The following is a 231,294-nucleotide window of genomic DNA, read 5'->3' on the forward strand; positions in this document are numbered from 1 at the left end:
CAGGTAAAGACAGTTGAGGTTTGAGCCCTTCTTGCATTGCAGCTTCATCTCCTGAATCTCATGCAGGAGAGAGCTCAGCCATCACAAGAATACTTGTTTATATTGCTTTGCAGCATTTCAGTATAGTTTTTAAATATGCCAATAATATGTGAAAAATGTATTTAATTTGTAAAGAAAACTGTCAACTACTGGGGAAGTCAGGCTCATGGAGACTTAGTTGCCCATTGTAGTTTGGTCACATCAAGGCATCCTAACATCTTATAAAGAAGATGTGGTACATATATACAATGGAACATTAGCCACAAAAAAAGAATGACATAATGCCATTTGCAGCAACATGGATGGACCTAGAAATTATCATACTAGGTGAAGTAAGTCAGACAAAGACAAATATATGATATCACTTATATGTGGAATCTAAAATATGACACAAATGAACTTATCTATAAAACAAAACAAAAGAAAAAACAAAAAAACAAAACAGACTCATAGACATAGAGAACAGACTTGTGGTTGCCAAGTGGGGGTGGGGAGGGATGGAGTGGGAGTGTGGGATAAGCAGATGCAAACTATTATATATAGAATGGATAAACAACAAGGTCCTACCGTATAGCACAGGGAACTGTATTCAATATCTTGTATAAATCATAATGGAAAAGAATATGAAAAAGAACATATACATGTATAACTGAGTCACTTGCTGTACAGCAGACATTAACACAACATTGTAAATCAACTGTATTTCAATAAAATTTTTAAAAAAGGTATCCTAACATCTCAGCATTAAAAGCCTGGATGTTTTGGTTAAGATTCAGGCCGCCCCAAATATTGATTACTGAGATATACCGTGTCAGCGAGTCACCTGAGATCATAGAAATGGTCTTAATCGGCATCATCAGTGTCTTGAAGAAATAGTTTTCTGTGATTCCTCATTTTAAGTACCCGTGTGAGTGCCTGTCCGGTGTGAAAAGCAAACCCTGGTGTCGCATTCCGTACTGCACACTGAAGAGAGAGATCGTCCATGACCGTAGTTTGAGTCCGAGTGTTTATCCCTTTCTCAGCCCTGAGTGAAGATCAGATGGTTTATTCAGATCATCTGCTCTTGTCCGAGAAAAACAGCAGTGGTGTGGATGGGCCTTGAGTGCCATGTCTTTGAGTCTACTTTGCGGCTTCTTTTCTCCCTGGCTGCACCAGTGACAGGCCCTCCACCTGTCTAGCTCCCTGAGGTTTCAGTCAACGGTGGGTTGAAGTTATCTGCGATTCCTCTTCCACGTGGCGTGCCATAGGAATTCCTTGACATTCAGAGCATTATTTGATAGAGGAATTTTGCTAACATCTTGTTCTGTTTTCTCTCTGACCAAAACATGTATCATTAACTTTGGGGCAGTTCTAAAAAACGTTCCGTTAGTGTGTGTTCTGTACCAGTTTTATCTCTGAGGGGTACAACATTAAATGAGGCCTCTCTAGTTTTCCTTTGAAATGCATCGGTTTTGCCCTGAGAAACATTATTCTGCCCTTGAGGAAGAGCTTGGTTGGTTTACCAAAGAGGCCACGGTGCTTTGTTTGGAAGTCATGTGGAGGGCATGCGTGGTTTTCTGCCACTATTTCAGAAGCTTCATAAAAGCAGTAAAGTGCTCTAGCCCTTAGGAACAAATGCATCAATGGGCCAATAAATTCCAATTCTTCAGTGTTCGCTGCTGTGCTTTCTGCCTGAACATCCCTATTTTAACTGGCTGGGTGGCACGTCACAACGTATGGGACATGCATCTCTCCAGCTTACATTTTAGTCCTGTTCAATAGTGACCCTTCCAAACAACTGTACTTCAATTAAAAAAACGTTGATTCAAAATAGAAAAAAAACAGTGACCCTTCTGATTGCTGAGTCATATTTATACTCTCAACCTGACCTTTATGTTTCCTTGAACCTCTCTGCTATATCAATTTTTCTGAACTGATATAATGCTACAAAATATAAAAAGATAAAAACTGAGTTTTAACAAATACGAACACCAGTGCACCAATATTTTGGAAATATACAGTGAAAATAGAGTAACAGACCAACCAAGATGAACCACATCCTTTTAACTAAAGGTTAGATGCAGAAAAATGACGAGTGCAAGTATAAATTTCAAACTTAACGGTTATATGAAGAGTGCAACAGGATTTCAGTGAAAAGAACAATCTTAACATTTCAAGTTTGTAAAATACATGTGAGCAAAATTGTTGCATTTGTTTCTTTTGAAGTTGAAATTCCCAGAGTACCTTTTGATGTGTTCCTCCAGTTTTTCTTTCAGTATTCAGCAAACATTTACTAGGTGCCCTGTGTTCCGCACTCGGCAGGGGGCAGGGAGAATAAGACAGAGCTTCTGCCCTCACGGAGCTAATGGCTTTTGCGTGTGCGGTTTCCTTCTGTATCATATCCAGTCTGTACTTTGCGGCTTATTTTTCTATTTCCCCTTTTTCTTACCTATTATGTTTCAGATCCATAAACTATTTTAAGTCTGTGTCCTCATTTCAGGTTACTTTTTTCTCCAATCTAAACATACGATAACAATTGTGGCATTAATCCTTGTGTATACAAGCTCAGAAATTCCATTTTTAAAATTCCAGGTGTAATACATAAAACACATTCTTGTAAAAATTCAAATATAGCAGTACAGAGAGTAAAATATGAGAAGTCCCCTTTTACAATCTCCAGTCCAGCTGCTTCCCAGGAGCCATACATACAAGTGTGTGAAATTGCCTGTTTCCTACATTCTTGCTCACATTGTTATCCCTTTTAAGAAATAGTAGTCCATATGATGGGTTTAAAAGTATCTCATTGTTGGGGCTTCCCTGGTGGCGCAGTGGTTGAGAGTCCGCCTGCCGATGCAGGGGACGTGGGTTCGTGCCCCGGTCCGGGAGGATCCCACATGTCACGGAGTGGCTGGGCCCGTGAGCCATGGCCGCTGAGCCTGCGCATCCGAAGCCTGTGCTCTGCAACGGGAGAGGCCACAACAGTGAGAGGCCCACGTACCGAAAAAAAAAAAAAAAAGTATCTCATTGCTTTAGTTTATGTCTGCTGGATACTGGGTAGATTAAGCATCTTTTCATATGTTTATTAGTCTTTAGTATTTTTGTGAATTACCTTTTCCTACCTTTCCCTTCTTTTCCCTCTGGGACTGTTGGTTCCTCCTTGACTTAACTTTGGTAATCTGTGTTTTCCCACAAAATTATCCATTTTGCCTAGTTTACAAATCCGTATATATAATTATGTCCTCTTTCTTGTTTCTAATTTGGATGCCTTTTCTTCTTTCTTGATTAAATTTGCCAGCGGTTTTTTTCTCTTGTTAGTCCTTTTAAAACACCAGCTTTTAATTTGATTAATCTTCTGGACCATTAAAAAATGTTTTCTGTTCCGTTAATTGCTGCTTTTTCTTTATTCATTGCTTCCTTCTACCTCCGGTGGATGTACTACTTTCATTTCTTCCTTCTGCTTTCTGTGCGCACATAGGAAGGTGGGAGCAAAGGCTCAATGGTTGTTGGGGGTTGGGAGAGTAACTTGGCGTCATCCCCGCCCCGCGTGCCCCCCTCCCCCCCATCACCAATACAGACGGTTCAGAATCAGGAAGAAACAAGTCAGGCATCAGGTGGAGATCGTGTCAGCTTTGTTAATAATAAGGCTGGCTTGAAGAATAATGCCTGACCTGCGATTAGTCAGGCTAACGACCCTTTCCCTCTGGGTTAACTTAACCAAGACATTCTTAGAGCAAATGCTTTTTGGAAGGTTCGACATGAAGCCAGTTAGAGCTGAACAAATAAACTGCTCAGGGGCTATGAGAGCTACGTGCCCGCAGGGGAGTTCAGTCTCCAGAGTTCCATCCGGAGACGCAGATTGGAAACAAAGAAAAATGGGTGATTTGGTGGGTCCGCAGTTGGTGGCTGACTGAGCAGGGCCAGAGTAAGGGCATCCAGGGAGCTGGTGGGGAGCCTGGCAGAAGCAGGTGGTCTTGGGGTTCAGACTGGGCCGGGAGGCCTGTGGGACCCGCAGGGGAGGGAAGGAACACGAGTCTGGGAAGGGTGCAGGGGCAAACCAGGCTGGGAGGGAGGAGGTGGTGGGACAGCTGGAAGAGGGGCCGCTGGATGTCAGAGACGGGTCTTTCAGGTTCGGAATGCTGATGGCAGGAGAGTCAGGTAGACGGGCACATCTCCAGGAATGATGGGACTTGTGGGGGACCAAGGCTGAGTCATTCTTCAGACGCTCTGGGGCTCTTGTTCTTTCCCAAATTTAGCTTAACATCTGCTTTGAAGCCAAAAGAGTCACTGCTTTCCTATTCCTGGCTAATTAAACAAATTCAAACATACGCGTTGCCTCACTCAGCACCCTCACGCGGCTAGGAGGGGAGCGCAGTGTGGGTGGCAGGTGCGTGGCACCAGCAGCCGAGGGTGGTCTGGGCTGCGGTGGGAAGTCAGCGGAGCGGGTCCAGCCCTGGAGCCACATATGCCTCATGGCGACGTGACCTGTCCAGACTCCTTTGGGCACATGAATTCATCTGGCCCTCCAGGAGTGCTTTTTATGACACTATATCAACGCATTGTAACTCATAGGCTGACAGAACTCTTGTTCCTAGCGGTGCATTTACAGAAAGAGCCTGGCCTTTGTGTTTTCTTAGGGAGGGTGCGGTGACCTCTGCCCAGAGCTCTTATGAAGGCCAACTTCACTAACCACCCCTTTCCTGGTGCAGTGTGTCTCCCTCTGTAATTACTCCTCTCTATGTAATTTCCTACAGTGAAATTTTATGCTTTAGAACTAAATTAAAAAGTCGTCTAAAGAGACGGTTGGGTTAACATAAAAGTCAAGTTGCTCTTAGGAGGAATGAGTGTTTACAGTCAGGCCTTGTAGATATTTACGAGGAAGAGCAATGTATATCCTACACGCTGACGTCAGGTTGCAGAGTTTCTGTAGTAGATCAGCATATTCATTATGACCTGCTAACCCATCAGGTAAACAATTATTCTTTCTTTCTTTCTTTTTTTGTTTTTAATTTTTGGCTGCATTGGGTCTTCGTTGCTGCGCGTGGGCTTTCTCTAGTTGCGGCGTGTGGGGGCTACTCTTCATTGCGGTGTGCGGGCCTCTCATTGCGGTGGCTTCTCTTGTTGTGGAGCACGGGCTCTAGGCATGTGGTCTTCAGCAGTTGCAGCAGTCGGGCTCAGTAGTTGTGGCACACAGGCCCCAGAGCATGCGGGCTTCCGTAGTTGTGGCGCCTGGGCTCCGTAGCTGTGGCTTGCGGGCTCTAGAGCACAGGCTCAGTGGTTGTGGTGCATGGGCTTAGTTGCTCTGCGGCATGTGGGATCTTCCCGGACCAGGGCTTGAACCTGTGTCCCCTGCATTGGCAGGCGGATTCTCAACCACTGCGCCACCAGGGAAGTGCCAGCAATTTCTATTTATACTCATTTTCCAGTAAGAAACGCTGGCTCTGTTGCTGGCAGGTGACATGTAGAAACCCGTGAAGATTTTCCAGCTGTTTTTGCCCCTGGGAGGGCGCCCTTTCAAGGTGCATCATCACAGATCCTCGTGGGCACCTCTCTGCTAGAATGCAGAGGGGTCCTGGGGACTCTCACAGTCTTTGCAAAAATTCATCAAACATCTGTTTGAAGCCCATTCAGAGCCACTTTCATCTCTTGGCTTTGTCCTAGTTATTTTTAGGGTTGATACATTTATTTTTCCAAGAGCAAAACAGAACATTTTAAGGCTTTGATATTTGGCTAAGGTTTAGTAAATTCTGTTCCATGGAGAGCTGGCAGGTTTCCCATTGAGGCGCTTATGAACTTGGCTGGCACAGAGGTTTCCTTTAGCGCTGGTCTGGAGTCATGGACCCAGCCCAGGAGCTGGTCCACCCTTGTACTGTGCAGCCTCCGTGCCAGTGGACACCTGGACATGCCATTGTGGTCTGTCACCTCCCTCTGTTCTGAGATTCTCAGTCCCTGCAGAGGGAGTCTTGTCCAGGGTTTACTTACTTCTACAATTAAGAAAGCCTTCCTTGGGTCACATTGAACTTACTCTCTGCAGTATAAGCTATCAAGTCACAAATAGAGTCTGATGCTCTCAGATGCATAATTGTTGTTATGCTTAAATACTATTATTAAAATTGTACAGCGTTACACGTTCATTGTAATGAGTGTAGAACAATCTTAAAAACGTAAAGAAAATTAGAACCTCCCATCGTCCCAGCACCCAGAGATAACATCCTCTTTTTTGTAATTTATTTTTGAAATTTTTGTTTTAACGTGGTAAGAACACTTGACGTGAGATCTACTCTCTTGAATGTTTACACGTACAATACCTGATGGGTGATTGTAGGTACAACGTTATACAGCAGGTCTCTGGAGCTTTTGCTCATCTTGCTTGACTGAGACTTTATGCCCGTCAATTAAATAATTAAACTTTATGACCCATTCCCCTCCCCCGGCCCCTGGCAGCCACCATTCTCCTCTGTGATTCTGTGAATTTGACTCTTTTAGATTTCCTCACGTTAAGTGGAATCATGCGGTATTTGTTCTTTTGTGACTGGTTTGTTTCACTTAGCATAATGTCCTCAGGTTCATCCATGTTGTCACATGTTGCAGAATTTCCTTCTTTTTTGAGGCCGAATCATATTCCATTGTATGTGTACACCACATCTTCTTTATCCCTTCATCTGTCAATGGACACTTAGGTTGATTCCACGTCTTGGATATTGTGAATAACGCTGCCATGAACACAGGAGTGTTAATATCTCTTAGAGATCCTGATTTCAGTTCTTTTAGGTGAATGCCCAGAAGTGTGATGACCTGATCATATGATAGTTCCACAGTTGACCCTTGAACAACATGGGTTTGAACTGCATGAGTCCACTTACACACAGATTTGTAAAAATAAATATATGGTTGGCCCTCTGTAGCCACAGGTTCTGCATCTTCAATTCAGTGCTGATGCAAACTTAATACATGAGCCATGGGTGGTTGACTCTTTGGATGTGGTACCCATGGATACGGAGGGTGGACTGCAGGACTTGAGCATCTGTTGATTTCGGTGTCCGTGGTGGGTCCTGGAACCAACCCCTGAAAACGCAGAGGGACAACTGTGTTTTTAATTTTTTGAGGAACCTCCATACTGTTTTCCATAGTGGCTGCACTGTTTTGCGTGCTCACCAGCAATGCACAGGGTTCCAGCATCTCCACATCCTCACCAACACTTGTCTTCTTTTTTTTTTTTATAATAACCATCCTGACTGGTGTGAGATGATATCTCATTGTGGTTTTTATTTGCATTTCCCTGATGATTACTGATGTTAACCATTTTTCATATACCTGTAGGCCATTTGTATGTCTTCTTTGGAGAAACATCTACTTAAGTCATTGGCCTATCTTTTAATTGGATATTAGTTTTATACTATTGAGTTGTAGGAGTTCCTTATATATTTTGGAGATTAACCCCTTATCAGATATATAGTTTGCAAATATTTACTCCCATTCTGTATGTTGCCTTTCCACTTCGTTGGTTGTTTCCTTTGCTGTGCAGAAGCTTTTGGGGTTTGATGTAGTCCTGATGGTTTATTTTTGTTTTTGCTGCTTGTGCTTTTGGTGTCATATCCATGATATCATTACCAAGACCAATGTCATGAAGTTTTTCACCTTTTTTTTTTTCTAAGAGTCTTATGGTTTCAGATCTTATGTTTAAGTCTTTAATCAATTTTGAGTTGGTTTTGTGTATGGTATAAGGGTACAGTTTCATTCTTTTGCATGTGGATATCTAATTTACCCTGCACCGTTTGTTGAAGAAACTGTCTTTTCCCCATTAGAGATTCAGTGCAGTCCCTGTCAAAAGCCCAATGGCGGGTTTCCCTGGTGGCGCAGTGGTTGAGAGTCCGCCTGCCGATGCAGGGGACACGGGTTCGTGCCCTGGTTGGGGAAGATCCCACATGCCGCAGAGCGGTAGGCCCGTGAGCCATGGCCGCTGAGCCTGTGCATCCGGAGCCTGTGCTCCGTGGTGGGAGAGGCCACAACAGTGAGAGGCCCGCGTACCGCAAAAAAACAAACAAACAAACAAAAAAAACACAGCCCAATGGCATTTTTTAACAGAAATACTGAAAACAATTCTAAAATTCATATGGAACTGCAAAAAAAAACACAAATCATTTTGAGAAAGAGGAACAAAGCTGGAGGCACCACACGTTCTAATTAAAAAATACACTACAAAGCTATAGTAATCAAAACAGTATGGCATAAAAAACACACATATAGACCAATGGAACAGAATAAAGATTCTAGAAATAAATCTACACCTATATGGTCAACTCATCCTTCAACAAGGGAGTCAATAATAACATTTTTTTTTTTTTTTTTTTTTTTTGCGGTACGCGGGCCTCTCACTGTTGTGGCCTCTCCCGTTGTGGAGCACAGGCTCCGGACGCGCAGGCTCAGCGGCCATGGCTCACGGGCCCAGCCACTCCGCGGCATGTGGGATCTTCCCGGACCGGTGCAAGAACCTGTGTCCCCTGCATCGGCAGGCGGACTCTCAACCACTGTGCCACCAGGGAAGCCCAATAATAACATTTTTAATATCTAGACTTTTCTCTAAGTCTTTTTTCTATGCCTATTGTAAATGTGGTTTCCTACCGTATACACCTTTTACAATCATATTTTCCACTAATTTATTGTCACCATTGTTCTACATGATCAAATATGTTACAGTATCCTTTGTGAAGTTGCTATAAATCACATACCATAAATTCACAATTTTAAAGTATACAATACAGTAGTTTTTCTTGTGTATTGACAAAGTTGTGCAACACTCACCTCTGTCAAATTCCAGAATATTTACATCACCCCAAAAGGGAATCCTGGAGCCATTAGCAGTCACTCCCCATTCTAACCTATCCCTTCATCCCTGGGCAACCACTAACCTACTTTCTGTATTTAGGGATTTGCCTATTCTGGAAATTGCATATGAATGTAATCATACAATATGTGGCCTTTTTGACATGGCTTCTTTCACTCAGCATAATGTTTTCAAGGTTCATCTGTGTTGTAGCATGTGCCACTACTTCACTCTTTTTTTTTTTTTATTTTTTTTTTACTTCTTTCCTTTTTACTGATGAATACTATTCCATCATATGGACCTACACATTATCTGTATCCATTCATCCCTTAATGAACATTTTTTTTCTACTTTTTGGCTATTGTGAATAGTGTGGTTGTGAACATTTGTGTACAAATTTTTGTTTAAACTCCTGTTTTTGGTTCTTTGGGGTATATACCAAGGAGTGGAATTACTGGGTCACACAATGTATGAAGGTTCAATTTCTTCATATCCTTGTCAACACTTATTACTGTCTGTCTTTTTGCCTATAGTCATCCTAGTAGATGTGAGGTGGTATCCAATTGTAGCTTTGATTTGCATACCACTAATGCCTAATGATGGTGAATATCCTTTCATGTGCTTTTTGGCCATTTGTATATTTTATATTCTCCTTGGAGAAATGTGTGTTTGGCTCCTTTGCCCATTTTTTGGTTGGGTTACTTGTCCTTCATACTCTGGATAATAGACCCTTATCAGATATATGATTTGCAAATATTTTCTCCCATTATGTGGGCTATCTTTTTACTTTCTTGATAGTGTCCTTTGAAGCACAAAAGTTTTTAATTTTTATGAAGTCTAGCTTATCTAGTGTTTCTTTGGTTGCTTGTGTCTTGGGTGTAATATCTAAGAAAACATTGCCTAATCCAAGGTTTTATACTTATATTTTATACTTATATTTTATACTTATATTTTCTTCTAAGAGTTTTCTGTTTTTAGCTCTTACATTCTGAGGTAATTCTTGCATGTGGTATGTGGTAGGAGTCTAACTTCATTCTTTTGCATGTGGATGTCCAGTTGTCCCAACACCACTTGTTGAAAAGACTGTTCTTTCCCCATTGAATCGTTTTGGCACCCTTGTCCAAAATCAACTGCCTATAAATGTATGGGTTCGTTTTTGGACTCTGAGTTCTTTTCTATTTATCTACATATGTCTATCCTTATGCCAGTACCACATGGTCTAGGCTGCTGTAGCTTTGTAGTAAGTTTTGAAATTGGGAAGTGTGAGTCCTGCTTTGTTCCTCTTTTTCAAAATTGTTTTGACTATTCTGGGTCCCTTGCATTTCCATATGAGTTGTAGAATTAACTTGTCAACTTCTGTGAAAAGAGCAGCTAGAATTTTGATATGGGTTGTGTTGATTCTGTAGATCAATTTGAGGAGCATTGCCGTCTCAAGTTTTTCAGTACTTGAACCTGGGATGTCTGTCCATTTACTTAAGACTTCTTCAACTTTTTAAATGTTTTATAGTTTTTAGTGTACTGCAAGTCTTGCATGTATTTTGTTAAATATATTTCTAAATATTTTTGAGGCTATTGTAAATGGAATTTAAAAAAATATATTTGGATTGTTTATTACAAGTGTATAAAAATAAAATTGATTTTTGTATATTGATCTTGTAGCCTACAACCTTGCTGAACAAGTTTATTAGCTCTGTTTTGTTGTTGTAGATTCCTTAGGATTTTCTACACATGAGATCATGTCATCTGCTAATAAACATAGCTTTACTTTCTTACCTGTCTGGATACCTTGTCTTTCTTCCTCCTTCTCTCCCTCCCGCCCTTCCTTCCTTCCTTCCTCCTAATTTCCCTGGCTAAAGACTCCATTATATTGTTGACTAGAAGCGGTGAGAGCAGACATCCTTACCTTGTTACTGCTCTTACAGGAAAAGTTTCAGAGTTTCACCATTAAGTACGATGTTAGTTGTTGGGTGTTTTGTAGTTGCTCTTTATCAGGCCGAGGAGTTTCTCTTTTATTCCTAGCCTGTTGAGTGTTTTTTTTTTTTTTAATCGTGAACGTGCATTGGATTTTGTCAAATGCTTTTCTGCATCTATTGAGATGATTATGTGGTCGTGCCCTTTATTCTATTAATATGGTGTATTACTTTGATTGTCATATGTTGGAAAACCTTGAATTCCTGGGTAAATCCCACTTGGTCATGGTATATAATCCTTTATATATGTTGTTAAATTTGGTTTGCTAGTATTTTGTTGAGGATTTTTGCGTTAGTATCATAGGGAATATTGGTTGATATATGTCACTTTTAACAGCTGCATAATGTTTAATCGTGAATATACCATCATCTAACCAATTCGATTTTAGTTATTTCCTTTGTTGTCATCGTTGTTATAATCAAGGATAAGCTTATAACTCTTGTACACACAGCTGTAAATTCCTTCATAATTATTTTCATAGGATTCATTTCTACAAATGGAATAACTGAACCAAAGGTTATGCATAGATGCTCAGCTCATCTTGTCATTGGCATTTACATTTTGTTTATAGTTTTTGTTTTGCAGAGTTTTTTTTTTTTAAAGTAGTCAAATCTGTCTTTCTCTATGTATTCTGCTTTTGCAGGTGGGCTCCGAGGGGCCTTTTTCATCTTGTTTAGATATAGAATCTCCTCTATTTTCTTCTAGTTCTTGTAATGCTTCATTTTTTTTTTATTTATTTTTTTGCGGTACGCGAGCCTCTCACTGTTGTGGCCTCTCCCCTTGCGGAGCACAGGCTCCGGACGCGCAGGCTCAGCGGCCATGGCTCACGGGCCCAGCCACTCCGAGGCATGTGGGATCCTCCCGGACCGGGGCACGAACCCGCGTCCCCTGCATCGGCAGGCGGACTCTCAACCACTGCGCCACCAGGGAAGCCCTAATGCTTCTTTTTCTACCCACTTAAATCTTTATTCCTTCAAAATTCATTTGGTGTGAGGTAGGAATCTCTTTCCTTCTTTCCCTGTCACTCTCTTTTTCTGCCTATGACCAGCCAGTTTTCCCAATGCCATTTTAAAAAACAATCCATTCCTTGTCCTCAGATTAGTGACGCCATCTTTATTGTAATCCAAATTCTCATGCCTGCGCTTTGTTATGGTTCACTGATGATCCTTCTATTCCTGAGCCGTACTATTATAATTATTTTACTTTTCTGGTCTGCTTTAATATCTGGGAGTACAAATACACTTTCTTTTTTTTTTGGAATTTTCTTTTATAGAGAAGGATGAATTATTTTACCAGATGAATTTTAGGATAACTTTATAAAGAATTTTCTTCACACTTCTAATCCTATTAGAATTTTTATTGGAATTACAATACATTTATAAAATTATTTTGTGAATGATGAATACCTAATTGGAAAATCATGGTATATTTTTCCATCCAGCCCTCTTTTTGTCATTCTGTAAAATATTGTAGATTTTGGGGGGCAACAGCAATTTTCTTACCAGGTTTATTCATAGATATTTTATATATATATTTTTTACTTTGTAAGTAGGATTTGTTTAGCATGCAGTAACGTATTTAATTAATTATTTTATTACACAATTTAATACCTACTTGTTTTAGAAAATTTAGAAGATACAAGGTGAATTAAAAAAAATAAATGACCTGCAATTCCAGAGATAACCACTGTTAACATTTTGTGTATATCTTCCTATTAATAGATTTACAGTCCGATTGGGGAAGTAAGACATGATCACATGAAAGGCTTAACTCCAAGGCGCTAGTGGGTGACTAGCTTGTACTTTTTTGTCTGTCCAGCTTTTTTTTTTTTTTTTTTTGCTTTTGGGAACTGCTCTTACAACTAGTGGGGTCACCAATCACCCAGGTCCCTCTCCCCTCCACTGGGTTGGACAGTGTATCACTCTGGGGTTCTTTTCTGAGGTCTCTTCTCCTGAGATCTTGAATGCTTAAAGCCCCCTAGTCCTGGAATGCTGCTGGGAAAGGCTTTCCCATCCCAAGAGCTCCTGTGTTGGAGTGACGCGAACTCAGGGAAGCAGAGCTGAGAGGTGATGAGAAGCAGCTTCCCAGTGGCGTTTGAACCTCCAGGTATAACTGGCTTAAAGCCAGCTTGAAGTCATCCCCAGACTAGCCAGTTAGCCAGTAAGTTTGCTATTTTGCTTAAACGGAGTTCTGTCACTTGCAGAGTCCGGACCATGGCCACCTCCTGTGACTGTGCCACGGGGCCATGCGCTGGAGGAACCCCGGGGTGAGTTAGGTCCCCGTGCGTCCCCGGCACCCCGGAGGATGGACCTTCCTCCGCGAGGGCGTGTCCCGTGCATTGTGCCTCTCGCTTTCTTTAAGGGAAAGAAGGGGGCCCCCCGAGGCAGCAGCGTTTGCCAGGGGGGCATGGGGCCACAGTTATAGCAACACCCCTGGCGGTGGAGGTAGTGGGGAGCGGTTCTAAGCTGCGTGAGCAGAGCACCTTTCTGTGGTCTGGGATGGGGATGGAACCGCGGTGAACACAGGGGACTCAGCATCACCGAGGCTGTGCCGACCCACGCCGCCATGTAAGGGCTACTCGGCTGCTTTTCACACCTATTTTTCAGTAAAATAGCAATTAAAATCCAGTTTATGGCCGTGACTAAGCTCTGCCTGGCCCTGATCCCTTCGGTTCTTGGTGAGTGTGGATACAGCACAGTAGCTTGTTTACCTTCACAAAATTTCTTCCATGTGTATTTTCCATGCAGCGTGTTCGCCCCCTGTGACAGGAGATCTTACCGTCATGGGGCTTGTAGGCCACCTGTCGTGAGGGTGCTCTTATGATCTTGGAGCTCTCTGAATTCAAAATTAAGTATGAAAGTATTTATCTTGAGTGAAAAGTGAAATCTCAACCGATCACGGAGCCTTGGAGATCCAGACGCCTTACCTCCGAGGTCCCTAGAGTCTGCTGATCAGAACCCCCTGCTTTGAAATGTTCCTGGCTGTAATCTGAATTTCCCATCCTACCTAGAACATTCTACGAGTCACAGGCTCGAAAGGAAGGGACCCTGAGGCTTCAGGGCAGACTCACCTCTGAAGAGCAGACTGACTTTTTTTTTTTTTCTGTTTGATATCTCAGGGAGCAATCAGCGAGAAACTAGTCAGCCTACATCTTTAAATCCTTATGTTTCAGAGAGGTTCAAAGGAAGTATTCAGGAACCAGTAGGATAGAAGTGATTTTGCAGGTTTTTGGGGGGAGTGGGTGGGGGGTGGAGGGGAGGGAGAGGCAGAGGGAGAGGCCGTCGGAAGCCCTGGAGAGCAGAGCCCGCCTGTTTCCTGAGCGAAGCGTCGTTCCAGTGCTCAGTGCCTGGCCCCTCGAGTGTGGTTTTCCTCCCGGCCGGCACCAAACCCCAAAATAGTGCGGCTGGCTTGCTGATTGAGGCCAGCCGCTCTGAGAAGCAGGAGAAGCCAAAGGTTTTGCAGTAAGTACCCAGTTGGTTATTCTTTAAGATGGAGGTGGAAACTCTTAGAACAGCTGTATCTGTGGGAAGAGGTTCTTCTTTTGTGGCTGTAACGTCTCAAGTCCCGGTGACTCCTGCTGTGACTACAGCGTTATTAATATATCGTCCTGTGGTTTGTGGACTGGGCAAGTTCATGCTACGTGCATGTTTGGGGGCCTAAAAATGGATTTCAGACATTTTCTGACGGCTTGAAAACACTGTCTTTTCTCACTGCCTGTCACTTTTCTCGTCTTGCCAAGTAAGGATAATTAATGCTAACTTTAGGTTAAACGTCTAAAGGTCTTTGGAAGAGAAATCCTCCCGGTGGGTACTAATTCCTAGCAGCGTGGAGATCTGTGTTTCACAACCGCGGTGAAGAGGGCTGCTTCTGTGCGTTCTTCTCGCCAAGGGTGGAAGTCTGAACTCCCACGGGGGGAGCCGCCCACTTGCCTGGTTCTTCACCCCCAGGAGGTTCTAGGGCCTTCTCCCCTGGAAGACCAGCTCTGGGGAGCACGCCCACCCCTCCTTGCAGAGGGCCCGATAACGTGCCCGTGCTCAGTATCTGGGCCAAACATTGTGCTTGCAAGGCCTAGATGGCAGAGTTTCAAAGATATGACAAAGATAGAGGCTTTTCTAGGAAGTTACTCGTTATATGGTTTCTGTTTAGACGGTCTTTTGCCCCACCCGCCCTGGCAAAGGGCTCCAGCTACTTTGAAAGGTCTCCACCACGCTGCTGGAAATTAAGTTTGGGTTTTATTTTCCCCTTTTTTTTCCATTGGGTCTAATCTCTTGGTAGAATCAAACCTTTAGCTCAGTTATGTAGAAAGTCCATTTTTTAAGTTGACTTGAGAAATGTGCTTTGCCCCCTCCCATTAGGATGCAAAGGTGGAGACACACATGTGCTCCTTGGACCTTGGGTCCGTTCTCTGCAGCTGCGCCCCACAGACTATACATTTTTACGTGGCTCTGGCTAGAGTGGCCGTTTCACTTCCCTTCATCTCTCCTTTGCCAAGTGAGTTTACGTGGAAGTTGCAGTGTCGTCTCAGCAGAAGACACCCGCGAAAGTCGAGGGAGTGCAAAACAGACAAGACCACACCTTCATTTGGGAAAAGCCACTGCATGGGAAGCATCTTTTTCCCGCGCTTCCATTTTATTTTTCAAGCATGTTAATATTTTTAAAAACGATAAACATACCACTTTTGTCTGCTTACTGCGTGGCAGACACAGCAGTTGAGCTCTCCCCGAGGATCATCTTCTCTGAGTCTCACTGTCGTCCCCTGAGGCGCCCACATGTGCGGTCTTCACTTTCGAGGTGGGGAAACTGAGGCACAGAAAGGTCTTGTAACTTGGCCAAGGGCAGACTGACTGGTGGGTGGGGGTGGTCTGGGATTGGAACGTAGGTCTTTCGAAACCCGGAGTAAGTTTAGAAATCAGAGGAAAAGAGTGACTCAATCCCATGCACTAAAACGACTTCAAATTTCTATATTTCTCTGGACCTGTACAATTAAATATTATAGCATACTTCTTTATATTATTAGTTCACAATTATTTTTAATGGCGTATAATGTTCTAGTAAGGGTTTGTTCTATAAATTAATTTACTATTCCCTGTTCTTGAAAAGGGGATTGATTTTTGTTTGTTTGTTCGCTGTGATAAAGGGCACTTCAGTGACTGTCTTGTCCGTATAATCTTCCCCAAGTTTTTGGATTATCTGTAAAATGGATTCTCAGAGGTGGGATTACTGGGTCAAAAGCGCGTGAATTTTTAAAAATTAATTAATTAACTTTTGGCTGCGTTGGGTCTTCGTTGCTGCGTGTGGGCTTTCTCTAGTTGCGGCGATTGGGGGCTAGTCTTCGTTGTGGTGCGCGGTCTTCTCACGCGGTGGCTTCTCTGGTTGTGGAGCACGGGCTCTAGGCGCCTGGGCTTCAGTAGTTGTAGCGTGCGGGCTCAGTAGTTGTGTCTCGTGGACTCTAGAGCACAGGCTCAGTAGTTGTGGCCCACAGGCTTAGTTGCTCTGCGGCATGTGGGATCTTCCCAGACCAGGGCTTGAACCCATGTCCCCTGCATTGGCAGGCGGATTCTTAACCACTGCGCCACCAGGGAAGCCCAAAGCGCATGAATTTTTAACAGTGCTTTGTATATGTTGCTAGATTGCTTTTCTACCAACACTGTGTGTGAGATGTCAGTTTAATTTTATCCATTCCAGTGACAGCACCATGAAAGAAAAAAAAAAGAACAGGTAAAAAGGAAGCACTTGTTGGTAATTTTGCATCTTTTTAAATATACTTACGATGAACTTTTTTTTCACGTTTGTTTACAAATTGTACCTTCTCTTTGCTCACTCATCTATTAGGATCTTAATGCGTTTTTCGTGGGGGTGGCTAATTCATAAAGTTTTTTTTTTTAAGATTTATTTATTATTTAGTTTTGGCTGCGTTGGGTCTTAGTTGCAGCACGTGGGCTCTTCGTCGCGGTGCACGGGCTTCTCTCTAGTTGCGGTGTGCGGTTTTTCTCTTCTCCAGTTGAGGCGCGTGAGCTCAGTAGTTGTGTCACATGGGATTAGTTGCCCCGCGGCATGTGGGATCTCAGTTCCCTGACCGGGGATCAAACCCGCGTCCCCTGCATTGTAAGGCGGATTCTTTACCACTGGACCACCAGGGAAGTCCCCATAAAGGTTTTTAAAAGATTTACTCACAAAGTTTCATCAGTTATTTTCCCCAGACTATGTTTTACCTTTTTACAATGAATTTTTTAAAACCATACAGCCATTTAACATTTTTGCATAGTCACATCTGTCCATTTTTAACTATTCTTACTTTAGAAATCTGTCTTTTTTTAAGGGATTTATTTCCTTCTAGTTTCTACTTTGGTGCATGATGTGAAAAGTGGACTTTGACTTAAACAAAATAATGCTAGGCAGTTTTCCCATTGTCATTTATGAGTGATCTTTATGTTCGCTAATATTTTATAATTTTGTCAGTTTATATCCTCAGCTGTTCTATGATATGTGCTTTTTCTGGATTGTCTGTTTTATTTATAGGAGCTGACCGTGTCTGAGCTGTTATCACTCTGTGTTGATTTTGGTGTTTTAAGATGTGTGGAGAGAATGGGTTGTGTGGAGGGACGCTGAGTCAAAGGAAGAGTTGTTGGCAGCGAGGGCTCCGTCTCAGCCTCCCTGGCCTTAGTCTTCTCATCTGTAAAATGGGGATGGTTATAGTGTCCACGCCATGGGTTGTTGGGGTGGGGAAATAAAGTTAAACAAGGAAATACTGAAAAAGTATTTGGGGTACACAGATATGCATAGAGACATATATATGTATACATCTATTTTATATACATAAATATGCATTCTTTGTGTTTCTTTTTAATGTAATTTTAATTGGAGTATAGTTGATTTATGACAATGTTGTGTTTCAGGTGTGCAGCAAAGTGAATCAGATATATATATAGATATAGATAAATCTATATAGATACATCTATATCTATCTGTATGTATAGATATATATATCTCCACTCGTTTTTAGATTCTTTTCCCATATAGCTCATTACAGAGTATTGAGTAGAGTTCTCTGTGCTCTACAGTAGGTCCTTATTAGTTATCTGTTTTATATATAGTAGCGTGTATATGTCAATCCCAATCTCCCAATTTATCCCTCATCCCCCCTTCCCCCCCCCGTAACCATATGTTTATTTTCTATGTCTGTGACTCCTTTTCTGTTTTGTAAATAAGTTCATTTGTACCATTTTTTGTTTTTGTAGATTCCACATATAAGCGATATCATATGATATTTGTCTTTCTCTGTCTGACTTACTTCACTCAGTATGACAATATCTAGGTCCATCCATGTTGCTTCAAATGACATTATTTCGTTCTTTGTTATGGCTAAGTAATATTCCATTGTATATATATGCACCACATCTTCTTTATCCATTCCTCTGTTGGTGGAAATTTAGGTTGCTTCCGTGTCTTGGCTATTGTAAACAGTGCTGCAATGAACACTGGGGTGCATGTATCTTTTTGAATTATGGTTTTCTCTGGATATATGCCCAGGAGTGGGATTGCTGGATCATCTGGTAGTTCTATATTTAGTTTTTTTTAAGGAACCTCCATAATGTTTTCCATAATGGTTGTACCAGTTTTCATTCCCACCAAGTGTAGGAGGGTTCCCTTGTATTTCTTATATAGAGTCAAATGTGTCATTCTTTCCCTTTATGACTTAAGACAACCCTTCATATAATCTTGGGAGACAGAAAAAGATGACACACTTGACTCTATACACATTTAAAAACTTGGTACGTTGAAAGACAGGCATGTGGCAGAGAGAACTATGTGTAGTGCCCATACCACAGAGAGCTGCTAACCATTATAAGAGAGGAGTTTCCACACGTCCATTAGAAAAAGGCAGACACACAGGAAAAGTGGGCAAAGGCAACTTATAAATGGAAATGTATATTTATTTCCATAAATATATGAAGAAATATTGACAGCCAATAAAGATACCTCGGTAAGAATCAGGGAAATGCAAATTCAAATACTAATGAAATGTCACTTTCCCTGTAGCAGATAGGCAGCATCAAAGAGAACATATGGAGATGGGCACTGGCAATCACAACTAATAGGAACAAGAATCAGCAAAGCTTTTTTTGTACGGCAATTTTACAAAACCTACCAAAACGTGTAACAGCCTTTAATGTCTTAGAAAATACTGTACATGTTTTCAAGTACGCACATCCAACATAATCATATTTACATTAAAAATGTCGTTATGTTAAGAAACCTGAGCTCTAGATTTTTATTTGTATGAATATAAAAGTTCATTTTTAAAAAGTTCTGGATATAAAATATCAGGCTGTTCACGGTGTTACTTCTGGAGAGGTAGGGAGAATTAGGGCAAGGTCTCTTTTACCTTTTTCTAGATGTACGTCCATGTTTGAGTTTTTCGTGAGTCTGTATTTGTGTAAGATAAATACATAAATAGACACTTTTCCGGGCCCACGGGCCAGAAAATTTTAGGGAGCAGGATCCCAGCTGTAGAGGCTCAGGATTGGGAAAGTTCACAGTTTTAGGAATTTTAGAGGCAACATTTGAGGCAGTGTTGAGAGGCAACATTTTATTCTTCCTTAACGTTTTTCTTTTTTTAAAAAAATTATTTATTTATTTATTTATGGCTGTGTTGGGTCTTCGTTTCTGTGTGAGGGCTTTCTCCAGTTGTGGCAAGCGGGAGCCACTCTCATCATGATGCGCGGGCCTCTCGCTATCGCGGCCTCTCGTTGCGGAGCACAGACTCCAGACCCGCAGGCTCAGTAGTTGTGGCTCACGGGCCTAGTTGCTCCATGGCATGTGGGATCTTCCCAGACCAGGGCTGCATTGGCAGGCAGATTCTCAACCACTACACCACCAGGGAAGCCCTTTAACGGTTTTTTTTTTTTTTTTTTTTGCTGTACGCGGGCCTCTCACTGTTGTGGCCTCTCCCGTTGCGGAGCACGGGCTCCGGATGCGCAGGCCCAGCGGCCATGGCTCACAGGCCCAGCCGCTCTGCGGCATGTGGGATCTTCCCGGACCGGGGCACGAACCCGTGTCCCCTGCGTCGGCAGGCGGACCCTCAACCACTGCGCCACCAGGGAAGCCCTAATTTCCAGCCTTTTGTGAGTGTGGGGAGGTGGCAGTCAGATGAGGTTACAGGGAAGAAGTCACATCTGATCTGGGGCTTGAAGGATGGGTGAGATTTGAGTAAAGGGCAGTGAGGGTGAGAAAGGCAGCTCAGGCCGGGGAACAAGAAAAAAAGCAAAGATGTGGGCATCCCAGGCTGCTGGGGGCTAGGGAAGCCCAGGCTGGGGGGAGCAGAAGCGAGTTTGGGAAGGTGGGCTTGGGCCAAGGAGAGATGGCATTCATTCAGCCCACATGAGCTTGACCGATGCCTGCAGAGCGTGACCTCCGCCACTCGCCCCCAGGTCTCCTGGCTCTTCTTTACAGTCAGCCCCTCTGAGGTGTTTTCCAGCCACCAAGCAGTTAACTCAGTTCTGGTGCTGTCCACCTGGACAGGGTGTAAAGGCTTAGTCCCACAAGACTGTTCCCGCTTCACACGCTGATTGCAGGTCCGGGCTGACCCCTGTGCTTTGGACCCACCGGCTATAGATCAGGGGTTGCCAGGACCCCCTCCTCGGATTTGACTAATTTGCTACTCAGAGAAACATTTCCTTACGTTTGCCAGTTCATTATCAAGGGTATTATAAAGGCTACAGATGAACAGCTGGATGAAGGGGTATAGAGGGGGCGGTCCAGAAGGGTCCCGAGCACTTCCTTAGGAGCTCCTGTCCCTGTGGACCTGGTGTGTGTCACCCTCCTGGATGTGTACGTGTCCACCAAGAGATTATGGAGCTTAATCTGCAAGCCCCTCTCCCTTCCCAGAGGCTGGGGGAAGGGGCTGAGATCCCAGCCCTCTAATCACTTGGTCTTCCTGGTGACCAGCCCCATTACCAGGAACCACAGGCAAAGGCCAGATATATTTCATATACTTATATTTCATATACATATATTTCATATACATATATTTCATATACTCCTTCTTCTACTCCCAGGCCCTGGTAACTGCTGGTCTGTGCTCTGTCCCCAGGGTGTTGCCTTTTCCATCGCGTCATGTGAATAGAGTCCCGTAGCAGGAAGCCTTTTGAGGCTGACCTCTTCCCCTAAGCATAATTCATCCACTTTCTTGCACGTACCCCTAGCTCCTTCTTTTTCACTGATGAGGAGTGTTTCACTGCGTGGACACTCCAGTCTGTCTATCCACCCACCACGGAGACAGGTTGTTTCCAGTTTTTGCCGTTATGAACTGTCGATGCAAAAATTAATTGATCGTCAATCTAAGAAAGAAATGGACATTTTATACGAGCCAACCCAGGGATTATAACCCGGGAGACGGCCTGTCAGGTAACTCTGAGAACTGTTCCCAAGAGGTAAGGCGGGGAGGCTGTGATTTTGGCAAAGGGGGTACATACAGTGAAGCACTCATCTCAGTAGAAGGTTGCTGCTGGTCACCAGGAACAGACACCTTAATTAATGCTTTTTTTTTTTTTTAAGTGCTTTTCTAAGTATGGGAAGATGTAAGAATCCAGGTTCATAAAAAATTTCTCCTGGAAATGTCTACCTGTCTGAGGGTTGGTTCTGCCAGGTTTCCCGGAACACAAAGTGCCTCATCTTGGTCTTTGCTCAGAATTCCTTTCAAGGTGTCCTGTGGGTCACTGACTGCACTGCAGTGGCTGATGACTTGGTTCTTGTGGAACTGGATGGTGGGCTACATTCTTTATGTTACAGGCCCCTCCCTTTTGGTCTTAATTTTGACAAAGGTTTGGGAGGCATTTAGTGACCAATTTGTCCCATGGTCCTAGGAATGCTCATTCCCAGGTCGGGTGAGGATTTTGTTGATGTGCCCCTTGATGTGCTGATACTGGACTAGGCCCTGTTAATAGTTGCCCAAAACCTCTGGACCTCCTGTCCTACAGTCTGTTATGGTCCAGGAAACGGTTCCCTCTGTGACTTCCTCCCAATTCTAGAGTTATACTGTTACAATCACTGATCTTATAGAACTATGTATTTGGTCAGTCGTTTCAAGTCACCTAATCATCATTAATTTTATCTGAGGCTCAGTCACACGTTTGGTGACGTAAGAAACAATCCTTTTGTAAAATAGGCAGGATACAGGTAACATAGCTAGTAATGCTCATGTAAGGTCATAAGTATTTAAGCTAAGAACTTCCTTTAGGTATGGCCCAGTATCTCTCTAGGTCTTCTGACCAGTCTCTTCTGCACCAATCACTGTCTTTAAGGGAAATGATATATTGGCTTCATATATAAAGTCCACCAAAGATGTCTGCATGCACCAGGCCAGTGGTGGTCCTCGTGACCCCTTACGGGATTGAGAAAGGAATATTGTCTTCTCATGAGTTACATGGCTGGTACCAGAGGGAGAACATTTTTGTTTTTTGTTTTTTAATTTTATTTTTTTACTGAGGTGTAGTTGATTTACAGTGTTGTGTTAGTTTTAAGTGTATAGCAAAGTGATTCAGTTATATATATATATACATGTATATATATTCTTTTTCAGATTCTTTTCCCTTACAGGTTGTTACAGAATATTGAGTATACTTCCCTGTGCTATCCAGTAGGTCCTTGTTGCAGAAGGAGAAAAACTGATCTTTATGGTTGAGCAGTTCTCTCTGCCATGCGGGAAGTCTGGTTGATGAAGATGCACAGTGTACCCTGGAGGCGGGGGAGGAGACCAAAAGCAGAGAAAAAAGTTTCTGTTTAAATTTTTCTTGTCTTGCCTTAAAATAGGCATTTTATTTCATCAGAACCCAAGCCTGTGAATCAGGCTTCCCACTCAGACACAGTTTTCATTTCTCTTGGATAAATACTGAGGAGTGGGATTACTAGATTGTATGACAAGCGCATGTTTAATTTTGTAACGTTAAAAACAAGAGGCCCCAAATGGAGTCGCTGATGCTGAGCCCCACGCCACCAAATTTCACTTAATTACAGTTTCAGCCTCTCCCAGAAACAGGATCTTTAACCAGGGAATCGGGAATCCCCTGATCAGCACCAGTGAGGTCACCTGCCGGATGGACCCCTGCATCCCTTAAAGGGAAGTGACCTTGCAGTAACCAGCCTGCTTTTCGCCGAGTATAACTTCCTGTTCCCGCTCCTTCTGCCTGTAAAAGTCTTTCACTTTGTACAGTTCCTCGGAGCTCCTCTCTCTGTGCTAGATGGGATGCTGCTCTCTTTGTGAATCATTGAGTAAAGCCAATAAGATCTTTAAAATTTACTCAGTTAAATTTTGGGGTTTTTTTTAACAATAAGAAATGGCTACACTGATTTGCAAAGCAGCCGCACCAGTTTGCATTTCCATCAACAATGAATGGGAGTTCCAGTTGCTCCATATCCTTGCCTGCACTTGTTTTTATTTTTTTAAGCTTCAAGCCATTCTAATTAAGCACGTAGTAATATCTCCCTGTGGTTTCAATTTGCATTTACTTAATGACTCATGCCCCTGAGCATCTTCTCATGTGTTTATCTGCCGTCCAGTTATCTTCTTTGGTGAAGTGTTTAAATCTTTGACCATTTTTTATTGAGTTGTGTGTTTTTCAGTTTTGTGTTTTGCGGATGCTTCCCTTCCAGCTGGCTTTTCATTTTCTTGACAATGTCTTCTGAAGAGCAGAAGTTTTCAATTTTGATGAAGTCCAATTTATCAGTTTTTTAAAAAATTTTATTTATGGATCATGCTTTTGGTGTTGATTCTAAGAAATCGTTGCCTGACTGAAGGTCACAAAGATTTTCTCCTGTCTTCTTCTAGCAGCTTTCTAATTTTATTGAGGTTTTCAGCCTGTCTTTACACAACGTTGATTATGGCCCAGACAGTGGGCGGAGAGCTGTGAAACCACAGAGGAATGAGATGGTCCTTTGCTCCAGGATCCTCTGGACCGAGGAGCCGGGGTGGGAGATGAGTCAGCAGGGTGTCAGTCTGGTTGGGGTGCTGTGGACACTCCTTGTGGTGGGGGAGCAGGACAGGACGGTAGGGGGTAGGTTGAAAGTAGGAGTGGGGGTGGGGAGCCATTGTCCTGGGTGTGGAGTGGCAGTGGGGAGGCCTGGAGGCTGGTGGCAGGATAGCTGCCCATCCTTTGTGGCTCTGGGATCTGAGTGCAGGGCGCCTGGCAGGCGTGGGCAGAGCGCACGGTGGGCCTCATCCCAGAACAAAGAGAAGGTGGGGGCAGCCTGGTGACGTGGCTCATGCCGGGTCCCCTGAGGGACAGGGGACTATCTTTCTTCCGTATCACAAAGGGCCCATCCTTAGGGGACGGCCACAGTGCTGTGGCGTCATTGTCTCAGGCTCCTACCCTGGGGGTGGACCAGAGAGCCGCTGCTGTCCTGCTGTTCCTTGTAGATTCGCTCCCAAGACCCCTGCGAGGCACCCCTGATGACAAGGTCGTCCCAGGAGCAGCCTGTACATGATCCCTCAGATTTGAGGCTATTGTATATATTTAAAACACAATCCTCAAAGTGTGGTGTGCTGGGGAAAGGTAGGGCGTGCTCCAGGTGCTGAATACGTTAACCCTGCAAAGGACAGCAGTTGCTTTCATGAGCCAGCTGGCACTACAGGAAAATAGCTGAAGCCTGTGGCTTAGAAAAGAATATTTCAGGAATGTGAAAACAAAAAAGAAATCAGCACGTCCAGTGATTTAACTTAAGCCGGTAACAATAAGGAAATCCAGAGCAATGGCAGAGTCCTACAGCCCTGCTGGAGGGACGGACTCTGCCCCTTACCCAGAGGGGGTGTCTGTCACGCCTGGGGTGGCCAGTGCCACCGTGCGGGCCTGAGTCAGGCCCCTGCACGCTCTGTGCCTGTAGAAGGTCCAGGAAAGTTCTGTTTCCCCCTCGTTTCCTCCCGTGGTCCAGGAGCCGACACAGACCGCTAACAGGGTCAGCGGCTGTGCGGTCCCTCCCTTTGTCCCTCCCCTGCCCCGCTGTCCTGTCCCTGCCCTCGAGGTGCTGCAGACCCAGCTCCTGGGGCCACAGCTGGGAGCCTGGCCCGCCCGCTGCCGCTCCTCCGCCACCGCCAAGAGCCAGGGCTTCCATACGCCCCCAAAGACACGATGAAAGGGCCCTTCATCTTCCCGGCCGAGTCCCTGCCTCCCTCCCTGGGCCCCCAGGATGAGAGTTCTCCCGGGAGGTTCTTCAGTGCCTTGGACAGACAGACAGGCAGACAGATGGTGGATGGGCTGCCAGGGGCCACCCTGGCCGGCCTCCCGACACTCCTGGGCCACAGCACGCAGCGTGGCTGATCTCCAGCTGAGACCCTGCCACTCTGAACCCTTCAAGCTCCCATGACTCGGGGCTGCCTTTTCAGAATAATGTCATCGTTATAGAAAACCCACAGCCGCCAACGGGGTCCTTTGTGAGTCTGTCAGGGACCACAGGCCTCTGAAGGTACCGATCAGAGGAGAAGTCCGCCCTTTCTGAGTAAGAAGCAAGAAGGCAACCAGAGTCCGTCTTGGTTTCTTCCCTATACAAGTTCTTCATTTTGTCGAGCTCAAGATTTACTTTGCTTATTCAGTTGCTTGTTCCCAAACTCCTAAATTAGGAGCTTGGGATTAACATATACACTCTATATAAAATAGATAACCAAAAAGGTCCTACTGTATAGAACAGGGAACTATATTCAATATCTTGTAATAACCTATAAGGGAAAAGAATCTGAAAAAGAATATATATATGTATATATAACTGAATCACTTTGCTGTACACCTGAAACTAACACAACACTGTAACTCAGCTATACCCCAATAGAAAAAAAATCCTAAAACAAATGGGTTGTTCCCACTGCCACACCCACACACAGACAGACACACACAGATGCACACACACACACACAGACACACAGAGGCACAGACACAGACAGTGCACACACAGGTATACATACATACAGACAGACACACACAAGGTCAGAAACATGGCCAGAGGCCCATGTGGCTAACGTATAGTGAGCCCAGGGGGGCGGTGGATGTGGGGTGGGGCCCCATCTCTCCGCCCGTGGACGGAGGGCCCCTGTTTGCATCTGTGCCCTGTAGCGCTGGGGGAGGGGACTTGCGTGCCCCCCATCTCTGTAGGGCAAGTGCATTGAAGTGAGTGGTGGAGGGCATAGGGTTTTGCTGGGGGTACTGGGGTTGGGGGCGGCATGCCCTGCAGTGTTTGCATTGTTTTCTAGAGGAAATAGAACAGAATGACTCAGAAGTGGCCGCCTGTTTCCTTGGAAGCTGTGCCACTGACATCATAGGGCCTTGCCCCTTGTCCCACCTGACTGAGGGGCCCCCGGTAGGAACAAAGAAACAGAAAAGGCTGCATAAAAGGTACTTAGACTTGACACTTTAACTTATTGGGTCCCTAAACCTGTGGTTGCCATTGGCTACCACTTAACAGAGCATCGAACATAAATGCATGTATTGTGATGTTTTGGTTAAGGTGTCTGAAATCTTAGAGCATAAAATTGTAAACTATTGGGCTTCCCTGGTGGCGCAGTGGTTGAGAGTCCGCCTGCCGATGCAGGGGACACGGGTTCGTGCCCCGGTCTGGGAAGATCCCACATGCCGCGCAGCGGCTGGGCCCGTGAGCCATGGCCGCTGAGCCTGCGTGTCCAGAGCCTGTGCTCCGCAATGGGGGAGGCCACAGCAGTGAGAGGCCTGCATACCGCAAAAAAAAAAAAAAAATTTGTAAACTATTATTGACTGTTACGGTGAAACTGGGATGTCTAGCACAAATTGAAAAAGCTGTCCTTCGGGAATAAACTCACGAATGGAGATGAATCAGTAGATGATTTCTGAGGTTTGGTGTTGAATAACTTTGGGAACTATTTCTCCAGCATGTTATAAGTTAATGAGATGAATTTCATAAGGCTAATGCGTATACAGCAACATGAACCCTGTTTTCAAGGTAATAATGCTGGAAGGCTCTGTATCAATATCCATGGGGTTTTCATCCTGAAAGCAATCTGGGGACTGCTTATTTGGTAATTGTTTAGAGGCATTTATAAGTCTTACAGGAGAAGAACTGTCATTGCTTTACGGCTCCGTTTTGTGTTCTCTGATTAATTCAGCAAATACTTTGTGAATCTGGGTGCCTGGCTAGAGAGGGAAGGGCAGGGAGACACTTGCACACAGTTCTTCAATGACAGGCAGGATCCAAACCTTCATTAGCTGATGTTGGTTAAGCACCTGCTCGGTGCATCCGGGAACACTGTGACGAACCGGAAGGTAAAGTGCCCTGGGAGCTGCAGGGGGTGGGCGGAGGCTGAGGACCCACGATGGATGGTCAGTACAGCCAGAGCCTGGTTGGGGTGATAGAAGCTCTGAAGGAATGACTGGGGGGCTGTGCGGTGAGCTCCTCCGGAGACTGGAAGGGAAAGGCCTTTTGGAGGAAGGACCGCCACCCCCACCCCCACCCCCCGGGCCGTGTGAAGAGCTGGAGGGGGGCCTTCCAGTTCAACGGCCCTCCTTGGGAACCAGCTGGGCAGGTCCGAGGGGCTGGAGTAGCTCCCACAGCACACAGGGGAGGGTCTCAAGATGCAGACGGGCAGCCCCACGATGGCCTAGGACTTTGGGGTTGTGACAGAGATCTTGGATTTGCACTCTAAATATAGTGAGAAGCCACAGCAAGTTTCTCCGTGGGGAGGGACATGATCTGACTTGTGTTTTTTTTTTTTTTTATAATTTTTAAAATTTAAATCGTGGTTAAAAACACACACATACCATAAAATGTACCATGTTACCCGTTTTTATGATTTTTGTTTTTGCGGTACGCGGGCCTCTCACTGCTGTGGCCTCTCCCGTTGTGGAGCACAGGCTCCGGACGCGCAGGCTCAGCGGCCATGGCTCACGAGCCCAGCCGCACGAACCCGCGTCCCCCGCATCGGCAGGCGGACTCCCAACCACTGCGCCATCAGGGAAGCCCCATGATTTGTGTTTTTAAAGAGCCCTCCAGCTGTTGAGTGGCATTAATTGTTGTGGGCAAGATGGGCAAGAGCAGAGCTGGGGACCCGGGGATGCTGCGGCTTCAGGAGGGGGGCGGGACGGGGAGGGGGCAGGGAAATGCGGGGGGAGTCTAGGGCGGGTGAGTATCAGAAAGTCTTGTTGGCAGAGCCTCGCAGGAGGGACTGGAACATTCCTGGGGGAGGTCTCTGAGGAGGGTCCCGGGGCCGTGGGTGCCCCCAGACGAGAACGGTGGGGAGGTCTGGGTCTGGCTGCACCGCAGGGCAGAGCTCAGCTGGGCAGTCCCTTGATCTGGAGCAAGGTTGAGCACAGGCCCCGGCTTGGGAAGCGAGCAAATTCCTGGGGCCTCACTGGGCGCTGACTGTGAAGCATGGTGACATCTCTGCCTCTGGCCCCGAGCCTGGCCCGGAGACGCTGTGAGAAGCGTCAGCCTGAAGATGAGCACCGACCGAGGGTCTGAGCGGGAGCGGCGGCCCCAGCTGAGCGCTGGAGCCGGGCAGGAGGACTGCGGGGAAGGGGTGGCTCCGGGACGGAGGAGCCGGAGCTGTGCTCAGTCCATCCGGAGAAGAAGGAGGGCTTGTGGGCTTGGTGCCGGAGCCTGAGCTCCCCCCGGCAGCTGTGGCTGTGAGAAGCGGCCGCGGGCCGCGGGGAGGCCACGATGCTCTGAGGTTTTGAGTCTGGGAGGCCGGGAGGGAGCCCTCAAGGGTAACAGAAACGGGAAGTCGGGAGAAGCTGCCGAGTCAGGACTGTCTCCGCGCTGTGCTCGGGCAGGCGGCCCCCCAGGAAGGCGACAGGCCAGCAGCGTGGCGGGTCGGTGGACAGACGAGGGTAGGAGCCGCGAGGAGGCCCTCCTGGGCTGGGGGAGGCTTCCGGAGGGAGACCCCTGAGCTCACTTTGGAAGGCGGGTGGGAGATGGCCAGGCCTTCGTTTGTCCCTCCACGTTGCCACCACCTTGTGGATGCCGCATCAGTGGTGGCCGTTCCACCCTTGCAACCCCGCCTTCTCCGTGAGCCCGTGGGTAGCCCTGGAGGGTCGGGGAGGGGAGAACACCCTTGAGGTCTTTCTCTCCCCAGCTGCTCCCGCCGCCCCCCCCGCCCCCAGTGCTACTGAGCTGTTTGGGTTAGCTGCATTTCTCTATCGAGGCCTCAGCTTCTGCTCTTGGTCTAGCCCTCTCCGGGTCCCAGCGGCTTCCTCCCCGACCCCGTGGGCCGGCGGTGATAACGTCCTAGCCCAGCCCCTTGTAAACGGGTCCTGTTGGAGCTCTCCCCAGTTTCCCAGCTGATGTCCCAGACAGTGGCAGGGGCATCATGTGACTGAGCAAACATTCTGACCCAAGATGCTTTTGCCGAAATGGAGATGAAAGTCTGCGGTTCTCTCCTACACTATAGCTTTTGTTTTGTTTTGTCTTTCTTATCACATTTTAAAAAATTGTGGTCAAATACACATAATATAAAATTTACTGTCTTAACCATTTTTAAGTGTTTAGTTCCGTGGCATTAAGTACATTCACACTGTTGTGCGACCATCACCACCATCCGTCCCCAGAACTGTGTTTATCTTACAAAACTGAAACTCTGTCCCCATTAAACACTAACTCCTGTTCCTCACTCCCCCAGCCCCTGGCCCCCACCATTTTACTTTCTGTTCCTGTGAATTTGACTCCTGTAAGTACTTCATATAAGTGTAATCATACAAGTGTGTTTGTCTTTTTCTGCCTGGCTTATTTCACTTAGCATGAGGTGTTCAAGATTCATCCATGCTGTAGAATGTATCCGAATTTCCTTCCTTTTTAAGACAGTAATATTCCACTGGATGTATAGACCACATTTTGTGTATCCGCTCATCCATCAGTGGACACTTGGGTTGCTTCCACCTTTTTTGGCTGTTGTGAATAATGCTGCTGTGAACATGGGTGTGCAAATACCTCGTTGAGACCCTGCTTTCAGTTCTTTTGGGAATGTGCCCAGAAGTGGAATCACTGGATCATACGGTAAAATCTATTTTTTTTTTTAATTTTAATTTTAATTTTTTTTTCCGGTACGTGGGCCTCTCACTGCTGTGGCCTCTCCCGTTGCAGAGCACAGTCTCCAGATGCGCAGGCTCAGCGGCCATGGCTCACGGGCCCAGCTGCTCCGCGGCATGTGGGATCTTCCCAGACCGGGGCACGAACCCACGTCCCCTGCATCAGCAGGCAGACTGTCAACCACTGCGCCACCAGGGAAGCCCTATTTTTTATTTTTTGAGGAACTGCCATACTGTTCTCCATAGCAGCTGCACCATGTTACATTCCCAGCAACAGTTCACAAGAGTTCCAAATTTCTCCACATCCTTGCCAACATTTGTTTCTTTCTGGTTTGGTTTGGTTTGGTAGTACCCATCCTAATGGGTATGAAGTGGTATCTCATTGTGATTTTGACTTGCATTTCCCTAATGATTAGTGATGTTGAGCATCTTTTTGTGTACTTATTGGCCATGCATATATCTTCTTTGGAGAAATGTCTATTCTAGCCCTTTGTCCATCTTTAAATCAGGTTTGTTTTTGTTGTTGAGTTGCAGGAGTTCTTTATATATTCTGGATATTAGCCCTGTCTCAGTCTGCCTGGGCTGTCATAACAAAATACCATAGACGGAGTGATTTAAACAACAGAAATTGATTTCTTACCATAATGGAGGCTGGGAAGTCCAAGAGCAAGGTATGTATGGCTGATTTGGTGCTTGGTGAGGGCTCTTTTTCTGGCTTGCAGACGGCCGCCTTCTCACTGTGTCCTCCCATGGCTTCTCATCAGTGTGTGTGCACAGGAGAAAGATCTCTCTCTCCCCCTCTTCTAATAAAGCCACCAATCCTATTGGATTAGGACCTGCCCTTTTCACTTCATTTAACCTTACTTTACCTCCTAAAAGCCCTAGCTCCAAATGCAATCACACTGAGAATTAGGGCTTCAACATGTAAATGTGGTGGGACAGGGGACACAATTCAGTCCACAGCAAACCCATTTGCCAATATTTTCTTCCATTCTGTGAGTTGCCATTTTACGCTGTTGATTGTGTTCTTTGATGCACAGAAGTGTTTAATTTTGACATATCCCAATCTGTCTAGTTTTTCTTGTTGCCTGTGCTTTTGGTGTCATATTTAAGAATTCATTGCCAAATCCAATGTCATAAAGCTTTTCCCCTGTGTTTTCCTCTAAGAGTTTGACAGTTTGGGCTCTTATATTTAGGTCTTTCATCCATTTTGAGTTCATTTTTGTATATGGTGTAAGGTAAGGGTTCAACTTCATTCTTTTGGTGTGGATATCCAGTTTTCTCAGCACCATTTCCTGAAAAGACTGTCCTTCCCTATTGAATGGTCTTGGCACTAGACTATAGTTTGTATTCTTAGTTACTCTTTCAACAGACCTTTTCAAACTATTCCTATAGAAAGAGCTCTTGGAAGTATTTTATTTCCGTCTCCTTTCTACTGCCTTGGCTCATTCTTTTAATTCTTTGATGTGAAGCCATGTTATAAGTAAGGAAATAACTACTGATCAGGGGCCACCAGCTCTGTGGGATGCTGGCTTCTTGGTTCAGCTTTGGAGACAGAAGGATGTCCTGGGGCAGCGATTCTCAGGGTTTGGTCTCAATATAGCTCCCAGATTACAGCCTCTCTTTGGGGTCTGCATTTCATATTTAGAGACCAGCTCCTCCTGTTTCTTATTCCAGATTAAGCTCTATTTGTTACGGTCTCCACCTCGTGGCAGCGTGTCATAGTTTCTGCAAGTCCCTATTCCATTTCCAGAGTTTGTTTTTGGCTTGAGATGGTATGGCTAGTGCTGTGCAGATGTTCTCTTCTGTTTAGTTTTTGTCTTATCCCTTCTTGGTTCTCGTTTTCTTTCAATAACTTCTCCTGATAGGATCAGTGAATTTTTGTTTGCCATTTTCCTTCTGATGCTGTGTGGAAACCTGTTCTTTTCTATTTATTTACCAGGAGGGAATCTAAGGCTAACGGGATGATTTTTCATGTCGAGACTAACAGGAAATAATAAGCTTTGAAGAGTTTCCTGTGGCCTCCAGCCGAAGTCCGGGATTCCCTCAGCTGCTCCCAAACTAGATTTTCAGCGTAAACATTCCAATGTTAGCATAAACGAACCAGGTGCCTAAGAATCAGCGCCGGAGGAGCCTCCCTCTTCCTCTGGAACTGAGTTTCTCGACCTCGACTCTTGACCTTTTAGCCTGGATCCTTCTTTGCTGTGGGGCTGCCCTTTGGGTACTGGGATGTCCAGAAGCATCCCTGGCTCTACCCTAGCACCTCCCCCCGCCCCACGTTGTGACAACCCAAAGCAGCTGCGCACATTGCCAAATGTTCCCCCCGGGGGCAGAATCAGCCACCCACCCTGCTGAAGAGGTCAAGAGCAGACTGGGCATGTGTTCTAGAAAGCTCTAGCTAGATATTTTCGGCCTGCTGTTCACTTGCCTTCTATTTCCTGCCGAGTCCCCTGGTAGTTGAGCTATGCGAACATTCTTAGTGTGTTCGTTCTCAGACTTGAATGCCTCAGTTCTCGGCTTCCTGGGGCTTATTGTACTTGGAGTGCAAACCTCAATGCCCTCTCCCACTCCCGGACACTCCTTATTTTTTTCAAAATTTATTTTTGGCCAAGCCGCACGGCACGCAGGGTCTTAGTTCCCCGACCAGAGATCGAACCCTCGCCCCCTGCAGTGGAAGCGCAGAGTCTTAACCACTGGACTGCCAGGGAAGTCCCTGGACGCTCCCTGTTATTTGTGAGGGTCCAGAATGGTTTCCCAGTCGCCTTTCCGTTTTCTTGCCTTAAAAGCGTAACCAATCTGAGGGCCGAGACAACCCCTCCAGCCCAGGTTCTGAAGGCGGTGATGAAGCAGCCCAGCAGCATGTTGGAGGGGCTCTGACCCTCCCCAGTGCCCGGACACTCACCGTATTCCTAACTGTGTTCCCTCTTCCCTCTCTCTCTTCTATCTTTTCTACTTAACTCCATACAATTAATGAGTTCTGGTTTAAAGAGAAGTCTTGCACGATTCTGGCAAGGAAAGGAGCTTGATAATTAAATAAAATGAGCAATTTAAGGAAAACACCCCTGGGAAGGCCCTCTCCCCACCCCGGTGGGAGTGAATTCCTAAATTTAACTGTGCTGTGGACCCTCGAATAACACGGGTTTGAACTGCGTGGAGCTACTTACGAGTGGGTGTTTTGCAACAGTGGATGCAACCGTCTTTGAGATGTTTAGGAGGATGTTAAGAAATCAGGGAATCAGTAATAGAAACTTCTTTTCCCATGATCTTGTCCTTGGCCAGAACCCGTCTATTTCTTTTCCGTTACTTGTTCACATCCCTAAGAAAAGTATCGTTCACCCAGCATTCACGCCCGTGTTTCTCTTTCAGCAGCGGGGGCCAGTTCTAGTGACTGTAAGGTGTCTGCTCTCGGTGTTCATCTTCCTCCGTACTTTCCCTCTTTGCCGTTTCCAAATGAAAACAGGCCGCTCTGTGTATAAAGAGAGCTCTTTCCTTAGGTGGCCCCGGCCAGTGCACATTGATCCCATCCATCCACCGCTGGGTGTTGCTGAGTTCTTAAAGCAGAGCGGCCCCAGCTGAACACGGCGAACAGTTGTGGGGGGGCATCTGGTGTTTGCTGAGTGTCTTCCGGGTGCCGTGTCCTCCTTCATCTTCAGCTTTGCGGTGCAGGCACCAGTAACTCCATTTATCAGGTGACGATGTTGAGAATCACAGTGTTCGGCAAGCATGTCCCAGCTCACGCAGTGAACGGTGGAGCTGGATTTTGACCAGGAACACTGGATCCAAAAGCCCGTGTGCTTTCCCATGGGAGAAAGATTATCCAGGGAGGCCGTACCCAACCCTGGTGTGTAAGAGCCCATTAAAACTGGGTTTGAATCCTGGCTGTATCATAAACTCTGTGGTCTGGGCACGTTGCTTAACCTCCCTGAACGGAGGTGACCCTTACCTCGTAGGATTACAGGGAGGGTTTGACACCAGGCCCGGGGTGAGGGGCGAGAGGAGGGTCGGAGAGGAGACGGCGGGAAGCAGATTGGGTGAAAGGCTGCAGAAACTAGGAGTGGGCCTGAGGGCACCTGCCCCCTGCCAGCAGGAGGCCTTCTTGGGAGTGGACAGAGGGCAGGGCCAGAGCAGGCCGATTTGGAGATTTGGAGAACACTAGGAAGACACCAGTCCTGCTGGATGGGGGTTGGGCGATGCTTAACAAGGTCCTGGACGTGGAGCGTGGGGAGAAGGGTGCAAAGCTGGCCTTCAGCCTGGCTGGAGCGGTGTCCCCACCCTCTGCTCTCATCCTTTCGTCGTCCGTCCCTGCAGAGCTGCTTTGATCTAGCAGAGCCCACTACCCCCCCGGCATCCCACCCCCTGGCACGCTCCCTACCATTAGGGCTCTCTTCCTGGTTCAAGAGGGGACATTACTTATTTCATTGCTCTGTATTTTGGTTTCTGGAAGAAGATGGAATTTGAAGAGCCTGGCTGGTGCGCGAATACAAAATAGAAGCCTCCGTCTGGGGAGATAACGGGAAAGACGCATGAAGGGAGACAAGGAAGAAGAGCCTGGCAGTGAGGAGGGCCCGCGGCAGGAAGGCCCTCTGTGTACACTTGTCTGGGAGTAATTTGATGGGTTCAAGGTTCTAGGAGAATAAAGAAAGGTGTGATGATGCAAATGAAGTAAACCTGAGGATTCTGCCTCAGAGCAAGTAACCAGGCAGCCTTTGAAAAGTGGCTGCATGAAAAAAAAAGAAAAAAAAAGTGGCTGCTTGTTTTTCAGGCGATTGTCTAGAAGGTTGTCAGAGATTAAGAGTTTAGATCTGGAGTTTTCACTAGGATGCCTTTCTCCTCCTCCCCTCTCCCCTCCCCTCTCCTCTCCCCTCCCCTCCCCCCCCTTTCCTTTTCCTTCTCTCCTTCCTTTCTTCTTTCCTTCCTTTGTTTATTTCTGTTATTGTTATTACTTTTTTTTTTTTTTTTGCCAAGGACTTAGGGCAACATTGGGGATATTTTCTATCATCTTTCTTCTGCTTTTCCTCTTCACATTCTTTCTTCCTTCTGGGGAATAAACAAGAGGCATTTCATTTCAGGGGTGACCTGGGCAGATTTTGGAAAGCATAGATGCATTGCAGAATCACCTATGTTTTCATCAAGTAAGCCCTGCAATAATCATCTGTAAGTAGTTGCAATCATCACGTAAAAGGGCGTCTTCATGAAACGTATTTTATTTCTCGTCTCCATGAGTCACACTGACATGTTACTGGTTGTTCCTGCAGTCCTGGATAAAATTCATCAGTAATTCTCTCCAAGAATCACTCAGGCTATGTTCGTTCATTTTACGTTTATATTCATTTAATAAAATTAGTTGCTCTATAGGTCTTAACCTAGGAATTCTTCCATTGTTGCTGTGGAAACCATAATTAAAAATTGTGGGCCAAGAAAGAAAAATAGCTGGCGCTGAACATCGTAAAATACACGAGAAGTGGTTTTTTAAATATAGAATTTTAAAAAATCATGATACCTGGAACCAAGCTGAGACTATTGAACTAATCATATAACTGAAATCGTGAATAATTTTTCTCAAAAACACTTTAGAAAACAAATCGCTGTCTTAAAAATATTATTTTCACAGGACTTCCCTGGTGGTCCAGTGGTAAAGAATCTGCCTTGCAATGCAGGGGATGGGGGTTCGATCCCTGGTCAGGGAACTAAGATCCCCCAGGCTGCGGGGCAGCTAAGCCCGCACACCGCAACTACTGAGCTCGCGTGCCGCAAACTACAGAGCCCGCGTGCCACAACTAGAGAGAGAAAACCCCTGCACCCCAACCAGAGAGAAGCCCGTGCGCTGCAACGAAAGATCCCGCATGCTCCAATTAAGGCCCGACACAGCCAAAAATAAATAATAGATAAATCTTTTAAAAAATATTATTTTCACCTGTAGCCACATTGGCACAGCTGCCAGGATAGCAGTGCTGCAGAATGAGCCCCAGGTCTTGGACCCCTGCCCCCAGCTAATCCCTTTAAGTAGGAGCAGGAACTGGATGGCCCTGGCTGGGACGCTGTGGGTTGAAATGGTGTCCCTGGGAAAGGAGATAAGAATGGGAGGAGGACCCCACTGCGCCAGGCTGGGGGCAATGGGCAGCCTTTTCTTTTTCTCAGCGGGACGGACAGGGTGTCCTGGGATGTGGTGATGGGAGAGGAGGCCCAGGGCCGCTGAGCACCAGCTGTGATCCTGGGGAGCAGTTATTTAGCCCCGGGTCCTGTGAGTGCGGCCACTGGCATTAGCTGTCACCTAGTGGTGTGTTTTTTGTTTGTTTGTTTTTTAAAATTTTTATTGGAGTATAGTTGCTTGACAGTGTTGTGTTAGTTTCTGCTGTACAGCAAAGTGAATCAGCTATACATATACATATAGCCCCTCTTTTTTGGATTTCCTTCCTAGTGGTGTTTTTTTTGTTTGCTTTTGTTTTTGTTTTGCGGTATGCGGGCCTCTCACTGTTGTGGCCTCTCCCGTTGCGGAGCACAGGCTCCGGACGCGCAGGCCCAGCGGCCACAGCCCATGGGCCCAGCCGCCCCGCGGCACGCGGGATCCTCCCGGACCGGGGCACGAATCCGCGTCCCCCGCATCGGCAGGCGGACTCCCAACCACTGCGCCAGCAGGGAAGCCCCCTAGTGGTGTTTTTTAAAGTGCTTTTTTTCAGTTTGTTTCTTGTCTGTGGTTTTGGTCTTCTGTCTCACATCCCTGGTCATGAGAGTCCACGGGGACAGCAGAGTCAGGGTCCCATTGTGCTACTGAGAACAAAACGGGCTCAGAGAGGTTAAGAGACGGCCGGCCCACCTCCTCAGCATTGATCGAAGGACTCAGGCTGTCTTGCTTGCCTTGGGACGTGGATTCACACTCCCCCACCCCCCAGGTCTTTAACCGCATCCTGCTCCTTTGCATAAATTGTCTTTCATAGAATGTTTTAGTTAGGGTGGGTAACTCTGTCCTATGATGTCAGGTCTGCCCAATTAAAAGCTGCCCTATTAATTTTTAAAAATTTATTTCACAGATTTATTGAGGGCTCCCTATTAATTTTTGATACCATTTTTGTCCAAAAGAAGAAAAAACCTGTGCTTCTGTTAAATCTGTTTTTCAAGTAATTCATTTATGTCTACTTGGAAGTTACGTTAAGTTGCTCAATTATCAACCCTAAAACGGCAAGGCTTATGGACATAACATGTCTTGACTCAAGCTGACCTGTTTTATGTGGGGATATATATATATATATACATATGCAGTAAGACTGTGCTAGGTGCCCCTGACCAAGGAGAAGCCATCATTTTGCCAAAGAGTAATGTCAGAGCATCAGTAATATTGCACTTAAAAAAATTTTCATTTAGTTTTGGCTGCGTTGGGTCTTCGTTGCTGCGCGCGGGCTTTCTCTAGTTGCGGCGAGCAGGGGCTACTCTTCATCGCGGTGCGCGGGCTTCTCACTGCAGTGGCTTCTCTTGTTGCAGAGCATGGGCTCTAGGCGCGCGGGCTTCAGTAGTTGTGACTCGAGGGCTGTAGAGCGCAGCCTCAGTAGCTGTGGTGCACAGGCTTAGTTGCTCCATGGCATGTGGGATCTTCCCGGACCGGGGCTCGAACCCACGTACCCTGCATTGTCAGGCGGATTCTTAACCACCGTGTCACCAGGGAAGCCCGCACATGTGTTATTAATAGTTTCATGAAAGCTGCAGTGAAGCCAGAGAAAGAAACCTGCTGCAAAGGTACCTTCTCAGCAGTAAGATGCTCTATGTGCAGCCCCATCCCGAAGGCTCGTTCTCCATGACCACGGTGGTGCCCGTGGTGCGTGGGGATGGATCTCTGTGATATGTTTCAGCAGGTGGTTCAAGTGTGGACACACGCTTTTTCTTTTCTGCTCTTGTATAGAAGGACCCACTGGGACAGACATGAGGAGTGCAGCCAAGCCCTGGAGTCCAGTCACCAGAGTGGGAGGCCGTGGGGTGGACCGCGTGCGACCCCTCCCCGCCCCCCCTCCCGGCATGAAGAGCTCCAAGTCGTCCACCTCGCTGGCATTTGAGTCCCGACTCAGCAAGGTATGGATAGGACACACAGGGCAGGGCTGCTGGGCGCCCCGTGACAGTGAGCAAGGCCCCAGGAGCCCCGGCATTGCTTGACCTAAAGGCGCAGAGCAAAGGGGATGCAGTCGGAGTGCCCTGGGGTGGAGAGGGGAAACGTGCAGCTTAACAGGGCGACTGGGATCCCCTGCCCTGGACCATGTGGACTCTCCAGCCAGAGTTTACCCCCAGCGCCCGCTAGACGGGCTCGGCGTCACCAGGATGCTGACAGTCCAGGTGTCAGCTCCCCACCTGCCTGCCGCTGGGCTCCCTCCTCTCCGTGTTCCTTTCCCCTGACCCGGGCAGCCCCTGGGGGCTCCACTGCTGGCTCCTTCTCACCCCCCAGGGGTTCCTAATATCAGGTGGGCTGGGGCGCCTCCTTCCTCACCCTGAGATGAAACTCAGAGACCGTGTCACCTACCTACGCACACACTTTGGAGAAGTCAGTGTAGTATCCTAACTATAAAAGCCAAACAAAGGGAACATCGCTTACAGGTAAGTAAACCGCATTTCTACCCACGTCTGCCTGCGTGTGACTCCGCTGAAGGACCCCCATGCTCCTTGGAGCCCTGTGGGCATGGCAGCTCTGGGCAGACGGATGCAGGGTTGTCGTGCTGACGTCTCAGGTACCAGGAAGGCTGGGGGGGAGACGCGTGACGTGTTGGTTTGAATGCTGACCGCTCTTCGCAAAGTTCTGAACCCAAGTGCAGCCTCCCCTCGTTACTCTTAGAAAGTTGAGTGTATCTTAAAGTTGTGCAAGAAATACACTGTTTTTACATGTAAAACAAAGGGATGCTGTTGGCTCGGATAACAATAAGAAGATGCTCCACCGCTGAGTGTCTGTGGAATCCGTGAGACGTGTGGGATGCAGGGCAATTCTTTGTGCAAGATTGTCACGTTCACGATCTCCATCCTCCTGTCCCTTAGGTGTCAGTAGCACCGCCAATTGCAGTGGCAAGTAAAGATGCCCCCACAGATTTCCAACACACTCCATGAGGGACGGCACCGTCCCTGGTGAGGACACTTGTTCTAGATGACAGCTTCTGCTCTCATGAATTTTAACACCATGTGTGGATGACCCACAGATTTGCATCTCCAACCAGCACTCCTCCAACTGCCTTTGTGACACCACCTCTTGGATGTCTACAAGGCACCTTGAAGGTGACCTATTCAAAACTGAATCTGTTCTTCCTCCTCTCCATCTCTCCTGCCCCCCAAACCTGCCGCCCCTGCCCCTGCTGACTCTTCCCATTTGAGTAAACAGCAACTCCATCTTTTTTTAAAAAATTTATTTATATTTTTGGCTGCGTTGGGTCTTTGTTGCTGCATGCAGGCTTTCTCCAGCTGCGGCGAGCGGGGGCCACCCCTCGCCGCGGTGCGCAGGCCTCCCACTGCGGTGGCTCCTCCTGTTGCGGAGCACAGGCTCTCGGCACGTGGGCTTCAGTATTTGTGGCACGCGGGCTCAGTAGTTGTGGCTCACAGGCTCCAGAGTGCAGGCTCAGTAGTTGTGGCGCACGGGCCCAGCTGCTCCGCGGCATGTGGGATCCTCCTGGACCAGGGCTCGAACTCCTGTCTCCTGCGTTGGCAGGCGGACTCCCAACCACTTTGCCACCAGGGAAGTCCCCAGCAACTCCATCTTTTAGTCACTCAGGCCAGAGCCCATGGCATCATCCTTGGACCCTCCTTTTCTCACATCCCGTGGTCCATCGGCAAAATGCTGTCTACCTTAAAAATAGATGTCAACTCCCACCAGCTCCCAGCGCCTCCTGGGGACCACCGGGGACATGCCACCACCTTCCTGCTTTTCACTTGAGGCCTATGCTCCGTTCTCAGCAGAAACTGAGTGGTCCTTTCAACACAAGTCATGTCACTTCTCTGCTTAATATGCTCCAGGCTCTCCCCACCGACTCAGAGGGGAGCAAAGTCCAACCCCTACCGCCCCCCAGGCTGCCCGGGCTCCGGACACACAGCCTCCAGGTGCCCTGGCGCTGTCCCTCGTGCGAGCCAGGTGTGGTAGCTGCCCCTCAACCTGGGGCATCCCTCCCTCCACCCCCTGCACTCTGCCACTTCTCCTCCCCTAAGTCTGTGCTCAAGGTCACCTTGTCAGGCACGCCCCTGACCAGTCTGTGTAAAGTGTGGCCTTGGCCCGTCCTCCCCGCCCTGCCTCATTTTCCTTCTCAGCTCTTAGAACCCTCACACCCACCTGCGTGGTTACTGTCGTCTCCCCATGGCTAGATTGGAAGTCCCACGAGGGCCGGGACCATCTGCTCTTTTGTTTGTCACAAGCTGTGTCCTTCACGCTTAGGAGAGCACCTGCTACCTGGCAGCGCTCGGCGTGGATTGAATGCCCGAGCACACCTGTTCTCCCGGGGGTGATGGATGTGGGAACAGGAGGAGAGGGGGTCGGGACCCCTGGCCGCATTGGGACCCCCAGCTCTGCCCCTTTCTAGCTGTGAAACGTCAGGCAAGCCAGGTAGCTGCCCTGAGCTCCGAGATGGGACGAGCACCGTACTTGCCACAAGGAGTAAATGTGGATAAAGTGTCCTACTTATAATTTGGATTATTATTCTAATATCCCAGACTTGACTGTTATTTCCATGATTTTAATTTTTATTATCTTTGACCTATAGCACATTGGGAGACATCTCTAATATGGATTTTTTTTTTTTTTTTTTTTTTTTTTGCGTTACGTGGGCCTCTCACTGCTGTGGCCTTTCCCATTGCGGAGCACAGGCTCCGGACGCGCAGACTCAGCGGCCATGGCTCACGGGCCCAGCCACTCCGTGGCATGTGGGATCTTCCCAGACCGGGGCACGAACCCGTGTCCTCTGCATCGGCAGGCGGACTCTCAACCACTGTGCCACCAGGGAAGCCCTAATATGGATTTTAAATGAATACATACATTTCCCCCAGAACAGACCCTTAGAGCTTCTGGAATACATTAAAATATTTTAAAAGCAGTGTTTCAAAAAAGGTCTGAAGCTCGTGTGTTTCCTAAAGACAATGAAACGGTGGCCGCTCCGCCTTTGATCGGTGTGTGTTTTGGAAACTTGTTCCACGGGGAAAATGTCAGGGGCAAAGCAGATACTCCTGAGGAGACTCTCAGCTCTCGTCCTGGTCCTTGGGATTCCCAGGCCCGACCCTGTAAAAGAGGATGATGGGGCTTGGGGGACGGAGTAGCAGAGAGCCATGCCCCCCTGTACCTGTCTGGCTCTGACCGTCTCTGCTGTCCGCCTCAGTGGACAGAGGAAGAACACAAAAAACCCGGAGAACAGAAGAGAAAGAGGCAACAGCGATGGACAGAAGAGCAAGCAGATTTCCCCCTGAGTATTTACTACGGAAATCTGTCAGCGTTCAGAGAAGCTGAATTACACAGTGAACACAGCGTCCCACCACCTGGATGCCACAGTTAACGTCTTACTACGACTGCTTTGTAGGAGATGGACACATATGGGATGGACAGATGTGTTTTCACTAGCCCCAAATAGGAAAACTAAAACAAATGCACCAAAAGTAGGATGAAATACCCTACTGCAGATGCTGGCCTGAGCTGAAGGGGCCCTGGGGGAGCCGGTGGGGGAACAGGAGCCTGGATGGGACGGGGTGATGTGAGGGGCTGCCGTGAGTCTTCCTTGTGTCTCTGAGCACAGCACAGGGAGGCAGGTACCCGGACTGCTTTGATGCGGACAGGCTGCGTCACACGGGCCACTTACACGGCCCAAGTCTATTAGTCAGGACTCTCCTGGTCGCAAATGACAAAACATTGGCTTGAGCAGAAAAGAAGTATATGGAACAGATCTGAGGTTCCCGGGTCACTGTGTGCAGGCCAAAGGTGCAAGACCGGAGCACAGATAGGTCAGGACCATAGACTGGGGTGTCCCAGGACTTCGTGTCACCTGTCTCTGCTTCTCTGTCGCCTGCACGTGGTATGAAGCATGGCTGCCTGCTGGCCCAAGCCTCCCTCATCCCTTGGAAGGCCCAGCTGCTTCTTTGCTTCTGGCTGGTTAAAAACAAAAGCAAGAAAAGAATTGGCTAGGCGCGAGTCATGTATTGATCCTGCCCAGTCTCCTGTAGCCAGGGTTCAGCGTGCCCGGAAAGCAGAGTCTTAAGGTTTATGTCCTCTACGAATCTCGGGGACCCGGTCAGCCCTGTCATTATCCTTCAGGAGTGAATGCTCTACACCTGCGCCACCTGATAGAGGAGCCACCAGCCCCGTGTGGTGATGAGCCCTTGACATGTGCTGTGAGTGCAAAATACACACCAGAGCGGTCGCCTCGCCATCTTCATGTCTCCTTGACGTCCTCAGAGATGCTGGCTTCCCCACCTCCCGCCTCTGCTAAGCCCTGCCTCAGATACACCATCCTGGGAAGGGAATAAAGGATCCACCCTGAGAGGGCGGGACCAACTGCAGCTTCCTGTGGCCACAAGAAGGCGTAGCTAAGACATTCTCTAGGAATCTTCTCTACTCTCCCTTCTAACTTGCTGCACCAAATCTGTCAGGCCCTAAAGAGAAACAAGCAAGATAGAAAAGAGTCAGAAGAACCTATACTTCTTCCTCCATGAAGCAAATTATCCTTAAAGAAAAACAAAACTGTGTGGCTGACAGGGTCTTGGTGCTCTGGCCGGGTGTCAGGCACGTGCCTCTGAGGTGGGAGAGCCGAGTTCAGGTCATTGGTCCACCAGACACCTCCCGGCCCCACGTAATATCAAAGGGCAAAAACTCTCCCAGAGATCTCCATCTCAATGCTAATTCCCAGCTCCACTCAACGACCAGCAAGCTACAGTGCTGGACACCCTATGTCAAACAACTAGCAAGACAGGAACACAACACCACCCATCAGCAGAGAGGCTGCTGAAAATCATACTAAGTTCACAGACACCCCAAAACACACCACTGGACTCGGTCCTGCCCACCAGAAAGACAAGATCCAGCCTCGTGTAACAGAACACAGGCACCAGTCCCCTCCACCAGGAAGCCTACACAACCCACTGAACCAACCTTACCCACTGGGAGCAGACACCAAAAACAACTAGAACTACATACCTGCAGCCTGCGAAAAGGAGACCCCAGACACAGTAAGTTAAGCAAAAGGAGAAGACAGAGAAATACACAGCAGATGAAGGAGCAAGATAAAAACCCACCAGACCAAACAAAGAGGAAATAGGCAGCCTACCTGAAAAAGACTTCAGAGTAATGATAGTAAAGATGATCCAAAATCTTGGAAATAGAATGGAGAAAATACAAGAAATGTTTAACAAGGACCTAGAAGAACTAAAGAGCAAGCAATGATGAACAACACAATAAGTGGAATTAAAAATTCTCTAGAAGGAATCAATAGCAGAATAACTGAGGGAGAAGAACAGATAAGTGACCTGGAAGATAAAATAGTGGAAATAACTACTGCAGAGCAGAATAAAGAAAAAAGAATGAAAAGAATTGAGGACAGAGCTTCCCTGGTGGCGCAGTGGCTGGGAGTCTGCCTGCCGATGCAGGGGACACGGGTTCGTGCCCTGGTCCGGGAAGATCCCACATGCCGCAGAGTGGCTGGGCCCGTGAGCCATGGCCGCTGAGCCTGCGCGTCCGGAGCCTGTGCTCCGCAACGGGAGAGGCCACAACAGTGAGAGGCCCGCGTACCACACACACACACACAAAAAAGAATTGAGGACAGTCTCAGAGACCTCTGGGACAACATTAAACGCACCAACATTTGAATTATAGGGGTCCCAGAAGAAGAAGAGAAAAAGAAAGGGACTGAGAAAATATTTGAAGAGATTATAGTTGAAAACTTCTCTAATATGGGAAAGGAAGTAGTCAATCAAGTCCAGGAAGCACAGAGTCCCATACAGGATAAATCCAAGGAGAAACATGGCAAGACACATACTAATCAAACTATCAAAAATTAAATACAAAGAAAAAATATTAAAAGCAGCAAGGGAAAAGCAACCAGTAACATACAAGGGAATCTCCATAAGGTTAACAGTCGATCTTTCAGCAGAAACTCTGCAAGCCAGACGGAGTGGCAGGACATATTTAAAGTGATGAAAGGGAAAAACCTACAACCAAGATTACTCTACCCAGCAAGGATCTCATTCAGATTCAGTGAAGAAATTAAAACCTTTATAGACAAGCAAAAGCGAAGAGAATTCAGCACCACCAAACCAGCTTTACAACAAATGCTAAAGGAACTTCTCTAGGCAGGAAACACAAGAGAAGGAAAAGACCTAGAATAACAAACCCAAAACAATTAAGAAAATGGTAATAGGAACATACATATCGATAACTACCTTAAATGTAAATGGATTAAATGCTCCAACCAAAAGACATAGACTGGCTAAATGGATACAAAAATAAGACCCATGGGGGCTTCCCTGGTGGCGCAGTGGTTGAGAGTCCGCCTGCTGATGCAGGGGACACGGGTTTGTGCCCCGGTCCAGGAAGATCCCACATGTCGTGGAGCGGCTGGGCCCGTGAGCCATGGCCGCTGAGCCTGCGCGTCTGGAACCTGCACGCCTGGAGCCTGTGCTCCGCAACGAGAGAGGCCATAACAGTGAGAGGCCCGCATACCGCAAAAAAAAAAAAAAAAAAAAAAAAAAAAACCAAGACCCATAAATATGTTGTCTACAAGAGACCCACTTCCGACCTAGGGACACATACAGACTAAAAATGAGGGGATGGGAAAAGATACTCCATGCAAATGGAAATCAAAAGAAAGCTGTAGTAGCAATCCTCATATCAGACAAAATAGATTTTAAAATAAAGATTATGACAAGAGACAAAGCAAGACATTACATAATGATCAAGGAATCAATCCAAGAAGAAGATATAACAATTGTAAATATTTATGCACCCAACGTAGGAGCACCTCAATACATAAGGCAACTGCTAACAGCCATAAAACGGAAGATTGACAGTAACACAAAAATAGTAGGGGACTTTAATACTCCACTTTCACCAATGGACAGATCATCCGAAATGAAAATAAATAAGGAAACACAAGCTTTAAATGGTACATTAAACAAGATGGACTTAATTGATATTTATAGGACATTCCATCCAAAAACAACAGGATACACTTTCTTCTCAAGTGCTTATGGAACATTCTCCAGGATAGATCATATCTTGGGTCACAAATCAAGCCTTAGTAAATTTAAGAAAATTGAAATCGTTTCAAGTATCTTATCTGACCACAACGCTATGAGACTAGATACCAATTACAGGAAAAAATCAGTAAAAAATACAAACACATGGAGGCTAAACTACTAAATAACCCAGAGATTACTGAAGAAATCAAAGAGGAAATCAAAAAATACCTAGAAACAAATGACAATGAAAACACGATGACCCAAAACCTATGGGATGAACAAAAGTCAGTTCTAAGAGCGAAGTTTATAGCAATACAATCCTACCTCAGGAAACAAGAAACATCTCAAATAAACAATCTAACGTTACACCTAAAGGAATTAGAGAGAGGAGAACAAAAGAAACCCCAAAGTTAGCAGGAGGAAAGAAATCATAAAGATCAGATCAGAAATAAATGAAAAAGAAATGAAGGAAACGATAGCAAGGATCAATAAAACTAAAAGCTGGTTCTTTGAGAAGATAAACAAAATTGATAAACCATTAGCCAGACTCATCAAGAAAAAAACGGAGAAGACTCAAATCAACAGAATTAGAAATGAAAAAGGAGAAGTAACAACTGACACTGCAGAAATACAAAGGATCATGAGAGATTGCTACAAGCAACTATATGCCCATAAAATGGACAACCTGGAAGAAATGGACAAATTCTTAGAAAAGCACAACCTTTGGAGACTGAACCAGGAAGACATAGAAAATATAAACAGACCAATCACAAGCACTGAAATTGAAACTGTGATTAAAAATCTTCCAACAAACAAAAACCCAGGACCAGGTGTCTTCACAGGTTAATTCTATCAAACATTTAGAGAAGAGCTAACACCTATCCTTCTCAAACTCTTCGAAAATATAGCAGACAGAGGAACACTCCCAAACTCATTCTACAAGGCCACCATCACCCTGATACCCAAACCAGACAGTCACAAAAAAAACTACAGGCCAGTATGACTGATTAACATAGATGCAAAAATCCTCAACAAAATACTAGCAAACAGAATCCAACAGCACATTAAAAGGATCATATACCACGATCAAGTGGGATTTATCCCAGGAATGCAAGGATTCTTCAGTATACACAAATCAATCAGTGTGATACACTGCATTACAGATTGAAGGATAAAAACCATATGATCATCTCAATAGATGCAGAAAAAGCTTTCGACAAAATTTAACACAAATTTATGATAAAAACCCTCCACAAAGTAGGCAGAGGGAACCTACCTCAACATAATAAATGCCACATGTGACCAACCCACAGCCGACATCATTCTCAATGGTGAAAGACTGAAACCATTTCCACTAAGATCAGGAACAAGACAAGGTTGCCCACTCTCACCATTCTTATTCAACATAGTTTTGGAAGTTTTAGCCACAGCAATCAGAGAAGAAAAAGAAATAAAAGGAACCCAAATCGGAAAAGAAGAAGTAAAACTGTCACTGTTTGCAGATACATTGAGAATCCTAAAGATGCCACCAGAAAACTACTAGAGCTAATCAATGAATTTGGTAAAGTAGCAGAATACAAAAAAATTAATGCACAGAAATCTCTTGCATTCCTATACACTAATGATGAAAAATCTGAAAGAGAAATTAAGGAAACACTCGCATTTACCATTGCAACAAAAAGAATAAAATAGGAATAAACCTACCCAAGGAGACAGAAGACCTGTATGCAGAAAACTGTAGGGCACCGATGAAAGAAATTAAAGATGATAAAACAGATGGAGAGATATAGATATACCATGTTCTTGGATTGGAAGAATCAACATTGTGAAAATGACTATACTACCCAAAGCAATCTACAGATTCAATGAAATCCCTATCAAACCACCAGTGGCATTTTTCACAGAACTAGAACAGAAAATTTCACAATTTGTATGGAAACACAAAAGACCCCAAATAACCAAAGCAATCTTGAGAAAGAAAAACGGAACTGGAGGAATCAGGCTCCTGGACTTCAGACTATACTACAAAGCTACAGTAATCCAGACAGTATGGTACTGGCACAAAAACAGAAATATAGATCAATGGAACAGGATAGAAAGCCCAGAGGTAAACCCACACACATATGGTCACCTTATCTTTGACAAAGGAGGCAAGAATACACAGTGGAGAAAAGACAGCCTCTTCAATAAGTGGTGCTGAGAAACTGTACAGCTTCATGTAAGAGAGTGAAATTAGAACACTCCCTAACACCATACACAAAAATAAACTCAAAATGGGTTAAAGACCTAAATGTAAGGCCAGACACTATCAAACTCTTAGAGGAAACATAGGCAGAACAATCTATGACCTAAATCACAGCAAGGTCCTTTTTGACCCACTTCCTAGAGAAATGGAAATAAAACCAAAAATAAACAAGTGGGACCTAATGAAACTTAAAAGCTTTTGCACAGCAAAGGAAACCATAAACAAGATGAAAAGACAACCCTCAGAATGGGAGAAAATATTTGCAAATGAATCAATGGGCAAAGGATTAATCCCCCAAATATACAAGCAGCTCATGCAACTCAATATAAAAAAAACAAACAACCCAGTCCAAAAATGGGCAGAAGACCTAAATAGACATTTCTACAAAGAAGATATACAGATTGCCAACAAACACATGAAAGGATGCTCAACATCACTAATCATTAGAGAAATGCAAATCAAAACTACAATGAGGTATAACCTCACACCGGTTAGAATGGCCATCATCAAAAAGTCTACAAACAATAAATGCTGGAGAGGGTGTGGAGAAAAGGGAACCCTCTTGCACGGTTAGTGAGAATGTAAATTGATACAGCCACTATGCAGAACAGTATGGAGGTTCCTTAAAACACTAAAAATAGAACTACCATACGACCCAGGAATCCCACTACTGGGCATATACCCTGAGAAAACCATAATTCAAAAAGAGTCATGTACCACAATGTTCATTGCAGCTCTATTTACAATAGCCAGGACATGGAAGCAACCTAAGTGTCCATCGACAGATGAATGGATAAAGAAGATGTGGCACATATATACAATGGAATATTACTCAGCCATGAAAAGAAATGAAATTGAGTTATTTGTAGTGAGGTGGATGGACCTAGAGACTGTCATACAGAGTGAAGTAAGTCAGAAAGAGAAAAACAAATACTGTACGCTAACACATATATATGGAATCTAAAAAAAAAGGTTCTGAAGAACCTAGGGGCAGGACAGGAATAAAGACACAGACGTAGAGAATGAACTTGAGGACACGGGGATGGGGAAGGGTAAGCTGGGACGAAGTGAGAGAGTGGCATGGACATATACACACTACCAGATATAAAATAGATAGCTAGTGGGAAGCAGCCACATAGCACAGGGAGATGAGCTTGGTGCTTTGTGACCACCTAGAGGGGTGGGATAGGGAGGGTGGGAGGGAGACGCAAGAGGGTGGGGATATGGGGATATATGTATACGTAGAGTTGATTCACTTTGTTATACAGCAGAAGCTAACGCAACATTGTAAAGCAATTATACCCCAATAAAGATGTTAAAAGAAAAAATAAATGAGTCACAGGGGTGAAAAAAAAATACAAACCAGATTTTGAAGAGTGACCACAAAAGAAGTAAAAGACCTTATTAATGTGTTTTACATAGACTGATACTATTTTGAATGTATTGGGTTCAGAAAATATATCGTTAAAATTAATTTTACCTGTTTCATTTTACGTTTTTTCATGTTCCTATTCGACCATGTAAACTTAGGTCTGTGGCTCTTATAATATTTCCATCGACAGTGCTGCTGTAAACCATTTGGTCCTCAAAGTGTGGTCCCCACACCAGCAGTATCGGCATCACCTGGGAGCTTGCCAGAAATGCAAATCCTCAGGCCCTGCCCCAGACCTAGGGATTCGGAAGCTTGGTGGTGATGCTAGGGTTGCGGGCTGTGGTGCAGGCAGCCGTCTGCATTTTAACAGAACCTCCAAGGATTCTGATGGACTCTCAAGTTTGAGAACCACTGCTCCAACCAGAACATGTTATCTCCCTTTAAAGACCGGGTTGTGTTCTGTGTGATGATTTGAAAGCTTTGCATCTCCACCCCCCACCCCATCTTTGTGGAACTGAAGGAATTTCTTAGTTACATTCACCTGTGAGCTGTTCAAAGGGTTTCCTTCTGTCAGCTTTCAGGTACAGGTGCTCAGCGGCTTGAATATCAATGGAAGCGATAGTGAAAATACTTACCAAGCACATCAAAGCAACACCAACCCTTTCGTAGGGATCTTCTGTAACAAACCAGAAATCTCAAGCGGTGCTGAGGCTGCACTTGATGACTAGGAAACAGAGCCAAGAATGCAGCCACAAACAGAGAAGGAAAAAGACTTAGAAACGGAGACTCATAGCTTCCTGTGTCTGATGTTGCCTTCAAAAAATAGTGACGGTGTAAGAGAGGCTTCGGCAGTTGGCCTCCGAGGACTGGTAGGATCGCTTTGGGGTCTGTAGGCCCTGCCCCCGGGAGACCTTCTAAGCCGTGACTCCTTCTCTGATGGAATTCCCTGTGGAAGGTGCAGGAGAAATGAAGTGCTCCCCGTAAAAGCTTTGCTGCCACCCAAACGCGCCGTGTGCGTGGTAGGGAGAGACGGCATGCCCCTGGCCTGGAACGTGTCTGACTTATCCTTTCACCTGGAAAGGATGGGCTCAGATCTTTTTATAATACAGAGTGGGACCCCAAAGTCCACGAAGAGGCAGAGTAAGGTGGGTACGGCTGGGAAAATGGAGCTCAGAAGCGGGCTTCAGGGCTAGCATGGTGTGTAGAAGCAACAGAACTTTCAGGAACAGCTGTCATGTGTGGAGCAGGTGTCCTGTGCCAAGGTGTTTTGTATATTTCATTTCCACTTGTCACAATAGCCATGTGAAGAGTCTGCTATCCCTGGCTGTGCCTGGTACCTCATAAGCACGCACACCATGAATGTTTCCTGGACGTTGTTATGAAAAGACGGAGAGTCTGAGGTCCAGGGAGGTTAGTGACTTGCTTTAAAAAGTTCTACTAAAAAAAAAAAAAAAAAAAAAAAAAAGTTCTACTGTGGGCTTCCCTGGTGGCGCAGTGGTTGAGAGTCCACCTGCCGATGCAGGGGACACGGGGGAAGATCCCACATGCCACGGAGCGGCTGGGCCCGTGGGCCATGGCCGCTGAGAAAAAAAAAAAAAGTTCCACTGTGCCCTCTGGAATCCCTGCTGCATTGCCTTAATCTTTTCCTAAAACAGTCCCTTCCCATTCTTGCTTTCTTTTAATAACAAAAATAATAACGATGAGTTGTGTTGGTTACGATTATAGCCGGCATCTGTTAAAAGCACGCTATGTGTCAGACACTGTTATTCTAAGCACGTCCTATGGCTAACTCATTTAAGCCTAAAAGCTACACTCTGAGGTAGGTACCATTGCTAGATCTGATTTTTAGGTGAAGAAACCAAAGCACAGAGAGGTAAAGTGATTTGCCCTAGGTCACACAGCTAGTAAGAGGCAGAGCCAAGATTCCAACCCAGAATTCTAGGTTTGGACTTAGAGCCTATGCCCTTAGTCACCAACCTGGGCTGCCCACGTGATGTGGCTTTCCTGCAGCCCCATTTATTCGCCCTCACCCCATGAGGTATGGCCAGAGCCTCTGACTCCTGTTGGTCTCCGGCCCAGCAGGAATGTTAAAGCCCTTAGAAACACAGTGCCGGGCCTAAATCCCACTCTGCCTTACCCATACAGCCTTGAGTGAGTTAGTTAATCTCATGTTAGTTTTCTCATGTCCAAGATGGCAGAGTTGTGGTTTGAATGAGAAGAAACCTGTGGGTAAAGGACCTAGAAGGACCCATGCCGCCCCGTGTCATCAGCTCCCGTCCGTTTCCTGAATTCTGCCCCGGGCCCTCCAAACAGCCCCGTCCTCCGTGTCTTCAAAGCAAGAACTCGACTTTGCCCTCCTTCCACCTCCCCTAGGTGCCTCCTCTGGTCCTGCTGACAGAGGGCTCTCCCCAGCGCAGCCCCAGCCGGAGGGTTCACCTGGCTGCAGACACATGGGTGTCCCCGTTGTCAGCTCACCAAGTCTGAATCCTTATCACCGCTGCAGACCTGGGGAATCTGGAGGGTCCTGCCCTGGTCCACACGCTGCCCCCCCTCTCCCCGGCTGCCTGTCCCCACCCTCTAGCACATACCTGCGGCCTCCGGGATGCTTTGCTGCCTCATCTGCCGATAAAAGCCTGGTGGTCTTCCAGGCCTGCTCCAGGGCACCTGCTCCGGGAGGCCACCCGCCTCTCCCGTCTTGGTTTTCTGAGTCACTGCACAGGAACCAGGCCCTTTGCTGGACGTTAACTCAGAGCACAGGCCTGCCTGCTCCGCTCTGACACGCGTGCAGCCTGGCCCCGTGGACTAAGTACACTGTGTGTATTGAGGATGGGCGCCCGGCTTGCAGTAGGCCTTCCGGGTCACAGTGTCCAGGACGGTGGGAGCAGCCCCAGGGGTCGTGGTGAGAGGGGAGGAGTCCCAGGGTCTCTGCTTCGGCCTCGCTCCCCGTTTCTCTCTCTCTCTTCCCCAGGGTATGTGCATAGGGCTGCTCTGGGCTCCCTGGGATGATGGTACCCAGAGGGATGCCCTCCGTTCTTTCCCCGGGACCCGACTCTCCCGGACCACTTCTTCCTGGCTCTCACATCTGGATGGAAGGCAGTCGGATGAAATCAGATATGAAAGGCTGTTCAATGGCCGAAACGCCCTTGAACCTTTAAACTATTAGCAGCAGCTCATATTTCAGATGGTCCCCATATCCCACAGGACACCTTAGGGATGGGGGAAAAGGGGCAAAAGAGCAAAGGGTGGGGGAACAGGGCATTTTCTCAGGACCTCCCTGAATCACATTCTTTTGGTGTGAAATGTTGTTTCATCCAGACCCAAGGTGATTAATCACAGAGTTTCCATATTGTCTGTGGAATGAATGTAAAGTCTGCCTTAGGATTAATAGTCAAAATTCACTGTGTTTGAAATGGAGGTTAGATCAAGCCAGTCACTACAACGCTTGGCTTTTACCGCGGTGCCTTGGCAGTGCCGGTGTTTCTGATGTAAGGAAGGGTCAGAGGCAGCCACTGCTGGTGTTAAGCGGAAGGGGAGCGAGTGCAGCCTTAGTCTAGGATCATGATGGGGCTGGCACGCCCTCCTATTTATCAGCCCAGAGCCTGGGGTATTGTTTGTTGTCACATCGTTATAGTACTTGTGCTATAGTACTATAGTACTTGTGCTATAGTACTTGAGCAAAAGCTTTACATTGATACAATATGCAATAAGCCTGATCAACAAATTCTTTAAGCCTAAATAAGTAAATAACATCTAATATAACAGCTAGGATTTAGGAGGTGAGAAGGATCTTAGATGATTTAATCAAGTTCTTCTGTTTTTTAGGTGAGGAAACTGAGTCCCTATATAATAACTTGCCCAGGGCCCCGCAGCCAATCAGTCACCTATTTCTAATACATAACAATACCCCATGCTCTGGTTTCAGACTTTTGTTTGTAAGTATGAAGGTGCTGCCGTGGCTACCAGCCCAGAGAACCATCATGGAAGGAGCACCAGGAAAGCTTTCAGACGGCAAAGAGGGAAGTTTCTGGCTGAGTTCCCACAGTTGTAACGGGGATTATGGTGATGCTGGTGATGATGCTGCTGCTGCTGCTGGTGGTGGTGGTGATGGTGACGGTGATGTTGGTGGTGGTGATGGTGATGGTGGTGATGGTGATGGTGATGGTGGTGATGGTGATGGTGGTGGTGATGGTGATGATGTGATGGTGATGATGGTGATGGTGCTGATGGTGATGGTGGTGGTGATGGTGATGCTGGTGGTGATGGTGCTGGTGGTGATGGTGGTGATGGTGATGATGGTGATGGTGGTGATGGTGGTGATGGTGATGATGATGGTGATGATGGTGATGATGGTGGTGATGATGGTGGTGATGGTGGTGGTGATGGTAGTGTTGCTAATGATCATGGTGGTGGTGATGGTGATGATGGTGGTGATGGTGGTGGTGATGGTGATGATGGTGATGATGATGGTGGTGATGGTGATGATGATGGTGGTGATGGTGGTGGTGATGATGGTGATGGTGGTGGTGATGGTGGTGGTGATGGTAGTGTTGCTAATGATCATGATGGTGGTGGTGATGGTGGTGGTGATGGTGATGATGGTGATGATGATGATGGTGGTGATGGTGGTGATGGTGGTGGTGATGGTGGTGGTGATGGTGGTGGTGATGGTGGTGTTGCTAATGATCATGATGGTGGTGGTGGTGATGATGGCTGCTCTTTATTGTGTTCTTAATTAGGGTCAGAAACCTGGAGATGTGTGTGTTATTTTCTCCCTTTTAGAATCGAGGAGCCCTCAGCACCTTCCCCTATCACCCAGGTAGGGAGGGGCGGAGGCAGGGTCCGTCACCAGCAGCCTCTCTTGGAGCCACAGGCACACACCTTAACCACTATGTGGGCTGCTTCCCATGGGATTGCTGGGCACCTCATATGTTGAATTCCCACATCCCAAGTCCTCTTTTGCATTGCCGCCCTTGTGAACAAAAGCAGACCCTCAGCTACAGCATCTGCGCACTGCTAAATCCCCACTGGAGACCCTCCAGCCCTGAGCCTGGGGTGGTGACCTCCCACCTGCCACCCCTGCCTTATGTTGCCTCGCCCGCCATCTCACCAAGAACCAAGCTGTATGGGAAGGGGCCGGGGGCAAGCTATACCCCTGAGCCCATGCCCCGGGGCGGGCGGGGATGGGGGCCAGGGTGGGATGGCTGGAGGCTGGTGGGGACCTCTCATTCGGTGGGTGCCCTGTCCTGGTTTGCAGACCCAGCCTTGGCTCTCTGGGCCTTTGCTGCAGAGTTTGATAATTCCGCGCTTCTTTGCGTCAGACTTACTGATTTTAGGAATGTCGGAGAACCAGACAGAGGAAGGCAGAACCAAGAGCGTATCATTTGCAAAATTACATTAAGAATTCCCTTCCGTGTTTCCTTTGAGGTGTTTTCAAAGTCTAAGATCAGAATTGATTTCCCTGTGGGGACCCAGGAAGCCCCTGGCACGCTTCTAGGCCGAGTGAACAATAATTCTTTTCTGTTGAGGAAATGGTGCTGACATCCTGAGCTATTGTCGTTCAGTACTAAATTCATGTTACACTGATGACCTGGCGGATAATTTGAGAGGCTGGAGAGCTTGGGTGCAGGGACCCTTATTACTCTGAAATGGGAGGTAGGAAAGCGATCATGGGGTCCGTGTAAGAAGGCAGTTGAGGTATTTCTGCGTCAACCCTTGTCGTATTTCATCCCTTTTGTTAAGCTGTGGTGGCCTGTGCTGTTGGCTGGGCTGTGTGGTTACATTTACATCCAGTAAACTGCAAGCGTGCACACGCAGATTATCCTGTCAATATTAACTGGCTGTTCTAAACATTAATCATTTGTTAAAGATCTCGACTAGGATTGCTTGGCTAATATTTAGACTTTTACCACCTTTTTTAAAATGTAGGCTGTGGGGCGTTAGTGTTTAAGGAGTAGAGTTTCAGTTTGGGAAGACGGAAAAGTTCTAGATGGTGGTGATGGTTGTACAACCACGTCATGTACTTAAGGCCACTGAACTGTACACTTGAAATGGTTAAAATGATACATTTTATGTTATGTATATTTTACCACGATCAAAAATAACAATGAGGGAAAACCCTACACGAGCAGTTGGCAGGGTGGCACCAGGGCTTTGCCCCTGGTTTAACCCATCCTCCAGTTTTCTTTCTTTTTTTAGTGAGGCACAACATACTTACAAATCGGCATATAAAGTGCATTAATCTCAGTCTTAGCTGTGCGGCCCATTGAATTTTTACGTGTGCTTAGATCTGTGTCACCGTCAGCACCCAGGCAAGATGTAGAACATGCCAGCGCCCAAGAAGTTTCCTTCCCAGCCCTTAACTCCCCCGGAGGGAACCACTGTTTTGACTTCTGTCACCATCATTTGCTTTTGTCCATTCTTTTTTTTTTTTATGGTACGCGGGCCTCTCACTGCTGTGGCCTCTCCCGTTGCGGAGCACAGGCTCTGGATGCGCAGGCTCAGCGGCCATGGCTCACGGACCCAGCCGCTCCGCGGCATGTGGGATCTTCCCGGACCGGGGCACGAACCCGTGTCCCCTGCATCGGCAGGCGGACTCCCAACCACTGCGCCACCAGGGAAGCCCGGTTTTGTCCATTCTTGAACTTCACTTGCATGGAACCAGGCATAATATACTCTTTTGTGTCTGGTTTCTTTCACTTAGCATAATGAAAGTGAGACCCACCCATTCATTACTGTATCGGTAACTATTTAAATTGCTGCGTGGTTTCCATTGTATACTGTACCACTATTTAATTTACCCCTTCTGTTGAGGAACATCCGGGTTGTTCTAGGTTTGGCTGTAATAAATAAAGCTGCTATGAACATTCTTTTGAGGAGCCTGTGTAGAGCTTGAGGGTGTTTGCTGAATCACAGGGTGCAAATATTTAGCTTTAGTGAATCCTCCCTGTTTTCCAAAGCGGCGACCAGTTTACACTCCCACCAGCAGACGGGGAGTGTTCCGGTTGCTCCCCAACCTCACCAGCACTTGGTATTTCTCTTCTCTTTCAAGCCATTCTGAGGGATATGTCGCAACACCCTGAAATCTAAATGCTGCAAAGGTGGACATGCTTTTTTTTTTTTTTTTTTTTTTTTAAAGAAGATGTTGTGGGTAGGAGTTTATTAATGAATTAATTTATTTTTGCTGTGTTGCGTCTTCATTTCTGTGCGAGGGTTTTCTCTAGTTGTGGCAAGCGGGGGCCACTCTTCATCGCGGTGTGCGGGCCTCTCACTATCGCGGCCTCTCTCGTTGTGGAGCACAGGCTCCAGACGTGCAGGCTCAGTAGTTGTGGTTCACGGGCCTAGTTGCTCCGCGGCATGTGGGATCTTCCCGGACCAGGGCTCGAACCCGTGTCCCCTGCATTAGCAGGCGGATTCTCAACCACTGCGCCACCAGGGAAGCCCTGGACATGCTTTTTTTGCATTGTGCAAATATCTAGACTCCTAACCTTCAGTATGTGACCCCAGAGCCAGCAAAGCAGGCTGGAGCAGGGCCCTTGGCCGGTGTGGTGGGCCAGGCTGCTGCTTCCACGTCCCGGTTGATTTGAGGGCGTTTTCACGCTGGTTCCCAGGATGTCAGGTGCATTTGTGGTGGCATCTGCCTGCCTCCATCTTCTGGAACGATTAGTGTTCTTTAGCAGAGACTCACACTGGTTGAGAGAACTTATTTGTGGGTTTTCTCTTTCACCTTGAGCGTAATTTACCTGGGCCAGAGTGTGAGCTCATTTCGGGACGGGGTCCCCCCCTTACACTTCAATACCTTTCAACAAATATTTGTTCTGCACCTCCCATGCCAGGGAAGAAAGCAGAAAACGAGCCGAGGGTCCCTAACAGCCTTCTTCTGGCCTCCAAAAAAGTCCCTCTGCTCCCTTCGGAGGCGGCGTGTGTTTGGGGCCATGGGAGTGCTTGGGGTGAGCACGCGTAGATGTTCAGATCTTTGTATCTCTTCCCCCTGCTTCCTCCAGACGTATGTTTTTGTGCTACATTTTATTGTCTTTGAATTTCTTGTGTGTTGCCCTATCCTGACTTCTGTGTACCATACAGTTCTTTCTTCATCAGTTCCCAGCCTTTTAACTGTTTTTAAAAAACCTCATTATTTGACGTGTGAATGATGGGTAGTAAGCACCCGCAACCTTATACCGATCTCTGAAACAGTGATGGAGGATCACACTGTGACCTGTGAGGGCATCGCGGGTTTGTCTGCGCTTTTCCCCCCGCGCCTTCCTGCTACTCGAGGTGCCCTCGCTGCCCCTCAGCTGCCAGGCAGGTGGGCCTGCTCGGTGCTTTCCTGGTTTATAGCGCTCCAGCCCGAAAATGCGTCTCTTCACCTTGTCTCTCTCCGTCCACCTCTCTCTCAGCTCAAGCGGGCCAGCAGTGAGGACACGCTCAACAAGCCAGGCGGTGCCGCCGCTTCTGGGGCAGCTCGACTGAAAAAGACGTCCACGTCCGGGGCCGTCTCCGAACTCGCGGAGAGCCGCCTGAGGGGCCCCCCAGGTAGGAGGGCCCGAGGGGGGGGCAGGTGGGAGGGACTCAGGGTGGAAGGACTCAGGCAGGTTGGGGGGGGGACAGGTGGGAGGGACCCAGGTGGGGGGCGCAGGTGAGAGGGACCCAGGTTGAAGGGACCCAGGCAGGAAGGGAGCCAGGACAGAGGGACCCAGGCGGGCCTTTTCTTGTCCATTTGAAAGCACCTCGGGCATTCACGCCTCCTTCCCCATCAGATACGTACGGAGCACTTAACTCTGAGTGAGGAACTGGTTCAGGCGACAGCATCCCACAACAGGAGATGGGATGATCCACAAAAGGAAGCAAAGAGGCAGTGGGGAGCCCTGTGCTTCCCCCGGTCCCTCTGGTTGCCCATCATCTAGCACGTGTTGCGTCCCTGGAGATCCGGGCAGGGTGGTGCAGGCTCTGGGGCCGTCTTGGTGTCTTCGTGGTGCTCCACGTGTCAGATAAGCGAGTCAGTGCGTAAGTCCCTGGCAGAGGCAGGGGCACAGCATCCGTCCTGGGCCCTACGGAAGCCGGGAAGGTCCTCTCGGAAGGCTGTTCAGACTCGTTTAGATGCCAGTGGCCTCAGGAACCCCTGGGCTTTCTCAGTGTTACTAACTGTTTTTGAGAAACCAAAAAGGTTTTTTTTTTTTCCCCCTAAGTTTTAAAAATATTGATTTATTAATTCATTTAAAAATAACAGAAATTGGACTTCCCTGGTGGCGCAGCAGTTGAGAGTCCGCCTGCCGATGCAGGGGACGCGGGTTCGTGCCCCGGTCCGGGAAGATCCCACATGCCGCGGAGCGGCTGTGCCCGTGAGCCATGGCCACTGAGCCTGTGCATCCGGAGCCTGTGCTCCACAAAGGGAGAGGCCACAACAGTGAGAGGCCCGCGCACCGCAAAAAAAAAAATAAATAAATAAAATAAAAAAATAACAGAAATAAAATTAAACCCATTACATGTTAACATAATTACCATATCTTTATGAAAAATTTTCAAAAACAAAAAATAATATTGAGAAAAATGGCATTTTATATCTTTGCATATCTTTATTTTTTAGAATTTTATTATTTTATACAGCAGGTTCTTATTAGTTATCTATTTTATACATATTAGTGTATATATGTCAATCCCAATCTCCCAATTCATCCCACCACCACCACCCCCCCTCCACTTTCCCCCCTTGCTGTCCATACATTTGTTCTCTACATCTGTGTCTCTATTTCTGCTTTGCAAACCGGTTCATCTGTACCATTTTTCTAGGTACCACATATGTGTGTTAATATACGATATTTGTTTTTCTCTTTCTGACTTACTTCACTCTGTATGACAGTCTCTAGATCCATCCACGTCTCAACAAATGAACCAATTTCGTTCCTTTTTATGGCTGAGTAATATTCCATTGTATATATGTACCACATCTTCTTTATCCATTCATCTGTCGATGAATGACCTGGCTATCGTAAATAGTGCTGCAATGAACATTGGGGTGCACGTGTCTTTTTGAATTATGGTTTTCTCTGGGTATATGCCCAGTAGTGGGATTGCTGGGTCATATGGTAATTCTATTTTTAGTTTTTTAAGGAACCTCCATACTCTTCTCCATAGTGGCTGTATCAATTTACATTCCCACCAACAGTGCAAGAGGGTTCCCTTTTCTCCACACCCTCTCCAGCATTTGTTGTTTGTAGATTTTCCGATGATGCCCATTCTGACCGGTGTGAGGTGATACCTCGTTGTAGTTTTGATTTGCATTTCTCTAATAATTAGCGGTGTTGAGCTGCTTTTCATGTGCCTCTTGGCCATCTGTATGTCTTCTTTGAAGAAATGTCTATTTAGATCTTCTGCCCATTTTTGGATAATATTGAGCTGCATGAGCTGTTTATATATTTTGGAGATTAATCCTTTGTCCGTTGATTCGTTTGCAAATATTTTCTCCCATTCTGAGGGTTGTCTTTTTGTCTTGTTTGTAGTTTCCTTTGCTTTGCAAAAGCTTTTAAGTGTCGTTACGTCCCATTTGTTTATTTTTGTTTTTATTTCCATTACTCTAGGAGGTGAATCAAAAAAGATCTTGCTGTGATTTATGTCAAAGAGTGCTCTTCTTATGTTTTCCTCTAAGAGTTGTATAGTGTCTGGTCTTACATTTAAGTCTCTAATCCATTTTGAGTTTATTTTTGTGTATGGTGTGAGGGAGTGTTCTAATTTCATTCTTTCGAAAAGGTTTTTTTTAAACCATTATATTTGAGTCCAGAGTATAGGAAACTTAAAACGTCAGAGAATGTATTTCATTTTCTTTTGCAGCACATAGATAAGAAAGCTAAGCTTTCCGTGGTCTAACTCACAATGCAGCTCCATTAATAATAGTAATGTACTGCTCAATTGTCTAAGGTGGGAACACAGCTGAAATATGACATTACTCATTTATAATAGGAGGTGAATGGTAGACTACTTGTGATTTTTGCACTGTTACATAAAATATCACAATCCAGATTAGCTTTCCAAAGGTGTATTTTAATTTATTTAGTTTTCAAAAAGTTGAATCTGTGAAGAATATATGTGGCTTTTTTTCCTAGGATGCAGGGGAATGGCCTTGTGTTTCTACATAATGGTTTTACTTTTTTTTTTAACTTGACACTTCATTATTTTTTTAAATTTTTATTTATTTTCTTTTATTATTTTTTTGGCTGCATTGGGTCTCAATTGCGGCACGTGGGATCTTCCCTGAGGCATGCGGGATCTTTCGTTGCAGTGTGCGGGCTCTTTATTGTGGCGAGTGAGCTTCTCTCTAGTTGTGGTGGGCAGGTTTTTCTCTCTCTGGTTGTGGTGCATGGGCTCTGCAATTTGCGGCACTTGGGCTCTCTAGCTGTGGCGCGTGAGCTCTGTAGTTTGCGACACTTGGGCTCTCTAGTTGTGGCGCATGGGCTTAGTTGCCCCGCAGCATGTGGGTGTTAGTTCCACTACCAGGGATTGAACCTGTGTCCCCTGCATTGGAAGGAGGATTCTTAACCACTGGACCACCAGGGAAGTCCCCACATTTGGTTTGTAAAGTACAACATATGAAAGTACAACTTATTTTTATCAAGGCAGCCTAAGACTGATTCTAAAAGTTAACAAAGGGACTTCCCTGGTGGCACAGTGGTTAAGAATCCACCTGCCAATGCAGGGCATGTTGGAGCCATCACTCATAAATGTAGAGTCTAAAGAAAAGTGTTAAAACAGCATATATAATGGGCTTCCCTGGTGGCACAGTGGTTAAGAATCCACCTGTCAATGCAGGGGACATGGGTTCTAGCCCTGGTCCGGGAAGATCCCACATGCCGTGGAGCAACCAAGCCTGTGCGCTACAACTACCGAGCCTGCACTCTAGAGCCTACAAGCCGCAACTACTGAAGCCCACGTGCGTATAGCCCGTGCTCCACAACAAGAGAAGCCCCAGCTCGCTGCAACTAGAGAAAGCCCGCAGGCAGCAACAAAGACCCAACACAGCCCAAAAAAAAAAAAAAAAAGATTAAATTTAGTCAGTATACAACAAAAATATCTAAATTATTCTGTGAATTCGTTTTCATCACAATTAAAATATCAGTGGGAATTTGAGAGTAGGAACACTGATAAAATGATACTGGGTTTATCTAAAACAGGGGTTCTCAACTGCGGGCGATTTTGCCCTGCACCCCAACCCACGGAACAAGCAGCAAAGTCTGCAGACATTTTTTGGTTGTCATCACTAGGGGGGTGATACTGACATCTAGTGGGCAGAGGTCAGAGATGCCGCTAAATATCCTACAAAGCACAGGACTTCCTGCCCAAAACGTCAATAGTGCCGCTGTTGATAAACCCTGATCTAGGAGAATCAATACTCTAGAATAACCAGGAAATTTCTGAAAAATTAGTGATCGAGGGACTAACCTCTTCAGTGGAACAGTGGAGACAGTCCAGAATACACTGGAGGATTTCATGTAGGATAAAGGCGGCATTTTATATCAAGACGGATAATTCACTCAAAAATAATAACTGATTGGATTTTTAGGAAAAAGTAAACCTGGATCCCTATCTCACTCCTCTCATCAAAATAAATTACAAGTGAATTAGAGATTAAATTTTAAAAAGTGAAACCATGCAAGTACAAAGAGAAAACATGAGAGAATCAACTTGTAGTCTCGGCCCTGGAAGGGCCTTTCTAAGTAGGAACAAACACAGAAGCCATAGAGGAAATGGTGAAAAATCACATAAGTATTAAACACTCCTTCGTAAAAAGAGGAAATTATTTGCAAAACATGTAACAAAGGGGGCTTATTTACAAAGAGTTTGTATAAATCAATAAGAAAAAGAAAAATAGTAAAAAAGAAAAGAGTAGTTCACATAAAATGGAAATACAGATAGCCACTAGAAAGATGCCAAGTCTTACTTAGAGGTAAAGGAATGTAAATCAGAGCAATAATTATTACATACAATTTCCCCTAACAGATTAGTAAAAATTAAAATGATTGAGGGAATTCCCTGGTGGTCCAGTGGTTAGGACTCCACGCTTCCACTGCAGGGGGCACGGGTTTGATCCCTGGTCGGGGAACTAAGATCCCACATGCTGTGCGCCACGGCCAAAATAAGTTAAAAAAAAAAACCAAAACATTAAAACGATTGATAATTTCTGATGTTATTAAGTGTGAAAGGAACCACACCACATATAGCTGATGACAAGGACAATCTGGTAAAATCTATCTACATTTGAAATACATATAATCTTTCACCAAGAATTTCTACCGCTTAGCATTTAGCGTTACTGATATACTTGAAAAAGGATGCCTATATATATGGACAAGATATTCGGTTGTGGCATTATTGTAACAGTAAAATACTGGAAATACCTAAGTGTGTATCAGCCCAGCGCTGATTGCAGAATGAGATTTTGGTACAGCAGAACAGTATGCAGCCATGGAAACTGACACAGATTCGTCTGTACGGACGGGGAAAGATCATTACTAAGTGGGGAAAATAACATGGTGCATCTAGTCAGACCTCATTTGTTTTGATTTTTAAATAGATGTTAATATAATTTTTGAAATCATAACTTTTTTTCTGGGAGGATGTAGGGACGTTATCTTTGAGGAGAGTTACCAGAATTGAAAGTGGTGGGGGAGGGACTTCCCTGGTGGCGCAGTGGTTAAGAATCCGCCTGCCAGTGCAGGGGACACAGGTTTGAGCCCTGGTCCGGGAGGACCCCACATGCCGTGGAGCAGCTAAGCCCACACGCCACAACTACTGAGCCTGCGCTCTAGAGCCTGCGAGCCACAACTACTGAAGCCCGCGCTCCTAGAGCCTGTGCTCCGCAACAAGAGAAGTCACCGCAATGAGAATCCCGCGCACCGCGTCGAAGAGTAGTCCCCGCATGCCACAACCAGAGAAAGCCCGCGCGCAGCAACGAAGACCCAACGCAGCCAAAAATAAATTAAAGAAAAAAAAAGACACACACAAAAAAGAAGTGGTGGAGGAAGGAGACTTTTCATGTTAGATCTTTCTGTTTAAAAACACATGCAGACATTGCTTTAAAAAAATAAAAACAGAGTAAATACAAATCATAACCTAATTTTTTTTTTTTTGCCTTAGCCAAATCCTTCCTCTTCCACTTGCTTTTTAGTGTGTCTTAACTACTCATTGGTAAATTATTTAACTGCTTGATCCCAGCACGTACTCCCTTTGTTCAGGATTCTAGAGAAAGACCTTGGTTTTACTGGTTCCCACACCCCATGGGCTTTAGTTTCCTTACTTGTTCCCTTGAGGAAATACCTACAGATCTACGGCACAATGATGTCACAGCAAAGGTCTGTGAATGCTTTGTAAACTGTAACGGGCTATTGAAATGTAAGATGCACTTCTATTCCTGTAGTTATCATTCAAATCCAGTTTGCCATCTACTTGATTGTAATGAAATTATATCCTTTGACCTCATCGAGTTGAATTAGAAAATTGCATTTGTCTCTGGACCTTGTGTTTTGAAGTGCAGGTTGTCCATAACATTTTCATATCAGCTTTTGGACAGCTGACACTTTTGTACATTGTCATGTATCCCCAAACTGCCTCGTTCCTGGTGAATTTGGACCCGTGCATCAGCTGATGAGCCCACTGTTAGAAGCAGTGGCCGGCATGGCCATGCTGCCCGTCAGCCGGTGTGTCTCTGTTGCAGGTGCCAGCACCCCTGCAATTATGCAGTCGTGTTAGTTGGTCGTGTGAATATCGGATCACACTTTGTCTTTATTTTATGAGCACGAAAACCAGGGGAACGAGAGTGTTGGCACTAGTAGTAAGTGTGGGTTTTTAAATCTCAGTCCTGTTGAGTCAAAGAGGGAGGTGATTTAGTGTGTTAGAAACGGCACCTCACTGGACTCACAACCATTCTCTATAGATTCAGCTGTGAAGAATAATATAAAACTAAAGAAAATAAGGAAAATGCTAGCAGTATGTAGTTGATTTCCTCTTAAAGGAAAGATGTAATTATAAATTATTTATAGAACTTAGGGGACAGAAATCTTTTTATGGCCCTCAAGTCTTACTTAGTTTTTGAACTTTTGGCTTTAGGACACTTTTTTTGGTAATGCATGGTATGGTATAATCTGTGTTTTCTTTCAAATATATTAAATTTGGAAGGGATCTCATTGTGAAATTATGATACAGTGTTGTGGTTTGAAACTCACAGTGGTTAAACCTGTGATCAGCCTGTATTGCACCCTTTCCTGGGAATTGATCTATCCTCAAGGAGGAGCCCTCAAACGTAGAACAGGAGAAAATGCTCACTCCTTAGGTAATAATGATTGTATGATTGCTCACGCTTGCATCTGTTGCTAACGCACAGTCTAACCCAGGTGCTGGGGGAACTGCGTGAAGGAGCTGGACTGTCTCCGGGTTCTGGTGTCCAGGCCCCAGCATCCCCGGGGCCCTGCCGCCGTCTGCAGTAACTGCAGCAGCCGCAGGGGTGTGGACGGGCGCTCGGGGTCCAGCCCCAGCTGGTGCCCCCGAGGTGCTGGCCTCATTCGTCCTCCCAGCAGCCTCCAGGAGAAGGCGGTGTTTCATCCAGATCAGGGGGCTTCAGAGAGGTCAAACGAGCGTGGCTTTGTCTCGCCCACGCCCGCCCTATTTCCACACTGAACACGGGCTCCTCCTAACTGATTCTGAATCAGTATTATAACATCTCTGCGGTACAGCCGGACACACCTGCTTCTTCCTTTTCTCCCTCCGGTGCCCGTGGTGCAGACCTAGTTTTACCCGATGAGCGTGGAGCTTAGAGAATGGGGTGGCCCCTCGTGGTAGGCAGCTGTCCTCCCTGGTACCCCATAACCGCGCATCTCAGCCCCCACGAGATGCTGAGCGCCCCCCCAAAGCTGCAAGGCGGTCCTGCCACTAGATGGCAGTCTCGTCCAAACACTGACCCCTGCGCTGGGAGTCCCCGCTCTGAACAGCAGTCCTCCTGGCATTCATTAGGTCAACAAATATTTTCGAGCGCCTACTGTGTGCTCGGCGCTGTCCTAGGCAACAGAGAGACATCGAGGAGCAGGACATGGAGCTCCGTGAACAGATGTGGTTGCGGCCGTGTGGGGGAGGAGGACAGAAGGCGGGGGGGGGGGGCCGGGGACTGAGAGAAAGAGGGGTGAATGACCCGACCTCATTTTGGAAGGAGCACTTTGGCTGCCTGTGCAGACTGGACGAATGGACAGGGGAGACCAGATGAGAGGCTATGGCCAGACCCTAGGAGAGAGACTTTTCAAGGCTGAATAATAGTCCATCATATGTAAATACTACATTTTCTATATCCCTCCGCCATCGGACAGACCAGAAAGACCAGGAACGAGCTTTAACTTCAGGCGGTGTCTGGGGTGACCCCGGTATGAGGAGGTTTCGAACTTGGTGCTGGTATTATCAAGTCCTGGGTTCTTAGGTGGTACCTGGTGGTTTCATGGCCCTGTATTTCCCAGGGGTCATCAGGGCTTGGCGGCTTTCCGGGGTCCTCCCCAGGAACCCATGGTTCAGAGGGGGGCGCTCTCCCTGCTCCTGCCCCCAGGAACACTGACGTTTCTGCCAAGTCTTTCCGTCCAGAAATGTGCTGCCTCTCCAGTTCTCTGAGTTTTCATTTTCGCTTTTCCCTGATGTCTGCTTATTGCCCCCGTCCTCCCCCCTCCCCCTCCCCCTCCCCCTCCCCCTTCTCCTGCCGGCGGCTCTTCCTCCAGCTCCTTCTGTTTGTTGAGTTTATGCCTAGGTTTATACTTATCCTGCTTTGGTGGATGGGATTCCTTAGTCATTGTATATTCTTTCTTTTTCTTCTTTTTTAACATGGAAAACTTCATGAACTTGCATGTCATCCTCCACGCTAATCTTCTCTGTATCCTTCCAAGTTTAGAATGTGCTGCTGAAGTGAGCATTTGTATTTTTTAATTAGATATTTTTAAACTATTTAATTCATAACTGACTCCTTCCCTTACTGGTACTGATGGTTTTCAGTTGATTCTTATGTGTTTTCCAAGTGGAGGATTCTGTCAGCTGCGATAACAATGCCTTTTGTCTCCTCCATCCCGTAGCTGTGTCTTTTCTCTCTGATTCCTGCTGTATCGTGAGACCCGAGTTGTGTTCAATGCTAGTGATGTCCTTGTTCTCATTTGACTGTGATTGCTTTTTTAAAAATTTTATAAATTTATTTATTTTGTTTTTGGCTGTGTTGGGTCTTTGTTGCTGCGCGTGGGCTTTCTGTAGTTGCAGTGAGCGGGGGCTGCTCTCCATTGCGGTGCATGGGCTTCTCATTGCGGTGGCTTCTCTTGCTGTGGAACACGGGCTCTAGGCACGCGGGCTTCAGTAGTTGTGGCTCGCAGGCTCTAGAGCGCAGGCTCGGTAGTTGCGGCGCACGGGCTTAGCTGCTCTGCGGCATCTTCCCGGACTACGGCTCGAACCCGTGTCCCCTGCATTGGCAGGAGGATTCTTAACTACTGCACCACCAGGGAAGCCCACTGTGATTGCTTTTGATGTTTCCCCATTAAATCAGATACAGAAAGTTGGCTTGAGATATTGTTTTGCAGGTTCAGTTCTTCCTTTCCTCTTTTGCTCAGAGTTACTAGGATTGGGTGGTAGATTTATTAAATGCCCTCAAGGCATTCTGTTATTACTTTAATTACTGATTTTCTTTTTTACCCTGGAGTCTCCTTCAGGAAATCCAAATATGTGTATACTTGGTCTCCTGGGTATGTCTTCCACATCACGGATTTCCTTAATCCTTTTGATTGCTTTCATGCATCCTCTGATTTTTAAAAGCTTATCATCTAATATGCTTTGCTTTGTTTCTTTCCTTGAATTCAACTATTGTGTCTTTAATCTTTAGTATAATTTCTCTGATTGCAAACTGCTTCTTCTTTATGACTTCTTGCTCTATCTTCATAGCTATAAAAGCTCCTTGAATTTCAATGAGGAGGCAGATTAGAGATTTTTAAAAACATTTCCTGTTTCTTCCAATAACTTTGTTTCATAGGTACATATTTATCTGGATTCCTCAGATGATTCCCCTTTTATGAACTGCTGAGACTTTCCATATAGATCTAGTGATTTTCTAGAATCATCCATCTTCACAGAGGGAAATCTGTTGTGTCACGTCCCAGGGGTGGTGTCCATGCGGTGACTTTCTCTCACGCTGAGACTCAGGGTAAACTTTGAATAATGCAAAGTGCTGGTTTCCCTTGATTTACATGTTAGCTGCATTTCTAGAAAATTCAGTGTCTAATAAAGTGTAAAAACTCTCCTTGTGGACTTCCCTGGTGGCACAGTGGCTGAGAGTCCGCCTGCCGATGCAGGGGACACGGGTTCGTGCCCCGGTCCAGGAAGATCCCACATGCCGCGGAGCGGCTGGGCCCGGGAGCCATGGCCGCTGAGCCTGCGCATCCGGAGCCTGTGCTCCACAACGGGAGAGGCCACAACAGTGAGAGGCCCGCGTACCGCAAAAAACCCCAAAAAACAAACAAAAAAACCTCTCCTTGTGTTTCTATGTAAAATAGTGTTAGATTCTGGACTCAGATCATTATAAACACTTCTTTTTTTCACTTCCCGAATGCTGGGTATCCTAAGAAAGGGGAGAGGGCTGCAAGAAGCAGGCACACCCCTGACATTTGTAGGGCCTGGGGCAAGGGGGCAAATAAGGGCCCACTGTTGATTGGCAAGGTTCTGATCAGTGTGATTAAGTAGGCTATGAAGGATCAGGGATTTGGGGTGATCTGTTAGGTTGTGGTCCAGGTTGTTGTATATATCAAAAGTTTATTCCTTTTTAATTTTTTCATAGTATTTCTTGGTGTGGATGTGCCACAGTTTATTTACCCACAAGTCTGGGTTGTGTCTAGTGTTTTGCTCTCATGAATAAAGCTGTCACAAACATTGTCATGAATAATGCGATACAGGTTTTTACGTGGACGTTTTGTGGAAGCATTTCTCTGGGACAAATGCCCAGGAGTGCAATTGTTGGATTGTGTGGTAGTTGCATGTTTAGTTTTTTAAGAAATTGCCACAATGTGTTTCCAGAGTGGCTGCGCCATTTTATAGTCACGCCAGCAATGTGTGAGTGATCCAGTTTCTCCACAGCCATGCTAATAGGTGTGTGGTGATATTTCACTCTAGTTTTAATTTGCATTTCCCTGATGGCTAATGATGTTGAAGCACATCTTATTTTTCTTTTGCAACTTAAAAAAAAATTTTATTTATTTAATTTATTATTTATATTTGGCTGCGTTGGGTCTTCGTTGCTGTGCGTGGGCTTTCTCTAGTTGTGGCAAACGGGGCTACTCTTCGTTGCAGTGTGCGGGCTTCTCATTACGGTGGTTTCTCTTGTTGCGGAGCACGGGCTCTAGGCCCGCGGGCTTCAGTAGCTGTAGCACACGGGCTCAGTAGTTATGGCTCGTGGGCTCTAGAGTGCAGGCTCAGTAGTTGTGGCGCACGGGCTTAGTTGCTCCGCAGCATGTGGGATCTTCCCGGACCAGGGCTCGAACCCGTGTCCCGTGCATTGGCAGGTGGATTCTTAACCACTGCACCACCAGGGAAAACCCAACCTTATTCTTCTTTTCCAAAGTTGTTTTATCTAGTCTCATTCCTTTGACTTTCTATATAAATTTAGAATTATCTCATCTGTGTACACACAGAAAGTCTTCTGGGAATAGACATCTTTACTGTGTTGAGTCTTCCAATACACAAACATTTATTTAGATCTCCTCTGATTTCCTTCATCAGCATTTTATAGCTTTTAGCGTACAAATCCTGTACCTATTTTGCTAGATTTATACCTATTGCTTTTTTTTAGCAATTGTAAGTATTATGTTACTGTATTTCTAATTTTGGTGTTCATTGCTAGAATATTGAAATACAGTTTATTTTTTATGTTTATCTTGTATCTTGTGAACTTGCTGAACTCACTAGTTGTCGGAGATTTTTTTTCCTTTAGATTCCTTGGGATTTTCTATGTAGACAATCATGTCATCTACAAGTAGGAGCAGTTTTAATTCTTCATTTCTGACCTGTATACCGTTTATTTCCCTTTCTTGCCTTGTTACACTGTCTAGAAATTCCAACACTGTGTTGAATAAAAGTGCTGAGAGTGGACATACTTGCCTTGTTCATAACCCTAGGGGGAAGGCATTCAATCTTCTACCATTAAGTATAATGTTAGCTTTTGGTTTTTTGTACATGCTTTTTATCAAGCTGAGGAATTTCCCTTCTATCCTAATTTTTGTAAGATTTTTTTTTTTCTGAGGAATTCCCCTCTATTCCAACATTTATCATGAACGGAAGGTGGAAAGTGGACCAGCTGACCGTCAATGTATTCACCAGCTAGATTTACTTTTTTTTAAAATTATTATTATTTTTTTAGTTTTTTTTTTATTTTTAGATTTACTTTTTAAAAATGTGGATGGTTGGGAGAGCGTTTTGTGAACCACTCGTTAAGAAAAGGGAGAGTGGAATTTTTAATGTTTTGATTTATACCCTTTGTTGTATGCAAGAATTTAAGAAGTCTTATAGAGATAAATGCAAGAAAATAAAAAGATAAATATGTGGGGGGGCGGAAATAGAAAAAGCAAAAGCTAGAAGGAAAGTGCATGATTGCTAGTTTGGTGAGGAGTTTCTGGAAGCCAGAGGGGAGAGGGAAACCTGATTCATGATAAGATGAGAAGAAGCCAGCTACTGATGAAACACACAACTGTCCTGGGACTGAAATGTACAAAAATCAAGTCTCCTTTAGGTATCTGAAGGGAACAAGGGATCGATTTTCTAAAGTCGGCAAAGGCATCTTATAAAGCAAAACTTATATGTCTGAACACCTCACTAGCACCCCTAGGTAACAGTTCTCTCCTTTATTATTCTTTTAAACAATTCATACATTGACTCTCTCTGCAGTATTTAGTCAGAAACACAACATTACTGTTAGATTTCGGTGAATTTAAACCAGGTGAGAATATTGGGTTACGTGCCAGAGTGACATTACAGCAGTAAACTTCAGGGATGGAGATGTGATACTACTGATGATACGTGTTTGTGTTGACAGCTGGGGTCTGCTAGCTGAAATGTCGAAGATGCCTGTGAGTAAGCTTGGCAGGGGCAGTATGACTGCAGTACAGTGGGTGGAGGTCGAGGACGTCTCCCACTGCAACTGCCCTTCCCGGGAGAGCATGGTGACTAATGGCCTTTAATAGGGTCAGCTTCTGGACGGAGGGATGGAATGATTCGTTCTTCTAGGAGGACGATCGTGGGTGTTGCTCCTTGAGTGAGCGTGAGCTGGTTCCTGGTCAGAACCACGTGGCCTGGCGCCCGTGCCCCAGGCTTCTTTATGGAAGTGGAGAAAAGGGAAGGAAACGGTGAGTCCCACTGTGGAATGAGTTTTATGTTCCAGAAGAAAGTTCTGCTTTTCTGGTTCTGGGTAACCGTCACGTTGGATGGAAGGTAAGCCGGAGGTCTTTCCACTGAATTCATGGAACATTCAAGTTCCAGGCCCTGAACTTGGCCATGACCTTCTGAAACGTTCACATCGCCCTCTGGAAAACATGACCAGACCTGCTCCCTCGTGCTGCCTTTCCTGGCTGCCGACGCACAGTAGATTCTCAGTGCTCTGTTCTCTCTTCCTGAAAGTTTGTCTGGATGATTAAGCTTGCCGTCAAATTTTATTTCTTCGCATATTGATTTCCGCATCAAAAATTAGGTGAATACTGAGGAAAGCGTTTTTCCTAAGCAAATTACAGTACAGATAGAGTAGAAGTGTGTCCTGCGGATACGTGCCGTCCCCCTCCCTCAACTGAACCTTGCTCGGGTTTTCTTAAATGCTCTTGGAGGGGATATTTATCCTCATTTGATCAATTCCAAAAGACAGCCCAGACGAGGTGGCTTTATGCTGCGGGAATTCGTTTCGGAACCCGAACGCAAGAGATTGATAATAAATGAAATCAACATATATTTGATAATCCAAGTGCAGAGGATTAAAGTCAGGAACTGTGTGTGGGGTTGATGGCGGAGGGTCCGAAAGGAAGGCTTGCAGACAGCAGTGGAGCAGCAGGGAGGCTGGAAGAAAAGTGGCAGAGGCGGGCACAGATGCGGCTTTGTTCTTCCCTTCCCGCCATGCCCCAGCTGTGTGGCCTGAAGCAAAAGGATCCCCCAGAAACGCTGCCAGTCCCACTCTTGGCGTAGCCGCGCCTGTGGGCTTTCAAATGAAAGCAGGTAGGAAGGGTCCTTCTGCCGTTTGCCTCGTTCTCAGTGCATTTTCCGAGTTAACCCATCCTGGCTCCCGGCCACCCCTGGGGCTCCTTTTGGGCCCTTGCAAACCATTCCTTTAAAAATCTGTTCTATCAAACTCTAGTCTTTGGTCAGGTAAAATTTTTAAATCATATTCATTTTTTGAATCGGTCATAGAATCATATGGCTCACAATGTAAAGGGTACAGTGAGAAGCTTTGCTGTCACCTCCCTGTCTGCCTCGTTCAGCACTGGCCCTCCGCTATCCTTCTAGAGATTCCCAGTGTGTGCAGAAGCAGGTGTGCGTCCTCTTCCCTCTCTGTGCACGGACGGTGGCGGGAACGGTCACACATTCCGCGCGGTGAGCCCCGGAACCCAGTCTGCACCCTCCCACGTGTGCGGTGTGCTTCACTCCTCTCCAGCCTGCCCCTCATCTCTCTGTGCTTATGAGAGCCGTTCATGACCTTGTTCAAAGTTATCTCCGCTTCTGGGGTCGTCATTTCCCTGGGCCAGGAAATTTATGCTCCTTAGGTGGTTTTCTTGGGCTTGAGTTTCCTTCCAAACTAAGGTTTGGTCTGCCCTCCGCAGGGCAAAACCATTTTGGGGGGCACGTGTGTGCGGGAAGACAGGAGGAGGGGCAGAGCTTTTGCCCTTAATTGTTTTCAGCAAACCTCAGCTCCTTTCCAGGATTAGCTTTCCAGACCATTTTCTTACAGATTTCTGCCAACTTCATAGTCAGGCAAGGCTCTGCGTCCTGTCCTTCAGTTTTACGCAAGTCCTCGACTTTGCCCGGGTCACCGTCACCCTGATTGCTTAGGGATCACCCCTTTCTCCCATCGTTACTCACTGTGGGATGAGACTCTCCCGTTTGGAGAAGCATCACATGTTTCGTTACCTGTAAGACGAAGTTAACTCCACCCATCTCAGCAAGTGGGGACCACAAAAGGCAATGGCCTTTGTCAGGAACCAAGAACAGAGCCTAAAATGTAGATATCTCTATAAAACCTGCTTTTCCTCTCAAAACATCCTCCATAACAGGATCTCCGAGTTAGGAATGGTGACAATTAAGTAAAATCCACCTGCTTTGGACTCTGGGGCGTCCTGACCAGGCTCTTCCAGCTCTGCTTTCCTAAGATGATGTGCTTTTTTCTTCCTTGCAGTTTGTCAACAATTACTTTTTCAGTCAAAGTTAGAGTTCTCCTTTTTGGTTCCAAGCAGTAAAATTAGGGCCAGGTTTTGACTGAACATGTGGAAGAATGTTCTAGCAGCCACAGAAGTTCAGGGAAGCGTGCTGCCCCAGGAAACCAAGAGCTCCCGGTTATCGGTGGGGAGGTTTCATTCTGCGCTGAACTCCTTGCTGGAGATGTTGGAGGGCGATGGGAGCAGATCCTCACTAACGTCCTTCCCAGCCCTCGAGGGGTTGCTGTGAAGCGCAGAGACCTCCTCCTCTTGTCTCCTTCCATGTGGGAGACACTGCTCCAGCCCCTCGGACCACCAGGTACCTGATGACTCCAAACCTGCATCTCTGCCCCAACTTGCACCTGCCTTCCGGAAACACGCCTCCAGCTGCCCACGGCGTCTCGTGGATGTTCTGCACGTGTTGTGTCCGTCCCTTCGTTCCTTCAACAAATGTGTCCGCTGAGTTCCAGGCATCTTCCCAGGTGCCGGGGACGCAGCCATGAGCGAGACAAGGGAAGCCCCGGCTCTCCTGGGTCTTACACTGTGTTCGTGTGGATCTGTCGGAGTGATGCCCACCCCTCTTACTGCACTTGTTTCCCTGCTTCCTCTAGCATCTGACTCCTGCCGACTGCAGCGCTCTCCCGACACCCAAATCAACTCTCCTGTTATCCATCAGCCTCCTTTCCTTCAGCGTGTGATTTTCTTTGTCACCACGTCTACCCACTTCTTTTCATTTCCTTTGGGTTCCCCTGACCCCACCTGGCACAGCGTCTCTCATCTAAGACACAGAGGCTTCCTGGTTGAAGTTGGGCTGCTGGTAATGTTTGCCCCACCCTCTTGTCCTGAGAGACTGGGACCAGTTTGGGTCAGTTCATTGACAAAGTTGGTTAAATTGGGGAATCCTAAAAAATGAAAGATATACTTTAAACATTTTATTTTCACCTAAAATGTTCAAGTGCTTTCATTCACTGATGTCCAGCTACAGAGCCAAAGTATTTTCTTGGAGCGCACATGTCAGTGGGAACCCGTTGGCATCTTCCCACACCTGTGACACACCTTGCATGATTTCCAGCTTTAAACAGGAGCGAGAACTTAGGTGCTTCCGAAGAAGACTGCCTGCAGACTCCTTTCACGTGTTTGCTACTGGTCCCCTCATCATTTAGAGCTACTTTGGGCATTTTTTAAATTGACGTATAGTTGATTTACAATGTTGTGTTAGTTTCAGGTGTACAGCAAAATGATTCAGTTTTATATATATATATATATATATTTATATGTAATATGTGTTTTCAGATTCTTTTCCATTATGGTTTACTATAAGGTGTTGGATATAGTTCCCTGTGCTATACAGTAGGACCTTATTTACCTCTTTTATATATAGTAGTTTGTATCTGCTAATCCTCAGCTCCTAATTTATCCCTCCCCCATCCCTTATTTTAACAGCTCACTTTCATCCAGTCTTTTCAAACCATTCAGAGGGGCTTTTTTTCTTTTTTTTTCTTTTGCGGTACGTGGGCCTCTCACTGTTGTGGCCTCTCCCATTGCGGAGCACAGGCTCCGGACACGCAGGCTCAGCGGCCATGGCTCACAGGCCCAGCCGCTCCGCGGCATGTGGGATCTTCCCGGACCCAGGCATGAACCCGTGTCCCCTGCATCGGCAGGCGGAATCTCAACCACTGCGCCACCAGGGAAGCCCCAGAGTGGCTTTTGAGGAAACAATCTCTCTCTCTCTCTGCGCTATTTCATTGGTTTACATAATAATTAAGTTACGTAAATAAAATCACTGGTACAACTAGCATAAATAGGGTTGGAACAAATAGACCTACTCTCAGTATGCAGACAACCCATGTGGAGGGGGCTGAAGTGCACGACTGTTCCAGGTGGGGCCTGCCAGCCAACTGTGCTCGTCCTGCCCAGGACATTGGTCAATGTGTCCTGTTCAAATGGGCCCCTTGGTTATCTTGGTGAGCTGGTTATGTGTAAAATGCTAGGAAGAGGGTGGATGAACACAGGCTTTGCATCAGCAGGGCCCTCATCCTGAACCACAGTGTTGGATGGCTCAGCCTTCTACTCAGACACCTGCGGCTCTCCCACGGGAGACCAGGGGCAAAGCTCCTGCCTGGATCCAGCGCGATCCCACAGCAGCCTCGGCCCAACCCTGTTTGTGCCTTGAGCTCCAGTCCTGGGCCACAAGGGGGCTGGTTCTCCAAATCCACTCAAGACTTTCCAACAATCAAGCCTTTGTTCACCCTGGTGAGCACAGACCCGGCAATGCTCCTCCAGGACACACGTCCAGGCCCGGCACCTCTCCTGCTGGCCCCTCCTGCCACTCTGGACCTTGACAGCAGTGCTGTTCACCACAGGAGGGAGGACCAACTGGTAAGCATCACCTCCTCCGTGAAGACTTTCTCGATCCCACAACAGGATGAGCTTTTCCCCTTTTAAAGATACACTGCGTTTGGGCTTCCCTGGTGGCGCAGTGGTTGAGAGTCCGCCTGCCGATGCAGGGGACACGGGTTCGTGTCCCGGTCCGGGAAGATCCCACATGCCATGGAGCGGCTGGGCCCGTGAGCCATGACCGCTGAGCCTGCGCGTCCGGAGCCTGTGCTCTGCAATGGGAGAGGTCAAAACAGCGAGGGGCCCGTGTACCGTGTAAAAAAAAAAAAAAAAAAGAAATGAGCTGGAGAACCTTAAATGCAGATTCCAGAGTGAAAGAAGCAAGTCCGCAAAGGCTGCATCCTGTACGATTCCAACCATACGACACTCTGGAGAAGGCAAAACCACAGAGACAGTAAAACAATCAGTGGTTGCCGAGGTTTGGAGGAAGAAAGGTGGGGGGAAGACTAGGTGGATCACAGGGTACTTTTAAGGCAGTGAATCTATTCTGTGTGACTCTCCAGTGATGGATACATGTCATTATACATTTGTCCAAACCCACAGAATGTATAACCAACCCAAAGAGTGAACTCCAATATAAACTGTGGAGTCTCGTTAACAATAACGGATCTACAACACTGTAAATCAGCTATACGTCAATAAAAAAAATGAAAAAAAACACGGATCTATATTGGCTTATCGATTGTAACAAATGTACCCCACAGTGCAGGCTGTTAATAAAGGGGGAAACAGAGGGGGGTGCGGAGGGGGTATATGGGAACTTTCTATACTTGCCACTCATTTTATTTTATAAACCTGAAACCTCTTTAAAAAACAAAGGCTATTCCTTTAACAAAAATCGTGATCCAAATAACTGCCTCGGGCTTAAAGTAACACCACAAAACAGGAATAACAGTCACCGGGTATCACCTGTCCATCAGCCATTTCCTTCTTCTTTGCTAATGAACTCCACGGAACACGATGCTGATAGAAGGTCACACTGTTCTTAGCTCCGGAATGAATCTTAATTACACGGTCGAAGCCAATCGTGGTGATTCCATTTTCCTTGCTAGTGACTGAGGGAGGTCTGGTGGGAAAGTCTGGGAACGCTTTCTTGCCCTTAAGGGGACACACTGGAAGAATGCTCTCTTCTTCCATGGGGCTTTGTCCTCCCTGCTTGCAGTCACCAGCACTACAGCGGCCATCCCCACCAAGACGGCGAAGGGAGGTGGCCAGGAGGGCAGATGAGAAAGACAGAGAGAACTGGTTCTCCCACGACATCACTGTGTCCCCAAGGTAAACCTCCTCTGAGTCACCTACCTTCTGTTCTGTTAATACAACATGGCACGCTTCCTCAGTGTTGAAGTCCAGCTGAGTCAGATATGATCTGACCTGGTAGCTCTCCTTTTTCTCCATAAGGGACTCAGGTTCAGAGAGATTCGCTATCTTGCCCAATGACATAGAGATAAAAAGGAAGGAGCCAGAGTTCAATTCAGGCCTGTTGCCTGCGAAGCACTTGTTCTTTCTTTCTCTACCTCTCTGACTTCAGGAGAAGCTGGCCCCGGAATCTTCAAAGAGAGGCGACTCTTTCGGGATTCAGAAAAGCAAATAGTTTCTTGTAATAAGTAACTGTAAACTATGGGAGAAAATCTTGAAAAACCCTTCCTGAATTAGAGAAAAGACATTTTTAAAATCTCCAACAGGGCTTAACTTAAATATAAATAACATCGCTAGAGGGTAAAGGAAGACAGATTGAGATAATGGTCATTACCACTATAGACCCCGGTACAATAAAAATGCCCATTGTCTGTCCTTGTCTCAGCCACTGACTCATTAGGTGACCTCGCCCAGACCACCCCCTGAGCCTACAAGAGCCTTATTATCTACCCATCACCTTCCCTTGGAGCTTCGTATGAATAATAAAAACTCATCACTGGCCTTCAGATTCTGAAGTTCACATTATATGCGAAAGACAAGCCTAGGGGCGTAACGTGAGTTTTCCCCTAAGCTTCCAAGTCTAGGAGCACAAAGGCGGTCGTGTTCCCCTCAATGATTTCTGGAAGTCCCAGGAGCATGGGGCTTAGGCTGCTTTATTCAATCAATAATATTCAGCACCTGTGTTGTACATGACACTCTCCAAGTTTTCCATCTTCTAAAGGAGGGGGGAAACCTCAACTTTCCTAATAAGTCAAAGGCCAACGAGGTTCACACAAAGAAAACCGAGAGAAACTTAAACGCTGGGAGAAAGAGTCAAAGAGAGGGTAACAGAAGAAGTCTAGTAACTGAATCAGAAGAAAAGTTCCTCAGGCAAACAGCACATATATTGGTCTGAAAAACACTCCAAGGACAAAAAGGTGGCAGGAAACGTCGAGGGCGAGGGCGCGTCTGTAGGGACAGAAAGCAGATTTGTGGTTGCCTGGAGCTGGCGTGAAACAGGAATTGACTGGAATCAACAGAAGGCATCTTTTCGGTGTGACAAATGTTTTAAAGCTCCGTCGTGGTGGATGGTTGTAACTTGGTAAACTGACTAAAACTCTTTGGCTTGCACACCTTAAATGGGTGAATTTAGTGATATGTAAATTACACTTCGATAAAGCTGGGTTTTAAAAAAATTTTTTAATTTTTTAAAATTTTTTAAAAGTTTTTTTTTTTTTTTTGCGGTAGGCGGGCCTCTCACTGTTGTGGCCTCTCCCGTTGCAGAGCACAGGCTCCGGACGCGCAGGCTCAGCGGCCATGGCTCACGGGCCCAGCCGCTCCGCGGCATGTGGGATCTTCCCGAACCGGGGCACGAACCCGTGTCCCCTGCATCGGCAGGCGGACTCTCAACCACTGCGCCACCAGGGAAGCCCTGGGGATAAGTAAAAGGAGATAAACGGATGAGCCTTCAAGACTCAATGAATTATTTCTGAACTAAAAAGAGCCCCGTCATTACTCCAAATCAATTAGCAAGACTGAAGCCTGGGGGTGCCTCAATGCCAGGAATAAAGGCTAGAAAGATACTGGCTTTGAAGAAGATGAGATAAAGGGGAGAGAGAGGCCTCAGCCACGTTTGGGACTGGCTTGCTTCCTGAGGGTGCTGCCAGCAGGTCCAGCGCACAGTTCACTGGAAGCAGCAGAGAAGGAAGAGGCAGGAAAGAGCAGTACAGGGCAGGGCGCGGGGAGGTCTGAGCAGAAAGACAAACGCAGCGTATCTTTTTTTTTTTTTTTCTGCGGTACGCGGGCCCCTCACTGTTGTGGACTCTCCCGCCGCAGAGCACAGGCTCCGGACGCGCAGGCTCAGCGGCCATGGCTCACGGGCCCAGCCGCTCCGCGGCATGTGGGATCTTCCAGGACCAGGGCACGAACCCGTGTCCCCTGCATCGGCACGCGGACTCTCACCCACTGCGCCACCAGGGAAGCCCTGTTGCTCTTTTAAAACAAGCATCATAGGTGCCTTTGACGTCCCTAGAGCCATTTTTGAGGTTATTTAGCACCGGTTCTGGTTCTGGAGCATGTCAGCTGTACCTCCACCTGTGGCTCCGGACAAACTGATTCCACTGGAAATTTTATCCTATTCCAACACTGGACGGTCAGCGTTTGTTTGCCCAGTTCATATTATCGCCACAACTTGACTTCTCGCTGTCCTGCTTTCAAAGTTCTCTTTAAAAGATTTGTTTTCAGTGATGGCTGATACTTAAAATTGTGAGGTCATGCCCTCAGGAATAATTACTAGGAGTGTGTTAAATTTCTCTATCTCCTTTTCAAATGGTTTTATCAGGTTACCGCCATCAGCATCTAAAACTGTCACTGATGGATTATCACTGTCACTGGTGGTCCAGTGGTTAGGACTCGCTGCTCTCACTGCAGAGGGCCTGGGTTCGATCCCTGGTAGGGGAAATAAGATCCCACAAGCTGCGTGGCCAAATAAATAAATAAATAAATAAAACTATCATTGATGAAGGTTATTTCAGGATGTGTCTTCCTTAAACAGTATTTAACATTGATTGGCTCATGATGTTTTTGGAAAAAAAATTTTTTGGAGGCAATTGGGGAAATTTTAATATGAACTGTGTACCGTGTAATATTTTGAGAATATTATTTTTCGTAGGTGTGATCATGGTGGTTGTAGGAGAGTTTAGGAGATCCTGCTGGAAGTATTTGGGGGTGAAGTGTTGTGATGTCATGTGGTTGGCAACATACTTTCAAATGAGTCAATGAGAAGGAAAATGGAGAGGGGTCGAGATAAAGGCCAAATGTGGTAGAATGTTTATGCGGTAAAATGTTTACAATTGGTAAATGTAGGTGATGGATATAGAAGCGGTTCATTGTGGTGTTCTGGGCACACTTTTCTGTGAATCTGAAAATGTTCACAGTGAAAAGTCGGACAATAACAAAAGACGTTTTCCCCTTCAATATTATAAAACATTCACCCGTGTTTACTTCAAGACTTTTATATGTTCATAGTTTACACTTAAATTTATACTGAATTGAACTTATTGTTGGCATAAAGAGGGATATATGGCTGTCACTTAATTTGAAGTGCTACTTTATGTTCAATTCTTTCATTTTTTTATAAATTTATTTATATATTTATTTTATTTATTTGGCTGCGTTTTGTCTTTGTTGCTGCGCACTGGCTTTCTGTAGTTGCGGCGAGCGGGGGCTACTCTTCGTTGCGGTGCGCAGGCTTCTCATTGCGGTGCCTTCTCTTGTTGTGGAGCACGGGCTGTAGGCGCGAGGGCTTCAGTAGTTGTGGCACGCAGGCTCAGTAGTTGTGGCTCGCAGGCTCTAGAAGAGTGCAGGCTCAGTAGTTGTGGTGCACGGGCTTAGTTGCTCCGCGGCATGTGGGATCCTCCCCGACCAGGGCTCGAACCCGTGCCCCCTGTGTTGCCAGGCAGATTCTTAACCACTGAGCCACCAGGGAAGTCCTGTTCAATTCTTTTAAATCTGTTTTTTGGGGAATTTCCATTCTGTTGTAACCACACTGGTTTTCTGATGTAATTTTATGGCATGTGTTCATCTCTAATAAGGCAAATCTCTTCTCTTTTTCTTCCTCTTCCAGAGTTTCTTAGACTTTCTGATGCCTTTATTCCTCCAGGTGAATCTTGGAGTAAATACATCAAGTTCATGATTAATTTGAATTTTGTTAAAATTATAGATTAATTATTTGGGCAGACTTGATGTCTTTATAATATTTAGTCTTTTCATTTCAATAACATAGGATGTCTCCGGAGAGCAAAGAATCCTTCAGAAGTTCAAGTGACCATCCCAGAACTATTTTGTTTGTTTAAGTTAGCATTGTGTTATAGAGTAGGTAAATATATTATTTACTTCAGTTTTATGAGCTATGGATGCAAACATGACTAAGACAGCATCACTGCTGCTCAGAGAGTTCACAGTCTTACAAAGAAGCATAGTTTAAATAATGTGATTCTGTGGGAAAATACAAGCATTTACAAGGGACAGAAATACCATAAGGGAGTGAGTATGTATTTGATTCTGGCTGGGATGGGCAGGCTCCCAGGGGGAGTGATGCTTGCCCAGGAATTTAGAGGAAAGCGTAGGCATTTGCCAGGTAGCCAGGCTACAGTGGGGTATCAAGTCAGAGGGCATATAGCAGATATGAAAGCGTAGGGACCTGAGACAGTAGGGCATGTTTCAGGGCACCACAACTGGCTTCATGTCACTGGGAGATAAAGGGAGGGTGTATTTTTGAAAGATGAGGGTAGAGTAAGGGGTAAGGGGGTGCAAGATGATACACCAAGAACTGGGGACTTTATGCTAAAGGTAGAAGGGAGCGGCAGGGAGCTTTTAAGCAGAGGTGTGATAAGGTCGCATTTGCCTCCTTGATGGGTGGAATGGCGGAGGGGTTTGGGCAGCCGCATCAAAGCATCGAGTGAGTTGGAAGCTAGTGCTAGTTTCTCCTGGTGCGAATTAACAGCCTGAGTTAAGCAAGTGCCAGCAAAGATGAGAGAGAGGCAAGATTAGGACAATGTTAAGAAGGTGAAATACACACAGGACTCAACTTAAATATTTTCGACTGTGAAAGAGAGTCATAGTTGTACAGGATGTATCTCGGGTTGGTATCTTGTCAAGTTTTCGTGACGAGATACATGTTAATTGCATAACAGTTTATGGGATTAAGAAGATGACTCATCAGTTGCAAAATGCTCCAGATAAGTATGTAACTGTTCTGTAAGTGGAAGTGGTGTCACTGTGGCAGTGTTCACAAACTCAGCCTTTGTCAGTTGATCCATACATATTTTGGGAAGTCAGACATCTTTTCTGGGCTTATTCTTCACCATTTATTTTTTAATTTATTTATGTTTGGGTGCGTTGGGTCTTCATTGCTGTGAGCAGGCTTTCTCTAGTTGCGGCAAGTGGGGGCTGCTCTTCGTTGCGGTGCGCGGGCTTCTCATTGCAGTGGTTTCTCTTGTTGTGGAGCATGGCCTCTAGGCACGTGGCTTCAGTAGTTGTGGCTCGCGGGCTCTAGAGCACAGGCTCAGTAGTTGTGGTGCACGGGCTTAGTTGTTCTGCAGCATGTGGGATCTTCCCAGAGCAGGGCTCGAACTCGTGTCCCCTGCACCGGCAGGTGGATTCTTAACCCCTGTGCCACCAGGGAAGTCCATTCTTCACCTTTTAAAAAGGGGGGTTGAGCTTGATCTCATATGCATTTCTGCTCTGAAGTCATCCTATGCAATTTATTTTCCTTCATACATCCGCTTCTATGTGCTCTGGGTTGTGCCAGGTTTTGTAGTTTATAGAAGTAGAACTATGGCTCTTGTCTTTGACAAACTAGTTTTGATGGAGAATAACTCACAGCACTCCTACTGAAAGGCAGTAACGTGTAAGAGCTGATGTGTTTACAGTACAGCTTATAAACTCACTCATGCATTCATTCCCTGCTCTCATGATGGTTGCACTCTACTGGAGAGACAGTAAACCAGTTAACAAGTAAACATACAGTCGACTAAACGGTGGAAAGTGTCACAGAGGTCCACAAACCAGGGAAGTGTATGTGTGGAGGGTCTGATTGACTATTTCACATGATGTGACAAGAGAAGCCCCTCTTAATCGAATGAATGAGAAGTGAGAGCCTCTCGGAAGTGAGAGTGAGTGAACCATATGGTCTGTGTAATGTAGGAATGTGGGGAAAAGCGTCCCGGGCAGAGGGAACAGCAAGTGCAAAGTCCCTTGGGTGGGAGCAACGTGGCTTACCTGGGAAGAGTGAGGAGGCTACTGTAGCAAGACAGGTGTGTGTGTGTGGGGGGGGGGCGAGTCCACTGGTAGAGGGAGGGGAAGGGAATTCAGGGCCTTGAAGGCCATTGTTAGGGCTTGGCTTTTCTGCCGAGTGAGACAGAAAGCCGTCAGAGCGTGTCAGTGGGGGTGTGATATGATCTGACCTGGGTTTTAGAAGCATCACTCTGTTACGTGAAGGTCAGGAGCAGAAGAAGGGAGAAGAAGGTTAGGAGGCGGCTGCAGTGATCCTGGTGGGAGGTGATTGTGGGCTGCACCAGGTGTGGTAGCAGTGGAAGCGGTGAGAAGTGCTGAGGAGGTGGCATTTACCATATTGATCCTGATATCTTCCGTTTATGGAGATGGAGGAGACTACGTGAGACATCGATGGAAGAAAATCTAGAATTTGGTTTTGTTCCCATTAAACTGAAGATGCCTATTAGGACATCAAAGTGGAGGCGTCAAGAAGGTAGTTGGATAGATGAGTCTGGAGTTCAGAGGGCAGGATCAGGCTGAAGATATACAGGCGGGATCTAAAAGCCACAGCTTGGCTGTGATGGCCAAGTTAAAGGCAAAGAGTAAGTTGGATGGAGGTGACTGGGCATTAGGGCGCTGGGGGTCTAGAGGAGATGAGGAGAAACCAATGAAGGGGACAGAGAGGAGGACCGGGGAAGTGGCAGAAAACTAGGAGAGTGTGGTGTCCCTGAAACCAAGGGAATAAACTGTTGTTGAGAGTGACCAGCGGTGACCTAAGATGTTGAATGAGAGCTGAGAATTGGCCAGTGTTGAAGTGATGCAGCACGTGGAACCCGCTGTCCTCATAATTTTTTTCCCCCATTACATACTTTTCACTGCAAGAGTTAGTGAGTTCTAAGCATTTTCACATAAGGCAGTCATTTCTTTTATTTATTTATTTATTTTTGGCTGCGTTGGGTCTTCGTTGCTGCACTCAGGCTTTCTCTAGTTGCGGCCAGCGGGGGCTACTCTTCGTTGCGGTGCGCCGGCTTCTCATTGCAATGGCTTCTCTTGTTGCGGAGCACAGGCTCTAGGTGCATAGGCTTCAGTAGTTGTGGATCGCTGGTTCTAGAGCACAGCCTCAGTAGTTGTGGCGCACAGGGTTAGTCGCTCCGCGGCATGTGGGATCTTCCCGGTCCAGGGCTCGAACCCGTGTCCCCTGCACTGGCAGGCAGCTTCTTGACCACTGCGCCACGAGGGAAGTCCCCGATAAGGCAGTCATTTCTGAGGGCAGTCTGTCCTTGTGACTGGCATGCATATGTATTATTAGTGGCGGTATTCATCGTGGAGAATGTTGTTAAAGCGTCTGCACTGCCTCCGCCGCAAAACTTGCTAATTCGTCTACTCATTCATCCAAGAACTAAGTCCCAAAAAATACTTACGAAGCGCCTGTCTTATGGCAACCCAGATTTCCCGAAGGTCTGATTTCTCACGCGCGGGACTGTGCCTTCCTTCCTCGTGACACCTGGCCTCAGCGTCCCCGCAGTGGGGTTTTTCCAGCCTGCAGGGTCCAGCCGCAGTTCTCAGCGTCCGCCCCTAGAGGCCGGAAGTCGGGCAGCGGGCGCGTCCCTCCCCCGCCTGGGAGGGAAGCTTTGGAAGATCCAGAGAGATATGCAGATGAGGTGGGCGGGCGGTATGTAGATGAGGTGGGCGGGCCGCGTGGGGTGGGCAGCCCGAGTCGAGGTGGACGGCCTGCGTGGGGGGCGGTATGTAGATAAGGTGGGCGGGCGGTATGCAGATGAGCGGGCGCAGAGCGGCCGGCGGTCGCGGGGACTCGAGGCGCCGGCCCTTTCTTTGACTGGAGCGGACCCGCCGGACGTAGCCGCCTCGCCAGCCGGAGCCGGCGCGAGCTGCCGCGCGGTGGACACGCCGTCCGAGGCGGCCGGTCGGCCGCTGCCCGAGGCCGCAGAGCATGGGCAACCACTCGGGGCGACCCGAGGATCCCGAAGCAGGTCGGTGCGGCGGGCGGGGGGTCGCCGCACCCCCTCCCGGCCGGGCGCCCTTCCCCCACCGCCCTGGGCCGGAGCCGCGCTGCCCGCGGGCGCCGAGGGGCGCGGACGGCGAAGTTCTCGGGCGTGAGTCCCGCCTCTGGAATGCGCGCCGGGGGTGGTGAACTCACCTGTGCCCGCGCCGCGACGGGGAAACGCCGCCGGCTCACCTGGCGCCCGGGCCCGCGGGCGGGGGCGGGGCGGGGGCGGCCGAGGGGCCGGGGTCGCCCCCGTGGCCGCGTGGGCTGTTCGTGCGGACTTTGTGGGCACTGTCCGTGTGCGTGTCACACACTTTCCAGAGTCCTGTGGAAGGTGGCGGCCCATCAGCAGGTCTGTTAACTCATCCTCAGACCCGGGGCTGGATTGTGACTGTTTCTTACTCAAAATAGCCAGTGCTTATTCTGGGATTCCGGCGCTTCTCCGGCTTATCAAATTTTTATTTGCTCAGAGATTGGGCGAGCTGGGTGGAAGGCAACTGGACTCTGGTTTATCATCTCCTGTTGGTCATTCTGACCTCCTAAGCAGAGTTAGATGCTGCTGACCGCGGGGTCGCGTTTACAAACAAAACAACATTTCTGTACTGTCACATAAGCAAACGGGGTTTCCTTTAGCCCCCAAAAGTGCATCTTGGCCGGTTGGGGAGAGATGGTCCACCAGGGACTGGAGTCCTGGGCTGGCAGGTGACGGGTCTGTGTTTGTGGGACAGTCAGAACTCGGAATACTTTTTCCAGCGGGTGATTTTTAAATTTGAATTTGAATGAGGAAATGGAAGCTCTGAGAGGTGCAGCGAATGGTCCAGGTGACTTATCCGTCGAATTGGAGGCAGGGCCGTTAATTAAGACCTGGATCTCAGCCTCGGGTCACTGCTCTTCACTCACCTTGGCAGGGAGGCCAAGCAGGGCCAGGCCACATCCTTGAGGCTGGGCGGAGGCGCGTGCCTCCCTGGCAGCTGTGGGACATTGGACTGGTATGACAACCGGGATGGAAAACTTTGCCACACAGGGAGACAGACCGCGAAGAAAAACTCTAGAGATGGGGTTACTGCATTGATTACGTAGGGGTGACTTTCTAAACTACACATCACTTATCCAAACTTCTTTGGGCAAAAAATAGCCAACATTTGCAAATTAGTGCAAATTTGCCTGTGTCATAAACAGCCCTGTGGTAAGCTATTAGGTGAAGGATATGTAACATTTTTTTTTTTTTTTGGCCGTATGCGGGCCTCTCACTGTTGTGGCCTCTCCCGTTGCGGAGCACAGGCTCCGGACGCGCAGGCTCATCGGCCATGGCTCAAGGGCCCAGCCGCTCCGCGGCATGTGGGATCTTCCCGGACCGGGGCACGAACCCATGTCCCCTGCATCGGCAGGCGGACTCTCAACCACTGCGCCACCAGGGAAGCCCCGGATACGTAACATTTTAAAAACACCGCTCAGTAGTACACACTTGCTCTGTGTATTATTTCTTTAGTGTCAAAACTGTGAAGAGACTGTGCCCTTTGTTAGAGTTTTTAAGAGTTATTCGGGTGCTTGTGTTCCGATTTCTAAGTGACCTTTTTATTTTTTTAATAAATGTATTTATTTATTTACTTTATTTTTGGCTGCGTTGGGTCTCCGTTGCTGCACGCTGGCTTTCTCTAGTTGCGGCGAGCGGGGGCTACTCTTCGTTGCGGTGCGCGGACTTCTCATTGCGGTTGCTTCTCGTTGCGGAGCACGGGCTCTAGGCTCTTGGACTTCAGTAGTTGCAGCACACAGGCTCAGTAGTTGTGGCTTGTGGGCTCTAGAGCGCAGGCTCAGTAGTGGTGGTGCACGGGCTTAGTTGCTCTGCAGCATGTGGGATCTTCCCGGACCAGGGCTCGGATCCATGTCCCCTGCACTGGCAGGTGGACTCTTAACCACTGCGCCACCAGGGAACTCTGATGGATAGGAGATGAAAAGGACACTTTATGCCAGTGAGTTATTTTATTGCAGTTTTCAGAGTGCAAATAATTTCAGAATGGGAACTCAGGCTGATTTGCTGCGAGTAAAGATACCCAATTAGAAAGTCTTAGGAAAGATTGTAATGCTAGAATATTGTTGGCTGAAAGTGTGTGTATAACTTTAGGTGATCTCCGTGCTGTGATGAAATGCTATAGAATGCGCCAATGAGATCCCGGAAATGAGAGTTTAGTTAAAGATTAACGAATCCTCAATCCCTTTTGCCACCTCGCCCACACGGGAAGTGGCGGTGCCTCCCACTGGCAGGTGCGGTGCATTGGACTAGCATCAGAGCAAGTGCTGTGGTGGGTCATCAGAGCAGGGCCCAAGGGCGGGCAGTAGAAACAGGCAGACGAGGCAGAGCGACAAACGCCCAAGTATGATTTTCACACCCATCTTCTGTCGTGTCAGTTTTGTCCTCTGAGGCGCAGACCCTTAAACAGAATCAGGAATGAAGGAGGGTTTTCAGAGGGGAGACGGAAGGGGTGGGAAGCAGGACCGGGCCTGGAAAGCCTGTGGACCATGATGCAGACGCACCACCTAGGAATGGAAAAGGAGGGAGCAGCAGGTGTGGGCAGAGAACCGCGCAGGTCCGACCAAGTCCTGGCCAGCTGCCCGGAGCCCCCAGCAGACTGCCCAGCAGAGGAGCCCCCGCTCGGGCAGTGATGGCCAGTCCTTGGTCCTCTTGCTGGAGGCTGCCTGGGAGGAATGTGCCTTAGGCCCAGAAGCCAGGCTGAGTCCCAGCGGCGCTGACAGCTGGAGTGTCAGCTAACCCAAGCCCTTGCAGCTGAACGCTGAGGTCTTTGTGGAATGGAGATCCAAGTGGCGCACCTCCTGGCTGACTCCCTCGGATCCCTGACCTCGGTTACTCGCACAGGGAGGGGCTATGAGAGGGTAAATGAGGTAAAAGCCCCATCTCCAACCCCTACCCCACCCCAGCCCCCTCTGCGGGCAGGCCTGAGGCAGAAGGCGGTTCTCAGCTGCTGCTGCTTTTCTAGCCTTGGAATTGGCTGCTGTGACAGCAAGAGTCTCTTTTGTGGGGTCTGCGATCCTCTGAGATGAGTCACTTTTACTGTGGTGTTACAGGATGGACAGGAGAAATGAATCAAGCAGAAGGCATGAAAGTTTGCACGGATGAGGGCAGCTGGAATCAGAACGTGTTGATGACCACACCTCTTAACTTCCTAAAAGATCTCAGTTAACAGTCTTTCAGTTTCCAACCAGGTTGTTGGTGCCTGCAAGTCAGAGAGGGCTGCTGGGTGTAGTCGCGCAGGTTGCACACTGTTCAAAGGCAGCTGGGAATAAAGAAGCGAGTGGGCCCAGGTGGGGTTGTATCACTCCAGAGGAAGGGGTACCATTTTGGCATTTTATGTTCACACAAAGGTACCCAGTATGCTGAAGGAGGTGTTAGTTTCTACTTAGGGTTAGAAGCTTAGAAGGCTTTTCCCAGTCTCACAACTAGCTGATATCTGCTTAGTCTTTGCTTTAAATTTGCATGTATGTGTTTAAACAGTGGCTACCAGTGATAGGAAACAAAAGTAAAAGCTTCTACCCACACTCTCTCAGGTTCCACTCGGTACTGGTTATAGTTAATGCTAACTGTGGTTAAAGACGAATCCCAAAATAGCCCCTTAAGACAGTAAAAGATGATTTCTCGCTCACCCCCCAGTCTAGGGGGAGGTGGGGGCCGTCCAGGGAGTTGTAGGGTTCTTAGAGGCTCAGGCTGGGGAACATCGTCTTCAGGGTCTGGCTCCCTGGTTGTGCTGGCTCTGGTGGCGGTCAGGAGAGGGGAGAGGGCATGAGGTTCCTGCGGGGGCTGGTGGGGCCAGGCCTGGATGGGGTGCCCCTCATCCCTACCCGCATTCCACCGGCCAGGCTCGGGGCTGGAAGGCAGCTCACTCTCAACCACATCTGTGTCAATATTTTCTTACGAAATTTTAGTCAGAAAAATGGAAAGATATATATAGTTAACAGCCATAGACCCACCACGTAGAGTCTACAATTAACATTTTGTTACATTTGCTTTATCCTTCTATTCATCCTGCTATCCATCCGTCAGTCCCTCTTATTTTTTTGATGCATTTCAAAGAAATGGTGGTTATCTCTGTAATTCTACATAATATGCTATACCTATGCTATTTCTTGACCTATTAGCTTTGAAGGCTGTCTACGAGCGGTCACTGTGCAAGGTGAGGAATTCAGCACAGTTTTACTGCTGTCTTCCTGTCCTCCCCCAGTCCTGCAAGTCATACTGAAATTTTCTAAATCTATTGTTAGTAAAGTGGTAACGGTGGAATACAGTTGTTGGTGTTTGGTTGTTCGCTGTAAAATTCTTTTAACTTTGCTCTATGAAATTTTCATTCAAAAAACAAAAATACTAAGGAGATCTTTTATTATTTACCACTGGTATTTCTTGACGGTAACCAACTTTAAACAGTGTCCTTGGCTGGGTAAAGGAGGATATGCTGTCTCTAAGGTTCTTCTGCCTTTCCCCTACATCCTCCTTACCCTATCCTGGCCTACTCTCAACCTTTATTTTTACCTGGCTAGAACATTCTGTTTCCTAATCAGTATCATTAAATCTTCTGTGCATGTTTGTAGGTTGATTCTAAAAATTGAAAACCAATCAACATTTAAAATATTAGGATCCCATGTATATTATGTGCTGGAAAATCAGGTAGTGCATTTAGATGTAGAAGAGAAGGACATGCAATCTTAGGTCATTTAACTTAAAATCTGTGACAGACAATATTACTTTAAAAGAAAAATAGAACGAGTAAGGAGATTGGAAAGTAGTATAGTTATTTATTGATACTTTGAAAATTACCTTAACATGGTTTTACCCTCTTATCCACCTTCTCGATTTTATGGATTGTCGTGGAGAATTCGTTTTCTTCTTAGAGACACAAGGCATGGTGGTTGAGAGGTTGGGCTCTGGAGCCAGACTCCATGTTCAAATTTTGTCACTTAGTAGCTCTGAGACTTTGGGCAAGTGAGTTAAGCTCTAGAAAAGGGGATAGTTGAACAACCTACCTTATAGGGTTGTTGTGGTCATGAATAGGTTGAAACACATGATGGGTTAGAATAGGCTCACACGTCACAGAAAGTGCTTGGTAAGGTTTAGTTGTTACTATTCTAGGCCTTCTGACTTAATGTTTCCGTTTGGACTTGGTTGCCTTTTGGTCCTGACTCACTCTCAGGACAGACTGCTTCTTGAATCCTTTTTCTCCTTTCCTGCGTTCCCTTTGCTTTGGCTGGAATATTTCCTGTGATTCTCTCTGTTGCTGAACTTTTATATATTGTATCATCTCTACATTCACATTTTTCTTCCAGGTTTCCTATTGACTTCTAAAATTTCATCAACTCTGTTTTCTATTTCCAGTGTATTTTTTTGTGCTCTGTTTTATCTTATTCATAGCAGTTTAGGGTTTTGAGTTAAGGGAGGAGGGGAGTGGAGTTGGTAGGAGGGCTTGAGTAAATGAGTTAGTGGCTTCTCTTGTCCTTAGTTTTAGATTTCAAGGATTCATCAGAGTTTTTACAGTAGTCACAAAGAAGAGAATATAGCATGCATTTTTCTCAGATGTATTTTGTTCCATAGAAGAATTTCAGAGTGGAACTAGTGTCCTGAGAGACATACTTGGGAAAATGCAGCCTTTTAGGATTAAAAAGATGTGTATATCAAAGATCAATGATAACACATAATTAAAAAAAAAAGATGAGAATATCAGATGTATTTGTTACTATAATAAATGTGAATGGGTTAAACTCACTTAAAAAAAGAGCCTCCTCCTCTAGATTAAAACAAAAAACAAAATATATATGCTGCAGAAAATCATATTCAGATGTTAGTTTGATTCTTAAAATTAAGTCAGTTAAAGTTGTGAATAATAAGAAACGAATTCTAAAGAAAGCTTTCAATTCAGCATCTTGTTATTCTATTTATAACTCAAGTAAAATTTAATAATCATTATTTAAGGGTGACTTATTAATCACTATTTGATTAGTATTTATTAACCAAGTGTTCAAACTTGGTTAATAAATTTTAAATATTTTAAATTGTGTTTCTTTAATATATTTAGGTACCTGTTAAAGTCTGACTGACAAGTCCAGATTTTAGAAGTCTTATACATTTAATAATTATTCTTAAAAATATAGTGTTTCTTAAGTCCTCTTATACATCCCCAAACACTCACACATTCTCTCTTTATATGTGCGTGTATATAGATGCACACTTTCAGTTACACATTTTAAATTAGAATCTTGAGGCTGATCGGTAACTCTTGGTAGGTCCAGTTCTCTTAAACATTAAAACACGTAATTCCAAAATGCAGGTATTTCTTAATACATAATACTATTACTACTTGTTAAATTATTCTGAATATTTTTCTCCTTGATTCTAACCTCTCAAATTAAAATATGTTTACTTAAGTGTTTTATTCCAAATAATAAATGGTATTGGGATTTCATCCCATATAATTTTGGGGTTGCCTTCTCAGTTTGCTGAGGTTTTTTAACCAACAGAGATTTCTGGCAGGAACAGGGACGGGATTCTTAACCCATAGCAGCCAGAGCACCTTTTGCTGTGGTTGGGGCACATTCTTGAGCAGTTGGGTTTGCGCCCATGCAAAGATAATCCAGGAGTGATGCACTGACTCAGCCTTTATCTGAGGATATCTCTCTTATGCCTTCAACCTTACTGATAGGGTAGAGAATTCTAGGTTCAAAATCCTTGTAATCTCTCTGTGACACTAACTTCAAAACTTGAAGAAGGAAGTGGTCATAATGCCCATGTACCTTAGATTCAAATTACATTTTACGTAATTCCTGTAGCTCCCGACAGCAGTCTGAGACCTCCATTCAAACGGCCGGCCAGCCGTATCACTTGATTAGGGTTTGCACGTCTTTGGGACTTAAAATATGTAGACGTTTTCCCATCTGACTCAGAAGACCTTTGACTTGATACAACTCTGCCTGCTTTTCTTAACACTTGGTCTCTTAAGGCGGTGTCTTTCTTGATAGTAAAGCAAAATGTGATTTAATTGTGGCTATCGCTCATGCCTCTGCCTGGCTTACAGCTGACTGTAGTATCATTTAAAGACACACACCACAGAGTACCTTAAATCAGACAGGACCTTCTTTATTGATAAAAGTACAATTCCAGAAGAAAAAGTAGCAGTTACAAAATGCAGTATACTAACTAGCAAAACCATGGAAGTGATTAAAGCAAAAGCTATTAGAAATGCCTGGAAAAACTCACATGTGAAATGAGAGACTTCAACCTGTGTCTTACAGTTTTTCTAGATTGTTCGTGGAATGGTTAAAACATTGATCTGTTCTAGACCAGAAAGAAAACCTTATTACCATATCTTAAGGGAAATTTTACTGGTCACTGTGTGATTGTAAGGCAATAAAACTGTAGGAATAAGAATTGAAAATTTAGGGCTTCCCTGGTGGCGCAGTGGTTGAGAGTCCGCCTGCCGATGCAGGGGACACGGGTTCGTGCCCCAGTCCGGGAAGATCCCACATGCCACGGAGCGGCTGGGCCCGTGAGCCATGGCCGCTGAGCCTGCGCGTCAGGAGCCCGTGCTCCACATCGGGAGAGGCCACAGCAGTGAGAGGCCTGTGTACTGCAAAAAAAAAAAAAAAAAAAAAAAATTGGAAATTTAAAAACTTAATCCATCTGGGTACAGCATGGTGTGACTATAGTTCATTATAATGTATTGCACATTTGAAAGTTGCTGGGAGGGTAAATCGTTTTGTTGGTGACCAATGGTAACCAGACTTACTGGGGTGGTCATTTCACAGTGTGTACAAATATCCAGTTATTATGTTGTATACCTGAAACTAATATAATGTTGTTTGTCAATTATACCTAAAAAAAAAAAAAAACTATTTGGAAATTGACGCAAATAGGAACTGGAAACTATAATTCACATCATTTAGAAAAGTAGTTATGAAATACTTCATAAAGTTACAAATAGCAAGCAAATTCATTTCTCTGAAAGCTTTTGTTATCATAAATGAAGTGCAGAAAATTAGAAAATAAACAACAAAAGATATCTGGGAAAACAGGAGGGAGTTTTTTTAAAGGGGCAGAAATTAAAGAAGTAAATTATGACAGCGTCTGTTCCCCCTTCTCCTACCCTCAGCACCTGGCAGGTGGCCTGGCACATGGTTGGCACTTAGTAAATATTTGTTAAATGAATCTATGAATTAACAAAAAAGAAAAAAAAACGCTAGAATTGAAAAATCTAAGAGTAGGTCCTTTGTTAAAACAATGAAGTAGATAAAGCTGTAGTTAAACTTAGAAAAAAAACCCCACAAATACCCCAAATTAGTAATGTAAGAATGTATGTAATCAGAGATGTGGAGATTTTAAAAAAGAGAAAAAAATAGAAATTTTTGATGAAATTGAAATTTTCTAGGGAAATGAAATTACCAAAATCAATTCATGAAGTAATGAGATACTTGGGCAGAAAAATAATCATGGAAGACATCACAAAGTGACTTAAGAAAAAAAGCTCCAAAAAGAATCCTGAACCCAGATGGTGTTATAGGCAGAGTTTTTCAAAGATCAGAAAAGTAGAATTTCTGTGCTATTTAAAGACGTCTAATGCATCGTTTCCCAAAGATTATTATATTACAGAAGGTGCAGATAATGGTTTAAGGTATATACTGATGACTAGTTCTTATTTTAATAATTAAATTAAAATGTGTTAGAAAAATTGTAACTAGTTCGTTGAATCTGTGTTGCTTAGGACAAGGTTAGATTTTTTAAAAAGTGAGTCGATACTAAGTTTATGCAGAAAAATATTAAATATGTAATAGGACAGGTAAATGCAAATACAGCCAAAAATGTAAAGGTGATACTCAAATAATAGAAGCTTGAAAAATACTCCAAAGTACATAAAAGATGGAGAGCATTTCAATTTATTTTGACAGAAGCAGTGCTAATACTATCAGTGCTCATCCTGATACCAGAGCCTTTCAGAGAGAGAGGAAAAAAAGAAACCCAGAGGACAGTATGGAGTGCACATCCCAGCTGAAATATAAGCCAAATTTACTACAGCGATGCCTTTTTAAAATATTATACCCACTGGTTAAAAAAAAAAAGGTTAATTCCAAGAATGCAATAATAGTATTATATAAATAGAATTTACAACATCAGTAAATTTAAAGAGGAAAAAAATTCATCTTACTGTATGTCAGTAATGCATTTAATAACACTTAACATCTACCTCATAAACATTTAATAGGAATGAATGGATTCTTTCTTAAGATAATAAATAAAATGGTCTGAAAGCCACACACACACCATGCTTAACAGGAAACTAAAAACATTCCTTCAAAGGTCAGGAAAAAAACAGTGGTGCCCATAGAGGACGTTGTTTTCAGATAGACTAGCCAAGGCAGTAAGATTTTTTTTTTTAAGGTTTATTAAAAATGAGACAAAATTAGCATTATTTATAGAGACTGTAATTCTTCTGTTATAATAGCCAAGAAGATCAACTGAAAAACTATTAGAACTAGTGAGAATACGGTAAGGTAACCAGCTTGGAAATGCACGTATAGTCCTATATGTGCGAACATGCGTATACGTGCGTCCATGTGTGTATGTAGATGTGTGTAGGACCGTAGCTTTCTTTAAGTTAATGATAACCAGAAACAAGGGTTTATTAAAAGGTCACATGCATGGCGTGAGCCTGGGGAGAAATGGGTGTGTGAGGCCCTCTGTGATGAGCTGTGAGCTCTCCACTCTGAGCTGCATGCTCGCGATCACAGGATGGATGTCCCCTGTTACACGGAGGAATTATCCTTCACATATTACAGGTTCTAAGGTCAGAAACAGTTGCTGAGTTTTGTAAAATGCCTCTTGGGCATCGCTCTTGAGATTATGATTTTTCTTTTTAGGCAGAATAATGTGATGGATTTGAAATTTTTCACCTTATAATGAAATTTTCAATCAGGTTTTTCTTAAATCCTCCTCTTGGAAAAAAAACCTTTTTAACAGGAAAGGTGAATTATCAGTTAAAGCTTTTCTTGGTCCCTTGTTGCCTTGTATGTAAAACAGGGTGTGTGTGCAGGGTTTTCTGCTGCCTTTAACATTCTGTGACTTTGGGGATGGGGGAGACTGGGATTTCACCTGGGGAGTGTGTTGCCCGAATGTGCTTTAGGTATGAGATTTCTAGTCTGTTGAATCCTGTTTTACTTTCTTTAAGTGTTGTTATGGCTCCAATCAGCTGAGACCAGACTGTGTAGTAGTATCATAGAAGCAGCATTAAAACATGGAGAATTTCGAAGGTTTCCGTGTATCCTTATGAAGACCTTAATGGCAGCTGGCCCTTGTATTGCCAGGGAATTTTTGAATTCTCAGGAGAAAGTAGGTTTGATATTTCAAAATTAATGCGGTTGGCCAAATATTTAAAATTGAGGTTAAAAAAATCATTTAATGTTATGAAATTCAGAAAAGCTTCTTTCACAGAAAGAGTTTTTCTGCATTCCAGACCACTACAGAGATAAGCCAGATATCCTGGGCTGAGGACTCCCTGGGGGGCTGGCCAGGACATTGCCCCCATCGTCTCCTTCCCTGCCTGTCACAGAGGCTGTCCCCCTGTCATAACTCAGATCTATTCGTAAATATTCTCTCACCAGTGTCCTTCTGCCTCTGCTCATTTTGTAAAACCCGTGCTCTGTTTCTCTAGTCTTTTCTCCTTTACCCCTTATCCTCCCTCATTTCCAGCTGCTTGTTCCAAATTAAACCTAATTACGATGAGTGTTAAGATTAGGGGTTATGATCAACTTGGAAAGTAAAGTCATAAGTTTTGACCTGAAACTATATCCAGGAAAGAAGCAGTGCCAACCACCTTCAGAGCCCTTGAAAATCGCCTTTGTTTTATCTGCCAAAGAATTCATCTCCTTCCTCTAAATGGTCCTGCTTTTCTCTCTGGCACCAGTAGCCACATTAAAAAACAAAACAAAACAAAACAACTTGGAAGGTTAAGTTATCAGGAGTCTAACCTTCTCTTCTGATTTACAAACAGATGAACAAAGAGCCTATTCAGAGGCTCACATGGGCATAGAACTATCATGAAAATTATCTGTTTGTAGTTTTATTTTGGTCTCTTCTGCTCTCTCTTCAGTCTGAGTGTGTTACAGTGTGCCAGAGTTACGTGGAATTACATGCTTGCAAGCTGGACCAAAGATGTGGCAGAAGAGTGTCTTTTTGCAGGTTCACAATGTTGGGGAGGGGTGTGCCTTTGTGTGTGTTGTGTTTGTGTGTGTCCCTCACAACTTTGCTGGCATCCTAATCTTTTGTGGCTTTCTGCTTTTGTGCTTTCTGCCTATGTAGGGATTTTCAATCAGTAATTCTAGGCGATTAAGAAAAAATGAAAATGAAGAGATAACAGTGATTCCATTTTAATGTAATCTGTGCATTAAAACAACCTCTTCTCTGTAATAAATTCTGGTATCCAGAGTCTTATGCTAACCACTTCGGATACAAAATCATCCCCCAAAGTGTTACCAACGTCCTCCTTTTGTTTACCCAGGTCGCCACTGTCCATGTCAATTCTGTCCCCAGAATGGGGTGCCCTGGGGCTCCTTGATGGCTGTGGTCAGTCCACACGGGGTCATGTGCTGGTCACATTCTGGACTCCCCCCGTCACTTACCTCTTGCCGCAAGTGTGTTCCCACGCACCTGGAAACCAGTCACCAAAGCTGCCAGATGTGTCTAAAGCAGAGGTGCTTCTCCTGTTGATGAAAGGGTGTGAAGTTTAGGGCACAGACATGTTTACCATCTCTGGAGATCTCTTCTTGTTCCCGGTTAATGACAACCCCGCAGGAGGCTGAAGGGCCGTCCAGGTGAGCCTTAGCCGGGGCCTCAGTGCACACCTGTGTGGTCACGTGCCGTTCCTGCCTAAGGCGTGTCCTCTGCAGGTCCCGTGACCCACCTGCCTCTGTCCTTGCCCCTCTCCTGGGTTGCTCCTGTCACAGGACTCACAGCCCGCCGCCGCGGGTTACCCTGCCTGCCACCGTCCCAGCTAACGCCCGCCGCCCGCCCATCGGTTTACTCTTATCTGCACCGTCAAAAGTGCCGCCATTGAGAAGATAAACGATACCTTTAACCTACTCCTCATGCTCCCAGGCCTCAGCTCAGATGTGGCCTCCCCAGGTGGACCTTTCCCCACCAGCCTGGGCAGGCTCCCTTCCCCCCCCGCCCCGGGGTGGGGGGGGGTGGGGAGGGGGGAAGATTCTTTGTGTGGCCGCTGAACGGCCCCCGGGGCGGGGCGGGGCGGGGCTGGGCTGAGCCGGGGTTTGTGCGAAGTAGAGAAATTTAGGCTTCTTTGCAGGAGAGACAGGACGGAGCAGGGCCAGGCCGGGAGGAGTGAGACAGGGGATGCTTAGGTGGGGTGGGGGGGCAGGGAGGGAGGTGAGATGGAAGAGGAGAAAGAGAGGAAGAAACAAGGGGACATGGTCTGTGTGGGAGGGGGGAGTCACTGCTGTGATCCTGGGCAACCTCCCTCAAGGAATTCTAATCCCCTCTTCCCTCAAGGCTGTAGCATCAGATTTTTTTTTTTTTTTTTGCTGTACGCGGGCCTCTCACCGTTGTGGTCTCTCCCGCTGCGGAGCACAGGCTCCGGACGCGCAGGCTCAGCGGCCATGGCTCACGGGCCCAGCCGCTCCGCGGCATGTGGGATCTTCCCGGACCAGGACACGAACCCGTGTCCCCTGCATTGGCAGGCGGACTCTCAACTACTGCGCCACCAGGGAAGCCCTGTAGCATCAGATTTAAGTGCTTCAGAAATGAGACAGTCACTGTGCACGATGCAGGGAGGGGGTTGATTATACACGGATTGCGTGAAATAAACTGCATCTTCTCTTGGTGATAGGTCGTATATTAGACAGAGCCCTGGATTCGTATATTAGACAGATTCAGACTCTGGATTCAGAGACAGACGCTGGAGGTTCATTTCTCCATTTTGACCCGGTGGGTTTTCACGTTTGGTCAGATGAGGGCCTGAGCTGTATTCGTGATGCCCTTTCCACCTTTTAGAAGAAGTGCATGATTCCACGGGATGCTTTGGAGATGCCAGACTAGAAGGCATTTTGAGTTTCTAGAGTACTGTTTTTTTCCCCCAATTGCAGGCCAGAAAGGAAAACTTCCAAATAAGGGTGCATGAGCTACTCTGGGAAACAAAGGGAAATCATACTAAAATACAAGTCTAGCCTTTGCCTTGGCATGAAAAGAATGCAGACTGCTGACTGACCTAAAGGTTTCTGTTTTATTTCACATTTAGGTGAAATGGGCAGCTTTGACCATTATTCCCAAAGAAGTTGCAATTTAGACTTTAAAGATGTTTGCGTAATACCGAGTGGATTATATTATCCTTGAGAGCCTGATGCTCACTTTTATCCGTGAAACTGCCATGCTTCATTGTCTGTGTATCAGGAGCAGGGCCTGAAAGCCAATTTAGAAAAACTTAATGTAAGCCCACAGATGTGGACAGTAGACGTTCAGTCAGCGCCCCATCTGATAACCATCCCAAGTGTTGCTGGGTCACCTCCCCACAGTGTAGCCGTCTAAACAGAAGGAATGGTCCAGTGATTGTGGTGATTTGACTCACTGGGTAGCAGCAGACGGAACCGTCAGGGTTACACCCAAGGATGAGAAGCGTGTGATGTCGAGGGGGATGAACAAAGCCGAGTGCAGAGTTGTGTGTGTACCGATGATGTCTTTGTGGAGGTACGGTCCAGAGGATGTGGACGGGCAAACCTCCTCTACTTCCGGAGCGTCTGGAAGTTCTCAGATGGGGCCTGAGCTCCCCGTGTCGTATTTCCCTCCATTCCCTTTGGCTCCTTCCTTTGCCTTTCAGACCTTTATGTACCTGTGTGGATCTCTTGGCAGTTGAGCTTCTGACCTCTGATTGAAGAAATTATAAGACGAATTAAAACGAAATAAGACTTGGGAGTTCCCTGGTGGCACAGTGGCTGAGAATCCGCCTGCCAGTGCGAGGGACACGGGTTCGAGCCCTGCTCTGGGAAGATCCCACGGAGCGACTGGGCCCGTGCGCCACAACTGCTGAGCCTGCGCTCTAGAGCCCACGTGCCACAACTACTGAGCCCGCGTGCCTAGAGCCCGTGCTCCACAACAGAGAAGCCACTGCAATGAGAAGCCCCCACACCACAACAAAGAGTAGCCCCCGCTTAACGCAACTAGAGAAACGCCGTGCGCAGCAACAAAGACCCAACGCAGCCCAAAATAAATAAATAAATTTATATATTAAAAGAATGAAGTAAGACTAAATTAAAAGAAAGATTATTTTAAGATCAAGTAATTAAATGAACACACTACACACGTGTAATGAGGTTTTAACGGATTGTTCTGATTGCTTCCGGGGAAATAGGCCCCGAGACAGAGATTTGTGTGCAGCAGGTTTATGGGGGGGTCCCCGTGGAAACAGTACCTGTGAGGGGGCCACGGAAGTGGGGTGGCAGAGGGGGAGTGATGCAGTCACAGCCGCTGTCCGTCAGTCCTGGGGGAGCCGGAGCTGGGACGGTCCTCACACTAGGCCCACGTTGAGGCCGGGTGGTCAGACCTTTGTCGTCCCCCATCAGCCAGGGGAAGGCCCCAAGGGAGAATCTGTTTCCTGGCGTCTTCCAGCAGTCTTTCATTTCCTTTACGAATTCTGCCCCGAAGGGAGCACTCTGATGTCCTGAAAGCAGATGAAGGTCACCGGCGTTTTCTTCCTTAAAAAGTTCACTCGCGGGGAGTTGGCTCCATGCTGACCGCAGGTCCTGCCCCACAGGGACTGGCTGACTCAGGAGGTCAGCGCGGGGCCTGACTCGCTCTGTTCCCCCGGGACACGTGCGCCGGAGGCCCTGCAAAGTCACAGGCCTGGTGATGCCTGGCAGAGTTAAGACATATACATCTGGGCCCCGGTTCCCGGCACAGAGCCCCGAGACCAGTGGAATTTCTGAGTGATGGGGTGAGGGGAACGTCTTTTCTTAACTGTAACGAGCTCCTTCTTCTGTACCTGAGGCCGGGGCTGGTGGCAGAGGGACCAGCGGGCGGGCGTTCCATCGGTCGGTCGGAGGCTTGGGACCCCTGGGGCGGGGAGGGGGTGTGGAGGGGTTTCACCACCAATGGCCAGGGATCCCATCAATCTTGCCTACGTAGCGGAACCTCCCTAAACTCCTCACTGTGGGCCGTGGAGCTTCCGGGCTGCGGAGGGCGTCGAGGTGCTGGAGGGTGTGGCCCCCCTGGATGGGCTTCTCTTCCATCCAGCTGTGCTGAGTTGTGTCGTCTGCAGTAAACCGGTGATCTACCTGTTTGCGGAATTCTGTGAGCGGCTGTAGCGCATGATCAAAGCTGAGGGGGAGGCTGTGAGACTGGTGGTCCATAGCCGGGTGGTCAGAAGTACAGGCGACAACGTGGAACTTGTGACAGCACCTCCGGGGAGTGGGGGGAGGCGATCTTGGGGACTGAGCCCTTACTTTAACGTGTGGGTCCCGGGTTAAGTCCAGGTAGTTAGGGCAGAACTCAGGCGGCTGAGAGAGGCGGCCGGAGTGGGGAACCCACCCCTCTGGGGTCGGCTGTCGGGGCAAGTGCAGCGGGGAAGCAGGGTTCGTTCTTTCCAGCCAGGGGCCTCCCCACATCCTCCAGCTCAGCCTGGCACCTTCGCTGTGGGCTCGGCACCTCTATCTGCAGCGCCCCCCGGAGGATGGGGAGCCCCCAGTCGGGGCCAGTCATTCCTAGGCTCCCGCCTCTAGCACCCTCGTCAGACGTCGGAACCCTCCCTCCTGCCTCTGCTGTGGGCCAGCCCGGCTGGGCTGACACCCCTGGTGGTGCTTTGCCAGGTAATTGGTGATCCCTGAAGTCCGTTAACCCTGTTCTTTATCTCAGGTTAATTTTCTCCAGTTGCTTTCTTCTTACCATCTGGCTTTCCTACAGTGCTTAGGTTGGTCTCTCTGATCGTCCTCCGTGTCTCTTAATTTAAAAAAAAAAAATTGGGCTTCCCTGGTGGCGCAGTGGTTGAGAGTCTGCCTGCCAGTGCAGGGGACACGGGTTCGTGACCCGGTCTGGGAAGATCCCACATGCCGCGGAGCGGCTGGGCCCGTGAGCCGTGGCCGCTGAGCCTGCGCGTCCGGAGCCTGTGCTCTGCAACGGGAGAGGCCACAGTGGTGAGAGGCCCGCGTACCGCAAAAAAAAAAAAAAACAAAAAAACCCCAAATTGTATTCATCCCATTATCCTTTTTCTCAGGATTCGGAGTGACTTTCCTTAGCTGGTCTTCTGACTCCCGGACTGGTTTTCTGTCGTGGGCAGTATGGCCAGGCATCGGTATTTAGCACCTGAAAGCAGTCTTTCCTGAGGCCAAGTTTTCCCCTTAAAGGAAGGTGTTTTCCTTTCAGATCTTACTGAAAACAGGGAAGGGAGACTTTGCAAAGATGTGTTTCCCCACTGGCCTTGCCTTGTAATCTGGGAACCGTGACCGATTTACTTCCGGGGGGTCAGTGCTGCTGCCGGCCTACAGTCACCCACCTCCCTTCCACCGGCTCTCCTGACCAAAACGAACACTTCTTACAGGTCCTGGGGCTTCTCTGACCACTGTCAGCTCAGGTCCTCGTGCGGGGAGTGTGCGCTGGACTGACGGACTGGGCGGACAGACTGGGCGGGCGGTAAGAGGGAGGGCTGGATGCCTGGGAAGGATAGACCCCAGGCAGCATCCCCTCAGCCTTCAAACAGCCCCTTTGGCATCAGGCCGTGGGGTTTGCGTCCCCGTGTGAGTCGGACTACGCAGAAAACAGAGCTGCACCAAGCATGGCAGGTCGAATAGCGAATAGTCCTTTAATAAGTTCAGCCTAATTTAAAGCATATTTATTCCCTGTGTCTTATGCAAACATGCAAATTCCTGCCGGTCCCTCAGTGTGTACGCTGTTTCTTCTTAATATTCAACAGCCTGGGCTCTGGAGCGAGAATTCCTGCATTCTTATCCTGGCTTCCCTAGTTACCAGCTGGGTGGTCCTAGGCTGGTTGCTTAATTTCTTGTTTTGTTTTCCTTCTCTGTAAAATGGGGATAATAGCACTTCCTTAAAGAAATTCCCAGAACGACGTAATGTTCTTAGAACAATGCCTGGAAGGGGGAATAAGTTCTTAAAAAATGTTAATAAACATTAACAAATAAATTAGCAATAAATTTGAATGTCTCAGTAAATGTTAACCTCTTCTCTCTCCTCCTTCCTCTCATTTTCTTACTTATTTTCCATCGTTTTCCTTGAGGTAGACAGTGGTTCGTTTATCACCTGATGTTTGACAGAGTGTGTCCCCTGTTGCCCTGTCCCCCCCCCCTCCCCTCCCCGTGCCCGCCTCAAGGTGCTTTTGGTGTGGTCAGGAGTGTATTAGTTTCCTATTGCTGCTGTAACAAATCCACAAACTTACGGGCTTAAAAGAGCACAGATTTATTTGCCTATAGTTCTAGAGGTTAGATGTCTAAAATCAAGGTGTTGGCTGGGCTGCATTCCTTCTGGAGTCTTCAGGGCAAATCTGTTTCCTTGCCTTTTCCAACTTCTAAAGGTCACCTGCATTTTCCCTCCACCTTCAAAGTTCCTCCTCCAGCCTCTGGTTCTATGGTCACATCTCCTTTTTCTGTCTTTGACCCTCCTGCCTCCCTCTTACAAGACCCTTGTGATTATGTTGACCCCCTAGATGATCCAAGATAATCTCCCCGAGTCAAGATCCGTAATCTCATCACTCCTGCAAAGCCCCTTTGCCATGTGACATATTCCCGGCCCCGGGGTTAGGAATGGACACCTTTGGCGCATCGTCGTGTCTACCACAGGGAGGAAGACACACAGTAAACCTCGTTATGGCGCCCTCCCTCCACACTGCTGCCCTGAGCAAAGAGGTGTGGAACCCAGACCAGGAAGCAGTATTTCTTCCTGGGGACACTGGGGAAGTTTTCACAGAAGAGGGACATTCGAGTGAGTCTTTCAGGATGAAGAGGCCTTTTGGGGGTGGAACGGTCTTTCGGCAGGGGGCGCAGCACCTGCCAAGAAGTGGAGCTGTGCGAGGATGCAGCAGTGTTGAGGGCTGGTTAGCTCTTTGTTGTTGCCAGAGCATTGAGGGATGGGAGGCAAAGATGTGCAGGTTAAAAAGGCAGTGTGCTGTGGTCAGGGGCTTAGAATGTACCCCGTGGAGAGAGGGGAGCCCGTGCAGCTGTTTTGGTAGTTTTTCTTAAAATACAAATATGTCTTGTCTGATTACGTAAGTAATACGTGCTCATTTTATAGAAAATGAAGAAACTAAAGAACTGTGTCCAGACAATAAAATCACTCATAATCCTGCCACTCAGAGATCATGACCCTTGACGTTTCTGTGTGGTGTGGTTACTGAGCCTTTTTGATACGCACTGTCACACAGTTAAACCGTATTGTGTATTCAGATTCACGTCCTGACTTTTTTACTTAACACTGTATCATAAAGTTTCTTTGTGTCATTAAATATTCCCAAATATTCTTAACGTCTCCGTGATATTCTATTGTTATGTATTAATGTGTCTAAGTTTCTGAATATATCCTTAGGCTAAATTATTAGATAGATATTTACTTGGCCAAAATATAAGATCATTTGTAAACCTCTTGATAGGTATTCTGTGTCCTTTCTGGAAGTGTTATAAAATACATGCAGCTGGGTAGGAGGAGAGTGTTGGTCTCATGGTAGCCTTGCCAGTGTTATTCTGATCCTAAATGATTTCTCCTAATTAGATAGGCAAAAAAGTATTTCATTGTTTTAATTTGTGTATCTCTTGAATTTCATATATTTATTGGTTATTTTTTCTTGTGATTTGTCTATTCCTGTCTTTTCGCAATGTTCCATTGGAGTTTTAGTATTATTCTTGTTTATTTTTTGGCATGTGAACACTGCCAATCTATTTCTGTTCTATTGTTGCAGATAATTTGTACAGGGTTTTTTTGTGTTTTTTTTTTTTTGGTAGTATATTAATTATTCAGTTTTTTGAAACATAGAAGTCTTTTTTTTTCCATTGTGATTTCTAGCATTGTTTCTAGGCTTAGAAAGATTTTTCCTTCCCAAAGGTCAGATGTTTTGGGGTTTCATGTTTGCATTTTTTAATATTTATGTCTGTAATTCATTTGGAATGTACTTTGACATATGTTGTAAGAAAATGTATTTAAAACATTTGGCAATTATTCCAGCAGCATTTACTGAGCAAAATTTCTTTTCCTCACTGATCTGAATTTTCCATTTTTTATCTTATGTTAGACACTTGTATATTCTTGGATATATTTTCTGTTCTCTATAGTTTGCTCATTGGTTGTATGATTTTAATTGTTGTAGCTATGCAGTATCTTAGTATCTGACAAGACAAGTTTTCTTCATTGTAATTTTTTTTTTTTTTTACTGTTTTTCTTATTTATTCTTCCAAATGAGTATTTGAGTCACTTTAGCTGGTTTCCAAAACATCCAATTTGAATTTTAGCGAAATTGTATTACTCTAGGAGGGAATTAGCACATTTTCCAGTATAGAGCTTTTCCTTCTAGGAATGTGATATATGTCTTCAGTAATTCTCTTTTGTATTCTCTAGTAAAACTTTTCACTTTCTTCCCATTAAAGGGAGAAATGAATTAAAGGTGATGTGTGTTAAGATTGGGTGGTTGGGAAAACGGTGATATCAGTAAGAGAGAGAGAGAGAGACAGAGGCTGAAAACAGGGACTTCCGGAGGAGGGTGTGAGAGACAACGTGAAGAATTCACTTTTAGAAATGTTGAGTTTTAGCGCATGGGCACATCTGAATGGCTCTGCGTCTTCTGTTGAGCTGCCATCGATTTGTGTAGGGGAAAGTGGTTGCTGGTCGATGGAGATGGTCTAAGTACCTCCCTCCCCGCCCCCCACCCCCCAGGGATGCTTCCTTTCTTCCAGGAGGGTGGACAGCCATTCTGGTATCTTTTACAAGTCACTGTACAGCAGGTGCGTTTGCTGTCATCCCTGCTGTGCTGCCCTCAGTCTTTATGGAGTCCTTTCTGGGTTTCATCCTCTTAACTGTTCTGTCTCAGGATGGCGCTTTTCAAGATGATGGGATGAGATTGGCTCCTCCCTAATTTCTGAAATGCTGGTGTACTCTTTGTTGTTTTATTACGTGCTGTTTATTTTACTGGGTTTGTAGCTTCATCTGTCTGCTCCACTTTCTTCATCTGCAAGTCCACCAGCTCTGTTGGGATGGCCTGTCTTCACTGCTCCTATTGGTCTGTCCTCGAGACCCAGCTTAGTTGTGATCCCTTCCTTGACCATCTCCCCTGACCCCCTGGGCTGGACCCAGTGCCCTTCTGTGCTCCCAAGTCTCTCTTTTTACCGCACTGTATTGAAAGCACCTCTTTGGGTATCTGTTACATACGTTCTGGCATCAGTACCATGTACCAGGGTGCTTGGCACATACAACATATTCAGGAAAGCTTTGTTAAAATGCATATAATCTGGGACTTCCCTGGTGGTGCAGTGGTTAAGAATCCGCCTGCCAGTGAAGGGGACACGGGTTCGAGCCCTGGTCCGGGAAGATCCCACATGCCTTGGAGCGGCTAAGCCCGTGCGCCACAACTACTGAGCCTGCGCTCTAGAGCCCGCGAGCCACAACTACTGAAGCCTGCATGCTGCAACTACTGAAGCCCGCGTGCCTAGAGCCCATGCTCCGCAGCAAGAGAAGCCACCGCAATGAGAAGCCCACGCACTGCGACGAAGAGTAGGTCCCACTCGCCGCAACTAGAGAAAGCCCGCGTGCAGCAAGAAAGACCCAATGCAGCCAAAAATTTTTTTAAAAAGGCAAACAATCTGAGCTACATTTATGCCAGGACATAGATATAGACAAATTATACAGGTGGTTGGAAATCTTATAGCTGGAGATTAATATTTGGGAATCATTCACATGGGGTGGCTGTCTGACACTTCAGAGGCGGGTTATGGAAAAGATACAAAAAGGGAAGAGCAGAGTCAGCACTCCCCCCACCCTGCAACCCCCCCCCCCCACCCAACCCATCTCCTGCGAACCTTATTTACGTCTGGAGTCTGGGGATGGAGATGGTGTATCTCAGGCCTGGTCCCATCTTCTGGCCACTGCTCAGGACACAGGCGGTTTTCAGCACAGGAGGAGCCGCAGCGTGTCAGGTAGAACAGTGCCCTCTGCCCTCCCTGCTTTCAGGTAGAACAATGCCCTCTGCCCTCCCTGCCTTCAGCCTGGAAGGGGCCCCGGGTCCTGAAGATCCCAGGAACCTGGAGCGGGCAGGAGCTGGCCGTTGGGAAGGAGCGCGTCGCCTCTGTTTATTCTCAGAGACGTGAGCTCAGACGGAAATGTTCCCCATGGCTGAGTGGAGGGGGTCCCAGTATGCCAGCCCGTTCACTGATGGGTTCCAGCATGAAACTTGCTCTGTGTGATGAGTTGCCGCTGCCCTAGAAGCATTGCCGTGTTTGCATGCCGAGGGCCAAACCCTTTTTTTGCAAAGAACAAACCTGTTCCACCTTAAGAGAGATTGAATAATGGAGCTGGAAACCTCAAGCTGAACATTGAGAATAAAGAGACAGAAGAAAGCATTCACCAGAAGAAAGTGATCATTCTCCAGGAGTTAGTATTCCTGATGAAATACAGAGGATCACGGCCCCTACTGAGAACTGAATTAGTCTTCTGGAAGGAGTGGCTTGTAAACACAAAGATACTGTTATCACGAGGTGAAGAAGGGAAGATGCTTGAGGTCAATCCAGGAGACCGAGGCATTGAACACTAGGATTTCTAGCAGGGAACAAGGAACAGATGGAGAAGACATAGAGGGACTTCCCTGGCGGTCCAGTGGTCAGGACTCCCCGCTCTCACTGCCGAGGGCCCAGGTGCCATCCCCGGTCGGGAAACTAAGATCCCACCAGCTGCGTGGCCCAGCCAAAAAATAAAAAATGAAATTAAATCATCAGTAAAAGGGGGAAGACATAAATAAGTAAAGGGAGAAGACCTGAGCCGAAGAAAACTTTAGACGTCAGAGGAAGAGGGCTCGCAGAATTCTGGAAAAAGACATAACTTGGTGGCTAGACTGCAGAAATGAAGATAGAAATCCTGGCAGCTTCTCCACAGGAGGACATGCAGCTTTGAGGGGCGTGGGGATGGGGCCAGGTGCCCCTGCCCTGGGAGCGAGGGTCACATCCGTAGGGACGAGTGACTCTGAAGGTCTTCGCGGCTTCCGTGCCAGCCCTGCGGGCCTGGGTGCTTCCCTGCAGCCACAGCAGCTGGTTTCGGTTTCTTGAGGAAGAAAACTCAGCTCGTGGAGGCCATTGAGTGGTTGTGGACTTGTCCCGAGGGCTGGCGAGCGAGGCTCGGGGATGCTGCAGCCAGGAGCAGCGCGCAGAACCGCAGGCAAGGTCGGCTCCGGCTGGACACGCCACTGCGTGTGCAGGAGCGTGGCCAGTGTGCCTGGCCCCAGACACGCTAACACCGGGGCCACGGCCAGCGCCTGAGCCACCGCCTGCCGGGACCTGGGGGTGTTGCTGCAGCCACCATGCCTGCCAGCGAGCACCCCTGTCTTGGCGTCGCCGTGCAGCGGGAATTCCGGAGTCAGAGTCCAGGGCAGGCGCACATGACGTCAGGACAAGGGGCCTCCCTGGCTGCAAGGGGAGGCGGGGCGGCAGCTGGGAAAGCAAGCGGGTGACGTTCTCAGCTTATTTGATGGGAGGTGGACCCTGCCCTCTCCCGGGACTCACAGAGTGTGAAGTCCCCAAGCACAGGAAAGAAAGGGTGCCGGATGCAGCTCCCCCTGCCAAGATGAATCAGTCCAATGAATCAGGGCAGGAGAAGGGTATTTTTAGACATGAAGGACTTATGTTCCCTACTTGAGCAAATGTTCAGACGTCCAATGAGATGTTGGTGATTGGATCAGTAGAAATGGGGCGGGGGTGAAGAATTCAGGAAACACTGCACACAAGTGGAGGATGCTAATACGGCTGAAAATGTGAGGTAGGATTCTTGAGAGGAAGGATTGCCCTCTCAGGGAAATCTAGGGAATAGCCCAGAACTAAGAACTCTTGCCTACCTCAGCAAAACCCAGGCTTGCGGCTGGGGGCATTCAAGACGTTCAGATGTAAAATTACTGTGAAAGTAATCTCGTCTTTGTTGGCAAGGGACTGGGGGGCATCGTTATTTAATTTTGATGAACGTGTGGTTAGGACTGTTAGGAACGCCTGGTAACCACAAACAGAATAGAAAAGCTAGTTTTCCCCAAATAACAGGGATTGAGGGTGACCATGAGGGGTAGGCAGGCCACAGAGGAATGGGGAGAAACAGTACCAAATCAGCCAAAATGGGGAGAGGAAAGATGGTGAACCAGGAGTTAATACACAGTAAACAAAATGAAGTGGAAACAATAAAGCCAAAGAAACAGCCTCACAGTAAGTATTCTTAAGCCAAATTCACCCATGAAAAACAGAGGTAGCAATATTAGTGTCAGACAAAGTAGAGTGAAGAACAAAAGCACTGAACAGCACAGAGAGATATATACTGATAAAAACCAAAAGTACGTGACCATCTTTAATCTTTAAGTAACTACGCAGAACAAAAACTGGGAATAGAAGAAGAATTGAATTAAAAAAAAAAACACATGTTATGCCAGGAGATGTTAATTATGTGTCTTTTCTAATTTGACGGGCCAGGGAAACTAGGTTGCCAACTTGGGATGCCCACAGGGACCAGTTGGGCAGCGTGAATATGTGAATTCCTGGTGTAAAACAGCACAGATGACAGGATTGCACGATGAACTGGAGGATGCATGCCTTGCCTAAGGGCATTGAGATTCATACATTTTAAAGCACTTTGCCAGCTAAAGAAAACATATCTGTATCTTGCAGGCTGCCAGTTTTCAACCTCTGAAACAAATTAAAAAAGCAAAGTAGGGCTTCCCTGATGGTGCAGTGGTTAAGAACCCGCCTGCCAATGCAGGGGAACAGGTTCGAGCCCTGGCCCGGGAAGATCCCACATGCCGCGGAGCAACTAAGCCCGTGCGCCACAACTACTGAGCCTGCGCTCTAGAGCCCGCGAGCCACAACCACTGAGCCCACGTGCCACAACTACTGAAGCCCTCGCACCTAGAGCCCGTGTTCCGCAACAAGAGAAGCCATGACAATGAGAAGCCCGCGCACCGCAACGAAGAGTAGCCCCCGCTCGCCGCAACTAGAGAAAGCCCGTGCGCAGCAATGAAGACCTAACGCGGCCAAAAATAAATAACTACGTGAATAAATAAAACAAACAAAACAAAACGAAAAAGCAAAGTATACAGATTATAAATAGCACACTCAGCAAATTTATATGTTCTTCCTCTGGACCTTAGGATTGCTGACAGAAGTTGATTGTGTGCTTTGTCACAGAAGACAAAAAGGAAAATATAAACATTGTGATTGTATTTGCAATATGTCATCTTAGTCCAATGAAATTAGTGGTAAAAAAAAGGTGATTATTGAAAAAACTGCTTTGGAATTCAGAGACACTTTTAAAATAATCTCTGCACCAAAAGAAAGTCAAAACAGAAACTACAAATCACCTAGAAATAAACGGAGGGAGGAGAGTGTTGTAGCAAAATTCATGGAATAGAACTAAAGCCATACTCAGAGGAAAATGTATAATCATAGACACATATACTAGTATATAAGAAAAGAAAGACTGAAAATATATGGGTGAAATATTCAACTTATGAAACAGAAAAAAAATAAAAGACAGAGAAATAAGTTAATAATGATAAAAGCTGAAACAAATGAAATAGAAAACATAAAATGGTAAAGAAGATAAATAAGACCAAAGACTAGTTCTTTGAAAGGCAAATAATGAAAATTATCTCTGATTTAAAAAAAAAAGAGGAAAAATATTAAAAATGAGTAAGGATCTATTGTTATAGTATGAAAGAAATGAAAAATTGAGCCCACATTTGAAAAACTGAAGGACATGGATGAATTTCCCTCAAAATATAAATTCACAAAACTGTTCCTAGAAAAAATAGAAAACTTGAAGTTATTATCTCTAGCGTTTAACATTGTTCTGGTGTTAATGCTATTAAGCAAAAACGTCTCTTGGTTTAAATATTGAAAAGAAAAAACAAATTAGACCCAAGAATAAGGGAATTTGATTGTAAGAACAATAGCTTTTTTTTCTATACTAGCAGGAACTGGTTAACCCTGGAAATTAAAAAAAAAAAAAAGAAAATCACGGGTGCCATAAAATATCTAGGATTAATTTTAACTGTTATAGAACATAAGGTGGAAAATATTAAACCTCACTGTGGTTCATAAAACAAGACTTGAAATGATACAGAAACTGTACTTCTCAATTAATATGCCTGGATATGAGACTAATTTCTCCCCAGAATTATTTCTTAGGAAAAAAGGAAGTTCCTTACATTCAGGCCTCGCAAAATGTCACTTTTAACTGAGCATGTCCTTAATTACTTTATTCTGAATAACAAAGTAATATTTGGGGAAGACAGACTAAAATAACCTGACTCTGATTTAATTTTAGAGTTTTAATTATAGAGTTGGTTTAGAAAAAGGGAGGCACATTTAAAACAAACTTAGTACTTATGCCATGAGGTATGATCTCAGAGTTACAAGCATCATAGGTTGTTGGCGTGAGGCTTTGAAAGATGACATGACAGTACAGTAGGTGGTTAGGTCGTAGAGTTCTGAAATACATATTCCCATGGGAAGAACTGTTTTTTAAAGAATCAACCTGATACCATGCAAATATGTATTTGTGACTTGGTATAAAATTTTCAGTGACAGCATGATACTGTCGCTGGACTCAAAAAGCACAGAATCTCAAACAGCTTCAGCGGTTCTCTTGTAAATTGGAATAGATGGTTTAAAAGTAGCTCTAGGGCTTCCCTGGTGGCGCAGTGGTTGAGAGTCCGCCTGCCGATGGGTTCGTGCCCCGGTCCAGGAAGATCCCACATGTCACGGAGCGGCTGGGCCCGTGAGCCATGGCGGCTGAGCCTGCGCGTCCGGAGCCTGTGCTCCGCAACGGGAGAGGCCACGACAGTGAGAGGCCCGCGTACCGCAAAAAAAAAAAAGTAGCTCTAGTGGTGATGGAGACTGTGATGTAGGACATAGCTTGTGACAGATCTGGACATTTTCTTGAAATGTGAGTATGGGATCAATGTTTCTGAACGAATATATTTTATATAATGTGATTTTAAATATGTACATATAAACAGAAATTTAATGTATTAATATATATTATGTAATACAGTAAGGCATTATATATAATCATAATATATATTAACACATAGAAATATATAATTAAAGTACATATTTTGTAGGGAAATATGGAATACCTATTATATGTTAAATATATAATATATAAATTAAAGATAGGGATTTGACCCCTTTGTCTGCAGCAGTGAAACCTTTCTCAGGTTGGTCAAGAAGCTTGTATTTTGTTTTGTGTTTTTTGCTCTTTGGGAGATGGGTATCACCTTAGATTCAGAGTCACTCTATCTTAGGATTACGTTTGGCTACAAGTGACAATCCCCTCCCCCAAATGATAGAGGTTGACACCAGACCCAAGTTTATTTCTCACGTGAAAGTCTAGGTACGTGGTCCAGGCCGGCATGGGGCCTGATGTTCCGGGCCTGGGCTCCCGGGGACTTCCTGCTCCACCGTGTGAGACCCTGACTTCGTGGTCCCAAACGTGGCATTTGTACTTCAGGCTTAAGGATGGAGGAAAGGGGTGTTAAGGAGACCTTGCAGAAAATGCTTCATCCAGTTGGCCAGAACCTAGTCACCCAGCTACACCCAGCTGCAGAGAGGCTGGAAAATGTCCTCGTTCTGAAACCATGTGCCCAGTGAAAAGTCAAGTTACTGAGGAGGAAAAGGGAAGGAATCCTGGGCTACAGCCAATCTCTGCTTACAGATATGTAACAATCGGGGGAAATATTGCAGGATACCCTGTGTCTGTGATGTCCGCCTAGAAACAAATAAGGAAAAACTAAATGCCAGAGTGGGTGGTGGTCCAGGTCAACTGGCAACAGTATGACAAGCAACTAAATGGCAAAAAGGAAAGAAAAGAAAAAACAAAGATAGTGAACATCAGTGGTGATCAGAGAAGTGGAAGTCAAACACAACCATTTTTCGCCCATCGAAAAGAGTAATAGCTTCCCGGGCTGGTCAGAGACTCGAGAAACAGTTACTCCCCGACGTCCTGGTGGCAGCATGAGTGATTGCAGTCTTTTTGGAAGGCAATCCGGCAGTAGCTGTTGAGATTGAAAATACACGTTTCTATTGACAAAGCAGTTCCGTTTGGGGGATTCTGTCCTCTAGAAATAAAAGCACCAGTACTTAAGCATGCAGTGAAGGTAGAAAAAGTTTGTCAATTGCAGTACTTTTTTTGTAATGGCCCAAATCTGGGAACAGTCTGAATGTTCCTTGGTAGGAACTGGCTGAATAAATTGCAGGACATTATTCTTAGGAAGTATTGTATTATTGAAAAAGCAGCGAGATCCATTCCCACTGTCTCGGAAGGTTGTAAATGCAGTGTATTCTAACGTGATGAAATGGAATTCACAAAGGAGCGTTTGCAGCTTTATGCCGTGTATGCAGATGTCAGGATCCCAAACCAAAGACTAAGCCCTTTTGTCTCAACGTGGAAGAGCGCGTTCTTCCCATGTCTCATAGTTCTTATTGATGGCTCGGGAAGGTAGGGGATTTTGATTATTTCAGTTTTGTTATCTCTGTGTGGCTTCACTCCTTGGCATGTGGTGAAGACTTGTCCAGCTTGTCCAGGAAAGTGCAGACCACAGAGAGTCCAGGAAAGTGCAGACCACAGAGAGTCGTGTGCTTAGCAGAGTGGACTTTACAGGTGTCTTCGCTGTGCCTTGGGGACTAGCAGATCGCCAGTAGCGTGGACGTTGGCTTCATGTCTGGATGGCTCAGTGAGCGGTTGCTGGTTTTATGAGATGCAGCTCTGTCTTGTCCACCCGTGGAGGTGCTCCGACCACTAGATATGACGGAAGTGATGCTGTGTGACCACCGGGGCTGGCCGGGTTACGACAGGCCCGGCAGCTGCCCTTGTTTGCAGAAACAGGGACGCTAGGATCCCTGAGCCCACCTTGCCGGGAGCTCCCACCTGCCGGCCGTGCGGGCAAGCCAGCCCAGCCCCTCCCACATTTCCTGACCTGCAGAACCATGAGCGAAATAAAATGGTTGTTTAAAGCGTTGAGGTTATGGGGAAACTAGTCCTGAAACAGCAGTAACTGAGACATGCAGGTTGGTAGACAGCAGCGTGACTGTGACGATGTTCATACACTCAGGGTAGAGGAGCCTTCACGGGGCTGCGTGTTGCACGCAAATAAACCATGCCATAAACAAGAAAGGTTTGCCTAGTTATAATAAGTACTCTTAAAATTTGGTATCCCACTTGGCCTTTTTACATATAATGTTTTATTTTTAAGTATTACATGTATGTATTATATATTGTAATTGTATATATGTTATATATATATACACTAAAAATATGGCAAACAGTATATTTTAAAAATTTTTTATTGAAGTATAGTTGATTTACGATGTTATATATATAATACATATATAATATATATTATAATACATATATATAATACACATAAGTATGTATTAGATATTGTAATTGTATGTATGTAATATATATATATTATATATGCATTACATACACTAAAAGTATGGCAAACAGTATACGTTTAAAAAAAATTTTATTGAAGTATAGTTGATTTACGATGTTGTACTAAATTTCTGCTGTACAGCAAATTGACTTATATAAATATATATATATATTCTTTTTCATTATGGTTTATCCCAGGATATTGAATATAGTTCTCTGTGCTCTACAGTAGGACCTTGTTGTCTCTCCATCCTATATATAATAGTTTGCCTCTGCTAATCCCAAATTCCCAATCCATCCCTCCCCCACGCCCCTCTTGGCAACCACAAGTTTGTTCTCTCTGAGTCTGTTTTGTAGATAAGTTCATTTGTGTCATATTTTAGATTCCACATATAAGTGATGTCATATGGTATTTGCCTTTCTCTTTCTGATTTACTTCGCTTAGTATGATAATCTCTACTTGCCTCCATGTTGCTGCAAATGGCATTATTTCATTCTTTTTTATGGCTGAGTAATATTCCAGTGTGTGTATTTTTTATATATATATATATATATATATATATATATATATACCCACACACCACATCTTCTTTATCCATTCATCTGTCGATTGATTTTTAATTGTTGCCTAATATCCCGTGCTGGGGTCTGAAGCCTTATTTGTTTCTTCGTTTTGAACTGGAGTACTATGCCATTTTCTCTATGCTGTATTCCCATACTGGCATACTGTACCAGGAAACTGACTCAGCTTTGCTCAGACCACGTTGTGAACACTTTCTGAAACTTTGATGTTTGTTTCCAGCATCTACTTCCCTCTTCTTTCAGGAATTCTCCTTGGCTAATTCACCATTTCTCCACTTTTAGTAGATCAGCCGATCCCGTGACATCAGTGAGACGAGGATAGTCCAGTCAGACTGAGATGTGAGGACACATTGTCGGGGCTTCTGGGAGAGACTTAGCGCTCTTCACTGGGTTTGGGGGTGTGCAGATAGATATGAGGCCTCGAGCTGCCAGGGGCATCCTGGGGCCCTGAGGCAGAGCAGCTTACTGATGAAGGGCACCTGTCCGGGAAGGGATGGAGGGAAATGGGCCCTGAGGACATCTTCCTGCTGAGCTGGACCTGACATTGGGCCGCTCCTGGACTTCCATTTCTGTGAGCCCAAAACCTCTCTTTTTATTACTGCAAGCTTGACTTGGATTTTCTGTTGCAAAGACTCCTAGTGACCACGTCTGCAGCATTTTTGAGATTCTGGGTGACATTTCGGAGGGACCTTGCTAAATCAGGGGATCTCCAGGCAGTTCATCCGGTGACTGGCCCCGGGTCCTGGGAGGCCTGGCGGGAAGGGTTAGGAATGTCCTGTCTCGAGAACAGAAGACCAGGGGGATGAAAGCTGCCCTCAGATGTTCAGATGTCACGTGGAAAAGACAGTCCATTTGTTGTTTGTGGTTCCAGATGGTTTCGGAACTGGAACCCACATGTGCCATGTTAACGAAGACACTGTCCAGCCGAGTATAAAGAAGGATGGTCTGACTATTTGAGCTGCTCAACAGTGGAAGCAGCTAATGCTGGGCCCAACGTGAGAGTTCAGAACAGCAACAGAAGTTGGATGCTGTCGATAACTACTTTTCGTGGAAGATGAGGCTACATGATTTCCCTTTTTCTTCCAGTTCTGAAATAACAGGATTTTGAGCCTCCTTAGGTCTCAGAAGATGTACTTATTATGTGACCCTGAGGCAAATTGTGAGGCCTCTCAGGCTCTCGTTTTCCTTTTCCATAAGATGAAGATAACAGCACGTTGCCAGCTGATTCTTGTGAGCCTCATAATGTGTATGAAAATGCTGTGAAAACCAAGGCCCTCCACACATGGCAAAAGCTGTTATCACTGCCTACATTGTGAACTCCAGTTTAAAGAATGTGGACAGTTCCTTAAAGTTCTTTGTTTGTTTTGACCTATGGGTGGTTAAAAAAAAGAGAGAGAGAAAAAGAAAAGTGATACTAATCAGATAAATAGGATTCAGCTTGCCCAGTCCACCTAATTCTCTTGTTTCTCCAAGCGCAAATTCAGGTGAATTTCATATCTTTTAATGGTGGAACTCGGAAGTTTCTTGGGGGTCGCTGTGAGATACAGCCAAGTGTTTCATCTTAAGGAGCCAGAGCTAAATCATGATCCGAGATAGGTCGCTCCCCCCTGCATCAAGCCTCGCAAGGTCCATCTTTTCTGTCTGACCTGAAGGAAGGCTGTGCATGGAGAGGCAGGTCTTTTCATTCACTAGAGCCCCTCCGCCCCCAGATCCCCCTCATTCTTCGCGTTTGCTGCCTGGAGACCCTGGGGATGCTGGGAGATTCCTGTGTGCAGATGCTGAGCTCTAGGGTTAGGCAATGAGGATGGTATGTGAGGAGGCTCACGTGGCCTGCAGGGCGAAGTCCGGGCCACTTTGATTTCAAGGGAAACTAGCTGTCCCCGTGCCTCTCGGCCGGCACGTTGGGAGCTGCCCGTCCAGCTCCCGTTTGCATTTCGGCTCTTCCTGGTGATGACAAATCGAGCGGCTGTTCGGGCCGCGTGCAAGAAGCTCTTCTGCAAACACTGCCGCTTTGTCTCCTGCCCCATCTCGCCTTGAACCCGGCACAGAGCGGCCACTGTGTCCTCCCCAGGCCAGAGCCCCTCCTGAGTGTTAGGGGTCTTTTGTTCAGAAGCTCCCCGGTTCTGGAGCACTGTACGTCGTGGCTGCGGTCCAGCGTGAGTGTTTGGGAAGGAGAAGAATGCAGATTTTCGGGTGTTTTGAAACCTCACCCAAGTCGCTGACGAGATGGAGCGTGAGTGAAGTTAATTCTGCGTTCTGGAGAAAGAAAAGTGAGGTGAAGACGAGACAGCCCATTTGTCCTGTTTCAAAAACCAGCTCCGAATGTGGACCCTACTGCTTGCCTTCGGTGAGGGAAGCCAGATGAGCACGTCATTTGGTTCATTTGTGTGCGTGTAGAACTCTTTTGTGTGTTTTCCTCTGTTTGGTTTGCAGAGGGAGTTTCTTTAATATGAGGTATGTGTGAATTTCTGGAAATCGCTCGACTGAGATTCTCCGGAAGGCAGTCCAGCTGTGGAAAGGCTTAACTGCCACAGGCAAGGTGCGGCCGGAGGCGTGATAAGAGACTCCTCACGGCAGTGTTGCTGCTTGCTGAGTGGCCTCAAGCTGTCCTCCTTTATCTCGTTTGTTCTAAGTCCAAAGGATCAGCGCTGCCTATAAAACCAACTGCTGATTACCTGCTTCCACACTGCATCCACAGACGCTCACATTTCTTTTTCTTAAGTCTTATTAACAGAGTGACAGATGCACAGGTTAAAAAAATGGAATAGGGCAAGACCCTTATTATGAAAATCCAGGCCACTGCTGCCTGTCACCTTCTTTTGTGTCCCGCTTCTGAAAGGTAACCATTTCATCATCTTATGCTGCTTAGTTTTTTTTTAGTAGACTTTTAGAGCAGTTTTAGGTTCACAGCAAAACTGAGCAGAAAGTACAGAGATTTCCCATATGCCCCCTGCTCCCACCCACACACGGCCTCGCCCACCAGCAGCGTCCCGCGCCAGAGCGGTGGGCCTGTTAACAGTCGATGGGCCTACATGTCATCATCACCCAGAGCCCGTAGTTTGCATCAGGGCTCATTCTTGGAGTTGGTACATTATACGGGTTTAGACAAATGTATAACGACATATATCCATCATCTAAGTATTTTACGGAAGAGCTTCACCGCCCAGAAAATATTTCACACTCTGCCTGTTCATCCCCGCCCCCCTTAAAAGCGTGGCAATCACTGATCTCTTTTCCTGTCTCCATAGTTTTGCCTTTTCCAGAATGTCATGTTGTTGGAATCGTACAGAATGTAGCCTTTTTCAAATTGGCCTCTTTCACTTAGTCATATGCATTGAAGGTTCTTCTGTGTCTTTTCATGGCTTGATAGCTCATTTCTTTTCAGCACTGATTAATATTCCATTGGCTGATGTACCACAATTTATCCATTCCCCCACCGAAGGACATCTTGGTTGCTTCCAAGTTTTGGCAACTGTGACGAAAGCTGCTGTCGATATCCATGTGCAGGTTTTTGTGCGGACATAAATGTTCAGCTCATTTGGGTAAATACCAAGGAGTGCAGTTGCTGGACTGCACAGCAAGAGTATATTTGGTTTTGTAAGAAACCACCACTCTGTCTTCCTGAGTGGCTGTACCACTTTGCGTGCCCACCAGCAAGGTATGCGTTCCTGTTGGTCCACATCTTCACCAGCATTTGGTGTCAGTGTTTGAGGTTTTAGCGATTCTAATAGGTGTGCAGTGGTATCTCACTGTTGTTTTAATTTGCAATTCTCTAATGACATACGACACTGAGCATCTTTTCATATGCTTACTTGCCATCTGTATATCTTGCTTGGTGTCTGTTCACATATTTTGCCCATTAATTAGATCGTTCATTTTCCTATTGTTGAGTTCTCTGTGTATTTTGGATAACAGTTCTTGATCAGATACGTCTTTGGCAAATTTTTTCACCCCGTCTGTGGCTTGTCTAATCATTCTCTTGACATTGCTTTTTTTTTTTTTTTTTTTGCGGTACGCAGGCCTCTCACTGTTGTGGCCTCTCCCGCTGTGGAGCACAGGCTCCGGACGCGCAGGCTCAGCGGCCATGGCTCACGGGCCCAGCCGCTCCGCGGCATGTGGGATTCTCCCAGACCAGGGCACGAACCCGTGTCCCCCGCATCGGCAGGCGAACGGACTCTCAACCACTGCGCCCCCAGGGAAGCCCCGACATTGCCATATTTTAATTTTTCAAGTTTAGACGTTTTGTGGATTCCTGCTGTGTTAGATGAGGATTTAACTCATAACATTTCACCTCCTCCCAGTGTCATAATATCACTATTCTTAGCTCCTTTCGTGGTTACCTCTTTTATTTTAATAATGTATTTCATCTTTTTTTCTTGTTTTGTCAACTGTATTTAGTATCTTGGACTCTCCATTTGTAAGATGAGGATGGATATTATTGTCTCCACCCCTCTCTGCCAGCTCTCTCCACCTTGTCTTCTACCTCCCAATTTCTTTCATCTGTACTTTAACTTTTTTTGCTAACAAGGATGATACTATTCAAATGTTCTATAAAATAGTCTTTCCTACTTTGGGTCTTTCCTACTTGGTGTCAATTTAAGTAGTATTAATGTTTTTATGACTACATAGATAGTCTTCCTTGCAGAGTGAAGTCATGTGCTATGATTTTGTTACCTTTCTTATGTGGCTTCTTGTTTTTATGAGGTTTCTGTTTTCTTCACCATGTTTATTATACCGTCATTCCCCCCCCCACCCCCCCGTACTCATCATCCGATGAGGTGTTCTGTTAAAGAAATTCCCTTCTTAGGCACTTTGTCCTCTCACCCAGCTTGGGCTTGTTCTCCAGACTTGCTCCATGGTTACCATCTTGGACTTCCCTTGAACGCTTTCCTCTGATAGGGCCGTGCTTCCTGGATCACTCCTCCTCTTCTCTGTGATTTGTTTCCTTGTTTTCCTGGAGCACATCCTCAAATGACTTCCTCAGAAAGGGTGTTCACAATTTAATTTTCTGAGACTTTGCGTGTTTTGAAACGTGTTTTCCACCTCTCTGATTGATTTATAGTTAGATTGGGTATAGAATTCTAGGTTGAAAATCATTTTCCCACAGAACTCTGAAGGCGTTTACTTTGTTGCCTTCTAGCATTCAGTATTACCTGTACATGATGATGGCCAGTCTCATTCTCAGTTCACACCCCTTCCCTAAACTTTCAGGCATTCTTGGTATTTTGAAACTTTAAAAAATATTTATCTATCTCCATGTAGATCTTTTTGCCTGACACGAATTCTGGGGACTCAACATTCTTCAACTTTGGGGAATTGTGTGTCCGTTCTTTGATTATTTCCTCCACTCCGTTCCCACTGATCTATAGTTCTGGAACTCCTATTAATTGATTCTTTGATTGCCTGGATTGGCCCTCTGTGTTTATCTTCTCTGTTTTCATCTTGTTTCGATTCTCTTGTACACATTGAGAGAGTTCCTCGATTTTGCATTCCATTCCTTCCATTGAATTCTTTTAATTTGAAAAACATATTTAAATATTCTGAGAGCTTCTTCTTGTTTTATCTCTGTTCCTTTTCCATAGTGTCCTGGCCTTGTTTTAGTGGATGTGTGTCACCTTGAATCTCAATGGCAAGACTTTCCCTGAGTGCCTTCTGCCAGTTAGCCTTCTACCTCACCCTCCCTGCACTCCAGGGCCTTTGCCCATTCTGTTCACACTTTCCTAGCCTTCCTTTCTCCCTTTTATCTAGCTTGAGGTATTTTTGTGGTAATTCAATTATGCTTATGAAGTTGTTTGATATTCAGATGTTGCTCAGAGGAGAGGACCCTATGAGAGAAGGGATGTAGAAGTCATCAGTATGTAGGTGATGTTTAAAATCATGGCACTGAGTAGAAGCACCAAGAAAATATTTGTAATAAGAGAAGGGAAAAGGCCCAGGACTGAGATCTGAGGAATTCCGGCATGCAGAGAGCGGGGAGGGGGAGGAACCAGACAGGGGGTGGCTGCTGAGGTCAGAGAGAGTAGGTCAGCGTGTGACATCGGAGGCATGTGTCAAAAAGGGAGGTATTGTTCCCGCCCTGCTGAGCGGATTGGAAACGCCCATTGCAGTGGAGGTCACTGATGAACTGGCATTTGGTTGAGTAATGGGAGTGGGCAGAGGAGGGAATATAGGGGGAGACATGAAGGCCACCAGTAAACACAGCTTGGGGCAGGATTCTGCTGGGAGGGGGAGGGGCAGATCAGAGATGAGCTGGAGGAAGATGTGGATTCAGATTTTTTTTTTCATTCTTTTAAAAAATTTTTAATTTTATTGTATAGTTGATTTACAGTGTTGCGTTAGTTTCAGGCATACAACAAAGTGATTTGGTTATACATATATAATTATCTATTCTTTTTCAGATTCTTTTCCATTATAGGTTATTACAGGATATTGAGTATAGTTCCCTGTGCTATACAGTAGGTCCTTGTTATTTACCTGTTTTTTTTTCCTTTTTTTTTTTTTTGGCGGTATGCGGGCCTCTCACTGTCATGGCCTCTCCCATTGCGGAGCACAGGCTCCGGACGCGCAGGCTCAGCGGCCATGGCTCACGGGCCCAGCCGCTCTGCGGCATGTGAGATCTTCCCGGACCGGGGCACAAACCCGTGTCCCCTGCATCGGCAGGTGGACCCTCAACCACTGCGCCACCAGGGAAGCCCTTTTTTTCTTTTTTAATACATTTATTTATTTATTTTTGGCTGCATTGGGTCTTCGTTGCTGCGTGTGGGCTTTCTCTAGTTGCAGTGAGCGGGGGCTACTCTTCATTGCAGTGCACGGGCTTCTCATTGCGGTGGCTTCTCTTGTTGCAGAGCACGGGCTCTAGGCGCGTGGGCTTCAGTAGTTGTGGCACACGGGCTCAGCAGCTGTGGCACATGGGCTCTAGAGCGCTGGCTGAGTAGTTGTGGCGCACAGGCTTAGTAGCTCTGCGGCATGTGGGATCTTCCTGGACCAGGGCTCGAACCCGTGTTCCCTACATTGGCAGGCGGATTCTTAACCACTGCACCACCAGGGAAGTCCCTATTTATCTGTTTTATATACAGTGGTGTGTGTCTGTTAATCCCAAACTCCTAATTTATCCCTCTCTCCCCTTTTCCCCCTGCTAACCATAAGTTTGTTTTCTATGTCTATGAGTCTGTTTCTGTTTTGTAAAGAAGTTCATTTGTATCATTTTTAAAAGATTCCACGTATAAGGGATATCGTATGATATTTCTCTTTCTCTGTCTGGCTTACTTCACTTAGTATGATAATCTCTAGGTCTATCCGTGTTGTTTCAAATAGCATTATTTCATTCTTTTTTATGACTGAGTAGTATTCCATTGTGTGTGTGTGTGTGTGTGTGTGTGTGTGTGTGTGTGTGTGCGTATCTCACATTTTCTTTATCCATTCATTCGTCACTGGACACTTAGGTTGTTTCCATGTCTGGGCTGTTGTAAATAGTGCTGCTGTGAACATAGGGGTGCATGTATCTTTTAAATTAAAGAGAATTCAGTGTGTTTAAATGCCAGTCTGAAGTATCCAGTGGAAAGAGAATGATACCACAAGTCACATGTGTATTGGGGACACTGGCTAGGGCTCAGTGGGGGTGGTGGAGAGCAGAAACACCCAAATAGTGAGTATGGTTGGCTGTGTGCTTAGAGATTATGCATGACCTTGGAGTGACCTTGAAGCCACCGGAAGAGGTTTGACGTTGATGCAGCAGACGAGAGGAAATACCTACAGATTCTGGAACAGAAAAATGAGAGTTTTTTAAGGGTTACTGATCCAGAACATCTCAGAGGTGGGAGAGGCTGGAATCAGGAAGCCCTGTGAGAACATTTCAGAAATTTCAACGGAACATCCCAAGGACCTGGCCTAGATTCAATACTGAAGGGAAGGGAAAAATATGGAGACTTTTCCAAAACCAGTTAATACCTTTGAGTGACCGACTGGTTGCTTACAAAAAGAAAGGGGGAGGGAAGTTTTAAATATGTTTTCAAGGTTCCTTGAACGGGAGAACCTGAAAAACATTTGGTGCCAGTGTCAAACGTGAATAAAAAGAGGGAAGATTCTCACAAGTGAGCCGCCGGCCAAGAGCGGAGAGGGACAAGGAGCCTGGGGAAATTATTGGAACTTTCCGAGAAAAGGGTTATGAAGACTTAACAGTAGGGGCTTCCCTGGTGGGGCAGTGGTTGAAAATCCGCCTGCCAATGCAGGGAGCACGGGTTTGAGCCCTGGTCCGGGAAGATCCCACATGCCGCAGAGCAACTAGGCCTGTGAGCCACAACTACTGAGCCTGCGCGTCTGGAGCCTGTGCTCTGCAACAAGAGAGGCCGTAATAGTGAGAGGCCCACGCACCGCGATGAAGAGTGGCCCCCGCTTGCCACAATTAGAGAAAGCCCACGCACAGAAACCAAGACCCAACACAGCCAAAAATAAATAAATTAATTAAAAAAACAGAAAAGTACCAATGCCACCGTGGATGTGAGGATTAAATTAGTCAGTGCTTTAAAAAAAAAAAAAAAACAGGAAAGACTAACCTAGTAGTTTAGATTTTTAGACACAGAACGAGTGAGTCCCCTTGTGTTTAGGAGGCAGGGCAACAGGCGTGTGACGATGTGAACCACGTGTATCTCCTGTAGAGCAGGTCCTCGAATCCTTGGTGCCTAAACCAAAGGTTAATCGCTTACTTCAGAATGCCACCGTTTCCCTCACCCGTGCACGTTAGAACAGCCCCAGTAGCATGTTCTTTAGGTAAGATGAGGAAGTCAGAAAGGGACTGAAAATATTTTATCTTCAGCTCCTGAGAATCACTTCTGAAAACCTGGTCCATGATTGAAATGATCGCGCTATTGTTACTCACAACGTGCTTTTTGTTCTGTGGAAAGATTAATTTTTCCCACCCCCTTCTCTCTCTGTGTGTTGGCATGATAGGATTTTTCCCTCCTCTTTTTTTCTTTATTGCATAAATGTAACTATAAAAAGAAACAGGAAAATTACTCACAGTCCGGCCAGCTTAACACTCTCCTGTTGTGTTCTCTCTTCCTTTCCCGTGTGTGTCTCTGTGATACGTAGTTGGGTGCACCTGTGATCAACCACCGTACAATACAGTTTTTCATTTGGCATTGTGAAATGTGACACGTCACACGCGGCTTAAAAAAATGATCACATTAGGTGGGGCTTGCTTTTACTTTAACTTCTTGCAGTTGGACTACCAGCCTCGGTTAGGAGTAAGCCGCGCTCTGGTGTGAGGAGGGGAAGAAGACGAAAGATTCAGGGCGCCAGCTGAGCCGGGCCCTGTCCATGGACCCAGGCTTCCCGCCACCTTTGCTGTCGCCCTGCCCCGCTGTCCTGTGCGAGGGAGTGTGCCCAGGATGGATGGCTCCGTGGTGAGCCTTCTGAACTCAGTACTTGAAGGAGAACTGAGAAGAGGAACCCTTCTGGTGGATGACATCCTAAGCTGGGGGACCGCCCCCCTGCCAGTGACAGTGCCGGGGTGTCTGAGCACAGGTGGGGGAGCGACACCCACCTTAGTTTGGTCTGATGATGAATTTTAGCAACCCTCTCAACTTAACCTCGGCTCGTTACAGTTTCTGAAAAGATGTGTCCAGAGATGGGAAGAGGCTTTCAGAAGATCAGGGGGCAAATTATACTGATCTTCCGGGGATGAAGTGGCAAGAACGGAAAAAGGAGCAGATGTGGTACAAGTATAGCTGGACTGTGTGCTTCATAATCTACAACTGGATGCATTTCATAATGTCCTTTGGTTTGATGTAAGCAAATTCCTAGTGGTTTAGATAAGGCGTAAGTAACACCAAGTGGCGAACAGACCAAGATTTGTTGGCAAAAGGAAGGACTGAAGCTGTAGCTGAGAATGATGCCTGGGTTGGTCTACGGTCCTCTGTCATTCTTCCCAAACCAACAAATAGCTGAAAAGGAGCCTTACTTTTAGTGGTGTTATTAGGAATGGAAAACGCCTCTATGACAGTCAGTCCTGGACTCTCAGCCTTGCCTGTTCTGACTGTAATTATGTTGAAACTTTAGTTACCCTCCAGTTTTCATTATGGTCCTTGCCAAGATTACTTCACTCCAGAGGGCTGGTGTTACTAAAATGTTTTATCGCTTAGTGGTTTTAATCTTCATTTTACAAGAATAATTAAATGCATCTTTTCTTCATCACTGTTTAGCGTGATGGCAAGTGAGGCGTCTGGACACCTACATGCACTACATGTGTATTATCGTGCTCTTAGCTTTCTGGTAGCTTAATTTGGAAAAGTTAACTTAAAAACCATAACTTTGCAGTGTATGAATATGACAGTTTAGCCTTTATTATGTCAAAGTTTTCAAAGCACTCAGCCGTCAGACACTTAGCAGAGGACGCCACCCGCCTCCACTTCATCCCCTCGGATTCTGGGATGCTGGGAGATGCAGCTGCTCATGTCTCAGTAGCTGTCTTGGCAGTGGGTTCAGAGCTGTTTCACCACAGTGGTTTCTGCTTCTGCCTCAGAAGACGGAGGCCTCTGCCAGCCTGTGGGCGCGTCCCTGCTCCCAACCCTCCCTACACAGCAGAGGCCTCCAACCCACGGTGCAAATGTATAAGTTACTGCGATCGGCTGTGATTCATCAAATGTCTTTTGAGTTTGTAAAAGAGGTCCAGATTTTTCATTTTATACTTTAACCTCCAAGGGGGTTTTATTTCTAGAGCATTTAGGAGATCGATGTCTGGGTTTTCACCCCTAGAATTTTTTTTGACATCGTCTAGAGTAAATAGTATAAGTGAAAATTAAAAATGTAGTATAGATGAAGACTAAAAAATAACGATGGTGGTATAGGGGAAAATAACAAATAGTTCCGTACCTTACATTTCCCATTATACGTATTCGAAATCCTGAATCATTTCCATGTTATATAAATCCGTTTGGCATTGAAAACCATACCATAGATGAACATACTGGGCCCTTATCCTGTTGGTTCCTGTTTCTATATGAATATAAATGCACACAGCATTCACACTTAGGTTAAAAATAATAGGTCATTGAATCAGATCCGTGTCTCCTTAGTATTATTTGGGTCTTATGATTTCTTCATCGAATTTGTGCTCAGTCAAAATATGTTAATGATAGGGCTTCCCTGGTGGCGCAGTGGTTGAGAGTCGCCTGCCGATGCAGGGGACACGGGTTCGTGCCCCGGTCCGGGAAGATCCCACATGCCGCGGAGCGGCTGGGCCCGTGAGCCATGGCCGCTGAGCCTGCGCGTCCGGAGCCTGTGCTCCGCAACAGAAGAGGCCACAACAGTAAGAGGCCCGCGTACCGCAAAAAAAAAAAAAAAATAAGTTAATGATAAAATTTTTTTGAGTGTTTATTTAGGAATTCACAACAATCCTGTATTTTGTTTAGTTGCCAGGACTCTCAGTTCAGATGTATTCTGTTGCAAGTTACAGAAAACCCAGTTCAGGGTGACTCATGAAGGGTGACTGTTGGCTTGTGTAATTGGAAGGCTAGGGGTAGGGCCAGCCTCAGGGTGACTGGTGCACAGCTCCACAGTCCACTAAGAGCTCGGTTTCCTTCTTTCTACCCTGCATCCTCACCTTCCTCTTGTGATGGTGGTTGCCAGCCATCGCCAGACTTAACACGATTGCTCACCCGTGTCCAGTATGTTTTAGAAACTCGCCCAGGAAACCTCTCCTTGTGTCTCATGGACCTTGACTGGGGGGCTCGTGCTGTGCCTTGAACCAGCAGCCATGGCTGGGGATGGGGTTATGCTGAGGAGCTCAGCTTGTAGTCAGCTCCCCACTGAAGTACAGGTACAGAAACCCCAGTCAGAGCCGGGTAGTTACTTAGGGGAGGGGGATGGAGGGAGGCAACAGCCGCCCTGTTCACCGTGCCCTGTAGTTGGAGTTGTTTATACAAGTGCTCGCTGGGTTTCACTGGTTTCTCCTTCTCTCTTCAGGGGCTGTGGCAGCAGCCAAGCGGACAGGCATTCCCACCCCTCGAGAACTCGCAGTAGCTGTCTCGAGAGAGAGAACGCTGCCACGCGGTCCCTCCAACTCCAGGAAAGCGGTATCCAGCCCCACCTCTTCCAGCACGCCCACCCCCACCAAGCACGTGCGGGCCACTCCCACGAGACCCAGGCCGGAGCACGAAGACGCAGAGAAGGCCGCGCTCGAGTCCCAGGTTCGGGAACTCTTGGCAGAAGCCAAAGAGAAAGATGGTGAAATTAACAGGCTCCGAAGTGAACTCAAGAAATGGATGGAGAAGTGGACTCAGAACACCGAAGGGGCTGACGCTTTGGACCCAAGTGTGGACGGAGCGTCAGTCTTGCCGGGTGACTCGGAGCCTTTGATCAGAGCCCTCGAGGAGAAGAACAAGAACTTCCAGAAAGAGCTCGCTGAGCTTGAGGATGAAAACCGGGCCTTGAAGGAGAAACTGACTTATTTTGAGCATTCCCCAAGTTCAGAGGGGGGAGCGAGTCACACGGGGGACAGCAGCTGCCGGACGTCGGTAACTCAGGAGTCCAGCTTCGGGAGCCCGATGGGAAATGAGTTGTCGGGCGAAATGGACGTGTGTAAAAAAGGCCCACACGAAGGTGTGTTGCGGACGTCGGGCTCTTCGAGCAGCGATGTCACCAAGGCTTCCTTGTCCCCGGACGCCTCCGACTTCGAGCACATCCCAGCAGACGCCCCTCCGGGGCCCCTGTCCCCCGCCGGGAGCCTCGTCAAGAGCTCCAGGTGCTTGGCGGCTGGCAGCTCCCCGCACACCGCGAGCGAGCTGTCCCTGGCGTCCCTGACGGAGAAGATCCACAGGATGGAGGAAAACCACCACAGCACTGCCGAGGAGCTGCAGGCCACGTTGCAGGAGCTGTCGGACCAGCAGCAGATGGTGCAGGAATTGACGGCTGAAAACGAGAAGCTGACGGACGAGAAGACGCTCCTGGAAGCGTCCTTTCATCAGCATCGGGAGAGGGCGGAGCAGCTGAGTCAGGAGAACGAGAAGCTGATGACCCTCCTGCAGGAGCGAGTCAAGAGCGGGGAGCTCAGCACCCAGGAAGGAAAAATCCTGGAGCTGGAGCAGAATTGCACGGAGATCCTGGAGCAGGGCCGCTTCGAGCGGGAGAAGCTGCTCAACATGCAGCAGCAGCTGACCTGCCGTCTGAGGAAGGGCGGGGAGGACCGGGGGGCTCTGGAGACAGTCCGGCTCCTGGAGGAGGAGAACGGGGAACGGACCACCTTCCTGGAGCCGGAACGGCGCGACAGCGGGACCATGGCCGAGACCCTGGAGGAGTGTCGGGTTCCCTTGGAAGGGCTCAAGGTGGAGAACGGGTCTCTGAAGGCGCACCTGGAGAATGAGAAGCCGAAAGCCGTAGAGACCAGCCCCCCGGGGCACACGGCCGAGGGCTGTGAGGTTCAGGAGATGTTGACGGTGGCCCGAGCCGAGAAGGACCAGCTGGAACAGTCCTGCGCGGAGCTCAGACAGGAACTGCTGAAGGCACGTGGTGAGGTTAAGCGTGTCTCAAGCCTGCTGTCCAAGGTAAGGGGCGTTCTCTCTGCCAGTGTTTGCTCATCCTTGAAAGCGCAGCCCTCCTCGGCCTTTAGAGGCACACGGCACAGAGAATCAGGCCCTCGATTTCATTCATAATCCAGCATTCTAGCCTGAAGATCTGTCAGAGTCCAGACAGACTGGGGATGCAGAAACGAGACACCCCAGTTTCTGGCTGCAGCAGTTGAATGTGTAGTGGGGATATAGTGAGTCTGATGCAGGGATAAAGATGATGTGGGATTAAAGAGCATCGCAGAGGACAGCCCGGAGTCCAGTGCCCAGAGGAACACCTAGAAAAACGTGGATAAAGGAGGTAGTAGTGCCGGAGGACTTGCTGGAAGAGGTGGCAGTAAGCTGAGTCTTGAAGGAATGAGTGAGAGGCATCCAGGTCTCTCAGATACCATGCTTTGGGCACCTAGGAACAGAAAATTAAAACCACCCCAAGTTTCCCCACCAAGTAATGCTATAACCACTATTTTGGTGTTTTCTTCCAGATGTGTGTGTGTGTGTGTGTGTGTGTGTGTGTGTGTGTGTGTGTGTGTCTGTGTGTGTCCCACAAGTTAAAACAAATTTTTTTTAGAGTCATCCTGTGTATATTAAGTTTTTAAAAATCTGATGTTTCCTGAGCGTGTTATTAACTATTAACTATTAGTTAATCATTAACTCTTCATTAACTATTAACTAATAGTTAATAACTATTAACTATTATCATTAACTATTCTTTGAAACATGATGTTGAAGGCCAGATAGTACTCTGTTCTATAAATATTTCCTAAGTACTTTGCTAGTCACCTGTTGTTGAACATTTTTGTTCTTTTCCAGTCTTTCAATAGTGTAAATCATTTTTTATCTCTCTGACTTAGGAAAAATTCCTACTCATTGACTTACTGTGTCAGAGTATGACTGTTTTAAGGACTTTGAATGCATTTGGCCAGATTGGCCGCCAGGAGTGTGACACAGGTGTGCTCCCACCAGCAGAGGGATTCCCTGACCCGTAGCCAACACTTGGTATCAAGTTGTTGGGTCATTCAGATCTGGTTTTCATTTCTTCTTTGACCCTTCCCCTTTTTACTTAGAAAGATCTTCCCCAACCCAGGATCGAATAAATGATCACCACCTTCATTTTTAAAAATAATCCTTTAATCAGTCTGGACCTTTGTTCTATGGTGAAGATTGCTGGTGCTTGTGTGATATTCTTTTTTTTTATATATAAATTTATTTATTTATTCATTTTTGGCTACATTGTGTCTTCGTTGCTGCGCATGGGCTTTCTCTAGTTGAGGTGAGCGGGGGCTACTCTTTCTTGCAGTGCGCGGGCCTCTCATTGCGGTGGCCTCTCCTGTTGTGGAGCACAGGCTCTAGGCACATGGGCTTCAGCAGTTGTGGCATGCAGGCTCAGTAGTTGTGGCTCGCAGGCTCTAGAGCGCAGGCTCAGTAGTTGTGGCACACGGGCGCGGTTGCTCTGCGGCATGTGGGATCTTCCCGGACTAGGACTCGAACCCGTGTCCCCTGCATTGGCAGGCGGATTCTCAACCACTGTGCCACCAGGGAAGCCCAATTGTGTGATATTCTGCCCACCCACAGAGCAGTGCTGGAAAAGTGTAGACAGGTGGCTTCCAATTTCCTGTTTCCTCTAAGCTCTGGGTCTGTGATTTAGGGGTCCCTTGGTGAGAGAACTTGAAAACATCTTCCCACCTTATTTCAGAGGCTGTCACTCTTTTAAGAAACAAATTTGCCCTGAACCCCCAGGGGGATTTCTCTTTCCTGCTTTATCTGCCTTAAGAATTGTCACTGATTGACAGTTGAGCCTGATTCTGGCATTGGGCCGATCTGAGTGGTGGGCAGTGTTAGACGTTTTTATCATTGTGTTCTGAATTCACAGCATTTTATTGAAAGTGTGGAAGCGGTACCCTTGGCAGGTACTAGCCAGGTGCCCATGTGAACTGTCGGTTGGTAATTTGTAGCTTTACATTGAGATTTCGTGTCTGGAATAATCCCCCCTCTGTTACTCTGTTGCAAAATGTTTGATCTCCCAGGCAACTTTCTTGAAGTCCTCCCTCAGTCCTTCATCTGTCTCTTTGTTATTTCCATTGGCATTACATTAAATACGTGCATCAGCGAGAAATAATTTGGCATCTTAAGACAATAGCTTATTTTTCTGATCAAAAAGTTGTATATTCATCACAGAAGGTTTAGAAAATACAGAAAAGTTTTAAGAAGAAAATAAATATTACCTTTAATCTCACTACTTGGAGGAAAAAAATGCCGCTAACATTTTTACTCTTTGTCTTTTCAGACATTTTCCTAGGTTAAGCACATTTTGACATGCATACAAACTTGAACTGGCATAATTACAATATTTAATCTTCCAATTCAGGGGAACAGAGTATGTCACTCCACATTCTGTGAACACAAAGACCCAGTTGGATTAGTTTATCAATTCTCCTATTAATCTCTTTCTGATTAATTTGTTTCTACTTTTATCTTTATCAGTTCTTTCATCCTACCTTTTGTATATTTCTTTGGTTTCTTCTTAGTTTCTTGAGTAGAATTCTTTGTTCATTTAAGTTTATCCTTTCTTGGTTGATAGTATAAGTATTTAAAGCTATGAATTTGCCCCTTATTATAGCTTTGGCTAAATGAAGACAGTAAAGTCTAGAATTTTCTAGGATAAATGGAGTCTATTTTGGAGAGAAAGAAAAAGCATTTTTTTAATATATATGCTTTAAATCAAGCTGTTTATTATATTATTTGTATATTCCATATCTTTATTAATTGCTTGCTGATTAGAATGATCACATACTTGACAGTAGGATGAAAAAGGTCCTAGCTAGTATTTTGACATGAGTTGGAGGTAAAAGGTGTGAGGCATGATGTCACAGATTGAGATCTTAGGTCTGTGATTTTGTGCTTGTACACAGAGAAGTTGTAACTTCTAATCTTTATGCCCTTTTCTGTTACGTAGGAAAGTAAAACCCAGATCTCCTAGCCTAATAGCTTATTGTAGCCCCACCGAAGCATATCAACTGACCCACCAGCAACCGTGAATTTAGATGGTAAGACGTAGGGATTCTTGCCCAAAGGAAACCAGAGCACTTTTAGCACAAAACTCTAATGAGGATATAAATGCTGGACCAGCTAGAACGCTTGGGTCCTCCTGACTCAGCTGATGGTTAATTTGGTGACCATGGGCCCCTTCCAAGTGTACAGTAGAAGCGTGATGGTAGAGGGATCCTGGCCTTGTTCCTGATTTAAAGGGAGTGCTTTCAGCATTTCATCATGAAGGATGTCCATGGTAGGCATTGGCTGTATACCTTTTATTGAGTTATGCAAGTATTTTGTGAAGAATTAGTGTTTTAACTTCATTGCTTGTTTTTAAAAAAAGGATGGGGATTGAATTTTTCTGTATTTGCTGTAGACCTTAGACATCTGTAAGATCTATGCAGTAGATCTTGTACATCTACTAAAATCTTATAGTTTTTGTAATCATAATGAGTTTTCTCCTTTAATGTGTGAATGAGGTAGATTAGGGTAACAGACTTTCTAAGGCAGTCTGACGTTAAGCCACTTTTGCATTCCTGGGTAAATTCTAAGTCTCCAGTTCTCAACTGCTTCACTGGACACTTTGCATAGAACTTTCAAACGTAACCTCCTTAAGCAGAGGCCAGGGTGGCTGTCCTCTTTGTCACCAAGCAGACTGCGTGGTGCTGAACAGCTCTTGCCCTTGAGCCCTGCATCCGTCCACCTGATTCTTGGCAGAAGGTGAATATTACGAGAAAAGAACAAAATAACCTATTTACAGAGAGGAAAGGCAATGCCAAACCATCCTGTGACCTTTTAGATTTAGTAACTCTGGAGAAGTCTCCAGTTGAGATACGTTACTGAAGTGACTCAGATACTGTTAGAAGAGCCTCGGAGAGGCCTTAAAAAGTACTTTTTCTGGTACGGGGCGAGGGGGTGGGGTGCGTGTGTGTCAGTTCCTCATACAGTGAGTGGACACTTGGCGGGTGTGTTTGTTAATGGTGTGAATGTTTTGTAGGCTTTCTCTTCCTCTCATTTCTTTGTCTTCAGCTAATGTCTTCATTCTTTGAGCCTCTTTGACATCCATTATATAACTTTGCTGGCAGCTTTCTGTGTGAGTATGTAACCTACCTCTGCACAGCTTTGAGGGAGGGGCTGATTTCCACAGAATCCTGAGGTCTCGGCCTCCTGCGATCGCACAAGTGCCTGCCCCAGCCAGCCAGGGACGTGGAGTTGGACCACATCATTGTTTCCAGACTATAATGCAACCCAGGTTTACATTTTTTTGACTTTCAAGTTTTCATTCATTTGGGATCTTGATGTCAAGCCAGAGAATTTTTAAGGCTTGGAACCTAGACATTTTCAGAGAAAACACTGATGTTTTTCCCCTCCTGAGGTTGAAAGCTTATAGGTGGTATCCTTTGAAATTCAGTTCTTTCTGCAAAAACTCAGGTGTTTTGTCCCGAGGAGTAAGGGGATCGTAAAGAAACACTTGCTGTGAATGGTCGGGGAAAACTAGAGGTGACATGATGATCGTGCGACCAGCGTTGGTCACCAAGGCAGAATAATTAGGGTAGCTACTGGCCACAAACGGCAAAAGCAGAATTCGAGAGGACGGCGTGGCCAACTGGATGATCCTGTCTCCGTGACTGAGAATAGGACCCTGCCAGGACTGGAGGGACCTGGACCCTGCCTTAAATAGCAGGTGGTCCGTGAGGATACCCAGGTGACGCTTTGGACCGTGAGAAACAGACCCCGGGTGTCGGTGCCCGAGCCGGCAGGTGCGCACTGCACTCCGTAACCCAGAGCCTGGGATCCAGGCGGGGTAGCGTCACGGCTCCAGGCTGGCGGCTCCGTGACCCTCTCAGCCCTCCTGCCTGGGGTGCAGGTGAGCGCGACCTCTTCAGCGTCTGGTCCCCACGGTCCCTGCAGGCAGGAGGCTCTCAGTCCCGTGGGAAGAACTTTCCCTGGGAGCCCCTCAGCAGCCCTCCCTTTATACTTGGTCAGAACTGGGTCACACACCCTCCCTTGGTCACCTTCCCTGAAATCACAGGATCACAGCCTGATTCCTGAATAAATGGGCGTTCTAAGTAAGAAAAGAAGGGGGAGTGGCCCCTGGGTAGGTGAGCCGTTGCCACAGCCAGCAGGACTCCGCGTGGTCACTTCCCCACCCGTCTGCTTGTCTGCTTCCCCCTCCAGCCTCGGCCCCTTCACTGCCCTCCCACCACCCCCACCCCCGCCGGGCGCAGTTCTCGCCCTCAGGTGTGGCTGCCCCCTTCCTCCCCCCGCAGGTCCTGTCTTAAGCTTTAGGTCTCAACTGCAGTGTCCCTTCTTTAGGGAGACCCTCAGCTCTGGGGGGCTGTGGGCTTGTGGACCCAGGTGATCATGTCCCGAATGAGATGGGGCCTCTTGCCCGCCCCGGGCACCTCGGTGGTGCTGAGTTGGGCCTGAGCGCCATTCTCTTCTTTAACGTGACCGCAGGACTGGTCTCTGAAGCCTCTGGCCACCCCAGCGCTCACCTCCCCGGTGAGATCTTGGGAAACACCTCGGGGAGCATCACAGCCCTGGCTTCGGAAGGTCTCCTCGAGGGTTCCCCGGTGAAATACAGATTTTTTACCCTCTTCCTTGAGTTTTCCGTCGCCATTTTTCTTTTTCCAGAACAAAAGTGCAGACTGAGTTAGCCTGTCTATTCCCTGTCCCGTGCAGAGTAGCACTGTAAAAAAATAGTGCAAACGTAGGCCAGAGTGAATGAGACCCGGCTCTCCATCAGCGGTGTCTGCTCAGAACAGGGCCAAGAGTCAGCAGAAGGAGTTTTGGAATAACCAAGTTCGATGTAAAACAAACACAACAAAATAACACACGCTCATGGTATAGTTACTCAAGCCGTCATACTATGTACAGTCGTGACATGTGACTTCTTCTGTGTATTAAGCACCCGGTAAATGCTTGTTGAGTGAGTGAGTAAATGAATGAAGGAGTGAATGTCAGAGAAACTCGCAACAGAATTAGGAGAGCGAGGCTGCTAGAATTTTATATCAGTATGTTAAAAAATAAAAGTTTGTCGTATTTTAATAACAGCTTCCGTTTTAGTAGGCACTCTTAGGGCCTTTAGGTCATTTAATCTCACTTAATCGTCGTAGTTTTAGGCTGTAGGTACTGTCATTATCTATTTTTTTTTCCGTTGAGGAAACTGAGGCAGAGAATGATGAAGTTACGAGGCTTAATTAATTAACTGATGAAGGCCAGGATTCAAAGTCGGGTCTGACCCCCGAGCTCTTAGTCTTCATCCCTGACTTACGCTGCTTCCTGGTTACGTGACAGTAAAGAGGAGAGAGAGAGAACCATCGAAAGCAGACCTTAAGGGCTCAAATACAGTGTAGTCTTACGGGGGCCAAAGCCCTTTGGTTTGAAGAAAGCAACCGGTTGGGTCTCGATGAACCAGGAAACATTTTCTTACGTGCAAACACAGTAGAGAAGTTCTCAGCGAAAAGCTGAGTCATCAAGACACGTCCTCCTGTTTTATAACCTGAATCTTGAGGGGAGTCAGGGTTACCCAGGTGTGTCGGTGGGGCGGGGACAGCGGGAATGCCGCAGGAAGAGAACAGCAAGTTCTCGGCCGCCGATCAAGGAAGTGGTTTGCAGTCGCTGAGTGCACGGTGGCCACCTGCGGTGGGCCTGGAGGAGACCCAGTCGAGAGCTTTGAACTGTACCCTCAAGCCAGTGGGAGCCTCTGAAGAATTTTTTTTTTAATGCCAGCTTTATGGAGATACAATTCATATAAAGTGTACAAGTCTGTGGGGGTTAGTATATTCTCAGAGTTGTGCAGCCGTCGCCACCATCACTTTTAGAGCGTATTTATCACCTTGTACCTGGGAGCAGTCACCTCCTCGGTATCCCCTCCCCCGCAGCCCCTGGCAACCACGGCTGCTTTATTTTCTGTCCCTGGACATTTCATCTAAATGGAGTTGAAGTCTGTGGCCTTTTGCGTCTGGCTTCTTTCCCTTGACGTAACGTTTTCGAGGTTCATCCGCATCGTACCGTGAGCCAGAACTTCATTCCTGCTTAGAGCTGAGCAATAGTCCGTTGTCCGGACGGACCACGTTTTGTTTATCCCTTCGTCAGTTGATGGACAGGCGGGTCGTTTGGGGGTGTGCAGGAGAGAGGAGGGGTTCAGTTCATTGCAGATCTCTGGCTGTGTCACTGACGGCGTGGTTGTGCTGCTTACCGTAAGGTGGGGTGTCATGGAACACGGAGCGGGTTTGAGGAGGGACGGCTGTCGGACGTGGGAGTAGTGGAGCCAGAAGGGACGTCCAGGCCGGCAAAGCCCGGCTGCTCTCGGAACCTGCTGACCCAGCCACGGGCAGATGCTGAGGCGGGACGGGGATGCCCCCGAGTCCAGGAGGCCCCTCCGTTCTCGTGCCCGAGGACCCCTGGCTCCTCCGGTATCCGAGACACAGGAAGAATACGAGTAGGAGGACACCCTGCATTTACCTCTGCTGGGGTTCGCAAAGCGTCTCAGTGGCGTCGGGGGGACACGTCCTTGCAGGTAGGGTGGGTAGGATTCTAAACTTGCCGTCACCACCCTCTGCCCGTGTAGACGACCCTCCCCCGCCGTGGTCAGATCACCTGGTGGTGAAACCATGCCAACCGCTTGTCCACTCCCCTGGGAAAGAATCTAGGGGTGTGTGTGGTGCCCCCCGTGGCCAGCCCAGGAATGCTCTGTAGTATCTGGGGGGACGGGGGGCGCCCCCAGGGCCCCCAGCACCGAAGCCCTCCTCTCCCGAGCACCCCACTGGAGCCCCTCCCCGAACCTGCCCTCTGTGGGGAGAGCCACCGCCTTCCGGGGTGAGTGCCCCCATGGCTCATCCACTGGGGGTGAGGGCGTGGGGAAAGGCCTGGCCCTTGGCCCTTGCTTCAGCGTGGGGCAGCCCTGGAGGGCGTCCTGGGGCAGAACTGCCCTGGGAGGAGCTGAGCCTCTGCTGTGACCGCTCCACCGCTGCCCCCCTCTGCCGCCGGCCCTGCAGGTGTGGGTCTCCACAGTGCTCCCGGGTGAGTTCCTTGTGCACAGCCCAGAGATCTCAGGGTCAGTTTCCCTGGGAACAGGCCTCTGACAATAGCGGGTCCTCAGTTTCAGTGTCTGACAGGCCAGAGGGAAGGTGGTGAGCCTTGCTGAGATCCCAGCCCCGTCCGTCGGGCTCAGGCTGAGCCCCGCAAGACAGTCCCTCTTGAGTGGTCTCTGCTGCCACCTGCCTTTGCTGGTTGTCAGAGCAGCAGGGATGGCTTTAAGCGCCACCTTTCCTGGGCTCCCAGGGAATTCATCTGACATATTTGTGGTGCAGTTCTGCACGGCCCATTTCTAGAGAAAGTTGGCTTCTGAAGAGGAGAGGTGCTTGGAACACGTGAGTGATTTCTCACTTTAAAGGGAAGCGTTGGACAGAAACCACGTCACCGGGTGTGTGAGCGCCGAGTGCGGTTCTTGGACTAGAGGAGCTGGGCTCAGGGGAACTGGCTGGGTGCGGGGGCAGCTGGAACCCGACAGTCGTCAGGGGCAGGCTGCTGGTCTGAGCGGCTGAACAGACTGTTCTTTTCAGATGATTGAATTTTTCTCTCCATTAGTTTACTCTGTGAGAGGAATATAACAGTACCTCCCTGTTACTACCCAGCCCCTGGGGGAAGAGTTGTGAAGCTACTTAGGGTTTTTCTTTTTCTTCTTCTTTTAAATAAAAGAGCTTTCCAGAATACATGGCTAAACTTGAGAGAATTATCCCCAAATCAAGAAGGAAGAGCGATGTGTGTAATTTGGAAGAGTGCACTCACTGGCGTATGGGTTGGCTGGCCTCAGCTGTACTCGGCACACATCACAGGGGCCCCTCCCCACCGCTGAGCTTACACTAGTGCCTGTGCTCATGACCCCAACACGGAGGACGTAACGGGAGGTCAGAGCCGCTGAGAGGCCGGCAGCCTCTGCTGCACGCAGAGACCTCCTCAGGCCCTCGGCCTTGCCTCACCTGGTCACATCCTCCCGTTTTAGTCCCAGCCAAGTAATGGGCGTGTTTCTAGACCCCAGGGGAGCAGCCCTCAGCCTGAGGGTTCCATGATGTGGAGCCTGGTCACTCTGCAGAAGAAAAGCCAGGTCTGACTCGGGATGCAAGACTCACAGGTGCCCTCCGTGGCTGCGTTTTTTTTTTTTTTTTTTTTTTTTTTTTTGCGGTATGCGGGCCCCTCTCACTGTTGTGGCCTCTCCCATTGCAGAGCACATGCTCCGTTCACGCAGGCTCAGTGGCCATGGCTCATGGGCCCAGCCGCTCCGCGGCATGTGGAATCTTCCCGGACCGGGGCACGAACCTGCGTCCCCTGCATCGGCAGGCGGACTCTCAACCACTGCACCACCAGGGGAGCCCTGTGGCTGCTTTTTAAAGGCTGCCAGACGTCAGCCTTCTAGTAGCCAAGGTGTAGTGGTTCTTTCTCTTTAGGAGTTGCCTTCTGTTTATTAAAGTAGCTATCATAGAATGTAAGACTTCTGGCCTTTTCCATGTGTTGTAATTTTCTTGGACCTGTATTATCATTTAATGTGCATACACGAAGACAGAGAGAAATACTAGTTTCCTTCGCATGCCTACCATGTGCCAGGCACTGTGATAAACTCGTGAAGCGCACTGTTTCATTTAATTGTTCAGATGAGGAAACTGAGGCAGGGAGCTGGAAGGATACAGGACTTGGTCTGGCAGAACTGGGATTTAAACTCTGCAGTCCGGCTCTGGGCCTGCAGCCTCCGCTCCTTGGATGTCACGCAGCAGCCTTCAGGCTCCTGACCCCCCTGCAGCAATGGGCATGGCCCTCCAGAGCCACCCTTTCTCACCATCACTCTCCCCCTTACCTTGCCCACACCGGCGCTCGCTCTATCTCTCTTTCTCTCCTCCCCCCCCCCCCCCCCCCCCCCCCCCCCCGTCTCTCTCTCGCTCTCTTCCTCGCTCTCTCTCTCTGCTCCTCCCTTCTTCCCTTCCTTCCTTAGTTATCCTTTGTCACAACCTCCCAGTTGAAAGCCAGTGCAATACTGCCCTCCAGTGTTTGTTTATTCATTCATCAGCTACTCGTTAGATGCCTCCTATGGGTCTGGCAGTGTTGGCACCAGGGATAGATACACAGGGGAAGACTGCAGATGGGCTCTGTCCCCACAGAGCTTACGGCCTACACGTGTTGTACATTAAATGCAATTGGAAAAAAATTGTATCATATATGGAGACCCCCTCTCCCAAATCTAGTAAGAAATGTGTTAGGTATCAAGCTTATGTTACCAAATATATAGTTATTTAATAACAGAGAACTACAGAAACAGGGTATAGTTCATAATAATAAAATGATTAGTGTATTCAGACAATAGAACACAATGCAGCATCTAAAGTAGTGACTTAGGGAATCCCCTGGCGGTCCAGTGGTTAGCACTTGGCACTTTCATGGCCGAGGGGCCTGGGTTCAATCCCTGGTCGGGGAACTAAGATCCCACAAGCCTTGTGGCACGGCCAAAAAAAAAAAAAAAAAGAATAAAGCTTTCCTTAAAAAAAAAAAAAAGACTACTGGCCAGAGCAATGTGTATCATCATGAATACACCTCAAAAACCTAGTTGAAAACAAGTTACAGAAGTGTAATCAGCATAGCATATAACAGGACACAGTATAATACCGGACAAGAGCATCTTACCGTAGGATACAACGCAGTATAGTACAGTGCGCTGCAGAAGCTTCATACAGTGTAGTATCATTTGTGTAAAACTTTAAAGACATCCAGAACAATACTGTGTATTATCTTGGGCACGTCCACATATAGTAAATCTGAAAAACCATTCGAGGAAAAACCACATGACAATTTTTGGACACTCTCTGGTGTGGGAAGGAAGGTTGAGGCTTTAACAAACGTTAAAGATTTCGCAGACGTGGCAACATTTAACCATGGGTTCATCTGTTTTGGTGCCTGGTTACCGTCACCTTTGGTGCTTTTCTGTGTGTTGAGAACATTCACTGATTAAACTTGAACAGGTGAAATGGGCGTGTTGTGCGCTTCTCCCTGTCTGGCGTGTGCACATTTCTGGCATTGCTGTCACATGGATGTTCCTCTAAAGAAACAACTGTAGTTACAGAGGTTTGGGGGGTGTGTGGGGGGGGTGCCAGCCTCCTGGGGCCCCAGCAGGGGGCGCGGCAGCATAGCGGACGCGAGGCGGCTGGGCAGCACCGCAGAAGGGGCAGGAAGGAAGGGTATTTAATAAGCACATGCAGCTTTCTGTAGGCTGTAGGAAGGGGCCCAGAATCCCCCCGTTTGGCCCCTTAACATCCGCCACGTTCCTCTGCACGTCTGCTGCCTTGGCTGTTTCCGAGGCTTCAGGATACAGAGACGGTGCCGGACACACACGTGCCCAGAGCTTCCTTTGCCATTGCATCGATGGGTCTGACGCTGACGTGCGGGCAGCTTTTTCCTGTCCAGGTGAGCAGGGAACCTTCCTTTTCTTCCAGGTGGAAAAGGATTATTCTTACTTGAAGGAGATATGCGATCATCAGACAGAACAGCTGAGCAGAACCAGCCTGAAGCTGCAGGAGAAAGCGTCGGAGAGTGACGCGGAGATTAAAGACATGAAGGAGACCATCTTCGAGCTGGAGGACCAGGTGGAGCAGCATCGAGCCGTCAAGTTACACAACAAGCAGCTCATCAGTGAGCTGGAGAGTAAGTGGAACCAAGCCCCGGGCCGCGTGGGTCAGGAGGGAGGGGAGCATGCTGGTGAGAGGTCTTCCCCTTGCATGTGCTGTGGTCTCCCGGGAAGAACGGCAGTTAAAAGAGACAGAATCGTCAGTCTCCTCGACTGAGCTGCAAAGCAGGTGATACAGAAGAAAGACTGTGGATCGTGGGCGGACAGTGTGTGGAGTTAGGAGCACCGCGTGTGAGCCGCTGCTGACCACACGGCAGGTGCCAACAGGTGTTGCCATTGGGCTCTGATGGATAGAAGGGTAGGGGGCAGGGGGTCGGACCGATTCGGACGGCGTGTGCTCTTGGCCTCAGGAGAAAACAATTCCAGCATGGGCCCCATGGATGGTTGGTATCAAGTGACTTACAGATGTTACCCCCTTCTTACTCAGGAGGCACCACTGTATGCCTTACTTGTGAACCGGTTGCTTGTTTTGAATAGGGAGGGATGTTTGTCAGAGATTAAACACTGCCTGCCTTGTCCAAATAAGCCTTATCAAATGATCGCATCTAATGTTTTCCCTTCGTAACAAAAGAACTAGCGTGCAGAGCTTTTAGTGGCACGGCCTTACTGGCAGTAGCACGCTGGTTGCCTGAAAAGTCCCCCAGCGGGTACAGCCCATCCTGATTATTTGAGGAACCCTTATTTTCGAATTCACCTGCTCGCCCAGACTGACTTGTAACCCCCAAAACCAGTACTCACAGCGCTCCCACTGCCGCCGGCGCCCATGCAGAGCAGCGGAAAGCTTGACCCTCCCGATGTGCAAAACGTCGGGACCTGAGGCCTACGGGAACATGACCCGTCTTTGCCGCGGGAGCTGATCTCGTGCGCCTGGCGACTGTACGTACCTGCCTCGACTGTGGCACCTGGCCGCGTAGTCTATGCCTCGCTCCGGTGGTCAGCGTCACAGCTACTTCGTGTGCAATGTGGGGGTGACGACAGGACACTCAGCATCACTGTCACCCAGGCTCTTCTCAGAGGTCTCACCTGAGAGTACAGCAGAACACCTGACGCCGGACCGGACAAGTACAGGGCCAAACAGGAGGAGACCTGTTTCGTTTGCATTTTGTTTGTTTTTGCTTCAGTGATTTATTGTTGTTGAGAATTCGGTCATACTGTCCCCAAATCCTAAAAAGTCAGCACAGACACACCAAGAAAGCAGCATGTAATTACTATCCGGAGCACATGTCAGGCCCACTCCCTCTGGTTACGTCATAATGTGTCCAAGACTGAAAAGAACAGTGACAGACCTGCATCTTTTGAGAAGCCGTTAACGTCTGTTGGGGACGTTAGGGTGTTGATAGGTGTCTTTTCACCAGGATACGCGGGGACACGAAAATCCATCTCGAAATGAACTGCTCCTCCCCCTTAAGACCCTTCAGAGGAATGGACAGAAAGATAAAAAGAAGTTACGGAGCGCTGTCCTTTTCTGCACCGTTGACCCCAGACACAAATCCTCAGGCCCCACGTGTGAACCTGAACTGCTGGGGTAGAACCTGACCATGTGTGGGTTTTTTGAAGCTTTTCTGGTAGTTCCGGTTCATGTCCTTAATAGACAAGGACGGCTTTGGAGGGACCGTGAGGACCCACTGGAGAACTGACACTACGTGTAACCGACGCGATCAGATTTAAACTGAACGACTCTTGACAGCAACGTGGAGAGAACTTGAGAGAGAGAGGGACTGAGGATTTTTTTTTTTAAGTTTCTAATTCAATTTTATTTTATTTTTTTATTGAAGTAGAGTTGATGTAGAATATTGTATAAGTTACGGGTGTATAAGGCAGTGATTCAGAATTTTTGAAGTGTCAGTCCATTTATAGTTATTCTAAAATATTGGCTGTATTTCCCGTGTTGTAAAGTATATCCTTGGAGCTGATTTTATACCTAATAGTTTGTACCTCTTAATCCCCAGCCCCTATATTGCCCCCGCTTTCCTCTCCCCACTGGTAACTGCTAGTTTGTTCTCTATGTCTGCGAGTCTGCGAGTCTGCTTCTTTTTTGTTGTATTTACTGGTTTGTTGTATTCTTTTTTTTTTTTTTCCTGCGGTACACAGGCCTCTCACTGCTGTGGCCTCTCCCGTTGCGGAGCACAGGCTCCGGACGCGCAGGCTCAGCGGCCATGGCTCACGGGCCCAGCCGCTCCGCGGCATGTGGGATCCTCCCGGACCGGGGCACAAACCCGCGTCCCCTGCATCGGCAGGCGGACTCTCAACCACTGCGCCACCAGGGAAGCCCTGGTTTGTTGTATACTTTTAGATTCCACGTATAAGTGAGATCATAGAGTATTTGGTTTTCTCATTCTGACGTATTTCACTGAGCATAACACCCTCCAAGTAAGATGTTCTTTACTAAGGAAAGGAAGTCCAGTCCCCCGTGGAGCTGTTAACGTACACCCGCCAGACCCTTGTCACCCTGGGGGATTCTGAGTCTGTGCAGAGTCTGGGGCTTGAACATCTGCTCTTTTGGAAAGCTTCCCAAGTGATTCAGAGTTTTAACTGCAGTTAAGTCCCATGGCTGTAGAAACTGACCTAAAAGTCACGACGGTAATAACCAGCCATATCCGCTGTTACGCTAAAGCCCTCCCTCCACCTCACGGTGATGAAGGACGTTCAGGCTGCCGCGTTCACTTCCAGGGAGGCCAAGAGTAAGTGTGTGAGTGTGAGCCGCTGTTTGCCCTCTTCCCGGAGCTCTGTGAGGCTGTGTCCTAACCTCATGCCGCCGCTTTCCCGAATCATCCCCCCCTCTCTCGGAGGAGCCCCCGCCTCTGGCTCCCGTGCTCAGCACGCTGAGATGGGGCCCCGGCAGGCAGAAGGGGTGGACTTCAAAGCCTCTTGCAGGATCTGGGTCTGCTCTGCTTCCGAGCTTAGCTTCTCCCCAGGGTCTTGAGACTTTTCCAACTCCGTCTGCCTGTTCATTTCCAGGCAACGTGATGAAACTGGAGGAACAGAAGTCGGACCTGGAGAGGCAGCTGAAGACGCTGACAAAGCAGATAAAGGTGAGGCGCAGTCACGCAGGGATGGGACGCCGCCATCATTTTACTGGAGGGGTCCCCGGGAACATGGGTGTGGACGCCGTTGAGAGGTGCCCTGACGACTCCCTGGCCCGCTGCGTATAGCAGGTTTGCGGGGCCCGGGTCCTGGAACCATGAACGGTGTGGCCGGGAGGGAAGTTCAGGCGGCCTTGATTTCAGGACAGGCACTCCGACACCTGAGGCTGCAGCCCCGCCTGCGCCTTTTCCCGGCGGCGGCGAGGCTGCTACAGCCAGCCTTGCTCGGGGACCCGCCCGGGGCCCCGCAGCCCCTGCCTGGGGGCCGGTCTGACGCGGGCGCGGACTGCGGCTCTTCCAGGACGAGACGGAGGAGTGGCGGCGCTTCCAGGCTGACCTGCAGACAGCGGTGGTGGTGGCCAACGACATCAAGTGCGAGGCCCAGCAGGAGCTGCGTGCTGTCAAGCGGAGGCTGCTGGAGGAGGAGGAGAAGAACGCCCGGCTGCAGAAGGCCCTGGGGGACGCGCGGGCCCGCGGCAGGTGGGTCATGCCGCACGCACCCTGGGCCGGGCCCACCTGCCCTCCTGGCCGGGGCCGACGGCATCCACGCACGTGATGCTGGGTGTCTGTCCTGAGCCCTCCCCTCCCTCCAGGTCCCTCTGCCCCCATCCCCGGCCAGGGAATAACTAACCCACGTCCAGGGAATAACTAACCCACGGCCAGGGAATAACTAACCCACGGCCAGGGAATAACTAGCCCATGGCCAAGGAATAGCTAACCCCACGGCTAAGGAATAACTAACCCCACGGCCAGGGAATAACTAACCCCGGCCAGAGAATAAGTAACCCCGGCCAGAGAATAACTAACCCCCAGCCAGGGAATAACTAACCCCACGCCAGGGAATTACTAACCCCACGGCCAGGGAATAACTAACCCACGGCCAGGGAATAACTAACCCCGGCCAGAGAGTAAGTAACCCCGGCCAGAGAATAACTAACCCTCGGCCAGGGAATAACTAGCCCATGGCCAAGGAATAGCTAACCCCACGGCTAAGGAATAACTAACTCCACGGCCAGGGAATAACTAACCCACGGCCAGGGAATAACTAACTCCATGGCCAGGGAATAACGAACCCCACGGCCAGGGAATAACTAACTCCACAGCCAGGGTATAACGAACCCCACGGCCAGGGCATAACTAGCTCCATGGTAGAAATACTCCACCCAACACCGTCACCACCATTCCCGCTGGTGAGAAAGCTCGTCACTCGAGGGGACAAAGTTTTAGCCACGTCCCCTCTGGGTTTGGAGGAGAGGATGCCCTTACATCTCATTGTTGGTCCGGGCAACTCGTGTCGGTCACCCTCACCCAATGGGAGAAACTGACCGCTTCCTGGGGCCTGGCCACCAGGTGGAGGCCTCACCGTCCTGGCCCAGGACCTGCTTCTGTATTAGCAGCCCCCGTGGGCTCCCTGCAGAAGACCTTGAAATAAGCCATTTTATTAGAAAGGGTAAGCGTGGAGAACATATGTCCAGCTGATACGTGATTCCCTTATGCTCTCGAGGGGATCGTTACAGTCCGTTACCCAAGCAGGCCCTTCTTAACAGCGAGCTTTCAGAATAAGCTGTTCCGAAAGTGAGCCCAGAGTTGGTTATTGCTTAAAATTTAAATGGTTTACAAACAAGACTATCTGCAGTATTTTAGGCTTCAGCTAATGCAGTGCTGTCTCTTTCCCCATCAGGAATAGATGTCCTTGATGTTGAGATTCTTGGTTATTAGAAGTTATTTTGAATTTTTGGATGTCTCTCAACATAAGATGTAGTAGAATTTAAAAATCAGATTTATTACATTCTGGGTGCAGATTTGTACAGTTTGCCCTTTTTACCTGTTTTCCAGGGTTGACAGGGGCTGGATCCTGAGCCTCTGGGTCTGATATAGTATCATGAACTTCACAGCAGTGGAAGGAGTAGATTTCTGCTCAGAATTCTCTTTTGATTCTCTTACCAAACTTGCTTCAATCAATCTGGCGGCCCTTTGTTTATAAAAATCAAGATCGTAGTTTTATAGTCACACCTATACCCTCTGGCCACCAAAAGCACGTGAATTTTAAGGGAGAAGCAGAATAGGAAAACTAGATTTCATAGTGTTCTCTATTGAAATGATTGTGAGGTCATTCTGGTTCGCTTTGGTGTCTGCTTTTGTATATTTGTCCATGTGTCTTGCTTTTCTATTGTGTGTCTTTGGAAGAGGAACCACGTCATAACCTGCATTGCTTCATATATATGTGAATTTACAGATAAATGATAAAAGACAAGCCTTGAGTTTAAGAGGTGGCCCTAAATAAGTTATTGTATGGGATGCTGCATTTCTTACTTAGATTCTAAGATACAGGTCAGATTATACAACTTGAACCCTGATACGATAGGAAATCTGCCTGCGTCTTGACAGTTTAGGGCCCCATGTGCTACATCCAACGTTTTCAAACTTAGGGTCACTTTTTTTTTCAAACACAATATGTTTCTCTTTTGATTTTCCAGTGATTTGCAAACCTACCTCCTAATTCCAGCAGTTTAATCCCTTATCACAAAATGTTTCAAAATTCGAGAACTGACAGCAGTTCAGAACATGGCGTGCTGCTGAAACCCTGCAGGCGTCCGTGGGTTTCTTGGCTGTCACTGCCCTTCAGATGATTGCCAGAGTGGTTTCTTGTCTGATTTTCCGCTGCCCCGGCTAGCTGCCCTTCTAAAGCATTGGCTGTTGGAAAGTTACTCGCAGATGGCTCCACCTCTTCCTGAACCTACCACGTTGAGCCAGACTTGCAGCCAGCTGACACCCTCCGAGGCCCCAGAGCTGCAGAGGGTTTCCATCTTGGCTGCCTGGGTTCTTGACTTTGACAGTCTTCTGACGAGAACTCAGAAGTCCTTCCCGGTTCAGCCACAGCCAAAGAGCTTGCAGAAAATTCTCTGATGGGGTCCTCCAAGTACAATCAAGAGAAAGTAAGAGCATCAGAAAAGCGACTTGATTGTGACCCTGGATGGACTGATTCACATTCTCATCAACTGGCATTCAAGGGATCACAGGCCAGTAGGCAGGCAGGTGGGGTGCCTGGGTGTGAAGGCAAGTTAGCGTTTATTCCCAAGAGTTTAATAGTTAAAGTGGAACATTACTTAACGTAGTTTTAGATGATTCTAAAGCTTAGCTCATTAGCCATCTTCAATCCTGTGATGTTTTCAGAGGTATTTTTATTTTGGAGTCAGAATAACTGATGTTAAGGTACATGGGAAAATGAGGCTCTGGTCTCATCTTTGCCACCAACTAGCAAGGTTTTCTTCCCAGACCGAGCTCCTTCCTCTCTTAAATGAGAAGGTAAGGGCTTCCCTGGTGGCGCAGTGGTTAAGAATCCGCCTGCCAATGCAGGGGACATGGGTTTGAGCCCTGGTATGGGAAGATCCCACAGGCCACGGAGCAACTAAGCCCGTGCACCACAACTACTGAGCCTGTGTTCTAGACCCCGTGAGCCACAACTACTGAGCCCATGTGCCACAACTACTGAAGCCCACACGCGTAGAGCCCGTGCCCCGCAACAAGAGAAGCCACCGCAGTGAGAAGCCCGCGCACCGCAACGAAGAGTAGCCCCCACTCGCCGCAACTAGAGGAAGCCCGCGCACAGCAACGAAGACCCAAAGCAGCCAATAAATAAATAAATAAATAAATAAATTAAAAAAAAAAATGAGAAGGTTAAGAGTAGGTCGGATTTTAAGACTCCCCCTAAGCTCTGTTCTGAGACTGGTTGGTCAGGGAGCCTTTCTCTGATGGGGGAGTCAGGGACACATGTGCCCCCAGTACCACGTTCCCAGCTCAAGCCTTGGGTCTCCCTTACACAGTGGCATCTCCGTCTTGTAGCTGGGCCATGGACCTCCTCTTTCTCTTCCAGAAATTTGAACAAACCCGTGTAGTTTTTGTGGACCTGAAAATGATCTGTTTTGCCAGACACAGAAATTATTGGATGGAAGGATAATGAATAACTTTTTCAACTCTGGCTGCGTCTTGTTTTGAACCATTAAGAGAAATACAAGGAAATTAAAACTTTCGCCAAAGTCAAAACATCAGAACTTTTTCCTGAAAAGTTGAGTCCTTGGGCTTCAGAGAACACACGTGCGGCTCGACTTAATGCCTTGCTGGGCCACATGCAGCCTTTCTAACAGAAGACACTGTCGGTGACATGTACATGACATGGGCCTCTCAAACAGTAGCAGGGAGAGACCTTTGTGTGCCTCCTGTTACTCTGACACGGTGTGGACCATTGTTTTCAGGGTGACATTCGATTTTTGCTGTATGTATCGTACGACACCAATAAGCAGCCTCTTAAAGAGTTAAACACACTGAACGTCTGTGCCTAAGTAACTGTATCAGTTTCTGAAATAGAACGTCGAAGGTTCCCAGTGTGTTTAGCTTGTACCACTGGTTCTCTTGTTGTCACCTCTGAACTGAGCAGCATGGCGGCCGGTCACTGCCAGACTCTCTGGAATTGGCTTTTAACTCTGTGTGTGCACACATGCATTCTGCCCTGACGTCAGTTGTGTGCCTGTGCGCCCTGTGTGTCGTTCTTACAGCTGTAATGTGTCACAGCCGCTCGCTGGGTGTCTGGAGCTGTCACTGGAAAGGGAAAGTAGGAAGTTGGAGGCATAGCTTCTTGGGTCACTGAGATGACTTGTCCAGCTCGCTCCCTGCGGATGCTTCGATACAGCATCTCCGGCCCTCCAGCGAGGGGGCCAGTTCTCGTGGGGATTCCTGAGCAGTTTCCGAGCGAACCTCACATGCGAAGCTCCAACTGTTGGGGGCCTCTGGCATTTTATTTGCCCCTCGAAGTAGAAACCGGTCCTCTGGTATCCCGACAAGCATAATCCTTTCACTCTCATATGACTTATGTTTTCATAGCTTCAGTTTGCATCTGTGGCGTTAGAGCTGTAGCCTCTGATTCTAAATAGCTACGTCTCCTTCTCTGCTCCCAGGCCCCTGTCTTTACAGATTTGCTTTGAAAAGTGGGCGTGAGCTTCCCGGAAGCCTTTAGAATGTGTATACTGAAATAGTAAAAGAAATCTTTTTTTTTTTTTGGCCTTAACTGTAGGACAGTAGAGGGAAGCACGAGCCATTCTGTCAATCACAGGGACCTGATTTGGTTGGTCTTGGACATCTCTGCCGACACCCTTGTCTGTTGGTGACGGTCTAGTGGGAGGAGCCCGACATTTTGAAGTTTTAGCATTTTCTCTGTCTGAAGACCTTTGACTTCCAAAAGAGATGGGGACAGTCGAAATTCAGACGTGCTACTCTGAGCTTTTCCCCGTGGACAGCGCCAGCTGTTAGTCCTTGTGTGTGTAGACTAAGGTCGTGTTGCGTTAAGTAACACCTTTACCAGCCTTTGCCTCCCGTTTCTATTTTCCAGCTCCATGGTATCTGTCAGCTATAGCAGAGCAGGTGGTGGAAGAGAGGCCGCCCAGCCCTTGCCATGATGGGAAACCACAGCCATTTCTTTGTGAAAGGGGGAATGTGTAGAGGAGAAATAACCTTTTGATAAAGAACCAAACGGTCTCCTTAGAACAGCCACTGTTGCCCAGTCATTGTCATCAAGTCTCTTTACCTTTTTTTTTTGTTTTCTTTTTGCATTTTGGAGTCAACTCCGCACAAAGATGATCCTTCCCTCTTTTTTTTTTTTTTTTTTTTCTTTATTCTTCACAGAAGATTCAGCAGTCTTTTGTTTGGAGCATGAAATAAAGTTGTTCTGCAAAACAAAGTCTGTCGTGAAAAAATTTTTGAGATGCAGCCAGAGTGCTGAGCGAGGGCCGTGGCGTTGCACGTGCAGAGTGAACACAGCCCAGGCTGTGCTTTACTTTTTTGGAGTTTACTTTTATGTATCCTTTTGAATACAGTGTCTGATAAGCTTGGAATTAACACTGTTTTAGGTGAAACAGGAAACCATCTGCATGACGTCTCATTCTGAAGAAGTTAGAAAGTTCTGCTTCCTCTGTGTCCAGTCTTGATTTCACCTTTTCCAGCTGGGGTCTGACTTCCTTAAGCTTGTCTGAAATAAGCCACCACCATGTTTTGGGCTGATGTCCAAAATCTCTTTGGGGTTCAATATGCATCGATGTTTGCTTGATCATGAAGGATGTAGTTGAATCAGACAAGCTTCTGTGGGGACGATGCTAATTGGAATTGAACTGAGAACTAACGAACAACGACAAAAGCCTCGTGAATAAAACTCACCCTGGAAATCTAAAGGCTTTTTCAATCCGGAAGCATATAACTCAGAGGGACCCAAGGTTCGAAGTGTGACTTGAAACTCTTGGAAGTACGTACGTTTGTTAAGATCTGGGTCCAGTTCAGCAACCTCCCTCAGGCAGAACTCATTGCAGCTCTCATGTGAAGAACTTCTAGGCCATTAGCCACGTCATCAGGAAGGTGAGACAAGATGGGATCCACGGAAAATCAGGAACAGGAAAGCCCTTTAACTGAGGAGAACATTGTGAGTGTCAAACAAGAGAGCACAGAGTCACTAGAAAAATTCGACTTGGTGACAGAAAGAGGAGAGGTCGACGTCCTCTCTGTACAAATAGTTCTGACACTCGCTGGCGTTATCCTAGTGGGACAGGAATTTATATACTGGGAGATCTTTACCTCGGACTGAGAATCGTTAGGATGATATAAAACTCACTTGCCGGGTGTTTTCAAATACAAACAAGAAAAAGGCAATCTCAGCTTCAAATGCACAGCTGTCTCTGCCCCACATATTTTGATCTTTCTCTGGGGACTGTCGAGTATTTTTATATGTAAGCATTTATGAAGTGCTAAATAAACATGTCGTTATTTCGAAGAGTCTTTTGCCTGATTTTTAATCACTGGCCACGTTTCTGCAGGGCCTTCCGGTCACTTTGTTGTCAATTTTCCAGGGTGTGTAGTTTCAGAACTTTAAAGCCATGTCAGATGACTGGAATTGAGGCAGAAGCAAATGGTATTTTAAATGCAAGTTGTAGATAGGAGGTTGATTTTTAAGTACAAATGTTATTTTTTAAAAAATGATTTCATTATTGAAAACGAGGGCAAGGAGCAAATATAATAATTTTGCATAAATGAATTTTTAATTAAAGATTCTGGAGTATTGGAAAGTACAGGACATGGTATTTGAAGTCTAGAACTGTCTTGTTGAAATTTAAAAACAAATAGTAGATTGTTTGGTGATTTACTGTATTGGATTTCTTCTTAATTATGAAGTAATATTAGGTGAACCGGTAATAAAATGGAGGTGTTAAAGAAAAATATTCATCCTTCTCCCCCTTGAGTAGCGTCCTGGAAGGAATCAGTATTCTTCATCTGTTTTACACACATACTCTCTCGGACATTTGGTCTGCTTTCTTTATTTAGTCTGATGTGAGGAGTGGGTCTTCTTCTTCCAGATGGACAGCCATTCACTCCAGCACTGTTTATTATATTACCACACCATCCTTTGCCCGCAGAACTGAAATCCCACCTTGACATCGTTCATTTCATCCGTTTTCAGAGAGACTTTCCCAGGATGCCCTTGTTCTTCTTTCTCTGGAGCTGATTCTGCTTTAAACTGTCTTCATGGGGTTATTAGATTGCTAATGTAATTTTTGACACTCGGCCTTTCATCTTAAAGCGTCATCCTTCCTATACTTTCTTGAATTTTATTGTATTCTGAAGGCAGATGCTTCTAAGTGTCTAAATCTGTTTCCTGTTCCGTATTTACAAATGTCTGTTCTCCTTTGAGTGCGGTGATCCTTTTCAGTTTATGCTGTGAGATCTATTCATAGATCAGGGCCTGTTTTTTCCCATCACTTATTCTTGCTTCAGTGGATAAAAGTGTATCAGGGCCTGTCACTCGCCCAGGATCAGTGTCTGGATTCTGCCTCGATCTGTGCTCACTCTGCCTGACTGCTCTAGAAATCTTCTCGTATCTTAAACTTGAAGGAAGCCTCTTTAACGTAAATTTCTGTGGCACGTCGCAGACACAGACAGGGCGAGGAGGAGCGCAGAGGAAGAGGTGCCCGTGGGGGAACTTCACCCGTGTCCGGTTTCTTCTCTGTTTGGTGGAGGCAGCATGGAGGAGCCGGTTTTTGGGGGTCTGTTTTGCTTGGCCGTTGTCCGTTTCAGGCGTGTCCTGTGGCCTTTCCCAATCTGCCCCTTTTTGCTACTGTCCTTTGTGCCGGGAATCAACCACCCTGACCTCCTTGGACGGGCGTGTCTTTCTGTGTGTCACTGATCCTTTGCAGGAGGGGTGCTCTGCCTGTCCCCCAGGTGTTGCTTCCAGCCCTGGCCGCCCTCCAGGACCCGGGGCCTTAGTGGGGTTTCCCACATCTTCAATCTCTTTGCAAGGGAATCGGGGTAAACCGGTAGTAATTTTCTTGTCACTTTCCCTCACTTATTCTCTGTGTCGCAGAAATTCTTCAAAGTCTGAGGCACGGACATGCTATCTTTCTGTAGTTTCTGGTGCCGATGCAGGATTTTTACGATGTATTCCTGTGCTTCTTGCTGTTGGGATTTGGAGGGTAAGAGGCTGTGTTCAAAATGCTGTCTTACGCTGTTTGTTTCTATTGTCATAGACATACTTACACAGAGATTCCGAGGACCCTGACACCTGAGACAGAATGCTTAACTGATTTCTGTCTCGCTGTGGACCTGCAGGCTTCGTTTAGGTTTGTGTTGTACATAGTAAGAAGAAACACTTTGGGAAGGTTTCCTTCCACGTCAGGATACAGAACGAGCAGAGGCACGGAGGACGGAAGAGGAAGAGAGCATCAGGCGGCCGGGCTTTGGTCCGGAAGCCAGTGGGTGGAGGGGAGTCACGGGCCGTCGGTCTGTGCGGCCCCAGGAAGGGCCTGGGTGGGCTCCATTCAGTTGTTCAGGAAAGAGCTGTCCTGAGCGCGAGATTGACGTGCCCCGTCTTCTTTACAAAAACTAGTCTCCCGGTGGTGGAGGCAGCAGTGGTGTAATGCGACGTTTCCCAAACGTAGTTAACCCTTGAATACCTTAAAGCTAATTGCAAGCAATAACTCGCATGTCCTTGGATCAAAACCAGCAGCAGTGCCGAGCTGTGCCCTGTGTGACGACCTAAGAGCCGTAGAAAACCGACACTATTTGAAGGTTCTGTTCTGTAACCAGACAAGGGAAGCCGTACGTTAGAGGCATTAGACAATGTTTAATAAGTAAGGGGTAAGTACAGACATAGGCGCGTGTACACGTTTACATACCAGTGAGAGGTACAGAAGGTAGGCAGCAGTCAGCGAGCAGGGGACGTGGTCCACAGGCAGGACACGCCCCCATCTCCCGTGTTGGTGCCTCGGGTGACCTCACATACAGCTGACTGTCTGTCGTTCTCAGAGATGGGTTGCCACCTCCTAAGATCAGATTACCCCATAAAAATAAGAGCAAGGAAAGAAATATTGGTAGCATTTTTCTTAAGTATACATTAAACAAATTTGGAGAAGAAGTCCCATCAGCATTATTACCTTTTTTTTTTAAGAGTCCTTTGTGCGTCTCCCAGGACACCCACGCATCATGGAAAAACCTGAGAAAGGCGTGTCAAACAGCTGGGTTTTCACCCCAGATTCACCACATACCAGCCTTATGACCTTCATCAAGTGTTTCATCTAAAATGAAGGATTGTAACTTATGGAGTTTTTGAGGAAAAGTATTTTAGATAATGTTTTTAAGACCCATGGTACTGGCCGTGGAGTTACATATCAGACACAGATTTTTTTGTGGAAGTTATTCATTGTCACCAGAGTTGTACATGCTGGGAGCCGACGGGAAACATGCCTCGTTTCTGTGGTTGGTTAAACGTGGTCGCTAAACGACGCAGCTGTCTGACCTGCACCTGAGAAGCAGACTGCGCAAAGCGCAAGAAGAGCAGCTGCTTTTGTGTGCAGTTGTGTTTACAGCACCGTGCAAGCTGTTGTTCTGGGCGATTCACGGGATTTCCAAGGCTCCGTTGGCTATACGTATGATTTTTACTTTACAGATAAACCCGAGAGCCTCTCGTGTGTCTTAGGAGGCCGTGGCTGACCGTGAACAGTGTTTAACCCGCAGCGGGCCCTTGGAGTGTTTCCTTTACTTAGCGAATTGGTTAGTGTGCACCTCGTTGTATGCTTGAGTATTTCTTAGTATTCTTTATAGAATACAGAGTCTTTATTCTTCCGCAGAACAGAGGGAATGTCGTACTCGGTGTATCGCTGGGGTTGTTGCTGGTCGATCCCAACAGTCTGAAGCCAGGTGGTGTCCCTGCTCACGGTTACAGCACTGATGGGACCAACAGTGTCCTATGCGTCTTCTCCCTACACACACACACACACACACACACACACACACACACCCCTATGCTTCTCCCTAGACACACACATACACACACACACACACACTTCTGTGGGTCTTCTCCCTAGACACACACACACACACACACACACACCCCTACCTGTGCTTCTTCTCCCTAGACACACACACACACACACACACACACACGCACATATATATCACTGTTATGTAACGTGGTAGGTCTTTAGTCCAGTAGCTTCGTTAACCTACTTAAACAACTGGCTGGGTTTTCTCACACTCATTCTTGCTGTCCTAGCCCAGCAGACTAGCGTTGCTAGTGTGGAATGCTGCCCTTGACACCTGAAAGCAGGGGGGCTGGGATTGCTTCTTGCGTCCTTGCTACTTCCTTATGGTGTCAAAATGAGTCCTCTGTATCATTTGATGTTGTGAGTCACAGAGAAACTTAGGTAATCAAAGGGAGCACCTCAGCGGAATGTAATTTTATTCTTATTAAATTATCAAGGAGTGCAAAAGAAGTGGACTTTTAACAACAGTCTTCCTTTGAGGGGTGCTCTAAATCCTCCAGGCCAGGTGGCAGGGCGGGTACATGGATGGGCAAGAAGGTGCCCTCTGTATCACCTTCCTGAGAATGGCTGGGACAGAAAGGAGAGGTTTTTCCCCGGCTCGTACCTAACCTGATTTTGCTCTCTCTCTTCCTACCTACCATCTGATTTTATACTGTGTGACACAACAGGGAAAATAAAGAGAACCAACCCCATTCGATTAAAAAAACAAACAAACCCTTACCAATTTCTGAAATACCTGATATTTCGTTCCAGAAAAAGTCATCAGTTTACTGATTTTCTTTTTCACTCGAAAGAAGGGACTGTGGAGACAAGAGTGTAAGGCAGTGTGACTTAAGCGTTTTAAGTTCTGTTTCACTTAAATTTATTCTACTCACGTTGCTTACAGAGCAACAGGAGAAAGCTTTGAGGATTAAGGACAAATAAATTCAACCGCAGAAGCTTATGAGTAGCTAGGTTCCTTTCAAAAAGATCAATAAATGAATATTTTAAACTTCCACTGACCTTGCCGGAAGTATTCTGTTTGAGCCATATTCTCATAAATTAGTCGTCTTTTTGCAAAACAGCTGTGGCAATTTGACACAATGGAAAGAGCAGTGATTTAGGAATGGGAAGTTGGGAGGTGTTGTCTTGGCACATTCACAGGGAGATTAAATGACAGGCCAACGTCCCCTGGATGAGGAAGCCATGCATGGGAGGATTGACGCAGATGGTCTGTCTTTAAAAGGCTCTTCTATGAGTCTGTGCTGCAGTCTGGAAACCACAGAGAGAACTCCCCAGGAAAGTGTGGGAGAGCAGAGAAGCCTCAGCTCATGCAGAGCTGCAGTGTTGCTCTAGAGCACAGTTACCATCCTCTTGGGGGGCAAACACATATGAATCAGGGTTCTCTTGTACCTAAGAGATGGCAGCCTCGGGGGTTTAAGCAGGAAGGTACTAAAGGGCTTGCAGGACTGTTGGGGGATGGGGGGATTGCTGGAGAAACAGACTCCAGGCTCAGCTTCCAGGAACGACTCTCGAAGTCACAGCACACAGAACTGGGCTGCCAGGCCAGCTGCTGCCTCTGCCGTTAAGGGGAGCCTTAAACCAGGAAGCTGCCTGCCTGGTCGGAAAGCTGCCACCAGTTTCCAGCAGCAGGAGAACCTTGCCTCTGCTTCCGTCTGTCTCAGCGTAGTGAAGGCCCTGTGCCCGGCCTCTCCTTCCTGACTCAGGTCCTGGTGCACGTCTTGTCCAGACTTTCTGGCAGGAGCCTAAATCCCCCATCTGAAATCCTAGCTGCAGGGGGTCCCGAAATGTCGTCTTTCCAACCTCTGTGTGCCAGGTGGGGATTAGATTCCCATCGACACCCCAACCCGTTGCATCCACCACGGACAGTAAGCTAACTGTTTTATGATAAATAACATTTGTCTGGGGTTTTTTTTGCAGTTTACAGTTACATCCTTTTTATTTAGAGCTCATGTCAAGTCACTCTGCATAGAAAAATGCTATCTCTGGCCATTCCGGAGAAAACATCTCTGATACAAATTAAGAGCGGTACCCACGTTATTTCCTAAAATGCAAAGCTGGTACGGAAAACAGGATTTTCAGTTTGCGATCCCCCTCCCAGAGTTGTTTCTCTTCTCGACGTTGGTTGTTTCCATCTGTGTCCTGTGTCCCGTGGGGACATCCTCCACCTTTTCAATCTGATTTGCTCTTTGCCGTGCAGACCTGTGAAGGAAGATTCGGAGCCCTCCGAGGTGGATGCTCCTGGCCGGTGGCACGGCGGCTACGTGAACAGAACTCCTCCGACATCTTCGGAGTCTGCAACCACCGTTAAATCCCTTATCAAGTCATTTGACTTGGGGCGTCCAGGTATTTCGTCATTTTGTTTCATAAGCAAAACTCAAATTCAGACCGTGGCCCCATGGATCAAGCCCGTCCTCCACCACCCTGGTCCCACGTTGGTGTGACCACGGGGCCCTTCCCAGACCATCCACGTGTAGACGTGGTGCATGATGCCCTCTGGGGCTCCGATGAGACAACAGAGAGAGTCAGCTCTCCTGTCCTCCTCTCCGCAACTCCAGTTCCTGTCTCTCCACCTTCCTCTTCTGCCTCTGTGTCTGTTAAATCCGGGTCACTGCTGAACGCCTTCTTATCATCTCGTGAGGATTAGCAGGGCCAGCCAGAGGCTTCGTCTCTTGGGAAATGAGGCGCCGATCTGTGTGTTCGGCCGCCTTGCTGACACCCTGGGCTCCTTTATCCTAGAACGTGCTGTTACATGCTTCTCCCCCTGGTCTTGTGTGTGGCCGCTGGTGCTGATGTGTCGTTCCTGATCGTGGGACATTCCCAGCTTTTTCTGGCAATGTCTGCCTGACTCACAAGTCACCTTTAGTCACTGTGACCGCCACATGAGAAAAATGCATCTCTATACTGTACACCTGTAATACAGTAAAGAGAAGAAACCAAATGTGCCTGTATCCAAAATGCAACATATTTTTTCCCTTGATTGCAACAGATAAGCCTGTTGTATTGGAAGGCCAGGGTAACGGCTAATCCTAGGATGCTGTCTCTGCTAAAATAGTTCGGGGCTAAATTAGATTAAGATTAGACTACAAAGACTGGAAGCTGTGAAGGCTCAGTGACTACATTCGGTCTGTGAAGGTGGGAAAGGAATGAACAATAATGGTTTATGCAAGAGTGTTCTGTTCTGCCTGCTGTAGGTGACTCATCACCTGTATGTTTTCTTGTTCCGCGTGTGTCCTACATCTAAGACCAGCCCCCATTTAGTTAACTCCCCCCAACTCATTCCCCAATTCAATACTGGTCCAGGGCAGAAGAGGGTGAAAGAGTACACGTAATACCTAATTAGTATCATGGGATACTTTTTTAGTCGCCAAAAAGAGTAGCAAGTCAGGAACTATTATTTGCTGTTTTGAACCGGAGCAGCGTAGAAACGTCCCCATCTCTTTTCTTGGCAGGTGGAGCTGGGCAGGACATTTCTGTCCATAAGGCCTCCAGGAGCCCCCTGAGCGGAATCCCCGTGAGGACCACTCCAGCTGCCGCTGTTTCTCCAATGCAGGTATCGGAGCCAACGGCGTGGGGTGGGGGGTAGGGCTGGTGTCACATGGTACCGAGGCAACAAAAGGGAACCGAAAACCAGTGGGTTTATTTTTTTGAGGCACATGGAACATTTTTTTAGTACGCCTAAAATAATAATAATGAAACTTTCATTAAAAATTGCCTTTTGATTCCTGAGGAAGGTCTGAGATGCTGCAAACGACATACGGGGTTTTTTTGTTTGTTTTGTTTTGTTTTGTTTTGTTTTGCGATACGCGGGCCTCTCACTGTTGTGGCCTCTCCCATTGCGGAGCACAGGCTCTGGACGCGCAGGCTCAGCGGCCACGGCTCACGGGCCCAGCTGCTCCGCGGCATGTGGGATCTTCCCGGACCAGGGCATGAACCCGTGTCCCCTGCATCGGCAGGCGGACTCTTAACCACTGCGCCTCCAGGGAAGCCCCTGTCATACAGTTTTGTTAATGCCTCTTTCCTGGTTTCCCATAAGATGACACTGTCAAAGATTTCAGTGAAATGAAGATTGTAATTTTTATTAGAAGTGGACATTGAACTGGGTATATTACTCAAACAATCGATTTTTTAAAATGCCCCCAGAGAGAGAGAATGTTTACAATTTATAAATTCTTAGAGTTCACTGCATGTAACTGCATGTGAAACCTGAAGGTTTTAGACCACAGCCTCTCGGCATTTCTGTGCCCAGGGCCTTTGTTGTTATCGGTAGCGCTCAGCATTTTGCCTCTGCTGAGCTAAGGTTGGTCTTGTCATCAACAGCTTCCATTTCTGATGTTATTAGTAGTTATGGACATTGTTTGGGGTCTTTTAAGCTTTAAAAAAAATACTTTTTTCACTTTTTGCCCTTGAAGGTAACTTCCACCACCTTCTGTGTAAAACCAAATAAGACAATTATTTATTTTATGATCATCATTTTTTATTTAATAAAAGTGAAAGAGGTCATGCTTCATTTTTACTTATCTTTATTGAGTTATAAATACAAGTTTGCTAGTAAATGTTTTACAACTGGCTCCTTGGGGGAAAGAGACCGGATTTGTAGTGTTTGCCAATTTCTTGGTAAATATTCCCGTTGTGGCCAATTTCAAGCTTTTTCTACGACCTCAGTGCATATGGGGTTGAGAAGAGACGTACATTAGATAGTATTTGTACAAAACAGACAAGGCAGGTGTGAAAACCCCATTAGCAAAATGTAGAAAAATAATTAGGAAGCAATGAGTTTTGAGTATTTATTACTTTTGCTTTTAACATAGTCTCATTTTAATAACGGCTGTGTTTAGTAGCTTAGCCTGCACAGTTCCTGAAGACTTATCCGTCGGCCCTATGAGCAGGTACACACCAGCGGCAGCACACCACTGGCTATAATTCACATACCGTGAAGTACAGACCTCTTCAATACGTAACTTGGATGTTTCCATGTGTAAGCAACACCAAGATAAAGCATGTCTGTCACCTCAGAAGGGGCTCTCATGCCACCATCTCGTCAGTGACCCCTTAGAAAGAACCGTTCTCTGACCTCTCACCACAGATTAGTTCTCTGTGACCTCAGACTTTGTCACTGGATGGTTTTGCTCAACGCTGAGTCTGTGAGATTCATTCCTGTTTTTGTGGCAGTTCTTTTCTCGTTGCGGTGTCATGTTCCTTTGTGTAAATATACCATTCTACTGATGGTTTATCCATCCTACTGATGGTTGACTTTTAGATTACTTCCAATTTTTAACTCGTGCTTATTTTATTTTATAAATTTATTTATTTATTTGTTTGTTTATTTTTGGCCGCATTGGGTCTTCGTTGCTGCGTGCGGGCTTTCTCTAATTGCGGCGATCAGGGGCTACTCTTCCTTGCGGTGCACGGCCTTCTCACTGAGGCAGCTTCTCTTGTTGTGGAGCACGGGCTCTAGGCACGCGGGCTTCAGTGGTTGTGGCACGCAGGCTCAGTAGTTGTGGTGCACGGGCTTCGTTGCTCTGTGGCATGTGGGATCTTCCCAGGACCCACATGGTTAAAAATCCACCTGCCAATGCAGGGGACACGGGTTCGAGCCCTGGTCTGGGAGGATCCCACATGCCGTGGAGCAACTAAGCCCGTGAGCCACAACTACTGAGCCTGCGTGTCTGGAGCCTGTGCTCCGCAACGGGAGAGGCCGCGACATTGAGGGTCCCGCGCACTGCTACGAAGAGCGGCCCCCGCTCGCCACAACTGGAGAAAGCCCTCGCACAGAAACGAAGACCCAACACAGCAAAAATAAATTTATTTATTTAAAAAAAAAAAAGTGTGTATGTGTGTGTGGGGGAGTGTGGGGGGGGAGTGTGTGTGTGGGTGTAGTGAGGGAGAGAAAGTGTTATAAATTGGGTTACGCTACATGTTATTCAGACACTGGCTCCTTTCGCTTTGTCATTGGCATGTACCCCTGAGGGCAGGGATTTTTATCCCTTTGGCTTGATGTTATATCTCTTGTCTAGAACAGTGGCTGCACATAATCATATCATAGTAGAAGCTCAATAAATTTATGTTGAATAAATGAAGGAATATATCAGATATCTTTAAATGTCAGTGTTTGGAGAAATAATTCATTCTTTTTGAAGGGTGTATGATAATGCAGTGATTAACTTAACCACTCCTCTGTTGATAGGCATTTAGGTTGTTTTGGATTAAACTTATTACAAAAGTGGGGCTTCCCTGGTGGCGCAATGGTTGAGAGTCCGCCTGCCGATGCAGGGGACACGGGTTCGTGCCCTGGTCCGGGAAGATCCCACATGCCGCGGAGCGGCTGGGCCCGTGAGCCATGGCCGCTGAGCCTGCGCGTCCGGAGCCTGTGCTCCGCAACGCGAGAGGCCACAACAGTGAGAGGCCCACGTACCACAAAAAAAACAAAACAAAAGAAAAGCAAAAAAAAAAACTTATTACAGAAGTGAAATTCCTTCTACAAATTTTTCCCCACTCAAGGGGCTATTTCTCTATGAATGTGTATCCCCATTCTTTTGTAAGTACATCAGTCACTCCAGCTAGTTAAGCAGGAAGGAATTTAACACACGGAAGGCTGCAGGGGAAGCTCTGATCTGCACTGAGCTTCAGCAAATGTTCCCAGAACACCCCAGAGTTGGCCCATTAAAGGAACATCTATTTCTGCCAGAATCAGGAAGTCTTCCTCTAAGTGCAGCCTGGGACCACTTCTGTCAACATCTAGGTTCAGCCTTTGGGCCACGGCACAGGTGCAGCCCCTGTCAGCAGATCCTGCCCTCTAGGTTCATCCAGGTCGTAGCTAGTGACAGGATTCCTTTCTTTTTTAAGGCTAAATAGCATTCCATTGCATGCAGAGACTTCCTTTATCCATTTATCTGTTAATACATTTTTAGGTTGTTTCCACCTCTTGGCTAATGTGAATCGTGCTACAGTGAACAGGGGTGTGCAGGTACCTCTTCAAGATCCCATTTTCAATTCCTTTGTGTATCTACCCAGAAGTGGGATTGCTGGATCACGTGGTAGTTCTATTTTTACGTTTTTGAGGAACCTCCCTACTGTTTTCCATACCAGCGGCACCGTTTCACATTCCCACCAGCAGTGCATGAGGGTTTTCTCCACACCCTCACCAACAGTTGTTTTTTCTGTGGTGGTTGTTTTTTTTATAATGACCATCCTTACAGGTGTGAGGCGTTATCTCATTGTGGTTTTGATTTGCTTTTCCCTGATGACTGGTGATGTGGAACATCTTCTCATGTACCCGTTGGCCATTAAAAAAACAGTATTTTTTTACACGCATCCTTGAATATACATAGAATATTCCAGGAAGATGTTCACAAACCTGATTAATAACAATTACCCGAGGGAGAAGAACTGGGTGATGGGAGTGAAAGGGAGACTTTGTTTTCACTCTGTGTCCCTTCTGTTCCTAATAGGATCTATTACCTATTCAAATAAAGAAGTCGTTTTAAAAGGTCCCCCTGGGGATTCTAACGAGCTTGAGAACTGTTATATGCGCGTGCGCACACACGCACCCGCACACACACGCATACACACACGCACACACCCCTTGCTCATGCTGTCCCTGATGTGACACGTCCACCTATGTGTGGGTACCTTTTGGTTTCAGAGGCATTCAACCTTCAGTAGTGCTCGGCCGGCCAGCAAAGGAGTGACTCAGCGCTTGGATCTCCCAGACCTTCCCCTCTCAGGTAAATCACCTTAAATAGGAAGTAGTTCTGACTTACGTATTGTGAGGTTAACTTTTCTTCTTTTCTTTGCATGAAACTGAGCTTAGAAAAAGAATCATTTATTTGGAATAAGTGGCATTTATCGCAAACAGTTTCAAATTCTGAGTGTATGTGTTATGGACACAAGACCCCAGCTGTGTCCTGCTGGCTGCACTTCTCAGGGTGCATGAGTTTGGGAGAAATGTCAGGCTCTGGAGGTCTTTTGTCTGTTCTTTTAACTAAATCTCAAGAGACTATCGCATCTTTAAAAGAAACTTTTGAGAAAAAAATCTTATCTGATTCTGAAAGTCTATTGCTCCCACAGTACCTAAAATATGCCTCTTCTGAGCCGTCTTTGTCTCTGAGTGTAGACCTCTTCCTGTTGTTATGCCATGTTTTAAAAACTTCGGATCCCGACGGCGAAGCGCTGCTTGTGACCGCAGGGCCGCACGCGCCTCATTTTCGCTCCTGCTGCACATGCCGTGCTGATATGGCCAATGTGAGGGAGCTGTTGAGGGGGAACCGGGGCGGGATGGCGTGTGGGCTTGCACCTTGGCCCCCCTGCTGCCTACGGTCCAGCTCTGGTCCGGCTGTTTCAGCCCTCGGCGCTGGGGTTCCCCCATCTCCGAAACGGAAATCGTGCCGTCCGCCTCGCGGGACGGCCTGGAGGGTTGAGTGAACCCAGCCGGGCTGGGGACAGAGCCGCGGAGGGGCTGCTGTCCCCTACGCACTGTCGCCTGTGGAGTCAGCTCACACCCCAGAGCCAGGAGGCGTCAGCGGAAGGTTCCGGCTGTGTAGAACATTCACCCTGGAAATTGATGGCTGGCTGCGAGGTCACTGCTATGAGGAAACAAAAACAATGAAAAGAACACTAACTGACTTATTCCTGGTGCCTGTTAGAAGGAGAGAAAGCCAGAAATCTAGACCACATGGAGAGAAATCCTTTGTGTCTTTTAAGTGTCAGTTTCTGTGACATGGTGAATAAAAACGACATCCCCACTATCCTTTTTTTAGGTCATGGTCAAACACAGGTTTATCCTTAAAATAGTTGTTTCTGTGAGATAAGTTTTACCCTTTGACTGTAAACTGTTTCACCTCACCACCTTATTTTTTTCGCTTCTGAATTTTTTCTTTTTCATGGAATTAATAGGATTTTAGCCTTAGATAAACCCCGACTTTGAGAATTTAAAGATTACCTTGGTCCGTTCCCTGCATTTTACAGGTAAGAGACTCAGGCCCTGAAGAGCTTAAGCAATTTACAAAGGCCACACTGATTTTGAGTAGCTCTGGGACCAGGATAGGATTTTTCCTGATTCTTTCTACCCGGTTGCCTTCTGGTGACGAGGCTGGCGATCGCTCTGATAGCAGCTTCATAAAGAAGTGGTCACGGTTTGTATAGGACTTCAAGTTGTCATAATGACTTCCAGGAAGAGGAAATGGTGACCAGAGACCACGGGTTGTCCAGGGTCAGAGGAATAAGGGAACCAGAGGGGGTGCCCGCGCTGAGTTCTCCACATTTGTTTGCCACATAGTGTGAAATAGGAATGACTTGGTTGTAAGCACAGGGCTGTGTGTGTGATGTTTTTTCAATTGTGGTAAGATATCTGTAACATCAGATTTACCATCTGAACCATTTTTCAGTGCATCAGGTGAACTTTTGGTCTTAGTATTGGTAATCTCTGTTCCTCCAGCTCTAAAATTTCCTTTGTGTAGAGAAACCATTCTTTTCATTGACAAGATAAATACTGACGCTGAGACCACAGCGGCGATTGCCTGGAAGTAAACAGTTCATCCTCAGCCACCCCCGTTCCCCCCCCCCCCCCCGCAGGCCCCTGTCCACCCAGGTGATTCTGTTTACTTGGCTCAGAAAGGACTGCACGGTGACAATTGCCTGTTTTCTGGCCAGCCTTGCAGCATCACGTCCCCAGAAGCTGCAGGACTGGGGTTAATACACTGTTTTTGTTGTTCCCTTTAGTGATGTAAACTCTGTTTTTCTCTGCTCTTCCCAGCTAATTAGCCTCACTCCCAGCTTGAGCACCCATAATTGATGCTATCAGCTGTACAAGTATTGTTTTCTCCACGACTGTGGCGTCAGAGGAGGGACGCTGGGCTCGGCCTGGTCACCAGCTGCGTGTGGCATCAAGCAAGTGACCAGTTTCCTGCTCCCAGATCCTCTGCACATACAAACTAGACAGTCTTGGGAATCTTCTCCCATTCTGCACTTTTGTGATCCTTTAGGGAATATCCTCTGGAGGGTTAGGCTGTTTCATTAGCTCTTTTGCCACAGACTAATAGGACAGCAGAGAGGAGCCTTAGAAGAAATACCGTGACTGATTTTTGGCAAGCCAGGCCCTGTGGTTGGCATGGCTTCCTGTCCTGGGAAATAGGTGTCACTCCTGTTCCCAGCGTTTTGACCCGATAATCTCACTAGAGGTCTTCCTGCTGGCGCCCTCCCTCAGATGCACGTTCGTTAGAACATGGTGCTTCACCGGGGGTCGGGCTGGCTGTATGGGCCTGGCCACCTGCGCACCTGCCAGAGGCTCTTAGAAGCAGGATGTCTGCTCAGTGCCCTGCTGGTACCATCTTGAAATTCAGAGTAGTTTTTGAACGAGGGGCTAACTTGGCATCGGTCCCTATGAATTACAGAGCCAGTCCTGCCTGGAGAATCCTTTCTAGAAGACACCACGTCCCTGTTTGCATTTTCATCACTCAGTCCAAAAAGTGTATCTGTGTATCTCCATCTGTATCTGTTGTGTAGTTTTTTAAATAATTTTACTGGAGTATAGTTGATTTAAAATGTCGTATTGGTTTCAGGTGCACAGCACAGTGAGTCAGTGTCTGTTGTGCATTTGTACGTGACACTGATGTGAGGATTGTACTGGAGAGCGTGGTGACCCGTCGGGTCTCTCCTCCTCACACGGGCGATTCTGTTGTCCCCACAGATCTTCTGAAGGGAAGGGCCGAGGACCTGAGACCAGACCCTTATCTCCGCAAGAGCCCCTCGCTCGAGTCCCTGAGCAGACCTCCTTCTCTGGGCTTCGGGGGCTCCAGGCTGCTGGGCGCTCCCACCGGGGGCTGGAAGCCACAAAGCAAACTCAGGTATCCATCAGAGCCTGTTATGTCTCCTGCCTTTGCAGTGTCACACCAGCAATTCTGACTGCTGACGAGGTTCCGGCCGAACTGCCTTCCTTTTGTCCTTTCACACTCCTAAATACCACTTCTCCATCTGTGTCAACCCTTCCCTGAGGTTGCAGCTCACCACCCGGTATCCGGGACACCCCCTTTTCTGCCTTTGGGGTCTGACACCCGTTTGGTGTTTAATTTACCGTTGCATAGTGTGTGTGCCGTGGTCCCCATTTGGGCTGTAATTTAGTGGACAGTAAATACTCCATCTTAACACTTTAATCTCTTTCTCAGCCCCTTGTATTGTGCCACACTGAGCCTTTCAGTAACTATTGACGCATAGGCAGGTAGATGAGCACACAATGGGCTGCTTTAGAAGCGATGGCTTTTCAACATACGTTAGAACTACCATTATGAGTATTATGACAGGATTTTATATAAGTCTGAATACCTCAGGCCAGCTCCTGTCATATCTTTGGGTGTGGCCTATATTTGGACCCAAATAGATGAGGTCCTATCTTTCAGATAAAGCCCCAGATATTACATTTCTGTCATGTTTATGTGCAAGAGATTTAAGTAATCAAAACAGGCTTTAAGTACCAGAATTAGTGCTATTCTGAAATTTCTCTTTTCTTTATGCCAGAAATGTGTATAAACAGGCTGTGTGTGTTAATATGCTATTTATGTTATACATTCATCATGAAAGGTTACATTAGTGAAGCTAATTTGTTGTTTCAGTTTTATATTCATGTTACTGAGACAAAACAATAATAGAATAGAAATTATTTACTTTGGAAATTCTCGTATTATTATTATTGCAATCATATCTAGTTAACTTTATAATTTTAAAGAAAACTGGTAAATGTTTTATTTGTTTATGCAGAAACTCTTTTCCAAGGCTTCCCTCAGTCTTCTCTGATTTGTCAGGCCTGGAAACTTGGCTGACAAATTCGATGAGTTAAGTGATGAATTAAGACCAGGCATAGTCAAAACAGGCAAAATCCCCATAACTTCATCGTTAACGGTGATTCTGACCACAGAAACTCATGGACTCCAATTTACACATATGCTGGGTACACGGGAGAGAAATCACCTGAGGTCCAGAAGTGTCCCGTTACTGTTTTAAAAGTCATTGTAATTAAATAGTGGATGGATACAAAAGAAGAATAATAAAATATGTCTAAGGCATGAAGAATTAACAGTACAATGGAGATGCACCTGGGTACTTACCTTCTAGTTTAAGGAAAAGAAAATCATTACTTTTGAAATTTCCTATCAGCCGCTTCATTGGTATCACCTTCCTGCCCCCCCATTCTGAACTTGCCTTGCTTTTCGTTATACTGTCACCATGTATGTTTGTACCTCTAGCAGTATAAACTATATTATTTAAATTATGTGTTTAACATTTTGTATTCATGGAAACATCTTGTGTTTATTTCCGTTTTTTTAAATTCAAAATTGTTCCTGTGATTCACTCACGTTATTGCATACATCTGTAACCCTTTAGTCTTTATTGGTATATAGTATCCCCTTGTATGAATATACCACAGTTTATCCATTTCCTGATGAGGTACATTTGCTTGTTTCCAATTTTTTGCTCTTATAAAAAATGCTGCTATGAACATTCTTGTATATATGCCCTGATGCTATATACATCGGGGAGGAAATCCTATTACTCTTTTCTAAAAAATTGAGGTATAGCTGATTTACAATATTATATATGTTTCAGGTGTACAGCATAGTGATTCACACTTTTTAAAGGTTATACTCCATTTATGGTTCTTATAAAATATTGGCCATATTCCCTGTGCTGTACGATATATGCTTGTAGATTATTTATTTTACACGCGGTAGTTTGTACCTCTTAATCCCCCCACCCTCATATCGGCCCCCCTCCACTGGTAAACACTAGTTTGTTCTCTATATTTGTGAGTCTGTTTTGTTCTATTCACTAGTTTGTTTTATTTTTAGGTCCCACATATAAATCCTATCCTAGAGTATTTGTCTGTTGCTCTTAAATTGTTGCTACAGGTGCCGCTCCAGACGTGCACCACCTCCTGTTCTCCCTCTACTCCTAGCGGTGTAGGGAAATAGAATACTGTTCCACATGCTATAGGAATGCAGTTCTCATTCCATGATATTCGTCATGAAAGACACTGTGTGATCTTTAGTCCCTCTTTAGTATTTGGATAATTTTAGGTCGCATACGAAGTATAGGTGTCTATAGAAAACTGAGGCTGGGGCACCTAAACTCTTGCTCTTGGAATGATATGGTATTAATTAGTGAAATCACTTCCTTTGGCTAAACAGGTGCTCAGAATTGAGTTCCTGCACCATAAACTGAGGAGTATGAGTGTCACCTTCAGAGTATCAGGTCCCCCCCCCGCCATTTTGAGTCAGTTTTACCGATTTTGTTTTTCATCTCCATTCCCATCACTTCCCCGTAAGTAGCCAATCTGGTGTTTTTAAAATGCCCTTCCAATCTACCTTTTATTTGTTACATGGAAATAGGTGTAGCCTTGAAGCATGCAGAGTGTTTTTCTATAGGTGTCTTTAATTAAAATGATACTGTGCATAAGTATTGATACATAAATTAAAGGCTAGAAGGATGGAGCAGCAGATAGATTAGAAAGAAAAAAAAAAAACCCTCCTCAGACTTCTGAAAGCCAAGAAGCACAATTTACTTTCTCTTTCATACCATGAGACTTAATGAAAATGTATTGTTGACGGGACCAGTTGGGTGGTTTCTTTAGAGTCTCACTGGATAGACCTCGACTTCTGCTTTCCTAATCTAGTTAGTTGTTTCCTACGTATTTGTGGGTTTTAAAAGTTAGCATCTTCTCTGTACTGTGTGCTCTCCTTTCTAACTAGCGTGGAAAGAAGAGACCCCCTGGCTGCCTTGGCCCGGGAATACGGTGGCTCCAAGCGCAACGCTCTCCTGAGGTGGTGCCAGAAGAAGACGGAGGGCTACGCGGTAAGGGGCGGCGGCGGCCAGCGCCCAGCGGCTCGGGGGGGCGGGGTCCTGTGTCCTGCGTGTGTACTGGCCGGGCTGGGCCACTGTGCCTGTCACTGTCGGCTTCTGTTCTCACAGGCGGGGTTGCCAGGGAGGGAGATGTCTGTGCGGCCCCAAGGGCCCCGTCGGAGAGGCGGGCGGGACTGAAGGCCCGTCTGTACTCCCAGCAGACGTGACCTCAATGCAGGCCTGCGTCTCTTGCGGGAGGGGGCCCTTTCCTTTGCTCAGAGGAGGTATAAACCCCCAAGCAGGGCGCCCGACAGGCTGCTCAGCCCGAGCAGACAGCTTTCGCTAAATCATCTTCCCAAAGAGGGAGCCGTTTCCTAATTCACATAAAGTCCCCACATGGTGGACCTTCAACTGCTTCTGTTACTTTAGGAGTTGCTTGCATTTAGTAGAAGAGTTTCGGTTTGCTGGGACAGTTTTTGTTTTCCGTGAAGTTTAAACAAGGAAGTAATACCTGATATAAGTTTAAGTTTTTTTATTATGAAATTTCATATACAAAGACAAAAGCGCGTCAAGCGTGAATCATAGTTTCATGAATCATTGTCAAGTGAAAACCCACGGAGTCGCACCCAGAAACAGCACTGCCGTCCTTCAAACCCTTTGTGTGATTTTCCTGTCATAGCCCCTCACGACTCCCACAGGTACCTTTGTCCTCAATTCGGTTCCTGATGGCTTTCTCCAAAAGTGTGTATCCCTAAAGGCCATGTCCGTTTTGCCCACATTTGAACTTTATATAAATGGAAGTTAAAAACTGTAGTATTTCCACCTGTCTTTTTAAGTTAAGTTACTGAGATTTATCCACGTTGCTGCCTATAACTGTAAGTCTGTTCATTTTCTTCAACCCATCAGTAACCTATTGTATGATCCCACCATTATTCATTTATCCCTTCTGCTGTTGATGGGCAGGTGAGTTACTTCCATTCTGGGGCTGTCATAAATCCTGCTGGTATGTTCTTGTACTCCTCTTGGAACACACACGTGCTCATTCCTTCTGGATCTATACCTAGAAATGGAACGGCTGGGCCACAGGATGTGCGTGTGTTCAAGTGTGGTAGATTGTGCCAGCCAGATTCCCGAAGCAGTTGGACGGTTTACCTCCCACCAACGATTTATGAAATTTCTGTTTTCTCTACCTCTTCCCCAGCACTTGCTGTTGTCAGTCTTTTTGCTCCTGGTCATTTGGACGCATGTGACGTGGGGTCTCACTGTGGTTGTGACTTGGCGTTTCCCTGCTGGAGGATGAGGTTGAGCTCCTTTTCATGTGCTCACTGGACATCTGTCTGGGCTGTCTGTCTTGGGACACCTGCTCAGGCCTTTTGCCCATTTTTAGAAGCAGACTGTCTTTCTTTCCTTATTGCTTCCAGGCATTCTTTATATATTCTGCATACAAGTCCTTTGTCAAATAGACAGATATCCTCTCCCAGGGTGGTTGCATTTTCACTCTTTTGTTGAACAAAGTTCTTCATTTCAATTAAGTATAATTTATCAGTCTCTGATGATTAGTGCATTTTGTTTCTGTTTAAGGAAGCTTTGACTATTCCACAGTCATGAAAACATCTTCTTACGTTTTCTTATGGAAGTTGGATTGTTTTACCTTCCCGTTAAAGAGACGCCCTCTTTAAAACGGCCAACTTCTCCACTCTCCTTATTCAGACCCAGCCTCCCGTGCCTTTACCCCGTTTTTCTAAAAATTCTGAAGCCGCCGGCACCACGACTCTCCTTCCCCAACCTCCGGCTTTTAAGGGTGGCAAGAAAACAAGGCCTTGGCTGAGAGCCAGCCCCGACAGCAAGGCAGCAGCTGGGATGTCTGTGCAACAGCAGCAAGTCAAGCGTCTCAAAGTCAGACTCTGCCCAAGGAGAGAAGTGTCCCGAATATGTGACATCACCTTCTTTTCATTTTCTGTTAAAAAAGGAAAAGAAAAGGTCAGGGTAATGACCAATAATAGAGACTCCCAAGGTCAAAGGAGTCAGAGAGGAGAGCTGGTTACAGGAGGTTTCAGGGTGAAGGAAGTAGACCTGGTAACAGAAAAGTGAAAATGGGAAGGAGTAATCAACCAGGCGCGAGGTCCAGCCATGGCCCAGCCCGTGGTCAAAGGCACTGTCATTTCCCCGATTCACAGAAGTGGGCTGAGGGACGTGCTAGAACAGGTACGAAAAGACAATTAAAATTTTCAGAAGGAATCAGCCCTTGAACGTGGAATGTCATTATTATTAGGTCACAGGGAGGGATTAGACGAGACATTTCCAGTCGTGTGAGTGAGAATGACATTTCCTGCTGTAGTGCTTTGTTTTGCTTTGTTTTTTGTGAACATTCTGACCTGGTTTTCAAAGCATCTCACGTTGGATGAAACCCAAACTGATTTTGCCTGCAGAGTATCTTCCATTCATTGTTAAGTCTCCGTAAACTTGGAGAGAAATACAAATCATATGTGTCTGATTTATTTACTCTTCACAAAATATTCTCTGTCTAGACCTGTTTGTTTAAGACAGGCCTTTAAAGCTTGTTCTCTCTGACTTGGGAAGCCAAAAGTAAATTGTAGAAAACTCAGACAGTTTAAAAACCATCTTTTTAAAAACCGGTAGCCATGTAATTTTGAGTGAAAATGATTTCTTTTTACCCCACCAAAGTGTAGTGTGATGGGTTAGATCAGAACTCTCCTTATGGGACTTCCTGATGGCGCAGTGGTTAAGAATCTGCCTGCCAATACAGGGGACACGGGTTCAAGCCCTGGTCTGGGAAGATCCCACATGCTGCAGAGCAACTAAGCCCGTGCACCACAACTACCGAGCCTGCGCTCTAGAGCCCGCGTGCCACAACTGCTGAAGCCTGCGTGCCACAACTACTGAAGCTCATGTGCCTAGAGCCCATGCTCTGCAACAAGAGAAGCCACCGCAACGAAGAGTAGCCCCTGCTTGCCACAACTAGAGAAAGCCCGCGTGCAACAATGAAGACCCAAAGCAGCCAAAAAAAAAAAAAAAAGGGGAACTCTCCTTCTATTAATTCAGTGAATTTGTATTGAGGTGCCAGTTTGGAGCCATGTAATAATTAAGTGCTGGAAATGGAACAGACACAATCTCTGCTCCCGAGGAACTTACGTTCTCAGGGGGAACGACAGTTAATTAAAATATAAAAGGAAAATATGTACTGTATCCGCCAGTGGAATGTGCTAGGGAGAAAAATAAAGCCAGGAAGGACTGGGAATGTCGGTCCTGTGGATGCCATTTTAACACAAAGGTCGGAGAGGTGGTATTTGGGGGATGGCTCAGCTCACCTGGAGAAGGCGAGGACTCGTGTTTTCATCAGTGTTTGTCTCACACCAAGTACTAGGCTCAGAGGTCATGGCCTTAGTGGTGCATCAGTTGGAGTTGAAGTAATGCGAGGTGGTTGCTTCGTTTGGTGGCGGCGAAGGTTAGGACGGCCAGCCAGACCCCCGGCTGAGCCCCCGGCCCAGCTTTCTGGTGTCTTGGGGTTGCCCCAGGATGGAGGCTGGGCAGGAGAGCCTGAGCAGACCTGCACTGTGGGGTGGGGCCCACACTCATTAAAAGGAGAAGACCCTTCCAGACGGTCTGCTCAACTCAGATTTCCTTGGGTCCTCTTGGGAAAAAGTCAGACTTCGGGGAAGGCCCTGCAGCTGCCCTCAGTCTTGGGCTTGGCACTGATTATGCCTTTAGCTGTATCCCACCCAACCCACAGAACCCCTGCTACTCCCTTTCTTCATCTGCTTTTAGTTCCCTCTTTGGGGTTATGACAAAGAGATTTCCATCTCTAAAGAACCAGGAAGTGTTCTGCAGGGGCGGAAAACCACGATGGTGGTGGGTGGGGGGAGCAGAATTCTAAGCATGTTGCCCAGTGACACTTGCTCTGTGGAGTTTCCCACTGTATATGTGACAAAAGGGAGATTACCTGGGTGGACCTAACACATGAACCCGTAAAAGCTGGGAGTTTTCTCTGAAGCATAAGGACCCATACCGTCGGTGGGTGTGAAGGTGGAGGGGACGCGTGGAGGGGAGCTGACAGCCAGCGAGGAGACCAGGACTTTGCAGCATGGAGGACTTGCAGCGCCGAGGTCCTGCCAACACCCAGGAAACGCCGTGGGGGCACCCAGCAGTTCTGAAGTGGACCGGCTGGTGCTGCAGGTTCTTTGTCCCTTCTGTCCCTGTCCTGATGCCCTCGGACCTCAGCTGGGCTAAGGGTGCTCGGCTTGCTTGGCCTTCTGCCGCCCTTAGCTGAGGGGCCTTGACCTGTAACAATGACGAATGTGTGGAATTCAGCCCCGATCTCGGCAAGGTCTTGGGGCCTCCCAGGAAGCAGGACAGAGGCGCAGCCACCCCGCCCTCTGCAGGTGGCCCCTTGGCTGCGTTCCCAGGGCCCAGCCATGCCCTGGACTGCGGCCGACACTGGCAATTCCATCAAGGTCATGTGGCAAATTTAAGAGGGCGAGTTCTGGCAACACCCTGAGTCAACTGGGAAGTGGATTCTGCCCCAGAGCCTCCAGGGCAGGGCCCGGCCCGGCTGACACCTTGACGTCTGAAGCAAAGAACCCAGCGGAGCTTGCCGGCACCTCTGACCCGCTAAACACAAGCTAACAGTAACTGGGTGTCGTTTCAGCTGCTGCAGCAACAGAATGCTGGTAGCGTGGAGTCACTGGGATCTGGACGCAGCAGAGAGAGCCCCAGGTTCTTCCTTCGGGTCAGGTTATTTACTTTTCCTACGTGATCAACCAGGGACAGACATTTCTTCTTCAGGCCACTAGTGTACCATTCATTGAACAGTCAGCTCATGCTTAAGAGGCCCAAGCTCCCCATGACTTCCAGGGAAGGATTTTTAAAGACAAAAAGAGGGAAAGGGTTGCAGGGTGTGTAATCAGCTCGAGCACATCCTTCTGATTGGCTGGAGGTGAGGTAACAGGGTGGTGTTTCAGGAATCTTAGTCATCAACCTTCTGGTTCCAACCAGGCTGGGGTCTGCATGCTGTGGTCAGCCTGTAGTCACCGTCCGCCACGTGGGTGGGGGTCTTAGTTCCTGCGGAACAACTCAGAGATATGCAGTCAGGTTGTTCTGTGTATCTCTTGGGAGGAACCTGGACTCTGTTTTCATGCTGAACTATTGTTTCTTGACCGCTTGTCCTTTCTTTCCACATTCCTTCCTTACCTAATTAGTAACTGCTTAAATCTGCTCTTTGGAGCTCAGGAAAAGCCTAGGAGACTAAAGCCTTTTTTCTACAAAAAACAGACAGGGGACATGGGGGCTTTTGTACATGGGAAGGCCCCACAGGATCCTGCGCTGTTTCAGTCCCCCCCTTTACTTTGATATACTCCTCCATCCTGAGGGGAACGGGGCAGGACATGGAAGGGAATAAGGTTTTTAGATAGAGAGGTTTATCATAAACTCCGCAGGGGAATTCTATTTTAGGGGGATCCAGTTTCAGAGGGAGTGTGTGGGTACAGGGTTTCTTTTGTAGGTGATGAAAATGTTCTGGAATTACATAGTGGTGGTAGTTGTGCAACCATGTGAGAACACTCAGAAGCTACTGAATTGTACATTTTATAAGGGTAAACTTTATGGTATGTGAATTATATCTCAGTAAAGCTATTATTTACTTTTAGGAAAGGCAGTTAGAAGAGCTTCTGTAGAGAGATCAAGGAGATGGCGGGTGAGATGTAGGTGGGGGCAGGGTAGGAAACCAGTACTTAAATTATAAATCTTATCAAACTATAACTTTAAAAAACGTATCCATGTATTACTTTGTATATTAAAAAATAATTGAGGGACTTCCCTGGTGGTACAGTGGTTAAGAATCTGCCTGCCAATGCAGGGGACATGGGTTCGAGCCCTGGTCCGGGAAGATCCCACATGCCACGGAGCAACTAAGCCCGTGCGCCACAACTACCGAGCCCATGCGCCACAACTACTGAAGCCCGTGTGCCTAGAGCCCGTGCTCTGCAGCAAGAGAAGCCACCGCAATGAGAAGCCCACGCACCGCAACGAAGAGTAGCCCCTGCTCGCCGCAACTAGAGAAAGCCCTCACGCAGCAACAAAGACCCAACACAGCCAAAGATAAATAAATAAAATAAATAAATTTTTTTTAAAATATTGAAAAGTAAAATGGAGATACGCAAGGTGTTGGTCCTCTAGTTTTTATTTGGGAGGTGGGATTCACACTTGTTCACTTTAGTATCATGATTCATAATCCAGATCTATTCTTTGTATCTATCGTTGTGTTATGACATACAGTTTGGGGGTGAAGTCTGAGGGAAAAGGCCATAAAAGTGTGTTACAGTCAACAATTAAACCAGATCCTTTCTGACAAAAACTTTAAAGTGGAAGAGCAGAACACCTAAGGAATTATAGTACAAAGAATGGGCTTGAAAATCAAACATAAACCTAAAAGGTTGATCCCACATTTTTCAGAAAAATGGGCTTCTCCAAGTGGTATACCGAAAATGTCCTTAACCCCGAATGGCACATACTATAACTCAGAATTTTCTCACTTTGGCCTGGCTCGTCTTATCTTTTCACATTTTATATCATCAAAGCTTTTGCCATTTGAAGTAGCACAGGTCTGATCCTGTTACACTAAGTAACATTTAAGTCTTGACTCAGATCAGTGTTCAGCCAACCACGGCCCGGGGCCAAATGTGGCCCACCACGTGTTTTTCATGAATAAAGTTTTATTGGCACACGGTCACATCCGTTCATTTACATGTTGCCTATGGCTGCTTCTGTACTGCAAGAGTGGAGTTGGGTAGTTGCAAAAGAGCCCTTGCCGGGAGAAGTTGGCTGACCCCTCCCTTAGATGAAGATGCATACAAGTATCCCCCATCATTCAAATCGTATTTGGCTTTTGCATTTCAGAGAGCAAGAAGCCAGTGTTCAGATGTCAAGAGATGTCAAGAGACTTACTTGAAAATGTATCTGAATCTGATCAGTTTCTGATTTTGTATTGCACGAGTTGAGCTAGCAAGGAGATAGCTGTGCTGTCACGAAGGCCCAGACATCTTTGAGCCTGTTTTTAACCTCTCAGCTAGCAGCTACGCATTCTCCTCTGTTAGAGAAAAAAGCAGTCTTTGTGTTGTCCAAAACAAACCTTATTTTGCATCTGGAAAGAACACCCACGTCGTTGTCGCCGGCGCTGTGTTTTTCTGTCTCTGCTTCCCGGACAAGCACCAGCAAGCACCTGACCAATAGCGAGCAGCCTGTGCTCCATCGGGCCACTTGGGGCTCTGTTGGTTGTTTTCTTTTTTGAGACAGGTCTCCTGAGAGCTGCGAGCACGATTCAGAGAATGTGAAATGCTTTGCTTTGTTTATCGTCATTAAAGTGGCTCTTTTCCTGCATTATAAAGATAGATGCCCAGTAGTAAACCAATGTCCTTATTGGCCTGTACTCTGTGGAGGCCCCTTTTCACCTGCTGTCTCTGCTTCTGCAGCTGTTTATGAAACACGGTGATTTGTGAAGACATTTTTCTTTTACATTAAAAAAACTTAACTATAGTTGATTTACAATATTGTGTTAGTTTCAGGTGTACAGCTTCAGATTCTTTGCCATTACAGGTTATTACAGGATATTGAATATAGTTCACGTGCTTGCCATACAGTAAATCATTGTTTATCTATTTTATATACAGTAGTGTGCATCTATGAATCCCATACTCCTAATTTATCACCCCCCCTTCCCCTTTGGTAACCATAAATTTGTTTTCTTTGTGAGTCTGTTTCTGTTTGGTAAGTTCATTTGTATCACTTTTTTAGATTCCATGTATAAGTGATATCATATGATACTTGTCTTTCTCTGTCTGACTCCACTTTGTATGATAATCTCTAGGTCCATCTGTGTTGCCGCAAGTGGCCTTATTTCCTTCTCTTTATGGCTGAGTAACATTCCGTTGTATTTATGTACCACGTCTTCTTTATCCATTCGTCTGTTGATGGACACTTAGGTTGCTTCCATGTCTTGGCTATTGTGAATAGTGTTGCTATGAACATTGGGGTGCATGTATCTTTTCTAATTAAGAGTTTTTGTCTTTTCTGGATATATGCCTAGGAGTGGGATTGCTGGATCATGTGATAACTCTACTTTTAGTTTTCTGAGGAACCTCCAGACTGTTCTCCATAGTGGCTGCACCAATTTACGTTCCCACCAACAGTGCAGGAGTGTTCCCTCTTCTCCACACCCTCTGCAGCATTTGTTGTTTGCAGATTTTTTGAGGATGGCCATTGTGACGGGTGTGAGGTGACACCTCACGGTGGTTTTGGTCTGCATTTCTCTAAGGATTATCGATGCTGAGCATCTTTTCATGGGCCTGTTGTCCGTCCGTATGTTGTGGAGATATTTTAAATGGCACCCGGCATTGCCTTACAACGTGAGGCAACAGTAGAGCTTGTCTGGAGGATAAAGATGAAGTTGTGGTAGACGTGCAGTCGACCTGTAACTCCTGCTGGTTGTATCTCGCGAGCCGGTGTGTTCAGGGGCTCCCCTTTCCTGCTCGCAGTTGTGTATGCACGCCCAGAGGGATGAAATTTTGAGCAATGAAAAGGTTTTTCTGAACAACAATATCAAATGAAGGTTGTAGATTGTGAGGTTGTGTGCACAGCAGATGGGGAGGGTCTTCCCCCACCTTCACCTACACGATCGCAAAGCAGCCCCGTGACGTCCTCTCCACTGCCGACGGGTCCGGGGAGGCACCCGATCTAAGCCAGGGGGTTCGGAACTACAGCTGAGAGAGCCGTGACTCCGATACAGCACCAGACACTGTGCAGCTGTGTTTTCATCGCTGTGCAGGAAAGAGCGGGCGTGGCGGGCCTGAGGAGGCTGTGCCCACGAGGCTGCCAGCCAGGGCGCCCGGGCCTGGCGTCTGGGGACTTGGATTTTGGGAGGGTTCCCACCGTTCCCAGAGCTGATAAGAGAGGCTCACTGTGCCTGAACAGTTGGTACAAACACTGTGGTTTATGCTGAACCTCTGCTTTCCCTCTGGGAGTTTGGAGTTTGGGTTCATACTAGGTAAAGGGCGTCTACATGATCAGCCCCCAGAAGAGAACGTTGGTGCCGAGTCCCCGGAGAGCTTCCCGTGTTCTCACGGCTTGTCGCCACGTGACTCCGCCTGGAGAGGACTCTTGGAAGCCTGCACGCCTGGACTTGAGTCCACGGGGCTCTTCCCTTTGCTGATCTTGCTTTGAGTCCTTTCTCTGTGATAAGTCTGTGCACAGATTTATCACCGTGAGTGTGACTCTGGGCTGAGTCCTGGGCACCCTCCGAGTGGTCACTGAACCTGAGGTGGAGGTGGTCTCGGAGACCCTGACGTGGCTAACTGACCAGGAAAAGAGTGGAGGACAGAGAATGGTTCAAATACACGGGGAGATGGCCAGATAATACGACAGAATGAGACACCTTGAGTGTCCTGGTTCCAGCATCTCAAGGCTCAGTAGCATCCTTTTTGGGTACCGTTGGCTTCTGTGAGACACTAACATCTTTAGGACAGATTTCCCCTTTTCTTAAAACAGTTCCAGTTGGGTTCTGTTGCTTAACAGTTCTAGCTCATACAAAAGGATCATAACTGATCTTCTCTTTACTTCTGTGTTTTCTGAATATTTTACGCTAAGCATTTGTTCCTTTTATTATTAGAAAAAATGGTGCTGTTTGCTTTATTCCTTATTTGTGTTTTTTCAATTTAAAAAATCATAATTCTTTGGGAGAAAATAAAATAATTGTGTATAAACAGTGACATAGGGACTCCCCTGGTGGCGCAGTGGTTTAGAATCCTCCTGCCAATGCAGGGGACACGAGTTCGAGCCCTGGTCCGGGAAGATCTCACATGCTGCGGAGCAACTAAGCCCGCAAGCCACAACTACTGAGCCTGCGCTCTAGAGCCTGTGTGCCACAACTACTGAAGCCTGTGCTTAGAGCCCGTGCTCCACAGCAAGAGCAGCCACCACAATGAGAAGCCCGCGCACAGCAACGAAGAGTAGCCCCTGCTTGCTGCAAGTAGAAGGACGGGCGCAGCAACAATGACCAAGTGCAACCAAAAATCAATCAATCAATCAATCAATTTATAAATAAATAGTGACAACTCCTAGCCCATTGCTAATTCTACCCTTTAAAAATGTTTTTTATAACAATTGGGTATTTTTCTTTTCTTTCTTTCTTTTTTTTTTTTTTTTTTGCGGTACGCGGGCCTCTCACTGTTGTGGCCTCTCCCATTGCGGAGCACAGGCTCCAGACGCACAGGCTCAGCAGCCATGGCTCACGGGCCCAGCCGCTCCGCGGCATGTGGGATCTTCCCAGACCGGGGCACAAACCCGTGTCCCCCGCATCGGCAGGCGGACTCTCAACCACTGCGCCACCAGGGAAGCCCCTCTTTATTTTTTTTTTTTAAATAAATTTATTTCTTTATTTTTGGCTGCATCGGGTCTTTCTTGGCGGTGCGCAGTCTTCTCATTGTGGTGGCTTCTCTTGTTGCAGAGCACGGGCTCTAGGCGCACGGGCTTCAGTAGTTGTGGCACGCAGGCTCGGTAGTTGTAGCTTGCGGGCTCTGGAGCGCAGGCTCAGGAGTTGTGGCTCATGGGTTTAGTTGCTCCGCGGCATGTGGGATCTTCCCGGACCGGGGCTCGAACCCGTGTCCCCTGCCTTGTCAGGCGGATTCTTAACCACTGTGCCACCAGGGAAGTCCCTGGGTATTTTTCTTTAAATCAAGGTTTCTCAGCTTTCACCCTGCTGATACTTTGGGCCAGATCGTTCTTCCTTGTGGGGGCTGCCCTATGCCTTGTAGGATTACAGCAGCATCCCTGGCCTCTACCCACTAGATGCCATGGCATTCTCCTGGTGGTGACAACCAAAAATGTCTCCAGACATTGGCAGATGTCCCCAGCCAGGAGAGGGAGGGGACAAGGTTGCCCCTGGTTGAGAACCGCTGCTTTAAATATACAACTGTGTGTATAAAAGCTTAACTCCACAAACATGAGGTCGTATATTGATCTGTGATGAACGTTTCAGTTGATGTCTGTGGTCGTCTCTCTGTTGGTGCATTTAGAGCCACTTTATTATGTTTCACGCCTGCACAGGTTTTCACAGTGTGCATCACCATACTTTATCTGGTCTCCTATTAATGAACCGTTAGGTTGCTTGTTACTTTACGTTTGACTTTCTCAGGGTGCTTTGCTACAGACCACTGAATCCACTCCAGGTGTTTTAAGCAGGAAGAGGTTTGTTTAGTAAGGGTATACTTGGCTCACGGAATTGTTGGGAGTATCAAAGACACATACTCCAGGCTGAAATTCTAGAAACATTGGGTTGGCCAAAAAGTTCGTTCGGGCATTTCACAACCGCTTGCTAGACACCCGAACAAACTATTTGGCCAGCCTGATAACTCCCAAATTGTACATGTCAGAACTGACCTGCCAGGGGAGCTGCATCCGTGATTACTGGAGCTGTGGGCTCCAGAATCAGACCGCCTCTGCTATGGGGTGGACGCCGCAGCCTTGCCTCTTTCCTCGTGTGACTCAGCTCTGAATCCGTCTCATGCAAGTGCCTCTGATTGACAGAACCCAAATCACATGCTGAACCCAGGCTGCATGTGTGCCTTGGAGATGTACTTTTCAACTTCGGAGTTCCTTGAAAGGGGTTAGATGACCGTTGATTAAAGTAATCCATAATATCTGTCCTACCACCACCCCTAGAAATGCTGCCAAGGGAACAGCAGCAAAAGTGGGGAGTTAGGAAATCCAAGACTCCATCCCTCTACAAAAGCAAGAAGTAAGGTGGCAAAACTGTCAGGACCGACCTTTTCAGAACTCTGAAGTCTAATCAAAAACTTACAGCAACCGGGGGGGATACGTAATAGGTGAAGGGGGAAAGTCACCGGCAGAATTCCAGGCAGAGAGCTTCCCCTGCTAGCGTCCCCCGCACCCCCAGCTCAGTGATAACTGTGAAGATGGAGGCCACTGTTCCTTGGGCAGCTCGCTAGTACCAGAGGGCGCCAAACAGACCTTGCTCTCCGAGGACTGTGGTTGTGCGTTTTGACCTGTTGATGGTTCCTTAAAGATAGGGTGGCTTCCCAGGTACAAGCGTTTGAAGGCAGAGGTATTCTGCCTCCCAGGTCGAGGGGTGGACGGGTGGTTGAAGCAGAGGCAGCCTGAGCAGCCCGACAGGAGAGCCTGGGGAGGGAGGTATGTGAGGACGGGGCTGTGAAGAGTCCCCGTGTATCCCGAGAATCTAGAAGCTCAGGAAGGACCTGAAAAGGCCTGAGCTCTGACCTCTGGCTGACCTTCAGGCTCCGCACAGGGAGGAGGGGAAGGCTGAGCCCTAAGCGGCTGCAGGCGAGCCCATCCCAGAGCCGCCCTGCAGAGACTGGGGAGGTCTCCCCGCGTTCGAGGGAATCTCTGTCCAGTCACTAGCTGGTCACTGATCTAACAGAGCGGAGACTGCAGTGACTCGCTCGGAAAAGAATACAGACTCTGCAAAACTAGTTCAGAGAAGTCCCTACACAAACAGGCACCACCGCAAATGGTAACAACAAACCCTGCGGAGGGAGAGACTCTGACTTCCCGAGTTGCCACACGGTCATGCTCTGAATGCCAGTTTGCAGCAGAAAGTTACAGGTACGTAGAAAACCAAGACAGTCTGGCACCATGCACAAGGGGAAAAAAATACAGGAACTGTCCCTGAGGAGGCCCAGACACTCCACTTACTGACAAAGACTTTAAACCAACTGCCTTCAATACACTCAGCTCACGGAGGCCCCGGCCAAAAAACGAAAGGAAATCAAGGAAGGGATTCATGAACAAAATGGGAAAATCAGCAAAGAGATAGGGAGTATAAAAAGGGACCAAACAAATCCTGCAGCTGAGAAGGATTAGAACTGAAGTGAAAAATTTGAAAAGTGTTGGCAAAGATGTGAAGAGATTGTGCCCCTCGCACCGCTGGTGGGAAGGTAAAATGGTGCAGCCGCTGTGTCTTTCGGAATTTACCTTCCCATTGCTAAATAGCACACGTATACCGCTGTTTCTTGTTTCTTATTTTAGATGTTGTGTCTTGACCTCCTCCTGTGAAAGATGAGGGTTTATATTTTTCACCACTCCCCATACTTCCTGTCTTCCCATTCTACCCAGTGTGGTTGTGGGTGTTTGGCGTTTACGTTAAAATGATATAAATGTTATCTGTGGGTAAGCCATGTCATAGTATACATTACATTTTCTTTTCTGCATAATCTTTTGTTTTACTTGTATTTTTAATCATCTTTGTGTTTCTTTGTTTACTTTAGTTTTCTATATGATTATCACTAATCCAATCCAAACCCTCATGGAATATCTCCTTACATCATACATGTGAGGGATTCCACTAGTTTCCCCCTGAGGAATCTTTCCTGAGCTTTCTGACCTCCTCTATCCTGGCTTGTCCTCTGTGCCTGGTGCCCGGCCGTCAAACCGTTTCACTGTTGTATTTCTTTTCTTTTCTTTTCTTTTTCCTGCTTTAGTCACCTTTATTCAGCACAGTACTGAAAGTCCCAGCCAGAGCAATTAGGCAAGATAAATAAATTAAAAGGCATTCAAATTGAAAAGGAACAAACAAAACTATTCACAAGTTACATGATCTTATACATAGAAAACCCCAAAGAATCTACAAGTTGCAGGGTACAAGATCAACACACAAAAATCAGCTGTAGTTGTATATATTCACAATCAACAATCTGAAGATGAAATTTAAGAAAACAGGCCTTTTCTGGCAGAAATGGAAAAGCTGATCCTAAAATTCATATGGAATTGCAAGGAGTCCTGAAAACCCAAAACAGTGTTGAAAAAGAAGAACAAAATAGTGATGACTTTTGTGTGATGGTTACACAAAATAATGAATGTACTTAATGCACCTGAACTGTATTCTTTAAAATGGTAACACTGTAAATTTTATGTAATTTCTTCCACTATAAAAAATTCAGTATGACATCTATGTGAAAAAATTTTTAAATGGTTACAGCCTTTTCTGTAAAAAAATAAGGCAAGAAAAAAATGAGAAGCAGTTCAGGCATGAAATAATATGAACAGTATAATGGCATTAACTCCAGCCTAGAGTCAAACCCCGCTTATGATATGGTCTTGGATAATCTCTAGGCCTCAATTTCCTCATCTGTGAAATGGATCTCTAGGCCTCCATTTCCTCATCTGTGACATGGAGATAATTATTATCCCTACCTTAAAAGATCAGGAGGATTCAATGAAATAATGCAAATAAATCACTGAACACTGAGACTAATACAGAATAAAGGCTTAATAAATGCTAGCTGTCCTAATTGCAGAACTGTATTTATGGTTACAGTTATGTAAAATGTATGCTCTTGATGTGAAGGTCTCCTCCAGCTGCTATTTCCTGATCTAGTTGATGGGATACACAGTGTGTACACTTTATAAACAATCGGCCTGCCCATTTATGATCTGTACCCCCTTTTGCGTATATGTTTTACTTCAGAAAAAGTTTAATTGAAAAAGAAAGGTGATTGCACATCATTGTGAATGCACTTAATGCCACTGAACTGTACACTTAAAATGGTTAAAATGGCAAATTTTACATTATGTAGATTTTACCAAAATTTTTTAAAAGGAAGAAAAAGGACAGAAAGGTGACTGTGGTGATGGTGTAGAGAATAGATGGGGCAGAGGAGAGATGAGTGGGAGACCTACGGGATGCTCAGGTGTCGCTGTTATATTTCTGCCTCCCCCCCTTTTTTTGATCTTTGGGGTCCCATACCCTATTTTTTTTTTCTTGTTTTGGTTCCTCCAGTATCTTCTGAACAAGAGTTCATAGAAGGTAAAATTTTATGACCTTGCATCTTTATTTTACTCTGACACTTGATGGTTTCGTTGGGTATAAAATTTTAGGTCATAAAATATTTTCCTTCATAATTTTGTAGATGTCACTCCATTGTCTTCTAGTTTCCAGTGTTGCAATGAGAACAAAATAATTCCAATCCTTTGTAATTTTTCCTCTCCAGAAGCTTGTAGGAGCTTCTGTCCCCCAGTATTCTACCATTTCAGGGTCATCTGCCTTGATGTGTATCTTTTTTTTTTTTTTTTTTTTTTTTGCTGTCATACTGGACACTCACTGCACCTTTTCAATAAGGTAATGCATGTATTTATTTTCTTGAATTATTTCTTTGGTAATTTCTTCATCTCTGTTTTCTTTTTCTCAAATTCCTCCTAGCCTGGATCCCCCATTATCCTATCTTTTTTACCTTTTTTTCCATCTGTTTTACAGTTTTGTTTTTCTAAGACTTCTTTAACTTAGTCTCCCAAAATCTATTAAATGTTTCATTTCTGCTATCATATTTTTTGCATCCTTTCAGTTTATTTTAATCTTTAACTGTAGTAAAACACATATAACATAAAATTTTAGCATCTTAACCATCTTAAAGTGTACAATTCAGTATTAAGTACATTTCCACTGTTTTGCAGCCATCACCACCATCCATCTCCAGAACCTTTTTATGTTCCCAAACTAAAACCCTGTCTCCATTAAACACTAACTACCCGTCCCCCAGCCCCCCGGCACCCACCCTTCTACTACTGTCTGTCTCTATGAATTTGATGACTCCAGGGACCTCACACAAGTGAAATCATACTGTGTTTGTCCTTCTGTGACTGGTTCATTCTACATGATAATGTGGGCATAATGTCCTCAAGGGTCATCCATGTAGCACGTGTCAGGATTTCCTTCTTTTGTAAGGCTGAGTAATATTCCTTTTATGTGTATGTGCTATCGTGTTTTTAAGTCTTAGGGGTTCTTTTTTTTGGACCCTGAATTTTTTATAGCATCCTATTCTTTTTTCACACATGTAATATCATCTGTTAATCTTGCCGAGAATAATAGGTTGTTTTTATTCCCAAATCTTCCCCCTGCCTAGATTTTCCTACAGATTCCTTTGTTGTGTTGGTATCGCCGGGTCTCTGTTCTTGCTGGAGGCTTTATCGGAAGCCAGGTGGTCTTGATGAGTGTGGGGCTCTGCAGAGCTGACTGGCAGCTCCTGGCTTGTGACTGAGGCTGTCACTGTGGAGTGCTGTGCTCGTGCCATGCCCTTGACAAACTCCTGGTGTTGGTGTCTGGGGCTGGTCAGATTCCCCAGAGAAGGACCTTCCGGTCTCCTGCCTGAGGGCATCGGCCTGGCAGCAGGGGTTTGGGGCAGCAGATCAGAGAAGAGGAGTCAGTGGGAAGGGGCGGGGACTGTCCGCCGCCTGGGCACCCAGTAAATACCTCTTGATTCCCTGTTTTCGGGACATGCCTCACCATGAAATAGGAATTTTGTATTGTTTTCTGATAAATGCTCTCTTGACGAAAGGAATCTTGCTTCTCTTTTGCGTTTACTGGGAATTTGTTTTTAAATCCAGAAATAGATAAGCACTGTGCTCGATAACCCCCCAGTCCGGGGACCCCCCCTTTGCTCTCCAGGCTTCGGCCACGTGGAGGGGCCGCCCCAGGCTGTACAGAGATGCCCGGGCATGTGCGGCTCTGACCGCTGTGCACGGACTTCCAGACCCGGGCCTCCTGGTCTTAACGGCCTTTGTCCCCACGTCCCAGTGCTCGTGCCAATCGCCTGACCTTGGGGAGGTTCTGCGCCGACGTCAGGTTGGATCTTCGCTCTTCCCCCTACTGGCCTGGGATTTCGTTTTCTTAGGTCTGTTGTGTTAGCTATTTCCGGTGCACCTGCTTTTCAGACAGCAGAATTTTGTTTCCTTTCCCGTTTCCTTTTTCCTTATCAGTTAATACCTTTGGGGGAGAAAAACAAAATCTCTTCTCTGAGGTTTTAAAGTGGCTTTGAGAGAGAATGATATTAAGAGCATGTGTCCGTCTGCCTTCTCTACCCAGGAGTCTCAGAGCTATTTATAGGTTAAAATATTAGCCTTCAGCTGCCACGGTGGTTCCAGATATCCTTTTTTAAACATTTAAATCTTTCCTTTTTTTTTTTTTTTTTTTTGCAATTTGTGTTTATTTTACCAGGTAGAATTGTAACGTTTTTTTCTCAATGAGTGGCTCTGTGTTATAGCATCATTTATTTAACAGTCTTTGTTAAACCACTTAATAGACCCAGACATAAATGGAGATTCAGCGTCTGGACTTTCCAGGCTCTTCTGCTGGTCTCTTGGTCTGGTTTTCTGCCACCAGTGGCTGCCGTGCAGAAAAATGGGAAGGTGACCGGCAGGTACTTGCCATGTGCGGAGCCGTGGGAAGGGCTCCGAGAACATTCCTTCTCCTTGTGGTTGATCACAGTGTTTGCAACTCTTCGTTTTTCATTATTTGGTTGTATTTGTTGATTTTCTAGAGTTTCTGAGGCAGACTATTGCAAATAATAACTTTCTCCCTTCTTTCCAATATTTATACCTCTCGTACTTTTTTTGTTTCCTTCATTCGTAAAAGTTCAGAAAATGTTGAATAATACTTTTGATGATGGATATTCTTGTCTTGTTTTGCATTCAAGGTGAGTAGTATCTCACCTTTAAATATTTTTGTGTTGCTTCCTGATAAACACTCTGCCCACTAAAGGAAGCTTCGTTCTGAGTTTACTGAGAGGTTTTTCTTTCTTTAATCCAGAAATAGATAAGAAACGTATCAAATTCCTTTTTGGCATTTGTCGAGCAATAAATCCATCAGGTGTTTTTCTCTTTTAACCCATCTGTGTAATTAACATAAATAGATTATGTAACCGATTTCCCATTAGGGAAACATTCTTATATCCCTTGGGGGCCAAATTCCAGCTCGGTCATGGTGTATGGTATTTATTAATATGGTATATTATTCCTGGGGGAAATCTCTGCTTGATTGTGGCTGTTCTTTTAATACGAAGCGTATTGTTTTCCGTACTGTATTCGTCATAAAGGACATTTGTCTTGTTGCGTGGTTTAGGCTGGACAGTGCCCCTCACGGTATGGTCAAGGGATTCGTTGAAGTCTTTCACGCTGATTGTGGTTTTTTTTTTTTTTTTTTTTTTTTTTTTTGCGGTACGCGGGCCTCTCACTGTGGTGGCCTCTCCTGTTGTGGAGCACAGGCTCCGGACGCGCAGGCTCAGCGGCCATGGCTCACGGGCCCAGCCGCTCCGCGGCATGTGGGATCTTCCCGGACCGGGGCACGAACCCATGTCCCCTGCATCGGCAGGCAGACTCTCAACCACTGCGCCACCAGGGAAGCCCTGATTGTGGTTTTTGTCAAAATCTTTGATTTCTAAGAGTTTTTAAACATTATCTTGATTCCAGATTTAAGGGTTTGTAGCTCTTATACATTTTCCTGTCATTTCAGTTGAACCTTTTGATCTGAAAGTTTACATTCTGTGACACAGACATTACTGTTCCCGTTGCTGTTCCGCTTTTATTTGCGTGATGTATCTTCGGCTTCCTTTGTTTTCTGTCTTCTTTACTCCCTTTAAGTGGATTTCTTGTAAATACTTTTAGCTTTATGTGTAATCTGAAAATTCCTCTAATAGGGAAATTTAGTCCGTTCATATTTTCTTGTGGCTTATTAGTATGGATTTAGTCTTATTTCATTCGTAGTATACTTTTCCTACTGGCTTTCTTTTCACTGATTTCCAGCCACGGCACCTGTGGTAAGCATGCGGGTTGAAAAGGTGGGAAAAGCACAGGTGTCCCCACCTGAGAATCCAAGTGAAGATTAAGCTAAGGTCAGTACTTATCAAATTTGAGTAGAATAAAGAGACCTTTTTCATCACAGTTAGGTTTTTAAAATGTAGAGCTAAAAAGCCAGTCGAATGAATGAGAAATGGCTCAGGGATTCCTTCCGGGGTCAGAGCGCAGGCCGGCTGCTCGGGCCAGGGGGACGGGTCAGCCTCCAGGGAAGCAGTCAGAGCCAGAGTCGTGCCTGAGAGGGAGAGGGACTTGGGAGACCTGGGAGCCATCTGGAGCATCGTGGGCTGGAGAGGAGGGGGTCAGACAGCAACCTGGAAGGGTGGGGGGGTGAGCAAGCTGGGCGAGGGGAGAAGGAGTGGACGTGGCCACACCATGTGGTCACACATGCAGCTGCGCAGGGGCTCCAGGGAGAGAACGGTGCCAACAGCACAGCCAAGGAGAACTTCTGAGCAGCGATTTGATGGAATCTGAACTGGGCAAGATTACTTAGCAGCTTGCTGAGTAGAGCAGGATATTCTTTTTTTTTTTTTTTTTTTTTTGCGGTACGCGGGCCTCTCACTGTTGTGGCCTCTCACTGTTGTGGCCTCTCCCGTTGCGGAGCACAGGCTCCAGACGCGCAGGCTCAGCGGCCATGGCTCACGGGCCCAGCCACTCCGCGGCATGTGGGATCCCCCCAGACCGGGGCACGAACCCGCGTCCCCTGCATCGGCAGGTGGACTCTCAACCACTGCGCCACCAGGGAAGCCCCAGGATATTCTTGAAAGTACTTTTAATTACCCAGGGAGCATCCATTGCTGTCAGTGAAACCCACTTAGGTACTTGTGTTGGTGTTTGTGGGAGGAGCCATCCCTTCAGCCCGGTTGTCTTTCTTGTCCTCCATCTCTCTCTCTCTCTCTCTCTCTTTTTAATTGTGATCAAATATAAATAACGTAACATTTACCGTCTTCACCATTTTTAAGTGCGCAGCTCAGCGGCATTAGGCACATTCGCGTTGTTGTTCAGCCGTCCCCGCCCTCCAACCCCAGACCATTCTTATCTTCCCAAACTGAGTCTCTGTCCCCACTGAACAGTGATTCTCCCTCCCCCCGAGTAAACTCTGTTCTCTTTCTGTCTCTGTGAGTTTGCCGCCCCAGGTGCCCGTAGAAGGGGCCCCGTGCAGCGCTCGTCCCTCTGCGTCCGGCTGATAGCACTTGGGCAGTACGTCCTCGAGGTGCGTCCACGTTGGGGCAGGTGTCACCCCCCTGCTTTTGCAGCCCTCCGCCTGCCTCGTGGGTGAACTCAGCAGGAACACCTCAGTGCCCTGGAACCACTTGCCACCCTCAGTGACCCGACGTTAGACCCGTACCTGTGGGCTGTGTGAGAAGGTCAGGCTTTTCCAGCAGGAGTATTTAGCTGTTTTGTTTTCGCTCGCTTTTCTCAGAGGTTTGGAATGTAGTTCCCCCCCCCCCAAGTCACCACCACCTACTGGAAAGACTGGGAGAGTAATTCCTCTGTGTCCTCCAGAAAAAGGAGAGTGTTTTGGTCCTCGAGGATTTGGACTCTGGAGTTCCAAGGTCATAAAGGTCTGTGTTGAGGAACTAGAGGCAGGGGGTCCCTGAGGGAGAGGGCTGGAGGGCAGGCTGGGTGTGGGCTGGAGTTGGGCTGGGGAGGGGCCGTCGGGGGGAGTGGGCAGGAGTGTCGGCAGCCCAACAGGCCACAGGCCGAGGGACCCACATCCTGTCCGTTCCAACCTGCTGAATTCCTAGCAAGTGCCGGAGAAAGGCAGGGGGCAGAAGGAAATGGGCTTTTAGGGACAGCGTTCGAGGCTCTTGCTGTGAGTTAGCTGAGGCTTGTGGCTGCACAGGATCGTTGGCACGAAACGCCTGCGTTCTTACGCTGCCAGTGCATCCATTTCTCCGCACGCATAGAAATGTTAGGTGTCCCGCCGGCTTCAGGAAGCAAGAGCAGGATTTTCAAAGTAAAATGGTGTGAGAATGTTTCCTCCTGTCTGCTCCCTGGTTGTGGGGGGCGGCTCTGGAGATGAGATACACCAGCAGCCAGTGCGGCACCACCAGACACCAAACGCCATCGTCCTGCCTTCAGTAAGAGGCCTGGATGTTTGCAGCCCTTCCCTCTCCATCCCCCAGGGCAGCACGCAAGTCTGTTTAGATATTAACAGTCCCAAGTGACTCTGCACTGAGGATTTTTTCCATTCTCTTAATCATGAAATGTTCATCTGGGAAAAAGAAGCGTTCCAGCCGCAAGAAGCTTTGGATTTCAGAGGCTGAATTCAGTCTTTCTGGGGGTGGGAGGTTAAGATTGGCTTGAAGATTGTTTGTCTAGTATAAATTAAACTCGGTCTTAGAACAGAATTCCTCCACAAGTTGTTTAGCTATTATGTATTATTTTCTTAGTAAGCACATCCAAAAATATACAAGTGCTGTTTCCCTTAAAAAATGGGTTTTTTTTTACCTTGCTAAAAATATTCTGTTTGGAGTACTTAGAACATCGTAGGGTGGACAGAATCATGTTGTTCCCTGAAACTTTGTGGATTCCCTTACAAATGTATAGAGAAGCCACTGGTATGTTGTGGGGTGGGCATGGGAGGGAATAAGATGAAAGAACGTCCTGGAGGGCAGTTTGGCAGAATCCATCATAATTTGTTCCACATGTGTGCAGAGTGATAACAAAAGACCGGCAACAGCCTAAACGTCTGTTGTGTCCATGCGTGTCATAGGAAAGAACGGAGATGAGAATGAGCTGGTGTATAGTGAGTATCTCACGTGTGGCGGACATTGTTCTGCATGCTTACCTGTGCCTTGCGCATTAATCTTGACTGCAATCCTATGAGGTATCTATTCCAAATCCACTTTAAGGATTCGGAAACCAAGGCACAGAGAAGTTGCCTACCTGCTCACAGTCATACCACTAGTAATTGACGGGACTTCTGGCTTCAGAATCCAGCCTCCTAGTCTCTACACTGTAACCGTCTCTATCTTATGTGGTGTAAAGACCTATCTCTGTGGATCTTGGTGAGAGGGAAAAAACCAGGATGCAGAACTGTCTGCACATCATGCTACATTTGCATAAAAGGAGAGGAAATAAATATACGTGTTTGTGTACGTGCAGGGCAGGGCTGTCCAGTAGCACTTTCTGTGCTGATTAGAATATTCTAGATCTGTGACGTCCAGCACGGTAACCACTCACCACTCGTGGTTCCCGAGCATTTAAAAGATGGCTCATGTGGCCGAGAACCTGAATTTTAAACTTTAATTTTAACTAATGTAAACAGCCACCCGTGGCTAGTGGCCATTGTGTTGGACAGTGTAGGACAGAACAGACGCGGGAGCTGGCGAGAGAGCATTTGATCGTCTGGTTTTCAGGCTCGACTTTAGCAGAAGCTTCTGCAGAAGCTTTCGTTGGAAGGGCAGGTTCCATAGCCAGTCATTTCAATACCATGAATATAATCTAACCACATCTGATCTAGGCATTTGGGAGATGGGGAAACTAAAAACCAGAAGAGTTGAGTCATTTGCCTGAATTCACAGTCACATGGCTGCTTTAGTGACAGAGGAAGACCCGGGCCTAGGAGCTGGTCACAACTCAGGTGTGCTTTTTCTCCTTAGAGCCACTTACGTTTTGGTTTGCCAAGGCCCATTCAATCCGATTTTCGGCCACAAAAAGAAAACAAAAACCGGACTTTTGTCTCCAGTGTCCCACAACCACATGGGGAATCCCGTCCACGACTTGCTGGTTCTCTGCAGCCCAACCACCAGGGGCCTCCTCCATGTGACACCCCCTCCGCCATCGCTGTGTGTCTGCCCCGCCTGCTCCACTGAACGTGGCCAATCATTCGGGCCGGGAACGCGCTTCGTTGTTTGTCTGTCCCTCAGCGCCTGACCCCCGGAGGGGCTTGATGAACACTTGCTGGAATTAGATTTCAGAGCAGTGGGTTGGGCTCTTCCTCCAGCCTGGAGATTTGACCCATGGGTGCAGATGGTGCGTGAGAAGGTTTCTGTAACACATCCTTGATGGATACAGATAAGCTCTCAGCTAGAAGGATGGGGTTTAGGGGTGCAGAGAGATGACAGAGCCTGGAAAGGGGGTGACTGGGCCATTCTAGGATGAATGGAACCAGCAGAGCTGCAAATAACCATCTCCTTTTTTAGAAAGACGCAGCCAAGAAGGTGAGTGAAATTAATGAAAATGATGGGTGAAATTAATGAAAGGCAGTAGAGGACAGGAGAGGAAGAAGATCCTTGAAACGTGTTCCTCCTGGAACGAGACCTCCCTCCAGGAGGGCTGGGCCTGGGGATGGGGCGCGGCAGGGGGTTGTTTGGGAGCCAAGCCGAAGGGGTAGGGGAGACATCACAGGAAGCTGCAGAGGAGCTGCTGTCCCCTGTCCCCGTGCTGAGGGAGGCCAGCCCTGCAAGCTGAGCTGGGGGCAGGGCGGGAGGGGCGCTGGCTTGGGGCTGGACCCAGCTAGGTAGTTCAGGGGCCGGCGTGAGGCAGCAGGGCACTTGCAGTGAAACAGGACCACGTGTCACAATGCCAAGGTCGGAGAACCTCGGAGGGAAGTCGTGGCTGGCGACGCTCCAGCGCTTGTTCAGTGAAGAAGGACGAAGCAAGAAGGATAAGCTCCAGCCACTCTTCTGATGTCAGTACCCTTTTGACTCTGTCTCCAGGGAGAGGTTATGCATATCTGCCTATACATCCCTGGAGACACAGCAGCCCTTTTGTCATCAGAAAGCCCTTATCCTCAGAAGATGTTCCTGTTCTCTTTCCCCTGTAACTTACCCCTTGGTCCTCGCCATGTAAGGCAAAGGGCAACCCTTCCTAGACTCGCTGCTCTGAGCTACGCTTTCCCAGGTCTTGAGGCCTCAGTTCCTTCAGCACGGATACAGTGTGGGAAGACTCATTGAAAAAGTAAATTATTCCAAATTAATCTCTGAATTCAGTTCCAATTAAAATCCCAACTGGGGGACTTCCCTGGTGGCACAGTGGTTAAGAATCGGCCCACCAATGCAGGGGACACGGGTTCGAGCCCTGGGCTGGGAAGATCCCACATGCCTCGGAGCAGCTCAGCCTGTGCGCCACAACTACTGAGACTGCGCTCTAGAGCCCACGAGCCACAACTATTGAGCCCACGTGCCACAACTACTGAAGCCCGCATGCCTAGAGCCCATGCTCCACAGCAAGAGAAGCCACCGCAATGAGAAGCTGGCGCACCGAAATGAAGAGTAGCCTCAACTCGCCGCAACTAGAGAAAGCCCGCTCGCAGCAATGAAGACTGAACACAGCCAAAAATAAATAAATTAAAAAAACAAAATTTTTTAAAAATCCCAATTGGATTTCTTTATTCATGAACTTAAAATAGTTAAAAATTCACCTGGTAGAACAAACAAGAACAGCCAAGAAAGTTTTGAAGGAGTGTACGGTATAATAATGAAGGCGCATTTGCCATGCCTGATGGGGAACATACTGAAGCTGGAGTAGGTCAGGCCCCTCATCCTACCCCCGTTAACCCACCTTACGGATTCCAGAGAGATGACCATAAAATCTTAAATCTTATGCTCAGTGAAATGCGTCAGACAGAGAAGACAAATACTGTATGACATCACTTATATGTGGAAACTAAAAGATAAAACAAACTAGTGAATATAGCAAAAAAAGAAACAGACTCACAGATACGGAGAACAAACTAGTGGTGGGGAGAAAAGGGAAGGGAGGAGGGGCAAGATAGGGAGAGAGGATCAAGAGATACAAACCACTACACATAAAATAAATAAGCTACAAGGATATATTGTACGGCACAGGGAATATAGCCAATATTTTGTAATAACCATAAATGGAGTATAACCTTTAAAAACTGTGACTCACTATGTCGTACACCTGAAACTCACATAATATTGTACGTTGACTGTACCTCAATTTTCCAAAAAATTTTAAATAAAAAATAAATAGATAAAAAATAATTTTTTAAAATGTGACTAGTACAACTGAGGAAAAAAAGGATAAGCAAAACTTTTCAGACTGGAGAGATTATCAGCCACATACAATCTTAAGTAGAGAAACAAATGATTAAAGCAATGATATGAATAGGATCAGGAGAGAAAAGGAATTCCAAGGAAGCCCCAGAGTTATTTGCTTGAGGGACAAAAGGTTGGTTTCCATTCTCCACTGTGCAGCAGACATAAAAGAGGTACATGAAGCAAGTTCTGAGTTACCTATACCTGTACAACAAACCACCCCCAAAGCTAGTGGGTTAGAAGTTAGAAGAACAATAGTGTTTTGTTCTTAAGTCTTCAGTTTAGGCTTGACTTGCTTTGCTGCACCATGTCTGGGGCCCGGAGCAGTTGGGGGCTGGCCAGCCTCTCTCCAGACAGCCTCTGCCCTTGGCTGGGGTGGGCTTCCGCATGCTGGGGGCCTCGGGGCTCCCAGAGATGGTGTTCCGAGTCCCGGGTAGAAGCTTAAGGCTCCTTGTGCCCCAGCCTTGAGGGTCCCACGGGTCACTCCTCCACACTCACATAAACTATTAAGGCCAAACCAGATTTCAGGAGGAGGAGGGGGTACACTCAGCCCCTCCCGTGGAAGATTTCGGAGACTCTGTAGCCTCCTTTAATCTGTCACAAGGGGAAAAAAATTACGGTCACTAGACTGTCTTTCTAGCAAGTTCTTAATTCCATTTTCCTTCGCTCATCTACAGCCAAGTCTGTATTCTCCTTCCTCAAAATTTTGGGGGGGAAAAGAAAAAAGAGGGCATAACGCAAGGAACTATTCAGTATAGAAACGTACAGTTATTAGGACTCAGATTCATTCATCACCTTGGCATCTACATTGGCTTATTCTGTCTGTATTTGTTTTTTCTGTCTGTATTTGATGCCATTAATATCTTTAATAACGTGTATTATTTTTCCTAATTGTAAAAGTAGCACATAGTCCTTGTAGAAAAAAACAGGAAACACATACAAAAGGAAGATGAAGAATTAGGTTGAATGTCGCTCAGTTTGGCTCCTGTTTCTGCTTTATTGAAATCGTTTTGGCGTCTGAATCTATGCATTTGTAATTCTCTGTCTCTCCCAGATTTCCTCAACTAAGTCAATGATGATGTAGGAGAATCCAGGAACAACCCTCTAGGCTAACGTTTATCCAGTAATTCATGAAAACTACCAAGTATCTGGAAGTTACTGCATGTGGCAAACATTTCAAAAACCAGAACGTCGGAGTTTTCCCACGAGCTTCATTGGAACGTATACAGATTAGAAAACTGAGTTACAGATGTTTTATGAAGTTTTTCAAAAGAAAAGTTTACTTAGCTTAATTGGTAGACAACCTAGGGTATTGCCAGTTCCCCATTCTGAGCAATGATGCTGCAGTAAACATTCTTGTAGGTATGTCTTTGGGCAGATAGATGCATGACTCTTTCTTCTAGAAAAGTTGCCTAGAAGTGAAATTGCTTGATCAAATCATATTTTCATGAAAAAAAAAAATGCTTCCGGTTGCCTTCCTAAAAGCCTGTACCAATTTGTGTTCCTATCAGCCAATATAAGAATACCTATTTCCCCGTATCTTCATTACCTCTGTGAATTTACCATCTATATCATTTTTGCCAATTGGTTGAGTGAAACATTTCGCTATTTTTATTTTCTGGTGAGGCTGAACACCTCTTCTTATGTTTCTGACTGTTTGTTTTTCCTCTTTGGCACCTCACCAGTTCATTCCTCTGCCAGTGTTTGCTTGAGCTGTTTCTCTCTTTCTCATGGTTTAAAGGAATAGATGCTGGATATTAGTCATTTGCTGTATGTATGCATCTAGCTTATTTTTAATGTTTGTCATACAGAAACTTAATTTTATGTAGTCGGTTCTCTCAGTCCTTTTATGCTCGTTGCATCTTGTGCCTTGGATGGCTTTCTTTCCCCAAGATGATAAATCCGTTCATCTATATTCTAATAATGTTTGATGTTGGCTTATAAATTTCGCTATCTGATAAGACATACTTATCTCCAGGCAGCTAATCTCCGAGAGAAGGGAAACTTGCGAGGTGACCCCATGGTCACAGCTCTCTGCTGGGGAACAGTTTCCATCATGGTGCAGAGCTGGCGTGTTTTGCGGGGGTGGGAGGCAGTGATCAGAGTGGGCACCCAAAACAGTGACATTCAGCAGTATGGGGCCTCAGAAAGGAAGAATCTGCAGAGAGGGGCCCCTGTGGTCCACAGGCGGGTCTCCATGACTCCATGGCTGAGGACTGTGCTGTCCATGTGTGGGTCCAGGCCACTCGGGGTTCACTGGGTAGCCCGAGGCTGGACCGGCTCCTGGAATGGGATGGATGCAGACACGTATCCAGACAGGGAGTGAGGCCGGGTCATGTGCAGGGGAGGGCGTGCAGGCCGCCTTTGTGGTGATTTCACCCGCCACCTGCCACCTGCCCCCCGCCCCCCACGTGTGCACGTGCTCTGTACTGTTTCTCACCAAATCTTCAAAGGAAGCTTGGGTCTCCCCAGGACTCCTTCCTAGACAAGCTGAACCTTGCTGAGGAATGAGCTGATTTTATCCTCCATGAGCTATAAATTGTTACATCTCCCCCCCCGCAAAAAAAAACCCAGTCTGATTCTACAGCTGTGACAATAAGACGTCTCCAAAAAAGGTCCAGGAGGTCCCAGAGAGGGGATGCTAAGGCCTCCCTGTGCCCAGGACAGCTGGTCCCTACAGCAGGGGACAGACGGCATTTTCTAATCAGTCTCCTGTCTTCTTCCCAGAACCTTCATTTTTTTTTCCTTTTTAACTTTTTAAAAACTCGTGCATTTAGTGCACACAGGGTCGACCCGCTCATAGAAATCTAGCGGAGGAGCCTAGAGAGGCCCTGAGAGAAGATGAAGACGGGGTGGGAGCACAGACATATCCTCGGTGGGGTTGAGGGGACCCACCCATGTGGGCTCGGCAGAGTGGTTCCTGTTTTTACCAGATGTTGGTGTTTCCAGGCAACAGAAGCAAATGAGATGGGCCTTCCAGAAGCGGAAGCTGTGGCGTGTTGGGTTCTGCTCTGCTCCGTCCGTCTGCGTTAAGAGCGCTGCCTCTCCACCCGCCCTTCTGGAGCTTGTCCGCAATCTCAGCCCCTCCGATTATTTTCTTGGATGTTCACTAAAGTTGGTTTAGCTTCCCCTGTGCCCTTCAGTGTTTCCATGTTTCTCAAATGACTTTTGCTGCCCTGAGGACAGAATTCTCTTATCTTAGGAAATTTTCTTCTAAGTGCTCCTAGAAACTTAACCTATTTTGGAGATGCTCAGAATGTTACCTTTTTTATATCTGAGCCTTCCTTTCCCCAGAATTTTCTCTCACTGAGAAATACCTCTGAGGTATTTATATCCCAGAGAAAGTTAAAGATAATTTGCAGTGAGTAATCACCCTTGGGAAAATAATCAGCAAGTTTCTTTTGGTTGTCGCTCTGCTGTTTCCCGCCAGTAAATCTTATAGTACCTAAACTGCAAAATGTTGGCATTCTTTTTAATAGCCACAGTTCAGCCCCTTAAGAAGATCAGGGTCCCAGTTTCTTTCCTTTTTCCTTCCTAATCCATCCCCCTCCCCCCTCCCCGTCCTCCGCTCCTTCCCCCTCCTCCCTCCCTTCCTTTCTGTTTTATTGATGTAGGTTTTATTGTACATACACACGTACAGCTCAGTGAATTTTCACAAAGTGCATGTAGCCCACGTCACGAGCGTCCAGCTCACGACACACAGCATTGCCCCCACCCAGAATCCCCTTCGTGCTCCCTTCCAGTTACCGACTTCCAGTCAAGGATAGCAGTTATCGCAGTCAATGTTACTCAGGAATAAGTAACAAGGCAAAGAATTGAGGATCTATCTTGTAGAATGCCTTGTTGGCCGTTTTCCTTTTTTCTCTAAGTTATTCTTTTGATGAAGCCCTAAGATTCAGCTGAATGGGCATTAGGAAGAGGAAGACATCGTATTAGCACTCACAGGGTGTTTGTGTTCTTGTCTTTGGTCAGTGCATCTATGAGCATTGAGGACTGTTGCCCGCAAGCTCGGCAGGCCTCACCCCTCACCAAGGCTGAGCTGACCTTGATCATCCCCAACTGAAAAGAAGGCTTTTCATCCTGTCCAGGGGTGGGACCTGGAGTCAGTAGTCACCTTGTTCCTTGGCCCAGGAAACTGTCCTCTCTGCCCTTACCCGGCACCCCGGTCCCATCCACGAGTACCTCCTGCTGTGTTTCCTCGACCTCTCTGGTCACGGCAGTGGGGCTGGGCCCACAGCCCCTGCCCAGCTACCCTGGATGCCTTTCTTGTCCAGGGAAACTGGCCACCCAGAGATAGGTGGTCCCTGTGCTGCCACCGGCACCCCCAAGCTGTACACAGGGTCCAGTCTGCAGGGCCCCCGGGCAGGCCGTGCCGTCCCCAGGAAGCACCAGCTCCCTGCTCGGCGAGGCCATCCCCCTGCGTCCTCAGCATTTCCTGCACCCCCTCGGTCTGCTGACCAGAGACCCTCAGAGCACTCAGGTCAGTGATCTGAAGACGGGTGCACAGGTGAACGGGGATTCAAGTGAGAGAGACCCGGTAGGGCACACATCAGCTCACCCCTTTCCTGTGATTCATGTGAAAAACACGGCCGTTATCAAATTGTGTCACCCCACAGCTAACCCCTCACTCACCCAAATATACCTTGGGGGGCAGTAAGGAAGCACATGGGGTGGTGATATAGCAACAGGGCGACCGCTGAGGCCTGATGCCTCCGCACGCTGGCCCTCAACCTTCGGACCAGAGGGACCATAGAAGCACACGTGTTTAGCTGTCCCGCCAGCTGTGCTGAGGTGGGAATTGTTGTTACTCTTGTTGTTCACATAGAACCATGGACAGTCTCAGATGACCTTCAGGGAACTAGAACTGGGTTGTTCCACCCAGAGATAAAAGTAAGGTTCTTTAGATAACATCATGTTCTTGGAATGAACGTAATGTGACGGAATCGTAGCCTGATGCCGTCTGTCTCTGCCAGAGTCAGAACTGTTCAAAGTCCGAAACCTGGGAAACGGTTGACATGAAAGAGAAGCCCTTCCTGACCCAGATGTTGGATTTGCTGAGCTGACCGGATTTGGAATTTCCATTATTCCTTTTTTTAAAAGCTAGGACACTGCCTCCTTAGTCTGGGACAGTGTTGGGTGGTCCTGCTGCTGAAACGTGAGGGTCTGCGTGTGTCTCACCGATCCCCGATGGCCTGCGAGGGGCTGTCCACCCGGAAGTGACCCGGCCATCTGCGCTGTCCTGAGGGCATGAGTCGTTTTGATTGACTTTTCAACCCTGGCTTTGGTCGCACCAGATTTTCGTCTCAACCTGCTCAATAAACGAGGACATTTGCACTTCAGATCAAAAGCTGCTCCTGAGTGGTGCTCAGTGAACTAAAACAGAGGGTGCCGTCCTGGTTTTGTGAGGTGGATGGCATTGTCATCCCTCTGGGTCCCTTTGGGCTCTCCAAACGCCAGTGAAGATTGTGCAGATGGGGAAAAATGATGCTTTGTGTTATAGATGGCACGAGAGAGAAGTAGAAAATGTTTTCACGTTTTAGGAAAAGAAAGATCTGCCAAGTGTCAGACGCTTTCAGTGTAAAGTGAATTTACACAGGAAGGAAGTCAGGGAGGGAGGGAGGGAGAGAGAAAAGAAAGGGAAAAGGAGGAAGGAGACACAGCAAGAGGACACGTGCCCTGCAGCCGGACGGGCGGGAGCCGGCCGGTGACTCTGGTACACCGGCAGCATTTCTTTTCGCTTCAGCTCTCTCACCTGTCAAATGGTCACCACACCGCTTACCGTGCATGGTGGTTCTGGGAGTTAAATGAGAAAATACACAGCGACAGGCACCTTGTAGACACTCAGCAAACGTTTCTGCCCTACCGCCCCCTTAAGTCTGGACCGCGGAGCATTTGGAAACACCGCCCCTCACGGTGCTGCCCGGTTTCCCTGCAGCTGGCCTGGCCCAGCCTGGCTTCCCCTTCCCAGGGTCTGATGGCCCAGTGTCTGCTTTGAAAGCTGGGAGTGAACTGGATGGACCGTGGCCCCGCCCAGCTCTTCCCTCTTCCGAAGGTATAAAATCAAAGCACTTCCCATGTCTAGAGCAGCCCCCAGCCCCCGCATCAGGTAGCTCCAGAGTCCCCAGGAGGCTTTTGAAGCCAAAGATGCAGATGAGCCACTTGTCAGGGATCCCGGCTTTGGCGTCCAGCCTGAGAACAGACTGGCCCCTCCCAGCGGGGGATTCGCAGACGTTTATGTCACACTGGTACCTGGCAGCTTGTGTGTTTGGTTGTGCTCTGGGCCACGTCCCTTCGCGGGGAGTGGGAGTGTGCTTGCAGACCAGACCCGGAGCAGGACACACAGCTGAAGGCGGTGCTCCCGAGGGACGTCCTGGGGTCCCGGGACCACCCTGGACTGCAGTTGGAGGCGGGAAAAGACTTGTTAGAGAGGCCAGATGTGGGCCCTGGGTCCCTGGCGTGTCCTGGTTCAGGTAAAGCTGCATGTGTGGCGGCAACACTACCTCCTCCACCGAAAGCACCCAGGACAGGCCTGCGCTCGGGGCCCCCTGAGGTGTGCCCTCCTGCAGGTGCTTCCACGGCCTCTCCCAGGCTGTTTCAACACATTCAGGCAGCCGCTGTGTAGATCAGCCTAAGCGGTGAGGGGTCGGTGGGCGTGGGAACCTGGCATTTCATTCAGGATGAGCCTGTGAACTTGGGAAGAAAACCAGCCCTGTTAGGATGAGCTCGGTCAGGGAGAAAGAGGCAGATGGGTGTGAGGGTCTAAGAGGTGGAGGTAGCCTGGAGCTCCCAGGGGTCCTGCCTGGGAACCGTCATCTCCGTGGGCTGCCTGTCAAGTTGGATGTTGGCTTCCTTATCACTGTTTGCCAGGCAGCTCCTGGGGCCCCCGCCTGTCCTGAAGGAGGAGCTCCTTTCTCCCCCCCTGAGATGCCCCCAAGTTGTAGGGAGAAGAGGGTAGTGGCAGGAATAAGCCATGTGGGTTTTTAAGGTCTTCTTGTTTAGTCTTGGTCTCCCTGTCGTTAATTGGGGTCATAGGTAATGATGGTGATGGTGGTGATGGTGATGGTGGTGATGGTGATGATGTTGGTGATGATGGTGGTGATGGTGATGGTGGTGGTGATGGTGATGATGGTGATGGTGGTGGTGATGGTGATGGTGATGGTGATGGTGGTGGTGGTGATGGTGATGATGGTGGTGATGATGGTGGTGGTGGTGATGGTGATGGTGGTGATGATGGTGGTGGTGGTGGTGATGGTGGTGGTGATGGTGGTGATGGTGATGGTGGTGGTGATGGTGATGATGGTGATGGTGGTGGTGGTGGTGATGGTGGTGGTGGTGGTGATGGTGATGGTGGTGGTGGTGGTGATGATGGTGGTGGTGGTGGTGGTGATGGTGGTGGTGATGGTGATGGTGGTGATGGTGATGATGGTGGTGATGGTGATGGTGGTGGTGGTGATGGTGATGGTGGTGGTGGTGATGGTGATGATCGTGATGGTGATGGTGGTGGTGATGATTCTTCTTTGGCCACGTAAGGCTGGGAGGTGCTGGGATGTGCAAAGCTGACTAGGTAGGTTAATTTGAGAGTAAGATGTCAGAGCCTTTGACATACCAGAGGGTGGGCAGAAGTTCCCTGCTGTTTTGAGATGTAGAGAAGAAACTTATGGTTACCAAGAGGGGAAAGTGGGGTGGGGTGAATTGGGAGATTGAGATTGACATATATACACTACTATGTATAAAATAGATAACTAATGAGAACCTACTGTATAGCACAGGAAACTCTACTCAGTGTTCTCTGGTGACCTAAATGGGAAGGAAATCTTTTAAAAAAATGGATATATGTATATATATAACTGATTCACTTTGCTGCACATCAGAAACTGACACAATATTGTAAAGCAACTATACTCCAATAAAAATTAATAATAAAAAAAAGAAGTTCCCTACTGTTTTGAGCTCCAAAGGCTTTTCTCGTGCCTTTTTTTTCTGGCCATGCTGCATAGCTTGCAGGATCTTAGTTCCCCATTACCCCTGTGGTGGAAGCATGGAATCTTAACCACTGGAGCGTCAGAGAAGTCCCTTGTGCTTTTCTGTGAATGGATTTGGGCAACACCAGGCCATCATTCCTGGTACCAAAATTAAAGGTACTGCCAGCAGATTGGGTAGTGTCTGATCTTGTCTTACTGCAAACCCAGAGGTGGATACGCACATGGATCCTAGCACGGTCCCGTTCATAGTCTGTGACTTGGCACGGTTTGGTGATAAATGCTGCTTTTCCCCCACAGAACATCGATATCACCAATTTCAGCAGCAGCTGGAGTGATGGCTTGGCCTTGTGTGCTCTCCTGCACACCTACCTGCCTGCTCACATCCCATACCAGGAGCTGAACAGTCAGGAGAAGGTAAGTACCCCCCCCCACCCTTCCCTGGTCACCCCTGTTACCCTCCAGAACACACAAGGGGAACTCATACTTTCAATACATCCCAACCGGGGTGAGGTTTGTGGACTTGAGGTGGTAATTGGGGTATTGATTCCAGCACAGATAACTACGGAGGACAGGTCTACACTGCAGAACCCCGCCCCTGGTAAATGTTCTCAGTTTCCTGTGCTACCTAGAAAAACACAGTGGAACCCAGTTGACTGTGGCTGCTGAGAAGTTTCTGTCACCCGGTTTTCAAAGAAAGCCCTGATGGACTCTCACCTTCATGATTTCAAGACCTTGGCCAGCATTTTCAAAATCTTTCAAAATCCAAAGAACCAGAAAGCACCACTAAAAAGAGTTCCCTGCTCAAATAAGCTTGGGAAGCTGTATATTTGATCACACTTTTGGAGAGTCACAGCACTCGTAAAGACTTCAAGAAGTCCTTTGTTAAAGAAACCTGTGTGACTCTGTTTAGCCCAACCTATATCAGAGCCACAGAACCTTTTTAACTTTTAACATAATCACCCGTAACAGGAATCAGCGGACTTCTCCTGTTGGGGGCCAGTGGTAGGCATTGTGGATCTGTGTTCTCTGTCACAGCTACTCAGCTCTACCACTGTGGCTCCCAAGCGGCCACAGATGTTTGTAAACAAATGGGTGTGCTGTGTTCCAATAAAACTTTATTTACAAAAACGAGCTGAGGGCCAGGATTGGCCTGCAGGCTGTGGTTTGCCAAATCCTGACCTAGAACATCCTAAAAATCACATTCCACAGAGTGTACTTTGGGAAACGCTGTCCCGGGCCCTGTGCTCATTCACTCAACAAGCATTTCTTGCCAGGCGTCAGTCACAGTAATAAGGGCAGCAGTGAGCACGTAGACAGGTTCTTTGTCCTCAGCAGGTGGACGTTCAGTAAACAAGTGAGTAAACCTGTAACAAGCAACACTGTAAATAAACAAAATGTGGAAGAACATGAGAGAAACACGGGGCTGTAGGGTGAACAAGGGGACCTAACTTCCTTCCACCAGGAAGGCTGGGAAGGTCTCCGAGGAGGCGGAATTCCAGCTGAAAAGCTGACATGAAGGAACCAGTGACACAAAGCGGGGGAGCTTTCCAGAGCCAGGGAGCACAGCCGAGGGGATGCCCGGTGCTTGCAGCCAGGGTTGCAGGGGACAGGGAAGGCGGCCTGCCATGCCGCCTGGCTTCCACAACAGCTGGCAGACGGCATTGGACGGTGACAGACGACGATTCCTGTTCTGAAAAGATCTCTCTGTGAAAAAGGGAACTGTCACGGGGACAAGAATGAAAGAGAGGCTGCAGTTGGGAGGTTGTAGGCATTGTGGTGAGAGCTCACTTCCCTGTTCACCCGTTAGTGGAGGCCAGTAGCAGCATCGTGGGTGGGAGGGCGGAGGAAGATTCGAGATACATCTGAGACGCAGAACCAGCTGGACACGGTGACTAAGTGGCTGTGGGGAGAAGAGAAAGTCGGAGGCGACCCAGGTGTCTGGCTGGCAGGACAGTTTGCTGAGGGGGAAGGAACAGAAATGTTTGAAAGCTCTGGTTTTGACTTTCTCACACTAGGATGTAAATAAAGTCCAAAAGGTCCTGGCACTGGTGGCGATGATAACTGAACAAAGTGATTTAATTGTTTAAGGTGTGTATCGGTCAGCGTTCTCCAGAGAAACAGAACTACTAGGATTTGGGTGTGTATGTGTGTAAACACACAGATATATATACACACATACAGAGAGAGAGAGAGGGAGAGAGATGTTTATTTTCAGCAGTTGGCCCATGCAGTTGTGGAGGCTGACAAATCCAGGGTTTGCAGGGCGGGCTGGCAACCTGGAGACACAAAGTGTTGGTGTTACAGGTGGAGTCTAAACGCCGTCTGCCAGCAGAATTCCCTCTTCTTGGTGGGAGATCAGTCTTTTTTCCATTCAGGCCTTCAACTGATTGGGTGAGGCCCACCCACATCATGGCAGGTCGTTTGCTTTCCTCAAAGCCCACCCACTTAAATGTTAATCTCGTCTTAAACATACCGTCACAGAAATACCTAGAATAATTTTTAGTCAAATATCTAGGTACCAAGGCCTAGCAAAGTCAACGCATAAGATTAACCATCACAGAAGTATTAAAGTTTCAGGGCATAAATTAAAATTTATGCTTTGTAATCTGTAAAGCAGGCTGGACAGGATTATTAAACGTTTTGGGGGGGAAATGGTCCGTTTTGAATCATGTTACATCTGAGATGTCTGTGAAGTATGCAGGTAGCAATGTCAGAGGCAACTGGATAGCAAACCCAGGGTTCAGAGGGCAGGTCAGAGCTGGAAATAGAGATTTGGGGCCCCAGGAAATGGACCAGCTGTGTCTAATTGAGCTTAAATGATGGAAATGTGATACATCCATGCTGTTCCGTGCGGTAGCCACTCGCCACATGGGCTGCTGATGGGAAGTGTCTCGTGTGACTGGAAAACTGAATTTTTAATTTTAATTACTTCTAATTAAATAGCCACATGTCCTGAGTGACATGAACCTGAACAGGGCAGGTATAGGTGGTATTAAAGCCGTGAGCGTGGAGGTCACCTGGGCCCCAGGCACTAAGGAAAGGCCCTCCCCGTGGCTCCTCTGCTCTCAGCATCTCACTTCTGACACCTCTGTGAACAGCTGTGGGGGGCCCACACCAGGTGATTCTGCACCTCCTGCTGTGTGTCCTGCAGTTTAACTCAGTTCTGACACTGTCCACTTGCAGACGGCGTCAGGTCCCACAGGTTAAGGGCTCAGTCCTCCACAACTGCCCACCCCCTTCAGACACCTGTCACAAGTCCAGGTTGTCACCTGTGTTTCCAGCCGACCGGCTGTAGATCAGAGGTTCCCAGGACCCCCTCCTCGGGTTCAGTTAATTGGCTAGAGCAGCTCAGAGAACTCAGGAAAGCAGCTGACTTACGAGGTTACTGGTTTGTTACAAAGGATATTAAAGGGTACGGATGAGCAGCCAGATGAGGAGGTGCGTAGAGCGAGGTCCGGGAGGGTCCCGAGCACAGGAGCCTCTGTGCCCTGGGGTTTGGGGCGTGCCACCCTCCCACACATCGATGCGTTCACCCGCGCAGAAGCTTTCTGAACCCCGTCCTTCGGGTTTTTGCGGTGGCTTCATCATTAGAGGCATGATTGATTAAATCATTGTCCTTTGGTGATTGATTCAACCTCCAGCCCCTCTCCCGCCCCTGCAGGTCAGGGCGTGGGACAGAAGGTTCCAACCCTCTAATCCCGTGGTTGGTTCCCCTGGCAGCCAGCCCCATCCTTCAGTCATCCAGGGGTTTAAAAAAAATTGCCTCGTTAACATAAACGCTGGTGTTGTTGGAAGGGGTTTGTTATGAGTAACAAAAGACACCTGTTTCGGGCTTCCCTCATGGCACAGTGGTTAAGAATCCGCCTGCCAATGTAGGGGACACGGGTTTGAGCCCTGGTCCGGGAAGATCCCACCTGCCACAGAGCAACTAAGCCCGTGCTCCACAACTACTGAGCCTGTGCTCTAGAGCCCACGAGCCACAACTGCTGAGCCCGCGAGCCACAGCTACTGAAGCCCGCGCGCCTAGAGCCCGTGCTCCGCAACAAGAGAAGCCACCGCAATGAGAAGCCCGCGCACCACAACGAAGAGTAGCCCCCGCGCACCGCTACTAGAGAAAGGCCGCATGCAGCAACGAAGACCCAATACAGCCAAAAAACAAAAGACACCTGTTTCACCTTTATTGCTCTGAAGCTGTTTCTGGAACCGAGGACAGAAACCACATATTGTAACAAAAGATGCCCCCGTGGCTCCTACGTAGAAAATTACAAAGGTTTTAGGAGCTCTGTGCCAGGAACCAGGACGGAGCCAAGGTGCACTTCTTATTATAAATCACAGCTTCACAGAGGCACAGGGAGAAGACCAAGGAACAAGCTTTGAGGACTCCACACCTGTCAGGACAGAGGAGGGTGTCGCCACGGAAGGACCAGAAGGTACCGCCATGGAGGAGACCAGCGGGGGCACGTGGAGTGCCGGGGTCCACGCAGCCCGGGCATTGCTGACAAAAAAAGTAATCAGCTGATCTAACGAAGAGATAGAAAATTTTCTTGGAGCCAAGTTGAGGATTATAACCCGGGAACAGCTTCTGAGAAAGTTCCAAGAACTGTTCCACCCTTTAGAGGTCAAAGCACAGTTACATAGGATTTTGAGACAGAGGGCTGTGCATTAAATGGTTAACATGATCCAGGTCTGCTGCGGGTCATGGGTCATGATGGCCCCTGGCAAGACTAAGAAGGAAGGTTGTCTTCTAGGGAGTGTCTCACTGGTGCTAGGAGAATGGTGCTCCTTGCGGTTGAGCAGGCATTCCTGCCAATGGGGAGATCTGTTCTCAGAAACAGTGTGTCAACACAGGCAGATCAAATCATTACAGTTTAAAACTGAGCATGTGTGTGAGACTCAGCCTGGGAGTATCTTGCTGGTGGAGAGAGAGGGATTCAGGCAGGGAAGCCTTCCTAGAAGGGGCCTGTTCGAAGTTGGGCTTCAAAGGGGACGAGCTAATTTGAACGAAAAGTATGCTTTGACGTCATCAGGACGCGTGGAGTCCAGCCCTCACCCGGAGCCTGAATCTGGGGAGCTCTCAGTACTGGGTGCTTCTCGGGTTTTTTGCTGAGCAACATACACCCAAAAGGGCACCAAGAGAGGCTGGTAATGTTTGTAAAAACCCATTAAAGTCAGAATTTAAAAACTGTATGATCTAGCTCTCGACAGCCCAGAACGTTCACAAGTCATGAGCTGTTCCTCCTTCCTCAGTGGAAGTGTGACATCGGTACTAGGTAGGGAATTTCTGATAACATTAACAAGGATGTCTCCTGAGACGGTAAAGAGATTCACAAACACGGGATGTGAGTTACAGTCAGTGGAAGGTTTGGTGTTTTTTCAGTAATAAGCCTATTCCTCTGTCCTCCTGTGAAACTCCCGCTGAGGTCCTTAGATTCAGGTGATAGGATGGACCGTCTTTATGTTGGTGTCTGAAACGAAGTACTGATGTGAGGGGGAAATTCTGGGCTGGGGCTCCTCAGTCCCGTCAGTTTCAGGCGAGATCCCCACTGCAGGGCCAGCTGGCAGCAGAGTCCCCATGGCTGGGGGCTTCCACTGTCCAGGGGCTGGAAGGTCCTGGCCGGGCACACTCTCTGCGTCTGTCTCCCCTCTGGCCTCCCCACAGTGGCCGTGACGGTGTTCTAATGAGAGAGTTAGGATCGAGATGCTTCATCACTAATGTCCTGCTGCCACCAAAACCAATAAAAGTCATTTTCATGCACCGGAAACCACCTCTCCCTGTAATGGTCCATGTCATACCATATGCAATTTCAGAGTGTTTTCCGACAAGTTTTCGACTATTTCTTCTTTGTTCAATTTCTGCTTAGAAAACACTAGCAGCTTCATTAGAATCAGGATAAAGGGTCTTGGGGGCGGGGGGGGGGAATTCTGTATAAAACCTGAGGTTTAGAAATGCCTTTTCCTTAGACCTTACTGGTAATCAAAGAATACAAATTAAAACAAAGTATTATTCTTAGCCTGTCACATTTGGCAGAGACTTTTGAAAATCGTAACATTCTGTGCAAGTAAAGGTGGGAGAAAAGGGGCCCTTACACGCTGTTGCTGGAACTGAAAACTGTGTTAACATTTACAAAGCTGTTGGGCACTGCATACCAAACACCGTAAAAGAATGTTTGTCTCTTAATGTCTGGAGTAATGGGAGCCTAAAAACCATTGGCTTACAGACCCCTAAAGTTTCCGCTCAGTCCATCCCCATTAATTACCTTTAATATGGAGGAAGGGGCCCGGCGGCTTGGGCAAGACGACCACAGGTCAACGGCTTTCCAAGGCCCCGACCACAGACCAGAAGAAAAGTGTTTTGCCGTGTTCTAGTGTTTCCCGTGACCTGGTACCTAGTACAGAGAGTTTGCCTCAGTATCCAGCGGACCCCTTAATCTTCAGGCACCAGATGTGCCGGAAAGGACGGAAAGGGTAAGTGAGGAGATGTATAAAATTCTGTAGAAAATCTCAATGCATAAAATTACAAAATTCTGCTGAGCAACAGAAAACGTGAATACATAGGGAAACATTCGTCTCTCAATTAGACTTACTTTACCAATTTAATTAAAGTTTCATATAATCTGAATGACTTCAGATGAATTACGGGAGGAGGTGTGACCAAATGATTCTTAAGTTCATCCAGGTGAAGAAGCATCAGAGAACAGCCAGAAAGGGTCTCAAAACAGGAACAACAAACGAGGGCTAAGTGACGTGGAGCCTCTAAAGTTCTAGGGGAAATCATTTTCAACCTCGAGTTCTGTATCCAGCCAGATTATTAACCAAGTGAGATGGCAGAAAAGAGAACATTTCGTATATGAACGCATCCAGAAAATGTATCTCTCCCACAGCCTTTCTTTAAGAGGGAAACTAAGAATGTGCTCTAGTAGAATGTGGTTCTCAGGGGAATTCCCTAGCGGTCCAGTGGTTAGGACTCTGAGCTTTCACTGCGGAGGGTGTGGGTTCAATCCCTGCTCGGAGAACTAATATCCCGCAAGCTGCAGGGCGCAGCCATAGATAGATAGATAGATAGATAAAAAAAATTTTTAAAAAGAACAGGGGTTTTATCCAAAAACTGACATGAGGTTTGTGGACAAAAAGTGTCACCTGCCATATCAGTAAACAAAGGACGTTGAGGCCATCAAGCCCTCAGCCACTGCCCCCGCCCCGACCATGTAACCTGCGAGGATCCAGGATGGAGGAAAAAAGCAGGATACGGGCCCTAGATAGTTAAGGTGCGTTTCAGAGAAACGATTTCAGTGAGCCCAGACTCTTGCATCTTCCCATGCATAGAAAAGTGCTAAACTCACTAGCTTGAGAAGTTTGTTTTGTTCTTTAATTAGCAGAAATCTTTTGATATTCAACTACCTGGTTTGTTTTTGCAAAATTCCTATGTATTCTGGCTTCTCCCTGACCTATTCGGAACAATGCCTTCAGAGCTATCTGAGAGCCTGTCTCCCAGGCTTAAGTCCTCAGTACGTCCACCAAATAAAACATAATTCTCCACTTTTAGTTTGTGCTTTTTTTTTTTTTTTTTTTTGGTCAGTCGACAGGTTCTGGAGGACTCCAGGGCTGAAGGGTTTCATAGGATAATGATACGATTAAGAGCTTGGGGGTCTAATAAAGGGGGGCAATGAGAGAACAGAACATATTAGAACAGAAAGTCAGTTTGGTACAAAGAGAATATCATGGATTGTAAGCCATAGTCAGAAAGATAAGAAACCAGAAGATGAGAGGAGGCACCGTTCTTCTCCCAGCAAGAAAAATCCCAACAAGCAGAACTGAAAACAAACGGACTTGAGGACAGTCAAGGTCCAGGTCTGTAGCACACTGAAACGTGGTGTGGATTTGAGCCATTGGTCGAGTTACAAAGAAAAAAATCATTTGGAAGAAATGTTTTGAGGGGCACAGCATCACGACTGTGGAACTGGGGAGAGGAATCTGATCGCCGCTGCTGTGTAAACACCGCTTACTGTGTTCAGCCTTCAGAGTCGTTCTGTTAAGAGGGTGCTGAACACTTAAGTGTGGTTGAAGAAAAGGAAGCAAATTCTATCAGGTTTTAACAGTTTAAAACTTGACAAGGTGGATGAAAGGCAAGGGGACGTCTTCCTTGTCATCCAAAGTGGAGTTGGGAACTGCTGTCTGCAATTGATGGGACGAGAAATGGAGGTTTCAGGAAAATAGTCCAAGTCACAGACATAACTAACACAGGCACAAACGTGAGCTATGTGAGTATAATGCAGGGAGGAGAGAGGCACCTAAGTCCTCATTTATCTTGGGAAGAAGTTAGAAGGCAATGCCTCTGTTTCGGAAGTCAAGCAATGGTGGTGTGAGCAGTTACAGAGATATGGAGGAGATCACCAGAATTAAAGAGAGAAACAAAAAGGTCTTCTCCCGAGGACCAGGATTGAGGGAAGCAACAGTTTTTCATATGACTGAGTTTAACGATGTGCACATATTCCTTTGATAATTTTTTTGGTATAACACCATGATTAAACAACTTGATACCCCACGTAATGTGTATGTCATAAATCTTGACAAAGCAAAAAAATACATAAATAACCGAATTAACAAAAATGTATCTTTGATGGTCAGGAATCAATCAGTAATGTCATTTTTAGTGACAATGGTAACCTGTTAATCTTTTTTTCCCCGTAAACTAAGATCATCGGTTGCATACTTGACTTCAAAACTTAAGTGTTTTATAAACAGTAGGTAATCTTTATAGGAATGTCAGTTGGTGTTTTTTCCTAGCAAAAACTATATATTTTTAGTTGATAATTTCATTGTCTTTGTCTTTTTAACCTAGAAAAGAAATCTCTTGTTGGCATTTGAAGCAGCTGAAAGTGTAGGCATCAAACCCAGCCTGGTAAGTATCCTCCTTCATGTCCTTGTGATACTTTGTTCTAATCATATGAGGAAGAACTTTATACCATCTACTAAATAATTTTTACACAACAGTGAAATCCATCTGCTGAAGATATGTTACTCATGATTCCTAATGAAAATTATCCAGTTGGTCTGACCACATGTGATTTAGAGTGTTTTCAGTGAAGATTTCACTGTGGATAAATTTCAGTTCTAGACTGAATTATCATTAAAACCCTCTTGTTCAAGGCACCTAGAAATCTGAATAAAATGTAATTTTAAAAATATTAGGGCTTCCCTGGTGGCGCAGTGGTTGAGAGTCCACCTGCCGATGCAGGGGACACAGGTTCGTGCCCCAGTCCAGGAAGATCCCACATGCTGCGAAGCGGCTGGGCCCGTGAGCCATGGCCACTGAGCCTGCACGTCCGGAGCCTGTGCTCTGCAACGGGAGAGGCCACAACAGTGAGAGGCCCGGGTACCGCAAAAAAAAAAAAAAAAAAAAAAAAAATCAATACATAGCTGATCTCTGAAGAAAGACGGGGAAATAACCAGATGCTGGAAATTAAAAGAGGTGTGAAGACCAGAGCCCTGAGGCATGTGCTGGGACTCTGGCCACCCCCAGGGTTGGGGCTGGGGTGGTGGAGGGAGCTCGTAATGAGCGGGCATCTGATGGGTATAGGCTGTGGTTCTTGCCCATGCAGGGGCAAGAGACAAGGCCCTGAGCTCCTGTAAACAGTGCATTAGTCCTGAGACCCCTGCACAAAACCAAGGCTCACAAATGCTACTCTTACTGACGGGGAAATAAAAATCTCCACCTTCCAGTCCAGGGAGGTGATAAGGAAGCTTGGTCTCCTCCTGGGATTTTTTGGTGGCCAGAAAAGGAAAATCTCCTATAAGGAAAGAAAACTGGGCCAGATGAGGTTTGGAGTCCAAATTTATAATATCTACTGCAAGCATTCCCCAGTTTATACTGTCTCTGCTGTAGGAGGCTCCTGGGCCCGTAGCACAGAGGCTGCTGAAAATACACTCACAATCCAGAATTACAAAGTGCTCAAGAAAATGATCTACTTGACAACAAGGACCTACTGTATAGCACAGGGAACTCTACTCAAGATTCTGTGATAACCCATGTGAGAAAAGAATCTGAAAAATAATATATGTATATGTGTAACTGAATCACTTTGCTGTACACCTGAAAGTAACACAACACTGTAAATCAGCTGTGCTCCAATAAAATTTTAAAAAAGAAATCGATCTACTTGAGCTAGTCAGCAGGCACCACCACCAAGAGGATCATCTACCAGAACTTGAGATAATAAAACAGGAAGAGAGAGACCTCAAAAGACTGTGTTTAAACATATTAAAATCATAAGGGAAGAACACAGTACTATAAAAAAAAAAAGACTTGGAGAAGAATCAAGTAAAACTTGTAGAAATTAAAATTTGGAATTAAAAATACCAGTTACCAGTTGGGCTGAAAACTGATTGGATACAGCAGAAGAGAGAACTACTGAACTGGAAACTAGATCTAAGGAAATTACCCAGAACATAAAACAGGGACATTTAAAAATGGAAAATGTAGTAGAGGGGTTTTATTAGTTAATAGGTTTTTCAACTTCAAGAAATGGAAAACCCAACTAACAGTTGCTTCAACCATAAAGATATATATATGTGTGTGTGTATATATATGTGTATGTGTGTGTGTGTGTATATATATATATATATATATATATATATATATATATATATATATATATATATTTAGTTTCAGGAATGGTTCACTGCTCAATGTTATAATCAAGGACCCCAGAGTGTCTCTTCTCTTCACTCCACCATCTTTAATCTGTTGGTTCTTTGCCCTCATACTTGTTTCTCTGTGGTTGAACATGACTACCAAGCTCCAGACATCACTCCTGTCTGCAGGGCAGGAAGGAGGGAGAAGGGAGAGGAGCAAGTGCCTAACATCTTCCCCCTTTGATAAGGAAACCAAAAGCCTTCCCAGTGTCCCTCCAGCTCATTGGTAGTACTCTGTTATGTGGCCACACCAGCTGCAAGGGAGTTTGAGAAAGTAAGCATATAACATTTCTCATTCTCTAAATTTAGCGGGAAGCCTTTCAAGGGAGAGAGAGGTTGGGAACATCTGATAGTGTCTGTCACAGAGCTTAAGAGGCATGGAAGATAAAGTCAGACCGTGTCTAAGTCCCACGTCCAGTGGGAATTCCAGAAGAAGAGGAAAGAAAAAGTGAAGAGAGATAATATTTGAAGCAGTGGTGCCTGAAATTTTTCCAGAATGATGAAAGACCACAGATTCTTAATGAATCTCAAACAGGATGAATAATACAAAATAACCATCCAGACACATCATAACATAACTGCAAAAAAAGCAAAGACGTATAATCTACAGATTATTTCTACGAACCAATAATAATAATTTTAAAAAACCTAGTAGAAAATTATCAAAGTCTGGAACAGACAACTCACAAATGGCCAGTAAACATTTAAAAAGATGTTCAATCTTACTAGCGATTAGGAAAATCTCAGTTGAAGTAACAGTGAGACATACTTGTGTAACCTCAGAGGATGAAATGACAAAGGGAAAGGACAGCTATCAGGAATTTTAGTACTGTGACAGTGTACGCCAAAGTGTTTGAAACAGAACGGGCAGTTTTCTAAAAAAAATATGTAAATATGTTCCTTCAAATAGCAAATGTAGGGCTTCCCTGGTGGCGCAGTGGTTGAGAGTCTGCTTGCCGATGCAGGGGACGTGGGTTCGTGCCCTGGTCCGGGAAGATCCCATGTGCCGCAGAGTGGCTGGGCCCGTGAGCCATGGCCGCTGAGCCTGCGCGTCCGGAGCCTGTGCTCCGCAACGGGAGAGGCCACAACAGTGAGAGGCCCGTGTACTGCAAAAAAAAAAAAAAAAAAATGTAAATGTAAATATTTCTCCAAAACTTAGAAAGAAGTAGAACTTTAACCAAGTGAAATTCATTGTTTTAAATATAGTCACACACACACGAACAAAAAATTCCCAGTAAGCCCAAATTCCACTGAACCTTTAAGAAACAGGTGTCCCTATTGTGTAAATACACGTCTAGAGAATCTAAAAAGGAGTGAGGGGACTTAATGTCTGGCCAAGACGGCGTAGCAGAAACCTGATTTATCTTCTGAAACACTAAACAGCTAACAAGTGACCACAGATAATTTACATAAGGAATCAAAGGCACCATGAGAACTTGTTAGAAGATGATATTATACACAGAATACGGTTTTCTTTGTGGTGTTACAGTTAATATTTGCTTTTTAAATTTAACATTTTTTCCTCTTTTTCATCTCACGTACTACTGTAGTGAAAGCTGGGGAGCAAATGAGATCATCTTGTTGAACTAACAGTCAGAGGCAGCAGTTGCATTTGTAGAGATGTCTCTGAGGAGCTACTGACAAACATCATGATGAATCTCAAAACCATTTAGGAATGTTTGTGAGCAACTTAACCCGTTTATGCCATCAAAAAGATAGACGCTTCCTACGTTATTAAATTTGCTTTACAGTATCGTGAGATGGATTGAAAAATAACATATTTAGTTACACATGACATTTTAAAAATACACCCAATCAGAACTGACAGCAGTAATAATCCCAAGTCCTTGGTCAAGTTCTGTTATTAGATTAGTCAGGAAAAAAATTCCCTTATATGTGTATATTCTAGCAAATATAGGTTTCTGGGTTTACCATTGTTAGCAAGGATGAGATTTTTTACAAGTGAAAACCCTACAGTGTTCCCCAAATTTTAGAATGCATTCCTTCCCAGCCACGGTGTAATATAGAAGTTTAACATGCCACATCACAGGTGGAACAACTCCTCACAGGAAGAATAGGAGAGAGAATATGTGTGCTACTGTTGCCACTGCCGTAAAAGCAGCCAGCATGTGTGCCCTCCAAGGGTTGATGTGTTCGTACCTGCTGAGGTGGGCACGCCTGCACTAGGTCATACGGTCTGTGAGGGTGCTGCTTGCTGGGTGAGCCGGTGTGTCCACCAGAAAGGTCACTCCTCACACAGCCTAAGGTCCTCAGGTCACCTGGGAAGGGAGGTCATTACAACTCAGGATTTTACGGGGATATCAGAATGATTCCTTAGGCATAACTGGGCCTGATCTGTAGCATAAACTTTATAGAGGCTACTTAGACAATTAATTCACTTACTGTGTGCATGTTTACTCTCTGCCGGGCATTGTCCATGTGTTGACTCATTGGCCCTCTCAAAAGTCCTGCGACGTAGATGCTCCTTGTGGGTGGGACACTGAGACAGTGCGGTTCCATGAAAGGGCACATGGCCAGTGAGTAGCAAAGACAAGGGTCAAGGAGCCCAGCTGTCTGCAGAGCCCACATCTCACCCCTCCGTGACCCTGCCTCTGGGCAGCCCTGCCCACCTGGGCTCTGAAAGCACAATTTATTCATAGTCTGTGGAGCACGTGTGTGTGATATTGTAATTTCTCTGATTATAGAGCTTATCTCCATCCCCACCAAGACCCCTGAGGACAAGAAGCCCTATCGTTTTTCTTTTTATCAATTATTCTTATTGTGGTAGAATACGCGTAACATGCCCCCAGTGTCTGCCCCTTGACCAGCACCACTCTGCCTTGATCAGTAGAGCTTTAGAAATTGTGACATCAAGTCTCCCAGCTTTATTCTTCTCTTCAGAATTGTTTTGGCTATTCCGGTACCTTTGCCTTTGTAAATTTTAGAATCAGTTTGTCACTATCTACCCCCAAAAACAGCTTGCTGGGATTTTGATTGGGGTTGCATTGTATCTGTAGATCAGATGGGAGGAATTGCCATTTTAACAATACTCCGTCTCCAAGCTATGAACCTAGAACATCTCTCCATTTATTTAGAGCTTCTTGATTTCTTTCATCAGTATGTTGTAATTTTCTGCATGTGGTGTTTTATAGTTTTCTGCATGTAGATGTTTTTGGGTGCCATTTTAAATGGTTGGGTTTTTTTTTTTCTTTTTTTTTCATATGCCGTTGTTCATTGCTGGCATGTAGGAAAGTTGTTGATTTTGTGTCCTGAGACTTGGCTAAACTTGCATATTAGTTCCAAGAGGTTTTTCTGGTAGACTCTTTGGAGTTTTCTGCATAGACAGTCATGTCATCTGCAAATAAAGACAGTTTAGTTCTTTCTAATCTGTATGCCTTTTGTTTCTCTTTCTTGCCTTATGCACTGGCTAGAACTTCCAGTACAGTGCTGACTAGGAGAGGTGAGAGACAGCATCCTCACCTTGTTCTTTTTTGCTGATCTTAGCGGGGAAGTGCTCAGTTTCTCACTATTAAGTATGATGTCAGCCCTTGGGTTTTGTATATGTTCTTTATTAGGTAAAAGAAATACCCTTCTATTTCTGGTATTTTGAGAACCTTTATTATGAATAGTTACTGAATTTTGTATAATGCTTTTTCTGCATCTATTGATATGACCATATGGTTTTTCTTATTAGTCTGTTAGTATAAATAACATTGATTTTGATTTATGGATGTTGAAGCAGCCTTGCTTTCCGGAGATGAACCCCACTTGATCATGATTCAATTGATAATATTTATTAAGGATTATTGTGTCTATGTTCAAGTGAGAACCTGGTAGTTGTTTTTTGTAATGTCTTTGTCTGGTTTTGGTATTAGTATTGGCGCTGGTTTCACAGAATGAGTGAGGAGGTGTTCCCTCCTCTTCTGTTTCCTGGAAGAGATTGTGTAGAATTGGTATTATTTCTTCCTGAACTGTTTGGAAGAATTAACCAGTGAAGCCATCTGGGCCTGGTGTTTTCTTTTTGGGGAAGGTTTTAAGTTACTAAATCAAACAAGTGTCATGCACTAGCAGATTTTTATTGATGCGGCGTACCCTCTCTTCTCCTGAAGAGTGCTAAATGATTTCTTCAAACACGTTCAGATGTCACGTTAACCATGTACCAAAATACTTTAAAATTTAATTATTGTTAGGTTCAGGCCTATCGGATACTCTGAGTAAAACAGTGACTATTGATCAGACTTCCGAATCCTCTCTAAGCAGGAAGACGCGTCCTTGCCCCCCTTGGAGGGAGGTTTGCCGTCCCTCCAGCATCTCTGGAAAACACTTTGTTTTCCTTTTCAAATTGTTCTAGGTACATCTGTGCGGAATGTTCCACACATTTCTGTTCCACCCTTTCCCGTGACCAATGCTGTGCTGATTTCTTCGCACGACCAGGGAGCAAAGTCAGTAAAATATATTCAGATGTTGAAACAGAAGCTAAATGGCTGGTCCCAGGCCTCAGCCCGTTCTGACCCCGCCCAGGAGCAGATGTGCTAAGGTCAGCCTGCTTTTCCACTGCATCTCTGCTTCTGGCTTTCCGCCGGGACCTTCCCTAGTGTGCTCCTGTGACCACAGAAGAATCCAGGTTCAGCCCCAAAGTGAATGATTAAATACGTTCAGCACCATGGATTTCAGGAAGGCCTGGCCACGCAGTAGACGGAGTGCCGTCCTGCCTGCCGCCACTCCCGGCCTCTGCCTCTGCCTGCTTGTTGCCAACGAAATGAGAGGGAAACAACAATGAAACATGGAATGGTGACCCTTCATTCTGGTAAAACAGCTTTCAATCAGTTCAGGACTTTTGTGGCACAAATCCGACAGAAGGAAGCAGCACCGCACAGAGGAGATGCTCGCTGCGAAGTCTGTGGTGAAGGAGGGACCACGGTCACAGGCCGTGCACCGAGAGGACAGTGCACATCCGCTAAAACGACACAGCACAGTTGTGCGGGAAATTGTGTATGAAAAGCGTCAAAGCACGGGGCACACAGTGACGGAGCGTGTGGGACACAGGTGTGCGTTCAGAGGTAGCTTGGAGAGGTGGGAATCCTTTTACAATAATGGAATCGCGGTGACTCTTTTCAAAACTTTTGTTTTATTGAAGTCTAGTTGATTTACAATGTGTGAATTTCTGCTGTACAACAAAGTGATTCCGTTATATACATATGTACATCTTTTTCATATTCTTTTCCATGATGGTTTATCACAGGATATTGAGTATGGTTCCGTGTGCTCTACAGTAGGACCTTATATCCATTCTATATATAATAGTTTGCATCTGCTAATCCCAACCCCCTCCTCCTTGGCAACCACAAGTCTGTTCTCTGTCTGTGAGTCCGTTTCTATTTTCTATATAGATTCATTTGTGTCATATTTTAGATGTTGGGGGTAGGAGTTTATTAATTAATTTATTTATTTTTGCTGTGTTGGTTCTTCGTTTCTGTGCGAGGGCTTTCTCTAGTTGTGGCAAACAGGGGCCACTCTTCACCGCAGTGCGCGGGCCTCTCACTATCGCGGCCTCTCTTGTTGCGGCGCACAGGCTCCAGGCGCGCAGGCTCAGTAGTTGTGGCTCACGGGCCTAGTTGCTCCGCGGCATGTGGGATCCTCCCAGACCAGGGCTCGAACCCGTGTCCCCTGCATTAGCAGGCAGATTCTCAACCACTGCACCACCAGGGAAGCCCTGTGTCATATTTTAGGTTCCACGTGTAAGTGATATCATATGGTATTTGTCTTTCTCTGTCTGACTCACTTCACGTAGTATGGTAATCTCTGGCTGCATCCATGTTGCTACCAGTGGCATTATTTCATTCTTTTTTATGGCCGAGTAGTCTTCCATCATATATATGTACCGCATCTTCTTTGTCCGTTCCTCTGTTGATGAACATTTAGGTTGTGTCCATGTCTTGGCTGTTGTGAACAGTGCTGCAGTGAACATTGGGGTGCATGGGTCTTTCCGAATTATGGTTTTGTCCAGACATATGCCCAGGAGTGGGATTGCTGGATCATAGGGCAATTCTTATTTTTAGTTCAAAACTTCTGTTAATGTTCACTGTCATGTTGTTAAAAGATGGGAGAGGCGGGAGATCAAGTCTAATGTTTCCTAAAAGGGACAGCATCTCTTGAACAAACGGGAAGGAAAAGCTTTTCTTTTCACTAAGCACCTTTAGCACCGGCTGGGTGTTGCCTGTACCTGCCGGCTGCATGGGAAGGCTTTGTGGCCCCCTGTGACCTCTGCCCTCTCCCGCAGGAGCTCAGTGAGATGCTGCACACAGACCGGCCCGACTGGCAGAGCGTGATGCAGTACGTGGCCCAGATCTACAAGTACTTCGAGACGTAAGTCTGGAGGCAGCGCTTGCTGCTCGTCCCTGCTCCGTCCACCGCCCAGCTTGCCCAGGACCAGCACACACACAAGAAACAGCCAGGTCCACCACGCCCACCTTGAACGCCGACGCACGTGGCCCGGGAGTGGGGGGGCCACGCTCTCTTGGGCCCCCCTTCTCCGCGGGAGCCCAGCGGTGTGTTCACTGGAGCTGCCCTGAATCTCACGACAAACAGCACTTCCAAACCCCACCGTCTCTACGACAGATGCTGGCTTCTGCCTCTATAAAAACTCTCCACTTGACACCTCCCAGACCCCTCCAAAAGAAAAATGCCCAACAAAACACAAAAAGAGGAAGTTTACTCTCAAGCAACCCTGAAACACGTGAGCGCCCTGCGTCCTGGGGAAAAGACTTGCGTCCTCAGTAAGGAGTTCACCACCTTTAGGTCTCCTGTCCCTTATTTGATTCTTTGGGTGGAAGATTAAACTTGAGATGTAAAGGAGCCCCTGGGTAGTTTGCTAGGTGTCCCTGGGAGGACAGGAGGATGTGTGTCTGGGACGCAGTCACACCAGGACACCGTGCTCAGCGGCGGCGGACGGGAAGCCTCCGTGACTGTCACCTGCTCCAAGTGTCCTGCACGTATTCACGCCCCATCCACACCCACACGTTTGCCCCGCACGGAACCTGACAAAGTCGCTCAGACAGAAGGCACTGGCCTGTGCCGGCCGGGGTCCTCGTGCTTTTGCACAAACAGTTGGAGGACGTGTATTTCTTGGGATGCTGGGCAGACGGCGATGTACAGTATTTCAACTCTGGCTGTGGTTTTAGCCCTTCCCCAGGCCGCCTACATTTGCACGGCAAAGGAGGCCCTGGGGGCAGGCAGAGCCGGCTGGGGTACAACTGAAGGAGGCAACTCAGTTTCCCTAGAGCCTGCAGTCACCCTAAGCGGCAGCAGAGCCCTCTCCAGAGCCGCCCTCCGCCTGGGAGGTGCAGGTGCAGGTAATCACCTGGGCAAATAAATGTACCTTACGTAGCAAATGAGGTTCACCCCGGCCCGGGGGATCCCACAGCTGCTTACATCAGCGCCCGTCGACCAGGGTCCTTCCCACGGCCCCAGAGCCCAGGGCAGCTGGCGCAGTACTCCCTGCAGGCTGGTAGGAGCCCTTGTTCGTAGCCGGGGCCCCATCGGTCCCTGTCCTGGGGGCGGCTGAGCTCGACCCTCCCTCCCGGCCGCCTTGGAAGAGGCATCCGGGTCCCACACGGCGCCCGTGCCTCCACCTCAAGCTGCCGAGGCCGCTGGCTGGGGTCCTTCTGCAGGGGGCTCGTTGATAACACTCCTCACTGCCCCAGCGTGGAGTCAGAGTACTGGGAAGGGGACCAGGGTTGCGTTCTGTATATTTTCAAAGTCCCCGAGAAGCGCTGAAAGGAGAGAGTCTGGTGACGGTGGCCGTGACGATTTGTCTTCACGTGGAAGCTGGAGGTACCACCCGGACAGGTGTAGCTCTCACCTTCCTGAGGGGCGGCCCGCTGAAAGATACTCCCGGTGTCTCCTCGTCCCCCGACCCTGCCTTGCTTGCTTCCCCAGGAGTGCGGTTGGGACGTTGCTGGTTGTGTGCAGCCTGGGGTCACCGTGAGGCTCCGTGTGGGAGGGGCCGCTGATGCCTCAGCGCGCCTGGAGGGGCCTGGGCGCTGCGGTGTCCTGTCTTCAGTGATCACTGAGGGGGATTCGGAATCAGCACGGAGCCTCTGCGGTGGAGGTGTTGCTGTTTCCCCTCCCCCCATGCTGGAGCTGCTGCTGCCTTTAGGCTAAAAAGAGGAGAGGAGGCCACGTGCAATTTGTTTTTATAACGGAAAGAGGTTGCCTGACTGCTTTGCAGCAAGAGCACCCTTAGGGCACAGGGCACCTGTGTCCTGCCCGCAGGGACAAGGGTGGCATTGGGGCAGGTCTGGCTCTGCGGGGCCCGGGGGTGCCGGCTCAGGCCTGTCAGCACTGCAGGGTCGGGGCGGAGGGCAGGGGGCCGCCGCGTAGGTCAGGTTTTAACTGGGGAGCTCGGAGCACAAGGTGAGTGTGGAAAACTTGAGAACACACGGTGGTTACTGTCAGCAAACCGCATCGTCCCCAGTTTTCTGTCCTGAGGTTTTCAGAGGTCACAGTACCCGTGTTACTTCCCGTCTTCCTTCAGCCAGTACTTCGTCACTTAAAATTATTTGGTGGTTCTGCAGATCCTTTTTCCAAAAAATGTATTATTTTTATACACAAGATAGATGCAGAATGCAAGACCCCCCCAAGAGTGGAGGAGTTTTGTTGTGTTTTGTATTTTTAAAGACATGAAGAGAAGCCCATGGTTCTTTGCGTTGAGTTGTTTCACAGCTGATGGTGGCACGGGCCCTGCCCACCGGGCGCGGTGTCTGGGCAACCAGGCAAATTCACCCACCTCCCATTCTGTCCCTCCTCACTTCAGAAACAAGACGGCCTTTGGTTTCCCTTCTTCACCCAGCTGTTGTTTTATAGCTTTTGTTGATTCCTCCCAGAGGATCCTGAGCGGCTCACACCTGGCGTCACGGTCCCCAGACCCACGGGCTGCTTTCCCAGTCGCCCCCCATGTCCCCGCTGAGGGGACAGGCACCGCGCTGCCTGGGGACAGAGGTCTCGGTCGTCAGATACAAGCCCCTTTGCCAAATCCAGCCCTAGTTCTTCCCAGCCCAGAGCTCGAGGGCCGTTTGAGAGGAGCTGACCAGTGACATGTGGCAAAGGACAGGACCCAGCAACCTTTTTATAAAGGATTTTTAATATCGCGTGTGCCTGGCATCACTGCAGGTTTCACTTCTCCGACCCAGGTTAGAGTTGGGCTAAACCTGTGCTGTCCTGAGTAGCTCAGTAACTTCGACTGCATGAGTGGAATGCAGCAGTGCGTTTGTGGCCTCATTTCTGCCAAGAGCACAGACCGTGCCCAGCGCTGTCAGGACGCAACAGAGGCGTGTGTAACTGTGAACGTGGACGCGTGCGATGTATGGCTCTGTAATATTTCTAATAAATATATTTTGTTTCTGTCTGACTATGAATTTGTCCCAGTGACATTTATTGTTACTATTTTCTCAAAATGCCAGGCTTCCATTCAGTCTGTTTCCAAACTGGCATCTTCACGTCCCTGTTCCTCACTGGGCCGTGGTCCCCACTGCAACTGCCGGGGGTCACCAGAAAGGACTGGGTCCTGATGCCCCTTGGCCCCCTCCCCTGCACGGCCCCTTGCTGTGACTGCGGTTCCCCGGGGGCCCCGCCCTCCAGGGCCGCGCGGGGTGCTGCAGAGCTGCTTGGATGTGCCCACTGAGGGTGGGGGGCAGGAGAGGTTATACCGAGATCACGGAGGCAGAGTGAACACGAACTTTAACGGACCGGGGATGCTGGTGTGTGCTGACACCAGGACGCTGAGCGAGCGATTCGTCAGGTGACGTGTGGCCTTCGGGCACCACTCGGAGGCCATCCTTCATGGTGCCTTTGGGGACCAGCCCTGCCCACAGGAGAGGACAGAGGAGAAGCCTCTCCACCTCCCCCTCCTCCCACGGAGGCCCCACGCGCTGGCCTTTCCCTCCTAGGGGACTTGGTCTTCCCAGGACAGCACAGCCTGGGATGAGGGTGTGACAGGCCCGGGGCCAGGACGGTGGCCGCCAGCCACTTCCTCTGGGCTGTCAGTTGCCGCGTGATGCTGCACCCAGAAGATACCAGGCTCCCCACGTGATGACCCAAAGCCGTGTCAGCGGCTCAGCCCGCATATGTGCATGCGCGCCCACACACACGGACGCGTGGACGTTTGGTGGATGGCCAGTGCGTCAGCCATTGCCAGTCATCCCTCCGTGGCTTGGGGTCCAGCGGGGAGGTTCCTGGTCTGTGGGCCTGGGCCCCTCTCTGGACGAAGCACAGCCCGCGTGTGCTGAGTCTGCTCCCGGTGGGGCTGACCCGCAGCCCGTGCTCCTGGTGGTGTCTCGTGACTCAGCCCGAGTGGCTCTGAGCTGCCCGAGGGGTCTGTGGCCGTGGGGTCTTGGCCAGCGGCCAAGCACCACCACCTTCCTGCCGCAGGGCACTCAGCTCCCCAGGGCAGAGCCGCGTCTTCATTTGTTCAGATGACGAGATCGGATGTATGACAGGGCCAGGGATATTTTCAACCAGTCTGAGCTTGCAGTCCTGTAAGCCAGGGTGTTAGACCTTATCTCCTAGACCAGCTCATGCCCCTCAGGGTCTCAAGACAAGTGTGAAGCTGTGCACTATGACTTTTTTAGGGATCTTTTATTTTGAGGGCCTCAATTTTTTAGTTGAAGTCTTAAAAATGTTGAGAATTCTACATTCCCTTCACAGCATATCAGTGAGTTTCATATAAAGATGGTGACTTTTCCCCTAAGAAAATCTTTGAGTAACATCAGCATGCCGGCAAGGTTCATCACCTCATCCTAAAGCCATGTCCCGTGGTGTCGAGAGCCCACAGGCCTGCCTGCGAGTCCGGGGAGTGAGTCCAACTTCGGGGCGACGCGAGTCCAGCTGGAGAAGCACAAAACTGGCCATAAAGGTGAGTCACAAATTGTGTAACCGCAGGCATCTGGGAATAGAAAACCAGGGAGCATGGTGGTCACCAGCCTCCTTGGAGCCCCTTTCTACACGTTTCTGGAAAGGTTCTCCTCTGGAGCTGTTTGCACATGGCAGTGTGAGGAACCAGGCTGGATTCCAAGAACATTTGCTGGCCTTCCCATCCTCCAGGTTGAGTCAGCTTGGAACCCACCTGCGTTTCATTGTCTGTGTCCCCAGCCCATGGAGGATTCCTCCCCTACTTCAGACAATGGAAAACTGTCTCCCAGCAGAGAGCAGACTCGTGAAGCCTGGGGATTTGGCAAATCTGGATCGGACCTGGACCCAGCCATCTTCTCCCACCTGTTCACAGTCTAAAGCAGCAGGCGCTCTTCCTTAACTTGCGGCTCCAAGCTTGCTGCACAAGAGCAGAGATGTGGTGAGGTCTCTGCTGCTGTGAGTGGCTGTGGGAGATGGTACCCTCAGCAGCGGCAGCATTGCCGCCTTTGAAAGTGAAAGTCTCTGACGATGAAACCAGAAGCCGGAAGATGCGTTTCCTGCAGTAGTGTAAATGTTGTTTTAAAGTCACAGTTGTTACTAAAATACATGTTCAGTACAGAAAATACCAAAAAGTACAAAGACAATACAAAGGGCTCTGGGCATCACATCAAAAAATGCATTACCAGAATTAACCTCCTTTTGGTATTTTATTGGTACACTTATGGATCATTTAGGATTGGGTTAACCTGTAAGGGATAGAGAGACCTGAGCAATACTATCTTAGGTAAGAAACTACTTACTTCTCACCAAAAAGAGAAAGAAGTCCAGAGGTGGAAAGTCCAAGGCTGGTATGCTAGAGTCATCAAATCCTCAGGGACCCAGACCCCTCTCCACTCTGACATCCCCAAGGAAGTGGCATTTGTCCTCATGAGCTAAGATGGCTGCCAGAGTTCCAGTCATCACAACTGTATTCCAGGTGGCAGGATAGAGGAAGAGTGCCCTGTCCCTTTTAAGTCTTCCTAGAAGACCCATTTAACACTTTCACTTATATTTCATTGGGCAGGATTTAGTCTCGTGGCCACACCTAGCTTCACAGGAGGCCAGGAAAAGTAGTCTTTTAGGTGAATAGCAGTGAAGCTGGCTAAAAGTTAGGGAGGGGAAGAATCAACATTGTGTAGGCACCTAGAAGCTTCTGTGACAATGTATACACTTTTTCATCTTAAAGTTTAATTCTTTGAATAGGTTCAAAAACTTATTTTTACTTGGCTCAAAAATGTAAAAATTATGAAAAGAGATACAGTGAAAAGTCCCTTGTCTGCTCAGTCATCCCTCCCCTCCCCTCCCCTCCCCTCCCCTCCCCTCCCTTCCTCTCCCCTACTCTCCCCTCCCCTCCCTTCCTCTCCCCATACACAATCTCACTGGTAACCGTGTTATCAGTTACTTTGTGTATCCTTCCTGAGTGTGTTATACAAGCAGGTGTGAATATCATATGCTCTCCATCTTTTTAACCTGAAAGGTGTCAGGCTAGGCACATCTTCTGCATTTTGCTTTTTGTTTTGTTTTCCCCTGATGATGTATCATGGAGACATTTTCCCGTCAATACAAAGAGAGCATTCTCACTTTTTGTTTCTGCTGTCTGGTGTTCCACTGCATGAGGGTAGCATAAATTATGTATCTGCTCCCCTGGGGAGGGGTGGGGTGGCTGGATGATGTGTCGTACAAACCAGGACCCTTCCAAGAGTGCACGTGGGGGTGTCTGTTACTAATTACACTGGAGCAGAGGTGTAAACTGTCCCAGGCAAACTGGGGCACAAAGTCACCCCACAAGGATGAACATGGGGGTGTCAGTCGCAGTGCTTTGCAGTTACAACAATGGTGTACATTTTAATGTGCACGTGCATAGATGGCTTCATCTGAGTAAGTCTCACATATGATCACTGGGTCAGAGGGTGCCTGCCTGCATTTGGGCTTTGGGTAGAAACTGCCACTCTGCCTCCTTGGGAGCTGGACTGGCTTCTCTCATCATTACAGCTTGGCCCACAGAGCATGCTGTCAGACCGTTGGATTTTTGCCCATCCTAATAGGTGAAAAGCGGCGTCCACATTTAGTTGTTTTTTAAAATTGTTTTGGCCGTGCTGCGCGGCACGGGGGATCTTAGTTCCCCCACCAGGGATGGAACCCGCACCCCCTGCATTGGAAGCGTGGCGTCTTAACCCGTGGACCACCAGGTAAGTCCCTGAATTTAGTTTCAAGGTGCATTTTGCTGTGAATGAGGCTGAGTATGCTTTAAAATCCTGTTTGTGTTCCTTTCCGTGTGACGTGCCTTCTCGACTCCTTTGCCCATTTCTTTCTTACTGAGTGTTTAGGAATCTCATCTTGGAGCTTTTGGTGCGTGAGAGAGATGATGCTGGTGATTTGAGATGCAGATAGTCTTCCCGGCTGGTTGGTTGTCTTTGCTTACGACGGTGTGTTGGTTTTTGCCACGTAGACGTTTTTCATTTTTATCTTTTCTTTGATGCCTTTGGATTATAAGTCAAAGCCCTTCCCTGTTCCAAGGTTATAAAAGGAGCCCTGTTATGAAGGAGTGCTTCAAAGTTTTCTTCCAGAACTTTCTTCTATTTTAAATCCTTGGTTCATTTGGGATTTATTGGGGTGTTCATGTGTGGTATGGCTGCATATGCTTTTGAAAAGTATATTTACTTTTTTTCATAGTGATACAAGCTCACGGTTTAGTTACCTCCATATTTATAAATAGTAACTTACACTGCCCTGTATTCACTTCATCGATTTTGAATGTGTTTTTATGTCACATGAGAATTTTAAGTCCTGCACCTTCACCCCCACATCCTTTGTACACAAATGCCCATCAAATCTGTCCACTGGGTAGCAGGTACTGGGTACCGGGATTTGACCATGTTCTGTTTCTCTCCTTGTAAAAATGAATTAACTTTTCCTTTTTCAGTAAGTGACCTGATTTAGTCACTGTGACCCCCTTTTCAAAAGTACAAAAACCAGAGCTTCCTTGGTGGCGCAGTGGTTGAGAGTCCGCCTGCCGAGGCAGGGGACACGGGTTCGTGCCCCGGTCCGGGAAGATCCCACGTGCCGCGGAGCGGCTGGGCCCGTGAGCCATGGCCGCTGAGCCTGCGCGTCCGGAGCCTGCGCTCCGCAGCGGGAGAGGCCACAATGGTGAGAGGCCTGCGAACCGCAAAAAAAAAAGTACAAAAACCAGACAGATTTGGGGTTAAAGCATGGGAGAGGGGGGAGCTCCTTATGTTTTTCTGCAAGGCATTTATTTTTTTCTAACTACTCGCACAATCTTATCGTTTGGAATAGCTGGTTGCATTTGTCTGTGAATAAGTGGTAATCTGGTGTTTGTTTTCCTGACTTGAATGCTTTCACTGTTGCATCTGAGCAACCCTAAGAGTCATCTGCAAATATTCCACGTGGTTCTTCTGTGCCAGGTGCTGTGGCTGCAATTGTGAACGACACAGACTCGGCCCAGGCCCTTTTGGAGGGCCTCATTCTGATGAGGGAGGCAAGCGAGAAGCAGAGGAATGTACAAGATGACGGTGTAGATAAGCACTAGGGAGAAACGCGGAGCAGGGGGAGAAAATTGGGTGGCCGGTGAGGGCAGGTGCTGTTCTAGGAAGGATGGACAGAGAAAGCCTCTTTGAGTAGGTGATAAAGTTTGAACAGATACCTGAAAGATATGAGAGGGAGTCTTATGAAAATAGGGGGGGTGGAGCTTGATAGACTGGGAACAGCGTGTGCAAAGGCCCTGCGGCAGGAGCGTGCCACTTGTGTGTGGAGGGGCGTGTGTGCATGTGTTGGGGGTGTAGCAGGGGGGCCAGCGTGGGTGGCAGAATGTGGAGGTGACTGTCTAGAAGCGGGAAGGGGTAAGAACCTCCTAGGCTTGTCAGAAGTAATTGGAGCATTCTGAACATGGTCTAACTTACATTCTTAAACATTCTTTTTGGAAGTCAAGCAGAGAAGTGATTGTGGTGGGACAAGAGTGTAAAAATAAAATAAAGGTGAAATAAAGGTCAGGTGAGCATTGTGGGAGCTCAGACAGGACGACAGCAGGGAAGACGGAGAGGAGCCGGCGGATTCGGGCCAGGTTTCAGGCAGAGGCAGCACGCGCTTGAACTGCTGTGGAGAGAGGAATCTCCGCGGAGCGCGGTCGTGTGAGCCGGGCACCTGCTGAACCTGAGCTGGAGAAGGCCCGGGGAATGAGCGTCGGGCTCGAGACACCTTTTCGACAGCCAAGTAGAGGAGTTGAGTAGACAGGAAACTACAGGTCCCTGGAGCCCAGGAGAAAAGAAGAAAACCGCAGGAGGATGGTTCCTGGTCCTCCAACACGTGGCCTCTGCGGAGGCCGAGGGGCATCTTGGAAGCCAGCGACCGGAGAAAGAGGAAGTGGTGGACCAACGCTGCGAGAGGTTGCGTTAGGCGAGCGCTGAGAGGAGACCATTGGATGGGGCCAGACTTGCGCAGCTGGTGACTTTACAAGATGGTTTCAGGAACGGGCGGGACCCACGGCCTCACAGGTGGGAGAGAGGACACAGGAGGAAGTCGGGGCCCGAGCCCTCGCTTGGGACGAGGTTGGTGTGAAGGGCAGATCGCGGGAAGGGATGTGAGGTTAGGGAGGGATGTCGTGGTCATTTTCCTTTCCCCTAAAGGATGGAAGGATGCAGCCCATTTGCCTGCTCGTGGGGGACAGTCTGGAGCCGGGGGCAGGACCTAGCAGAAGGAGCGGGCTCCTGGGCGGCGAGGGCCCGGGCGTCGGGCGAGGCCGTGCGTGGGCAGCGGCGGGGAGTGCTGTGAAATCCCACGCGAGCTCCGGAGGCCAATGTGCGGAGGCCCAGGCAGTGGCTGTTTGCCAACCTGGGTGGACACGTGTCTATTTTCACAGCTGGTGCAGCTGGACGAGGCCCAGGAGATGGGCTGGGGGTGGGGGGACGGCTGAAGCAGACGTTCTGGAGGTGATTCGGGTACGAGTAGTGACTCTGGAGCAGGATGACGAGGGCAAAGGTGGTTCATGTGGGTCGGAAGGAAGAGTGTGGACCAGGGAGACGGAGGCGGAGGATTCACGGAAAGTCATTGTTGGAGCTGCCGGGAATGGTGACATTTGGGGAGAGAAGGGCAGGGATGGGGCGCGGGTGTGGGCGGGACACAGACTAACCGCCTTCCTGGAAGTGGCCGGAGGGTGAGCACATGGCCGCAGGCAGAAATGCTTCCTTACTGTGGACGTGAGCCCAAATCCGCCCCGTCCGGAGAGAGCGTGGGGCAAGCTGCCCTGGGGAGGGTCGGGGCACACGCCGCTTCCCTGAGAGCAAGAGGACGACGGGACACTCAGAGAAGAGGCCGAGGATTTGGGGCATCTTCTGGTGACACCATGAGTTCCCAGCGGCCTGGTAGAAATTTGGGGGTCAGGAGGAGGCGGACGTTTGGGTCAGACGGGGGGATGTTTGCGCCGAGTGGGGATCACAGCAGTGGGCAGTGGAGGGGGACTCCAGCCAAAACCCGTGGAGTCGGGGGCACCTCCTGGAGCAGTCGGTGCAGCGGATCCCCCAGGAGGGCCCAGGAGCCCCGGGCGGACCCTAGGATGAGCCGGGCCTCCCCTGCATCCCAGGGAGGATAAGCAGCAGACGTGCTGATCTCTGCCCGGCTCCTGGGGGCCAGCCTGGTCAGGGGGGCCTTCTTCGTGCAGGAGGCTGAGAAGCATTTGCTCAGCTTCTTCCATCCTGTCTCAGCAGCCACTGTGGTGCCCACCCCTGTCCAGCAGCCCCATTCCTGTAGCCGGAAGGTCTGTCTACACAGTGGAGTATCATCCAGCCTTTAAAAGGGAGGAAATCCTGACACGTGTGTGACGTGGATGAACGCGGAGGGCGTTGTGCTGAGTGAAACAGCCAGTCACAGAAGGACGGGCACTGTATGGCCCCACTTGTATGAGGTCCCTGGAGTCATCAAATCCACAGAGACAGAAGGTGGGATCGGGGAGGGGGGGTGTCAGGGGCTGGGGGAGGGGGAGGAGTTTATTTAACGGGGACGGAGTTTCAGTTTTGCAAGATGAAGACGCTCTGGTGGTGGTGGCTGCACCACGATGTGAACATACCTAATGCCACTGAGCTATGTACGCTTAGATGTGGTTAAAATGGTTTAAAAGAAAAGTCGATGTGGGGAAACTGAGGCTGCCCTGTGGTGTCTGGGCCACACATCAGACCAGAACCTGGCTCCTGACCCCAGCGCAGGAAGAGGGATGGGGTGGGTGGTGACTCAGATGCTGAGCGCCCAGGGGCCACCTGGTGCCCCTCAGGAGGGACGTGTGCCCCCTGGAGACACCTGGGTCCCCAGGGTGGTAGATGCAGCGGGCAGGTGGGGGGGGCACCTGGGCAGCTGCCCAGCTCGTGAACGCTCACGACGGCAAGCCCAGCCCCGTGGCTCTCCCTGACCCCAACCTCAAGTGCTGGACCTCAAAACTATCATTGAAACGGCCCAATTTGGGCTTCCCTGGTGGCGCAGTGGTTGAGAGTCCGCCTGCCGATGCAGGGGACACGGGTTCACGCCCCGGTTTGGGAAGATCCCACATGCCGCAGAGCGGCTGGGCCCGTGAGCCATGGCCGCTGAGCCTTGCGCGTGCGGAGCCTGTGCTCCGCAATGGGAGAGGCCCGCGTACCGCAAAAAAAAAAACCTGCCCGATTCTTCCCTTTAGAGAAAATAGCGTCTGCCGAGCTCCCTAATGCTCACCTGAGTGTGCCGCTCGGCCGGGGCCCCACAGCGCTTGTTGGGAACCCGAGTCTGACCCACAAAGCAGAAGAGGCTGAGAAAATTCTGAACAAGACAACAAAGGAAGACAGGTATCAAGACGCCGTAAAGACAGTGCTTTCCAAAAGTGTGGTACCAGCTGGGAAGAGAGGGCAGTAGATTCCTTCATCAGATCGGAGTCCAGAGATGATACGGCTCAGGATGGGCACCTGCGCCGAGCTGAGGGAGGATGACTTCGCCGCGGTGGGGGTGGGGGACACCTGGCCGCTGTGTCGGGATTGGGGGCAGCTTAGATCCATCCTCCTCGAGGGAGACACAAAACCCAGAAGAGAGACTGGCACGCTTCGCCACATAAAATGAAAAGCTTCTGTTCAACAAGACACCGTAAACAAAATTAAGAGATTAAAAACAGACTGGGGGGAAAAACAGGCTGAGAAAAATATTTGCAATACATCGCAGGCAATACCCAACAGTCACTATGTAATAACCATAATACAAAGAGCTCCAAAAAAAAGAAAACAAACAATCCAGTCAAAGAAGGAATTCACAGGCAACGCTTAGAAAAAATGAAAAGTATTAGTAAGAATGAAGGGAAGCTCGACTTCCCTAGAAAGTCATGTAAAATAAAGCAATGATGACGTCAATGTTTACTTATCCGATTGGAAGAAACAAAAAACGTTGGTGATGTTCGGTTTGGGCACAATTATGCAGAAATGAATGCTTTCATACACTGTTGGTGAAGGATGAATAAACAGGATCTTTCTGGAGAGTGATTTGGAGATGTTAGTATGTTAAATCTTAACATTAAATGTTAAATATTAATATATAAACCTCTGATAGAGTGTTCCCACTTCTGGAAACTTAGCCCAGAGAAGTACTCATGGATATTCAAGAAGAGCTATGGACAAGAGTAACAGCAAAAATAAGGGGAATAAAGTAGGAATTTCCATGAATAGAAGAGTGATGAAAACTAAATTGTGTGTGTCCAATAGTATGGAATACCGGGCATCTTCAAGATAGACTGGGATGAATGTGTTGTTAGAAAGATGTCCGCGAGACAGTTGTTAAAAACAGGTTTCTTGACCGTGTGGGTGGGGTAAGTCTACTTTTATTTTTTAAAAATCTAGGAATGTATATCAGAAAAACAACCCAATCCAAAAATGGGCAGAAGACCTAAATAGACATTTCTACAAAGAAGACATACAGAGTGCCAACAAACACATGAAAGGATGCTCAACATCATTAATCATTAGAGAAATGCAAATCAAAACTACAATGAGATATCATCTCACACCAGTCAGAATGGCCATCATCAAAAAATCTACAAACAATAAATGCTGGAGAGGGTGTGGAGAAAAGGGAACCCTCTTGCACTGTTGGTGGGAATGTAAACTGATACAGCCACTATGGAGAACAGTATGGAGGTTCCTTAAAAAACTAAAAATAGAACTACCGTACGACCCAGCAATCCCACTACTGGGCATATACCCTGAGAAAACCATAATTCAAAAAGAGTCATGTACCAAAATGTTCATTGCAGCTCTATTTACAATAGCCAGGACATGGAAGCAACCTAAGTGCCCATCAACAGATGAATGGATAAAGAAGATGTGGCACATATATACAATGGAATATTACTCAGCCATAAAAAGGAATGAAACTGAGTTATTTGTAGTGAGGTGGATGGACCTAGAGACTGTCATACAGAGTGAAGTAAGTCAGGAAGAGAAAAACAAATACTGTATGCTAACACATATATATGGAATCTAAAAAAAAAAAAAAAGAAAATGGTCAGAAGAACCTAGGAGCAAGACAGGAATAAAGCTGCAGACCTACTAGAGAATGGACTTGAGGATACGGGGAGGGGGAAGGGTAAGCTGGGACAAAGTGAGAGAGTGGCATGGACATATATACACTACCAGACGTAAAATAGATAGTGGGAAGCAGCCGCATAGCACAGGGAGATCAGCTTGGTGCTTTGTGACTACCTAGAGGGGTGGGATAGGGAGGGAGATGCAAGAGGGAAGAGATATGGGGACATGTGTATATGTATAGCTGATTCACTTTGTTATAAAACAGAAACTGACACACCATTGTAAAGCAATTATACTCTAATAAAGATGTTAAAAAATATTTAAAAAAACAAAGATAATAATAGTACCTACATCATAAGATTGTTGTAAACATTGAATAAAATATGTAAAGTACTCAGAAAAAAAAATCTATTTATGTATACATGCATATGTCCCAGTTCACTAATTCCAGGTTGCGTACCTTCTTCACGTTTTCACAGGATATGTCATCACTAGCTTTTTTTTTTTTTTTTTTTTGCAGTACGCGGGCCTCTCACTGTTGTGGCCTCTCCCGTGGCGGAGCACAGGCTCCGGACGCGCAGGCTCAGCGGCCATGGCTCGCGGGCGCAGCCGCTCCGCGGCATGTGGGATCTTCCCGGACCGGGGCACGAACCCGTGTCCCCTGCATCGGCAGGCGGACTCCCAACCACTGCGCCACCAGGGCAGCCCCGTCACTAGCATTTTTGATTCTATAATATATGGCACCATATTTGTATAAGCACAGAAAAATGTCTGGAACAGTCTGGAACAGTCCTCAAAACTGTGCACCACGGGGGTGGCGGGCAGGATTAGGGAGGTTGGGGAGGGCACTTTTACTGTCTTAAACACGTCTGTGAGTTTAAATTTGTACTGTGAGCACATGTCATTTTTGCCATGTATGAAAACAACACGTCAACAACAGAGGTACCAGGTACAGACTTGGCCATGGTCAGCCCCACCAGATGTCATCCTGAGCCGCTGGATGGCCGGTTTTACTTTTCAACCCTGGACAGCCTTTATTCTTAAGGGGGTGGCAATTCTCCTTTCGTGGTTTTTTCATCTTCCCCAGAATCCGAGCTGTCACCCCCGACAGCAGGAAGAGCACAGCTGGAGCTCTGTGGAGTGGAATCTGGAGCAGGTGCTGGCAGCCTGCTGCGTCCGTGGCCTGTGCAGTTAGGACTTCTGTCCTGGACTCTGAGTAACAGGAGGTTGGAGAGGGAAGCGACCTTAGAGGGCACTGGATTCAGCTTTCTCATCTCATGATTTCATCCCTGAGGAAACAAAGGTTCAGAGACGTGAAGCGATGCTCCCAGTCCTGGCCCTGCCCTGGAGACTAGGCTTCGGGGTCCCAGCCATCGCTCTCTCCCATGGGGTTCTGCTGAATGTGTGAGCCAAGAACTAAGATCCCCTTGACCCAGTATTTGTGTAGCTCTGAATTCTGTAGGACTCTTTGACGCAAGTCCCAGAAAACATGCACAACTGTGGGGACACTTGCAGGGGTGTTGAACAAGAAGTCCAGATGTAGTTCTCGGGGTTGTTCGTGCTGTTCAAAGATGTGATCAGGGACACAAGCCCTTTCCTCCATCACCTTCAGTGTGTTGGTTTTCACATCAGGTTTGTCACCTCATGGTTGCAAGGTGGCTGCCATAGCTGTAGTTACATGTTTTCACAAAACAGTGGCCAAAGCAGGAGGGGAGGGAGGAGGTCGGAACCTCACTGCCTAGTCCCCCTTCCTTCCTGTTGGCCAGGGTTAGTCACGCGCCCATCCCTTAGATCAATCACTGGCAAAGGGGAAAGGGGTCATTTGATTGGCTTAGACCACTCCTGATTCATCCTCTGGTGCGTGCATGTCATTGCCACCTGGGGCTCTGTTAGCAGCCCAGAGAGGGGGCAAGGAGCAGTACTGCCATCTGCTTCTAACCCTTGGTAGTGAGAGAGAAAATCCCCTATAATAACTTCGCCCAGCCGGGACATCCACTGTGAGTGCTTTTGGAGAATTCGTTACCCCTGTTGGTACATAGGCAGGTGATACTGGTCATGCCTGATGGAGGCTGAGGGGCTGTGTTGTTATTATGGCTACACTGAAATAGAGTTCTCGTGCCATCTGATCCGTTCATTCATTCATTCGTTCATGTATTTAAACGGTGACTTTTTAAAATTAATTAATCTATTATTTTTGGCTGCGTTGGGTCTTTGTTGCTGCACGTGGGCTTTCTCTAGTTGCGGTGAGCAACTACTCTTCGTTGCGGTGCACGGGCTTCTCATTGCGGTGCACAGGCTTCAGTAGTTGTGGCTCGTGGGCTCTGGAGTGCAGGCTCAGTAGTTGCAGCTCACGGGCTCTAGAGCACAGGCTCAGTAGTTGTGGCGCACGGGCTCTAGAGCGCAGGCTCAGTAGTTGTGGCGCACGGGCTTAGCTGCTCTGCGGCATGTGGGATCTTCCCGGACCAGGGCTTGAGCCCGTGTGCCCTGCACTGGCAGGCGGATTCTTAACCACTGTGCCACCAGGGAAGTCCCTGACACTTTTTTTTTTTTTTTGCGGTACGCGGGCCTCTCACTGTTGTGGCCTCTCCCGTTGCGGAGCACAGGCTCCGGCCGCTCCGCGGCATGTGGGATCTTCCCGGACCGCGGCACGAACCCGTGTCCCCTGCATCGGCAGGCGGACTCTCAACCACTGCGCCACCAGGGAAGCCCCCTGACACTCTTAACTATCTCGTCAGGTGACTGCAAGCAAAGCACGTGGGGTGGGGGCCAGGCACGCCCAGGTGTGCTCTGGAATGATGACGGTGTAGGCGAGGACCCCGGAGCATCATGGAGCAGGGTGCGGGGACCCAGGGCAGCGATGGGGGTGGATGCTGGGAGCAGGCAGTGAGGCGGGACCACCAGCCGCGACTTTGGGGTGGAGAGAAGCGAAGCTCTGGAGGCAGAATCGGCAGCACCGCATACGGATGTGTCTGTGGGGAAGGGCGGGGGAGGTTGTCAGCACCCGCCCTCCCGGGGTGGGCGAGGCTGCGAGGGGTGGTAAGGTCAGTCACTGAGGCCCGGGGCGGGGGCGGGGT

At 47.2% G+C, this 231,294-nt stretch overlaps 1 protein-coding gene across 2 annotated transcripts; it reads left to right on the forward strand.

Annotated features, from left to right (window-relative positions):
- The first annotated feature begins 83,476 nt into the window (after positions 1-83,476).
- On the forward strand, positions 83,477-218,145 carry SPECC1 (sperm antigen with calponin homology and coiled-coil domains 1). 2 transcript variants are annotated; one of them, XM_082678221.1, is made up of 13 exons: positions 83,477-83,604; positions 124,816-126,392; positions 137,927-138,134; positions 141,076-141,149; positions 141,502-141,680; positions 153,753-153,898; positions 155,005-155,105; positions 159,198-159,279; positions 162,240-162,396; positions 165,292-165,394; positions 198,339-198,455; positions 206,881-206,940; positions 215,014-218,145. In XM_082678221.1, exons 1-13 carry the CDS (start codon positions 83,565-83,567, stop codon positions 215,101-215,103), a joined length of 2,934 nt encoding a protein of 977 aa, XP_082534347.1. In that variant the 5' UTR covers positions 83,477-83,564; the 3' UTR covers positions 215,104-218,145. The 2 variants fall into 2 exon arrangements, with proteins under 2 accessions (XP_082534347.1, XP_082534348.1); XM_082678222.1 differs by lacking the exons at positions 153,753-153,898; positions 155,005-155,105; positions 159,198-159,279; ... (3 more) ...; positions 206,881-206,940; positions 215,014-218,145 and adding an exon at positions 146,584-147,981.
- Positions 218,146-231,294: the final 13,149 nt, after the last annotated feature.

Source organism: Grampus griseus (assembly GCF_964374135.1).
Source record: "Grampus griseus genome assembly, chromosome: 20".
Lineage (NCBI taxonomy): Eukaryota > Metazoa > Chordata > Mammalia > Artiodactyla > Delphinidae > Grampus > Grampus griseus.

What these genes read in the sequence shown, in the direction of transcription:
- SPECC1 (XM_082678221.1), top strand. Translation starts at nt 83,565, where the DNA reads ATGGGCAACCACTCGGGGCGACCCGAGGATCCCGAAGCAG. An exon ending in AGAAGACGGAGGGCTACGCG is followed by an intron (nt 165,395 to 198,338) that starts GTAAGGGGCGGC and finishes TTTCCCCCACAG; the next exon opens with AACATCGATATCACCAATTT. An exon ending in AGCTGAACAGTCAGGAGAAG is followed by an intron (nt 198,456 to 206,880) that starts GTAAGTACCCCC and finishes TTTTTAACCTAG; the next exon opens with AAAAGAAATCTCTTGTTGGC.